The 202,690-nt window shown below is 40.8% G+C and overlaps 4 protein-coding genes across 8 annotated transcripts; all 4 read right to left on the bottom strand.

Annotated features, from left to right (window-relative positions):
* Positions 1-4,179: 4,179 nt before the first annotated feature.
* On the bottom strand, positions 4,180-8,318 carry borcs5 (BLOC-1 related complex subunit 5). Of its 4 annotated transcripts, none has more exons than XM_078948381.1 (5): positions 8,179-8,318; positions 7,991-8,080; positions 7,743-7,889; positions 6,099-6,256; positions 4,180-5,849 (listed from the first exon to the last, which is right to left on the bottom strand). In XM_078948381.1, the coding sequence occupies exons 2-5, from the start codon at positions 8,046-8,048 to the stop codon at positions 5,616-5,618; spliced, it is 597 nt and encodes a 198-aa protein (XP_078804507.1). In that variant the 5' UTR covers positions 8,049-8,080; positions 8,179-8,318; the 3' UTR covers positions 4,180-5,615. The 4 variants fall into 4 exon arrangements, with proteins under 4 accessions (XP_078804507.1, XP_078804508.1, XP_004069432.1 ...); XM_078948382.1 differs by having other exon boundaries at positions 7,743-7,886; XM_004069384.5 differs by having other exon boundaries at positions 7,991-8,199.
* A 125-nt stretch (positions 8,319-8,443) lies between these two features.
* smc1b (structural maintenance of chromosomes 1B) lies at positions 8,444-29,506 on the bottom strand. 2 transcript variants are annotated; one of them, NM_001104854.1, is given in 51 exon segments: positions 8,444-8,893; positions 8,982-9,092; positions 11,597-11,666; positions 12,391-12,467; positions 12,469-12,485; positions 12,488-12,542; positions 15,457-15,582; positions 15,584-15,611; positions 17,050-17,061; positions 17,063-17,077; positions 17,079-17,082; positions 17,084-17,102; positions 17,104-17,135; positions 17,137-17,169; positions 17,171-17,193; positions 17,195-17,206; positions 17,280-17,302; positions 17,305-17,354; positions 17,357-17,373; positions 17,376-17,378; positions 17,498-17,524; positions 17,526-17,651; positions 18,210-18,224; positions 18,227-18,236; positions 20,054-20,075; positions 20,176-20,313; positions 20,439-20,585; positions 20,686-20,877; positions 20,965-21,150; positions 23,428-23,447; positions 23,450-23,454; positions 23,456-23,635; positions 23,705-23,787; positions 23,865-24,005; positions 24,083-24,300; positions 24,303-24,323; positions 24,325-24,341; positions 24,443-24,525; positions 24,527-24,575; positions 24,577-24,633; positions 24,635-24,681; positions 25,905-26,000; positions 26,003-26,030; position 26,033; positions 26,036-26,040; positions 26,043-26,050; positions 26,053-26,097; positions 26,100-26,108; positions 26,883-26,995; positions 28,794-28,982; positions 29,280-29,388. In NM_001104854.1, coding segments are annotated over 51 exon segments (3,237 nt in total). In that variant the 3' UTR covers positions 8,444-8,770.
* A 3,813-nt stretch (positions 29,507-33,319) lies between these two features.
* cpa4 (carboxypeptidase A4) lies at positions 33,320-38,470 on the bottom strand. The gene is made up of 11 exons (XM_004069383.3): positions 38,319-38,470; positions 37,670-37,751; positions 36,212-36,346; positions 36,024-36,122; positions 35,568-35,669; positions 35,270-35,371; positions 34,564-34,674; positions 34,279-34,369; positions 33,900-34,099; positions 33,665-33,749; positions 33,320-33,576 (listed from the first exon to the last, which is right to left on the bottom strand). Exons 1-11 carry the CDS (start codon positions 38,381-38,383, stop codon positions 33,389-33,391), a joined length of 1,260 nt encoding a protein of 419 aa, XP_004069431.1. The 5' UTR covers positions 38,384-38,470; the 3' UTR covers positions 33,320-33,388.
* Positions 38,471-57,421: 18,951 nt separating this feature from the next.
* Positions 57,422-180,965, bottom strand: LOC101173626 (copine-8). Its single transcript, XM_023955579.2, has 20 exons — positions 180,655-180,965; positions 152,351-152,391; positions 145,304-145,350; positions 140,098-140,201; positions 120,855-120,894; positions 109,450-109,526; positions 99,344-99,407; positions 96,982-97,085; positions 96,283-96,387; positions 92,474-92,515; positions 90,860-90,935; positions 84,436-84,492; positions 82,159-82,220; positions 81,831-81,877; positions 76,897-77,078; positions 73,177-73,304; positions 66,588-66,690; positions 64,053-64,110; positions 62,987-63,060; positions 57,422-60,471 (listed from the first exon to the last, which is right to left on the bottom strand). Exons 1-20 carry the CDS (start codon positions 180,735-180,737, stop codon positions 60,259-60,261), a joined length of 1,707 nt encoding a protein of 568 aa, XP_023811347.1. The 5' UTR covers positions 180,738-180,965; the 3' UTR covers positions 57,422-60,258.
* Between the last annotated feature and the right edge of the window lie 21,725 nt (positions 180,966-202,690).

Genomic DNA, 202,690 nt, shown 5'->3' with positions numbered 1-202,690 from the left:
GAGCACAGACTTTCGACACAACTAGAGAACAATTCCACCTTAAATGTTGCACTATTTAAACAGTAAATCAATCAGGTAACACTTTGTATTAAGATTCATTAACAAACATTGTTAACTCATTAACAAGCACTTCTAATAAGTTTATAGGGTGTTAATTAGACATTTATTATTATTAAATAATTATTATTAATTTCACAGAGAGAAACACTGGAGGAGGCATAAACTTTGATCATGGAAATAAATCAAATTTAGTGACTAAACTGAACCCCAACCAATAGAAAATACAGTTGAAGACAACAAAGATCAAAATCCATGCAGGAAAGCAAGAATGGAGGATCTGAAACACCACAGACAGATAACTGGGTCAGACAGATAGAGTGTTGATGGGTGGAAAGTGGAATGTGGAGGGATTTCCACACAGAAGAAACCATAAAAGAGGGAGCATCAATGAAAGGAGATGAAAAACAAACTGAACTATAGATGCAGGTTTTACAGCATTAATCATTTTTCTCCAACATGGAGTGCCCTGTTCTTTTCCTGTGAAATGTAATGTATGATCTCATGATAAAACTCCATTTTATTTCCTCGTGATCGTCTTTTCTATCCACAGAGCAAAGTTTTCCAGTTGCCTTTTCCTCTTCTCTCACACCAACCATCTCCGTTTTCTTCTGAGAGCTCATCTCTGTTTCTCCGCCATCTTTGACTCTCGCTGCCTCTCCTGACTCCCACGTTACTCCTGACACTTTTCTTCACCTGCTCCACCCTGCTTGAGCTCATCTCTCCACTTCTATCGCTTCAGAAGACATCCACTCAGACATTTTCGTACTTCATCCCAGCCTCGCCGTTGAGTTTCATTCCACCCCTCTCCGTGGGGTCTCACGCTCAAAACGTTTGATTGACAGATTCTCCTGAGCGCACCTTTCAAGTGGTACTTCCAACAAGCTCCCTCCTGCTTGGTGAGAGTGGTTGCCATGGAAACGATGGGGGGGCATTGGCAGAATCTTCACGATTATACGATGGTCCGGGTGAATACTCGATTCTGATTGGCTGCTAGGTGTGCATTAAAAAGTGATAAACCACAGTGATAACCGCACAGTGAAAAAAGAAGTCCCGGTCAGCTAGCTTAAATGTTTTGTATCACTGCGCTGGCTTCTTTAAAACGACCTTTAGCTTCATCATCTGGACAAAAACAAGCGGTAAAAGGAGAACTTTCCCTCTGAACTGATGCTTTATTCAACCCATTAGAAAGATCAGCATATATATCGCCGAATCTTGACTGCAGCGGTGGTGCTTCACGACGCGGACTATTTGTTACGTGGTGCGGCGCAACGTAACAAATAGTCCGCTTTTTGTGAGAAAAGCGATCCAAATCGGGAAAAATAGACAAGAATTAAGGACTAAAAACTGGTTTATATGTATTGCTTTTATAAGTGACCATGGTATAAGCGGGTTAATGGCCTTCAAAGTGTGCATTATTACTTTTTTACTACGGCATTCGTTAAAAAGTAATAATGCACACTTCGTCGGCCATTAACCCTTACTTAGCTGGCGCCACCAGATTTTTTAAAAATCGTTGGCGTGTTCATGAGTGTAGACAGCGGGAGTCAGGCGGCGCCGTCAGTCAGGGGAGGGTGACATCATTATGAAATCGGGGAGCAGCTGGCCGGCCACAGAGCGGTCGCTGCCGGATCGCCGACAGGTGACAGCGATTGAAAAACAACAGTTTTTTTTAACATTTTGGCTAAAAATGACATCATGATTAAAAGGCTACTGTGAAGAATTTGAAAATCGATCAAAAGATGATCAGAGTGGGACTTTATTACTGACCAGATCCTTTGACTGCTTTCTTTGTTGTCTTCATCAGAATCCAGTAAGGTCAGGTCAAAACTATAACACATATCAGACGTTTGTCACACGTCTAATATGTGTTAAAGAGCCTTACTGGATTCTGAAGAAGGAAATATAAAAAGCAGTCAAAGGATCTGATCATTTCTAAAGAAGGGAAATCATTTTAATCACACAAAAGTCTACAAACATAACTCTAATTGCAATTCTTCTCCTAAAACAAACGCTTTTTTCTTTTTTAAATGAGAAGAAAATGCTTTGCTGCAACCTGCAGGACTATTTCATGAAGGTGCAAATGACCAAAGTAAGTGAACACTGCTGGCTCTGCACACCGATGCAGCTGAAGCGAGAGGAGTTTCACCTCCGGGGAAATAAAAGATGCCTCCGATTTGCATGTGAAATGGAGAAAGCAGAAAATAAATATTTACCTCAAACAAGTCAAAGTGTCATTTGAGTCCGCCTACCAGGTTCATTTCTCAATTCTTTTATGGAAATGTGCCTCACTGTTACTGTGTGAATCCTTCAGGTTCATGATGAAAACAGGACAGATCACTGATGTGTGCGCTGGACATTTTATAAGAGACTTTTTTTTTTTTTTAAAGTAAGAAAATTCATACTGTCACTAATTAAGCTACAAAAAAAGACACAAAAAGTTTAAAATCTAGTCTTTTTAATCAGAATTTCTTGTTTTGAGAACATTTATTGTCTAAAAGTCCAGATTTCTGCTCTTCAATCGCTGAAATGACACTTCAGCCTCCGAGATGGCGTGGATAAGGAGCTCCGGCTTGTTTTTGTGGTTCTAATTTTGAGGCTGCAAAACAGGAGGGACTATAGGAGCAAAGCAGCATTTGATTTATTCAAATGAGAGGTATACAGAGGAAATTGGATTTCTCTTTCATTTCAGAGAATGAATTTCCTGGCTGCAGATAGTATTGTGTCATCTTGTGGTGTTAATATCCAGCTCTGAGCGTCAGGAGCTGCTCTTCATTACAGCAGGAACTTCTCCAGAGCTGCACCATAGAGCGCAGCAACAATTTCCATCTCAGCTGCAGTGTTCAAACAATATCCCCGAGGCCATTTAAGACATTTTCATTTACACATGAAAGGCGATAACAAATCAAAAGGGCTCGGCTTGAATTTTGTGAGAAAACTTGTCTCCGCTTTCTGAACCACATGCCAATAACTCGGGTTAATTCTGCGGCCTAAAGCGAGCGAGGATCCCATTTATAGGTGTAATTGGGATCTGAATGTTTGAGTCTATGAAATATTCAACAACATGCAGAACTCAGGCTCAAGCAGAAAAAGCAGCGACTCTAATCTTCCTCCTAAAATACTTTTTTGTTGTATTTTTATTTGTCCCCAAATCTGTGGTCAACAGTGTTATGCAATTGTTCTGGGGGAAACGATTTAATGTGTGGGTGAAGCTAATGAAGCTGCAGGCGCGTGGTGTTTCAGCTTTGACTCATCACTGTGTGTCGGTTCCAGCACCAGAAGAAAAAGTCGCACTTTGGCGCCATCTGCTGGACATTTTGCAGAGTTACACATGTTACTCCATGTTTCTGCTGGATTTACAGATAATTTAAAAAACAAGGACGAGTCTCAGAAGTGATCTGTATGAAAATGATTCTATATTGTCACTCAGAAAAACACTTTTCTAAAATCAATTAAAATTCTCAATGGAAAAATCGTGATTTATTTAAGTTTAATCGAAGGGGGAAAAAAAAGTATTTTAATTGGATTTGAACAAATAATTGACAGCCATTCTGTCCAGAGAAGAAACCCGTGAAATCCTTTGTACGTTCTTGAAAGCATTAAATCATTAAAGTTCCACTCCGATCATCTTTTGATCTACTCTAAAAATGTTCCTGGTGGTCTTTTAAATTCGGATTATGCCGTTTTTTTATTTTGCCATAATCCAAAAACCTGTGTTGTGTTCTATGACATAGTTTCTGCAGAGCAGCAGGAGTTCATTAGAAACTTACCTTTGAGTTGTGGGCTGTTGGCATAGCAACCCCATGCCCCCCGTCCCCTCCCTTGTGGCCCGCCCAGTGTAAATTCTACATCACAAATCAGATCTTGTAACCCCTGTGCTGTTCTAGGCACTTTACCATTGGGAGTTGGGTCATCTAGACCCACTAGACAGTGGGCTGAACCTTTTTTCTTCAATGATTTGTGATCTTCACTGGTGTCCATGGATTACATGAAATCTTTCCACCTTTGTCATGGTAGGGAGAACACGTCAATGTAAGGGTGGGGCCATCTAAGATAGCACAAGGGTTAAAGGCAATTTGTTCAGAAGTTCCTCATTTACCAAAATTAGAATAAACAATAAACTCAGAAATGCAGTTTTTACCTCAATTTTCTACACACATTCCTTCATCATCCCAAAAATGCCAAAAGAACAAGTTAAAAACACAATTTTCATTAAGGTGGGTGTTGAATAAAGGAGGCACTATATTCCTCGGACTGGGACTTCTACATCCTCTGATCAGAGAGCACAGGACAAGATGAACGCTTTCAACTTTTATCTTCAGTTTTCTTCCCAGCCTTGCCACATGTGGCCTGCCTGCTCCCCTCCCTCCCTGTTTTTTCCTTAGGACCCCGCTCGTCCACACACATGCCTGTACTAAACAGAGAGTAATTCACAGCAGTGCCTGAACAAATTTACAACAGTGGGTGTTTGAGCATCTTAGTGAAGCTGCAGAGTGGTGTAGAAGGTTCTGGTTCAAACCCTGGCTGTGTTGAGTGTTGTCCTGGTTTGATGTGAGCATGGATTCCAAAAACAGGCTTCTGGTCGGCGACTCTGGGTCAGGGCTGCTCGTTCCTGCTCCTGGAGATCTCTCCCTGCACTGCTTGCTGCTGAACAGCTGGACCAAGCGTGTTCATCCAATCAGAATGTGGGACGTCTGATTGAGCTCATCAGCAGCTAGCAGGGGGCGGAGCTCTGGAAAACGGGCAAGGTGGAAGATCTCCAGGACCAGAAAGGAGCAGCCCTGATCTGAATTGTCCCTTGAAGGTTAAAAAACACACTGTGCTGATGTGGATATGTGATAAATTCTCTTAGTTTAACTCTGCTACATAAAAACCTGAGGAATCAGCACTGACCGTATGTGAGAACTGGACTGAGTGACCCCTCCCTTCTGGGGTTCCAAACAGGAAGTAGCCACTGGCTCCAAGAAGTCCCATAGACTTCTATAGAAAAATAAACCGCTGATACTCAGTCATTCTATTGGTCAGAAGAAACATTCTTGATCTGATACCCTTTTTTAACGTCTTCTTGATAATCCTCATTTTTTCTAGTGCAAGTTATTCAAGTTATAAACTGACCAATCAGGTGCCTCAATAATGGTGGCAGGGGTGTGGCCTTCCAAAAAGCTCACTCCTGTTTGGTGAGCCATAGAAATTCTGGCTCTGAGCGATTTGGAGCAGTCCCTGCTTACTGACGTCATCTGGCTCCAACACGGCGGCGTCCACATTGTGATAAAAGGCGACTTCCTGCGGTCGGAGTTCTCTGTTCCAGTCAGAGCAGTTCATGTTGTGGTGATTTTGCATGCAGAACATTACTGAAAACAACAGAAATGTTGAAACGCTGTCGTCTTTTGCTTAAACTCTGTGTGTACGAACAGTTTATTAGTAGAGACGTCACGTCCCAGGGGATGCATGATCCAAACAGGACGTCCATTCAGCTTCAGTGCCATTTTTAACAGCCTGGCGAGTTTTTTCCGTCCCCCATCGTCCAGCGCAGAGGACTCCATGGCGCCCCCGTCAGGCTACTTGGTGGCGGCCTCGCCGTCGGCTCTCATGCTGAAGGGCTCCAGGCGCTCGCTCTCGGGCAGCATGTTGTTGAGGCGCTCCATCAGCGGGACGGTCTGGTCGATGCCCATCTGGATGCGCCGCAGGATCATGGACATCTCGTTCACCTTCTGGATCTGCTCCGCGTACTTGGCGTAGCGTTTCTGCCGCTCCTGCATGATGCTGAACAGAGTTTCCACTGACAGGTCCATCTTAAAAGAAACATGAAAAGGAGGGGGCTTTTAGTGACACAAACAGAAAAATGTGTTTTTAAGGACCCACACCAAGGAAAATCCAGTTTGGGGGGATTTTAACTTGTTCTTGTAGCATTTTGCTAATGATGGAGGCCATATATTAACAACATTAAGCTCCAAATGGCCTTTCTGAGTTCTTCTTTACATCGCAGACGTACGTAGACAGTGGTCGTTGCAGCTGAGATTAGAAAGTTGGAAAAGCCTGACCTCCTTGATCCTTTTGACCAGGGCGTTCTGGTCAAAAGCCACGGCCTCGGCACACTGGTGAAGGTGGTCTTGGTAGCGGATGCAGAGCTGGAGGACCTGAGCGGCGTCCAGCCTCTCCAGACTCAGGCTGCTAGGAGACGTCTGGCCGCTCAGCACTCCTGCAGAGGTGAAAATGAATGAAAGGCTGAGGGACGCTGAAGATCTGGGAGTAATCACACTCCTTTCAGTTGGAAGTGCTGAGCAGTGAGATGAGCAACACATTACACAGAAATAAACCAAACTACTCACAATAAGTCAGGGATATAGTTTTTTACATGGATGCTTTTCCTACTTGGTTTGAATTTGAACAAAATGAATCAAAGTTCCATTTGATATTACTAATAATGAATGAGAAGAAACAGAATTTAAGTATGTATGACCCCAAAAAATAAGACAATAATAAAAAATAGCTCCAAATGACAAACCAAATGACCATGTCAATGGCGGGTGTTTCCACCATTTTCTGCAATGACAGCTTGACAGTGACGTCTCCTGCTCCTCACTAGCTTCATGATGTGGTTCTGAGGCGTTCCACCCTCTACAAGTGCTACAAGCAGTTCTGCCAGGTCACTTGGGGGTCTGATCATCCAGTCTCTACTTCAGCTGGTTGCAGCTGAAGTAGAGGTTCTATGAGGTTCAGGTCAGAGGTCATTGTTGGCCAAACCATATTTGGCAGTCCCACTTCCTGAAGTCCAGCTGTGACAATTCTGGCCCCATGCGGTGGAGCATTGTCATCCGTGAATAGAAAGTTGGGGGTGTGCTGGTGGAATGATGATGGGATCAACGATTTCTCTGAGATCAGAACGTTCAGTAACTGGGCCATCAACGAGAACCCAATCAGTTTTGCTCTGACTCCAGGGTTCACCAAAGGTTGACCTCTGCGTTTCGCTCACCTCGCCTTCTCCATCAACACTGACAATCATCGTTTCTGCACAAGGACACTCATCAGTGAACAGGACGGTAGACCACTGCTGCTTTGTCCAGGTCACATGGTCTTGTGTCCACTGCAAACATTCATGGCCGTGTCTACGTGTCAGTAAAATCACCTACAACGCTCGTCTTTCATTCAAAAGTTGGTTACATTACCGACCCGAGGGCGCTACGTCCAGGTGGTGCTGCTCGTCAGATGAACAAAGTCATGTGTTCATGGCTGTTTGAATGATGAACTTTGAATGACTTACTGACAAAATCAGCTTTTTATCCCCACACAATGTTAAAATGGATGCCACACCGAAAGGTTTTTCTTTTGGATTTTTTTGGTTTTGGCTCCAATAAGTCAGACACACTGAACACAGTGAGACCATTATGTGGACAAAATGAGGCTGCTGCCCCCCCATGCCACTGCCTCCCCATCCCTAAAATCTGTGAGGTGAAACAAACACTGTGTGACTTTTCCCCTATAATCCTAATTTAGTGAGTAATGCAGATGAAAAGGAAAGGAAAATACATCAACTGAATTCTTACATCTAAAAAGTGTCAGGTTTATACAAAAACTATAAAAAGCATTGAAGTTAAACTGGAAAGTTACAGAAACAGCAGAGCATAAATAATCTACAGGCCAGGAACCACTGGAAGTCTAAATGACTGAGTCTCTTGTAAAATTACCTTTCAATAGAGGCTGAAACGTGGGGATCTCCTGCAGCTTGATGACGTCAGGGTCGTTGTGGATGTTTCTCATGGATTGAGTCCCCTGAGCAACGACTACAATGTCATCCATCTTTGCCTTCTGCTTAGCAGGGGACGGGGCTGCTGCTGCAGCAGTAACACATAAATATCACTTTAGTCAGTCAGCCTATCGATGAACACAATCAAACAAACTCTGGGTTAGTTTTAGGGGAGTCTCTCTCTCTTACCCGATGAGCTGTAATCGAGATGTTTGTGCTCCGAATCTGCGCTCTGCTCGGCTCCCATGATGCTGACGCCAATACTCAAAGAACAACCAGCTTTAAAGTCCAAACAGCAGCTGATCACCACAGATCAATGCATGCTCAGAGTATTATTAATATTTTAAAGCATCTCCAGTTTGTAGCATAGTAGTTACCCAACGAGTCAGCTAAACCGAACACGCCTGAGTTTAAACTGTTCAGCTGTGGAGCCGCTCGTACCAGGGAGAACGCTTCATGTGTAGCATTTCATCTAATCTCATTGTAAAAATCAAGTAGTAGACTAGTCCAGATGTAGATAAAAGCGGAAGAACCTATTTCGATTCGGTAAATGCACTTCCGCATTAGGTTTCTTTGTACTAACGTGCCTACACTGCCTCCTAGTGCTGCGGGTGTCTTACTGCATCAACACTGAAACGCCCATTTAGAATAGAAAACTTCCTTTTTATTTTTTATCTGTTCTATGACATGCATTATAAACTATACAGAATGTATAATACATAGCCTCTTGAACGAGCAGTAACTTTTAAGCTGAATTTCCAAAATAAAACTTTATGGATCTGAGAGTAATTTAAAACACTACAAATTGAAACAAGTGCATATTGCAGGAAAACGTCCATCAGGAACCAAATCAACACCTAAAAACAGCCTTCAGTTTGAGTATTTAACAGCACTGTTCAGCCCGAATAACCTCAAAACATATAAAAACAGTGTGAACGATGTGTCGAACAGCTACGAGCAACAGTGGCCTCATGCAGTCTCTTTCAGGCTGTCTTGGCCTCTATCATCTGTTTGTTTGCCATCCTCTTCTTCAACAAGGGGGTAAGGACGAAGGTCCAACGTCAGAATGCGGCTGAACATGCATTCATCAACCTGTGAAGAAGAAATTGATTTTTTACATCTGATCAAGCTTTCTTTTTTTAACTTAACGGGTAACCGACCGGTTCTAAAAGTTTCTCACATCTGAATAAACTCCCAGCAGGCCATCGGACCGGGAGAAAAACTCCTGCTTGTGGGAGATGGCGATGACCTGCATGCTCTGTCTGGACTGCTCTCTGATGAAGCTGGTCACCTGTGGAATCACACCTTCACAATAAAAGTCTGGACATGTTCAGTCGTGCAGGATTTACATGACAGTGGAAAATGGGAACTCTTTGTTGGAATGCATTTGCTAATCAAGTTATTTCACAATGGTTAAAAAAACGTCATGTCTGAAATCACTTGAGGGGAAAAAGTAATAATGTTTTAATGAAAATGTGCAAAAAATATTTGAAAATTGCTTTTATTGTTTAAAGACAAAAGGCCAGGAAACAACGTCTTTCTGTTCTTTCTGACACTGGACAGCACATTCCACCCTAATGTCAGCAGAGGTATCCAAAGCGGTTCGAAAAATACCACTTTGGAGTTTTCCATAGTGAGGAATGAACATTGTAATTTACCCTAAAGCTCCAAAACGTTGTTTTTGCATGGTATAGGCCATTAAACACTGGTATAACTGGTTAAGGCATTAAGTCCTGAGCACCCTCATTGTGGACTGACTGTCACGGATGCTGTGGGTTTGCTGGGTTGTCTGAGTCCGTGGAGGCTTATTGAGTGTCTTGTAGTTCCCTTGACGCTTGTTCAGCCACCTTAACCCTTGTGCTATCCTAGGCACGTTAACATTGGGAGTTGGGTCATCTAGACCCACTAGACAGTGCTCTGAACCTTTTTTCTTCAATGATTTGTGATCTTCACTGGTGTCCATGGATTCCATGAAATCTTTCCACCTTTATCCACCTTTGTCATGGTAGGGTGAACACGTCAATGTAAGGGGGGGTCATCTAAGATAGCACAAGGGTCCTGGGATGTCAATAAAATGGAACGTACCATTGCCGTGCGAGTGGTAAGTGGACTGTGAAGCATTGGTGTGGATAATGTAAGTTACACTCACTTATGACTTGAACAGCACTAACGGACCCCTGACACCAGGGGTGGGCAATTATTTTACCTGGCGGGCCACACTGGGTTCTAAAATACAATAGAAGGGCCGGACCAGGAGCAGATGCGTGGAGTGAGAATGATATAACATGGAATGTAGATGAAAACATTTGGATTGAAAATTATATCCTAAAACAGAATATTCTAGAGTTTTCAGTTTAAAACTTTTATTCCCATTTTGGATCTCTTTTTTATTGTGAAGCCCTTTGGAACCTTCAATGAGTTGTAAAGTGCTGTATGAATAAAGTTTCATTCATTCATGATCTTTTAATAAAATAAATATCACTATTTATGAAACAACAATGACCAAATAACACTCTCTCTGATACATAAAAAAACAATAAATAATGGATCCTCTGCCGTCATAATTCCACAGAGACTTTGAGCTCGTCACGCGTCTCACAGTTTGAGCAGCTGAGCATATATCTGTGTTACCCTTTCACCAGAACAGAGTTCCTCGTTTATTGCAGGAGTTATGTTCTAAAAATAACCGTGATCGGTGAAATCCACGGAGAATGATTACAGACGTTTATAATAATAAATTTTATTTATATGGCGCATTTCTAGACACCCAAGGTCGCCTTACAGATAGAAAACAAAAGAATACAATTAAAAGAAAGACACTTTAGTTAAAAACAAACAAAAAATGGAATAATTAAATTAATTAGGGTGGGTATGCTTGTCTGAAGAGATGGGTTTTCAGATTTTTAGCAAACTGCGGGAGTGAGTTCATGTTCTGCAGACCTGAGGGACGTGAGTTCCAGAGCTGGGGGGCAGAGCGGCTGAATGCTCTGCCCCCCCATGGTGACGAGCCGAGCGGTGGGTGTAACAAGCTGGAGTGAGGAGGCAGACCTAAGGGAGCGGGTGGGAATGGCAACAGAGATAAGGTCAGACAGATATGGGGGAGCGAGGTTATGGGGGGCTTTGAAGGTAAGAATAAGGATTTTATAGTTAAATCGGCGAGGCACTGGTAGCCAGAGAAGCTTCTGTAGGACGGGTGTGATGTGCATAGTTGAGGGGGTTTGTGTTATGATCCGGGCAGCAGAGTTTTGAAGCAGTTGTAGTTTGTAAATAGTTTTGTAAGGAAGTCTAGATAGAAGGGAGTTGCAGTAGTCCAGACGAGAGGTGATGAGACTGTGGACTAGAATGGCTGAGGAGTGAGGACTGAGAGAGGGGCGGAGACGGCGGATGTTTCGGAGGAGGAAATAGGCCGTCCGGGTGATGCTATTTATGTGGGCAGTAAAGGAGAGAGTGCTGTCGAGGATGACACCTGGATCCAGCCCGCAGGCCGTATTTTGCCCACCCCTGCCTTACACAGTACACAGGGTTTGAAAAATTAAAAAAAAACCTGTACGACATGCCGCCTCACCCACCTCTCCCTTACTTGTATTTGCGTCTTAAATGGTCACTACGACCTGACGCACGCAGCATATGCCCGTAGAAAAATGTGCACGGATGTTTCCACCTTCCAGGCTCACCAAGTGGTCTACGACGTCTAAATGTTGTGCAGACCACCTCTGTGCCCCGTACAGGTTTGCCATTTTCCGTCCGCAGACGGCCCGTATCCACCTGTAGAGGCAGCTGTGACTGAGGCCTTACCTTTCCGATGTTGGAGTTGTCAAGAGCCGCATCCACCTCGTCTAGAACAAGGAAAGGTGCCGGGCAGAAGCTGAAAGAAACACAAACACCAACTGTTACAGGGACAGCAGTCTTTCACTATGTAGTGTTGAACTCCTATGATGAACTCTCTTATTAACACCCAATGTCATGTTTTATACCATGGTCCGGGAGAATACTCGATTCTGATTGGCTGCTGGGTGTGCATTAAAACCTGATAACCGCACGGTGAAAAAAGAAGTTCGGTCAGCTAGCTTAAATGTTTTGTATCACTGCGCCGGCTTCTTTAAAACAACCTTTAGCCTCATCATCTGGACAAAAACAAGCGGTAAGAGGAGAACTTTCTCTCTGAACTGATGCTTTATTCAACCCATCAGGACGATCAGCACATATATATATATCGCCGAATCTTGACTGCAGCGGTGGATGCGCCACATCACATAACATATAGTCCGCTTTTTGCGAGAAAAGCGATCCAAATCGGAAAAAAAAACAAGAATTAAGGACTAAAACCTGGTTAATATGTATTGCTTTTGTAAGTGACCATGGTATAAGCGGGTTAATGGCCTTCCAGGTGTGCGGTTATTACTTTTTAACACACTTTGTGTCGGACGGTTCAGGCTTCCACAGCGTGCGTTAAAAAGTAATAACCGCACACTTCGTCGGCCATTAACCCTTACTTAAACAACTTACTTCACACACGTTTATCTTTATTCTTCATCATGCTTTTCTGTAATCTCACTTCCTGCAGGATTTTATTGGGAATGCAATGTTACCTTTGTACCGCAAACAGAAAGGCGAGAGCTGCGATGGCCTTTTCCCCACCGGACAGATTGTCCATGGACATGAAGCGTTTACCCGGTGCCACACAGTTGTAGTTGATGCCGCCTAAATATGGCTCATCTGCACACTCTGCAGTCAGAATGGCCTGAATGAAGACAGAGTAGCGTTTACAGTGTGTCCATTATTCATTCACTCCTCGTTCATACTTGGTGATGGTAACCACTGATGTAGCCACAGCTGTCCTGGGGCAGACGGACAGGGGCGTGGCTGCCAGTTCACGCCTCTGACCGTCACCGGGAAATTCACACACATTCACACACCAGTGGAGCTGCACTGGAAATGACTGGGGGGAGCGGGGATCGACCCCCTCTTCTTACAGTACAACAGTACCGGACAACACAAATGTGTTTATTTCAAGGAAAGTGTCCACCCTCAAATGCAGCTTAGCCAGAATAAACAGAGTTAACCCTGGAGGTCAGATACCCCCTCCACACACACACACACACATACACACACTCTCTCACTATCTAATTCTCTGCCTCTCTCTGACACACACAACTACTCAGTGACGTGCAGTGAGGTTTACGGCTGGTGAGGCACTGACTCCTCTGAAGTCAGATCTATGATTATAAAACGGAACATTTCACCATTTATCCTTCAGCTTTTAACTGGTAATTCTTCATATATCATCAATATTCCTCTTTTAATGACACTTACACCAACAAATATACAAACATTGGGACAGAGCATCCTTCTGTTGTCTAAGTCAGTGTTTTTCAACCTTTTTTGAGCCAAGGCACACTTTAACCTTGACAAAAATCCCGCGGCACACCAGCATCCAAAAAAAAAAAAAGCAGAAATTCATGGTCTGGATTGATCGACAGCCCCCCCCCCACACGCCCGCAATCTCACGTGCATTTTTGTGATAATTGTGGCAGAAAAAGCAGGAAGTTGTGGCTGTTTTTTCTAAAAGATGAAATGAAAGTTAAATTAATAAATTTAGAAACTGTTTGTTTGTTGTGGTTTCAAGACGTTTCACAAGGACAACTCATTGTGCGCTGAGACTGTCCCTTTAAGCCAATGCATCATGGGAGATGTAGTGTGAAACTACCGAAAAAGGGCAGAAAGACTCGCGTCTCTGAGCTTCATTGTTTTGTTCACTTGTTCCACAGTCTGACACCGGACTCTGTGGAAAGCTACACCGCTAAAGACGAGCTTTAGCTGGTATTTCTGTTAGAACTGAGAGACTTTATCAGCAGAATCAGAACAAGGAAGTGAAGACTTTAAGCACTTCTGATTGGTCAGACTGATGACATGTGATTAAGCCTTCAAGAATGATTGGCGGAGACAGTTAAAGGGGCGGGACTTTTCCTTACACAGTTATAGCTGCAGCTAAATCGTGGTACCGTCATTCTTATCAAAATGTCTTTAATAGAATCAAATAAACACAAAGAAAAAGTAATTTTAAGATCTTTTATATTCTTAACTACTCAGTGTTTTATCAGGGCCTGTTTGGATGAAGAGCTGATTTCCTGGAGATGGAAAATGTTTTTAGATCAGTTAATGAGGGCAATTTCCCACGGCACACTTGGCCATCTCCCACTTAAACACTGGTCTAAGTAATTCATATTCACAATAAACACATTAAATACATTACATTTCAGATGATGTTCTAATTTTATTCTTGTTATTTTTCCCTCCTTGGGTTAATGCGGGACAGGAAGCCTGGTTAATTTGTTAAAGAAAAAAGTTTTGTTATTTATTTGTCAGAACTTATTTCATTTATTTACATCAAGACAATAAAAAAACGATTACATTTTATAAATTAAGAGGAACAGATAAATGAAAACCTTTCATCTGCCCCTGTTGTTTAAGTCTTTAAAACATTTGAGTGCTAAAAAGTAATCTTAACAAGAAAAATAGCATGCCAAAATTTGATTCAAATATTAAACAAAAGAATGGTTTGAAATGGAATCAATGCAAAAATTAGGGAATTCTAAAGCTTCTCATGAATACACTACACATTCAAGCATTTTTTACACACAAACTATTGTTTTTTGGAAAGGTATGGTAAAATAAAGGCCCCCAAAAATTCCTTTGTAACAAGTCGAGACTGAAGAGTCGAAAGAGCCGATTCTTTCTCGGGAATCGAATGGAGAGAAGCGGCTCCCGAGAAAGAATCAAAGGGCTCATCCATCACTACATTTGACCTGATCCACTTTGCTGTGTGTGTCTGGGTGTGTTGGTCTGACTTTCTTTAGAGATTAGACTTTTTTTGCACTGCCTATGCATGAAAAGGGTCGAATAAATAAAGTTTGATTTGAACTTGTGCAGTTTCACTGAAAGCCTTTCTCAAGTGGAGCCTCTTTCAGAGCAGCTTTGCCCAGAAATTGTCAGAGCCAAAAGGAATCAAACCCTTGTCCTGAAAACGCTGCATGAATTCTGAAACTTCATAAATTTATTATTCAACATTAAAGTCCCACTCCAATCATCTTCTAAACTATTCTAAAAGTGTTCCCAGTGGTCTTTTAATTATGATTATACAATTTTTTCTGGGGGGGGGGGGGGGGGGGGGGGGGGGACGTGCCATTTTCTAGGACATAGTTTCTGCAGAGCGGCAGGAGTTCATTAGAAATTTACCTCTCGGTTGTGGGTGGGACAGTTGCTGTGGAGAAACCCGCCCCCCATAACTGAGAGCTTTCTTTATGGCTCTACCACTAGCTTACAGCCCCTCACAGCCCCACACTAACATTAGCGGTGCAACAAAAATGCAGAGCAACACAGGAGCTATCCAGCTGTTTAGATCCAGATTCCAGCTCAGACGAGGAAAACAAAGACGTTCATGGATCTATTTGTCTACATGGATGCATCAGAATGGAGCGGCGCAGAGAGCTCATGGCCCGGCAAGCAGTGTTTCCTCTGCTCCTGATTTACAAAATGTGAATAAATAAAAACTCAGAAATGCATTTTTTAACTCAGAAGAAATATTCCAGATGGGTAAATTAAAGAAAAGAAAAAGTACTGGGACATACAAAATTGTTTACAAGTTGTTGTCTCACCTGCGCACTGCTGTTCTTGCAGATTCTTTTATAGATTTGGTCGATGACGACAGAAACGTGCTCCAAACAGCGACTGAAGCGGTGGAAGCGCTGTGCTTTAACCTGCTCAAACTCCAGACTGCACTTCCTGGCTGCTTTGGTGCTGAGATCAAAGGCTGTGAGTGAGAGGAGAGCCTCCATAACAAAACACAAGGACAAACACAGCAAACAAACAACACTGGTGTGTCCCATTTCTGTTTGAACCAAGGCTTGTGAACAAAACCACGTGAATAAAGATCTCTTCAAACATTGGTCAGGAATTATGAGGGCGGGCAAAGCAGTGAGAGAAAGACTAACGGAAGTCCTACAGTTTGCAATTTTTGTCGGGATAGTTCACTTATTTAAACGCTATAATTCCCTGACCAATATGTACAGTTAGAGCTGTGACGGTGTCGGATTCTTCATCACCGCGGTGATGAACCACCAGGGGGCGCGGTGTCGCGGTTAACCGCAGCCCCCCCCCCCCCCCCAAAAAAAAATCCCCCGGCGGCCGCATCAGAAATAAATACAATTACAACGTAGTATTCTTTATTAGAGTAACAACTAACTACTACCTAACTAATGAACTAACTATATATAAAGCCCATATAGGTGTTGTGGATTGACTGTGACTGTGTGGGTTAGCTCTGCATGTAGGAGGAAGGTGCGCACATGTGTGTTGGGGGTGTGTGTTGATCCCTCTGCAGCGGACCGTTCTCTAGCTGCACGCGAGCCTTCACCTGTGCTCTTTGGTACACACATCTTCTCAGAATATTAAGGCGGTTACTGAGGAGACGATAGCTAAGAAGTACTTTGTTAGCTATCGTCTCCGCTCGGCACTGCGCTGATAAGTGTGTATAACATATAGATTGTCGGGAAAACAGTGTGGGAAGCAATGTGTGTCACATTAAAATGAGTCTGCATTCATATAGCCACATTTCAATGAGTTCCTCTACGTTTGCGGCTTATGGTGCTTCCTTCCTACTCTGTTTACATCCCATAATACCCGACTGCAGTGGCGTTAAGTCCAGTTGTTCTGCTCTGAGCACAAAGCCTATTCAGACTGTGAAAAATTCAGAGCGAACATTGGAAACGGGTGGGTCAGAGAGAGCCCCACCCTGGACAAGCAGGGAGGGGCTTCTTCTTGTTTTGCCACTGTTTGCTGGCGCATGTCCGCCATCTACAGTTGGCAGAGGTGAGAAATGTCAAAGTGATGCTAATCTTGTGAATCTTGCTCCAGGCTTTTTCTTTCATAGCTTTATTTAGAATTGATGTCAGATAACTCCAGCTGGTGACAAACCGGGATTTTCTCCTCTATCAATTTTCAAGCAGTTGGCAGTTCTGTGTATCTAAAAGAGATCCCACCAACACATCAGAACTAAATCCGAGTCCCTGATTGGTCAAAGTTCAGTCTGGTTTACCTTACGGTTCTATCTTGAGTTTGAGTCTGTAGATCTGTGTGCACTCACAGAAAAAATTGTAGGTCGACAAATTGCCATGGCAAAAGCCCAAATTAAGATGCACTTCCGAACATTTTTGTGTTACAGCTGCAGAAGAACATAACTCCAAAATTACCATCTGTCACTTCCTGCCACTTGTCCTTCACCTCCCTCATTTTCTCCAGGGCCTTCAGGTTGGGTGCTGTGGTGTTGTGTAGGACTCCTTCTGTGTTTGAGACGGATTCTCTCAGCTTCTCCAGTGCAGCCTCCATCTCTTCTTCCGCCTGGATACTCTGTCAATACACATTTTTATTGTTGGTGCATTGGTAGGACAGAGATGAGATGAAGACGAGTTTGCTGGCTCACTCTAAGCTGTGACTGCAGGTCAGAGTAGTCGATGAGGAGCTGCGCCTCTCTCTCATAGATGTTCAAAGTGGCTGCAGTGCTTTCTGAATCTGTTTCCAGCTGCAAAAAAGACAATCATTGAGTGGATTTTCAAGGAAAATGTGAAGTTACATTGATCCTCAACATGCTTCAATAATTAAGCAGATGGCTAAATATTGGGATGCACAGCCATGCCTCACCTGGACCTCGCTGATTTCATCAAGGTTCCCTGACAGCAAAATGATGGGCAGACCTTTTATTTTGCAGCCCAGCAGCAAGTTGTGTCTAGCCAGGCGCTTCTGCTCCAGAGCGGACTCTGCAGACATCACTTCACGCTGAAGCTTCAACGAGCATCTACAAGAAAGCAACGTTGGCTAAAAGTATCTGTTTTTCTTTTCAAAGTCAACAACACGTGACATCATCTGTTTTCTTTCTCTGCGTTTATCTGCTTTTGTCTTTTTGGGAGACTTGAAATGCATTTAAATCTGGGTCAAGAAGTACAAATAACAACCGCTCAACAGGACATGCATATTAGTCCATAACAATTTGTACTTTATATTTAAATGGTAATCAATATTACTGTATTAATCCTATTCCTACTTTTAAACATTTATCAGTCACTATTGATGGTTACAGCTGAGGAAAGGCAGGATCTCCTGTAGCAGTGGAGTGGATGAAGCCTCTCAATGAAAGCATTCTGTGGGTTATTGTGTTACAAAAAGGATCCTCAAGATTTTTCATTCACATTTTTTTTTTTTTTTGCTGATGACGTTTTTTTAAACAACCAGAACAGAACCCAGAGGAGATTTCTTTCTCCGTTTTCTAGTGCTGCATAGAACACATGACTGCAGACCGAACAGTCAATACAACACAGGAACACGTCTGATGAAGTCAAACAACAAGGAGTTTTACTTGTGGATCTCCTGAAGGGTCTTGGTTTTCTGGTCCAGCTCTGCTTTGACGGCATCCACCTGGGCTTTTTTAGACACCAGCTTGTTTTTCAGCTCTGACAGTTTTTCCAGTCGCTGCTCCACCAACTCCAACAGTTTGATTTCATCCTAGACGCAAACACAAACTGATGCATTCTGGGAGGGTTTAACTGGAGCCAAAATGAGTTAATCTCACAAAACAGTGACTATGTATAGAGCTTACAGAAGGTACCTGTCCCGGTTTTAGTCTTCTTGCTTTTGTGTTCTGGTCCTCTTTGGTTTCTGTCATGTTTTGAGTACAGTTTCCTGTTTTACTTTGAAAGGTTTCCTGTGTTGTTGTTTCGAGCTTTGCTTTTGGCCTCCATCTGTCCTGAGTGTTTCAAACTGTGTCTCGTTTGTCTGCATGTATTTGAGTCCCGTCTTTCCATTCCTCCTGTGCTGCTCCATAGTCTTAGGTCTACCCAGTTTCTGTGTATTTCAAGTGTTTCGAGTTCGTCTTGCATGCTTAAGCAATGGTTTTTGGTTTTTAGTTTTTGTTTAAGTAATTAAAGCTCCTGTTAAACCTCCTGCCTCCTCCTTTCTGCCTCTGGGTACTCCCTCAACCCCCACCATAACGGTACCGTATTTTTTAAAACAACAAGTCGCTCTGGAGGGTAATTCAGACTTTTAGGACAAATGTATTTAGCAAAATATGCTAAGGTGTACATCTCTCACATAAAATGTTGTTTTTTTCAACTATCCTACAAAGTCCAGAGGCAAGTTGGCAGCAGACAACAGCTTCATGCTAATATGTAAACCAGACACTTACTTGTTTCCGCTCAGAAACTATTTTCTCATCCTCACTGATGTTCTCCTCTAGCTTGTGAAGCTTCTGTCTCTCCTGTTCCAGATGCTCTTCTTCATATTCCAGTCTTGTTTTAAGGCGACCACACTGACTTTCAAACTCCATCCTAAAGCAAGTGAAAAAAAGCCTCATGGTGATGCAGTGCTCTCAATAGAATTCCCACAGGTGTGGCACAGGTAAAAAACAAAAACCTTGTTGTGACAGCTGTACCGTTTCTTGTCCAGCTCTGCTTGCTGCTTCAGATGCTCCTGTTCATACTCCCTGATGGAGTCCACTCCGATCTCAGCACAGAAGTCAGAAAACACCAAGTCCTCCACCTGAAGGTGGAAAACATGCAGCCACTTAAATAACAGCAGAAAAAACAGTCGGTGCTGGTACATTTACAAGATTACCAGTTGTACAGTAATGGAATCTGATCCTCCTCTTTAGAACTACAATGGTTTTTTGAGCACAGTTTTTATGCATCATCACAGGATGTTTTCACCTTCATGCTGCAAATATAAAAGGCCTATATCATGCTTTTCTTAAGCCTTTCAATGTAAACTATTTCCAAATATATGATCGCATATTGCCTTTGGCACAATTAAGAACAACTTTTTTATGAAATATGAATTATTTTCGTGAACTCTTTTCCAACTCAGAAGTAGGATAACTCGATATCTGAGATAAGTTGATTTTGCAGGGTATAGGCGCTTTAACAGATTTTCAAAACATAATGTTTTTCTTAAATACAAGTGTTGTGAAAGAAAAAGGAAAGTAAGTCAGTAAACTATTCTGATGTGTCAGAATAGTTGTCATGTACCGGACGTATAGTTGACATGAAGAAACCAAACCAAAGGAAAGGACACAGACTTTATACGAACAGGGACACTGGCCAAAAAAGGTTACCTGGTCAATCTGCTTTCTAATCTTCATCATCTCTTCATTCTTTGCCTCGAGACTCTCCTTCTGCATCTCAAACTCATAGATCAGGTTTGCCAGTTCACTCTCTAATCGAGAGATTTCCTGAAATCAATAAGAAAGAGAAGCATAAATATGAGACACAGCGATGTCTGACGCCTCACTTCATGTTTTCATGGAGCACGTGATCATCATCCACACATACCGCCTGACATTTAGGAATGGCTTTCTTCTCCAGATGTTCAAGATCGGCTTTGGAGTATTTGAGGCGAGTCCGAGCGCCCTGAGCCTGCGCACTGATCTGCTTCAGCTCCGACTCCTTCCTTTTCTTTCTCATCAGATCCTGCCCAAGAAAGCAAGATACGTTTTTGCTGTATTTTTGAGAGTTTCAGAAAAAAATAAAGTCCCTTTAAAAAAAAAAAATCTCAAAGAGTTTCTGAAAGTTTACAAAGCAGAGGTGTGGCTCACGCGTAATTCACTGGTGAGATGCTCTTTGCGTTCCTTCAGTAGCTTGACGTCCTTTTCTTCCCAGCAGCGAGCTTTGGTTCGTAGGTAACTGGAACCTCCTGAGATCACGCCTGACGTTTTAAACAGAGTTCCATCCAGACTCACTGTCTGCAGAGACACAAGCACTTACTACCACTACAGCCTGGTCACATGACGACCATGATTTCATGACACCTTCTTTTCATTTCCTTTCTGTTCCTGAATTTACCTTGACGCGCTGCTCCTGGTCAAAGGCCAGACTCCTGGCATCCTTGATGCTTTCACACACCAAAGCATTTCCACAAACATACTGCACCACTTTCTTCAGCTGTGCAGCGTTGGTGGACATGTTAAACTGCACAACATCCACCACCATCTTGGCACCAGGAATCTCTCTAAGTCGCTCATTCAGAGGGCTCACCTACACACAGAGGCCATGATGGGCTGTGCACTCAGCCCGCATGTGTGGAAAATCCTTATAGGAAGTAGCACGACACTTTCAACTAACCACCAAGTAGTCGATGGGCAGGAAGGTCTCAGGCTCAGCTCGTTCTGCCTTCATGAAAGAAATGCAGTCGCGAGCCGTTTTCTCAGACGACACCACGATGGCGTTCATGTTGCTCCCAAACACCTTGGTGACAGCCAGCTGGTACTTCTTGTGGATTGGGCTGCACAAGTCTGATAACCGGCCATACTGAAATAAGACAGAGCTTTTCATGAAAGGTTTTGATGCACTGTACTGAAAAACACCAAAACTGGGTCAGCAATCCTTGAAGTTCACTTTGATTCTCCATAAACAAACCAAAGGAGGCTGGTAGAGGTGCACAGAACTAGTACACAAAGACAAACTAGCTCCTAAATCAGCAGCCATTAAAAAGCAGTCCAACTCCTGAGCCGCCTTTCTTCAACCCTGAGCTGCATGCGTTACATATTTCCCTTTCATACTGCCGTTGCAAAAAACAATACAGTTGGGATCTTTCTTTTCTCTGGCTGATTCATAATAACCCCAGGGTGATGTAAAAACTCAGTGCTTGCGTGCACATCAATAGTGCGCAGTGCTGTTGCAAAATGAGAGCGTTCTCCTCCTTATGCTCAAGCGCTGACAGCAGCACACAGTAGCTTTGCCTGAGCTTACATTAGGGGTACATAACCACTCAATGAAGATGTGAACATCACTTTCTGTGAAGATAAAGCTCTGATACCAGAGCACATGTATGGCTTTTATTTCCATGCTAACACTGTACTGATTTGCTCTTTTGTTCACTATAGTTCACTGCAGAACCTTTATTACTACTTTTACCAACAGAAAACCTGAATTGTATTAAAATGGTTTGCACAAGACATTTATGGGACTGGAAATGGGACATAAGTTACATTTAAGGATTTTTTGGGACCCTTTTAAGAACACTTGAAATCTAATTTAACCCATTTTTCTTTAAAAATGATATTAGGTGGGTTAACCCACAGACCAAGCGGTCCACAGAACACATTTCTGCGGTTATTGTGTTACACTGATGTCACCAGGGGTTCTTATGGGTTAAGATCGTGTTTACACAGATATTTGAACAGCCAGAATCTGCCATTTCTTGCTCTACACACGCAATTTGATCACTTAGAAAGGTGGGTTTAAAATGGACACCTTAGAAGCTGCGATGGAGAGGAGAACTTTGAATAAGCTCATATCCATCATAGATAATCCTGAGCATCCTCTCCATCCTTTACTTGACGGACAGAGGAGCATCTTTTCCAAGAGGCTAAGGCAGCTTCGATGTCGCACCAACCGCACCTCCATCAGACTTTAAAGTCAAACATCAAAGTTATTTGATGTTTGTCTTTCTGAAAGCTGTTATCTGACTGATTGCGTCCCTGATTTTGTCTCTCATAGTTTGTTTGTTATGGAGCCTGTACACGGTAGCCGTAACAACCACATTTCCCAAGCTGGGATCAATAAAGTATCTTTATCTGATCTTTGATCTCCATTGTGCCAAGCTTAGATGTCTTTCATAAAGATTTCAAATAAACAGTTTAACTCACCTGTCATTCATTTGACCTTTCTCAATTTCCAATGAGCACAAGCTAATTAGCTAACTGAGCTAGCAAGAAGGAGTTAGCTGAGGTTAAACGATTTACAACCAGTTAACGTTCTTCTGACTCAACACATCCTGGAAATGCGTTTTTTATCGACAAGAGGACACATCATGTCGATGCGAATTTATGACACTATAAAGCTTTTTTTTAGTTAAATTAAATATTAGATCTGTTAAGACTTTTTAAGGATTTTCAGACATCCTGTAATAAAGTTAAGGAGATTTGTTTTTCCTCCTTTATTATGTTCCTTTTAGCCTGAAATTTAAAAGAAAAGGTTTTTTTTGTATTTCCTTGTATTATTTTTGAGTTCTTTAAAAGGGTTTTGTTACATTAACTTTGTAAAATGTTTATTTGAATGTATGTTCAAATAAAACTTACACTAAATGTATTTCAGTCAGACAACTCTTGCAGTAAGAAATATTTATTTGACATTTTTCCACATTCTTTGAGTTGGCATTCACATATTTTCGTTTGGCATAAGGCTCCGTTCAATTCCATAAAACTTCCATAAAATTCCATAAAACTTTCGGGTAACAAAACCCCCCTTTACGGAGCCCACAGGTGGAAGCCGGGGAGGAGGGTGGGGCGAAGAATGAGCGCTGAAGGTAAGAAAGAATGAACAACCGCGCACCTGGCTTAAATAGGACGCTGAGCAGGTGAGTTAATTAACTGAACCGCCCTAGGGTATTTACCTGAAAAACACTGCAGCGAGTATCTGCCCGAAATACGATAAATCGTCATTTTAATATTTTTTCCTGTTGGTTGCATTTTATTGGTACCAGCAATCCTGCATAGTAATGGATGTAAGCAGGTTTAGAAGATGGATTGATGCTGTGTTGTCATAAACCTTTAGAACGGTGTGTGCAGTTTTTGTCAATCTTACCACATTTTCTGGAAAAAGTCGACAAAGTTTTTCAAGCAGCTCTCTGCGCTGGAGCTGACGTCTGCTCTCGTGGCTGTCCAGACGAGCGTTGCCCAGCTCCTCCATCACCTGAGTCAGCTCGTGGTTCACCTCCACGCTCCGCTGAGCCGCCCACTGAAGTTCTGCACTGAGCTTCTCTTCCTTCTGGCAGCAATCTTCAAGGGATGATCTGATGCATCAAACACTAATGAGTTCCATGTGTTCACATAGATGTGAACCACTTTGCAACAAAACGTACGTGCAGCTCTTGATGTACTCTTTGAGTTTCTCTGATCTGCTTGTCATGTCTTCCAGGTGAGTCAGGCTGTTTCTGATTGCAATCTGCAGAACGTTGTTCAACATATTTTAGCTTTATGTCTGTATTTTGTGGTATAAAGCACAACTATGCAGAACTGTACCTCCATTTCCTTCTTCCTGCGCTGATCAAAAGCTATTTTTTCACTGTTTGCTTTCAGCTCCCACTGCAGCTTCTCTGCCTGCTGGCTGAAGACAGCCCCCTGCTTACGGACCAACTTCTTCAGCTCGTCGTATCGCTCCACCTGTAAAATGGGAAGTGCTGAATTGTAATTGAACAAGAGCTCGTTTCTAACCTCCATTAACTGGAATGTTGCATCACCTGATCTTCATTCAGCTCAATGTCTCTCCTCTTTGAAGCTCCTTCTTGCTGAACCTGCTTCTCATAGCTCTTCCAGGCCTTTTCAAGCTCAGTGATTTCAAGTTGATCTTCTTTCAGCTGCTGCTGTTTGTGAGTCAAGCACTTTCTCTTTTTCTTCACGGCACAGCGGCCCTCCTCAATCTTCTTCATGTGATGAGATGTGTTCACTTTGGCTTTGACGTACTGAGACCGAGACTGGGACAGTGCATGTTCCTGATCCCTGAGCAACAGATGGATAGATCGGGTCATCCTGGATCATCACAACCTGTCTGCTATGTGTTGTTTACGGCTGTGAATTTAAATACGCTGAACAAACCCTACCTGATCTCTTTCTCAGTGTGCTGCTGCTCTCTAGTGAGGTGACCGTGCTCTTTCTTGTGAAGTTTTACCATCTGCTCCAAGTTGGCCAGTTCACTCTTCTTAACTGCTACAGCGTTCTGCCGTTCGCTCAGTGTATCACTGATGGTATTGATAGCCTTCTCATTATAGTAAAGCTCAGCGAGGCTCAGCTGTAAGCGGTTTTCATGAAGCTCGTCCAACAACTCCTGGTATTTCTGAGCCTGTAAAGTTGAGGGGGAAAAGGTCAGCAGAGTCTGTCTAACTCAAGGGGGTGTTAAACAGGTGTGTGTTGTTGTCTGTTGGGTGGATTGTGGTTTTCTATCCTTTTTTTGATTCTTGTTTTTCCTATTATCTGCTTTGTATGCTTTCTGTTTCCACCTTTTGTTTCATAATATTTTTCATTTAGTAAATAAAAGATTAATACTTTGTGACAAAGCCCAATCTTTTGAATTTTGGTTCCTAAACCAAACTTGACAGTCGAATAGAACCACTGAACTTATATTTTCCTCACAGTTAATGTCCAAGGTCCCAACCTAAAGGTTTGCTTTGTAAAGTGAGGGAATTGTTCCTTTTTAAGACCCACTGTAATAAAAATTGTGTTGCTGGTGTTCTTCACATGTTCTTATTGGATTTTTCTCATGCTGGACGACAAATATAAAGAAAATAAGGATTAAAGCAGCATTTCTTTTTTCAAAATTGTTGTGAATCAGGAGAAGATGAAAAAACACTGCAATAAGAGGGGGGGAAGTCTCTGTGCCCCGCTCCATTCTGATGTATCCACTTACAATACATAAAAATAGATCCATGTACGTCTTTGTTTTCCTTGTCTGATCTGAAATCTGGATCTACTGTGTACAACTGGATAGCTTCTCTATTGCTCGCCATTTGCTGCACCAGTAATGTCAAGTTGGGGGTGTAAAAGGCTGTAAGCTAGCGGGAGAGCGCGTAAACAAAGGGTTGATGGGAAATAAGCACAGCCTTCCTCCCCGCCACAACTCAGAGGTGAATTTTTAATGAACTCCTGCCGCTCTGCAGAGTCTAAGTCCTAGAGAACGACACAGGTTTTATGATTTGGATGGCATAATCGTAATTAAAAGAACACTGAGAACACTTTGACAATAGATCAAAACATTTTTAGAGTAGGTCTTTCATTCACAGCATAAATTGTCCAATAAACAGTATTTGGAACAAATTGCAGCCGCTCTGCCTGCCCATGAGTGTGGGAGTATCTAAACCATAGACACTTCCAGTAAACATTAGCACCAACGCCTGGCAGATCTGCAAATTAAAAAAGGATTTTTCTGAATTTTTAGTCAAAACCCTGACTCAAAAATCAGAGTTTGAACCGAATTGTGGTGAAAGAGAAGCACTGCATACCTAGTGTCTCTGGTGAATTACCAGGATAAGGAGGAACTAAATTGTTGGTGATCATATGGTACCTCACCTCTAGTTTTTCTTGTGAAACCTGTTTCTTCTCCACGGTGGCAGATTTCTTCTTGTTGAAGTGAAACTGTGTGTCCTCTTTGGCCTTCAGAAGAGCTGCCTTCTTTGCATTGTACTCTGCAGCATATTCTCTAGACTGACTGATGCTTTCCAACATTTTGGTCCTCTCCTTTGGATCCTTCAAAGCAATCAACTCCACCGTGCCCTGGTGAGGAGCACAGGGAATAAATGACTTCTTTAGGGGTAGTTCACTCTGGTCCTTTTCTGAAGCTACCCAACCTTGAAATCAATTGTAATGCCTGATTTTAGTTTAGGGATCCTCCCACAAAGAAACCAAAGTGCATTTTTGATCATTTTTCAAGTGCAATCCTCTCAAACAGGTTGGAGTAATTTACTTGCATTACTAAGTCCTTTTGTGGCCTCACTGATTTCTAAACATTAAAATCTGTCACTTCTCATTCACTTACAGTAACCTGCATTAGGCTTAAGCCCTGGGTTCTGTCCTGAGCCAATGCACTTTATCGTCTACCTTTTACCACTTGGTTACATCCCAGCAGGCGAAGGCCAAGTGGGCCCCATATGGTTTAAAAGTGGGCAGAAAATGTGGCCCCCAGATGGGTTTGTCTGCAGTTTCCATGGTGGCCCCACCTGTGTTTGCCCACATTGGCTTTAGTGCACTCAGTGCTGTCCACCGGGCAGCTGGCTAGTGCGTCCTGGACGCTCCGCTGCCCCGTGGACAGCTCAGTTGTCCACGGGGCAGCTGGCTAGCATAGCGAGCTAGCCCATTGAGTGTCTGAAAGGAAGCTTTTAAATAGAATATGGTATCATTATTGTGGTATAAAAATAACATAAGATCACTAAGATATTTCAAAACCTTCTGACAAAGACTTCTTGCTATCATTTCCAAACAATGATAAGGATGCCAGGAGAGTCAGGTAAAAGTCAGTGCAGAGGATGTATTGATAAAAGCGCATTTTACCTGAAACACCATGCAGTTCTGAACTTTGGTCATGATGCTAAGCTTTTCAAGCTCCTCGATGTATTTGGCTAAAGTAACACGGACACCATTGATCTGACACTCTGTGGAGACGCCTAGAAAAAAAACATAAACAATCACAACTTAGGTCACGTGACTGCAAAGGAATATATTCATATATTCTCCATATATCCACATAGTAGCACCTGCCTTGGAGTCATGTATGTATTCCTGGCTTCCTTAATAACTTCATCAAACCTGTTTGGTTTTTTTGTTATTTTTGCTCTATATTTGCTCTATTGGAAAAATTCCAACAGTTTGTGAAAGCTGAGAATTTGCACATAATTGTCAATATCGTGTCATTACAGTAATCTCCCGAAGAAACCTGTGAACAGCTCCTTTGTTTACCGGGAAGACAAACAGAGCGGTGGAGAGATGTAGAGAGCGAAGCTGCAACAAAGAGAGTTTACAACAGCGGAAGAAGAAGAAAAATGTCAGCAAGACTACGCTCGTGAGCAATAAAACTTCCAGGCAGGTTTAGAGAAGATTTTGAGACTGAAGCAGCAATGGAAGGAGTCACTTGTGGTGAGAAAAGGTAACGTTTAAGGAGCTGCATTTCTGGGTTGATTTTCTGGATGAATCACGCCCTTGCTAGCTTGTTTTTAATCTAAAATACTTACTGAATGAGGGAATTTCAAATGTAAAGTACCTTATATTTGACTTATAAGTTATCTTATAATATTAGCATATATTTATGTTTGTTCAGGATAAGCTGAATACTATTTTTCTTTTAAGTTTCCTGTGTCCTGTGAGAGCCTGTGGGCTGGAGCGGATGAGATGCTGGAGGGCCAAAGAGGGAGTAAACATGGGGATCACATGGAGTAAATTGTGAAATACTGATAGATATTTTTCTGGAAAAAGGAGCAAAAGCATTCATTTACAGGACATTCTCTTACCCTTTTTAAAGTCTAAATTCGCAAAAAAAAAAAGTCCAGGCGGACATTTTGAGGTGTTACAAGGTTAACCGTCATTTTAAGCAGTGGTCCCCAGCCTCGGGGTTGAGGACCAGTATCAGTCCCTGGGTCATTTGGTATTGGCCCGCAAGGGCAAAAATAATACATAATTTATGAAATAATCTCTGTTTTATTTATTTTGTGATTCTTAAGGAAGTTTTATTTTGTAAAACAACTGGATTTTCTCTTCTACATCAATCTATGACTCCCTCTTGCAACTTGTGATGACATTCACCTCAGTCGTGTGTCTTCAGTACAATTGCCATAAACATAATTTGGTACCTTCTTGCAATCTAGCTAAATTAACAATAACAAAGTCTTTGAAAGGTTTCTTTTGACAAGAAAGGAGTGAATGAGGAGACAGCAGAAGAGTCTTTGACTTCAGAGAAAAGGAAACCTAACAGACAAAAGAAGACGAAGTTAGTGTCCGGTTAAGCCGGGAATATTTTTAACACATCTAATGAGTCCTACACTAAATTTAGACTATAATTATTATCATTATCAAGTTACATAAATTATGGTTTTAAAATTGTCTCTCAAAGGTTTAGGAAACCGGAAGTTAAAAGTATCAGACGGATGCTAACTTCAAAATCAAACTGGCAGATCTCTGAAAATATTGTCTTATGTGACCTAATAAAGCTTTGGGACTACTAATTTAAGGACATATTTAGGGGAAATTTGCATTTCCAGGACAAACTACATACACAGAAAAATAGAAATAGTCAAATTTTCTCCATTTTGAGTCTGGTGGTAAATTCTTCTCAATAACAAGATATTGTTGTTATGTAAGGTTATGGACAGTTTATCACTTAACAGCAACCGAATAATCCTGAAAACCGAAAAAAGATAAATCCACAGTGATTTATTTTATTTTTTTTAAAGGCTGAAGAATAAAACTGACCAGTGATGATGCGACAAAAGACGGTCTCTCGCTCCTGGTCGTCGCAGTACCGCACTGCCACCCGCGCGGTGTCAGAGATCGGGCGGCCGACGTTGGCTCCGTGGATCAGGTCCCTGAGGTGTTTCACCCGCAGAGAAGCCGCCCGCTCTCCAATAGCGAAGCTCAAAGCATCCATCACATTGGACTTACCTAGTGGAGGGTTGGGTGTTTTGAATTATAAAGGGTAACGTAAAATATAATAACTGCGTCATAACTGTTTAGGAGACTAAGCTATACAAGTTAGGCTAATTCTAATAACCACTCTGATTCCTGTGATGTTTAAAATAAAAGGACATTATATCCAACCTTTGCACGTTAATATTCATATTTACGCTTTTGTGGTAGCAGAAAATTGTTTTTACCATGCGAAAAATATCGATTCAAACAAGCTAGCAGCTAACAGGAATAAACTCACAAAGCGAATTAGCTTTTCTAAAGTTCACCCACCAGAGCCATTTGTTCCAATAATGCAACTAAACTTCATAAAAGGACCGATAACATGCTTCCCACGCCAAGACTTAAAGTTTTCGATGTCGAGTTGCTTCAGATAACCCATTTTTGGCGTGGAGAAGAAGGAACATCCAAGTACAACACTGCCTGCTGTTCAAGTCGGATGAGGAGCGATCTTCAGAGGAGTTCAGAGGCGGGAAACGACGACAGACGTTGAAAAAAAAAATCTAAATTCTTGGCTTGTAGTTTTTCCTGTCTCCTTTAGTTTTCTCATTTTAATTAGTTAGTTAGTTAGTTAGTTAGTTAGTTAGTTAGTTAGTTAGTTAGTTAGTTAGTTAGTTAGTTAGTTAGTTAATTAGTTAGTTAAACTCAAATTACATTAAAATATTTGATCAGATTAAATCATTTCTTTAAAAAGTAACTTGTGATTTCACATATTTTCAACACAGCTATATATGGCCAGATAGATAGATAGATAGATAGATAGATAGATAGATAGATAGATAGATAGATGGATAGATGGATAGATGGATAGATAGATCAGTGGGTGGGTGGGTGGATGGATGGATGGATGGATGGAAGGACGGACATACTTTTGTTGCACTTCTAACATCAGGTTGAGTGAGGGGTCTGCAAGCTATTGTGAGAATGTGGAAACAGATGGGTCACAGGAAGAAGAGGGAGGGTTGCTTCACAGTGATGCTCCCTTCCACCACTCAGAGGGGCCCAAAAAAACTTTATCCGATTATTACAAACGTTTACATACGCCACACTTTCGGCCGGGACAAATCATTTTGACATGTGCAGAACTCTAGAAAATACCGGAAACGAACGTAGAAGAAATATTGAGTTCCGTTGTAAACAAACCAGCTGCATCATAGAGCGAGATGATCTTCTAAACGTGCTTTTTATTATTGTTATAATTATTATTAAGGGCCTGTTTGCTCATAATTTTTCTTTTATCGTCTTTGCATGACGCAAAGCCAGTGCGGTACTGACCCACGATCAGAATAAATTGTTTACATGCACCCCGATCGGATCAACAATCGGCATAACCCACATATCTCGATTAGAAAGAAATTCTGATCAGAAAGAGTCTGATCGGGGCAGAGTTTCCCGAACGGCGTGTTTACATGAGCCATTTTATTCTGATCAGGCATTTATTCCGATTACTTTTGTCCATGTAACCGCCGCATTGACTGAAAATAAAATTAAAATCAATCCTCCAAAATGCTACTTAGACACCGCTCATTCCGTGAGACAATTAAAGCGATAATGCAAAGATGGGATTGCATTTTCGTTTCCACATCCACAGTGCAAAAAGGGTTGCACAATACATTTCCAGTCAGCAGTTCCAGGAGGAGGTAGGGCAATGACATCAATGCTCACGCTTCTTCTGTCACTACTGCGCGTATTTGTCGTTGGGATCCTTTTACACAGACTGGGTTGGAATTTCTGGCTCTGTCTTTAGTTGGTTCAAGTCCTATCTAGAAGACAGGAAATATTTTGTAGAAATTGAAAGTTGTGTCTGAGACTTCATGACCTTGAACTGTGGTGTGCCCCAGGGATCAATCCTGGGACCCCTTTTGTTCAACCTCCACATGCTGCCACTAGGTCAGTTAATTCGAAGTAATAACATATCTCATCATAACTATGCAGACGATAATCAGATCTATGTGTCACTGACAGCAGGTGAATATGAGCCAGTGGATTCCCCCAGTTATTGCATCCAAAAGATCAGTCCTTGGATGCAAAAGAAACTTTCTCCAGCTAAACTCAGACAAGACTGAAGTCATTGTGTTTGATCCACAGAAACAAAGAGAACGTGTCAGGAGTTGCCTTCACTCTCTGTCTCTAAAACCTTCAAATCAAGACAGAAACTTATGGGTAATCATGGACTCTGACCTGAACTTTAACAACCATATCAAGTCAGTAACATCAGCAGCATTTTACCAACTAAAAAACATTGCCAAAATCTGCAGGAGGCCTCGAGAGTAGACCTCCTGCTGGTTTTCCAGAAATTCTGCCTTATCTGTTGCTGGTACAAACCTGGATCAGGTATGTTTGGCCAATAAGGAGCTTAAATTCAATTAAATTCAATTTTTTTGTCTGCAGCCCAATATTACGATAGTGCTCTCAATGGGAATCATGTGGGTAATTGTATAGGAACATGACACCAGTAATAAAATACAAAAGGTAATTGCTAAACTAAGCTAAGCTAAACTGGGCATCCCTGCCATTAGACCCTCCTTCTCAGTAAGGAAAGACAGAAAAAAAAACGGATTCTGAAAAAAAAAGGAGAAACCTCACGGATGGAAGGAACGATCCTCTCCCAGGATGGACCGGTGATGTACCAGAACTCTTTGAGAAGAATTAGCTTATCTAACTCTACAAGTACATGTTTACATAGTCTAGCAGATGGGCTTCATCCAGATGGTGTTGGGGGATGGCTGGGAGCGCAAAATGAGCCAGAGGCTAGGTCTACAGTCAAGGACAGGAGCAGGAGCACAGATGAGCCAGAGGCGAGGTACACGGTCAGGTACAGGAGCACAGATGAGCCAGAGGCGAGGTACACGGTCAGGTACAGGAGCACAGACGAGCCAACTGGAATCTGGACTCACTCCTGCTCCCCTGGAGGGGAGTGGGAAAGAGGTACAACACATGAATTGCACTGTACCAAACAGAGGCATGGAGAACTAAGTAAGGGTTAATGGGCGACGAAGTGTGCGTTATTAGTTTTTAACGCACGCCGAAGCCTGTACTATCCGATGCGAAGCGGAGGACGGTTGCTTCCACGAACAGTAACAAGCAAACATATGTTTTCTATGCAACTGTAAATGTTACTTTAAAAAGTTAGAATAACTAAATAAATGAGTTATTCAACATTAAGGAGTAGGCACGTTTATTTTTCATTACATTTAGTTACATGTATAAGTTATATCTGGCCCTTTGAGGACAACCACTATGCTGATGTGGCCCTCGGTGAAAATGAGTTTGACACCCCTGACCTATACAGTCTGGTGGATTTTTTCACACTGCTTTTAACTTGAAAGCTGCATCATATGCATTTCTTCTTGCATTTTCCATGATGAGGGTCTGTTCGTGCTATTCATTCACAAAGCAGAAATTTACATTAAACTTGCATCTTCCTCGACACATATACCGCATTCCCCCTGTCTGACTCTTTCCTTTTCTGCTCGAGCGCCCCTAGCTGGCGTTAGAAAAAATGCATTAAAAAAAGAAACAATACATAAATTATCCGGATCATTGAATAAGCCGCAGGGTTCAAAGCATGTGACAAAAGTAGCGTCTTATAATCCGGAAGCGTCTGTATTTCCCCTAACCATTTTGATTGAGGGACTTGGTTTTGAAGCATGAACTACTCATTTTGAGCGGTTGGCTTGCCTTTGTGTAATTGACTTTCCATTTTGAGAAAGTGGCTCACTTTTGCAGGTTATCTACCATGTTTTACAGTTTACAATTACTGCTTTGAGAAACACCTCAGCAGTGGTACGAACTTAAATACTGTTGTAAGAAGTGAGTGACCTTGGTCGCCTTTCAGTCAGATTACTCAGCAGTGTTTTACTTGGTTACTCCCCTAGGGCGGTTCAGTTAATCAACTCACCTGTTCAGCGTCCTATTTAAGTCCAGGTGTGCAGTTGTTCACTCTCTTCCTTTACCGCAAGCGCTGCATTTGTTGCCCCACCCTCCTCCCCGGCTTCCACCTGTGAGCTCCGTTGGGGGTAGTTTATTACCCAAAAGTTTTATGGAAATCTTTTCTTATGGAATTGCACAGAGCCTATGCCAAACTAAAATAATGTGAATGCCAAAACTAAAAACATGTGAAAATAATTAATTTTATTGCATGATTTGTCTGACTGAAATATACCAAAGTGACTGACAAAAACTGCAACTTGAGTAGTGTTTTGCTTTTGTGAATGAAGTACAATGTTGGAAAACTTGTTTGGTCTCTTTTAAAATAAACTCAACATATGTACATACAGACTATGATTACAAAAACAAAACGCAGACAAACATGGTTTTCAAGATTTTAATTGCTCACAGGATGAAAGCTGGATCTAAAATCCATGGATGAATAGGCATCATCAATAAGGGTGATCGCGGACATACTCCAAGATGTGCTTCAGAGCAAGCCACGTCTCTGAAGCTGTGGGAATGATCTGATTGGCTGGTAAAAGAAACCCATAGTAACCGGTGTCTCTTAGCTCAAATGCAAATGAGTATTTGATGCCTGAATCATAGGACCAGTCAATGCTGCCTCCGCTTGCTGGATCTAAAAGAATTGAGAAAAATTTTAAAAACATGTGTATTTGAACAACTTTTTTTCATATCCTGAAAAATTTGAGGGAATAGGTACTTACAAATAATGTTGCAAATGTTTCCAACTTTGTAATAGGTGCCATAGAGGGAGGTAAGTTTCTGTGCAGCTTCTCTACCAATAGAATCCTGTAAAAATGTCCAAAAAAGTTAATCATGATGCCAGAGCCTTGTCTTTCCAAAGAAGAAGACAATCCAAAACTTTCCCTGATCACCACAGCTTTCCAAAATGTAAATTTTCAAGATAGTTCTGTTGTTCCCTCTTATCTCCCTTCTTACCAGCTCAGCCTTATCTGCCACATCTGCGCAGGTATAGCCGTAGGGATACATGAGCAGCTGGGAGTAGGCATGAACAGAGATGAACGACTTAAAGTTGCCATGGCTCTTGATCAAATCCACGACATTCTTCACCTCAATCTCAGAGTGAGCAAAGGGACCGTGATAGGAATCAGAGCAGGGGCTTGTACTGGCACCAGGACCTGCACAGAAGAACTTTCAGTCACAGAAAAGGACGGTATGCATTGCAGGAAAATTAGGAAATGCATGGACAGGTACACATAAAGTCTTCTGAATTCATGGTGCCTTAAGTAGCAAGTGTACTAAATCATTTTATAATATCATAAGACATATATGCTTGAGGATAAACATATTTACTAACCACCGAAGCCTGCATCCCAGTTTCTGTTGGGATCTACTCCACGACATGATGAGCCAGAGTTTATAGAACGGGTCTTGCGCCACATACGGTCCTGTGTGTCACACATCCAAACGCATGTTACTGTTCAAGTCTTTTTTTTTCCACACAAAAAAACTGAAAGCTTACCCAAAATAATTTACGATAACTGTCAAAAATAACTCTCTTTAGGGATAAGGATATTAAATAAATGTAAAATGTCAAAACACAACAAGGACGTTAAACTTGGCAGGAGTTGAGTTCACTTACATTAGTGTGGGTGTAAACATAACCATCAGGGTTGGCCAGAATCAGCATGTAAATATCCATGGTGTTTAAAAGGGAGGTGAGGGAGGTGTCACTGCCGAAATCAGAGGCAATCTAGGCAAGACAAAAAAGAAATACTTTTTGAAGATCCTGAAAACAGCATCAATTATTATTTAGTTATGTGATAATTTTTAATATGACAACCATTCGCACCTGACCATGGCTCATGCAAAGGCCAAATCAAACTAAAAGTAAGTGGCTTGTGCTTATGTAGCGCTACACCACCTTCATAGAAGGTCCAAAGCGATATACAGTCACATATACAGTTTCGCCCAAGGACACTTCAACAAATGGGTGGGCAAGGGGGGAACCGAAGCTACGATTATCCGATCAGAGAACGACCGCTTTCACTTCTGCATTACAGCCAACCTGTACAGCATTTACCACTTGGGTTGAACGTTATCCAATTTAGTACTAGTAGTAATGTTTTGTGTGTTTTCAACAGAATACAATGTAGTCTTAGCAGCACCTGCAGCAATTCTTCTACTTTATTAGAAAAACATAAAGAGTTTAAACCACTTCAGTTATCTAGAAGAGTTTCTACATTTTCTTGACAAAGAAATCATTAATGACCAACGTACCAATGTACTTCAGTTTTTTTATTTTTACCTGGTAATGACTTGAAACAGTTCTCCTTCACATTTTGTACCTTGTTTGCTGTCCACAGTCCTGTAGCGGGAGACACCCATTCTCTGGAGTGGATCCCTGTGTCAATCCAGATGGCAGGGCGGTTGGCGCCACCAGTGCTGAACTGAACACAACGTCGACAAAACACCAAATGATTTCCCATGACTCTTTAAGTTAATACTTTTAAACTTTTAAGTATTTGAAACGTGTCTTTTATGATACTGAAGTCTCATCATTGATTGTGTTGCATCAGTGATTCTGTATTGATGTTATGAGCACTTCTGTAGAGAAGCTGAAGTCTCTGTGATGAGGAAACCTACCTTGAGGACATACATGGGCCTGTTCTCATAGGATTTGCCAATTTCTTCTTTGGTGACCAAGTTTGGATATTGAGCCACCAGAGTGTCCATCCAGCTGTAGATCTGCAGACAGTAGAGATGGATGAGATGCTGCAGTCCAGATACTTCTAGCATTTCTGACTAACTATAGATACAAGAGCACACCTTGCACAGAGCTGAGAGTTCATTCAGCTCATAAACACTGTGCCCGTTCCTCTAACAGACTCTCCAAACAATAATTATTTAATGATTTCTGAAATAGCTTTGTTTATATGTCACTTTTAGTATTTTTATATACATTAAATAATATTAGTACATTTGAGTTAAGATAATATCTTGTAAATTAAATAATTATCTTCGACCACAGCTCCACCGAGAAAAAATTTGAATCATTTGATTTAATTTAAAGCCAGTAAATGCATGTTTGTGCAAACGTACTGTCTCCAGAGTATGATATGCTCCAAAGTTGATGTTCTTAGTGCTACGCTCCTTCTTTTGGTTCTCCTCCATTTCAATTTTCTCCATTTCAATAAGCCCCTAAAAGTGACAAAGACATCTGTTAAAGTGCCAGAACGCTGGAACAATAGACTGCATAAATATGTGATTGTTTCAAAAGAATTACAAACTTGAAGGTTTTGGATGATGATGGTGAAGGGGATGTTGTGAGTGAGGAAGAAGTCCTTTACAGAGCTCAGACTGGAACTGGGAACTCGGATGTCAACTGGAAGGTCGGTGGAAACTGGGTGAAGCCAGAAGTCCAGCTGGAATCAAAGACAGTGAGATTTCTCATCATAAAATTCTGAGCAGGACGGCATGTTGCATCATTTGCTGCAAGTGTCATCATTAGAAAAGCAAAAACATTATTATTCATGCTAAACCGGGACCATGTATATGCTGTCTAAACTTTCCCGGTCTTTGCATTTTTCAAAATATTTTCTCATTTTCTTCAAAAAATGCAGCCGAACCTCGTGGTGAAAGATGATAGACAGACCTGCATTTGATTTAAAGACTCAGTCCAATGAAAATGGTGTTCTTGGTCTTTTTAACATGTCCCTGTGACATTTTTTTGATGATGGAGGATATAGTTAAAGAAAATTATGTCATGGTTACGGCTGGGCTCCAGCCTCTCCCCCTCCTCCTCCTCTGCACTCACCTGGTCTCACAGCTGTTTTCAGTTTCTCATTAGTGTGGTTGGGTATTTAGGTTTCTGTCTGTGGGCTTTTTTGTCGCAGTCTCCTGTTTTGCCCCGACGTTTTTCTCATGTTTTGTCCCTCATGCAATTTGGATTTTGATTCATTAAATCCTTTGGCTTCGCAATCTCTTGGATCTGAGTTCTTCCTGCTCCTGGGTTCTTTCTGATTGCGAGCCGTAACTAAATTAACCTTAAAAATCGAAAGTTTCTTAGTTTTTTTGTATTCAAATCATAGTGAGTTAGGAACAGATGACCAAAAAGCCATTCGGAAAAAAAAAATCGTGTTTGTGACGTAGAAAATACGTCTCAATCTCCGTGCTCTGCATCTGCTTGTGGAGGACTAGATCCATGAATGTCTTTGTTTTCTTTGTCAGAGCTGGAATCTGGTTAAAATCTGTACGACTGGATAGCTCCTATATTGCTAGCCAATTTTGTACCATTTGTTGGGGGTGTACATGGTCAGTGGGTGACAGACGGTGACGGGAAGCGGGGCTTACTTACAACTCAGGAGCAAATTTCTAATGACCTATGCTGCTCTACAGAAACTATGTCCTGGGAAATGACACAGGCTTTTTGAGTTTGGTTAAAAATAGCATAATTATGATTAAAAGACCACTCCAAATAAACAAATGAGACCTAGCATAAGAGTTTGTGCAGAGAACTGGAGTTACAAAGAGCTGTGAATGTCCTGACATAAGAAGATCACTGCTAAAATAAAATTACATTTCACAAAACATCTACTAGACCATAGAAAAATTAAAACTATTCCCTATAATAGACATTTATATTGCCCTAAAGTGCATTAAAACCTGTTTGGCAGAGAAATGATCACTGCAGTTGAGCTTGTGTGTGTTCGTATGGCAAGTGTGTGTGTGTTGTGTAGTGTGTATACCTGCCATTCCTCTTCATGTTCCAGAGACTGGAGTAGACGAAGCTGTTCCTGAGATTGCAAATTGATCCTTAAAACCTGATCACTAAAAATAAAAAGAAATTATTTTAAAGTGTTTTATAGGATATGAACTATTTTGATTGTTTCTTAACTGTTTTATGTTAAATTACAAAAGACTTTAAAAAATGCTTCCAAATCAACAATTGTAAATAACAGTTTAGTGTTTGCATTTCATGAAAAGATACAATATTTTTTTTAAAAGTGACATGCTGTTTTTACTTTTTGAAGGCATTTGTGTATTTATAGCTAAGTGGGGTCAAACAACTCAAACAGAAAAGTCATTTTGCCAAATTTTTAAAACCTTACCTTCATAATCTTAAAGAAGTACTAAATACAGAAGTTAATATTAAGTCTAATGGTTAATTTTCTATTTTTTTAACACCACAAACTTTAACTGAAGTCATAATAACGTGAACAAGATTCGATTTCAAATGGTGAACATTCGTGTTTAACAATAAAAGGATGAAGCAGCATGAAGAAAACTTAGTTATGAAAACGGCATGGCTCACCTCAAACCTGACAGATTAAAAAACACAATTAGTGAAGTACAGACATTTTTTTTGTAAAATAAGTTGGTTAATTAAAATTATACCCAATAAAAGTCTTCTCTGCTTTGGCTGCAGCCACAAGCACCAACAGCAACCAAACAGCCTTCATCTTGGTTCAACGTCCAGACGGTTCTGATGATCCGCAGCAACTTTTTTAGCCTTGTAGCTGCATCAGGTAACAGGTGGGCTGATCTCATGATGGAGAGTTTATGTTCCAGGAAAAGATATTCTGAGTCACAAACATGTTGATTAGGCTGGATTTTATCTGCACTGCTGCAGGTTTCTCACAGGTATTTTAGAGGCCTGGTGAAATTTTGACTTTATACAGTTACAATAGTCAAGCAAAAAGAAATGCCTTTGTCATCCTGCACAAACACCTGTAAACCATGATATGAGGACAACGCAAAAATAAAAGGCCCAAAGTGTGCCAAGAAGATATCTCCCACACCATTTCACCACCAGCCTGAACTGCTGATACAAGGCAGGATGGATCCAGGTTTCATGTTGTTGATGTCAAATTCTGACCCTACCATCTTAATGTGGCAGCAGAAACAGACTCATCAGACCAGACAACGTTTTTCCAATCTTTTATTGCCAGTTTTGGTGAGCCTGTTTGAATTATAGCCTCAGTTTCCTGTTCTTAGCTGACAAGAGTGGCGCCTAATGTGGTCTTTTGCTGTTGCAGCCCATCTTCCTCAAGGTTGGACATGTTATGTGTTCAGAAATGTTCTTCTACAAATCTCAGTTGCAACCAGTGGTTATTTTTGTTCCTCTGGCCTTTTTATCAGCTGAAACCAGTCTGGCCATTGTCCTCTGACCTCTGGCATCAACAAGGAATTTCCACCTATTTCTCTTTTTTGGACCTTTCTCTGTAAACTCTCAAAATAGTTGTCGGTGAAAATCCCAGTAGATCAGCAGTTACAGAAATCCTCAGACCAGCCCGTCTGGCACCAACAAGCATCCCTGAAATCACCTTTCTTCCCCATTCTGATGCACAGTTTGAACTGCAGCAGTTCGTCCACATGTCAAAATGCACTGAGTTGCTGTCATGTGATTGGCTGATTAGAAATTTGCATTAGGGATCAGTTGGACAGGTGTTCCTGATGAAGTTAGTGAATAGCTAGTGAATGGATAATGTCAGTTAGCATGAGGGAAAGTACGGAAATTGCCAGATGAACATGTTATGTCTTGTTTTATTTATTTCAGTTTTGTCCAGACGATACACAACATTCAGAAGCTCAAAAATGATTGTCCCTCTGACTCCAGATAATTAATTTCTGGTAATTCTTAGCAGTTTAGTTAAAGAGGTCAACTTCACCCACAGCTCACTGCAAAAAATGAATCTCAAGGAAGAAAAAAGACCCTTGTTTCAAGGAAAAAAGTTTTATTTTCCGTCTTGCAAGAAAAATAATCTTATTAAATAATATTTTCAATGGTAAAATAATCTTAGTGAGTAGATATTCTTTTTCTTAAAATAAAAATTCTTGATGAGACTATACTTCTCACCCCACTGGCAAATTTTTTTGCTTAGTCAAAGATTTTTATATTTTTATTTTATGAAATTTTGACTTTATGTTAGGGGGCCTGCTTTTGTAGTGTTTATAGTTTTTAAGTGAGAAAGTAAAACTTTTCAGTCTGCCCACTCACAGCAGCAGAACCTTTTTTTTACAGACTGTGTATCAGTTTTCATTTTCAGGAGCAAGTACAAAAAGGAAAAAAAAAGAGAAAAAATCCCCACACGGAACATCAACCTTATACAAAGCAACAGCGACAAAAATAATGTATGACTGCAAAAAATGTAAAAAGAGGGATCGCGGTGGATTTTATCTGACCTTTATAAGTTTTTAAATATTCAGAATTTCTTTATTACAGTGTGTGGGGAGTCTTATTTAGAAGACTTCCATCTAAGTAAAATTAGGCACCTTGCTAACAAGGTATCAAACGTTGAAGCTGAGGAGGAGGATGAGAATCGTGTTTGTTTGCTTCAATTGTGACTGTGATAAAGATCTAAAAAGATTTTTCCAAATAGAATGGAAAGCTGAAAAAGACAAGAACAGAAACACACAGTGGTTTATTCTCATGTACATGTTTCTATTGTTAAACATGCATTTAGATACTGTCACCACTAGATGGCAACACATAAACACTGTGAATTCTGTCTTCATCTGTCAAGTTCCTTGTGCTATCCTAGGCACTTTACCATTGGGAGTTGGGTCATCTAGACCCACTAGACAGTGCTCTGAACCTTTTTTCTTCAATGATTTGTGATCTTCACTGGTGTCCATGGATTCCATGAAATCGTTCCACCTTTATCCACCTTTGTCATGGTAGGGAGAACACGTCAATGTAAGGGTGGGGTCATCTAAGATAGTACAAGGGTTATGGTGTCTTTCCATTCAGACTTTTGGTAATCTGCATAGCCTATAATTCAGCAAAAGTAGTTGATCAGCCTGACGTGAAATGTCACTGGAATATCAAAGAGCACTTGGCTGAGGCAACTTTGAAGAGCCGTTCCAAAGAAAATTGTTTTTTTAACTTGTGTTTTTTTCTTATGATGAAGGACATATATAGAGAAAATTAAGCTTAAAATTGAGTGCATCTTTATTCAAAAAATAAAGAAATAAATGCTGTTTAAAAAATACCATATTTGTGATGTAAAAAAACACTGGATGGGCCGCAAGCTGCCTGCTTCGCTCTATTCTGATGCATCCACTTGCAGACAAACAGATCCATGAACGTCTTTATTTTACTCGTCAGGCTCAAAACTGTACGGCTGGATAGCTCCAATATTGCTCACCATTTTGTTGCACCAGTCAGGCGCATGCCACATGTCAGGTTGTGGGGGTGAAGGGCTGTAAGCTAGTGTGAGAGAGTGTAGACAGATGGGCGGTGGGCTTGCTTCATGCCAACAGTGTCACCCACAACTGAGAGGTGAATTTCTGATAAACTCCTGGTGCTTTTTTTTAATTTTGGCTAAAAACAACATCATTAAAAGACTGCTAAAACAGAGTATTTAAATATAATTTCAAATTAAAAAATACAGTTAATCTGACCATAGGTTATTCAGAAAATGCTTTTCTCATTCATCCCTCATACATTTGTGTATGCACAGTTAGTCTATTGAATGTATCTACTGACATATTACCAACAAGCCTGAGCAATGTTTTTGAAAGAACACAAAATCATAGTTTGAATCAGTGCTTCTCAATTATTTTTTGCCAGCCCCCCCCTAGGAGAAAGAAAATGTTTACATTTATTTAGCCACACAGAAACCCTGTTCTGGTCTAAAACAGAAAAGAAGCCTAAAGTGCCTGACATAAAAAAATCTGTTAGTCCTTATTTAAACTAGAAAACATTTTGACCAACTGAACGATTTGATGCTGAGAAAAATATTTCAATCAATAAATAATATTAAATGTTAATTGATCTGAAACATCAACACAGCAGCACCAATATATTTAACGTTTAAACATTGTGCTGATTTTTTTTCTAAATAAAGTGCAGCTGTTTTCTTGCATTACCTGCTGTCTTTATGTCAAATACTGACACCAACTAAACGACAGGCAGACAAAGGATACATTTGTGCAGGTGTTGTGTTGTTACACTACGGATTTATATTGTTTTTGTTTAGTTACAAAAAAACCAGGCTTCATAGGTCTTGGACTCCTACATTTTGTGACAAAGTGCTTTCTGAAATAGATTGCTAAAGTCCCACTCCGATCATTTTTTCATCTATTTTCAAAGTGTTCCCAATGGTCTTTTAATTATGATTATATTGCCAAAAAATTCCAAAAAACTGTTTTTTGCAGAGCAACAGTAGTTCATTAGAAAACTACCTTGCAATTTTGGACTGAATCTTTGGCACAGAGAAACTCCATCCTCCTTCCCCTCTGATTGCTGAGAGCTGTCTGTTTACACTAGCTTACAGCCCCTCACAACCCCAACCAAACATTACTGATGCAACAAAAATGGCAAGCAACATTGGGGCTATCCAGCCATACAGATGTCAGGTAAGCTGAGGCAGACAAAGACGTACATAAATATGGTCGTCTACAAGTGAATGCATCAGAATGGAGTTGAGCAGGAAGCTTGTGGTATGCTCAGCATATTTTTCTACGTCACAAATAAGTTATTTTGCATAAAGCATTTTTTTGTCTGCTCCTGATTCACAACGATTTAAATTAAGAACTACTCAGAAATACAAATTTAAGATCAATTTTCTTTGTATGTGTCGTCCATCATAAGACCAATCTAAAAAGAACATAAACAGAAAAACACCATGAAAACTATTTTCACCAGAGCAAAAGTTCTGGGGTTCACCATTTACCTGTTTAGATCTTTTTGGTAATGAATAGTAACCAAACAAGGAGAAGAAGATACAATAACGGATTGATTTATTATTTATCATAATATTCAAATTCTGCGCATATTTAAAATCATCATCATGTGCTTTTCTGAGTTGGCAAACTGGTTTCTCTTTACATGCTTTGGACTCATTGCCTAGTGGTTGTCCATGGTATTAATTCTTATCTTTATTTAATGGATTCAATCTTTATTTCAAACCTGGCGTCCATTTCTATTTGTTTTCCTTCCTCATCCTGTTGTATCGTGCTGTCCTCTGTCGAATCCCTTCAGAACAAAAACTCTCTTTGCGCCGGACTGTATAGCCTCAGCGGTGTTCAAAAACGAAGTTGCGACAACCACCTTTCCTGCAACAAACGGATCAGAGGGAAAACTGAGCCCAAACTAAACAGAATGCATGCATTTATAATGTGCTGTAAAGAATTGTTCCACTCACATGCCAGCGTTGCTCTGCGTCATGTGTAAATAAAGAACAATTTGATCAAATACAATCTGAAATGCTGATGGTGGAAGTGGATTCAATCTGTCCCTATGAGAAGAAAATGTGTAAAATATTTCTGAATTATTTTTCTTTAATAATTTGCACACAAAAAAGCATAATTTTACCAAATAGTTTATTTCCAGGACTCTGGATTATTCTGAGTTAATGTTCGTGTCAGCCAGTTTCATCACCCCGTCAAAGAGTTCAAGCCCAGGTCTGATGTATTGCACAGGACGCCCATAAGAGATGCTCCTCCTCCGTTTCTGTCACTCTGCTCTCATTGTGTCACAATATTGTTTTCAGCCATTCTGTTGCAGACAAGGAGAATGGAAACAGAGTACGGCCGGAAATCCAGTTAAATGAAAGCAGACTTCCTTTCACTGCAGAGACGCTCACAGTTGACTGAATGCTGCTTGACTGTCATGTGACCACTTGTCGGAGGGGTGAATCACATGACAGTCACGCTCAGTTGACCAGCGGAGCAAAGAGGCAGCTCACAGGCCCCCCCAACCTGAAAGACACAAGACAAACACATCCATAAAAATGATTAGGTTTTAGCACCGTGATGTCACTCATACACAAAATGAGATGAGCAAGTGGGTGATAAATAATTAATGGTCAATTTTCTGGTAGGTCTCTAAAATATTGAGAGGCAGCTCGGGCATGAAATGCAACATAAATGGATCTATTTTTAGAGCAGCAGAGGAAGTCGTGTGTAATGTGCTTTTTTTTTTCTCTTTTTTTTTACAGGAGGTCCTCGCTTATAGCTTTTAGAGACAGATGACAGGGGACAAAAGATGGGGGAAAAAACACAGTCCACCCACATTTGCCACTTTTCACGGGGACATTAAAGTTTTAGACTCAGAAAGGACAGCAATAAATAATTTCCACACAGGAAAAAATTGAAGCTCATTTCTGTCGTCCCCCTGTAGCCTCCCACGCCTGTAAAACCCTCTCTCTTCTCACTTTGTCCCATGGGGCTGTTGAGGGAGGGAAAGGGACATGTTAAAACCTGTTAATATTAATTCTAAGAAGAAGGGAGGCTTAAGGGGAGCGGGGGGCTGCGTGATGCGAAAGCTGAACCCAATAACCACACACTTTACCGCCTCTGTTCAATGTAATAAAACAAGATTGTGTTTGCACCGCTGGGGGAACGCTGGGAGAAATGTTCAGTAACCAAATCGCACCGTCTAATAACCAAAAGCTCCACACGCTGCTGCTTGATATTTGACAAAAACTCTCAACAGACCATTAAATGAAATCATCTCCTCAGTCTTCTTCTTAGACTAATCGCATATTCTTAAATCATTAAGCATACATGCCTGAGCAAAGTCGATAAAAGACTGCTAATAATTTTAATTTTACATGTTTGTTGAGTTTTCCTATCAATAAAATGCTGGGAAACAGTAAAAATTTCAACAAAATTGTAAACTTTGAAAAATACAGTTTAAAAAAAAAAGAGAAGAACTTTTTAATTTGATTATTCAAGATTTATACTATATGTTTGCATTATTTAAACCAGTGCTTCTCAAATAGTGGGGGGCGCCTCCAAGTAGTGGCGGTTTTAGGCACAGGTATTAAGGGCAATTGACCGGGGCGCAAATTTAACGGGGGGCGGTGGTGACAGCGGCTCAGTGCTTGGAAAAAAATCTGCGCCACTATTGGTTTCCTAATATCTGTTCTATCAGAGTTTGTAACAGCCTGAAACCTGTGAACTGTCATCCCTGCAGCTGCTCATGTCTCCTGTCACACAAGTGTGAGATGGAAAGGGGAGGGGTAGTGGGCTCAGGCTGCTAGGTGGAACGTGCACACGGAGCGCTGCCTGGATTGCACAACACCTCGATCATTGGTGCCTTTAGATTCCTCAGCTCATGCTAATAATGTCATTCTTAACTATTGTAGACATTTTGATGACGTGTCATTATTTTCCATAACTGTAGGTGTTGTGTCATGCCATGGTTCTCCACCGGAGAAAGGTAGTTTCCCATCTTTCGGTGGGTGGAGTGTGCTCACCCCAGGTGGAGGAGTTTAAATATCTGGGGGTCTTGTTCACGAATGAGGGAAGATCGGAGCGTGAGGTTGACAGGCGGATCGGGGCAGCGTCTGTAGTTATGCAATCACTGTACCGGTCCGTTGTAGTAAAGAGAAAGCTGAGCCAAAAAACAAAGCTCTCAATTTACCGGTCGATCTTCGTTCCAATAGTCTAGATGACCCAACTCCCAATGTTAAAGTGCATAGGATAGCACAAGGGCTAAGCTGAGGAAGGTGGATGGAACAATATGGAAAATTTTATATTATCGAAACACTTGAAACTCTGAGCATTGGCTTTGTTGTGTAATAACCCCTAGTTGTTACTTGTTAGGCTGCGCTTGACTTTTGAAAAGCTTTGTTTTCAAATGAGCTTTAATCCGGAAACTGCTTGGCTTTTGACTCATCATTCCATTGGATTCTGCACCACCGCCTGTCTGCCAAAAATCTCAAAGCACCCAAATCAAATGAGAATGGAAAAAAAAGCACCAACACCATACATTACTGCCAACAATTTTAGAGGGGAGACTAAATGTAAAAATCCATATTTTGTTGCAGGTTTTCCTGGAAATCATGAAGATATGTGACCAGGCATTTACACTGATCCGCATTAAGATTATATACGCTTTTAAACCAAGCCTCATTTCCAGAAACCCCTCCGCGGCACTGTTACATTTGGAGTCTTCATCATTGTCAACTGGCTCTTGATGAAGATGTGCTTGTGTGGGACATCACAGATGCCCAGACTTGGCATGCAGACTTTGCTGGCTTGTTTTTCCCAACATGAGAGTAAGCAGTGAATGCTAACTATCCCATGAGGTCTGCGTTAATGCTGGAAATCTGCTTTTTTCCCCTCCTCTTTAATGCTGCTGCTTCTGCAACGTGTTTCCCTGCAGATTAACTCATTATTTTCTTCTTCCTTTTAACCAGCAGAGCTCACAGCAGGTTGACAAACTGTCCTCTGGGCTGGTAAACTAAGATCCCAGCCCTGTTTCTGCAGCCGTGCCTCATCAGCACATTCTGCTTCGCAATCCAGTGAATCCTCGTCACATTCTCCATTCCTTTGACATATTTCAAGGCATTGATTTGCACTGAAGCACTTGCATCCGACTCTCCAAGATTGGATCATATTGTTACATAATAATCAAAGAAAAGACCACAACAGTTGGAAAAGGCCCGAGCTAGTTTAAAAATAGATTGAAAGGCACAAAACAATCCTGTTATATATAGCTGCTCAGCCTCGTCAGCTGCTAAGAATAGGTTCGGGGTGTGTTTCATCTCCAGCTAACATGCCTGTGCCCTGTGCTTTACGAGGATGCTTTCATGCTTCTGTGTTTTTGAGTGAAGTGGACAGACCCTGCCTTCTGTGGGGATGGTACGTGTTTGTGTGCTGGCTGCAGGGGTTTTGAGGTGTGTGTCATCAAAATTTTACACACAGTTCCATATTCCATTACTCATCAGAACCTATTTCAGCACGCAGGCATCTCACAGTTGATGAGCTTATTAGGGGGGACAGGGGAAATAAAAGCGGCACAAACGGCAGCTCGGAGACCCAAGTAGAAGCTCGTATGAGCTCGACTGATATCAGCGTCATGCTGAGCTTGTTCAAGTCAGCTTATTACTTTAGAGTCACAGAAATCTCAGCAGATGGTCCCGTTAGCCAAGAGATATGGGACATGAGATTCCCCAAGAGGTGTTTTTAATAAATAATTTTAGCTCTAGTTATGAAGTGCTAAGGAAAGGATTTAAAAAAAAAAAACATTCGGAAAAGATGTTTCCAGCGTTGTTTTTATTTCCATGCCTTAGAAAGACAATTAAATTAATAAAATGTGCATACAGCCTTATTATTTAATCTGCTGGCATGAAAGTTAATTGATCTCTCAAATTAAAGCCATTATTTAAAAATCCTTTGCAAAGCAGACAGCTGACATTCTATTAATAATAGGCTTATTCCTCCTACCGCTAAAAGCTGAATCACAGATCCATTGTTTATGGCGTAATACTGACGGAGGCTAAGATCATACTATTATTGAAGATTTGTTTTTTCATCTTTCATTCTAAGCCACTGTCTTCCACTTTTCAAATTTGAAGCAATCATGGAAGGCAAATGGCTGCAGTTCCACAAAAGACCACTAGGGGCTGGTCTCCAAAAGAAAGCTATTCCTCTCATGTTAAACAGTCCCACTTTTTTATTATTATATTCACATAATTTAAGCGTATCAGTCATTCTTGATGCTTTTATGTTTTAACTCCAGTGCATCCTCACGGGGATCCTCTGTTCTGTGGTGGTACCGGCTCCGCCTGCAGGGGGGCTGTTGCTGCGGTGCTTGTTCTCATTGGGCTAGCTGGGCCCCAGTCTCTGGTCTGATAGCCGTAGCGTGGGCCTTGCGCTGCTCTGTCGTGGCGGGCTTTGCTGCAATGACCCCGTGGTCAGGCTGGGCCTTGAAATAAATGGATCCCCGTTAGATCATTTCTGCACAGCAGTACCGAGCCAGAAAGTTTCTAAGGAGCTGCAGTTCTTAACATCTTTCAGTTCTGTTATAATTGTTATATTGGCTGAACTGTGTGGGTGAAGGGAGGGTGCTAAATTTGTGTTAATGTCTTGTTTTCTTTGTCTGTATTTGTTTTTTAAACTCTCCGCCTTTTTTAATGCATATTTTATTTCCTTTTCTGTAAACTGCTTTGTGTTTTAGCTGAATAAAACGCGCTTTACAAATAATTAAAGTTTGAAGTTTGAGGTTAAAGACACCTGTTCACAGAATCAATCGGTCAGACTCCAAACTCTCCAAAATGGGAAAGACTGAAGAGTTTTCAGTGGATTTAAGGAAGAAGATTATAGACCGGGATGAACTACAAAACCATCAGCAAGAAGCTGGAGGTTACCATGACAACTGTTGGTGCAACATGACTATCAATCCAAGTCTAGTTCTAAGGCTCCAAACCAGATCTGACCTGGTGGGGTTTCTATGATCATGATAAGAGTAAGAAATGGGCCTAAAACATCCTGGCAGGAGTGAGTTGATGATCTCAAAGCAGCTGGAACCACAGACACCAAGAAAATCATTGGTAATACTTTAGACCGCAATGGTTTAACATCTTGCAGTGCTGGCAAGGTCCCCCTGCTTAAAAAGACACATATGCAGACCTGCCTGAAGTTTGAACACCTTCAGGATTTAGAGAGGGTGCTGTGGTCAGATGAGACCAACATGGAGCTCTTTGGCATTAACTCAACCCATCATTTTTGAAAGGAAGACAAATGCTGCCTAGAACACCATCCTCATTGTCAAGCACAGAGGTGGAAACATTATGGTTCGTTGTGTTTTTCTACTATACCATGTGGATGGGAGGAGGGGTGAAGCCATGTACCGTCAACTCCTGAGTGAGAGCCTCCTTCCCTCCACCAGGAGGCTTAAAATGAGTGGTGAAAGGGTCTTCCAACAGGATCATGACTCAAAACATACATTCAAGTAAACCAAGGAACAGCTGGAGAAGAAGCATATCAAGGTCATAGTGGTCCAGCCAGTCTCTGGATCTCAATCTTATAGAAAACCTATCGAGAGTTGAAGTTCAGTGTTGCTAAGCGACAGCCACCAAATCTGAAAGATTTAGAAGTCATTTACAAAGAAGGGTGGAACAAGATTCCTCCTGATGTGTGCAGAAACCCAATCATCAACTACAAGAAACGTCTGACATCTGTGATGCTACCAAGAGGTTTTCCACACTAAGTCTCCTACTAGGTCTGTCCAGCAAGAGGGTTCAAATACTTATTTCCCCTTAATGAATTTCAAATATATGTTAATGTATTCTTTAAAATCCGATTTCTTGATTTTCTTTGTGATTTTCTCTTAGACTGTACCTATTTAAATAAAACACACCTTAAATTACTTTTGTGTATTTAAGATGTTATACAACTAGGGCTACATTGAATAAGATTTGAACCATATATGAGGCTCTTAAATCCCAGTCAAGGCAACCTCAGCTGTACAATAACAAACCATGAATTTAAAAGTATTATGATGATAAACACAGCAAGCAAATAGCAATGAGGGCTCATTAAAATATTGGACAGGCCTGCAACGAGGAAAAGCGAAAAGTCTACTGGCTGTAATTAGCACACTGTCACTTGTTACACAGCAGCCCACGCTCTTAGCATGTCAGATCACTTCCTAGCAGCGTCTACTGATTGTGTTGCTGCTATTCTGAGGAGAAGCAGGCAAATAATTCCTGACCATCGAGGCCGGCGGTGGCTAACCTTCAGACATTTTCATTGGCACTGTCATGGGATGTTTGAGTGAGAGCGTGGAGCAACTGCGCCTGGATAGACACAAAAAGACACAAAAGCTACTGACTGTGGAGCAGCACTGGACCGTGCTAACACAGAGAGGAGACAAACTGTTACACTCTGAGCACAGCCTGTTTTTGCTGAATTGGTCAACTCAGCAGATCACTGAACAAATAAAAATACTTTTCGTCAAATGTAATTTTTCACATGCAACACAGTTTTTGCTTTTTTTTACAGCAAATGAAATTGATGTGATTTCCTGCACTGTCAAGCAGACGGCATTGTGAAGTTTAGCTGCTGTGGTTCCAGAAAAAGAAGAGATGTGTCTCTGTGTGTTAGGTACTGCAGTCAAGTTATAAAGTGTGATATTTCAAATACATGTAAAAAGGTGTGGGGATTCTCTAAAGACACACTAGTAAAAATGATGTTTTTTTATTTTTTTAACATGTTCTTGTGGCATTTTTTTAATGCTGGGAGGAAAAATTAGGCTTTAAATGACGTTTCTGCGTATTTCATGATTGTTGTGAATCAGGAGCAGACGAAAAAAGTCAGTTTGAAAAAGAGCGTATTTGTGATGTATAAAATGCGCTGGGCAGGCCAAAAGCTCCCTGCTCTGCTCCATTCTGGTTCATCCACTTGCAGATAATGAACGTCTTTGTTTTTCTCGTCCGAGCTGGAATCTGGTTCAAAACTGTACCGCTGGATAACTCCTATATTTGTTGCCATTTTTGTTGCACTGGTACTGTTAGGTTGGAGGTGTGATGGTCTTTAACCCTTGTGCTATCCTAGGCACTTTAACGTTGGGAGTTGGGTCATCTAGACCCACTAGACAGTGCTCTGAACCTTTTTTCTTCAATGATTTGTGATCTTCACTGGTGTCCATGGATTACTTTAACCCTTGTGCTATCTTAGATGACCCCACCCTTACATTGACGTCTTCTTCTTACCATGACAAAGGTGGATAAAGGTGGAAAGATTTCATGTTATCCATGGACACCAGTGAAGATCACAAATCATTGAAGAAAAAAGGTTCAGAGCACTGTCTAGTGGGTCTAGATGACCCAACTCCCAGTGTTAGAGTGCCTAGGATAGCACAAGGGTTAAATCTTTCCACCTTTATCCACCTTTGTCATGGTAGGGAGAACACGTCAATGGAAGGGTGGGGTCATCTAAGACAGCACAAGCGTTATGCTAGTGGGAGAATGTAAACAGATGGGTGATGGGAAGTGGGGGCTGGGTTGCTCCACACCAACAGCGCTATGTCTTAGAAAATAAGAGGTTTTGGGTAAAAACGGCATAATCAACCACTGGGAACACTTTTAAAATAGATTTAAACGATGAGCAGAGTAGGACTTTAAATATGAATTCTGTGGCTCAGTGTGAAGCACAGCAAATATTAAAACTTAAGTAGCCCCTCAAACTGTATTAGTCCGTAAAACAATCCCTAAAAAAACTGTTTTTAGTGGTTTCAGACAAGACACCTGTATTCCTAAAGCCAATAATTAAAGGATGAAACTCTTGCACTCCAAAAACTGAATCTTAATATATTAAAAAGGCCCGTGTTTTAAGAAAAGTTCTCTTACTTTCTACAAGAAAAATCATTTTATCATGAAAGTTTACAATTGTAAAATGATCTTAGTTTGAGTAAACATGTCTCAGTGAGTATAGAATTTCTTTCTTAAAATAAGAATTCGTGGTGAGACTATTAGTCAGATTGTTTTGCTTATTTTTGAACATCTGCCAATAGGGTAAGAATGTTTTCCTTAAGGGTCTGTAAAAACCCCATATAATGTTCTGTTGTCATAAACCTGCTTAGCAATTATTGAAAAGAAAGAAAAAAAACCATGTGACATGGGAGATCTACCAAAAATTAATATTAAGATCTCTTAGAAAGACATTTTTTTCTGTTTCCATAGTGAATTGAGAACAGTTACCGGTACTTGTGAAGCAGAATAAATCAATCCCTGATTGGAAGCTTCTGCTAAAACTGTAACTAAAGAACGATGTTTAATGTTTAACTCCTTAATACCTGTTGTTGCAAATAAGCAGCAAACCACTTTAAAATTACCTACTTAAAAGCAAAAAGATGAGTCAATTCCTTTTTTTTCTTTTTTTGGGTCATAGCTGGAAAGAAATTCAAGTTTTGAGGGGTTAAATATATTTATGTTACTAAAAACCAGCTTTCTTTATGTTTTTTTCAGCTTTGTTTTACTCCTGGGGAACTTTTAAGAGAAGGTTTCTGGTCTTCAGATGTTTTTTTCACCTGTGATCAGGCATATTTGTGTGCAGCCCCATCTCAATCAATCATTTAATCAATCACTTTATTTATATGGCACTTTTCATCAACATATTGTCAAACACTAGATGCTCGACATATAAGACACATATAAAACTCAGTCAAAACAATAAAAGAAAACACAAGTTGTTTAACCCTTGTGCTATCCTATGACCGCACCCTTACATTGACGTGTTCTCCCTACCATGACAAAGGTGGATAAAGGTGGAAAGATTTCATGTAATCCATGGACACCAGTGAAGATCATAAATCATTGAAGGAAACAGGTTCAGAGCACTGTCTAGTGGGTCTAGATGACCCAACTCCCAATGTTAAAGTGCCTATGATAGCTCAAGGGTTACAAGCAACAACAATAATAGACATACATAAAAAGAGAGAAAACGCTTGATCCAGAGGAAGAATTTGAAGTGATGGCCCTTTTTAACACGATGAATTTTCAAAACTATCGTTAAAAGTCATGTGTGACTTTATGAAGGAATAAAGCCTTCAGGATCCGTATTTGGTGTGTCAAACTGTAATAAGACCAGCTATTCCACCTGAAAATGGTATAGAGCAGCACATCAGCTGATTCTGTATAATGGTATATTTAGACCTCCTGATCACCTGCCAGCTGGAAAAAAACTGGTACACAACAGCCGCCAGTCTTTCATAAGAAGAGTTAAATTTCAGGCCAAGAGAAGCTGGAGTTTCAGCTCCAATCTGTGGAGAGCTTGGAAGCCGGACAGCGTGTCACCCTGTTAGAACGCATTAGGTTTTCAGATGAACGCTTGAAAGGCGTGATGGTGTGAAGCTCCTGGAGTGTCCAGGCTCGCTTTGAAACCATTTTATTGGCAGCATCCAGTGAGCAGGTGTCTGTCAACTCAGAATCGAACCACCCACCACACGGCCAAGCACGCACGGACACAAGTGGATGCGTTAGTGAAAGTGTTTCACTTGCCAAGTCTGCATCAATTATCGTTATTCATTTTTAAGAAAAAATATAAACAAGTGAGGAGACGACACTACTGGGTTTTTTTTAACCCTTGGGTTACATGGATCCCTTGTGCTATCCAAGGCACTTTAACATTGGGAGTTGGGTCATCTAGACCCACTAGACAGTGCACTGAACATTTTTTCATCAATGATTTGTGATCTTCACTGGTGTCCAAATCTTTCCACCTTTATCCACCTTTGTCATGGTAGGGAGAACAAGTCAATGTAAGGGTGGGGTCATCTAGGATAGCACAAGGATTATTGAAAAGGATTTCTGGATATTTTAAATGAAAAAAACAGGATCATTTTTTGTTCACACATGAACGAATGCAAAGACTTGATAACAATATTTATTTAAAGACTTCAGTTGTTACAGAAATAGTCATTTTGAATACAGTCAGTCATTTGTGGCTTTTCTTTGTTTTCATATTGGAGCATAAAAGCTGTGCTGTCATCAACCTGGAGAACTGAATAAACATGAATTTTAAAAAAAAATATCAAAATTTCCAATTACTCTTTTCTGTACTTACAAGCATCATGAAAAAAAAACATGTGAAATAATTGGGAAAAAAAGAGTTTTAATGAACTGAGTTTGGGTTTATTGTAGGCTGTGACCGTCAGCAAACGAGCTGCATGATGCTAGAAAACATTATTCTCAGCCAAACGATTCCGTCCTCCCAGGGCGAGACAGCCCAGTTTTCTTGCATTTGGATCATTCTCCCGCGTCTTTGCATCACTCCAGCCACCGAGTGTAAGTGAGCTGCGGCAAATATGAGTCTGACAGAAAAGAGGCTATGCATCAACTCAGAAAGTAAGAAAAAGAAAAGAAATCATTCTGCAAAGAAAACGTCTGAAGGCATTGCACAACTCCACAACCAAACAGTGAGATTGTTAAGGCAAACAAGATGTCTCAGTACAATTTGTTGTATGTTCCTTGTAGTCTGAACCCACCAGTGCATCTCTGTTAGAAAATAATCTACACATGCAAACGTACTGCATGCTAGAAAGAACACATCAGGAGAAAAAAGAATATTGATCACAAGCATTCAATTAAATCACTTTGTCGTCATTTACAGAAAGCAGCTTTCAGAATACACCACTGGAGTTTTCATTGGCATTAATATGGCCTGGCATGCTGACACACTACAGCTTCAGGGGAATGACGTGGATGGAGAGGTGGACAGCGGGACGCACACCTGCTTCTTCCGTTTTTTCTTTTTTTTTTTCCCTCCTATCCTCTCATAGTGATCTCCTGCACTGCTTTGATTGAAACTCCTACGCTGGCTCAGCGTCACGTTTCAGCTCCGTGTGATAAATCCGCCGCTTGAAGACTTCCCACATTTCTGGAATCCTTTGCGAGTGGCTTTCATTTCCCTCCTCCTGCGGGCAAAATCTCACAGAACAGATCCGCATAATTTCCCATGAACCCAGTGCTTTGATGTGACGATACAGTGCTTTTACAGATTTTGACTGCTGACCATCTTCTCTGACCCTGCTCTCAGTAATCTGAAGAATGAGGGGCATTAGGGGAGGTGATCCATCCCTTCAGCGCTCTTTCAGAGTTGTGGCATCAATGCTGAAGCCCAGTGAAGCAGCTCTGCTGTCAGTATCTGTATGCTGTCTGGATTCTGAAGTCGTCTGCAGAGTGAAAGGAGTAAAAGCTCAGCAGGGACTTTGATTTGACCTGGTCTAAGTGGTGAGCGGCCCACGAGTTTTCATGATTGTCTACGGTTTTCTACGGTGGCCCTGAAGAGCGAATCACACCAACAAATTACTCAATGTAGAAACCTGTTATAAACCTGTTATAAACCATTATAAACCTGTCAAGTAAAAAAGCAAACAAATAATAATAAAAAACAAAACAAAATTACATTTTAGAAAAATCAAATCAAAATTAAAAAATAAAACCAAACAAACCCAGAACTCAGAAGAACAAAAAAATGAAAGGAATGAAAAATGAATGTTTCGGAAAACAAAAGCAATTTCCAGAAATCAAAACAAAGTGTTAAAAAGCGAAACACAATAAGAAACCAGAAAAGGTTGGTACTATAGGACATCACTGATTGGATGATGATGTTTGTCCATCATTTCAGTCAAAAGTTGTTTGGCTTGAAGTGATACTGTACTTGCTTCATACTAATCATAACACTTTTATTATTATTTGAACATTGAAGACATTTGAAAAAACTCAGATGTAAATCAGTGATGTCACATAGTACCCACCGTTTCTGGTTTTTACTGACTTTCATTTTTGACATTTCTGGAAATTACTTTTGTTTTCCAAAACATTTTTATGTCATTTCCTTTTTTTCAAAATTGTGTTTTGGTCATTTGAAATTTAGTAGTCTGAGTTTAAATCTCAATAGAACCTTGAAACTCTCCTTACTCATTATTACATAGATCTAAACAATACAGCAACTCAAACCAATGAACTAAAACATTTTCTAAAAAATTCCATGCAATTTACTGTTAGTGAACAAAATATGCCACATTATATTTTACATATAATAGTTATTTTATTCATAAATATTTTGTGTTGGTCACTATATTTTCCAATTCATCAGTTTTTCTTGTCAAAACCTGTAAAAATGTGGTAATGTATGGTTAGTATGGTTAGCACTCTGGACTCTGAGTTCAAATCTCAGAAGAACCTTGAAACCTAACCTAATCTCCTTACACATCATTGTTATATGGATCTAAACGATGCATCAAACTAATCAATTAAAAACAACAGAAACCCTCAGACATGCCTACGGTTTCTGGCCTCTAGCATTGAACTTTTTTTCCGAAAAAAAAATTCTATGCACTTTACTGTTAGTGTACAAAATATGACACATTATTTTTAACATATGATCTTTATTCTATTTGTTTAATTGTCATTGTGGTCTTGTATATGTTTTCCATTGAGTGATTTGTTGGTGTGATTTGCACTTCAGGGCCACCGTAGTTTTGAGTGTTTGCTGATAAAAAATCTAGATCCAAATGAGGGGAAAATTGATCAGAAGTTGGAAGCGTTTTAGCCTTCACACAACCTTTGCCCTTTTCCAAGTGTCATGCATGTTTCATGAACAGATCATTGAATTGGGTGCACAGCATATACAAGTGTGTGAAATGAAAAGCCACTCGTCACGATCAAGATTCAAAGGATCTGTCTTTGCAGAGTGGCAGAAGTCTAATGCAGGTCAGGCCTCCACAAAACACTATACAGAAATATATTTATATTTAAATGTACATGGATCCGGTTGGGTCTGGTGCTGCTCCAGACGTCACACCAGGGCTACATTGTGCAATCCCACAGCCCCCGTTGGGTCCTTTTCATGTTGGAACAACCACCACCCTCCCCACCCTCCATCCGACCACTTCTCCCCACACGAAGGGACCCGATTCAGTCAAACTGGATCACCAGTTCTTCTGGGATGAGACGCTACACTTAAAACAGTATGTCAGATTTGGCAGGAAAAAAAAAATGTTGCTACGAAACATTTTTGATCTCAAGGTCTGTTTTTGAATCTCTTGCACGCAGGAAACACACATCATTATCCAAGCATTTGCTCATAAAAAATACAGGCCTGTCGTTCATGATTTAAATATGAATAACTTATGTAGAAACATTAATAAGGCCTGTTAGTCATGATTTAAATATGATTACAGGCCTCCGTATAAAATGCAATACTTATATGAGCAGTAAAGAAGCAGCATCACATAAACAGCAAAATGACAGTTCCCCCAAAGATCAAACATATGTACAGTGTTTAAACACCCTAAAGACTGTTTTACAAGCATCATGAGCAGATGGTTTCATTAAACAAGGAGCAAATTATGATTTAAAAGAGTGAAATTAGAAAGAAAAATATGTTGTAAACATTCCTTTAGAGGGAAACCTTGACTAAACAGGGTTCTAAATAAAAACAAAATTGTGGTTACTGTACAGTATCCAGTACACACATTTATAGGCAAACTGACCTCTGGATTGAGTGACTGATGGTCGATCACCAGAAAGGGTTTGTGCTTTGCTGAGGTCCACTCTAACGTTTTCACGTGCCCAGGTGAGGGCGTAACGCCAGGCCGAAACTTGTCTAAAAGTGACAGTGCCATAACCTGAAAGACTTGGATTTTTGATGGGCAAAAACTGACTACTTGGAGGCCCAGGAACATGGATGAAGACCTCTTTGAAGAAAGCAGCAGTTTTGGAGAAGCTTGTTACTCAGAGAAGTTAGCATGGCTTATGAAACTTTTCCATAAAAGGATCAAAAACTTTAACGGAAACTTTGGGAAGCCTACAGTCACAGAGGAATGTGTGCATGTCTTACAGGAAGACTAATAGGATTTGATTAGAAAGCCATTAATGTCACTTCTCTCTTGCACGGGACTGAACTTGTTCAAGTAAACATGAAAAAATAAAACATTTCCAAGGAAAGAATCGGAATCAGAACAGTCTCTGACTGTCTAAAATGTAAATCTGTTTTTCTATTGAAGACGTTTGATTTCACAAATTACGTACTAAAAACAGGATTTCCAACAGGTAATACTGCATTTTAACTGCAAAGCTAAAATATGATCTCAATTTGTTGTCACTTTACACATTTATGCATATCAGCAAACATCTTTATTAAAAAGGATATTTTTGTTTGTTTTTATGTGTAGTTTAGCAGAATTTAATGTATAAAAAAAAAACGATCAAACTGCTGCTCTCTCAAAGACTTTAAATCTCAATCATTATATGTCATTTTTATTTGTAATTTGTATTAAAACCACCAGGTGATACTTTTGTTGCACGTTGTTGATTTTCAGTTGCAATCTCCAGAAATTCACCCGAGAAAGGATCAGAAAACAGGATCAAAAACCAGGGGAAGAATGTAAAAAAAAAATTAAAAAGAGGAAAAATGAATCCTTTTCTTGAATTTAAATTAGAAGAAGTCATGAGGCGTCTACATGCAAATGTAAGGTAGATTATTAAAAAAATTAATGATCATTAAGATCATTAATTAAGGGGGCTGAGATGACGTTCCTACATACTGCAAAAAACTGGAGTCAAGTCCTAGAAAGGACATTCAAACTGCTCTGCAAAGATCTAGAATGTATCAAGCTAAAAGTTATTGCTTCATCTTATTGCTGCTAAAAGTCCACCTACAGGAGTAATGAAATGTAAAACTTTACGTTGTTACTGTTTCACTTAATTAGTTTAAATAGTAATTGATTTAAATTTTCATCTCAGCGATTGTTACTGAAGAGTTTTCTGTAAAGTCTGACTTTGACTTGAGACCAGCAAGGAAATCAACTTCCAGCAGCCAAATTGTTTTGATCCTCTTGAACAGATCAACTTTAAATTTAGCGTTGAAGCTGTCACTAAAGTCCAACCTAACTAAAGGAAGAGCTGGTTTTGTGAAAGACTTACTGGGTCCATGGTGCATTTACACAACCTAATATTCCTGGTGCAAAAGAAAAGGTGAGCAACACTGGAGCTATCCAGCAGTGCAGTTTTGACCCAGATACCAGTTCAGACAAGGAAAATAAAGACGTACATGGATCTATTGGTCTACAAGTGGATGCGTCCAACAAAATGGAGCGGATCAGGGAGCTTGTGCAATTTTAAGCATACCTTTCTTTATATGTTTCCTCCATCATCAGAAAAATGCCACAAGAACATACTAAAAAGACCAAAAACCCATTTTTCATCAGAGTGGGTCTATCAGGTTCTTTTGACATTATGCCTAATGGTAAAATGATACTAAAGCGTGGTTGTTTTTTTATGAGACTCCCTTCTTTACTGTGTTGCAGACCTCCTGCTGCACCGGCAATATAAATGTGTGGGGGGGTGAGTTTGCCGGATCACTATAGAAACCAATAGTTGCCATGAGCAAACCTTTCCTTTCTCTTTATTTACAGTTAAATCTCTAAACTGTATGGGCACTGATAGGCAGTTTACACAATCAAAGCATAAAAATAGCTGTTGCAATTGCACAAAAGTCTATGCAGAGTTTTATCGTTTGATCCCCTTTTCCAACCCACTTATAGAGATTTGTGTGAAGCCTCGTCTCAATCTGGAGATGGAACTGAAGATCAGCATTGTGACTATAAAAAACCAAAATTCTCTTAGATTCAAAGACAGATTTTTAAATGAAATTGTAATTTTCAATTTGGCAAAAATGTTATAACTAAATGCAGTTCCTGCCTTCAAGAAGTGAGAGTTTGATGCTGGCACAAAGGTTTTCTGTGGAGTTGTGCTGTGAAGAGCTTCTTTTTAGCTACATGTTTCTGAAAATTTAAGCGGTTCCTGCCCTGAACTTTAGGCTCCAAAACTTCTCAACATCACAAAGATGTCCTCATAGTCACTACTGCCTCCGCTGTAGAAGGTTGTTCAGAGAAAACCGGTTTGTCTGTTTTTTTGTGTGTGTGTTTGTGCACATATTCACAGTGTGTTGCGACCACTGAGGTGTGAGTCACCTGAAATGACAGCAACCAAAGTGCCATGATTCCACACCTGCAGTTTGGCAAACCTATTTTATAATCAGTGAGAAACTGTGAACTCTACAGGCTTACTAAATATCATTGACAACCCTTGTCTAAGAAAAAAAGAACAAAAAAACTTTTTTGCAATACACAACAAAGTGAGAGGTAGAGAGACGTATAAACAGATCTGTCCTTTACAAAATTATAGAGACTATAAAAAGCAACACACAGTCAGGCTCGGTAATGAGATGTGTGTTTTTGACTTCTGGGCTTGGAGATCTGCGTTTCCAGAACCCACGGCAGACACGGTACCATAGAATGTTACCTGACAGTAAAACAGTAAGGCTGGTCCAAGTCCCTGCTGCATTTGATTCGGCTGGATGCCCGCGGGGTCAAGGCAGGCGGAGAAAGCAGGAAGTTTAAGCAAGGGAAGATCTCAGATGGGGGGGGCGGGTGGATTCCTGGCGGCGGCAGCGATGAGTTTGTGTGAGAGGGGCAAAGCCCTGAGTGTGGGACACCAGTGCATGCACATGCTCATTTCATTGAAAAATAAAAATAAAAACAAAAGAAGGAACTATGTACACTCTGTTGCAAAGAACATGGCACCAAGGCCTAAATGTTTTTGTACAAATCCACAACTTTCCGTTTTTCGTGGCTGAAAAATAGGAAGCTGACATGTTTTCACGCTAACTGGTACAAAGTTCCTCCTGAAAACCCCCGCTCTCCACATGTAAACATTATACATCCAGAGAAGTGATTTTGTGAGACAAAGAGGAAGTAGAAAGAGAAGAAGCAATCAGTAGGACAGTGATTCATAAGGAGGGCTTCTCTAGTTTGGACTGCTTCAGTCTGAAAGCTGTCCACTCTTCCTCTTTTGGGGGAGTTCGTGTGAAGCCAAACCGACATGAGTCTTACCCTCCCACTGCCACCAAGGTCAACTTTTGTAAAGCGTCCCCGCCGAGATGATCCGCAGTCAAACATTTCCGAAAAGTGCAACAAGAGAGCGCCAGCAAAGTTCACCCTGTGCTCGCAAGCTTCCGGTGAAAAGCAGCAAGAAAGGAGACGAGAGAAGAGGCCAGCAACCTCCGCTGGCTGGCTGGCTGGCACTGGCCTTCAGATTCGGCTTACCCGCCTGGTGAGGAGGGGGTGGTTAGCTGGTAGCACACAGGGGGTGTACGGTGGCGGCAAAGGCCCAGGTTTAATCCCCCGGGTCCTCATGTAGGACAGGAACTGATCTGGGATTTCGGCAAGGACTTCTTTAGCCAGACGGGCCATGCTGAGGATGTGGTTTCCTCGCCGGTCGATGTAGTCTCTGAAAGGGACAAACTGAGCAAAGAGAAGAGGAAGAGGAGCCGGTGAATGAAATATGTGCACAAATTAAAGCTAAAGACACAGCAGGATGGTGGATGAGAAGGATGACTGTGTGAGACTTGGAACAGGAGTGGAATGAAGGGTTAAGGAGACTACGTTCCTCTGACGACACTGCTGAGTAATGCCTTAGTCACAGCAGCCCTTGTGCTACATTCACATCGGGCATGTGACGCAAGTTCAAGAACACTCTAAACGTGTCTTCTTAAACACGAATTTAGCAAATTGTGATTCATAAGGAGGGCTTCTCCAGTTTGGACTGCTGGAATGTCGCTAGTAGCACATCTTGTGAATCTTGCTCCAGGCTTTTTTTTTCACAGCTCTATTCCGATTTAAGAAAGACTTGGTGTCGTAGAATTCCAGCTGGGCACAAACTGCGACTTTCAAAAAACCGAGACTTCCAGAGGTCGAGGTTCAATTTTTAAAGTTTTTTTTTTTTTCCAATGTATGCGTCAACTTACATTGAAACATATTGGAATTCTTGTGCAAAGTTCTCAGTGTCTCAGTTTAGATTAGGGACATAAAGAGGAATCGCTGTACACGTTAACATAGCAAGGATCGAGAAGTATATACCCCCAAAAATAATAAATTACAAAAAGGTTTTAAAAAAAAGAGATGTGCAAGTACCCAGGAGAGCTGGAAAGAATAGAAAAACAATAAGAGAGACAGAGTATTGGACGTTTACCGATTACAAGAGACAGATTGCACATTTATTTGCAATGACGTAGTTTTGGTTACATCTTCAGTTATTGTTTTTTCCATCAGTCTGACTGTGGCAGGAAATTGACAGGGACGGCATCCTTACGTTACTACCAAACCAGAGTCCCTGATTGGTCAAAGTTCAACTAGTTTAACTTTCATCGCACGTTCAATGGCTGCGTGTTTTGTACATAGAGTCCAAAAACAGTCATAAGAACTTGCACAGCAATGCAGAAACGTGAAAGTTCAGAGTTGTACTTGTTTCCCCGTGGTCACATAACCTAGGAGATTGTTTAAAGCACAGCACATCGATTTTTCACTATAAGTGGTCACTTGAATGTGTGTTGGAGAGGACGGTGTGAAAGTAGCTTAACGTGTGGATACGAAATTGGAGAAACTCAAGACATGTTGAGGTTGCAGTACAAGAATAAAATGTATTACTTTTACAAACAGGTTTTGTAGCTGAAGATTTTGTATCAGACACGTTTACAGCCAGGCTACTAAGCTCTAACAACTAAGCAATACTACTTTGCTGGTAATTTACACTCCTGCATAAAACCTATACAACAGTAGACTTCTTGGTTCTTTTGTTATCAGACATGGGTTATGTTTAAACATACCTGATATGTTTTGACGGAAACGTTCTGTCCATGTTCAGAACGTGACCGGTATGTTTAGACATAACCCGTGTCTGACCACAAAAGAACCAAGAAGTCAGTTAGTAACTATAGACACTATGGACTTTATTGCATCATTACAACAGCAGTTAGAGGACTAGTTAATGGCAAATTGTTTGTTTATTTGTCACGTTTGGTTAAAACTAATGAGAGCAAAATTTTACAAATGTTTGATATATTGTCTATGTTAAAACAAATATAAATGCATTTTATTTTATAACAATATCATGCGCTCTCTACAGATTCATCACTGCCCAAACTTACTATAAAACTCCCTAAGATGTAATATTTTTGTAAACTTATTAACTGGGTTGTCCTTGACAGGTGAGCATTGGACCAAAAGTAAAAAAGGAAAAGAAAATTCCATACTTATTTTTTTTTTTAGCATTATATGAATTTGTGCCATAGTTTGTCTTAAAAATGGCAGTGTTTATTTTATTTTTATAAGTTGGATTGTAAGGAAATCTTCCAAAGAAGTATCTTGTGAGAAATGTAGAGGAATTCTTCTGGAAAGGGCTCCCTCTTAAAGACTTGCAGAGGGCTTCACTCCAGTAAACCTCAAAGATCTTAGCAGACTCCCGCGACCATCAGACTCAGTGATTGCTATCCTGTTGTCAGCAGAACGTCACCTACGACGTGAATCATATTGCACATTTACATACATCACTGCAGTGAAAGCACAAACAGCAACAACAGTACACCAAGCTAATCTTTTTCAAAGGCCTAAAACATTTATTTAAACCTAATAGAGATATATTTGACATTTACAAAATTACTGGTAACACTGGAAGGTGCAGGTCTTGCACTATTTACCAATTAATCTTTAGAGATAGTAAATGTTTCAACATACCCTGATCAATCATTTTCTAAGCTTTAATTCAAGCTCTGTTTTGTAAAAATTGGTTGAGGGAGCTAGCCTGATTTTTGTGGTTGATGTCTGCCTTTCATAAATTGGAACAGCTGAGTTCTGTTGTTGTGACTCAATGCATAATAGTGTTTGCGCGCGAACGCCACTGTGTATACCAGCAAATAGGCAAAGGCCAATCCAGTAATATATTGATGTCAGTCATCTCGGTCTTTAGGATTAGTCGCTGTACCTGAACAATGTCCCTCTCTGCATATCTTCCTTGGGATGAGATCCGCTCCTCGTCCCCATCCAACTCGATCATCTCTGTGGAGCGAAGCACATCAGTCACGCCGAGTAAGGAGGTAAAGCTTTGAGAGCGAACATGGCACACAGTATGCCGCTTTCAATCTGCCACCGCCACTTGCATGAACTGAATTACATGCAACTGTGAGCTTAGAGGAATCAGGATGGAGAAAGCAGCACCAAAAAGACGCTGTGCAGCCTCACACAGCTTGACATTCCGTGGATCCCACTGAATTAAAGACCCACTTTGATGAATATCGTGTTTTTTGTGTTTTCTGCATGCTCTTGTAACATTTTTCTGATGGTGGACAAGATAAAAAAAGACATCTAAGCTCATACTTGCATTTCTGAGTATTTCTTTATTCAATTAGCTGTGAATCAGGAGCAGACGAAAACATGCAGTTTGAAAAAGGTTTTTTTTTTTGGCGCAGAAGACACTTGTGGGAGGGCCACAAGCTCCCTGTTCTGAGCTCTCAGCAATGGGTAGGGGAATGGGGGGGGTTCTTCATGCCAATGGTCTTGACCACAGCGGTCTAAATTTCTAATAAACGCCTGCCGCTCTGCAGAAACTATGTCCTAGAAAATGAAGAAGGGTTTTTGATTTTGGCTTAAAAAGCATAATCAAAATTAAAAGACCACTGGGAACGCTTTGTGAATAGATCAAAAAATGATCAGAGTGGGACTTTAAAAAGGTTTGTTGTTAATCGTGAAAGGAGGTTCTTTCATGTTTTCTTTGCATCAGCAGCAAAAGAGTACAGTACACACATCCAACAAGAAAAAAAAACAACTCTTGAGTAACAGGAGCACATTTTCTCCCTCTGCTCCTGTGGGGGAAGGAGGAATTAATGAGAAGGAATGTGGCGGACACAACACAGACTGCATGAAGGGGGACTGAACCATGTGAGAGGTGAGATAAGAAGCAGAACCAATGCCGAAGCATGAGATTTCGTCGTGGTAATTAACACATTCAGACCCACTGATGGAGAAGAGCTCGCAATCATCGTAGCGCTTACCGTCAAACTCTGCCGGTCCAACCCCGACGATTATAATTGACATGGGCAGAGATGCCGCCTGTAGAGCATAGAGAGGAACAAACATCAGGAGAAGAAAACCTCTCTCGACTCAGCATTTGCTATCTTAAACCCTGCAGACTGTCATGCATGCAAATGACTCACGGTCCAAGAAACAGAGACTCAATGGAAAAATAGAACTTGCTTGTTCATAAAGTCGGATTCATCTGATTCCAGCTGCTCATGGCAGCCTGTTTCATGAAGCTTCTGTCCTAATTTCATGCATCTACAACTTTGTCTGAATCTCTGAAAAGCTTGACAGCTTAAAAATGACTCCCATTTAGATCTTCCTCTGCTCTAAGTCTCAGCTGAACCTCCACTCGCATCGCAATATTGTTTATTAAATCAAAGCGGAGTGGGACAGTTAAACAGCTGCTGAAGTAGTGAATGATGAATGAAGGGGTTTTCTGTTTCATAACTTTGAGTGGTTATTAGACAGAGGCCCAATTTTCATCTAGGATGATGGGTATGGGCCTCTGTGGGCAAGTGTTTGATTGCTTGCAAATCATCCTTTACAATAACGAGACAGTATGTAAGAATGTGGGAGAGGAAGAGGAGGGAAAGGATGGGCAATGAAGGACAGGTGGCTTGGGATTCAAACACATGAGCTCTCCCAGAAATGATCTCTGGTGACACTCAGTAGAGAGTACAGTTATTAGAGAGGATCGCAGTGGGGCAATAGGGGGCAAATGGAAATGCAGAGGAAGGTGCCGCTCCTTCCTCATTAGTGGAGCTATGAGTGTTGGAAGCACTAAAAAGCTTTTCACACTCTTCCTACATGAAGTATTTTTGCTGCTGTTGAAAGACATGTTTTGGTATCTTAAGTGTAGATAAGGTTGAAGGAATCCTGCCAAGAGAAACCAAAAAGGAAAGCAGAAACAAAGAACAGAATTCCCTTTTTTCTTCTTTTATTTGACTTTACTGATCATTTAAAATCCCTCTCCTGTAGCTAGCAGACCTGACAGTAACAGAAATGTTTGCTTTAGTCAGCATTTGGGTTTTTTTCTGAAAGATGGGAATGATCCTGCAAAAGTGGGAACTCTGGCTTCCTCCCACAGTCCAAAAACATGCTTTATAGGTTAATTGATTACTATAAATTCCCCTTAAGTATTCAATTCAATTCAATTCAATTTTATTTGTATAGCCCAAATTCACAACTACAGTCGTCTCAATGGGCTTCGTAAGGTGTATGAAGGTGAGTAGCTGCGTTTCCATTGACTATGAAATTCTGCAAATTGGATTTGCAATTATAAATTTACCTGATGGAAGCACGACAAGTTCAAAAAACTTGCATTTATTGGAAAAAAGTTGTGGAGGAGGTGATTTTTGAGGCGTTTAATAAATTGATATATTTCACAAACCTGCAATGGAAACACTTTATGAATGAAATGAGTCATGTGACCAACAACCATATGGAAATGGGCTTCTTGGTTGGAACCTGCGGCCTTGGGTGCTGCATAGCGGGCGCCACAGGAGGTCCCACAGCATCACACAGCTCATCAAAAGTTGAGCGTGTCATGTGGAAGTGTTGGATCCACAGCTCCTCTGTAAAATCACCAACCACCATTTTTCTCAAAATGGATTCATCTGTAGCCGCTCCCATCTGTGAGAAGCTTGCCGTTCCACGGCCTGAATAACGACGTCTCCTTTGATAGATGATGATGAGCGCTAGTGCTGTGGCAGAAGTTTGAATGTATCTGCTGTAAATCAAAGTACTGATCCCATCCATCACCATGTTTTTAAATGACTTATCGCATGATTTGGTTTCTGTTAATTCACATAATTATGATTTATTTTGTAGCAGTCTAATTGAAAAATTGTGTGTTTTTTCAACATTTCTAGACTTTCAGTAAAGTTTAATGCATATTTGTAATGGACACAGCTTGTGCAGCCCTGCAACAGATTGGCGACCTGTTCAGGGCATACCCCGCCTTTGCCTAACAATAGTTGGATAGGCTCCAGCAACCCCGTGACCCCAAAACGGATACAGGTGGTTCAGAAGTTGAAGGCTGAAGTGGAGCGGCCATAATGGCAAGGGCTTCATCCACTCATACCTATTTGTTGGGTCAAAGTGCCAATTAGAAAATGTGACTTTATCTATAAATTTAAATCCTAATAAAATCAAAACAGCTGATTACTATTGTACACTCACAAATGCACAGTTGTCAAAGCACTGGCCCCTTGCTAATAAATCTTGGTTTCCCTTTCGTGGTTTTAATTTTGCTGATTTTTATTTCCAGTGCAGTTTCAGATGTTTTGTTTATGCAGTCTGTCCTGCATCCTGATTGGCTATAGACATCATCAATCAATCTCCTCTGTGGTGTGTCTCCTGTACATTAAGAGAGAAAAGTGTGAAAATGTTCACGTCTATCTGAGAAAAGTGTAGATAGTGAGTAGTGAGTGAGGAGTTTTATAGCCTTTAAACATCTGTAATCCTACTTAGGAGATTTATGTTAGAAAGAAAAGTGAGTTGCTTACATTTACAATGGATTCCTTGGTCTGAGCCATGTCTGTGATCACGCCATCAGAGATGATGAGCAGGATGAAGTACTGTGAGCCGTCTGTCACCGCTGACGCATACCTGGCAAAATGAGAGGTCACGGGTGAAACGAGCGAAAGAGAAAACAGTTGGTTGCAAATGAAAGATGCTTTTCATGATGAACAAATAATCTATTTATTTCCTGGAAAAAAAATCTCCCTTCTTTTCTCTCCAGTGTTTTATGGTAACTGCAGTGACGGTTTTATTTGTCCTGGGAGTAATGCTCATAGAGGCATCCGTTTTATTGCCATGCTGATATTAACCTGCCAGAGTAGCCCTTTATTAATGCTGAGTCTCAAGCCCCACACATTGCCTCAGCAATTATCTCATGGTTGAAAAAGAACTCATTTTAACAAATTACTGTTCAGAGATTAATAAAAGTCTAATAATTTATTATTGTACATAATTACTGTTGTTTCTACTATTAAACTGAAGTGTTTAACTCAAAATGTAAAATTAAACCGATTTACTTGTGAGGCTAGAAAATCAAGAATATTACAGCAGAGTTATTTATTATTCAATTATGGTTTTACCAAAAGGTTACCAACAAGTTTATAAGAATTTCAATTAACTCTGAAAAGCCCACTACATCAGAGAATTGTCAGAAGATTCTATTTCCTTAGAATGCTGGAATGCTTAATTTCAAGCATCAAAATTATTACAAAACCTTTTTTAAATATAATTTATTTATGAGATAAAGATAGTATTAATTATGACACGCTGGGGGATTTGTTTAAGTTTCTTACTCAGAACATAATAAGCTAAAAATTGACGCAAATGTTCAGGAAATTATCCCCTTATTTACCCACTTTTGCATTCTTCCAATTCAGCTAGTAAACATTTAATAGATGAATAACAACAGATGAGTGGTTCTCATTATAAACTTTTGAAAATTAGCTGAACTCTTCCCACCAAAAGTTTTTTTCTTCTTCTTCCCACCAAAAGTGTTTTTGAGATTTCATGGAAGCAGTCTTTGAAATGAGCAGACTAAGCCTTTTTACTACCCAGTAGAATGATGATGAGCTACAGCAGTGGTCCCCAACCCCGGCACTTTTGTCATTTTGAAGGAAGATTAATTTTGGAAAACTACAGCCACAGTCAACCGTGGCTGGACAGCTCAGTTGGTGAAGTGGCGCACAAAACCAGGGTTCGATTCCCAGGGTGCACAACAATGAGCTTCATCCTTGGGTAAGACCCTTCACGGTACTGTCTCACTATGTTGACCCAGGGGACCCAAGTCTGGGTCCCCCCTGTGCCGGTCCCCAGCCCGCATAACATAAAGGGTTTTGTCAGGAAGGGCATCTGGCATAAAAGTCTCTGCCAAAACCTCCTGTGCAAATCAGTGAAAGCTGATTCGCTGTGGTGATCACTGAGAGGAAAGGTGAAGAAAAACTGGATTCTCTCCATCACATCCAACTCATTCTTGACACATGTAAAGTCACTCAATCTCTTGTCAAAAATCTATCTGTGACTTTCCTAAAGTGGTTGCTCCAACCGCTAAGTTAAAATTCCAAGCTAGCAAACGTGTTTGGAAAGTTTCTTTAGGTGGAAAAGATCCAGTGAGTAAACAGAAGAATAATATATGACTTCAAAAGAAAGGAAATTGGCATTTAACACAGAAAAACCAAGAGTCTTTACTTCAAATATGGAGTTATTGCTGCAGTTGTTTCCACAACCCATAATAAGAATGCAGAATATTAAGCAACCGGTTAGCTAATGTTACAAGGATGCTGGTAATAAAGTTGTTCAAACGATGAATTCATGTTTATGATTATATTCATAAGAACAATTCAGGTTTAGTGACTTCTTTTTGTATATTTGTTTCACATTAAAAATCTGATTATAGTAGGCTGAATTTGGCGTCCGACGATTTAGCTTTCCCTTCGACAGTTATGGGTTAAAGGAAAATCTATATCACATTTAAATGGTTTCTAAGCAAAATTTAAACCAGCTGTAGATATTTTACAGAGGACAAAGATAAACTTTATCCTAAAAAAACAGAAATGGACGCAGACCTTAGCCCGAAATATTGCCTGACATTAAACAGGTCCGTTGGCGGCCACTGCCATGCAGGGCAGAAAACATGGACCAGATGATACACAATGGGTTTCTAGGCGAAGTTTAGAACATGCTAATGAGATAGGGGCCTTAAAGGTTTTATAGGGTTAGGAAAGACAAGTGACTGAACAATTTTCTTTATTACAAGATGACCTGTTGTTGTGACAGTGATTGCATAAAAATAAATGCGGCAGAGTGGCTCCGATGGTAAGGTGAGAGACTACCACACAGGAAACCAGGGTTTGATTCCCCAAGGGGAATGAACAATGTTACTGGGGCAATTACCATATCAATGACCCTATTGAGTGTGGTTCGGCTGCAGCTCAGCGCTCCCCCAGGGGATGGGTCAAATGCGTAGAACAAATTTCCAATTGTGGGATAAATACAGTAAAATAAATAATAAGCATATTACATTTTTGATACCAAACTGAAATAAAAATAAAAATTATTTATATCTGCTGGGTTTACAAACCTGGTTTAAACTGTTAAAGTAATGGAGTAGAAGAGTGTTTGGAGTTCAGCATGATGCTTCTCAGGCCAAAGATCTGACATGACACGGTGTCACTTTTTTAGCCAGCATCTTCCTGGCTTTTAGTCAGATGCTCCATCGAAATGAGTGCTGAACAATGCAGCTATTCTCAGGATGAGTGGGTGGACTGTGATGGCAGAGGGAGATAGGATTTGAAAGCAGATGATGAAAGGTGGGAAAAGTGCTTGTTACAGTCAATCTCAAGGGTCTGGTAAGATCAGGGATGTCAGGTGGGAGTCGGAGGAAACCCTAGAACAGGGGTCGGGAACCTTTTTGGCCAAGAGAGCCATAAACGCCACATATTTTGAAATGTAATTTCGAAAGAGCCATACAATAATGTAGTGTCCCTTTCCCACACTGAGGCACGGAGACTTAACCTCTTTTAAGGTTCTTTATTCGGGTTACTGCAGACCACAACAAACGCCGTAAAATTAATTCAGCAACTCCTGAATCTCTCCCGCCGACACGAGACGAGAGCGCGTCTCCCAACTTTATATTCCCCTGCTCCCGCTGCAGCCCTCCCCTTTCCCTTATTCGGCCCATAGCTGAACCCCATTGGTCCAAACTACCTAACAACAGGCTGAGCGACAGAACTGAGGGCCAATCAGATCTCTGCTTGACGCGTTCAATGAACTCCAGAACTTTTAACGCGGCCCGACAGCCATCCAACTCAGTCCGCGACAATATGTTTAAAACTAAAACACAAGTGAATGTGTGCATTTGATGTAATTTCAACATTTTTAAAGTACAATAAGTCTGTGGATTCTTTTTAATAACATTGTTATGCTGTTTCTAATAAATGATGAGTATTTCTCGTGGTAGTTTTGTTGATGGTCTAGTCTGGTTTACGTGGTGAGTTTCTGCTTCATGCAGGCGTTGAGACTTTAAACGTGATCTTAGGTTGGTGGTATGAATGTTCTGTAGATGTGAGACAGACTGCTCACATGCAGACGGGGAGCCAAACATATACTCACACGCTGCAGTGAGTGACAGGCAGTGGGTTTTACCTATTTACAATCCCTGCGCGATTCACCTGCTGCCGGTCCCCACAACACCTCAGCCCCACCCTCTGCTTTCTCCCTCACACATCCCGTCCCCGCATCTGCGCGCTCTTTCTCAGAGACGGGAGCGCGCAGTTTTGGGCAGGGCAATTCACAGGTTTCCGGGTGGTACAAACTCTGTGAATTAATAGACAATTTTAAACTTATACTAGTGCTGGCGCAGATTTGTCTCTCTAAGCACCGCTACTACTGCGCGCCTCTGCCATCGCATCGCGCACGAGAAGGACTGGTCTAATGAAGAAAAAAAATTTGAATTAAAGATTTGTCTGCGAGCCACATGTGACCATCAAAAGAGCCATATATGGCTCGCGAGCCATAGGTTCCCGACCCCTGCCCTAGAACAATCCAGAACAGAATCTTTTATTACTTGTTCTGTCTGAAAATTTGGAAAGTGCCACTGACAGCCTTTTTTAGCGTGCACAAAGGTGCACATTATTTGTTCTAAATATTTAATAGCAATTATTGCTGCAACAGAAATGTCAGTGCCCAGAGGGCTCATAAGGTGTGACGTGTGCTGTTCATGTTTAAATCTTCTGTTCTCTGTGAAAATGTGTGACATTTACAGGTCAGAGAGCTGCTTCTTCAAAAGCACATTTTCCATCTTTTCTCTCCTCTGACGCTCCTTCAGCCTGACATTCATTTCTCACACACTTTCTTTCAGACCACCATCATGATTACCCTGCATGTCCACAGAGCAAGTTGAAGTTTAGCTTCTGTTTCCTTCCATCTCTACCATTTATCTTGAAGATCAAAGTAGACAAGAGTCGGCACATGCGAATCTCTCATAGACGAGCAATTTTGCTGTCGATTTTTGTAGCAGAAAACCTCAGTTGTTCGGTTTTCCTTTTGTCTTTTTTTACCAGAGATTACTGATAAATGTTTGGGATGTATATTTTTTACTTTGACAAGTTAAAGAGCCCATATCATGCCATTCTTAAGCCTTTCAGAGTAAACTATATCCACATATATAATCATATATTACCTTTGGCACACTAAAGAACGAATTTTTTAATGAAATACTAGTTATTTCTACAGCTCATTTTCCTACCCGGAAGTAGGACTACTCAATCTCTGAGGGTCAGACTTTCGCTCCTTTTCCCTTATGCTATCCTAGGCACTTTACCATTGGGAGTTGGGTCATCTAGACCCACTAGACAGTGAACCTTTTTTCTTCAATGATTTGTGATCTTCACTGGTGTCCATGGATTACATGAAATCTTTCCACCTTTATCCACCTTTGTCATGGTAGGGAGAACATGACAATGTCAGGGTGGGGTCATCTAAGATAGCAGAAGGGTTATTGGTCATTTCATTTCATGACGTCAACCTAGAGTTGGCCTCAGCAGTGTGCCTGCGTTTTGCCCACAGAAACAAACAACATCCAAACTTTTGCAAAGATAGATATGCATATTGTGCATGGAAAAGGAAAGTGTTTAGACGTTTGTGTTTCGTTACATGTAGTTTTTTTTTTCTCCATGGAAAAAGTGGTGCTGGACGAGCAGACTGTTCACGGAAGGGACTGTTGCCTGTAGGCGTGGGCGTATTGATCTGAGTATCGATAGTATCGAAACCAAGGTGAAGTATCGAAGTTAGCATGATGACATCAATAATTTAGTCACAGTTTTTCTTCAATACATTCAGTAAAGATCTTGAATTTACTTGCTTAGTTCATGCAAGCGCAGCGTCTATCTGTCTGGAGTGTTGCCAGATTGGGCAAAAAAACCAGTGTAATTTGAGTAAATACCCTCCAAATTGATGCAGGAAACTGCCCAATCTGGCAACATTGCCCATCTATGTAAACAAACCACCTCGTCCTCTTTCGCTGCTGCTACCGCCTTGCCCCCCGCCTTGCCCCTCCCGCTCTGCCTTTTCGTACAGTGGAGAGAGTCATTAAAGAGCCACATATTTGCACCAAAGTCAGGATTTTTTGTTGTAAATGATAAATGGCATTTACTTGTAAGTGCTTTATTACCTTCTTGGTATGCCCAAAACACTTAAGTATGGTATAATGCCCTTATTAATATATATACATCTTCTATGTTTGATGTATGTTCAGTTCAGATTGTTGTAATTTGTTAATTAACTTTTTATCTGACAAAAGTCATGTGTTTGTTTATACATTCACTTAACAAAAAAATGGTGTATTTCCAAAATTATTCTATAATCAGAAATTTCAGTATTGATATTGGTATTGGCAATACTAGGCCTGTAATTACTTGGTATTGGATCAATCCCCAAATTCCCAGTATTGCCCACCCCTACTGTTTCCCAGTTATCTACGTCACAGTGTGAGGACCCCCTTGTTTTTGAGGGCTGGTGTTCAGAGAGCAGGTTTTTAGAGAAATACTCAGAAATGCTTGAATGGATCAAATACAGCTTTTGGGTTGTTTATAGTGAGGAATGAACTTGTAATAAACGTAAAAGCTCAAAAAAGATGATATCGCATGGCAAAGGCTCTTCCACCTGTCATCTGCAGTCTTCCTTAGAGAGGTACATGGTTGCCATGCAACCTTCCTCCCCAGCTGTTTTCCCAGGTGTGGTCAGCTGAACAAACCTGTCAGGACTATTTACTGAACACACCTCTCACTGTCTGGTAGTCTCTGGAGGAGTTCGTTGCAGGTGTGCGACGGCATGATTGCCCCCTTTATTGTGTCCCCGTGTCCTACTCCTACTGATGCAGCATCAGGCTTCTCTGATGCTACAGTTTATTTTGGAGTGATCCTATTTGGTTGATTTAAGTTTGCAGGCTCTCCTTTACCCTCTTTTGATCTTGCAAGTCATCCTGATATTTTCTTTTCAGCTTCCCTTTCTCATTGTAAACTCTTCTGTCTACCTTATGTCTTATCTTCATCTACACGGTTTTAATGGTGTTTTACTTACCTGGCAACGTGGTTTATAACAGGGGAGAAGTGGGTGGGGCCGTAGAGGCGCACAGACTTCAGGCTCTGGTAATAAGCCTCCAACACCCCGTCAATGCCGTTGCAATATGGGTTTTGAGGATTGCCATTCTGAAATGAAAAACAAGTCATCAAAGTTTTGGTTTTTACTTTATTTGACTACACAGGAGTGTGTCTTTAGCTTTAGTGATAACTGCTTTTATGGGTGGATACGGGCTGTGTGAAAAATGGGCAAAACTGTATGGGGCATGCAGGTGACCCATAGGTCATAAATCGTTCAGTGATTCTGTAAAGGGAAAATATTTATCTACGTTTTTTCCATGGGAATGCTGTAGCGACAGGTCTTCGCAATCACTTAAAACAACATAGAAGTAAGTAAGTAAGTAAGAGTGAAGTAGGTGAGAGGCAGGAACGTCATACAGATTTGTCATTGTTTGAACTTGCCCAAATATGGCACACTGTGCAAGGAGCCTGTGTGCGCTGTTGTCTTTACGTGCAGCCTGACTGCTAGGAAATTGGACAATAAGAGCAAAGTTTGTGTCACATATGCGTGTGAGTGAGTGAGTGAGTGAGTAAGGAGTTCAGCATAAGGGGCCTCGTCTGAGAGCATCCTCCATACGTCATAAGACAATCTTAGGTTCTTTTTTCATGATGTCCCTTATGGCGGCCAAATGAGCCTCAAGGAAAACTGCAAGACAACCTTCTATGCGCCTGGACAACCTAAAAACCTGCAGAACCCGTACAGTTGCATGTGACTAAAGCTTTAGTCTTCCGGGCTCTGCTGTTTAAATACACATTCTGAAATCAATAGCATACTTTTGAAGAAGTGTTGGAACAGTGTTAGGTTGCCAAGAGAACAGAAGCTACTGTACAGAGACCAAAAGGAAAATTATAGAAATGCCTGGAGGAACTGCCTTTTTTCATCAAAGCCGTTGCATTTTTAATTTTCATATTGCAGAATGACAGCCTTTCAAGTGAGAATGCAAACAAAACAGCTAAACCTGAATGACACACACACATAACATGCTAACTTCAACCATGTAAACAAAACAAAGGAAATTGTGTGAAATAAAGCTGAGAAAAAAACCTATTACACACATTTTAGGTAGTGTATGGTCGTGCACACACTGCATTTTAGTAAACAATCTTTTGATGCACTATTTTATTATTACTTTGCTTTTATAAGGATTATCCCATCTATAAACTCAAATCCAGAGAACCACATTGAAGGCGGAATTTCAGAGGATTTTTTTGTAATTTTCTTCGCACCAACCCATCTTAGCTGACACTGCTTGGGTAACCATAAGGGAAGCTCATAGACCTCTATGCTTTGTAAATGGAGCTTGCATAATTACTTCAAATTCAGCAGTAAGCTTCTCCCAGTGCTGCTCCACAGCTGTAAGTTGAAGTCTTAATGGTTTGATTAATTCCTGTGCGCCTCTGGGGAGGATGCGACTCAATGCTGAGCAGCTGTAATGGCTGCAAATGCCTCCGGAAAAACATCTGGATGGGAGAGAAAACTTAGGATGTTTGATTAAGGTGGGGTCACGGTGTCTGGAGGAACCTGAATGTGTGACACTGGACAGAAGACTGATGCATGGATAAAAAAAGAAGGTCAAAGGTGAGAGATTATTAGCTAAAAGTAATCATGGTTAATATTGCTTTTGCTAGATCTGCACTTGATAAAAGCTTTTATTCAACTTAACTGGCAAACTTCAGACTGGAAAGCAACCAGCTCCTCTGACTCTCATCAGCACCGAGTGTGCATGCTGGCTGGATGAGATCCTTCAAGTTGGCCAGCGTCATTCAACACCTACAAATTCAGTCCTGCCAGCAATTAGTCATGTGTGTGAGGGCTCAGTGTAATCTGGTCTTTTTAGAATACATCATGATTATGTGTTATGTTTTACTTTAGTCTTGCTTGATAAAACAGTTTTTTTTCCCTAACAACCCACGCCTTTAGAGTTGGAGAGCCTTTGAAGGTGATTTAAGACCATCACAATAATAAGTGGTCATATGAGGAAGGAGGGTAGGTCGAGGACAGCTGATAAACTAACCCCCAATTGGTAACCCCCCCCCCAGTACCGGTCCAAGGTCCTACCGATCGTCCTGTAGACTTACATAAATATTTTTCTAGGTTTCCAGTTTAGTTTTTCCATTTTTATTTGCAATACCAAGAATGAAAATAGTTACAGTTACCTCCCTCTGTATCAATGGCACTCCTGTCACCAAGCAAACAAAGTGACGTTGACGCCATCCATGATTGAAACACTAAGAGATCAGCAACATACCTGTTGCCAGAGTGCATGCATGCAACTGTTGTGTAAATGACTACCACAGTGCTCACAAATGTCTGAGTTTCTGAGACCTATCTTGAACATCCTCTGTCCAGTGTAGTGGATTCTGTGAAGAGTTTATTAGGATTAGTTGCAAGTTAGGACTTTTTGTCACTTAAAGGGGTTCAGACAGATTTCTGACCAGAAACTTTGATCTGGTGCTCAAGTCTGCATCCCATTTTATCAGAGTTAAAATCTTTTTATCTAGGTTGCATGAGTGTTTATATATTTTGAAGAGAGTTTCATTCATTGTAAAATTTATCAAAGAGGTAACTAGTTCTGGTAGTTTAAGATTATTGTCATTTTATTTCTTATTTTTTTAAACAGGATGCTTAATACCAGCATCTATTGATCCAAACAGGGGAGATTCCAAGAACGGATCATTCTGATTTTTTGGACACATTGATATGACCACAGTCAGTCTTGTATTGTTCATGTTCACGTCCATGTTCATTTCTGTGTTGTTTGCTGTACTGTTTTTACTACTGACTGTAAAATATTAGCAGAGTTAAATATATTGGCGATGTTTGGGAAAGATTTTAACATAAATTAAGAAATAAAAGAAAACAACTCAGTTGTCTTTAGGGGAGATTTTTAACTCAATTTTGAATATTTTTTGTCAGTTTTCCCGTTTAAAAGATTTAGCTGATAATTCATTGTAAGCTTTATTTACAAAGCCTTTGTCCAAACTTTCAGACTCCTGGATCTGGAAGTTTTTTTGTGGGAGGGGTCAGGTTGGGCTGTTGTTCATTATAATCTGTGCAGTTCTCGAGTGTGCAGCACAGAGTGCCTAAAAAGGCTCTGGAGGCTCCAGAAATACACTAAAAACGATCTGCGATCACATAAAACATTTCTTAACAAATCCTCTGTAAAATAACAATACTAGTGACGAGACTGAAAAATGAACAAGTCAAGCAAATGAAGACTGTAAGTTGATGACAAATGTCTGGTTTTTCAGAATTTTGATATTTAACTTAGATGAGTTACTGGAAATTTGCAAATGCTCTAATTTTAACTTTTAAAAAAAAATGAGATAAACGGGCTGAATAGGAAAGAGTGGGACAGTTGTTAGCGCTCTTGCCTCACAGCAAGAAGGCCCTGGTTCAAGTCCTGGTTGGGAAATCACCTACTGTTTGCATTTTCTCCCCGTGCTTGCGTGGGTTTTCTCCTACAGTCCAAAAAACATGCTTCATAGGTCAGTTGGTTACTCTAAATTGGGTGTGTGATTATGGCCCTGCATCAGACTGGCGACCTGTCCAGGCTCTACCGTGTCTTTGCCCACGAGTGACCATGGCAGGCTCCAGCAGCCCCTTGACCCAGAAAGGGAAGATGGATGGATGGAAGTAATTGGAACTATGTCTGCTCACCAGAGGAAACTCATGGGAGACTCGGCCATCAGGTGGAAGCTTGGCACCAAAGCCCAGTGCAGGGAACAACTTGTCACTGTCATAGTCCTGGATGATCTCCCCGACAGCCCGCAGTGCCATGGCGTAGTCATTCAGCTGGTATGGGCTCATGTAATGGAGGGAAGTGGGTTGCGACGGGTTGCCTAAGTCCCAAATGATTCAACAGAACAGAAGTGTCAGGAGAATATGAAATCTGCTCCCGCCAGGCTTTGATTCATGTTCATATTAAAAAGAGTAGAATATATGGACATGGAAAAAATACCAACTGGACCTCAACTCACAAACACTTCTCTGCTACAGGTTTTGGTGCGTAGTAAAGTAGTAGTTCCAAAAGTCTTGCTGAATACCCAAGCTGACCATTTCACTTTAAACTATAAAAAGGTGGCTAACTTAACATGTCTTCTGTTCAATTATTAAGAAATTCACGTTGCATTTTCTAACTGTTGTAAATAAGGATAATTGGCAAATTACAAACATCTTTTTTTATTTATTCATTTTTTTTTATTTTTATTAAAACAGTTTTGCTGTTTGCAAAAGACTCCTGAAAGGCAAAACATGAAACAGGTTTTTTACTGCAAGAAAAAAAGGGCCACTTTTCTTCTACTTCTTTTCCTTTCAGGGGTCGCCGCAGCGAATCACCTTCCTACGTCTGACCCTGTTTTTTGCATCCTCTACTATAACAATAAAGGCCTATTTCAAGTTCTAAAAGGATGTCCACTTTCCATTGCAAATTGTCTGGTACTTAATAAAGCACGTTTGTTTTTACCGCTTCCTGCGAATACAATCCAGGAACCTACGTTCTATTGGAAAAATTGTTTCTGGATTACTTATGGGTTGAAGTTTTTTAATAATGCTTTCAAAGAGTTAGATCCAGTAAATAAGGCACAAAGCATCACAATACACTTTACTATAGACTCCTAATCAAAATCTTAAAATCAGTTAAGAAATTGCATGGATTTGCATGGCTAGATTTTAACAAGTTGAGCTTTAAAACTAAAAAGAAATTAGTTACATCAATTCAGTTCATAAATTGCTTTTTAAAATAAACAAATTTGATCTCTAAACATCCTCAGTGTCTTCCGTGCAATGTAATGAGACACACACAGACAGAAATAAGAAGGTATATGCTGCAAATGCAAATATTGCTCACATCCGTGTTTGTGAATGACTTATGACGTGAATAATTGTAACAGTGGTGCATTCAGATACATCAGGTTAATAATGGGCAATGTGGCATGTAGCCTACGGATGTAAAGCGACTGCTAAAGAGTATGTTAAGACAAGTCCTGAATATTATTATTCCTATTCGACCCTAAACTACAATATCCCATTCCGCAGCTGACCGAATGCTGGCATGCCAAGCAAAAGAGCTCTGCGGCGGAGCTAGTAGGAGCTATGACCGGAGAATCGCTCCAGTTTGGCAAGGCAGCACGCTTGGGCATCCAAAATCTTATGATATTATTCTTATTTTTATTGACACAATAATAAATTATTCATTCTTGCTTTTCTTTTTCCTTTCTTGAACAGATGAGGGTCACAGAGACACGGAGGTTAGCGCTGAAATGGCTTTTTTTTTTTGCGGCCGTATGGAGAGCATATCCGGGTGCACGGTGGCGCAGTGGTTAGCGCTCTTGCCTCACAGCAAGAAGGCCCCCGGTTCAAGTCCTGGCTGGGGGACATGAAAAATAGAACATCAATGGGGGACCTTTCTGTGTGGAGTTTGCATGTTCTCCCCGTGCATGCGTGGGTTCTCTCCGGGGTCTCCGGCTTCCTCCCACCATGCAAAAACATGCTTCATAGGTTAATTGGCAACTCAAAAATTGACCATAGGTGTGAGTGCAGGAGTGAATGGGTGTGTGAGTGAGGACATTCTACCCTGCAACAAACTGGCGACTTGTTCAGGGTGTCCCCTGCCTTCGCCCACAAGTGGCCGGGATAGGCTCCGGCAGCCCCGTGACCCCGAAAGGGATAAAGCGGCATAGAAAATGAATGAATGAATGGAGAGCATATCCGTGTTATGAATGAATAATTATTTTGTTCACACAAATTAATTATTGTATGGGAAAGAGATATTAATATGTGCGAACAAGATATTTTTTATTTGATCCATATAAGGACACGGGCTCCGTAGTATCATCCTTTTTTTTTTTTTTTTTTTTTACAATGTTTTGACTTATGCTGTAATTAAATATGCAATACTTCTTCTAAACCTCCAAACTCTTTCAAACCATTGATGTGACACAAGGCTTTTATTAAGAAATAATCTTAAGGCACTAATGAAATTGTTGAGCTACGTGTGAATGAAATCCTCTTATTATTGGCTTTCCTAGATCCCTAATTTCCCTCTCAATTGTTTTTGTTGTCCTGCTGCAAACAGGTGAGACTCAAAAATAAAGTGAGATATGAAAAATTTATAGCACCATAAAATTGCTAAACATCTTCTGAAAAAAGTTTTTATAACCGATCAATTGCAAAACTTAGGTACAAAATACTAATTTCTATACTTTCTATACTGAGAGACCAAACATTGAAAAAAGCATTGTGTCAGCTGTTAAAATTTGTTTTAACAAAGAATATGAACAAATAACAATAATCAGAAGCCTGCAAAAACTGTTTTCACATTTCTGACAAAAAAGACATGCTATGCCAAAATACTGATCAAAAGAAAAGAGAAGCAGCATCTGTTCCTTTCTCTGTAGCCTTCAGCCTTCTGCTTAGTTTTAGGTTGGTAAAGCTGAAACATTTATGAAAGTTCAACTCCAAAAGTGCCTTCATTTCCTAAAATAGTTGGACACAGATGTTGTTGAAAATATTGTTTAAATATGTTCAAGTATTGAGTTGTTTCCCACAATTTTAAGCTTCAATGAAAACATCTGGAGCATTCTGCTTCACAGACAATAACCCTACAGGCGTTAGGCATTTGTATCATATTTGATACACGCTACGCAGGCATTTCTGAGACCCCTCATTAGCATGAGCTCTCTTGTCTCTTTATGCAGTTTAGACAGATACCTCTAATTCTTTTTGCTACTCTACGACAGGAAACTAGCATCAAATTACTATGTTCTTCTGTGGCATAATTTCCAAATTGTGTTATGCATTATTAACTTGTAGGAAGAAAAAAAACATTGCTCATAAGTGACAAAGTCTTCAGTGAGAAGAAGCTAATTTTGTTTGGTGCCAGTTAATGCGCTGGAAGTGCTGTTTACCTACGGGGCTTTGAAAAACTGCACTACAGGAGGAAAATGTGATTTAAAAAAAGTGGGTTTAATAACCTCCTGTCTGCATAATAACAAACTTCCAACAGGAAGGTTGAAGCTACAGATAAAGAGAAAAAACACCCTTGGGGGGGGGCTTGTTGGCCCTGTCGTGTGGGGGGGGGGCTGCCTGAGGGAGGGGGAGGGCCCACTATCGCTACGGGACCTTGAAGGTTTGATGGGTCGGGGTCTCCGCTGAGGCAATCGGCGGTCGCCCCGGCTGGTTGGGTGCCTCGGTCCCATCGAGGCCTGACCAGAGCTCTCCCAGGGGCAGCGCCTGTGGGCGGGGGCCTGGGCTTGCTCCGGGGGGGGGGCGACGCTTTCTGGCTCCTCTCTCTCTCTGTGTGGGGTGGGTGGTGGCGGGGCCTGGGGGGTGGGCACCTAGGGGGATGGGACCCCTGGGCTGAGGGGACCTGGGCCCTATGCTGGGGGGGGCTGGGGGACAGTCTACCAGCTGTACCCAACTTACCCCCTTCCTCAAATAATCTCTTATTAGGGTGATGGGAGGGGGGCTACTTGGCAGTGGTCCCCCTCCCAGGGTTGCCGTATGGAATAGCCCCCCCCCTCTCGCTTTTATTTGCACCTAAGACATGTAGGGCCCTTGGTCCCCTACCCCATCCATGGTAGGGGGTACTGGGCCCTGACAACGGCGGCCGTAATCCCTGGGTGCTGGCTTCCTGGGACCGGCGGCCCCCTCTCCACGCAGGGAGAGGGATCCCAGAGCCTTCCGGCAAGACCAAGAGCCGGGGATCACATCCCACCTGAGCTGGGGGTGTGCGAGTCCCTGCGTGCGGGTCTCCCTTGGGGGGTCCTGCCTCGTACCTGGGGTTGGGGGGGGGGGGGGGGGGATGCCCAGAAATCATGGGTGGTGATGAGGTGCTCGTCTGGGGCTGTGGGCACTCTTTTGGGGCGGGCCCCTGCGTTGGGCCCTCCATGCGCGGCGGGGGGGCTGCTCTACATGGTTGAGCTGGAGCTACACTCTCTTTCCCCCCGTGCCTCCCTGCTCTCTGGCTCTGGGGGCCCCGTGGCGTTCTTGCTGGCCCTGGTCTGGGTGGCGGATGTGATCACCGGGGGGGGGGGGGGGGGGGGGGGGGGGGGGGCTCTATCTGCTGCCGTGCGGGCGTTGGGGGGTTCTGGCTGCCGCACCTGCTGCGGCGGGGCTCTTGGTGTGGGAATGACTGGGCACTCTCCCTCCTTCTTTTTCCATTCCATCATCCATTTTAGAGGAACATAAACACTCACTTAAGCACAAAATATTTTCAAATATGATTAAAATGAATAAAGTTTGGCCTCGATTACAATAGGGGTTTATTCAGACATACCTCTGGTTTGTCAGAAGATTCATAACCCCTGATTTGTTAAAGTAAAAAATGTCCAACACAAGAGGCCTTCAGCTCTCATCTGTTTGCCCAGCTGTTGGACAGGACAAGTTAGACAAAAAAAAAATACACCCTTCAAACTTTATCATCCTTTTCTTTGAAGTGAAATTAAACAGTTGAAGTGTCATTCAGCTGAGTTGACTGATAAGAAACGCCTGAAGAGTTCAAATCCTGTGCTGCATCATTAACTGCCAAACCTTTATCTGTCTGATGCACTTAAATGGTTTCATTAACAAGAGTGGAGCTTTAAAACACTCACCATTTGATGCTGTGAAATCAATTGCCACTGTGAAATTAATCTGTGTCCTATAAAAAAAGAAGTGACATAAGGAAAAACATGAAACCATCAATCATGTCAGATTAGACCGCAGCGTGTTTCAAAGCATGCAGCAGAGCGCAATTAAGCAGCAGGTTATCGGCAGCTGTCTGTCTTAATATTAGAGCAGAGAGATAACACCAGTCAGTGATCCTTTCAGTCTCTGCAGAGTCAACACTGCTAACTGCAAGTGACACAAGATTTAATGAAGAGGATAACGCAGCTGCCTCACTTGCTTTTGTATCACTTGCTGTTGGAAATGTGAACCTACCCGCCTCTGATGTAGTCCAGGAAGGACAGCTCGGTGTCCACCAGGCAGGAAAGGAGGGTCACCTGCCGGTCAGACAGGCGTGTGAATGAGGCAACAGTCATTTTTACAGCGCAGACAGTTCATCTCTATAACTCAACTTGTTTTGAGGTTAACCTCTTCTTCACATGGGCTGTTTTGCTAGCCCCCAATCGAAAAAGGACTAAACATATGTCCACAAAAGGTCAACGCTTTGGTCAAAAACTACAACATAACGTGTCAGATTACTGAAGAAGGGCCCTCCCGTCATACTTTATACACCTGGATCCAACAAATGATATATTTCTTTTGGTTCTAGTAGAATACACAGATATATAAGTGAAAAATAACCCTTTATATAATGGATTACGCATGCATACTCAGGTTTGTTTACAGGCTGAAATGATTGCTTGTGTTTTCCATACTGTAGTGTGTGGGAGAAATGCTTTTAACACCCCTTTAACAGAGTTTTTTTTTCCCCAATCATTTGGGAATTAAAAGATAGGAGTTTGCTCTCATACATGTGAGCATCTTAACTTAAAAAAAGGCTTTTCGCTCATTAATGCTAAAAAAAACCCACATTTCTTACATTTCTGAGTGTTACGCCAGCCATAGAAAAAATAGAAAAGTCAATGCCGTCACCACTCTTTCATAGTATGAATATTGCCATGTTGGAACCAGATGAAATCAGTAAGAAGTGGTCTGAGTAGGTCAGAGTACTTTGACCAATCAGGAGTGAGCTTGCTGGAAGGCCATACCTTTACCACTTGAAAGCAGGCTACACAAAATCTGTCAATCAAACGTGCGAACATTCAATGTGAGACCACGTATTTTTATTGAGGCATCTGATTGGCCAGTTTGTAACTTGAATAACTTACAAAGAAAACATATTATGAACAAAATAGGATTATCAAGAACATGTTAAAAATAGCAGATTATTTCTCAATAGACGTCCATGGTTTTGTCCGAATTCCTTCACTACTCACTAGTTAGTGCACTATAGTCTAAAGGGTAATTGCCACCTTGTCCAGTGCTCTTAAAATTCCCAGAAGTTTCTGCAAAAAACTAGTGTTTATTGATGCTGACTAGATTTGCAAATATAGACCACAATACATTGCATTTGATGGATTTGTCATTTGAAAAAAAAAAATTTGAATCTGGATTTTTTAAATAAATCATCCAAGTTTTGATCATCAGCACACGGTGGATTTATAAAAAGTCTTTGTGAAATTTTCATCTCTATTAGGTTTTTAATTTGAGAAATGTTGGTTTTTTGGTAAATAAATGGAGCAGTGGTTAGCGCTCTTGCCTCACAGCAAGAGGGGCCCCAGTTAAAGACCCATCTGGGGACACTGATACAGAACATCAATGGGGGACCTTTCTGTGTGGACTTTGCATGTTCTCGCCGTGCATGCGTGGGTTTTCTCTGGGGAATCCGGCTTTCCCCCATCGTCCAAGAACATGCTTCATAGGTTAAGTGGTTACTCTAAATCGTTGCCAGTTGTGAATATGAAAGTGCATGGGTGTGTGATTGTGGCCCTGAGACAGACTGAGGACCTGTCGGCCAAGAAGTGGACGGGATAGGCTCCAGCAGCCCTATGACCCGGAAGGGGAACAAACGGTTAAGAAGATCAATGAATTTGGCAAATGGCTGACGGCATATTTGGTGTTTGAAAACAAATACAATAAAGGTAGTGAGCCTGGTGTCCAGATTGCATAAAAATCTTGGGAGTAGTCAGGGAATTCAGACAATCTATGGAATTTTGGCTTCTTGAGTCAAGTTCTCACATATAGTCAATGACTTTGCTGCAGCATCATTTGCTGCATTTTATTCACTAATAGGTTTAAATCTCAATATTACTCAAAAAATTAAAAAAAAAAATCTGGAGAGACTATTTGAAGCAGAGCAAGCTAGAAGACAACTGCTTTAACTTCCAGATGTTGCCTATTTGTCCTCTGTTATTAGGAGCAGCAGGAACTTTCACTGCTCAAAATCTGCTGAGTGAAATTTCACCCACATGTTGGCAGTGATTCCATGAAACGATCCAATTTACATCACAGGGAGAGGAGTCATTGTGCACCAAAAATTCCCAGCATGATGGCCAATAATGTGGAACTACTGAAACATAATCCAAAAATTATAATAATTTTAAAATGGTTAAATTTCTCCTAAGTGCAGCTGAAGCAGAATGATAGCAGCGTGTCAATCAGTTTTATGTTTCAATAAAACCTTCTTCCGTAGGCAAATGTATAAAGACTCACCGTCCCTGAGTTCAGGTACTTTTTCTTCTTCTTTCCTTTCTTTTTTGGATTCAGAACCTGTGGAGAGACAATAAGCCTGAAGCTGGTTTCCCTGTTGTGCTTCAGAGACATCACAGCAGTCAAAGTTTGCCTTTTGTGTGGCTCCTCCTGGTTCAATCAGCCTCAACTATTCAGAAAAACTGAATGAAATGCCCTCGCAGCCGTATGTGATAGACAGACGCCTCAATGGCACATTCCAGGCAGAAATATCAGGGAATTCGCTTTTCTCTGCTTCTTGCTCCTTCTCGTGCCTCAACCTGCTGCTCCCAGAGGAATCAGAACAATTCATCCAAATCTGTTGGGCTCAAAGTGATTATTTACAAACTGATGAAATGAGAGCTCGGGTCGATGGAGTAGAGGCCAAGGCGACATTGATCTCAGGTAGAAACACACAATCAGAGGTGATCTCCTTCTTATGCTAATCTCAGAGTCTTGGGATTTAGTGATTTACCGTAATGAAGCTCCGTGTCTATATAATCTGCATGCTTTAAAATAAATAATCGGTCAGTTTCAGCATTGACCAAAGGGAAACGTCAACAGTGAGAGATGGTGCTGACTGATGTCTGCTTTATAACAACATCTACATTTATGTCTGCACTGGTCATACCTCTACAGCTACAGACACACCTGGGATTTAATGTGCGTTCAAGAACAACGTGCAATTAGCCCACGATGTTTGTAACCCTTGTGCTATTATAGGCACTTTAACATTGGGAGTTGGGTCATCTAGACCCACTGGACAGTGCGCTGAACCTTTTTTCTTCAATGATTTGTGATCTTCACTGGTGTCCATGGATTACATGAAATCTTTCCACCTTTATCCACCTTTGTCATGGTAGGAAGAACACGTCAATGGAAGGGTGGGGTCATCTAAGATAGTACAAGGGATACTGGACAAGCAGGGAAGGGGCATCTTCTTTTTCCACTGTTTACTGTCTTCTGCCACCTAGAGTTGGAAGAGGCTTGGTGTGAAATGTTGAAGCAGTGCAAATTTCACCAATCTTGCTCCAGACTTTTTCTTTCACAGCTCTGTTCCTATATACGAAAGACTTGGTGTCATAGAATTCCATCCAGGCACAAACCACAATCATAAATTTATCCTGTATTAAAAGTGTTACCATTCATGCATCAGTATCAAATCTGAGGCCCTGATTGGTCAAAGTTCAAATTGGTTTAACCTTAAAAGCGTGTTGAATAGCCGCACGTCTGAAAACGGTCGTAGAAATTTGCTCAGATTGGCATAAACCTGAGAATTTTGAACACAGAAGCCCAAAACGTGCATTTACATAGACTTTTCATTGGAAATGGTTGCTTTAATGCTAATTGCAGAGGCCGGTGTGAATGTTGCTTGACTGAGTGGGGTATTTCTGCATCCATAAGTGCTGACGAGTGTCAAAAACCAGCTCGGTGGTAGAGTGTCTCCCCTGAGAATGGAAGGTTGTGAGTCCAAATCCATAGTCAAGTCATGTCAAAGACTCTAAAAGTGTCTCCCTGCTTGACACTCACCATTTGATTGGGAGGCTAAACCACCAAATCGTTCCCAAACGCAGCTGTGTCTTCAACTCACTGCTCCCCCAGGGAATGGGGCCAATGTGGAGAACAATTTTCACAAATCTAGGTGTGTGACAACTAATGACACTTTAACTTAATTGAAAATAATTGTAAACTTTTACAATACATATCAAGTACTCCCTGCATTATTCATCTGAATACCAGAGGTACCATCTTTTTTGGAATATAAGTGCATCAGCCAAAATCAGAAAAAAAAAGCATAATAACGAGGAAAAATATGTCATATTAGTCGCACAAGAGTAGGGAGAAATGTATCTAACAATATACTGGAAAAAGAACAGACATTTTATCTTGAAAGACAAATCATAATAACAGATTTAATATCTGTACATTTGACAACCCAGCATATTGATGCTTGTCAAGCTTCATGAAACATAGGAGGAAACTAGTATATTAGTGCAACATATGAGAAATTATTCCAATAACCATAGCATAAAAAACATGCTAACAAGTCATCTAATCTCATTATTTCACTTTAAATCAATAAATACGTCAAAAATTTTCGTCCTCTGATTCTCTTTGAAACAACTCCGCCAAACCCGACATAAGACTGAGCGGCGCTTCTTCTGCATTGCTGTCAGTTTCTGTCAAATAGTGATACACAACAGTGCCCTCCAGAATCTGTTGCCATTTATTTATTTTTTTAAATCACATAAGTTGCACCTAAGTATAAGTCGCATCCCCATCCAAACTGCAAAAACCTTATACTCCAAAAAATAGGTAGCAGTTTTCCCAATCCTAATCTTTTCTTTAAAGAAAAGAGTGCTGAGATCACATTACTTTGTAGATAAAAAGTTGTTTCTTTTTTTTCGGCTATATTTGGGATAATCTTTGCCTGCAACTCTTCTCACAGTGTGTGTAAACATTACTCATCAACAGTTTGTTGGTGTGAGGACAGCAAAGGATGCAGTGATCAGTTTACATCACCACCTATCCCATCACAGAGGCTCTCAGGATTGTGTGCTAAACATTCAGGCCCCATCGAATGAGCAGAACGTCCAGCAGAGCATTCGCCAGCGTCCAGACCTATGACAGCATTCAGAAAGAAATGACTGTCTGAATTAAGCATGCTTCCAGCGTTAAGAGGAGTAAACTTGTGGACATGTTTGTGCCCAAAATTAATAATAAATAACATCAATTTCCTCCCAGCAGAAATAATGTCATGAGCCTTCTTTCAGTGAGGAAACACCTTCAGTTTCATTTGTCTGTGCGAGTATATCAAGTATATTAATGTTTATCAGAATTATTGAGAGATCCAGGCGTGCCTCAAACAAGCAGCAAAGGAATGGAACAGAAAAGAGACCAGTGATTCAGAGTGTGGTATAGCTGGTAAAGGTCAAAAGGGATCTATTGTGTATTTTTTGTATCCATTTCACTTGGAAACTACCTTCCTTTGGGATCTTCTCTATAGGATAATTTAATCAAAACATTGGGTGTGGCCTAGGTTGGGGGAGCCAGTTTAGCTCGTGCTGGTTTGCGGCGCCTTCCGTCCGTGAAACCCGGGTTCAACTCCGGGCTGCTCCCTGTTCCCTTCTCTACGCCGGTTCCAAGCCCGGTTTGAGAAGGTTGCGTCAGGAAGGGCATCCGGCGTAAAACGTTGCCAAATTTACCATGCGACTTGTTCGCTGTGGCGACCCCTGATGGGAGAAGCCGAAAGTGGAAGATTGGGTGTGGCCTAGGTTACCTACTGTTTAGATGGTTAGATAAAGTGGTTTTTATTGTTTTGTGTTATTCATGCTCTTTTAATGCATTTTAACATAAACAAAAATTTACTTCTTAGTTTTCTCACCACTGATTCTGACTCTGCTTTGTCAGTTGACTGCATCTGCTCCGCCTCTTCCATTTAAACAGGACATTTTGTTTTGATTAGTTTGTGTAGAATTTGTCTTCATACTTAGAAACAACTGCCGTCTTTTGTCTTTTTGTTTGGCATTTTTCCCTGCACTAAGATGAAGCAAAGTTTATTTCTGTTTTTTTTGTCACTTCTTTCCAGTGATGAAGTTGTAAAATGTCTCTGCACCGAGTTTCTAACATAGCCTCGTCTGGCAACTCTGGCAACGTTACTCAGCTAATGTTGCAATTCAACTTGAAAGTGGTGTTCATGAGTCCATGAGTATCCATGCCTGATGCCATTTTTCTTGATAACTACTTAAATGTTGATGAGATTCCAAATAAGTAAGGGATAATAGCAGACAAAGTGTGCATTACCAGAAATTAACGCCTGAACTGTCCGACGCAAAGTGCGTTAATTTCTGATAATGCATTTTTCATCAGCCATTAACTTGCTTATACCATGGTGACTTACAAAATAAATAAATGTATCCGTTTTAGAACATTATTCTTGTTATTTTCTTTTTCGGTTTAGGTTTCACATAAGGCGGACTGTTTGTTACGTAGTGTGCCGCAGTGTCACAGTAAAATGACAATGAGTGGCACTCATGTTTTGCCGCGAAAAAGAAGGTGGAAGTTTGCGATATAATTTATTCTGGGGCTTTTGGGAGTTTATTGTAATTTTTGAATTTTTTCCCCCCACACATTTTTTGTAAAATAACGACAGGAACAAGCATTTTGCCAGGCCGCTGCTCCAGCCTGCCAGAATCTGTGCCCCCCATTAATTTGCACGACAATGAACTCCCACATGCCACAGAATAAAGTATATTGTTAACATCCACCTTCATTTGAAGCTTTTCAGGGCAAAGTATAAGTGCTATGAAACTAATGAACCTTGCTAGAGACGGGGGAAACAAACTCTGGCAGGGGAAACATATCCTGGCACAACACCGGCACCGATCTCGACTGCAGCGGCAAAGGAAAGCGATATATATATGCTGAACGTCACCATGTGTTAAAAAAGCATCAGTTCCGAGAAAAAGTTCACCTCTTACTGCTTGTTTTTGTCCAGATGATGAAGCTAAAGGTTGTTTTAAAGAAGCCAGTGTAGTGACATAGAACATTTAAGCTATGTGACCGAACTTCTTTTTTAGGCGTGCTGGTATCACCTTTTAATGAAATTAAATTGCAGATTCGATTGCAGATTCAATTCCCGCCTTGCACGCCCATGAGTCGAAGTGTCCTTGGGCAAGACACTGAACCCCACCTTGCCTCTGGTGGTAGGCGGGCGCCTGTGTTTGGCAGCGGAGCCGCCACCAGTGTGTGAATGTGTGAGTGAATGTGTGTGTGACTGGGTGAATGGGTCTGTGACTGTAAAGTACTTTGTCCTTGTAGGAAGAAAGGCACTATATAAGTATACGCCATTTACCATACGCCATTTTAGAACCAATTAGTTCCCCTGTCGGGCTGAACATCAAAATTTTTTTTCTCTAAAAAAAGTGATGCGATGGTGCTTGATGTGTAGACACTCATCGAAAAGTTATGAATCCACTTAGTGTGCAGAGTTGCTTCTTTCTGAAAGCAGCTAAACTGTACCTTTTTGTTTATTTTAAATGACAGTTTTTATCAATCTCCATTAAAGTGGATAGTGTTGTGTGATCAGCTGTTAAACTGGACTTAACCCTTGTGCTATCTTAGATGACCCCACCCTTACATTGACGTGTTCTCACTACCATGACAAAGGTGGATAAAGGTGGAAAGATTTCATGGAATCCATGGACACCAGTGAAGATCACAAATCATTGAAGAAAAAAGGTTCAGAGCACTGTCTAGTGGGTCTAGATGACCCAACTCCCAATGTTAAAGTGCCTAAGATAGCACAAGGATTACTCACCCATTTGTATCAGGGAGTAGTGAAAATGATGTAATTTCTCAAATAAAAAGTTATGCAAACGGTATTTTAAAGACACTCCCATGAAAATGGTATTTTTGGTGTTTTTAACAGGTCATATATGAAAAAAATGTATCTTAAAACTTCATTTCTGAGTATTTCTTTATTCAAATCGTTGTGGATCTGGGGCAGACAAACAATGCAGCTTGAAAAGGGACATATTTGTGACGTCTTGTTTTCCTCATCCAGGCTGGCATCTGGCTCAAAACTGGATAGCTTCAATACTTCTCGCCATATTTGTTGCATCACTATTGTTAGGTTGGGGTTGTGAGGGGCTGTTAGCTAGCGGGAGATGACGGGAAGTAGGGGCAGGTTTACTCTGCACCAACAGTCCAGTCCACAACTCAGTGGTGAATTTCTAATGAACTCCTGCTGCTCTGTACAAACTAGGTGCCAAAGAAATGACAGTTTTTTTTTTGTCTTGGCTATAAAAAGAATAATAATTAAAAGACCACTGGGAAGACTTTTACAATGGATCAAAAGATGAATGTAGCGGGACTATAAGTAACATAGTCATATTAAGATTTTCCTATATCTATAGGGTACACTAAGATTCGTGGGGAGGATGTTTTCTCCTTGTTAGTGGCTTCAATCCTCTGCTGTTGAATCAAAGTACCTGTGGTAATTGTTTGTGTCATTCCTTGTCATCATTGCTTCATACCTGGATTTCCTGCTTCCTAAACTACAGACCAGTTACATAGCATTTCTGGGCTTTAAGCTTACATATGAATGAATGTGCCAGCAGTCCTAAACACAGCTTAGAGTGTATTTTTCAACAAGAACGTCTTCTTTTCTGAAGTGGATGTCAATATGAAAACCTCACATTTCCCTAAAAAAGATCAAACATAAAAGATTGAGGAACTGAAACAGCTGCTGTCAACTGTTGCTGGTGGGAGATGAGTGTGTGCTGCTCTGATACTTTAACCCTGAATGCTTTTGATGCATCTATGGAATAAAAAGCTCTCTAGCTCTGTTTAGCCTCAGTGTGTATTAGGTTTATTGGTTCGCTTTTGCTAGAAAGGAATTTCTCACCTCATAGATGTGGAACTGCGACTGGCTTCTGGACATTTCTCTGTAGCTGGTGCTGAACTCGCCAATGAAGTCATGCCTGTAGAAGAAAAAAAACATTTTGTCTAGACCCCAAAGTAATGTTTTTTGACAAACGAAACCGTGATGTCAGATAACAAAAAGAGCCTTTAGAATGATTAAAATGTTTGCTTAAGTAGAAAAACATGTTCTTATGTTCTGTGTGGTAATACAAGACCTGAAGTTTCACTAAGAGGCTCTAAGGTTCACACAGTAATAATTTAATGGAGATAATCGGTTAGGTTTCGACATAATTAAAAGCTCAAATCAACCTGACCTTAACAGGTCAAACACTTCCTGTGCCAAAAAAACAATTAGTGACCAAATGTTCCACGAAAAATTAACTTCAGATTCAGTTTTCACTGACACCTTAAATGTGTGCCGGACTGTCGTTGAGTGACAACAGCACCCTAATGCATGGGTCCTCAGCCTTTTCCAGGCCACAGACATGCCAGACAATATTTACAAAGATCCCTCCGGCTGAAGTGGGTGTTCGAATATTTTTTAGCTTCCACTTTCTTTTGGCTTTTGAAAATAAAATGTATCTTTATCCTCTGTAAAATCTCTACACCTGCTGTGAACTGCATTTGTTCACTAGATTTCAGGTTGGAACCATTAAAAAGTGATACAGATTTTCTCTTGACTTATAACCGTCAAAGTGGAAGCTACAAAATCAGACGCCAACTTCAGCCTCGTCAGGTTTTTAAGGTGCAATAGAGAGAAAAAAGGTCACTAAAATCAATATTTTCTAAGTATAATCACAATCATGAATCCACCATTTGAAAAACTTTATTAGCAGCATCTTTGTAATATTAGACAGCGGGTTGCTGAATGTTCTGCATTATTATTATGGTCTGTTGGGAACAACTGTCACAATAAATCCATGTATGGAGTAAAGACTTCTGGCTTTTGACTTTTAAATTTATTTTATTTTATAGTCAAAGGCTCTTCTCTTGTTTCCTCACAGTTTTTTTATGTCAAAAGAAACTTTTCAAATATGCTTGTTTTTGTTAACTTTGCTAGCTTGAGTTTCAATTTAGCGGTCAGAGCATCACTTTTGAGAAAGTAATAGATGGATTTTTGACATATGACCGAGCGACTTGACATGTGTCAAGAATTAGTTAGATGTGGTGGAGAGAATCCAAAAGTTTTCAAAAATCAGACTTTCTTCAGAATCAGATTTGAAATAAAACAGAAAAACTGTAAGTCGTGTTTGGGTAATGGTCTGTGGCCTGGGGATTGGCAACCACTGCCCTAATGCATTTATGGAGGTATGCAGACATCAACTCCAGATTTTGCTGTTTGTGTTTGTGTCATATAAACAAAAAATATAATTTGGGGATTTGCAATGATTTACTAAAACCAAATAAAATATAAAAGCGTTTATATAAGGGTAGAATAGTAAATTACACAATTTTTTCTCCAAGGTTTACCTTTCAGGGGTAAAATAATTGATACTTGTAATATGATTAGATAGGAGATTTTTGTGTTATTGATTGATTTACTGGCATCATGATTCTGATCAGACATCATTATAGTAGAATTTTGTGCCTTCCTCACCCCCCATCTCTGTCCCAGTCGTACACCTCCACTTTAATGCTCCTGCAGAGAGAAAAGACAACAGAGGAGGAACAGGAATGTCTTTATCTTATATTACGGTTTATGCGGACAACCTAAAATAATAAAGAGGCAGTGATTTTTATTAAAATATTATTTTAAGAACACAAAATAGATACATAAATAGGACTTAGACAAAACCGGAACCACACATGCCCACAATTCCTTCAGAGTTCTCTTAATATACAGTATTAACCTCTAGATTAGGAGCAGCGAAACGCAGAACTGACATGACACAAAGCAATCGAGCACAAACGATCTGTGGTTCCACTGAAACTTCAACTACAGCAACCTCTTATTTATTTATTAAAATTTGTTTCAAACATGTTAATAATAAAATACAGTCAACATGGCACAATATGTTACATAATAATGATTATAATAGTAATGGCAATAATAATAATAAAGAAACATGTTTGAAAGGAAGCAGGCATTAAAAAATAGAACTGAGATAAAGCTACAGAAGTTGTAACATTTTGTTACATTAAATATGTCATTAATAAACAGTTTTGGTCCTAACACAGAGCCTTGTGGCTCACCACATGTAATTTCAAGAATATTTGAAGTTTATTGATCAATGTTAACATGTTGTATCCTTCCTGTTATGTAAGGTTTGATCCAGTTCCATGCTACACCTCTTTTTCCAGATCCTTATAATTTACTAAGTAAAATGTTTTTGGTCTATATTACATATATTTCTATACATTGTCTATCATTCAGAAAAGTAGTCATAATTACATTTTTACCATACTAATTAATTGATTTGAGATTAGATTTTTCGTGAGCTGATCCGGTTCAGAACAGAAGAGAATGGCTCATGCTGTAACATAAAGTGTAGCTTCAGTGGTTCTCCAAATCACAGCAGGTTGGACTGCAATGGACTTCTAACATTTTAGTATAGCAAGCAATATTTTTTCAAAGCAGAGTTTCTTCATGCCATCCTCATTGCCATCCTCATTTCACCATTTAGTGAAAGCAGTACGGTAAGTGACTTTTGACAAGAGCAATATTTCAATAAATACAATTTATTGGAAAAAAAAAAAAAATCACACTTTGCTGACCAACCACGTGTTATACAATTTTCAGGTGGGGAGGGCTGGGGAGCATGAAGGAACCAAATTGCAGAGACGGAGCCACACGGTTCCAGGGCAAAAGAGTATAATATTTTCTATTTATTTATTTTTATTATCATTAGTATTATTTTTAATTAATTAATTAATTATTTTTTTAATTTTAATTTTTTTTTAATTTTATTTTTCTTATATTTTTTATTTTTATTTTATTTATTTATTTTTATATTTAAAAAAAAAAATTTAAGGGAGTTTAATCTTAACAAAAAGCGCTGCAGAGCAGGAAATCAAAACTAAACTCACTGTGGGCAAAACATGGAAACATGGCAGAAGACGGTTAGGGATGAGACGATAGCGACATTAGAGACATTAATGACGTCACATGAGAGACATGAATGGACCAGCACAAGAGGAAGGCAGAGACAAGACTATACAGACAGGACTGACAAGACACAGCTGAACATGATCAGGAGAGATGGAGACCAAGGAAGTAAAACTCAAGAACATGACAAAACAGGAAACCTTTCAAAATAAAACAGGAAACAGAACTCAAACATAACAGAACAAGATAGAAAGCAAAAACCAATACAAAGAAACCCAAACCATGACAACAATAGTAACTGAAAGTGCTTTAAAGTAGGCAGTCTTTCAACTTAAAAACCAAAATCTACAGAATGCTCTCAGCCCCCACACCCCCTTCAAATATAAATGACCATGTCGATAAGAATAGAAACTTATACATAAGAGAAAAAATAAATTTAGAAATAGAAATAAAACAAAAAACTGAAGCATTTGCTTCTTTAAACTTAACGACCCACTGATGAAAATTGTATTTTTGGTGTTTTTAACATGTTCTTGTAGCACTTGTCTTGATGATGGAGGACATATGTACAGAAAATTAAGATTAAAAGTGTACTATACTTTAAGGACTATCCTAAAGAGTAATTGCCATAAATGAATCATGAACCCAGCTTTTGACATACGACAGAAAACTTATATCCAAAGGGTAGTTTCATCCTATTTCAGTCAAATGATCAGTAGTTAAGTCTAATATTATTAGGAAGTGGAGATTCTTCACTCACACCTCTCAGTGGACAATCACTGTTTCATTCTACACCAGCAGAACTCTCAGGAGAACAGAAGTCCTCTCAGTGTGTGAACAGCTAAATGTGACCATACTGGGTCCCTTAAAGCGGCAGTTTATTTTGCTTCTTTATCTGCAGCACAAAACTGAACCTGCTTTAGTGTGAGATGCATATTTTTTTAAGCAAAAATTAAACGTATTCTTCAACTTATTCTGTTTGTGAAATTTCTATGGTGCTTACATTACAATTTGCAATAACATCCTAAAATGTAAACAATCTGACGTTGTTTAACCGTTTTGTTAAAGACCCACTCCAATCATCTTTTATTTTGAAAGGATTCCCAGTGGTCTTTTGATTATGATTACGTTGTTTTTAGCCAAAAATATAACGTGTGTGGTTTTCTAGGACATATTTTCTGTATCATTTAGTTCTCCATGCCTCTGTTTGTTGTAGTGCGATTCATTCATTGTCCCTCTTTCTCACTCGCCTCCAGAGGAGCGGGAGTTATCCAAATTCCAGTTGCCTTGTCTGTGCTCCTGTCCTGGACAGTCGACCTCGCCTCTGGCTCGTCTCGCGTCCCCAGCCGTCCCCCCAGTTCCATCTGGATGAAGCCCATCTGCCCATCTGCTACACTATTCAAACATGTAGTTGTAGAGTTAACCCTTGTGCTTTCTTAGATGACCCCACCCTTACATTGACGTGTTCTCCCTACCATGACAAAGGTGGATAAAGGTGGAAAGATTTCATGTAATCCATGGACACCAGTGAAGATCACAAATCATTGAAGGAAAAAGGTTCAGAGCACTGTCTAGTGGGTCTAGATGACCCAACTCCCAATGGTAAAGTGCCTAGGATAGCACAAGGGTTACATATGCGAATTCTTCTTTAACAGTTCTGTCCGTTCTGGAAGAGGATCCCTCCTTCATGTACTAAACTGAATTCCTTGCAGAGTGGCAGGACCTCATTAGAAATTCACCTCTGAGTTGTGAGCTGGACTGTTGGCACCAGCAACCCCACCCCCTTGCCCCTCCATGTTGCTGACAGCTTCTTGTTTACATGCTCTCCTGCTTCCTATACAGCTACTATGACCTCCAGCCAAACATTAGCAGTGAAACAAAAATGTTGAGCAATATTGGAGTTATTCAGTTGTACAGTTTTGATCCAGATTTCAGCTCAGACAAGGAAAACAAAGACGAACATCGATCTATTTGTCTACAAGTGGATGCATCAGAATGGAGCATAGCAGGGAGCTTGTGGCTCGCCCAGTGTATTTTCTATGTCACAAATACATTTTTTCCAATAGGCATTTTTCATCTGCTCCTTTATTCACAACAATTTTAATAAAGGAATAATTACGATATTTGAGAACATGTTAAAAACACCAAAAACATAAATTTCATCAGAGTGGGTCTTTGAAGTTGGTAATTGTAAATAGAAATGACTGTTAACGGTCTTTGTCTTCATATCCAACCTAACCCAATCACATGGTCAGACTCATTCATGCTGACACTAAAGAGATTCCTGAGCTCCATGCTGTATAAATAAAGAGTATCCAGGCAACTATAACAATTTCTATAATGTTAGTGATGCACTGCACCTGTCATAGTCTCCATTGCACAGCGCTCTGACAGGAATTTTAAAAGCCTGCCACACTGGGTCCAGAGTATTCTTCACCACCTCTGTTTTGTGGCAGATGGTATACCTGGGAGAAATATCAAGGTGTTACAAGATGACAACCATATCCTATTTACAAAAACAAAGCAGTACATGCTCTGCTGCAACGCAGCGGGGATTTTAACGTAACAACATTTGGATTTATTGCAGCAGTATGTGCTTCCTGTGCTTTTGTGGCCGTCTCTGGCCTGGCTCTTTGTGACTGTGGCGAGTTGCTGTTATAGCCTGCAGCGCAACGTTTAAGCTGCATCAGTAAATAGCCCACTGTACTGAAGGAAAATGTGTTAAGTGTGAGATGCTGAAGTCAACTTGAATAAAAGCATCTGGAGGGGCAAAAAAAAAGGGGTTTCTGCACAAAGTTTATACTTAGCTCCATCTATTCCACGCTCTGTCTTTATTTTCCTGTCAGCTTTGTCCTATTTTATTTACAGCTTCCTCCAAACACACATCATGGAGCATTATTTAACTTCACATAGGCACTTTAGATCCTGCATAGGAGTTTTGGGAGCTTCAATCATGCTCAGAAACAATATAAGCTACAATAACCTCTCAGTTCTACCAGTATCAGATCAAACGCTGCAGTTCTGTTTTCAATGAACTGACTTAATCGATGGAAACTTACGATCCGTCTTCGTTACTGCGGTAAAAAACCAGGAAAGGATCAGATTTTCCAAAAAAGTCTTTCTTATCCAACTTGTTGCCACAAAACTGAAGCATCACCGATTCCTAAAAGGAAAAAAAAGAATCTATTATTAGACAAAAAAATAGATAAAAGCAACACTTAGTTTATATATTTTATCCTAAAAAGTTTACAACTTGTAACTTTTTATTTGACAACTATAAAAATATGAAACTTCTTTTCCAATTGTAGACAAACAGACAGAATCCCATTTTGAGAACACTGTGTAGAGAAAAATTAAACTCTGATATTACTTACTAATTTTTTAACTTCTATTACTTTGACTTTAGAGACAGATGAACATTTATTTTTCACCTAAAATACATAAATACTCAATTTAATATATGTGCAACTCAAATGAACTGAACACAGATTTTCTGCAGATTTCTGATGTTTTCAGAGCCTCTTGGACTGGACCAAGCCAGCCGAAAGCAATAACTCATGTAAAGGCATACAGATTTAAAAACAGACTAAAATAAAAAAATCTGGACTTTAACAGATATTGTTTTTTTTTTTAAATATGAACATAAAGTGTATGCAGGAAGCCTGGGGTCACTTCCCAGGGCATTGGAAGAGCTAAAAAAAACCCTCCATGGTGGGTCCTCAGGCAAGAGTCTTTGCACTGCTGCCTATCTGGATCTCCTGTGCCTTAGAAATAAAAAAGTCCACTTTATATTTGTATATTTTAAATTCACAAAATAGACTGCAGGAAAAAAAGTTTACATAAGAGGTATAGGTGGAGCCTAATGGAAATCCTTTTAAGTAAACAAACTTTTTCTGTTTTTATTTTCATCTGAAGTCTTAAAAAGAGTCAAGTGATCACCAGGGTATCACTGTTTTTCCCAGACATGATCAGTCTTGCTTTAAGATTATTGATCCCACTGTCTGACTGTCTTTGGAGAGGACAAGTCCAGCTGAATGATGGCGAGAATTTCCAAAAATCCACAAATGACATCCATATATTCCTAATTTTCAAGACATCAGTTTTTTAATATTTGAATGTGTAGGTTGGTTGATTAATTTGATGATTCAAAACCCGAATCTGTCCTTTGTTGTAGTCTAATATAGGTATGACCTTTTTACATTAATATTTGCTATCTAGTTCTATTTTTGATTTTGTGGGAAACTAACAGTTATGGGATTTAAGTATCTTTGTTGGATGGTATGAATATTATATCCTTGGTATTCCCAGCATTTACATTATTTTACATTTTCTTTTACTTAATACAAGAACATTATAAAAACATATCAAATTATTGTTTAAAGGCGCAGATATTTAATAAACCTGATGACAGCAGCAGCATGGATTCAAACAAAAACATTTGAACTGTTTCAAGCCCTTTCCTGAGCAGAAAGTCAGTCCGCTGTCAGGTTAGAAAACATGAATAAAACATGTTTGCCTGCAGGGTTGACACACAGGGGAAAAAATCCCTAAACCTCACATTACCAAAAGCTGCAGAAAAGCTGTTAAAAAACAATAATTAAAAACCCAGAAAGCTAAGAAATTTGAGCTGGAGATTTCCTTCCAAAGGGTCATTTGGAAATGGCGGTTTCACTTTTACAAAGAGAAAAACCCTCCCTGTGTGAGGACAAAACACTTTCTTTTACAGTATGGTACTAACATTACCATGGTGTATTTAAGTGGTATTCACATGGTACTGTTGTTGCTCTAGGTTGTGTGGTAGTATTTGGTTCATAACTATGTGGTACCTACAGAGTATTTATGTTCTACCCACTGGTTTTTACATGGTAACTACTGAGTGCTTTTGTGTAAAGTACCACATATTATTATGTAAATACCTACGCTTTTACATATAGTTTATAGTTTATACATAGTAAGTTTAGTAGAATATGTTAGTAGAAAATAAATTCTGGTTACTTGTTCACGGTATTTTTAAGGTATTTTCTGTTTGCCTACTATCTTGGTATAAATACTATGAAAGACAAATAAGTTAACACGTAAACTTAAGGTACTGTATTTGTATATACCCTGTCCTTACATGTGGTTACACAAAGATACTCAGAAAGTACCACTTAAAAAATATAGAGTACAACATTAATACCTAGTATGTAACACATAAATATGAAGCAAATAATGCCACATAAATACCCAGTAGGTTCAATAAAAGTAATTATCCCTTATATACACTTTAAGTACCATAAAAGAAAGCATTACCAGTGAAACTGTGTTGGATGTTATGCTGTTGATAAAATGTATGGCGAATATCTGACAGAGAGGAGGATTTAGTGAACAGAAAAGTCTGAAATGAGACCCCCTTTTGTAAAGAAGGAGCGCGACTCTTACCCTACAGTTGCTGAGTTCCTCCGCTCTCACTATGATGGTGCCGCATTTCTTTCCAGGGATTCCACTACAAAGGCGACAATGAAGGAGAGAAAAACACAACAATGACCTATATTTTAGTTTTGGAAAACAACAGCTCTTCTAAGTTGAAAATACTCAGTTTATTTGAAAAAGATGTTGGCTCCGCATGCTTTACTTGTTTGAGATAACTTAGTTTCAATTAAAGGGCTAATATCATGGAAAATCAATTTTTTGTATGTATGTGAATGAAAATGTTAACTCATCACCTAAAGTAGTATTTTGATCCACTCACGCATTTCTAAGTATTCCCCTAAAAACCTGCTCTCTGAGCACCAGCCCCTTACAACCCACCCAAAACGAGCAGGTTCTCACATTGTGACTTCAAGAGTCAGGAACAGCCCCTTCCAAAAGTTTGTGCTGTCAGCACCGCTCCCAGCATAAAAGACACGCCCACTTTCTCCAAGTTAGCCGTGATCGGCAAAAACGCTTTTGCCTTTACACAATATGCACATCCATCTTTCCAAAAGTTTGGATGTTGTTCGCTTTTGTGGGCGATACGCAGACACACTGCAGAGGCCGACTCTAGGATGATGTCATGAAATAGGTGGCACGCAGTAGGAGCAAAAGGCGGAGGCTCAGAGATTGAGTCAATTTACTTCCGGATTGGAATAATAAGGTGTGAAAATAACAAATATTTCATAAAAAAAATACATTCTTCAGTGTGCCAAAGGTAATAAAGGATCATACATATGGATATAGTTTACTGTGAAAAGATTAAGAATAGCATGATATAGGCCGCTCTAAAGATGACAGCTGCGGGACCATCGCAGCATTGATCAGTTCAAAATTTTGAGTTATTTTATCCCTTTGTTTCCTTCAACCTAAAGTTAAAGTCAAAAGGATTTCCAAACTAACACTGTTTAAGTTTTAACTTAAATAGTAGTTTACATCTAGTTTTTACATCTAGCAAATAAAAATGGTTTAAAAATCATAAAGTCGAACAGCATCTATAGCTACATGTTTGCTCTTCAACACAGAAAAAACAAGAAAAATCAGATTTCAGCTGATTATTGTAAAAAAGAAAAGTCCCACACAAAACGTCCCTTGAGGATATTTGAAAAAACAAGGACTTAAATAAAAACAGCCAGCATGTAAGTCTATGTTTTACAGCTGTCTGAAGCTCATTGGTGAAGAACTCGTTACCATCTGTCTTCTACACAAGGACGCAGGGAATTATTTGTTGCATTATATTTTCCAAACATTGAACCTGTATTAATTGTCTTCTCACTATTTTTTTTCTTTTATATACACTGTAGTCCACCTTATGTTCATGTGATTCTGGCAGGTACTGAGCCCTCCAGGTGCCAGTGGTTAAAAAGAAAAAAACTGATAAACCGTGCGTACGGATTAATCAATTGCGCTTGTACTGTTGCGCAATCGAGCACGCATGCACATTGCCTGTGCATGTCTCTGAGCAGAGCAGCTGGACTCCTAGCTTCTGTTTGCAGGCAGGGGAGGATGCTTTGTTACAGTGTGCAAGCAACGGAGGATGCTCTGCTTAGAGACATGCACCCGCACCATTGCGCAACAGTAAGAGCACAATTGATTTATCCGTGGGCACGGTTTACTAATCCATGCGCACGCTTTATCAGATTTTTTTTTAACCACTGGCCCCTGGAGGGCTCTGTAGACAGGGGTTCCCACTGGGAACTTTGCAGCTTTTATCTATCAGAAATTACTTCATTCATTCATTCTGTCATCTTCTTCAGTTTTGTCCCTTTCAGGGTCACGGGGCTGCTGGAGCCTATCCCTTGTGGGCAAAGGCAGGGGACACCCTGGACAGGTCGCCAGTCTGTCACAGAGAAATTAATTTGCTCTGATGTTTTTCAACCTGTTTAAACTTTGAACAGTGTTTTGATGTTATCACAGGTTAACAACTTGATGGGTTTTATATAAAGTAAATTCACATTTAAAAGACCAACTCCAATAAAATTGATGTTTTTAACATGTTTTTGTGGCATTTTTTTTTATAATGGAGGACATGTATCAAAGAGAATAAGGCTCAAATTTGCATTTCTGCATATTTCTTTATTCAGATCGTTGTGAATCAGGAGCAGATGAAAAATGTCATTTTGGAACGTTTATATTTGTGACGTAGGAAATACAATGAGCGGGCCACAAGCTCCTTACTCTGCTGCATTCAGGTGGGTTGCTCTGCACCAACGGTCCCGCCCACATCTTAGAAGTAAATTTCTACTCCTGCCACTCTGCAGAAACTATGTCCTAAAAAATGTGGCTAAAAATGGCATAATCATAATTAAAAAAAACATTGGGAACAATTTTACAATAGATCAAAAGATGATTTCATTGGATTATTATTCCTTACATTAAAGATGAAATTTGGTTATTTAAGCACCTATTATATAAAATAAACTGGGATTTGTTAAAACCATTCCCAAAAGCTACTTATTTGATAGCCTAACACATCTGTAAAGTAATTCTCTTCACTTCTCTTTTAGTTACTTATTGACGTTCTTTTAAACCTATAATTCAAAGTAATTTTCAATTAACAATTCCATTTGCAATTTAATAATGCAATTTCAGCTTTTTTCTGTACTATCCTTTTAAGAATTTAAGAATAAAACATTAAAACTCCTAGCAAACAACGTCAGTAGTGTGACAACATCCATTGACATTTAATGTTGTTTGTATCCTGAGCATGTGCTGCGTAATATTAATCCAAAAAAAACGAAGCACGGCAGACTGGCTGCTAAAAATAGAGCAAACGAAGCCACAGACCATGCAGGACTCAGAACACAGAAGGCTAGAGCTAATTTCCTTTGGCTAAACACTCTTCTCTGACACAAAAAGCAGACACATCTAAATGCTACAAAACAGTGCTGTTAAAGAAAACCCTGCTTTGTAGTTTTCCTCCCAAGCCCAGCCAATCTGATCCACAAAGATGTATTCGTTTGAAGGAAAAAAGTGCAGTCACTGAAAATAATTTGCTTTAAAAAAAAGAAAGCTTAGAAAGGAGGCAGATGGATGGAGGCGCTGAAAAAAGGCATGGAGGAAAAAAGACACCAGGGAGCTTAAAAGTAGTAAGAATGAAAATGTAATGCCACAAATGTGCATTTTTCATCAGGACTTGTGTCCATAATCCTTTTTTGAAGGAACAGACACTGGAACCAAAAAATAATGTAAGTAAGTTATACTAAGAGTCACTCTGGAGCAATTTAGTAGTCACTAACTTTTATTAGAAAATGAAAAGAAATTAAAGGTCAATCTCCCTCCACCTGGAGCTCCATGCAAGACCTCACCTGGTGCACAAATGATCTTGAGAACGGTAAGGAATAGCCCAAACAATGAGGGAACTGGTCAATAAGATGAATGACCACAGGTTACTAAAGTAACACATTATGACATGCAGCGCACAGAAGGTCCCTCTAGTTAAACCAGAACATGTCCAGACCCAGTTACAGTTCTCCAGAAATCATCTGGATGACCTAGTCAAGGATTGGGAGAATGCCACATGGTCAGATGAAACAAAAATGGGGGAAGAAGATTGTTGAGTTGCATCTCATAAACACCATACCCACTGTGAAGCATGGAGGTGGAAACATCATGGTTTGGGACTGCTTTTCTGCAAAGGGGACGGGATTATCCGTATTAAGGAAAGGATGAATGGGGCCATGTATGGAGAGATCTTTTTCATCAGTAAGAACACTGAGGCTGGATCTTCCACCATGGCAATTACCCAAAACAATTTGCTCAGGCAACAAAGGATTGGCTATGTTAAAAACATTTCAAGGTTCTGGAGTGGTCGATCCAGTCTCTGGAGTTCAATCCAATTGAGAATCTGCGGGGGGAGTACAAAAGCGTGTGTTTCCAGCCAAAATCCCAAAACAACCCTGTTGTTGAGAAGATCTGCATGGAGGAATGGACCAAAATAGCAGCTACAGTGCTTGAACCTGGGGAGCTTGAGGGAATGTTTTTGTAATGTTAACCAGGGTTACATTACAAAATATTGAGGTGAACTTCCACTAGTGATGAAATACTTACTTTTTTACATGTTGTCTCTCACAGTAGAATTGTTCCTAAAAACAAAAATTACAGACGGCTCTCATCTTCTTAAGTTAGACAACTTGGAGAACTGGTGACTGACAAATACTTGTTTGTCCCTCTGTACATCCAAAATTTACTATAATTGGATTTTCACAAATCTTCACAAAAGGTGGCAGCTACTTCTGTAGTGATGAGTTATTCCATCATTTGGTGGATTTAAAATAAATTGGTAATAACTCCTGGTTATGGCAACGAGTAGGAGTTTTCTTTTATAAGAGAAAATGTAATTTATCAAATAGTGGTGTGTCGTGGTAAAAACATTCAGACAGCAGAACATATCAGGATAACAATAAATAAATAAAATGCTTGAAGAGGAGATCTATCTGTCTCATAATGATGACAACAGTTGTTTAGTAAACAGAAAACACTTGGCTCAGATGTTTCCTTGTGACCTGTAAATGGGATTTGTTCCTAAATGTTAAGGAAAAATTGTTGTTTCTGGTGACGTTCATCAAAAAGACTATTATCTAATCCCTTATTACAACAATTTCAGAGGTTTGACATTTTTATGTATTCCCATTTCCCCATTAGAAAATTATTTTTCTAATTTCGCTGATTAAAAAGTGACAGTTTTATTCTTTATAATGCTCATTTTATGCAACATTTTACTATGATTACTTTCATTTGTTGTAATATTACAAACTGTAAAATTGATGCACTATCCAATGAGCAAATTAAATAGTTATCATGGTCCATAATTATGGCTCCTCTTGATTAGGTTTGAAGCCTGGTGAATATAAAAAGTATGAAACTTGAAGACAAACTGGGGTAATCACTGATTAATGTGAATTTGTGAATGCATTTTTGCTATAAAATGATATACATTGCATATGAGACTTTTACTTTTATGAAGGAATGAATTTTCCTGTTCTGTCTGGCCTGTGCTCTTCCTGCATTGGACATTTAGAAATAATCAATGCTGCACAAAGTATGAGACAGAAAGTTAAACTTGGTGTGCTTTCCTATGTATGAGTGTGTTCCAAAAAGAAAAAAAAAATAAACACACAAAACACAAAAAAAGTGAATAAATAAATAATTCTCTCGTGCACAATCTCAAGCACTATGTTACAGAAATAGACACAGATCTGTAATAACAGTGAATGGCTGCAGGCAGGGGTGATTACATAACTATGAGACGGAGACACATTCTTACATCATATTTCTTGTGCACGGTTCTTCAGCAGAACCAAAAAGGGGCATGCACTCATTGATATTGACTTTCATTTAAACACACACACCCTCACCCCCACCCCCACAAACACACATACACACAGCATAACAAAGCTAAACATTGGCATTTGTGCTCAGGTCCAGATCAGTAAAAGCAAGGTGAGTGCTGGGCAGGCAGCAGTTAGACAGGTCTGCTCAGTCAGTTGGAAGGGGTGTGGACTTCCAACAAGCTCACTCCTGATTGGTGAAAGTGGTTGCCATGGAATCGATTTTGACCGACTCGGACCAATCAATGCTTGCTGCCGTTGTCTAGCTCCAAGACTGTGGAATCCTTATCGCATAAAATGGCGACTGAATTGACTTCATTGGGTAAGTCCTGTTCTATGGCTGATGTCACACTCCCTCAGTCCAGTTCTCATTTACATATAGAGTTTTTAAAAAAGAGAAGGACGTTCAATTTGCTGCTGAAAGGAATGACAGTGTTAAGGTTTACACAATTGAAAAAAGATCAACTTAAAACAACAGATTGAGACCTACTTAAAAGTGTAACAGCAAAACAAATCAGGCTGTGACAAGATTTACAGTACAGACCAAAAGTTTGGACACACCTTCTCATTCAAATGAATGGGAAGGTGTGTCCAAACCTTTGGTCTGTACTGTACATATATTTATAAAAATCTATATGGTCAAACTGAAAAAGAAATTATTTAGATTGAGGTGCATGAAATATAATTTTTCACCATATTTTCTGCACTGTAAAGGTGCACTTAAAACCATATTTTTTTTTTCAAAAAAAACAACAATGTCCGTCATAATCCAGAGCGCCTTATATATGGATTCATTCTGGTTTTGTTTACTGATGTCAAAGATATTTGGATATTTTGACAGCGCTCGGTCAAAATGTCCAGTTGGCTGTTAGTTTGAATATGCAAACGTAGCTAACATGGCTAACGTGTAGCAGTGTTGGATGTTTTTTAGTAAAGAGTTGCAAGGTTGGGATTAACAGGTGTTGTAAATATGTTAACGCAGCTAATGTGGCTGACACTGCTAATGCATAGCGTGTTACAAACAAGTTCTAGGTTGTGTCCGAATTCCTTCACTACTTACTAAAAGTGCACTACATAGTGCATTCGTCATTTTGTAGTGCTGTCCGAATCTACAAATCCAAAATCAAGTGCCCTGGAAATTTCCCAGTAGTCTCTGCGACAAACCAGTGCACATCAATGCTAATTAGAGCGGCGGATATAGACCACAATGCATAGCGTCGGAACATTTTTTACCAAAAAAATGTATTTAAATGTTGTTGTTTTTTTAAACCAACGTTTTTATCTTCAGAAGCCAGTGGACTCATAAATAATCTTCTCAAAATGCTAATATCAATTTGATTTTAACCTAGTGAAATTGATGACATCATATTCGCCGTTTGAAAAAAAAAAAGTAGTGAGCATGGTGTCTGAATTGTTCTTACGATTCAGGGCACTACAAAGTGCTGCACTAAATAGTTTTTTAGTAGTTAGGAGTTAGTTACTGTGAATACAGTCATAGATTGACTGACACATGTGCTATAAGGCGAATTAAGCGAGACAAAAGAAATCTGTCAAACTCAAGGCCCGGAGGCCAAATGTGGCCCATCATGTCATTTTATGTGGCCCGCAAGAACATTAAAGTTTTTGGTAACACTTTATATTAAGATTCCTTAACAAGCTCTGTTAACACATTAACAAGCATTATAAATGAATTTATAGGGTGTTAGTAAGACATTTATTAGTACAATAAGTCTAATAAGGTTTATTAAATTACTTAGTTAACACATTTACAAGCATTATTATTAGGATGTTTTTAAGATGCTAATGATGTATTTACTGATATTATAGGTGCCTAACAAATGTGTCAGTGTTAATAAGCTTAATAAGATTTATGAACAACCTTTGTTAACAAATTAAGAAGTATTATTATTGTTTGGGGTTCTAGTAAGATATTTATTAGTATTATAGACGCCTGACACGAGCCTAAGTGTTCATAAGCTTAATAAGTTTTATTAACTAACTTAACAAATGAATAGGTTTTATTAATGTGTCAGATGCTAGTAAGATATTTATTAGCATTATAGATGTCTTGCAAATACCTGAAAGTGTTAATAAGATTTATTAACATCTAAAGTCAGACCATTGTCTTCTAAATCCATATTACTAAACTGCTTATAAGCTTTACAAATGTATTAATTAACTTTGTTAATAGTTTATTAATTGTTTTGCAGCACCTCATCTAAAGTGTGGACGTTTTTTAGCACAAACCACCACAAAGCATAAAGATAGTAAAAAGCATGGCTCCTGTAGGTTTATTGTCTTCGGTCTTCAAAAATGACTGGCTTGTGCAACTTTCTTGTGGACTTTGAAGCAAGGCAACAGTGGTTGAATGCAGTTGACATAGAATGCAGAGAACTGTCTCCTGGTGATGGGATTTGCAATGAATGTTTCACTCAGGATAGATCATGCTAATACTTTATCCTTATTAGCTATGATGCTAGTCATCCAAAACCAGTATATATGGTTTTTTTTTTACATTATTTGTTTGAATTAAATTATTATATATCTTTTACAGAACGATTTGTGTATGTTTAGTCTGTTTTAATGTCATAAAGTTCTTTTTACAATCTTTATGCTTTGTGGTGGTTTGTGCTAAAAAACGTCCACACTTTAGATGAGGTGCTGCAAAACAATTAATAAACTATTAACAAAGTTAATTAATACATTTGTAAAGCTTATAAGCAGTTTAGTAATATGGATTTAGAAGACAATGGTCTGACTTTAGATGTTAATAAATCTTATTAACACTTTCAGGTATTTGCAAGACATCTATAATGCTAATAAATATCGTACTAGCATCTGACACATTAATAAAGCCTATTAATTTGTTAAGTTAATAAAACTTATTAAGCTTATGAACACTTAGGCTCGTGTCAGGCGTCTATAATGCTAATAAATATCTTACTAGAACCCCAAACAATAATAATACTTCTTAATTTGTTAACAAAGGTTGTTAATAAATCTTATTAAGCTTATTAACACTGACACATTTGTTAAGCACCTATAATATCAGTAAATACATCATTAGCATCTTAAAAACATCCTAATAATAATGCTTGTAAATGTGTTAACTAAGTAATTTAATAAACCTTATTAGACTTATTGTACTAATAAATGTCTTACTAACACCCTATAAATTCATTTATAATGCTTGTTAATGTGTTAACAGAGCTTGTTAAGGAATCTTAATATAAAGTGTTACCAAGTTTTTAATTTCTTAAAATATTTTTTTTTTAGTCTATTACATATTATTTATGTGTAGCTGTTGTAATTATTCAATGTTTGCAGGTCTTATGTGTGTTTGTGCAGACAAATTGTTTTCATCAATTAAACCATCAGTTGGATGCACGGCTGTGCGCAGCCTTTTTTGTAAAATGTTACACTATAATACATGTTCTTTCTAGCTCAGTTTGATGTTATTTTTCTTTATTCACTTGTACAGTTTGATCCGTCATTACTGGAGTTATGTGGGTTTTAATAAGCTGACACAATTTAACAGGATTTATGCTAGAGTAACAAGCAAACATATAAATAAAGTAAAAAATAAGTTATTTAATATTAAGGAGTAGTCACATTTATTACATTTAGTTCCATGTATAAGTTATATCTGGCGCTTTGAGGACAACCACTATGCTGATGTGGCCCTCGGTGATAATGAGTTTGACACCCCTGCCTTATAGTTTAGTGCGCCTTAAATATAACATAAGATTGAAAATGGACCAGTTATTTCTATATGTTCCAGTGCGCCCTATAGTCTTGAAAATACAATATAAATTTTGCTTCAGCCCTTTAGTTGTTGCAAACTAGTATATATAGGCTGTGAAAAAATAGTAATGCTTGCTAATACATATATTTACAAAGAATAAAGATCAAAGTTAAATCGAATGCAATTTCCCACCGCCACAAAAAACGTTCAGAAGCATTTCCTGCTTGAGGATTGCAAAAAAGTAAACTGCAAACCAGTTTCATGTTTACAGAAAAGACTTTGTAATATCTTTTAGTCAATTTCATCCAAAAGAGGGTTCTGGATGTTTTCTCAGATGGACTTTATATGACAAGTCAGTGCACCGCAGGATTTTCCAGAGCTAAATCAAACGTCTCGCTGAGCTCCCAGTGGGACATTTGCCATGAACCATCTACAGTTTTAATCACGATTTTGTAGCACTAATCAGCAACCGAGACAAAAATCAGACATTTAATTATTTCAAAATGTCTCTGATTATTTCTTTAGGCACCGGCTCAGTTTATGCTTCTCCAGGAAACACGCTGGGAGCTCACCACCGACCTCGCCCTGGGAACTGTCCCTCATGACTACACGCTGTTTACCATCACACCATGTTTACAGCGTTTCATTAGGCCCGTCGCTGTTTATCTATTCATCTCATTTTGCTGATGGAGACTGGGAACGCTTTCATCAAGATCTTGGCCCATTTTTTACGCCCCTGTTTTGCTTGACATCAAAGACAAACAGTTGCAAGTGATGTAAAAAAAAAAATGACGTTGATTTTCATTTCACAATGTCTGTAAAACAGGATGTAAGCGCTCGAGATGAGTCCAAAGAGCTTTTTGAGCCCCTAATGAAAACAGCTCTTTGAGTATTGCAATACAAGCCTTTTCAATTAGGAGATTGTGCTTGAAATAGCAGAGGACATTTTTTTGGGAGTGTATTTGCTTGTTGGTTGGTACATGCTGTGTTGTGCTACTTACATCAAAGGTTTTTCCAAGCGACTTCCCAGGGACCCAACTATTTCACCCAATGTACAGAAAGCCTGGCCCAAGAAATCCTACATGGGGGAAACATGAAAAGCATGGCCATGAGTTGCAGAGAAAAACATTAATTATAATGCTCTACATATTTATTCACTTGTCACATGAGGTTAACCGTCCCATCTTCACCAATGTGAAGCAGAAACAGCCTACAGCAACATTCCCAGAGATGTCCTTCTTTCATTTTTGTCCTGTTGCCAAAAGTTACTCAGAGACTGAAACAAGCAGTTGAAAGCTGCCGTTTGACTTAAGGCTTCAATTATTGTTTAGACAATATTAAAAGGAACATTTTTTCTTTATTCAAACTGTCAGTTTTGGTGATTTGATACTGTCTGTCACATAATGATAACCTGAGCAGTCACTGTGGACTAAAGGAAATTGAAGAGGGGCCTTTTTCTTATTTTTCTTCGTCTTTCCAAGATGTCTTATCCCCCCTTTCTTTTTTTCACTACAATTTTGGTTGTCATTCAGGCCAAACAAGGCGGTGGTTGGTTTAGTGTGTCAGACAGCCAGGATACAGATTAACCCTTGTGCTATCCTAGGCACTTTAATATTGGGAGTTGGGTCATCTAGACCCACTAGACAGTCCTCTAAACCTTTTTTCTTCAATGATTTGTGATCTTCACTGGTGTCCATGGATTACATGAAATCTTTCCACCTTTATCCACCTTTGTCATGGTAGGGAGAACGCGTCAAAGTAAAGGCCCGTACACACCGGGACTAATATTCGCCAGGCGTTATTCGCCAGCGTTTTTCGCCACGTTTTTTGTGTTCACACCCAGGCGATTTTCGCTGATGATGAGCCGAGTGAACATGCAATTTCATTCCCTGACATTAGATGGCGCTTAATGTAAAACAGAAATACTCCTGTACACAAGGTGGCGCTGCGCAACTTTACGCTTCTTAAAGTCGCTTTTCACTCAGAGGAAGAGAGCAAGTATTTACGCGCTTGTCAGAATCATACAAAGAAAACATGAATATTTCAAGCACCAGTAGCTCCAACTGGTGCTTGGTTCGGGGATATTTTAGAATGTCCGTCATTATTTCTTCACGGCAGTGTAGATGCTAGATGGCGTCTATCTTCTTCGCTGGTATGTGTGCTCAGCAAGGCAGTTTTGTGTTTGAGCGCCCCCAAGTTGTGTTTTACTGTAACTTCAGAAGCTCCAGACACGTGTGCAAAAGCGCCATTCTCATTGGTCGTATAGTTTTCGACGCGGCGCGTCAAACCAAAAAAACGAACCCGAGGCGTTTTTTAAAAAGTGACGCTTTGACGCGTGGCGTTTTTTCGCGTCGGTGTGCACACTCACATTGGTGCCCTTTGTTTAGTCACGAGGCGTTAAACATCGGCGAATATCGCGGGCGAAATTCGTCCCGGTGTGTACGGGCCTTAAGGGTGGGGTCATCTAAGATAGCACAAGGGTCAACAAAGCAGCAGGGGCAGAAAGTGTACATACATTACAGATAAACAGAAACATATAAATGCACTTGGAGTTCATTTTAAGCTAAACTGGAAAAAGAAGTAAAATCATATGCCACATCATAAATGACTTTAGGTTGTTCCGTTCCCTGTGAGCTAACAACAACAGAGGTGTCAGTTTCAAAAGGGAAGAGGGCTAATGCCACTTTCACATGGTACACAATTCATGCATCAAATTTGGGTTCTCTGTCTCTGTTTAGAATTTGCTGCTGGACACTTTTCAAAAAATGTGGTCATAACCTGTCTCTCCTGCTGCATGTGGAAGTAGTCAAAAGTTTTGGGGGTCATCGTAACATGGAAGAACTGATCTCATTGAAAATGCATGGAATAATATTAAGATATCAAGTTTATTTATTTTGAAGAACTTTACAAAAGCATCTGTGATCATGTCTCCATGTTTGGGTTCATGAGATCATTCCGAGACTCTACCGGTACGGTAAGATTAACCATTAACTGTTGGAGCCACATCTGAATGACGGGCGCTTTCAGCGGTACTTCTGTCTCTCTGTGACCCAGTTTGACAACATGCTGCCCCGCTTTAGTCCAAGGAGGTAAAAAATTACAATAATAAAAAGAATACTAATGTCTCAATGAAAAAAAAATATATACATATAGAAATGTATAAAGCTCTGGCTGAAAACAATCACGATCTCCTCAACATTGATTTTGGCTCCACAAGCTAATTACATCAACAGAATGTCACGGGCCAAAGCTGAGTTACTGATTGGTTGACACGATCCCAAATTTTCTGCAAAGTACAGATATTGAACTAGTGTGATTTGGTACACATCAGAATTTTCACTAAGACCGTGTTGCCTTGTCGCCTGGAAAAACCCTGCACCACACACTCAATTTGCACTGCAGAAAATCTGTACATTGACTGAAAGATCCACTCTGAGCGGGACATTAACATTTAAACGCGATGCGCCTGCCACGCGAATCACATTTGGTTGAGGAAGTATACTGTACTTTGTGCGCTCATTCCTAAGCTCCCCTGACCAGATTGTGTATTCAATATTGTGCATCGAAGTCTGAACCTTCATACACGTCTGTGAATAGGTTTAAAAATCGAGATGAACTCTACACAGACAGCTGTCCCAAACAGCTTTTGTGTGTGCAGACAGAATTCTCTCACAGTTAAGGTCCCATGGCAAAAAGAAACGACAAAAACTCTTCGTCTTGCCTTTGGCTGTCAACATATTCGTAATGCTTTCACACCTTCAGAAAGCCAAAGCAGATGGTCGACATGACTTGGCTCAGAAGATCAGAATGATTTTGCGAATGAGGCAATGACAAATCAGCGCCTGAAAACCTCCAACTTTCATCTTTGTGGCTGTTGCATCCAGGCCTTCAAAGCAGCTTTACAAAAATCAGGGAGGTGACTATTTAAATGAACCTCCATAAGCTATTCACTTGAGATCAGTCCAGTGCTCCGCTTCTTGTGTCATTTATAACCAAAATTTGACTTGAGAGATGTTCACTTTAGGGTTTGGAGCTTAGCTATTACGTCTCCTTGAATCCCTTTTGGACTCAGCTACTGTTGCGCAATGGCAGGGTTCAAAGTCTCCCAGTTCTGCTCTATTCTGATACATCCACTTGTTGACAAGTAGATCAATGTACGTCTTTATTTTCCTCGTCTGAGCTGGAATCTGGATCAAAACCGTACCACTAGATAGCTCCATAACTGATCCCATTTTTGTTGCACCGCTAATGTTGGGTTGGGGATGTGAGGGGCTCTGAGCTAGTGGGAGAGTTTGTAACCAAGGGATGATGGGATATCAGCGGGGGCTTAATTCTGCAGCAACAGTCCCCCACTCCCCCCCCCACACACACACACACAACTCGGTGTCGAGTTTCTGATGAACCCCTGCCGCTCTGCAGAAACTATGTCCTAGAAAACAACACAAGTTGTTTTATTTTTGCTAAAAACTGTCAAATTAAATTAAAAGATCACTGGGAACACTTATACAATAGATCATGGTGGGACTTTAACACTAAACGTATATTGTTGGTTTAAAAATCTGACTTTTTACTATGGGAGTCAATTACATATTCTGGCGTATAGCAACCTGCCTCCAGTGGTCTTTGGTGGAACTGCAACATTTGGTACCCCCAGATTACATCAAGTACAGAAATGGAGAACAGAAGTTTGATTTGTACAAATATCAAATTCAAGCAGTTCCAAAAAAAACTTTAAACAGTGGTCAGATGATCAGTTATAAAAAATAAAACAGAATTGCAAACACATATTTTAAGATAAATGGTAAAACAACGAATGTATTACATTATTACATTAATACATTATTAATAATGTATTCCATACATTATTTTTATTGATTTTTTGATTTTTCAGGTCCTTCTAGAATTTCTGAGTTAGCCTGAAACTGTTTTTTTAGTTAATAAATTCCAATAACTTTATCGAAGATACTACAAGTATCTGCCATCTAAATTGATTGCTAGAAGTCAATCAGCTATTAATGAAGCCATCAAAAGGTTTAAAACAAAAGTGACAATTTCAGCATTAAACATTTTACATATCACTTTTCTGAAGATTGGATTAAATTAGTTAATTTTTTTTAAATATGTCGTTGAATTAACGATAGAACAGCTCTGAAAACTGCAAAAAAGAAAATCAACATTAAATGAATCTTTGATATTTTTCTGCCATATGCCTCATCTTTCTTGTTCACTTCCAGCTATATAGCAGAACAAAGGTATGTGAACCATATGCTGCAGGGAAAACATCTGTTGCGATGGAAAAAGGCAGGGATCCTCAAAGGTTGCCTCTGGGGTTGCAAACAATAACAGAGTTCTGACATGCTTCTCCAACCCTTTGCTCTTTTCCTGTTATTTATAATCACGCAACTGAGGTAGACGCAGCCTGGACAATGGAGCTGTCAGCGTATGCCTCATCTTCAGCACAACACATTCACAGAGATGACAGCGTGCATCCAAGTGCCATCAGCCCTCGTGCTTACAGTGCGTTTCTGCGCTCACACTGCCCAGCACTCACAGTGGAAGGCTGCAGGCATGCTGGGAATTGAGGCTGAGAAAAAGAAATCCGCCAGCAGTTGGCAGGGAGAATGAGCATGGGTGTTGAGGTGGAACTGGGAGGAGACAGAACTGGAGCAGAGGGCTACTGAGCCTTCTGTTACAAGTGAATGTTAAGGATGGCACCAAAACACAGTAAAATGCAGGCTGGTATGTTAGCATTGAGTAACTTCAGCAAGTACGATAAGTGTAATTACACAATTTGAATAGTCTAAAAAATGCTATTGAGAATATACAACTGAAACCATTTTATTTTTAAAGTCATAACCTAATGTGATGATTTTCAAACATTTAAAATTCAGCAAACATTATTGTGCAGTTGGCTAAACCAAAAAGGATTTGCTTGCGGGTAAATGTCAAAAATGAAAAAGAACATATGACATATAATATTTCAACTCTGACAAACATCTAACCCTCTGCTCCCACCAGAAGGAAGAAGAAGAAGAAGAGGGGAAACGTTCGGTCTAAAAATGAAAGTGGAGAAGAACTGATGTGAACTGTGATATTTCCTGTCATAGTTCTTCCACACCCGTGGTGAAGAGGTGGCAGTCAGCCTCTCATCAGAAAAACGCAGGTTTGGTTCCAGCCTTGCCTTCCCTTCCCGTGTGTTGAAGCTCTGCAGTATGGAAGCATTTGCGTAGCATAATTAAAAATAAAAGTCAATACCAGAAAAACTTTTTCCTTTTCAAAATCAAGCTGTTAATCCATTTTAATTTTCAAATTAGATATTTGTAATTGAATTTTGCTGCACATTTACCAGAGAACTTTTTGAAAATGAAATGTCAAATACCATTTTCTTTATCATTTTAATTAAGTGACAAAAGAATAAAAAGAAAAAGCGGTTTGGCGGATTGCTTTTTCTTTTTAATTTTAAATCAACAAATGCTGCATCCTTTTGAAAATGAAAAAGCATTTCTAGTATTGACTTTTATTTTTACTAATGCTACTCAAATGCTTCCATACTGCAGACACCTAGCAGGATAAAATGTAAACAGTTAAACGCCCTTTGCTTTGAAAAACATCAGGTCTTTCTAGCCTCAGCTTAGCTGTCACAACATGCCAACACAACCTTCTTCTTCCTCTTTTCCCATCAGGGGTCGCCACAGCGAACAAGTCACATGGTAAACTTGGCAATGTTTTACGCCGGATGCCCTTCCTGACGCAACCTTCTCAAAGCAACCAGGCTTGGGACCGGCACAGAAGTAGAGAAGGGAACAGGGAGCAGCCCAGATTCGAACCCTGGTTTCAAGGATGGAAGGTGCTGCAAACCAGCACGAGCTAAACCGGCTCCAACATGCCAACACAACCTGACAGAGGTAAAAGATTTAGGACATAAAAAAGATGTTTTCAATAAAACAACCCTCCAAAACTAATTTTTTTTCATGCTGCTATACAGTTTGTCCCGGTCACCTTAAAGTTGGGGTATAAATCAGTGGCCTTTGGCTCCATTTATCCTGTCTAAGGAGTGAGGATGCTTTCACACTGGGTTGCTTCATCCTTTAGACTTTTTTTTTTTTAAGGAAATAGGAATCTCTGATCTCAGGAATGAACCAAAAGAGCAATATTCCCTCTGTGTTTAATGCCTGACACGAGCCTTCAAACTTGGTCAGAGAGAGCAATTTAGTCAGCCAGAAAGTGGGTTTTTGATTTGATTCATTTGCAGACGAGCCTTGGTGCTGGTTAACTTCTTGAGACCCGAGCTCTTGTTTGATATGCTTTTTTTATTTCATAGTCACAGGGCCCCATGTAACCAGAGTTAACTACAGTGGTAATAGAACCCACAATGTGATGTCCTGTGATGTGGACGCCACATGTCAAGGGGGCAATACAGTTGTCAGAAGACTTTGACAGTTTTCTTTTTTTTTAATCATTTTTTGTCCGTGCTCATTTTGTGAAATAAGGATATCCTTCCAGGTCTGCATCAGACGTTCTCTCGATGCCAAGTTTCTGAAACAGGATTTGCATTTAAAAGAGAATCGTCTTCCATTCCAGTGCAGCTGTGGAAGTTTTCATAATAATTATGTTTATACCATGGTCCAGGAAAATACTCAATTCTGAGTATGACAATTTTGCTTTTTTAAATAAAAATGTTCCCAGTGGAGTTTTAATTGTGCCGTTTTTAACCAAAATCCCATAAACTAAATGTTTTAAAAAGCCATATTACATGTTTATCTGAAGCCTCTGTTGCCTAAATCTCCTCTACATGGGCGTACCCCCGCCATCGATCTCCCCTTTTTGCAAGATGCATCTTGTATGAGTTCATCTGGATCATGGGGGGCACAAACGACACCGACTGACAGTCTCAAAAACGGTGACAATTGTTGAATTCGCTTGCAAAGCAAATAAAATGAAATGTCAGAAAGAAAGTGACTATTTGTACATCATTTTCTGAACACGTGGTCCAGGTGTTGAACTTTTATTGGCTTCACGGACAGAGGAAGTGTTAAGTTTAGGATTGGGGTTACAGTTAAGCTGCATTCACACTGAACGCCATTCACGCGGCAGAGGCGGCCACTTCAATGTTAAGTCAATGGTACAGATGCCATCTGAGGTACTGCGGCACGATTTGAGCAACTGGTGTGATTTGTTACCTTTCTGAACTAAATCGGCGGGACAGTCTGTCTCAGGGCAGATGAAGCTGGATCGATCCCGATCCCTGTGCTGACAGACAGAGACCTGCTGCGGAATGGGGGACCAGCCTGCTCGACCTCCAGAACTTACTATTTTTCTTATTTTCATTGAGGCAATACTAAGAAAGGTCCCTCTAGTTTATTCATGTTTATTTTTTTTACCCTCTAATGCAGGACACGAGCCTTCAAACTTGGTCAGCAGGAACACAAATCTGTTGAACACATTTGAGGCTTTGAGGTCCAATCACCATCCCATGACAACTTATCAAATAGTCCAGTTTTTGTGAAAAAGCGATAAAAATAACAAGGATGAAGTGCTAAAAATTGATGGAAAAATGTATTTCTTTTGTAAGTGAGCCTGGTATAATGGGCATAATGGCCTTTGAAGTGGACATTATCAGAAATTGATGCAAAGCAACCGTCCTCTGCATTGTGTCAGACAAATAATCAATATCTGATCCCGGTATGTTATAGTTTACTCCTTTATACTTGTCAAAGTTTTTAGGCTCTTTGATCATAAAATCTTGTTCATCTTCAGATAATCTGTTCATGACATTACAGTTTGTGGTTGTTTAATGTTCTTTTTTTTCAGAATCTGCGCGTGTCAGTGCTCTTCTCTTCAGGTAACTCTTCTCCCTTTAAGTTTCTTTGCTTGCTTAGCTATGTCATTTTGGTTTTTGAGGTTAACAGCATTCACAGTTCCAGCCGGCTTTTGCTCTGTCATCTTTACAAAGAAAAAAGAGTGGGATGAGCCGCAACATCATAACTCTCAACTCTGATGTAGGATTTTCAAGGAAAGTTACCTTTCTGTCCAGAGTTCCAAGAGTTCCCATCAAATCCTCCTCATCTGTCAGCATTATTTCTACCTTGCAAATCGTTTGATTTTTATCCATTCGGCTTTTATTTACAGTGTTCTACAAAGTATGACTACAGATGTTGGAAGGCAGTAAAACTCCTCACTACACACTCTCTACACTTTCCTCGGACAGAACATTTTCACGGTTTTCTCTCTTGTTTAAACTCTCAAAGTTCAAACCTTCATAGAAAAATATGTACAGGATTATAAAACGAAAGCAAAGATCTGATCACGATTGCAGGGTAATGGAAATATGGAAAACTGATGAATGATTAAAAAAAAGCAAAACAAATTGCACAAAATAAAATCTGTGGAACAGCAAGACTGCAAAAGACGAATGGCGATATAGCAGGAGAATACTGTACACCTTTTCTGTCTGCATGTTGTTCCAAAATATCCAGTTTGTTCCATCTCATCAACTTGTTTATCTTTTTTTTTGACAGCATAAGAATTTCTCCTTTGAGTTGTGGGCGGGACTTCATCGATTTATCCTACCAGGTCGATTTGTCTAAGGCAGGGGTTCTCAAAGTGCGGCCCGCAGAATTTTTTTTTGTGGACCTCAATAAAAGAGAGCCAGAGCAGATTCCTTAGAGGAAAAATGTTGTGTTGGTGAGGAGAAAAGGCGTTTTCAAGCTAAGTGGACAAATGCTTACTTTGTCGTACCTCATGGGCTGCATAAAGTCATGTGCCTTGTTTGCAAGCAGGTAAATACAGTGCTCAATATGAATCGTCACTGTGTTACAAATCATAAAAACTATGACAAATTTACCGGCAAGGAGCGCAACAATAAACTCCAACAATGAAGCTATGCTGCACAGCAGATGTTAACAGAAATAGGTAGATCCAGTGAAGCTGTGGCAGAAGCTAGCTACGTTGTGGCTTTGGAAATGGCCCGGCAAAGCAAGTCCTTAAGTGACGGGGAAAAGCCAATGTATGCTGAAAGTAGCTGACATTGTTTAGAGCAAAAGAAAAAGTTTGAAGAAATACGTCTGTCAAATGATACAATTACTAGACGAGTAGAGGATCTGGACAGCAACCTCCAACAGCAACTGGGAAAACATCTGGAGGGCCAGGTTAACTGTACAAATGACACTTGGTCATTAAAGTTATTAAAAACAACTTTTTCTGTTTTCTGTTTTTTTTCCACCAAAATTGGCCCCCAGTCTAATGTTGAGGTCTTAATTTGGCCCTACAAAAGCATTGAGGACTCCTGGCCTAAGGCAAGATGTTAATGGAAGCGAACAATACCATTATAAAATCGTTTCAAAAAGAAATAAATTGAATTGAATCGATCTTGGAAAAATTATATATATATATATATATATATATATATATATATATATATATATATATATATATATATATATATATATATATATATATATATATAAATAAAACTTTTTTTTTTTTCTTTTTTTTTTTTAACTTGTCCTGTCCAACAGCTGGGCAAACAGATGAGAACTGAAGGCCTCTTTTGTTGGACATATTTTACTTTAACAACAGGGGTTATGAATCCTCTGACAAACCAGAGGTATGTCTGAATAAACCCCTTTTGTAATCCAGGCCTAACTTTATTCATTTTAATCATATTTGAAACTCTTTTGTGTCGGACCGGACGGAAATGGAAAGGGGGGAAGAAGAGAGAGGGATGTTAGAGAGTGGGGGATAGGAGCGTGATTGGGGGGGTAAAACCATGAAGTCGCGTAAAGCAGCAAGTTTTTGGATCGTTATACTGATTACAGGGAGGTTCAGATGTAATACAAGTTTTAAGGGCGGGGCCTGTCCACACACACACTCAAATGTTATAAACACACCTGTTGGCTCCAAAAATGTCAACATGTACTCAATGCAAATAGTGTTCACACATGCACACTTATGCCTTCAAACCAACTAGTGTGAAATATTTCATTCAATCACGCAAACTATTTATGTAGAGGCGAGCTAACAAAAATACTTTTAATTGAGGTACAGAAGGTTTATTTTACTAAAACGTAAAAATGAACTAGTTCCATAACAGCTGACAACACACGTGAAAACAACAAAATCTAATCAGTCCATCATTCCAGTCCAATGTGTGGGGGAAAAAAATTGAATTTTCCGACCATCCAGTGTGCTAGAATGTTCTAAGAATGTTCCCTTTGGATTATTTGGATGTGGAAAAACAACAGTGGACTGAACTTTAGGAAACTAACATGTGAATGGATGTTTGATATTCATTCTTGTTCACGTGTTTGTTGGTACACATATTTCATTTACAATTGATTATCTTGAAGGAATACAAGGAATCTGGAAAAGGTCTGCAGCACTTTTCAGTACCAGATATTTCTCTCAGAGTCACACTGGTTGAAGTATTCGCTAAATATATCCTGGATCCATTTTAGATCAGTGAATCGGATCATTCAAAATGAACCAACACTGACTAGGAATCGAATCGTTAACCACAAATTATTTAAATCAAATTGTTAAAATTACTTGTTACTCCCACATTAAATGACATCCGTCTGCTCCTGATTCATCACAGTTTTACTAGAGAAATACTCAGCAATGCAAATTTAAGCTTTTTTTTTGTAAATACAGTACTCAATCATCGTAAAGGGGTTCAAGAAAATGTTAAAAACGAACAAAAACCTTGTGGGTCTTTAAGAGATTTTCTGACCTAATCTTTGAAAGCATTTATAGCCCTCTTAGGTGCCAGGTTTTTGCCCCAACTACCTATTAACAACAATAGAAAAGAAACAAATTTATTTTACGATACACCCACAGCTATTCTTTTATTCTACACGCCAGGGGAAACCAAATCTCTCCCTCCTCCATGCAAAAACACACCTGGTAAACAATGAAATCCCAATAGTTTTAAGCCTTCAACACAGGAGACTACCTTAACTGTTAATGCAATTAATATAATTCCAACATGTTTTTCAGGGCAAAGCTGCATCCGAATCAGCTGATTCAGGTTGATCACCGGTCAAAGAGTTCCTGTATGCTAAAAATTATTTATGTGTTCATGGATTTAAAACATTTGAAAAATATTTAAAATATATAAAAAGTAACAGTCAATGTTAATGTTAGTTTTTACTGTTTGTATTGTAAATTCTTATAAGTTACTTCTTTTGTTAAGTTTGGCCTAAATGCACATAACATATATCTTACATCTACTGTCACAATCTAACTAAAACTGTCAAACAGGTAAGGGTCTTTTGAAACAGTCCAGGCAGGTTTATATGACAACCAGTTCCCTTTCATCATTGAACAGCAAGTTTCAACCTTAATCAAGCCATCATTGTACAGACGTAACAATATGGATCAGCCAAAGGTGCAGGAAAAAACTCACATGTTTGGAGAGATTGTCACTCTTGCAATCCAAATCATACCTGCAAAGACGAAAGGAGAACATGACGTGAGAACAGTGGCCACCAGGAAAAGAACTAAGCATTAGGTCTGGACTAAAAGGCTAACAAAACAAAAATAACGAAGGCATTACACAAGGTTTTCTCCCTCATCGTCTGGCATTTAAGCATGCCTCATCTCCTATCATCACTGTGGAGAATTTGTCAGGGCTAAAAAAAGGTATAATTGCAGCAGCAATAGCTTCACTCACACAATTTCATGGACAAATGTGCAAAAATAGTAGGAAAAACATTTTCTTTGATCACTGTTGGGCAAAAACATCAATATTCTTTCCCACAGTTTTTGGTCAGAGTGTAACAGGCCAACTCTGATAGGGTTTTGATCTATTATCAAAGTGTTCCCAGTGGTCTTTTAATAATTATTATGCAGTTTTTAACCCAAATAAAAAAACCTGTGTTGTTTTCTAGAACATGGCTTCTGCAAAGCGACATGAGTTCATTAAAAATACCTCTCTGAGTTGTGGGCAGGACTGTTGGTGTGTGTGAGTGAGTTCGCCCAAACTTCCTGTTTACACACTCTCCTGCTAGCTTACACCCCCAACCTAACAACCATACTAGTGTAACAAAAATGGCAAGAAACATTGGTGATATCCAGCCATGCAGTTTTGATCAAGATTCCAGCTCAGACAAGGAAAACAAACATGGACATGGATTTATTTGTCTGCAAGTAGATGCATCAGAATGGAGCCGTACAGGAAGCAGGTGGCCAATTATAGTTTCTAGGTCATAGCTCCAAGCTTTTTCAAACATTTTTTTTCGTCTGCTCCTGATCCACCATAATTTGAATCAAGAAATTCTCAAAACTACTATTTTAATCTTAATTATCTTTATATACAGTACAGACAAAAAGTTTGAACACACCTTCTCATTCAAAGAGTTTTCTTTATTTTCATGACTATGAAAATTGTAGATTCACACTGAAGGCATCAAAACTGTGAATTAACAAAAAAGTGTGAAACAACTGAAAATATGTCATACTGTAGGTTCTTCATAGCAGCCACCTTTTGCTTTGATTACTGCTTTGCACACTCTTGGCATTCTCTTGATGAGCTTCCAGAGGTAGTCACCTGAAATGTTTTTCCAACAGTTTTGAAGGAGTTCCCAGAGATGCTTAGCACTTGTTGGCCCTTTTGCCTTCACTCTGCGGTCCAGCTCACCCCAAACCATCTGGATTGGCTTCAGGTCCGGTGACTGTGGAGGCCAGGTCATCTGGCCATCATTCCTTCTTGGTCAGTTAGCCCTTATAAAGCCTGAAGGTATGTTTGGGGTTATTGTCCAGTTGAAAAATAAATGATGGTCCAACTAAACGCAAACTGGATGGAACAGCATGCTGTTGCAAGATGCCGTGGTAGCCATGCTGGTTCAGTATGCCTTCAATTTGGAATAAATCCCCTACAGTGTCACCAGCAAAGCACCCCCACACCATCACACCTCCTCCTCCATGCTTCACGGTGGGAACCAGGCATGTAGAGTCCATCCGTTCACCTTTTCTGCGTCGCTCAAAGACACAGTGGTTGGAACCAAAAATCTCCAATTTGGACTCATCAGACCAAAGCACAGATTTCCACTGGTCTAATGTCCATTCCTTGTGTTCTTTAGTCCAAACAAGTCTCTTCTGCTTGTTGCCTTTCTTTAGCAGTGGTTTCCTAGCAGATATTCTTTTTTTTTTATATTTTTTTTTTTTCTCTTAACTTGTCCTGTCCAACAGCTGGGCAGACAGACGAGAGCTGAGGGCCTCTTGTGTTGGACATATTTTGCTTTAACAAGAGGGGTTATTAATCTTCTGACAAACCAAAGGTATGTCTGAATAAACCCCTTTTGTAATTGAGGCCAAACTTTATTAATTTCAATCATGTCTGAAAATCTTTGGTGTTGGACCGGACGGAAAAGGAAAGAGGGGAAGAAGAGAGAGGGACGCTAGAGAGAGGGGGGGGTAGGGGGTGATAATAGGAGGGGAAGGGGAATAAGACCATGAAGCAGCATACAGCAACAAGTTTACTGGTTGTTAATCATTATGGTAAGGTTCAAATGCAGTACAAAAAGGGCGGGGCCTGTCCACACACACACTCAAATGTTATAAACACACCTGCTAGCTGCAAAAATGTCCACCTGTCGACATGTACACAAAACAGATAGTGTTCACACGCATACTTATGCCTGATAACCAACTAGTGTGAAATATTTCAGTCATTCAGTCATGCAAGCTATTAGTGCAAAGGTGAGCTAACACCAGTGCTCAGGTGAGGTTTTATGTTCTTCTAAAATGGATGGTGGAACGTGAAAAGAAGGAGGGAGAGTGCCCAGCCATCCCCACCCCAAGACCCCCACCGCAGCAGCAGCGGCAGCCGGAATCCCCCCAACGCCACACGGGAACCGGCAGGGAACAACCGCCGCCCGGGCGACCAAGCCCGCCACCCAGGCCAGGGCCAGCAGGGCCGCCGCAAGGCCCCCAGAGCCAGAGGCCAGGGAAGCACGGAGGGAAAGAGAGCGCCGCCCCAGCCCAACCAGGAGAGCAGCCCCCCCGCCGCGCCGGGAGAACCCAACGCAGAGCCCCACCGGAGAAGGACGCCCACAGCCCCAAACGAGCACCCCACCACCACCCAGGAGTTCCGGGCATCCCCCCGCCCCAACCCCAGGTACGAGCCAGGACCCCCCAAGGGAGACCCGCTCCGCACTCCAGGCAACCATCCGCCCGGCCCACGGTTGGTCCAGGGAGGAGCGAGGCAGGGGGCCCGCCGCCCTCGCCCAGGAGGGGGGAACCCCGGGGAAAAAAAGAGGGCCCACAAGGGGTGTTATAAATATGGCCCGACCAGGCTCGGCCACAGTTGGAAATTTGGCGGGGCCCAGCACTCAGGAGCAAGGACCAGAACCCACCCCCCAGGGACCAGACACCCCCGGCTCAGATGTAATGTGAACTCCCCCACCGCGCGGAGAGAGCACCGCCGGGCCCAGGAAGCCGGCACCCCGGGGACACGACCGCCGTTGCAAAGGGGGGCCCGCACCCCCCACCAGGGAAGAGGCAGGGGACAGATGGACCCAGGTCCCACCTTCTTTGCAAATTGTGTGTGCGTGTATGTGTGTTTGAGATGGTGTGTGTGTGCATGTGTGTGTGTTTATGTTGGGATGTATATATTGAGGGGGGAGGGGTGTGTGTACTAAGGGGGGTGCAGTTAAAATTGGCGGGTAGGGCACTAAGGGGACATCTCCTGATTACTCACAGTGACGTCCCCTCACCCTCCCCACCAAGGGGCCCTAAATGTCTAAGGTGCGGTTAAAATTGGCGGGTAGGGTGCTAGGAGGACATCCGCTGCTTGCTGGCAGTGATGTCCAAGCACCCCCCCTACCAAGGGCCCTACATGTCTAAGGTGCAAATAAAACCGAAAGAGGGGGGGCCCACTCCATACGGCAACCATAGGAGGGGGGCCACTGCCTAGTAAACCCCCCCCCAAGGCTCATCGCAGGCTAAGCCCCCCACCCCCTCACCCTATTATGAGGTTATATGAGGAAGGGGGTAAGTTGGGGACAGCTGATAGACTGTCCCCCGGTGGTCAAACAGCTGTCCCCCGCCCCCCCCCCAGCAAGGGGGCCAGGCCCACCCAGCCCAGGGGCCCCACCCCCGGAGGCGCCGACACCCCAGGCCCAGCACCACCCCCCCCACACAGAGAGAGAGGAGCCAGAAAGCGCCGTCCCCCCCCGGAGCAAGCCCAGGCCCCCACCCCCTACGCCGGCCCTAGAAGAGCTCTGGTCAGGCCTCGACGGGACCGAGGCAGCCAACCGGCCGGGGAAACCGCCGATGGCCTCAGCGGAGACCCCGACCCGTCAACCCCCCCTGCCCCGTACCAATAGTGGACCCCCCCCCTCCCCCAGAATGCCCCCCCACAGGTCAGGGCCGACAAGACCCCCCACCCCACCCCCCCCCCAGACCCCGCAGCCGAAGCGGAGGACACCCAGAGCGACCGGGGGCCCCAAGAGGGTTGTCCCGTCCCGCCCCAGAGCCAGGGAAGGGCCGATCCCAGCCCCAGGCGTAGATGGGAAGCCCATCCAGTGCCGCTGGGCCCCCCCCCCCCCCGAGCAGCGCCCCCCGCCGACCCCCCCCAGCACAGGCAAAGGGACCAGAGAGACCGAATTCTTTCGAAGTTACTTGAACTTTGGGCTGACATTTTTTCCAAGCTGATATGATCAAGCAGCAGATTTCTGTGTTGACTTATATTTATATTTTTTTTGCTTTTCCAATTTATTAAAATAGTTTTTTTAGCAATGCAAAGAGTTATGAAAATGATAGATGCTAATCCTCCTTCTACATCGATGGCACTCATGTCACCAAGCACACAAAGTTACGGTGAAGCTGTGATTGAAACCTTAAGCCAGACTGATAGATCGGCACATACCTGCCGCCAGAGAGCCTGGACAGGCGTGCAGAACCATAGTGCATGCATGTAATTGTCGGGTAGATTACTGTCACAGTGCTGACAAATGTCTGAGTTACTGAGACCCATCTTGAACATCCTCTGTCCAGTGTAGTAAATTCTGTGAAGAGTTTTGAAATGGATTAGCTGCAGATTTGGACTTTTTGTCATTTTAAAGGTGTTTAGACAAAGTTCTGACCAAAAACTTTCATCTGTGCTGATGCTTAAATCCGCATCCCATTTTGTTGTCGGAAGTGAAATATTGTTATCTAAATTGCATAAAAGTTTGTATATTTTGGAGAGAGTTTTATTCATTGAGAAATTGATCAGAGTGGTAACTACATCTGGTAGCTTTAAATCGTTGTCTCTGTATTTAAACTTTTTAGTAATAATTGATTTAAGTTGCTGATATTCCAAGAAGTTATATATTCCATGTTTGTCTTGAAGTTCCTGGGGAGTTATGAATCTTCTATCAATAATTATGTGCTCTAGTTGTTTTATGCCCCCTGCTTGCCAAGCTGGGAAGTGGATAATTTTTTTGTTTATGAGGATGTCTGGGTTGTTCCAGATGGGTGTCATTTTGCACGGTTGAATTGATGATTTTGATATTTTGAGAAATTCCCACCAGGCTGTTAAAGTGGCATTTATATTAATACTTTTGAAACAATCCTGTTTTTTAACTATTTGGCTAATAAATGGAAGATCTGACAGGTTGATCTTTCCACATAACGCCTGTTCCAAGTCTAACCATGAGTTAGTTTCTGGATTATTTTTTAACCATTTTAAGATATATTGTAATCTATTTGCAAGAAAGTAATTGTGGAAGTTAGGTAATTCTAATCCTCCACAGCTTTTTGCAGATTTTAAAGTTTTTAGACTAATTCTTGCAGGTTTGTTGTTCCATAGAAAGCTTGATATGGATGAGTCTAATGTTTTGAACCATTTTAATGGCGGTTGTGTGGGAATCATTGAGAAGAGATAATTAACTTTGGGTAAGATTTTCATTTTTACCGTGGCTACCTTGCCCATAAGGGACAAAGGCAGGTTGGTCCAGCGTGTTAGATCGTCCTGTATGTTTTTCAGTAATGGGGTGTAGTTTAGCTGCACCAGTTCTGATATTTTGGGGGAAAAATAAATACCTAGATATTTGATATTTCCTGTTTTAACTGGTATTGTGAGTCCTTGCTCCGCATTACTGTTCAGTGGTAATAAAACAGATTTATTCCAATTAATGGAATAGTCTGATATAGAAGAGAATTCATTAATGATTGTTGCCGTTTCATTTACAGAATGTATATTACTTAAAAACAGTAATATGTCATCTGCATAGAGACTAATTTTATGATGGCTGTGTTTGGTTTTAATTCCTTTAATACTCTCATTCTGTCTTATTGCTGCAGCTAGAGGCTCGATAAATATTGCAAAAAGAGAGGGGGAGAGTGGGCAACCCTGTCTAGTTCCTCTTCCAAGAAAAAACCTGTTGGAAGTCTGTTTATTAGTTCTAACTGATGCATTGGGGTTGTGATATAATATTTTGATCCAATTGATGAATGATTCTCCAAACCCAAACTTATGGAGGGCAGCAATGAGGAACTTCCAGTTTACTCTATCAAAGGCTTTTTCAGCATCCAGTGATAGTATAGTCATTTCCTGGTTTTTGATGGTGGCAAAGTCTATTATGTTAACGAGTCTGCGGACATTATCATCCGAGTGTTTAGTCCAAACAAGTCTCTTCTGCTTGTTGCCTTTCTTTAGCAGTGGTTTCCTAGCAGATATTCTACCATGAAGGCCCGATTCACACAGTCCCCTTGTAACAGTTGTTGTAGGATGTGTCTGCTGCTAGAACTCTGTGCCATTGACCTGCTCTCTAATGTGAGCTGCTGTTAACCTGCCATTTCTGAGGCTGCTGACTCGGATGAACTTATCCTCCACAGCACAGCTCTGTACTCTTGGTCTTCCTTTCCTGGGGCGGTCCTCATGTGAGCCAGTTTCTTTGTAGCACTTGATGGTTTTTGTGGTTCAACATTTCAGGTGACTACCTCTTGAAGCTCATCAAGAGAATGCCAAGAGTGTGCAAAGCAGTAATCAAATCAAAAGGTGGCTACTATGAAGAAACTACAATATGACATATTTTCAGTTGGTTCACAATTTTTTGTTATGTATATAATTCCACATGTGTTAATTCACAGTTTTGATGCTTTCAGTGTGAATCCACAATTTTCATAGTCATGAAAATAAAGAAAACTCTTTGAATGAGAATGTGTGTTCAAACCTGTGGTCTGTACTGTATGTCCTTCATCATCAAAGAAATGCCACAAGAACATGTTAAAAACACCATATCGCCATTTTCATTGGAGTGGGTCTTTGAATTAGTTGGCTAGACAAGCTTCACTCATAACGTTTTTTTACTCTGAGAAATTATAACATTGCCACACCTCACACAGAATAAAGATAGAGGAACAGATTATTAGCAGACATCCAACATTTTTTAAATTTGTTTATGTGCTATGAGCAAATTAGCCACATGAGGCAACCCAGTTAAGAACTTTCATTGGCAGGAAATGCAAAACATTGTAGGTAGGTCTTTGGAAATTTCTCTGGTCATAGTCAGAGAAGGTTTTCATCACCGTTTAACTGTTTTACAAATTATTTGGTCCAGTTGTTGTCAACAATCAGGGATCTAAGCCCAGTATGAAGGGGCATTATTGCATTGAATCAGAACCAAAGACCTTGGCTGGGGAGTGTTTAAAAGCCCACATCTGGAATGTTGTCTCAAGTATCTACGGGTTTTTGACTACGATCAAAGCAGAAGACTGACAGGAAAGCTGCTGTAGGTTCTGCACTGACAGAAACATTGGTCCGGCTGGTTGTTGCAAGTAACAAGCTGACCTAAAAAATGAAGCTGTCATTTTTACCAGTTGATTAACGCAGTGACCGTAAAATTAAGATTGCAAATATGAGCCATGGAAATGAACTTCTTCCAAAGGGTGACTGGGCTCACCCTCGAGGGCAGGGTGAGGAGTTCAGCCATCCGAGAGGACGCAGCGTAGAGCTGCCGCTCCTCTGCATTAGACACCCAGTGAGGTTGTTTGGGCACCAAGTCAGGATAGCTTCCGGATAATTCCTAGGGCGGACCCTGAAGACCAAAGTGCCGACACAGGGCTTCCTGAAGAGGTTATGTATCTATTGGTCTTCAGTTCACCCTGCGACAGGCAGAAGATTGAAGCACTTTTCCATTTTGATGTATCGTGAGCAGTGTTTAAATTACTTCCATAACATTCCAGATTACATAATTCTGTGCAAAAGTAATGCATTGACGTTGATATTATCATTACATGTGTTACTTTTAAGTTATTTCTTTTGTAACAAACATAGAGAAAAGAGAAAATAACATCTAAACTGTCAAATGCACCACAGGTATTTCTCACAAAAATGAGGTAATATTGGCTACTAATGCTATTGTTTATTTTTGGTTAAAAAAAAGATCTGAAAGCATATTTGATGGAGCAACCTTCAGCTTTAGCAAGTTTACTCCATGAAAAACAACACCAACATTGTAGGTGTTGAACATGCTTCTAAAGAAATACAAATATGAAATAACGTTTTTGGCACTATGAAAGCCAAATTTAGTCTTAAAGAAATAAGCTTTAAATTATTAACAAGCAAAAAATAGATTTTGTTTGGGACATCTTCTGATCCCAAGATGCCTGATGCTTCTTTGAACAAATAAGTGGTAAGTTTGCTATCATGCACTTTCTTGTTTTGAGTTAAATAAAACTAAAAATTGTAGTAATGCTTTTTACCATTTTTTCCCCAGCAAAATACATTACTTTAATGTCTACAATTACCCTATTTTTCACTTTTTCACAACTTGAGATAACATCTTCAAAAAAGTGTATATTAAGGCGGTAAAGACAATCATATTTTTAAAACATCCTGCTAATGCACTGAAAAAGCTTAAAAATATGATTTGCACATATTTGAAAGGATTTGGCATCTAGGGTTATTGGTTTAACATGGTGACAAAAACAGCAAGACAAAGTCTAATTATTAGCGTTGTTGTAGGTGTTGAAGGTTGCAGACCCCTCATCTAGGGGATAATTTAGAGACACCAATCAAACCTATGCAGCATGTTTTTGGACAGTGGGAGAAACCTAGTGTGTCTGGAAAAAAAACCACGGATGTACGAGGAGGACAGGCAAACTCCACAAAAAAAGTGCCAGCCAGCAATCAAACCAGCGCCTTCCTGCTGTGAGCAAAGAAGGCTGTTTACTGAGATGTTTTACAGTTTACAAAAGCAACTTGCCAGAGTTCTGACTCTTCGTGAAACTGCTGAGCAAATTTTGAAAAAACAAAATCCTATCTTTAGAATAGAACACACATTAAAATTAGATCAAGAATGAATTCTTCTGCTGTACATGATGCAGATACAGTTTCTAAATAAGGCCAACGCTAAAGTTGCTTTCACACACCACCCTGCAAAAGTTAAAGCACTGGAAGACAATATCTGAATAATTTATTCAGCTTCTCATCTATGAACGATTTGTACAAATCATTCGTGACTACTACACCACAGAAGCACTCTCCCAATTTGGCATTACATTCCTGTAACATTTGCCAGAACATCATAAAAGAAAAAGAATCACTTCTGAGCCTGCAGTATTTTCATACTCCATGAGCCTTTAATATTTAAAGTGGTGTAAAAACGATTGAATTAAAGTGTTCGTATCTGAATGAATGTATGTGTCATCCTGGTGGCTGTTGCAGCCTTTGGCAGTCTACTGCAGAGTCAAGGTGTGAGCTGCAGGACTCAGGCGTCTTCTGACTTCATTCTTTTTTTAAAGCAAATAATGCTTGAAACGGAACAGACAGTGACTCATTCTCGGTGTGTGATGCTCCTCATTTTTGACATGGCTCCTTCTGGTGCTCATAAAACATGGGACATAACTGCTTAGAGCATAAAATTCACATTTTTACAGTAATTGACGGTGCAAATCATTTTAGTGTATGTAATGCATGCTGCCAGCCTGACACAACACTGCAAGCACTTTGGAGTACAAAGATTCAGCAATCCTGTTTTTGCAGCTGCAATATTTCCCCACAACTGGCAGGTAGAACCATTCATCCAAAACCATAAGTAGCAGCTGTGCTGTGCTGATCATATAAATCTACTTTTCTCTCCAGAGAGCAATTTATCCAGCTTTATTTACTTCCTACAACACAGTACCTTTGGTGTGCACCGAAGTGTGTGTGTGTGAGGCAGTGTGCAGCAGAGTGTGTAAATGGGATAGCCTGATAGCCTGAGCGTTGTGTGTTTTTTTTACAGACAGCATGCCATGTACGATAAGCTCCTGCTGAAAAAAGTGGGCGATGCTGTATGTCAAGGCAGGATGGGCGGGAGACCTCTACTACAGTGCTGCTACTAATGCAATTCCATAAGAGCAAGAAGACACTGCTGTTATGCAAGGAGCTGTCAGCTAAATGCACAGGTGTGCCTCATGTTCTATGCGCCCACTGCCTCTGTCACTCCCAATTGTTCATGAATGATTCATTTAATTTTATTTAATTATGAGGGAAAGAGGAGCAGAGAGAGCAAGTCCAAAAAAAAAAAAGAGAGAAAAAAGCATCTTCCTCGTGTACGTGTGATGATTTGGCTGCACATGTTTAGCCAAATGCACGCACAAACACACACGTAGATGGAGTAGATGTCCCTGGGCACGCTGTGAGTGCACATTAGCTGCATGTGGAGGGGTGTGTGTTTATGTAGATGACATCACTCTGCCTCGGCACTGAGCCAGGCAGGATTTCTCCTGGTCCTGTGCTGCCTGCCTGTCTTGCTGGGGGAGCGACAGCTCCTTCTCAACAGAGCGATGATGACTAATGATTGGTACACAAACAAACGGGGCCAGAGAGGCAGGCAAACAACAGACAACAGTGCTCTGACACTTAAGCTTGGTATCCTAACAGCTTTGTAAAGACTCCCATAAACCCTTTTACCAACTGGTACAAGTCACTACACAGATATGGTATCAGCATGTCGTATAATTATGTAATCAGAGCTACAGAATGTCCTATTGTACTACTACCCAGACAAAAACAAGACCACAAATAAAGGAATACCCACTAAAATGCTAGTCGTGTTGTTTCAGTTTTTTTAATATCAGTGAATATTGGCTAATAAAAATCTATACATTAAGCAAAACATAGCTGATATCACTTTTAGAGAAGAGATGACAAGAGAAGAGAAGAAAAAAGAAGACAAGAGGAGACAAGAGAAGAGAAGAGAAAGATAATACTAACAACTTTCTTTGTGGGATGTGTTCTCTTACTATCAAAGTAAAGTCTAACAAGCGATCCCGGTTTCCCAGGTAAAGCGGCAGTACTGTTAAGGAAAGCTAAGCCACAACAATACCCCTGGGGTAGGCTTTGAAGAAAGTGTAAAACACATTAATCATTCTGGTTTATGTTGACAAAGACTGGGAGTATTACTAACAAGTTTTTTTTTTTTTTTTACTTGTCCTGTCCAACAGCTGGGCAGGCAGATTAGAGCTGAAGGCTAACAAGTTTTACCTGGTAACACCCAATTAAACAGACTCAGAACTGGGGGCATCAACTAGACTCTTAGGGGCAGCATGGGCGAAATAATATCATTTGAAATAAAAAAATAACAAATCTGTACTTGGATCTGGAGTCACAGACATTATGCATGTGTTGTGTTACTTTTTATGTCAGAAAACATTTTAGAGTTTTAAATACGTTTAAAATTTAAAACGGAAAATATAATATAGTTACAATTGAATCCTAAATACTTTAGAAAACGTCCTCAGCTCTATTAAAAGGAGACATAAAATTTTATATTAACGAAAAAAACTGATTATGAAGACTTTAAAAAAATTCATCACCCTGCAACCATACTGCAAAAACGGAATCTTAAGGAAGTAAAGAGACCCTTGTTTCAAGAAAAAATGTCACATTTTCTGTTTTGCAAGAAAAATAATCTTATCAAGAAAGTTTGTCAATAGCAACATAATCTTAGAATGAGAAAACATGACTAGAATGTTTTTTAAACCGATATTTCTGGCAGATATGTATATTTTAAGAAAATTTGCCAATGGGGTAAGAATTTATGACTTATTTCTAAGGGGCTGGTTTTTACAGTGAAAAGGCAATGCATATGGGAAATGTGTGAAAAGTGTGGAAAGCCATCAGGCTCTCCACCTAGATCGTCACAGCATCTCAGAGCTGTTTCTGGGTCTGAATTGCTTCTTATAGTCTTCAAGGGCTCTATCTGGCAACTTTTGAAGCAGACTTTTTTTTTGGGGGGGGGGGGGGGGGGGGGGGTGTTGGAGATAAATAACTTTTAGGGAGCACTGCTGAACGTCCATGTGTTATAAGACGTTGCACAGGGTGAAATGATATTGTGGTCCTGCTACAGTTGGAACACATGATACAGAGCCAAGGTGAAAAGCAATTGATGCACATAAAACCTAGAAAAAACAAACAATAAAATCCTTTTTAACAACCTCCTCCTGACGTTGGTTTCTTATTACTTTAAACTTACAGTGTACCTGACAAATGCTATGTGATGATACTGCTCTGCCTCCTTCTGTTGTAATTTGGAAAAAAAATCTCATAAAACTCAGATGAAAGCAACATGGGGCGGAGGAGCGTGGAACCCCCGTCAGTCACAATCTGCATTTGCTGTGAAGGGGCTTAAGACCAAAAAAAGCAGAGAGGGAGGGGTAAGAACGTCCTGACTGCATTATTGCAGCACTGTAAAATACATTCATGAAAAAGCAAATCCGGTTTCCATAAGCATCAAGATGTAATAATAATCTATCCATAAATGAATGAACCACATAAGGTTTAAAGATCTTAAAGAGACGTCTTTCCTTAAGGTTAAGACATATGCAGACAAATGGATCCATGTATGTCTTTGCTTTCCTCGTCTCAGCTGGTATCTGGCTCAAAACTCCAGTATTGATCAACATTTCTATTGCACAGCTAATGTTAGCTTGGGGTTGTGAGGGGCTGTAAGGTAGCAGGAGAGGGTGCTCACAAAGAGATCATAGGAAATGAGCACAGGCTTACTCCCAATGGTCCAGCCCACAACTTAGAGTTGAACTTCTATAGAACTTCTACCGCTCTGCAGAAACTATGTCCTAAAAAACGACACAGGTTTTTTAATTTAGCCAATAACACCTTAATTATCATTAATATACCACTTGTAACGCTTTGAAAAAAGATCAAAGATGATTGGAGTGGGACTTTAAGAGATCATTAAGGATTCAACAATAGTGCTGAACATACCATAATGTTGATGTTAGATGAGCTGTGACTTTTACTATTTAAATTCAAAGAAAGGCAGCTCGGTGGTATAGTGCAGTGTTTTTCAACCAGTGTGCCGCGGCACACACACTTGTGTGCCGTGGGAGATTGTCAGGTGTGCCGTGAGGGAAATTGCCCTCATTAACTGATCTAAAAACATTTACCATCTCCAGGATATCACCTCTGTGTTCATCCAAACAGGCCCTGATAAATCACTGAGAAGTTAGGAATATAAAAACCATAAAATACTTTTTTCTTTGTGTTTATTTGATTCTATTAAAGAGATTTTGATAAGAATGATGGTACCGCGATTTAGCTACAGCTAAAACTGTTTTCTGAAAGTCCAGCCCCTTTAACTGTCTCCACCAATCATTCTTGGAGGCTTAATCATACGTTATCAGTCTGACCAATCAGAAGATGTTATAGTCCTTACTTCCTTGTTCAGATTCTGCTCATAAAGTCTCTCAGTTCTAACAAAAATACAAGCTACAGTTCGTCTTTAGCGGTGTAGCTTTCCACAGAATCCGGTATCGGACCGTGGAACAAGTGAACAAAACAATGAAGCTCAGAGACGCGAGTCTGTCTGCGGTCGGCGGCTGTTTGCACTACATCTCCCATGTTGCATTGGGTTAAAGTGACAGCGTCTCAGTGCACAATAAGTCTTACTTGTTAAACATCTTGAAACCACAACAAACACACATGAAACAGTTTTTAAATCTTCTGACGTAACTTTTATTACATCTTTTAGAAAAATCAGCTGCAGCTTCCAGCTTTTTCTGCCAAATTATCACAAAAATGCATGTGAGATTGCGGAGGAGCTGGAAATCAATACAGACTATGAGTTTCTCCTTTTTAAATTTTTGGATGCTCGTGTGCTGCGGGATTTTTGTCAAGGTTAAAGTGTGGCTTAAAACATTTTAAAAAACACCGGTTTAGGTGACCCAACTCCCAATGTTAAAGTGCCTAGGATAGCACAAGGGTTACATGGTGAGGTGGGACTCTGCAGCTCTCGCTAGGTTTTGATCAGAAAGAAACTGATCAAATTGCTCTTTTAGTGTTAAAGGCTGACCTAGACCAATTCAAGGAAGACACCTGGATGTGACAGGATCAGCTGCAGACCACTGAGAAACTGTACTGACGCTGCACTGTGCGGTTGCTCACACTTTCAACCTGAGCTTTAGCCTGAGTATCATTCCTGTCCTGTGGAAAACCTCCCATGTGGAGCCAGATCCTAAACTCACTAATGCTATGGAACCAAATAAGTCCAAACCTATAGCTTTTGCCTCCCAGTTAATGAAACAGTTGAGAGGCTCATCCTGAAGCACCTCCACTCAGCGGCTGGATTTGGCCTTGGACCAACAGTTCTAGGTGGATGATGCTGTCATCTACCTGTTTCACTGAGCATTCGGTCAACTAGAGACTGCAGGAACTATAGTGACAGTCTTTTTTTTTTCACTTTTCAATTGCATTCAATACAATTTGTTTCGACCTCTTGCTGGGAAAATGGAACGTGCAGGGATAGATGGACAACTTGCTGCTTGGACAACAGGCTACCCTCAGACACAGGCCACATTATGGGAGACGTGACAGTTGTGTGTCTGAGGCGGTTTGTTGGACAGGTGCTCCTTGGGGCATCATGCTCTCACTATTCCTCTTCACCCTGTACTCTTCAGACTTCACCTGCAACACTTGCAACTGTCATCTCCAGAAATTCTCAGCCCTGGTGGGTGTGTTATAGACAAGTACAGATGACATGGAGCACCAGTCAGTCATTGTGTGTAAAAAAAAAAAAAACCTGTGGTATGAAACCAGGAAAACAGACAAGATGGTGATTGACTTTTGGAAGGAAGTCACAGCTTATCACACTGGTAAACATCCAAGGCACAGCCATTGAGGTGACGGACTGCTTTAAATACTTTGGGTTCACATCAACCAAAAGCTACGTTGGATTCACAATACGGATTCCCTAAAGATCCCTGGTACCTGATGTCACAGCGGCTGCATGAACTCCCTCACCATTAATTTGGGAGACAAATTGTAGGAGTCAAACATAAAGCGTTGCTGAAGTGAATTTGGGTTGTGTCAATCTGCTGTTGTGTCTACTCGACTGTCTGCCGTTTATCAGTTTCCTCCGGGTTGTCGCCAAGATAAGACTAAAAAATTCAGAACCAACATTTGGTGTCTCTTCTTACAGAGCCCCTGTAAGAAATGTGTAACCATAGGCCTACCTGACACAAACTGTTCACTACAGAGTCTACTGGCACCTGTAGGCTTACACTCTTCTCAACTAATAGTGGCAATCGATCAATCCGTGTCTTCATCCCATGGAAATCGGTAAAATTAGACTCTTGAATTTGAGTTTTTCTGTCATGACAACCAACAGCAACACATACTGTACATGTACTATGATGAATTTTGGTGGCTAAGTCAGCAATTTTATCTGTCAGATGCATTAAAACATTGTTTGCTTGACTCCCACAATGGCAAACAATGGGGCTCACGTAACCTCACTGCAAATGGTCTATACATAATGACAAAGTTACCAACACCTACTGAGGAGACTGTGGTCCTTAGAAGTTAGTGGGCAGGTGCCTCAGCTCCACACTATACTGCATTGTGCTGGGCTTAGACAAAATGTTTGTGCTTTTGTGGCAGTTTATTTTAAAACCCCTTTCTAAGAAGTTTCGTTTATCAATGTCTTTATTATTTAAAGGCTCGTCGCCGACTTTCCAAAGCACTTTGAACTGTCTCTGTAGTGGAAATGTTTTCTGTAAATTCCCATTCCTTTCCATTTAGTAACTTTAATGAGTTCGACCTCAAATTTCAAACTGTTTATTATGACATGTTTGAGAAAAAAAAACTATAATAAGCAAAGGGAAAAACAAAAAATTACTGTGGGCCAGTCAAATTGCAAATAGAAAGTAGAAACTGACTTGTGCATGACCAGGAGTGAGATAAGAGCTAACTGGATTTCCAGCCACGGATAAGAGCAGAGGATACAAAGTGTGCCTGTGCCTGATGTGAATAGAGTGTAGGGTAGTTGAGCATTTGAACAGAGGGTTTGTGGGGAGCTTGCTGCTGTCTGGCTGCATGGATGTCCTGCAGCGACGTCAAGCCTTCTATGGCGATAAGAGAGGTGGGGGTAATGAGGAGGTGCAGAAGTTAAAATGACTTGCAGACCTCAGGAAAGAGTCTGAGGACAACAGAGGAGTAACCAGTGGTCCAGAGATAAGAAGTCTGAGAAGCGCATGTGTCTGCAGGGACGCGCACACGCATGACAGGACGCAGCGTGAGTGCAAAAGAATGTCTGAGACGGAGAGTGTAAATGTGGGTCTGTGTATAAGCAAGTGTGTGTAAATTGGACATTTTCTTGTTTTGAGGGCAAGAAATGTGTGTGTGTGTCTCATACTGTAGCTGCGAGTGATCATAGGGCCATCAGCTTGTAAGACAGTAACAGGGCCTGATGCTTTTCCACTCACTGGAAGCCCTGCAGGAAGTCATCCAGGACACACACACACAACAGAGTGCCATCATCCTCCATCATCCATTCTTCCTTGGCTTCTGAGCATCTTGAATCATATTTTGACCAACAACAGTGCCACTTGCAAAATCTTATACCAGCTTTTTATGCCCTCAAACTCACTAAATAATTGTCCGCATCCCCACATAAACACCACATCAGCATTGCAAATATTAATGTGGAAACATATTCCAGAACTCTTCTTCTGTCACGCAGTAGACCCATACAAAGCTCTGCCTGCATGCACTGACAGAGAATTAGACAGCTGGCTTCTCTCCTTGACCTTCATTGTGACCTCCTGCAGCTTTTGGAGCAGCATGTAGCCCTATGACAAGCCCACAATTAAACCAACAAAGGAGCAAATCCATATTTCATGAGCAACAAAGTAGTGACTCTGTGAGCCAGCTTGTGTTTTCAAGAAGAAGAGGAGAGTTTTAAAGCTCCCTATGTACAGATATGCAAGATTTAATAGGTACACCGGCTAAGCCTGTTACATTCAAAACCAACCAGTGCAAAAATTCCAATTTAATGAGGTTGCAACTTTCAGTTGGATTCTCTATTTAAATCAATCACATTGCACAACTAAATGCATTTAGACATGGTCAAGACGAACTGCTCCAGTTCAAACCAAGCAGGGTGGCAGTTTAGCTCAGGCGGTAGAGCAGGTTGTCCAACAACCAAAGGGTTGGCAGATCAATCCCCGCTCTCCCCAGCCAGCTGTTGCCCCCCGAGCGCGGCTAGTCTACAGCTCACTGCTCCCCCCAGGGTATGGGGCAAAATGGAGTGAAGAATTTCCCCTTTGTGGGATAAATAAAGTATCAATTATTATTATCAGAATGGGGAAGAAAGATGATTGAAGTGACTTTGAAAGTTGGTCTGAGTATTTCAAAAACTGCTGATCTACTGGGATTTTTATCCACAACCATCTCTAGGGTTTACAAAGAATGGTACGAAAAAGAGAAAATATCCAGAGAGCAACAATTCTGTGGGCTGAAATGCCTTGTTGATGCCAGAGGTCAGAGGAGAATGACCAGGCTGGTTCCAAATTATAGAAAGACAGCAGTAACCACTGGTTCAAACCGAGGTCTGCAGAAGAGCATCACTAAACGCACAACATGTCCAACCTTGAGGCAGATGGACTACAGCAGCAGAAGACCACACAGGGTGCCAATCCTGTCAGCTAAGAACAGGAAACTGAGGCTACAATTCACAAAGACTCACCAAAACTGGACAATAGAAAATTAGAAATATGCTGTCTGGTCTGATGAGGTTTTATTTCTGCTGCTACATTCGGTAGGGTCAGGATTTGGTTTTAACAAAATGAAAGCTTGGATCAGTACTGCCTTGCTTGGTAAATAGTAAATAGCGCTTTTTCACCTTCCTCGATGGCTCAAAGCACTTTACAATCACAAACTTATTCACCAGACACACACATCCACACACTGGTGGCAGCTCCGCTGCCAAACACTGGCGCCAACCTTCCACCAGAGGCAAGGTGGGGTTCAGAGTCTTGCCCATGACACGAGGGCAGGCAAGGTGGGAATCGTACCCACAATATTACGATTGTGGCTCAACCGCCCTACCACTGCACCACGGCCGCCCCATATCAACAGTTCAGGCTGGTGGTGCTGTTATGGTGTGGGGGATATTTTCTTCAAGCACTTAGTACCAATTGAGCATGGTTCCAATCATCTGAATCATCTCAGACTGGTTTCTTGACCATGACAATGAGTTCAAATGGCCTCCACGGTCACCAGGTCTCAACCAAATAGATCACCTTTGGTATGTAGTGGAACGGGAGATTGGCATCATATTGTACAGCCGACAAATCTGCAGCAACTGCGTGATGCTGTCATGTCAATATGGCCCAAACTCTCTGAGGGATGTTTCCAGAACCTTGTTGAATCTATGCCGCCAAAGATAAAGGCAGTTTCGAAGGCAAAAAGGGCTCCAACTTGGTACTAGGATAAAGTGACCAGTGGGGCTATCAATAATTAGTCTTCAACGAAATCAATCAACCAACCAACCAATCAACCAACCAACTGTGTGACTGCAGGCGTAAAAGACAGGAAATTCTAACCTTGTAATATCAAGTATCATGGTTAAACAGCGGTATTGGATTTATTTATTATACACAGTAGCGTCTGTTACAGCCAGCCGGTGAGACATGAAAAACAGGAACTAAACCTGTAAAGTAGAGATGAAAATTGTAACAATTTTAAGGTGGAAAATAGTCCACAAAGGAGCAGGTTTGGAGCTGATCTGTCTTATGGAGGCTGAGGAAATTACCTGTTTCGACACAGCAGGTTCCAGTTGAGTGATGAGCTCTGGGGAAGTCTATGCTGACCCGCAGATACTCACTCAGTGCTGGAGGCAGTCAATTAAAATTGTATGATCAACTGTGTCAAATGCTGCACTTTGGTCTAAAAGGATTTAGACAGAGACTTTTTCAGAATCTGCTGCGAAAACAAATAAATGTGTTACTTTCTTGGAGTTTCACTGCACTTAGTAGCAAAATGAAATGCCAGTCAAAATGTTAGGAAGAAAACAAAGTGTCTTTATTATGTTGACTTCACAATTATGATATCATAAAGCACATCTTTTATTCTGATAAAACAGTGAAACAAGCAAGATTGAAATCACTCATGAATAAGATTTTCTGATCTAATGTATAAACATGCTGGTTTGAAAAAATGTCAAGAAAATGTATGTCCTTCTTTTCACTCAAAAGAGAGAGAAAAAAAAGTTTATATCCCTCTGCGCAAAACATGAATATTTTAGTCATAACTCAACATTGCACAACACAAAGCGGCACTTTCACCTCCGGCTGGAAAAGCCCACAATTCCCACAAAAATACACACTTGCACGTCTGCATCAAACAGCAGGTATAGGCACAAAAGTGTGGAACTCACAGGTCAAAGCGTAGATTCTGCCTCTCCTCGAAGAAATAGTCCAGGATGAATTTGCGGACAAAGTCAGGGTTGAGAGTGTTGTCTATGACTTCTGTCCTTCCAAACTAGTAAACAAATAAAAAATGACATGTCATCACTGATTGCCTGGCAATTTCTGTCAAAGTCCTACAAAGCAATACAGTCCTGTAATGAGGAGCTTTATTTTTGTTTACTTCTGGTCTTGTGGATATGTATAGTGAGTCTTCAAAGACCCACTCTGAATAAAACTATTTTTTTGTGTGTTTTTGACATTTTTTGTGGCACTCTCTCTCTCTCTCATGATGAAGGACATCTATAAAGACAATTATGATTAAATCTACATTTCTGAATATTTCTTTATTCAAATTGTTGTGAAACAGGCGCAGACAAAAAAAAGGCTGTTTGAAAAAGGTTATAGTTGTGACAAAGATAGTTCTGTACCATGGTAAGCCACAAGCTCCTTGCACCGCTTCAATCTGATGTATCCAGTTGTAGTCAACTAGATCCATGTTTTCCTCGTTTTCCTTATCTGACATGGCATCTATGCTGTATGGAAGGATTGCTTCAATATTGCTTGCTAAATTTTTTGCACCGCTAATGTTACATTGAGTGTGTGAGGGGCTGTAGGCTAGCAGGAGAGCATGTAAACAGAGAACTCTCTGCAATGTGGAGGGGAAGTGGATGGTGGGTTTTCTCCACCTTCATCGTCCCGTCCACAATTTAGAGAAACATTTCTTTTGAACTCCTGCCGCTCTTTGAGTTAAAGCTTTGAGTTATTATTTTGGAATTGGTGTGCTAACTCCATGATAAAGTACGCATTCATGAAACTGAATGTTGGCAGTCTACAGATATATGTACAGATATACATTTCTTACATTCTTTTGCATTAATATTTTTTTAAAACTTGGTGTCAGTGCACAATGGAACAATTTTATGATGTTGATAATGCAATGCAACACAACAGAGAAAAAAAAGTTGGGTCATCATCAAGCACAAGTTGCAGATTGGTTTGATTCTTAAACAGAAATCCTCAGTTGGATTTAAATGATTTGGCCACTTAAAATTTCCTTCGGGATAGTTAAAGTCTATCTATCTATCTATCTATCTATCTATCTATCTATCTATCTATCTATCTATCTATCTATCTATCTATCTATCTATCTATCTATCTATCTATCTATCTATCTATCTATCTATCTATCTATCTATCTATCTATCTATCTATCTATCTATCTATCTATCTGAAATGTGACATTCCTTATTAAAAATTCTAAGCCACTGAAATTCAAAGCTTCAGTAAAAAAATGGTGTTGTTTTCTAGAACATAGTTTCTGCAGAGGAGCAGGACTTCATTAGAAATTCACCTCTGATTTGGCAAGCCGCCCCCACTCTCCCTCCACATTGCTAAGAGCTTTCTCTTTACACTCTGTCCCACTAGCTTACAGCCTCTCACACCCCCAACCTAACATAAGCGGTGAAACAAAAATGGGGAGCAATATTGGAGCAATCTAGTCGTATGGTTTAATTCCAGATTCCAGCTCAGACGAGGAAAACAAAGACGTTCATGGATCTATTTGTCTGCAAGTGGATGCATCAGAATGGAGCTTGAGGCCTACTGAATGCAGGTTCAATGTCACAGCTACAAGCTTTTTAAAAAAAGCATTTTTTGTCTACTCCTGATTCACAACGATTCACAACGATTGATTCCACTTTAATCTTAATTTTCTTTATCTATGTCCTTCATCCTCAAAAAAAAACGCCACTAGAACATGTTAAAAACACAATTTTCATCTGTGTGGGTCTTAATTTTTTTCTTTTAGGAATAAAAGCTGTTAAGCAGTTTCAGAAAAATCATATATTTATTGTTTGTTCAAAATTGTGATCCCCTTTACAGCTGATCCTCATTTGCCGCCTGGGTAAAAGTTAAAAAAATACGGCCGAGCTCCTTTGTTTTTGCTGGTAGAAAGAAGCACAGATGCCATCTTCCCTGCTGCAGATAGTAACATGTGGAAAGGCAGCAGCAGGTGCTACAAGAGGTGGCAGCTATTTGTGTGTGTGTGTGTGTGTGTGAGTGTTTGCCCCATACACACATCCGCACACAGTCTGACTTCTGTAGGGAAAAATTCACTGTGTGAGTCAGATTGTCAGGGACAAGCTACACAAAACAGAGCTTCTGGAATGAAAAATTGTTATCCAAGCAGCCCTAAGACAAACACCCAACTCTGCACAGAAAAGCGGTTTTCTCTGTATAGATGGGAGCAGCTGAGGACTGTGGCAAGTGCACAACAGCAAAAATCACAAAGGCTTGATTAGACCTGCATACTAATGACGGGTTCAGTTCATTTCACTAATTCATGATGGAATTGCAGCAGGATCTAAAGGTATAACATGGTTAGCACTAGGATCAAGGTCTGCTAGATCAGTGTTTTTCAACCAGTGTAGTGTGCCGTGGGAGATGGTCAGGTGTGCCATGGGAAACTGACCTCATTAACTGATCTAAAAACATTTACCGGTACATTTGATTCTATTAAAGACATTTTGATAAGAATGACGGTACCACGATTTAGCCGCAGCTTCAGCTCTGTTTTAGGAAAAGTCCCGCCCCTTCAACTGTCTCCACCAATAATTCTTGGAGTGTTAATTATACGTCATCAGTCTGACCAATCAGAAGTGGTTAAAGTCTTCACTTTCTTGTTCCGATTTAGTTCATAAAAAGTCTCTCAGTTCTAACAAAAATACCAGCTAAAGCTCGTCTTTAGTGGTGTAGTTTTCCACAGAATCTGGTGTCAGACTGTGGAACAAGTGAACAAAACAATGAAGCTCAAAGACGCGAGTCTCTCTGCCCTTTTGTGGCAGTTTTCACACTACATCTCCCATAATGCATTGGGTTAAAGTGACAGCATGAGTCTTTCTTGTTAAACGTCTTGAAACCACAACGACCACGCATCAAATTGTTTTTAAATCTTCAAAATTAACGTTTATAACATCTTTTAGAAAAATACAGCTGCAACTTTCAGCTTTTTCTGCCACAATTATCACAAAAATGTAGGCGAGATTGCGGAGGGGCTGTAGATCAATACAGACTATGAGTTTCTCCTTTTTTTTTTTTTTTTGGATGCTGGTGTGCCGCGGGATTTTTGTCAATGTTAAAGTGTGCCCTGGCTCAAAAAAGGTTAAAAAACACTGTGCTACATCAACAATGAAGAAGAAATTATGGTAACTCCATAGTTTCAGTCTTATGAAAACATTTCAAAAGGTGACTGATGTTTCTGCACCAGTATTCCCTTATAAAGCAGGATTATGCTGTTCATACCCAGAATTAGATTAGCATAAGTTACATTTCTAAAGTACTGCATACTAAGGGTGTACTTAGTGACTTATACAACTGTAGAGAGGGAATGTGATGTCACTGACAGAAAATGGTTTACTTCCTGTTCCCTTTGAAATTAAGTCAATCCAGCTTTACGGATGCCGTCATGTTGGAGCCAGACGACGTCAGTAACCAGCTATTGTTGGTCTGAGTCAATGTTTCTATGGCAACCACTCTGGCCAATTGGAAGTGAGCATGTTGGAAGGCCGCACCCCTACCACTTTAAAGTAGGCTACATAAAATCTGCCAATCAAAAATTTCTAGCATTCATTGTGAGACCATCTACTTTTATTGAGGCATTTGATTTGCCAGTTTATAACTTGAAAAACGTAAAGAAAATATATCATGAAAAAAAAGAGGATTATCGAGACCATGTTAAAAAAAAAGGTATCAGATGAAGAATGGCTATTTTGAAAAATAGAATGAATGAGTAATAGCTGTTTATTTCTCTATAGAAGACTATGGGATTTGGCTTCTTGCAACCAGCGGGTACTTCCTGTTTGGAACACCCGTGGGGAGGAGTCTCTCAGTCCAGTTCTCATATACAGTCAATGGGTGTCTGTCTGTGCTGGGATGTTCATCTGTCTCCCCGCCAGCCAGCGCTCTAAACAATCTTAACATTATTGTACACAGACACCACTGTTCTACACAAACCCCCACAGCAGGTGGTGGTTTTGTGTTTTCTTTACCATCTACTGAAAAGCAGACGAAGCAGAACTTAAAAGGAATAGACAGTTTGTTTTAGATTTTTGTCCGTCTCATGACACACACTGCGTGCTGTAACTTGAAAAATGTGTCAGTCTTTTGAAACAAGACTTTATGTATAAATAGTTCACTCATAGCTTTGAAGCACCTATTTCAAATAATCTACAATTAGCAAAGATTGCCATGTGTGCGTCACAACTTTGAAGAGTAGAATAATATTCCCACAGGAAAACAGAGGGGTTGGTTTAACCGGCAGAGAGCCACATTTCAGTTCAACGATTAAAGCTGTTGACAGATTTAAATTAAGTAGATAGATAGTCGAGAAATCCAGTTTAAGTCAGGGTTTTGTCTTTTTTTCCTTTTTTATCAGAGAAATACAAGCTAAATTGCATCTTTATATTTTGCAGTATTACTACAGTCAGGCCTGACCACATGTTTAACGGCAGTCAAGACTGGCAGAAGGCTCAAGAAGCTTAGGGCTTGAAGGTTTATGAACAAATCCTTTTTACTCGAGGAATCTAGAAACTTGCTATTTTCCCAAATGTTTCACTTTTTGTGTGAAACAAAAGCTGTTGATCCGTGACAATAAAAAAATTACAAATTGCAAGATGAATGTTTGTGGCCTCTGACCAGATAACAATTTATTTTTATTATTTATCTGGAGCCTAAAAGACTTGTTTTATCATGCATTAAATGTACAAAGACTGTTTTCTGTTATCAGGTAAAAGCAGCTTTCACAGCTGCAGACGCTCTGATGTGCAGCTCTTCTTTTGCTGTTTGGATTCCAGGGATTTTTTTCTTCTCACCGACAAACTCACCAATGAATTGGGTTCAAAAGGCTTTCAAGTGTTCAGTGGCTTTTTACTTCCGTGAAAGCGAGCAGTTGTTCAGTCTGAGTGGTTTAAACTGGCTAAGCATGTCAGAAGGATATTGACTCTCAACAGAAAATAAGCTTTTGGTTATTCCTGAATGCAATCAATAGAAGGGTTAAGTAAAAGTGTGCGAACTGAAAATGTTCTAAAAAGCAAAGATTTTCTTTGGGGCAGAAATGATGTAAGAGAAATTGTATTTGTTGATGTTAAAAGAGCAGATAAAAGCATCATCTCCACTCACCTCTCTCCATTCTCTGTTGGCAATTCCTTGGGTGTAGAGGACACAAACTGTTGGAGGGGAGAGAAAATCAGTGGCAGATTAATTAAAGAGCATTTCACCTAGACCTTTACAAAACAAAAAAGGAAACTTCTTAACTAAATGTCAATAGAAGTTTGCCTTACAGCGTGATGGTATTTCATAGGAGGCGGGAATCATGGGCAAATAGCACAAATGAGTGTGAACTGCACCAATAAAGTGGAAATAAAATGACATTTTTGCATTTGGCAGCCATTACTTTTTAGTCACACGCTGGAAGCACATTGTCGGCCCTGAAATCCCTAAAAATATTTATAGAAACAGAAGGAATTGCATGTTAATTTAATATGATCAATTCCTAAACTCTTGTGCTATCTTAGATGACCCCACCCTTACATTGACGTGTTCTCCCTACCATGACAAAGGTGGATAAAGGTGGAAAGATTTCATGTAATCCATGGACACCAGTGGGGATCACTAATCATTGAAGAAAAAAGGTTCAGCGCACTGTCTAGTGGGTCTAGATGACCCAACTCCCAACATTAAAGTGCCTAGGATAGCACAAGGGTTAAACATAAATTTAGACAACTGTACCAATCAAAAACCACTGAGACTACATATGACGTGCTGAGGTTAGCCTTCAAGGCAATGACAGTTAATAGGTAAATGAACTAAAACTGACTCCACCTATTGGTTGCAGGGGATTAAACTAATATTGCTGCCAAAATTAAGACTTTTAGATATACCATTGGAAGAAATGTGTAATAATTAATTGTATGGGGTACAAAGAGTGTCAATAAAAAAAAGTATCCTTATTGACATAGTTGTGCATACTGTAAAAAAGGAAACAATGTGAAGACAATATTTGGTTTGACATTTTAATTTCTACTTTTCTTTAATATAAATGAGAAATTTCTCCGTTACATTACTGTCAAAAATATATTGACTCAACAAAGTGCGCATGCGTTCTGACAATCACTAGAAGTCGAACGCCAGGGATTAAAGACGCTTTCACAAATCTACAGTAAATTGGTTAATTTGCCCATTTGGGTTCAACAAAGTTAATTCTATTTCAATCTAATAAATGAGCCTCAGAATGGACTTTTTAAATATATTGGTGTTGCTGTGTTAATGTTTCAGACCAATTTACATTTAATATTGTTTATTGACTGAATAATTTTTCTCTACATCAAATGGTTCAGTTTTGAAAGTTATCTACCCCCATAGAATTAGAGCTTTATAGAAAGCCTAATTGTAATGCATCATCTATAATCAAGAACTGCTAGTTTGGAGATCGATGTAAGATTACTAAAGTGTACAGGTAAAACAGTGACAGTATTGGTTGGGATTTAGGTTCTGTTTTTTTCCTGACAGTCTGCTCCACACCCACTGTATCTGGGTAACTTGTGTGCCTGTTTTCTTGCTTGTCTCTTCTGGAGCATGTTAAAGTTCAACCCTGTCTGGATTTTGCCAGTTTTTCTTCCTCACCTGCCTTGTGAGCCAGAGTGCTCTGACCTGGATTTTTGTCTCTCCGACATCCGTTTTATTAGTTCAGTCTTGGACGTTTTTTCTTAAATAACAGTATTTTTGAAAACCCAGACCAGAGCAAGCATTACAATCAAGAAAAGTTGATTCTGGAGGATTTTTTAATAGAACAATTTTGAAAGTCTGTCTCAGTCTTCCCAGTGACCACAAATCCAATTAGGGTCTTCAGTTGCTGATCCAGTGTTGATCTGTCATTTCCTCACTAAACTGATTCTGCAGTGGATTCTAAGATGATGCTAATCATCACAATCTTAAACACTAATTATTATTGAGTGTACTCATGACTTAATGTATGAGCTGTCACTTACTGATGAGAGACTTAATCGTGACTGTATTAACTAGCTGGCTGATTGGAAATTAGCTTTGCTTTCAAAGTTAAACTTTTGTAAATGTTTTTTTAGCTTTTAAATTTTTGCTAATCCTGGATTCAAAAGTCAGGAACTCTACTAGATTAATATAATATCCCAACCAGCAATGCCAAGTGGACCCCCTGTGGTTTAAAAGTGGGCAGAAAATGTGGGCCCCGAATGGGTTTGTCTGCAGTTTTCGTGGTGAGGTCCGTGGTTCTCCACTCCCCAAAGTCCAGCAGAGCAAGCAGCTATGCTGTCCATCAGTCGACTGGCTAGCGAGCAAGCCAGCCCACTGAGTGCCACCTGTGTTTGCCCACATTGGTTTGCAATGTGGGCAAACACAGGTGGGGACACAATGGAAACTGCAGACAAACCCATTCGGGGCCCAAATTTTCTGCCCACTTTTGAAACCTTCTGTGCCATGCATGATTCCAAACCACGTCTTAGTTTATTACCAACAGTAACCTTGGAAACAGCCATCTCAGCTCAGGTCAGGTCATTGACCAGCTACTCCCGTGTAGTTCTGGGCTGAGTCCTCACCTTTCTTAGCATCATTGAGACCCCGCAAGTTGCATGAGGCCCCAGTCCAAGAGAGACTGACAGTCATGTTAGCTTCTACCATTTTCTAAGAATTGCTCCAAAAGTGGGCCTTTTTGCACCAAGGTGCTTGGCAATTGCCCCATAGCCCTTTCCAGCCTTGTGGAGGTGAACACTTTTGTCTCTGGTGTCTTTGGACAGCTCTTTGGTCTTGGTCATGTTAGTAGTTGGAGTCCTACTGATTGTATGGGGTGGACAGGTTTTTATGCAGCTAAAAACCTCAAACAGGTTCTTCTAATTTAGGATAATAAGTGGAGTCAGAATTCTAGCTGATAAACAGGTGTTCAAATACTTATTGGCAGTAGTAGCATATGAATCAATTATTTAAAAAAAATCATGCAATGCGATTTCCAGATTTTATTTAGGTTTTATCCCTCACAGTTGACATGCAGCTAAGATGAACATGTCAAGCCCCTACAACATTTCTAAGTGGGGGAACTTGCAAAAATACATGGTGTTCAAATACAGTGTTTTTTTTACCTCACTGTAAGTCATCCACCATCAGAAAAATGACATAAGAACATGTTAAAGAAACCAAAACCCAACATTTAAATTGGAGTGGGTCTTTAAGAGGCTTTAATGAAATGGATGGAAAGAATTCACAGTAAAGGGTTTAGAAAAGAAGCAGTGCCTCGAGAATATAACGTCATTTTTGAAGAAAAGAAACTCACTGCATCACTATCAACGGCAGGTAACCCGTGCAGGAGTGAAGATCATTTGGCTTTCCTTAACTATATTGGCTATGAGACTGAATAGAGCAACAGTAAAATTGCCTTTTTGTCTGTAGTCAAAGTATATGACAATTCTTTTTTACAGAAGCAGGTAAACAATATGAGATCAGATGTGTGCACCACAAAGAAAGTTCCACCTAAACTCAATCAAGAATTGTACTTTTTGCCGTTTGTCATACAGTGAAAAGCAAATGCAAAAAAGATCCCTCATAAGACATTTATAAGAAATAAAATCCATTTGTCCCTTATTGTTGACATACATGAAAACAAGCATGTTGAAGAAAGAAAGTAGATCTATACACACATTTACGCAAACAGAAGTAAATGCAGTTTCAGGCTTATTTTTAACATCTGTATGAAAGGCACCACTATAATGACTCATATGCTTTAAACTCTAAGCCCCCTGCCCCATTTTCTGACTATATAGGAGCTGCCAAAGCTCCACTAACAGGACGAGACTCTTTTGACATTTTTTTGACAGCTATGTTCATTATCATCACTCCTGCGAAGCATCTGTGTAGGGGGGGGGGGGGGGGGGGGCACACATTTAGACCTTATTTTATCTGTAGTCAAAGTTATATTACCAAAGGTTCAAAGGTTTTGTTAGCCCATGCCACGGAGGATCAGAGCCATTTTGGTCAAATGAGGCCAGACTAAACAGCATTGAGCATGTGATTGCATCAGGTGGTGTGCACTGAACTGCAGCTCAATTGGCTGAATGAAGTAAATCCTTTAATGTTGCTAGGAAGCATAGGATGGAATGTAAAATTTGCATTATTGTGCAGGGGATAAGGTAGCAGAGCATCTGCAAATTGGCTATGCACGGTCTCAGAGAGTGCTTTGCGGTGCGCTGATAAGTCACAACTGAAGTGATGAGGAAAAAAGATTGACAGTCAGTACAATTCCTACTTGGATGTATGCAGAAGCCAAGGTGGACACACACTGATCTCAGTGTTCATGGCAGCCCAATGCCCTCTTCCAATCCGATGAAGCACAGCTAACATACATGCACAAGTCAGCACGTGCACAGGAGTAGAACACAGGATTGCTGTCCAGCTTTATAAGCTAATATGATGGTGGTCTGTGAGTTTGCCGGAGGCCCTGAATGTGTGTGTGAGTGTGTGTATGTTTGCCGAGGCGGTCTAATGCTGTGTGACTAGGGCCAGTGCTGTCAGCAGAGCAGAGACATGGACGCAGCACAAGTGCCTCCTTGCATAAACGCAGGGGCGGGCAGGGATGCTCATCCTCCTTTCCCACCATCTGACATTTAAAGGTCCAATCCTTGATTCTGGGAGCTTATCAGTTATGGGTTCAAACATAGGCAGCCACACCTCCAAACACTACTGGTGCAATAAAATAGTGCAGTATCTCAACTAGATAAACCTTATATCAAGAAAAAAAATAGAAAGAAAGAAAAGTGATATACAACCTTTATTCATTATACGTTTTATAAGAGTTAAAACAAGAGGTGGTTTTACCTAAGGGCAAAGTGGGCGATCGCCCAGGGAACAATCTTGTAAGAAGTACACTTTTTTTTTAATCACTGGTTTTCTAGACTAAAACCGCCCATTTCCATTTGAAGTGAATGCAATATGCACTAGCAAGACCCTACTATCCTGCCAACTTGCTGCTTTAATGACAATATTATGCACTTTCTTTGTGTTTAAGAAAAAACAGGAAGAACAGGAGGTGTAGGGGAAACCAACCTTACAAGGGGGTGAACATGTAGACTCCCTCTGAGAAGAAAAGCAAGTAGAGGGGCAGCAGAGCAGACTTACGTAAGGTCCAACGTTTCACAAGAACTTGGACTTGCCATCATCAACTGATGATTTCTAATGATGATGTAATCATGGTGTATTGATGATTTTTGCCTCCAGGAAGGCCAGTAAAGTCAGGTTTTAGGTTTTGTACATTCACATTTTTATGTGTTTAAGAACCACATGAAAGAACATAAATCATAATAATATGAAGAATTCCAATCAATAAAATTAAATAGTGACTTTATTTTATTATAGTTTGTTAATAATTAAATTTAAAAATTTCATTTTATATAACATTACATAATTAATACGTAGCAGAATTGTTTTAAAAAGTATTAATATAATTTATTAATAATACATAGCATTAATAAAAAAACAAGTATAATAAATAATTGAACTGCTGCATTTGTGGTTATGAATCATCTGTGCAATTGGTGTGTACATATAATATTTTCATTATTTACCTTATTGTTTTGTATATTCTTGTTAACTTGGGTATTTACCTATATTAGTGTGATTTGATGCTCCATTAAGCAATCCTAACAAAGCATGTCAGTTCCTTTTTACTGGAACCTGAACTTTAAAAGACAAAAAAACATGACAGACGGGAAAAAAAGCCTTAAAAAAAACATTTTTTCCTTGAGTTTGGAGTTTTCTTAAAACAAAACTGTACTATATAAACCATATTTTATGCTAACTTTTAAATCGTAATCCTTTGATTAATAGATGGTCCTCAATTTGTCAGCTCTACACCACCTTACTGCCTTACTGGGCAACTGTCAACTGTATTTGACTATATTTAGGACCTGGCTCATGTTGTTTCTTTTGGATCACCTACCAACAGTCAGAACCAAGTAAAAAAAAAAAAATGTCCTAAACTAGTCTTATACATAAGTCTAGCAGCTGGATGACCTAGTTGGCTATGTGTAGGACTGGTGCATGGGAAACCAGTGTTCGATTCCCATGTGGGTGCGATGAGCCTAATGGGTATGTGGGTCCTTGGGCAAGACCCTTCGAACTATTTGATAACTATATAGCCACAAAGATCCCCAAGTCTGGGTCTCTCTGGGTCCTGAGCCGGTCCCTCTGCCAAACCACCTGTACAACACTGTGAAAGCTGATTCGCTGTGGTGACCCCAAAAGGGATATGCCAAAAAGTAAACAACAACAATTTTAAACAGAACATGTGCGGTTTGAGGGGAAATCCAAGACACAGGCTAATGTTTTCTTTTATGCTGGATAATCCTAGAATGTGGCAGATACCTTATTCTCAGAGATATGTGACATCTCAGCAGCACTGTTACATCTCACTGAGGTTATTTAGAAGACGATTCAATGAACATGCCTGACTGATCCACGCCAAGGCAATGAAAGCTTTTCTGTGTAAACACAGCTTAATAAGTAGCTGTGAATAAAACATGGGCTTTGCCGGTAATATAACAAAAACTAACAGAGCTGCATAGAAAGGTAGACAGAGGACGGAGTCCAGCACCATCAGCATCAGTGTCTTGTAACATGCAAAACCCTAGAGGCTCAGGAATACAACAATGTCACTTTACTTTTTAAACCATTTTACAGCTCTCCTCCGGACCGTCACTTAGGTTTCTTCTTTACAAGAAAGACCTAAAAACACAAACTTATAATCGTCTGTTTTGTTGGGCTTCACACTTTAAAAACCACTGGACCAGCTGGGATATTGAAACGTTGATGCCAAGCTAGAATGGTGTGTGTTGAAGCAATGTGGATGTGTGGAGATGATCTAGTTCTCCTGTCTCACATCAGAAGCAGGAAAGTGACAAACACAACCCTCTGACATATGCAAATGCCTCCAAATTCACACAAGCAAGGTTACACGTGTGTGTGTGTGTGTGGAAGGGGGTGTTCAGTGCAAATGTGCTGGAATGTTTTTCTGGCTAATTGGACGTCCACAAGTGCACATGCGTGTTTGTTAGATAGCCAGTGTGAGTGTGTGTGATGCATGCTGGGAGCTGCTGTGTATGTGTAAATGCATGTGTGTCAGATCTCAGTGGGAAAAAAGGACAGGCTTACTTGGATCAGACTTGGAAAATGTGTCTCTGTCCAGCAGGTTCCTGGAAACAAGAAAACAAAGAGATACATTGACATAAAAATTGCAGACCTCAACAAATAAACTGCAACTACAAAGTTATTGCATCATTAAAACGCCTCTAATTAGCTGATACTGGAAACTTGTTTACCCACAATGCTCTCCAGACTTCATTAATGAAAGCTATTTCTGCTCATCTCTAAGGTAAACTTAGTGCAATATCAGGCTTAAATCGAAGCTTATATATTATTTAACCACAAAAAATACACAAGAAAATGGGGCTGAAATGTTTTTTGTTTTTTTAACTCTGCCATGGTGCCAAAAGCGACAGGAGCATCAAATTTAAATGATCCAGGGAGGGATGAATCCATCCGTGAGTCCTGTCACAGGCCACTGCTGATGTTCTCCATCATTGAACAGCTCTGAAGGAATTACAGATGCGCTAAAGATGAGATGGCCCAGTTTCCTGAAATCTAAACAAAAGGAAAATGTGGAGCTCAACGGCAGCACAGGGAGACCCTGACCACCGCATAACCACATGCTGCAATCGACTTTAGAACTGTAAAAATACTATAATCTTTTAGATGTAAAAATATTCATCAGAATGTTACACGTTTTTATAAATATTTACTTTTGATTAAGATTCTAAGGGGAGAATTTTTTATACTACCTCTACTTGATAATTAAATAAAATTACTAGTAACTTGAGAACGAACATGGTGGTTTGTTTATAGATCAGTTCTTTCAGATGTGTACCATCAGGAAGACAGTGTACTTCAGGGAGCTCCTGTGCGACAAAAATCTGTGTGAAAGCAGATTTAAAAATAAGAAAAATATTTATATGCTTCCTAAGGTTCATTGTAGACACAATCGTCTGTGTAAATAATTAGAAAGTAGATAACATCTTATCAATTCAAAATGCATTTAATGAATAACTGTTTTTAATTCATGTGTATTTCAAACTTGCAGCAGGTGCAATCCAGGTAGACACATCCATATAGAGGTCAGCGAGCATGAAAACATTATGAGCACAGATTTCAAAGCGTCTGCGCAGCTCAATGGAAAAGGCTGATACTGAATGCTTTACAAAGCTATTCTAACACAGATGGATGGAAATTTTCAATCTGCTTTGTCTAACATTTAAGTTAAGGGTTTTCAAATAAATAATCTTGTTTATTTTGTTATAAATGTTTGTTATTAAATTAGCACAATTGTATATTCAGTCATGTATTAAATTACATCCCATACATCCTATAGCTGTAAATCAAAATGAGGTTGTGATATATTTAAATTAGGCAAACTAATGACTGGGGGAACACAACCTAAATGTTGATCATTTCTAAACAAAATCCGACCTTGTACATGAACAAACAGCATTAGCCTCCTGCTGCTACATGTGTCTCTTAGTTTTTGTTGACACTACGTGGACTTTTTGAGTGCGGTGGCGTGCCTGCTGCTCCTTTTTGGACTGTTTCCCACCACTTCTGGGTCTGAGGTGGGTGCATCGATGACACAATCAGCTGTTGTCGCCTGGCAACAATCACAGGAGACTCTGAGGAGCCTGAGGTCCTTCAGAGTTTGCAGGACTCTTTGACTCTTAGAGAGTTTTTAAGATGCTGTTGTTGCATCTGCCCTCTTCTACCAAGTGTGTGGCTGGGGGTGTGGATGCTCTGACAGAAACAGGAAGAGGATCAACAAACTGATGTGGAAATCTGGATCCACTCCATAGGTTGTGAATGTGGTGGGGAGGATGTTACACAAACTAGAATCCATCATGGAAAATCCTCATCATCATCATCATCCTCGGCATGGGACTGTGGGCGCACTGAGGAGCTGCTTCAGTCAGAGAGTTTAACACCTCCCTGCAGGAAGGAAGGCTTCCTGTCAGCTATTTGACTACAACGCCTCATAGATACCGGACAAATATTACTGCTGTCATGTGTGTGTGAATTTCTTGTGTAATATATTATCTATCTGCCATTTTCAATAGAGGTATGGTAATGAGGTAATTTCCCCTTTCTAGGATCAATACAATATTTTTCTGTTATCTTCTTCTACCAGCCATAACATTGCGGTTCCCAAACTTTCACACATTTTTCATGTGGAAGCACATCCTGACACCAACCTTAAGCCACAGATTCTGGTGCATAATCACACAAAACCGCACAAAACAATGACAAAATTTTAAAAAAAGAGACCAAAACCTAAAAACTAACCACAAACCATCAAAGAAACCACAATTTCATTTGTGATTTTCAAGATTTTCGCATGTGCTGAGATTTCTTTAATCTGATCAATCCACACTGGAATCCAGCATGCCCCACCACTGTACCTGTACCAGTACCACTGTATTTTCCTGTGTATTGTGCTTTTGTGTTAAAAAATTTTTTTTTTCTTCTTCTTGTGTCTATGCATTGTGCACAGAGATGCTACTTTTTCCTACCACACCAAGCAAGGAGCACCTTTTATCGGCTGATGCACAATCAACCCAGAACCAGAGCTGTGTGTGTTTTTCTGTTGCCCGTCTGATCTTGATGTCATGTTCAGGTTGTACTGAAACCTCATTTGGCGAGCCAATCAGAGCTGTGCAAATGAAAAGTAAATAGAGTCCCAATCCAAACATGTCACACTTTATTAACTGTGGGAAAAGCCACATGAGGCCTAAGTCACATGCACCTGTATGAGGGTGCTGCGGGTTTTTGGGTCGTAGAGAGGCAAGACAGCACAGGTGTGTATTGCAGTTCCTTGTGGCTCCTGTGGCCCCCTTTAGGGACATCATGAAAATGGCACATACCATTGTCGTGTGTGTGGTAAATGTATCGAGAAGTATATTTTGGGCTTCTGTAAATTAATCCCACTGGGATTGTGTACATGTCAAACTGTCATATGGCGCTCTTACGCTGCACTCTAGTCCTTAGTAAGGTTGGCCTAATGCACGGGGTGTGCATGTGAAAAATAAACCCCAGTCAGACACCTGCAGGATGCCCACACAAAATACACTCTGATTTTCTAACATCCTAATTTCTAACATTATGGCTGCAAGCATGGAGCACGCACTGATCACATGAACAACACTAACAAGCCCCTTGTGAAGTGCTCTGTATTAGGGGGAATTGAAAAAAAGGAAAAATCCATTCAACGTGCCTGCAGCTTATTTACTTAAACCCTCACATGTTGTATAAGTGTTCACTACGACCTGTCGCCCACAGCAAGCCCGTAGAAAAATGTCCATGGACATTTTCCCTCAACAGCAGTGGTCCCCAACCTTTTTCACACCACGGAGAGGTATGATGTCACACAAACTTTCACGTACCGGCCTTTTAAATATAGGCGGATGATTATTGTAGCAATACTAGGAGGAGGGAGGATCAATGACGTGACAAGACAAACTCTGTGCTTTTATTTTTACAGGCTTAACAGTTTACATCGCACAGGTGTCATCATCCTCTCCCCTTCCCACACTCATGGTGCAAAAAAGAAGTACGGTCTCGTAAATGTAGCTTTCTTTTTATGGAAGTCAGAGGCTCCTCTTCTGTCTCCTGGCTGGGCCTTTTCCTCTTGGCAAAGAAACTTTCCAAAGACGTTTGTTTTTTACTCTTTTTGCTAGCTCCTGGGTTTTATTTTAGCTGTATCCTATCACGTGACCGAGAAGAGCGCCTTGGCCTGCGTCAAAAATGACATTGACGGATGTAACAGAGAATCCGGCAATTTTTCAAAATAAAACGTCTTTCAGATTCCGAAATAAATAAAACAGTAGTAATGCAAGTTATTTATTCTTTCTGTGCGGCCCGGTACCAAATGACCCACGGACAGGTACTGGTCCGCGGCCCGGGGGTTGGGGACCGCTGCTCTACAGGCTCATCCAGTAGCCTGTGTGCCTGGTATAGGTTTGCCCCTTTTTCACCTGCAGACAGCCCGTTTCCACTCATAAGGGCAGTTGTGACTGAGGCCTAAGACAAAGCCTGAGCAACAAAATCTGAACTGACCTGCATATTCAGGAAGTGAAGAAATGAGTACATTGGAAAAATATATTTTGTTTGTGCTTTCCCTCTGTGCTGCACTGGGGCTGATCAGAACAACAGAATGTATGTTCTTTGGACCACATTGAAGCCAAGTTGAGTATTTGTTCTAAATGAGAATGACTTGAAGCCGCAATTATTACAACAACATGACTTTGTCCATATTGCACACAGCCAAAAGACAAAACAAAACCAAGGAGGAGGAGGAGGCTCCCGCTCTCATGCTGCTGCAGGCGTGCGCTCCGTCGCCTGTCCTGTCCTGTGTGACACACAGTGAGTCTTCTGAAGCCGTTGATGTCTAGTGATGTATCTAGATCAGGCACTCATGTTGTGCTGATCCCAGTGTGGCCCAGATGGTGAAATGCCACGCTCTGCTGCCTCCCTGTCAGGAAACGCCCACTGGCCCTTCTCCAGCTCTCAGGGTTTCAATAAATGACAGTAAGCAATGGAATCCAGGGGGCTCATTATTGAGGTTCAGTGTTAGGAAAAACAAGGATTATCCAGGAGGTCTCACCTGCCAAACGGGATGAGCGTACAACAAAGACAGGCTGTAGATCGAGTATAGTGTATTAAAATGCAGGCGCAAAAATGTCTGTGGAGAGTGTATGATGGGGCACGTAAATGTGCTCTGTTTTTTTTTGCAGGCAGCCTCCACACGCCTATGGACATGGTAACCTCCTCAGCCTTCATGTGCACCCGAGGGCTTCCACCTGGCACTAGCAGAGGCGAGTTAGTCTTTAAAAGGCTATTTCCTACATGGGCGGCTCAGGATGTGCCTGGGCGTCCCAAAGCTAGGGCCACGTTCTTCATCAAACATTTACAACAGCAACCCCACCCCGACACTGGAATTACATTTGAAATCCCACCAGTTACATCACAGGAGGCTAAAAACTGCAGCCGGAGCTTTAAATACCTGTGAGAGCCGGGAGGGGGAACCTCCATCTACGACAGCGAGATGTACAGTAGTTGGCTGTCTGAAAAAAGGCAAGCATGATCTGTCTGATTTGCTTCACTCTCATGTATTAACAAAAAAATATATATTTAAGGTCTTAGAGAACTGCTGAAAATGTTTTTTTCATTTTATAAATTCAATATAAAAATACCTTTTTTAAACTGTCCTTTTAGGGCAACAAATTCCATGTATGAATGAACCAAAGAAAAGTAAAGAGCACAGTTATATAATGCATCAGTGCTCAACATTCTTCTCTAAACAGCTGAATTATATATTATAATTCCTGTTTTTTTTTCAACTGTTTGCCCCCTTTGGTATTTTCTCTATGCAAGGAACCCCTTTAAGTCCCACTCTGATAATCTTTTAATCTATTTTTAATTAATTTCCAGTGGTCTTTTAATTAAGATGATGCTGTTTGATTTCCAGGACATAGTTTCTGCAGAACAGCAGGAGTTCATCAGAAATTCACCTATGACTCGTAGGCGGGGCTGTTGGCCCTTCTCACAGGGAGTTTGTAGCCCATCCAGCGTATTTCCTACGTCACAAATATGATATTTTTTTTTTAAACTTGTCCTGTCCAACAGCTGGGAAGATAGATGAGAGCTGAGGGCCTCTTGTGTTGGACATATTTTATTTTAACAAGAGGGGTTATTAATCTTCAGACAAACCAAAGGCATGACTGAATAAACCCCTTTTGAAATTGAGGCCAAACTTTATTAATTTCAATTATGTTTGAAAATCTTTGGTGTTGGACCGGACGGAAAAGGAAAGGAGGGAAGAAGAGAGAGGGACGTTAGAGGGGGGGGGGGGGGTGATAGTGGGAGGGGGGGGGATAAGACCATGAAGCAGCATAGAGCAGACAAGTTTACTGGTTGTTTATCATTACGGCAAGGCTCAAATGTAGTACAAAAAGGGCGGGGCTTGTCCACACACACACTGAAATGTCATCAACACACCTGCTAGCTGCAAAAATGTCCACATGTCAACATGTACACAAAACAGATAGTGTTCACACACGCATACCTATGCCTTTAAACCAACTAGTGTGAGATCTTTCGTTCATTCAATCATGCAAACTATTAGTGCAAAGGTGAGCTAACACCTGTGCTCAGGTGAGTGTTTATGTTCTTCTAAAATGGATGGTGAAATGTGAAAAGAAGGAGGAGGAGCGCCCAGCCACCCCCACACCCAGACCCCCGCCGCAGCAGCAGTGGCAGCCGGAACCCCCCAACGCCACACGGGAGCAGGCAGGGGACAATCGCCCCCTGGGCGACCAAATCCGCCACCCAGGCCAGGGCCAGCAGGACCGCCGCGAGGCCCCCAGAGCCAAAGAGCAGGGAAGCACGGGGGAAAGAGAGCGGTGCCCCAGCCCAACCAGGAGAACAGCCCCCCCGCTGCACCGGAAGAGCCAAGGCAGGGGCCAGCCACCCCCACCCCGGAGGGGAGCACCCCGGGGAAAAAGGGGGGCCCACAAGGGGTGTTGTAAACATGGCCCGACCAGGCCCCACCACTGTTGGAAGTTTGGCGGGGCCCAGCGCTCAGGGGCAAGGACCAGGACCAACCCCCAAGGGACACGAACAAACCCGGCTCAGGTGTAATGTAAACCCCCCCACCGCGCGGAGAGAGAACCGCCGGGCGCAGGAAGCCGGCACCCAGGGGACACGGCAGCCGCCGCCAAGGGACCCGTACCCCCCACCATCTCCTGATTACTCACAGTGATGTCCCCTCACCCTCCCCACCAAGGGGCCCTGAATGTCTAAAGGCCTGTTCACACCGGGACGAATTTCGCCGGCGATTTTCGCCGACGTTTAACGCCTCGTGACTAAACAAAGGGCACCAACGAGAGTGTGCACACCGACGCGAAAAAACGCCACGCGTTAAAGCGTCAAAAAAAAAAAACGCCTCGGGTTCGTTTTTTTTTTTCGACGCGTCGCGTCGAAATCTACTCGACCAATGAGAATGGCGCTTTTGCTCACGTGTCTGGAGCTTCTGAAGTTACAGTAAAACACAACTTGGGGGCGCTCAAACACAAAACTGCCTTGCTGAGCACACATACCAGCGAAGAAGATAGACGCCAAGTAGCGTCTACACTGCCGCGAAGCAATAATGACGGACATTCTAAAACATCCCCGAACCAAGCACCAGTTGGAGCTACTGGTGCTTGAAATATTCATGTTTTCTTTGTTTGATTCTGACAAGCGTGTAAATACTTGTAAGAAATACAGAAATACTTCTGAGTGAAAAGCGACTTTAAGAAGCGTAAAGTTGCGCAGCGCCACCTTGTGTACAGGAGTATTTCTGTTTACATTAAGCGCCATCTAATGTCAGGGAATGAAATTGCATGTTCACTCCACTCATCGTCAGCGAAAATCGCCTGGGTGTGAACACAAAAAACGTGGCGAAAAACGCTGGCGAATAACGCCTGGTGAATATTCGTCCCGGTGTGTACGGGCCTTAAGGTGCGGTTAAAATTGGCGGGTAGGGTGCTAGGAGGACATCTGCTGCTTGCTGGCAGTGATGTCCAAGCACCCCTCCTACCAAGGACCCTACATGTCTAAGGTGCAAATAAAACCGAAAGAGGGAGGGCCCACTCCATACGGAAACCATAGGGGGGGGGGCACTGCCAAGTAGCCCCCCCCAAGGCGCATCGCAGGCTAAACCCCCCACCCCCACACCCTAATATGAGGTTATATGAGGAAGGGGGTGAGTTGGGGACAGCTGGTAGACTGTCCCCCAGTGGTCAAACAGCTGTCCCCCCCCCCCCCCCCCAACAAAGGGGCTAGGCCCACCCAGCCCAGGGGCCCCACCCCCAGAGGCGCCGACACCCCAGGCCCGGCACCTCCCACCCCACACAGAGGGAGAGGAGCCAGAAAGCGTCCCCCCCCCCCCCCCCCCCCCCCCCCGGAGCAAGCCCAGGCCCCCACCCCCAAACGCCGGCCCTAGAAGAGCTCTGGTCAGGCCTCGACGGGACCAAGGCAGCCAACCGGCCGGGGCAACCGCCGATTGCCTCAGCGGAGACCCCGACCCGTCAACCCCCCCCGCCCCGTACCAATAGTGGGCCCCCCCTCCCCCCCAGAACCCCCCCCACAGGACAGGGCCGACAAGCCCCCCACCCCACCCCACCCCAGACCCCGCAGCCGAAGCGGATGACACCCAGAGCGACCGGGGGCCCCGAGGGGGTTGTCCCGCCCCGTCCCAGAGCCAGGGAAGGGCCGATCCCAGCCCCAGGTGCAGATGGGCAGCCCATCCAGCGCCGCTGCCCCCCACCCCCACCGAGCAGCGCCCCCCCGCCAACCCCCCCCAAGCCAAGCCAGACCACCCCCCCACCCCCCCACAAATATGATATTTTTCAAAGGCTATTTTTTAGTCTGCTCCTGATTCACAACGTTTTGAATAAATAAATGCTCAGAAATGCAATTTAAAGCTTAACTTTCCTTACTTATCTTCCATCATCAGAAAAATGCCACAAGAACATGTTAAATACCCCTAAAAAGGACTATTTTATTTGGAGTGGGTCTTTAACCTCAAATCAGCAAACACTAATTTCTTCAGCTTTACAGCAAACTGGTCAAGCATCACCAAAACATCAATAAGAACAAATGATAAGAGGAAGTAGTTTTAAAAAGGCATGGCAGCTTTGGTTTAAAAAAGAAAACTAAGCATATAAATACATGAGATTTTTATAAATTCACATTATTTTATACGAGTAAAAAAAGTGTGACCAGAATGCAACAAAGAAAAAAGTGCAATAAATAATAAAGCTACCCTGTCTTCCTCGGAGAAATAACAGTGGATCAATATCATAAACTAAGACTGAGGCTAAAGAGGCGCTGATCAATCCACGTTTAAAATCTCTCTTCCCACCCAACGATTTTCTCCCTTTCTCCTTCTGTAGTCTGTCTTCAAGGGAAAAGCTACTTATAACCGTTAATGAATCCACAGTAGCATTCATCTCCCAGGATTATTTGTGAGGTTTGGTAAAAAACTGTGTGAGAGGAAGAAAAAAAAAGCGCTGAGCGGAAATGTGTTTAACTCTGTGAGTGTTCTCCCAATAGAAAGGAATGTGTGTGGCTGAGGCAAAAGCCTCTTACTGTTCAAATAAAAGCATCTGGGAATTATTAAATCGCTTATTCTAATTTTAACAGGATACCTGCGGAAGCCTGGGAGCTGTTACTGCATTATTCAGCGAGCTGTTGTCTCAACAAAGTGATTTAACAGGAAAAACAGAATTCAGAATTTTACATGCGCAGTCTCTCATGCGCTCGCTGCTTCACAAGTAGTTTATCTTTGAAATAGCTTGATAACCTTTTACCAACAGCAGCTCTGAGCACTCATAATGGAATCACACACTCCTGTCATTGTCCCAAACCCAGTCCTCAGGGGCCTGTGATCACCTTTTGCCTCAAAGGAGCAGTAAAGGGCAGAGGTGTTAAGAAAAAACACTGGACATTCAACATCCAGGTCTGGATTTGGCCTCTTGTTTGAAAGTATGGACAATTAACACCTTGACACCTCAATTTGTTTCCAGTTACTAAAAAAAATTCTCTGAGGGCTGCACGGTGGTGCAGTGGTTAGCGCTCTTGCCTCACAGCAAGAAGGCCCCTGGTTCAAGTCCTGGCTGGGGGACCTGAACCAGAACATCAATGGGGGGCCTTTCTGTGTGGAGTTTGCATGTTCTCCCATGCATGCGTGGGTTCTCTCTGGGTCTCTGGCTTCCACCCACTGTCCCACTGCTACATAGGTCAATAAGCAACTTTAACCCTTGTGCTATCCTAGGCACTTTAACATTGGGAGTTGGGTCATCTAGACCCACTAGACAGTGCTCTGAACCTTTTTTCTTCAATGATTTGTGATCTTCACTGGTGTCCATGGATTACATGAAATCTTTCCACCTTTATCCACCTTTGTCATGGTAGGGAGAACACGTCAATGTAAGGATCGGGTCATCTGGACCCCTAAGGATAGCACAAGGGCTACATTGTCCCTAGGTGTGAGCGTGAGAGTGAATGGGTGTGTGATTGTGGCCCTGCGACAGACTGCGACCAGGGTACACCCTGGACTGTTCACCAGGTAGAAAATGAACGAATGAATGAATTCTCTTAGATATTGCTTTCAAGTAGATGCTAAATTATGGTAAATATGGAGTTTGATGTGTATTTGCACCAAAATACGCATCAAAGAATTCATTAATTAAAGTGGAAGTAATAATGCATGCATACACCTTTTGGAATTTCCTGCTAACCAAGTCGCTGGATTTCCATGTCGCTCAATCCCGGGCTTTTGGAAGACCTGGAGGCGTTTTTCCTCAGGCAGCTGCCTCTCCTACCCAACCCCAAACCAGCAGCAACTAGAGGGGGGCAACAATGTGTTGATGGGCAACAGTCCTTTGAGCACTGCCAAAAGGGGACGATTTACATTTTATTAAATAAAAAATAATATCAGGTCTTAAATCCTGTTTTTAATCTGTTTTGCTGTCTAATATGTTGGCTCAGATTATCATGAGTTAAATGACTTTCATCAGAAAAATACTCCAACTTTGACATTTCTATCAATCCAAACTAAAGCAACTTCTGGGTATAAGTGTTATTTTATTATTTATGTCTCATGATAAATATATATATTTTAGAGACATTCAAAAAAAGGAGTAAAATAAAATAAACACCTAACTGAATAAACTGAGGACTCTGGCTTATTTTCTCAGATGAAAAACGATTGTGCTGAGTTTTTCAAATCTGTAACACTCATCAATGGCATAGAAGTGCATAAATAAGGTGTTTCACATAAATCTCCTGTCCTTCAAAGTTTAAATGAACTCAATAAGGAAAAAGGCTGTCATGTGCTAGACAGTTTATTAGAAAAAGTCCAAACTGAACCATCAAAACATCTCCCTCAAACTAATAAAAAATAGGATTTTTTGCATATTTCTTAGGTGCAATTTTGTCCTTTTGTTGATATGAGGCTGTTTTGTGATGTTGAAGTAGTATCAATCAGCCAAGCACAACCATATTTAGTAAAAAAAAAAAAAGAAAAAGATTTCTCTCTTTAAATTATATATCCTTTAAGATCCAGCAACTTGCAATAACTGTCTAAAAGCACATCTTTATTGGCCAGAAACTAGGCATAAATTAGCATTAAAATTCATAGATGGTTCAGGGAAAAAGCCTCAAACATTTTGCACTAATCAAAGTGATGTCTCCGAATATGTCTGCTGCAATCACAAATGTGGGAAAGTGGTGGAGGAGAAGATGAAAACATGGGAGCAGAGGGGATGCAGAGAGAGTTGCTGAGGAATGTAATGGAGGGAGGTCAGCTCCCAAAGGTAACCGGGTTAAGTTACCAATGCTGGCTGGTTGCCGAATTACATTAAATGGCTGCTTCAGAAAACTCATTAATTCAGCTACTTAGCATGATGCTTTCTGGGTCCCCGGCGGTCCAGATGACACACCTGTGGATGACGGATCTGTTGCTTTTACTCTCCTCACCCTGCTCTACATGATATTGATGGAGATTTTGGACGAAAAGCCAAAAGTTTTAGCCGGACGACGAGATGGAGATCAAGGAAAGACTGCTCTTTATGTCGATAAGGAATTTCTAGCATGTTTCAGAGTAAAAGTTACATTTTTTGCTGCGTTTGGCCAGCGGTGCGACTTATACTCAACTCCGATTTATATGTGATTTTTTATAAAATAGGCTCATGTGTTTGTTATTTCCCCACCAACAACCACTAGATGGCCCTGTAGGTGTGAGTATCAGTATTTGCTACTAACAGCAAAGCAGGAAGAAGAAGCGCCGCTCGGTCTTTGCACTAATCAAAGTGATGTCTCTGAATCTGTCTGCTGCAATCACACAAATGTGGGATTCCTCCTGTTTCATGACGATAAATAAACGTCAATGTGTCACAGTAGTGAAGCGTTCGTACATATCCACTGTATTGTTATTGCGTTATTATTTGCCTTTCAAAATGACATGTCCATTCTAGTTCTTGTATTTTGTTACAAAAAATTCTTCCAAAAGTGCGACTTTAATTTTGTTTTTCTTCTTTGATGATGCATTTTTTGCATTATACTCTGGAGAAACTTATAGTCTGAACGATCGAAATTATAATGTTAAATTCAAGGATTGCAACATAAAAAGAAATCACGTGTGACTAAGTTTAGAGAGGAAAATGTATAACCCTCATTTTAAAACGACATAAATGACAGGCAGCTCTCATATTCACCTATTTTCAGGACAACTTAAAGTCCAACTCCGATCATCGTTTGATCTACTGTATAAAGCGTTCCCAGTGGTCTTGTAATTATGATTATCTTATCTTATACAAAAGAATTTAACATATGTTTTATCTTTTATGTAGTAAAATTATGGAGTGCTCTATAAATAAATTTGTCAACAAGATGCCTTAAACACTTTTGCTATCGTTTCTATGCTGTAACTCTGTAACAGTAGACAAGTTTATCTGCTTTAACTTAAAAAACTGCACTGCATCTGTGTGTGAAGGAGTTTTTCTTTCTTTCTTCGTCTTCCTTCTTCATTGTGGAAAGTGCAACATTGGTGGTGACGCATCGACCGACCTCTCAGCAGGTTAGTGTCCAGCTTCAATGCTGTCACATCAGAACACGTCAATTCTCAGAAGGGAATACACTTCCTACCTTTAGTGTCCAAAGGTCATGGCTATCTTTCCACTGCGGACCGCTCAGATCAGTGGACAGTCAGCGGCTGCGCCGCTCCGCACAAAGGTTGTTAGTGGTGTGCAGGTCTCAATCTGCTCTCTGAGCTGAGAGTTTGTGTGTCATCAAGGTGTTGTGATGAGAACGAGGAGGCCCTCATCAACTCATCTACAGACACTCCAGCACCATATTGGACTTGAGTTAATCAATCTGTCATTTCTGATGCTTGACCTGACTCGTGTCCCGAGCCAGTTTGGGGTTATCGAGTGAAAGAGGCCTTTCACCTCCGGATGGTCTAGACTGAATGCTTCAGTTGTTTACAGAAAAACCAAAGTGGGAAAATCACACCACCCACAAGCTGAGGGCTGAGAAAAATGTTCTGGTATAGCTGTTACAGGCAGCAGCTTAGCAGCTAAAAATGTCTCTTTTCCTTCACACCACTCATGCAAATATTTTTTCCAACAAATGTACACAATGTAAAAGAACATATCCAACCTATCAGATAAAAGAATTTGCTTTTGTGCATACTGTGAAGCATGAATAAGCAGTGCATTTTCATGTGTAGTCATCAAATGTGGAGGAACTCCAAGACAACAACAACAGAGTCGTTGGACGTTCAGAGTGTGGCTGCAGGTGTTTTTATGGGTGGGATGAGTATTCTGGTCATGAATTTCACCACATCAGACCCAACAGTGTTGTGTGTTTTTAAAAGCGGCACCACGCTGTCGCCGCATTTAATATAGACTTTATGCAAATTCTGCTGTGCAGCTGCAGCTAAAATGGATCAATTTCCATAAACTGGCTGAAGTAGATGGAAGGCCGAGAGATCAAAGAGAATCAACCCCGATAGTCACACATAAAACACTCTTTGCAGGACTCCATCTGCGGGTAAACCCCTGATCCCACCAGTACTGGTTGAAGTAATGGGACTTCAGACGTGCTAAGCTTCTGGAATTCTGCAGACTAAACCAAAAGTTCATCACCCATCTGACTCTACAAGCCACAATCTGCTAGATTCAAGTCTTAAAGTTGTTCCCCCAGCATACTTTTTTTAAAGGGCCTATATGATGCAAATCCATTTTTTATCTTTTAAGTGTATCATAATGGTTATTTCTCACGAAAAGAAACCCCAAAGCGGTATTTTGACCCATTCACGCATTGCTGAGTATTCCTCTAAAAACTTGCAGTCTGAGCTCCAGCCCCTCCCAGCCCAAAAAAACGAGCGGGTTCTCACAAGCTGATGTAAGTGAGAACAGCCCCTTCCAGGAAGAGTCTGTGCTGTCAGCACTGCCCCCTAAACTTACACACACCCACTTTCTCCACAGAGCTGACGTGTTTTTTTTTTTTAACTTGTCCTGTCCAACAGCTGGGCAGGCAGATGAGAACTGAAGGCCTCTTGTGTTGGACATATTTGCTTCAGAGATCCAGTCGTCTTACTTCCAGGTTGGAAAAGAGCTCAGAAAAATAACAAATAATAAAATAATTAATAAAATAATTAATAATAATTAATAAAAAATCATTCTTCTGTGTGCCAAAGGTAAGGTCACATATATGGACATTGTTTATTATAAAAGGCTTAAGAATAGAATGGTGTAGGTCCTTTAATATTTATTTTTTACTCAAAATCAGAAATACAATTACTAGAATTATTTGAGGCAAAATCTGCATTCAGGATTTATTGATTAGCTCAGACAAAACAAATCTCCATGAAATTTAACATGGAAAATACGCCTGACGGATCACAAGCTCCCTGCTCCGCTCCATTCTGATTCACCCACTTTTAGACAAATAGATCCACGTACGTCTTTGTTTTCCTCATCTGAGCTGGACTCTGCATCAAAACAGCTGGATGGCTCAGGGGGGTATTCCAGAAGGCACAATTAAACTCCCCTGACTTTAAGCCTGAACTCTGGCTGAAATCCGCCTGAACTTGCTTACTCTGGGTATGTCGGTTCCAAAAGACCGGATTTGAGTTAGCGTAATTACGCTCGACTTGGTGACCCTGGGTTAATGCATGTGCACTGAAAGTACATAAAGTCATTCTCAATGGATCGCAGTCACCATGGAAACGCGTGGAGAAAAAAAGAGAGCGCTATACTTCAGTGAGACGGAGTTTATTTTTCCAACATCCATACGTTGTCTTGTCACCCTCTCATGGTGGAAAAAGTATTATCTGAGCTTCTTCATCCACTAAATCATCTTCAAATGGACACGCCATGCTGCTTCACCTCTCTGAAAACAATAAACCTTCAACTAAACCTGCTCCAGACCAGGTAATGTTCAGAGCATGAGTTGCTATGGCAACTTGACCTACCCTGAAACATACCTCTGTTTTTGGAACCGAAAGCTGAGGTTATTAACTTCCTTAGCCTCAAACTTACCGTGGTAACTATAACCTGCTTTTTGGAATATCCCCCAAATGTTGCTCATCATTTTTGTTGCACCGGTACTGTTTGGTTAGGAAAGTGAGGGTCTGTAAACTAGCGAGAGAGAGTGTATGGGAAATGAGTGAAAGTTTAAACCCCACCAACAATCCCACCCACAAGTCTGGGGTAAATCTCTAATGAACTACTGCCGCTCTGCAGAAAACAACACAGGTTTTTTAATTTTAGCTAAAAATAGCATAATCATAATTAAAAGACCACTGGGAACGCTTTTATAATAGATCAAAAGATGATCAGAGTGGGATTTTAATAATTTCTTTATATGATATCAATGCTGTCAATACTTGTACATGTGTGCACTGACTCTGTTATTTAGGGTAGTAGTTTTAAAGTTTTAAAGGTCAACATGAAGACGTTTAGAAGGTATCTAGAACAGGTTTGACAGCAACATTTCTCAAGAACCACTTTTATTGTGTAGTTGCCCCAAAGAACAGCATCCTGCAATATCATGACCTGGGTGACTGAGAGTGTTTTCAGACAATGCACAACACCAGCCAAACAATCTCCCTGGTTATCTTAAGCCTTAGACACATGCACATTTGGGGGGTTGACCCGTACAGGTGCTGTGGGTCTTTGAGTGGTCTGGGCCCGTAGAGGGTCGTAGAGAGGAGCAGCCGCATTTTAGAGGGAGAGCAGGTGTGTCTCGTAGTTCCCTTGGGGCTCGTCATCCACCTAAAGGGATGTTATGAAAATGGAATGCACCATTGTTGCTGTGGTAAGTGTGTCGTGAAGTATTTGTAAGGATATAGTCGTCAGTGAGGTGCGAGTACTGGCTCCTTACTGATCACGTGCATGTGCGGCATGCATGGGGTGTACATGTGATCTGCAAGTGCCTGTAGGATGTCCACACAAACTACACTTTAAAGTTTTTAAATTGTAACAGTCAGGCTGCACACAAAGAATATGCACAGCACTAATGGGTTATGCGCAGTCCACATGATTTGTGGGGGTCAAAAAAATGAATAATCCATACGACATTCCTTCGTCACACATACTTCAACCTTACATAGTGGGCATGTGACCTGCATTCAAGAACGCACTAAACACGGGTTCTTGAACACACATTTAGTCTTTGGTGTTTACTGGACAACCAAGGAGGGGCTTCTTCTTCTTTATTCTGTTCCTACAGTTTACTAACGCATGTCCGCTACCTACAGTTGGAAGGGTCTTGGTGCAAATGTCAAAGCGGTGCAAATCTGGTAAATCTTGCTCCAGGCTTTTTCTTTCACAGCTCTATTCCAATGCATTAAAGACTTGATGTCAAATAATTCCAGCCGGGCTCTAACAACAATCATTTTTTTTCTCCATGATCAGTTATAAAAAAGTAGACACTTTAACGGGACGCTATTAAAGAGTCGCTACCAAATCTAAGTCCCTGATTGGTCAAAGTTCTACCTTGTTTAACTTTTGATGTATGTTTCATTAGGGCTAGGCAATTCATTGATTTAATCAATTAATTCAAATTTGTTCTTTTATATGATTTATTTTTGGGAAAACCCAGATTTTATTTTCCCAGCTCTCTGCTCTCTTGCGATTCTGTTGTTCAGAGTAAAGTCAGTCAAACAGCTGCAAGCAAAGAGGAGCTACTTCTGCAAGGCTGAAAAGAAAAAAATGGGCTCCATGAGCGGTCTACGACCTTGGTATTTCCTGCAGGCCACCTGTGTGCCCTTTACTGTTGATTCCCAGAGTCAGAACTAAACAAAGGGAATCGGCGTTTCAATATTCTGCAGCTAAAATCTGGAACAGCCTCCCTGAAGTCATAAGACAGGCCTCTTTTGTGTTCATGTTCAAATCTAGACTTAAAACATTTCTGTTTAGCCGTGTATATGACTGAAAGGTCCTATCTGCACTTTTCTTTCCTTTCCTTCCTTTATTTTTAAATCAATTTTCAAAATTTTTCTTTTCTTTTAAAGTAAATTTTACGTTGATTATTTCTATGATGTATTGTGATTTTAATGCATTTTTCTGTTTTGTGAAGCACCTTGAATTACTTTGTGTATGAATTGTGCTATACAAATAAACTTGCCTTGCCTTGACTTACATGTTTGCCCATCTTTCGTCAATAGACAGCCCGTACCCACCCGTGTGGACAGATTGACTAAGGCTTTAACCTCGAACAAAGGGTTTCACAACATGAAGACACTCTGGGGGCTTTAAACACGGTTTCTGTTATTCACTGCTTTAAAATCCAGAAAATAACATTGTCTAAGTATGGACAAAATATCCCATAGAGGCCTATGCTTCTCAAAGACACATTGCTACCATTGTCAGACTTTTTGGGTCCCCTTTTCCTAGAAAAACTGCTTATCTGTCATTTCTTTAATTAGCTTTGAGACTGTGAAAAATGACTTTCCACAGTTTAAAGGCACTATAATTGAAATACGTGGACTGGCAGGTGAATATTTAAGTCAGCCAGCAACTTCACAGAGATCTGTCTACAATCATTAGAGCTCTTGATGATAACAAGATTTCAAACTGTGAAGTCGATAGACATTCTTTCTCCAAATACTCTTTTCTGACTAGCTGAGATGTGGTTTCTGGATTCTTCCTTTAGTGTGTTCTGACTTAAGCCTTGTGCTATCTTAGATGACCCCACCCTTACTTTGACGTGTTCTCCCTACCATGACAAAGGTGGATAAAGGTGGAAAGATTTCATGTAATCCATGGACACCAGTGAAGATCACAAATCATTGAAGAAAAAGGATAGCACAAGGGTTACGGCAACTAAAAAACAATAAAGAAGCTAAAAATTGTTTGACTCAGGGTGGGGTGGGGGGCGGGGGTATGAAGTTCTTACATCAGATCTACAAACTCGTCCATTTAGACACATTTTTACCTTAATATGGGGGGGTGCTCTGCCCCTGAGGTTTCCGCCCAAAGTAAAACATGAAGGCCGTTAATGGAGTTTTACTCGTGCAATTCACTTAAAGTAGACGGGGTACTGAAAACGTACAAGCAGAAATAACATTCTGATAGCAAATTTTCAAGACACTTTCTGTTGATGACAATTTTTTTTAACTAAAATCCAGTTTAGTTTCTGTCCCTTTTAGTTGTTTCCTTTATAATAAAGAAACTAGTGTGTCGCTTACAACAACATAATTTCCAGAGAAACTGGAAGTTTAAATTAAACAATAACTAAAAGTTTCTCAAAAGGCATGCAACATTGTCTTAACAACAGTACATAGAGTACTAGTGCTGTACTAGTACTAGAGTATTTCAAAAGTAATTAAAAAATCAAACAACCAGCATTAAGGTGAAGTGGTCAACACATTTTACTACAATGAAACAATTTAAATCAGCCAAAAAGAAATAAAACATTTAGTCACATTTTTGACTTAGACGAAAGAAAACCGAATAAAATTTCAGTGTGTTCATGTTTTTGTGTAGTTACTGAACTTATAAACAATATAATGTTGGTCTATTTTGTCTAAAATCTAACATGTCGTGATTATATATTTGTTCAAAAACTGCTTTTGCACAAACATAAAATAATACTTGAAAAATAAAATTACCGTTTATAAAAAATCCTTTTATTTGGTTTTTGTGAGGTTTACATGAAACAGCATTTTAATAAACTGGATGGAAAAACAACTGTCTGGGCAAATTTTAATGAATTTATTTAAAAATTATTATTGAAAACTATCGCAACTTTTAGAAAAAACAGCTGCAACTTCTAATTTGTTGTGCCTCAATTATTTCAAAACATGCTTGTGACATCGTGGAGGGATTGTAGATCAATACAGACTGTAGAGTTTCACTTTTTGTATTTTTGGTTGCTGGTGTGCCGCAGGATTTTTGTCAAGGAAAAAGTGTAACTTGGCTCAAAAAAGGTGGAAAAACACTGTTTTAGGATGAGGTTATGGAACACAGCGCCAAAGAATTAAACCATTTTTTCAATGCACTCACTCACAGATAGGAGAGCCTCCATCCTTCCTTAACGGGAGACTCACAAAGACATTCTTTCCGCAGCTAATTATGTTAAAGACCTGATCTCTGAGGACTCGATTAGCAGCGAGAGGTTCTCTCAGCTTAATCGTTTCAAGGTTTTTTGATTCTGTCTTGTTGACCCCCATGCCAACTATCTTGAGACCTGAGACAGATAATAAATTTGAAATGAGCTCATTTAAGTTTAATATTTTTTATTTCCTTTATATTTTGTTGTAAATAAAGCCTTTATTTTATTTTATTTTTATATAAAATGGGAAATTGACCAGCCTTTTCCTGAATACAGGCTGGGCATTTTTTTGTTTTGGCAGAATTCTTGTTTTACAATACACGGTTTTTTGTGTAAGGTGACTTTTTTGTGTCAAAACAAGCTGAGAACAAATGAAGTTCATGTGTTTCCTCTTGACGGCTAACAGAAATATTCCTTAATGCCTCTGTGTCTCAAAATGTCTTTATACCCATTAAAGAAATGGCACTGCACTTTGCCCACTTTCCATTCCATCCATTTTCTGTAACTATGCGCCTCCATTAACTGTCAGGAATATGGGCAAGCTGGAGCTCATACATTCTGCTTGTATGAACAAAAGTAGCATTTGTTAAAACACTGAGATGAGTCACTAAACAGAGAAGCTTTTTTCTGTCCCAGTGGTCTAAAAATGAAGAAATAAAGGACAAGAAAATGTCCTGATAGTGCTGCATTCATCGTGAGAAGGAATATGATCGCAGGCTCTGATCAAAACATCACCTGGCTGAATTACCAGGAGAAAAGACACTAAACAGCCACAAAAAGTTCATTTTACCAGAGTAAAAATATCATTTAATAAAAACGACTTCTTCTGTTGCTCTCTAATGTGAACTTCCTTTGATAAAATCTACATTAAGTAACACTGGGTCACAATAATATGAAAAAGGGCCAAACCATCAGTCTATTTTTTTAAATCATTGGCCACAACACAAAGTAACCATGACTACAAGAATGTAGACGATGGGTGGGGTCGGCAGGCACGCTACCTCCTTGGAAACTGTGCATGGAAGCTGTTTGAACTGATGAAATGAATTGAGGAGAAACGTTGTCTAATTCATCTCCTGTCAGTTTTGCTTTGTGTCGAGTGATTCCCTGCATCTTTCATCTCTTACAGACACATTTTATCATTTTGCTTGTGCATTTATTGATTGGTTTTACTCCTAAAAAGGTTTATGGAAAATCTGGTGACAATCCTGTGCGGTTTTTGTAATAAATATTAGATTGTTGAGACAATCTTTGCCAACGTAGATCCAGGATTCTGCGTAAAGACAGCTGGTGAATTTGGTAATTTTTAGATGAAATCCACACTTTTATGTAAATATTGAGAACAGAATCTATTTATTGATATCTATATTATGGCAGCCCTGAAGTGCAAATCCCATCAACATATCACTAAACACAAAAACATGTAAAAATAAAAACAAAACTGGAAAAGGTAAGTACTATGGGACACCACTGATTGAATGACGATCTTTGAGTTATGCAGAGAAGGTAAAGCAGGGGGATGTTTTGCTTAATAATAATAATAGATTTGATTTACCTGCACTTTTTCTTGGTGCTCAAAGCGCTTACAATTTGTTTATTATTCACTAACTCATTCATACTTGGTGATGGTAAATACTAATGTAGCCTCAGACTGACAGAAACATGGCTGCCAGTTTGCGCCTACAGTCCCTCTGACCATCAACGGTACATTCATACACATTCACACACCAGTGGAACCACACTGGAGGCAGGGAGGGTGCAGTGTCTTGCACAAGAACACAACGACAGCTGGCTGGGGGGAGCGGGGATCAAACCACTGACCTTTTGGTCATTGAACAACCTGCTCTATTGCCTAAGCCCTTGTGCTATCCTATGACCCCACCCTTAAATTGACGTGTTCTTCCTACCATGACAAAGGTGGATAAAGGTGGAACGATTTCATGTAATCCATGGACACCAGTGAAGATCACAAATCATTGAAGAAAAAAGGTTCAGAGCACTGTCTAGTGGGTCTAGATGACCCAACTCCCAATGTTAAAGTGCCTAGGATAGCACAAGGGTTAAACTAAGGTAAAGAGTTGATTGATCTATCACCAAACTTTTGTAGTGACTGTGGCCCGAAGCTTAAAGCAATAATAAATAAGCAATAATAAATTTAAGAGTTTCTTATTTTTTGTTATTCTTTAACATTTCATTTTGATTTCTGGAAATGAAGTTTGTTTTCTGAAATCTTTCCTTTTTATTTTGCTTCATTTTTTTGTTTGTTTTTTTCTATGTTAAATGGGGCAGCTCTTGTTGTCGGTGCAACCAACACATTCTCACTCCCAACTTGTCATGTATGGACATATTTTCGGGGTCCCCTCAGTGTCACTTTTTTAAATTTGATTTGAAATGGTTTATTTCAAGCAATCAAATAAGAATAGTACACAAAAACAATATAATCATCAGTTATGCATTCATACAATGACAAATCAAACTGAGGATAATTAGACATATTAATAAATATTGCTTGAAAGGGAGTGGAAAGAAGCGAATTTATATAATCCCACCCCGTTACACTGTAACCATTTTATTACATGATTTATCAATATCCGGTTCCTAGCTTTTATCAGACAGAATTAAGAATCTTGAAATATCAATAAAGCACATGACAAAGATGAATTACTTAAATTATTGTGTAAAAAATAACTATTTTAGAAATCAACATGCAAAATGCAGATCAGTTATCTAGAATATATGCAGATTATGTTACTTATAAAGGTCATGTAAATGTTTAAGAAAATAATACTATATCAGAAAAATAGACAACACTGTTTCAAAAATCATCATAGAAAAAAGTGATCAAGTATCAAAAGTTAAAATATGCGCAAAATTATGTTACATTAGGAAAAATCATGAATCAATTTTTCAATTTTTGTAGCAAGTGAAGTAATCTTCATTAATTGATTTAGCTTTTTTTTTGCATAGTAAGGTAATGCTGTGAAATAGAATAAAATAAAAAAGGGTCCATATTTTGTCGAATGACCAAGTTTGGTATTCCTTCTTCTGCTGATTAACAGCCGTTCTTCTGGAAACAGTGTTTATATTTCTCTTCGCGGTTATGTCTGCAGACATTGGATTAAGGTCCTTTTCCTTCTTCAGCTGATATCAGCGGCACTGAAAGTTGAGGTCAAATTGTCTGCAGGTCAGAACTTTGGTGAAAATCAGGGTCATTTCAGACTTTTGGAGAAAGCGATGAATCCAGGTGTCATATTTCTTGAAATTATATTTGACTCTTTGATTTATTACTGCATGTTGGTTCAGACGACCGTGATCAAACACTTCTCAAAGTCCTTCATGGTGTTCACAACCGGAACCTTGGACCGGTCCGGTGGACAGAGTGGTTTGACGTAAATCCTGCAGCCTTTAACTGAAGTGTTCTCAATCTGCTTACGCTTCCTGAGAAGCCTGGTGTGTTTGGGGATTTCAGCATTCCTTCTGGTCAGATGGTCGCTCAGATAAGCAACAGATCCCTTCAGATTCTTCCTTTGATTCATCAGAGCTAGCTTGTGTTGTTGATTCACAAACCTGATGAGGATCGCTGGTTTATCCGTCTCCTTTCTCCTGGGGAGCAGGTGGCAGGTCTCGATGGTATTTAGATCCAAGGAAATCCCTTTAGACGTGAGAAATGATTCCACTTGGTGTTCCAGAGACTCTCCATTTCTCCCCATTTCAGAAGAACTGCTAGCAATGTTAGCACTATTAGCATTAGCAATGTTAACTCCAGCTGCATTTAGCTTTGCCTGAGGTTTGATCGGTACTCCAGTGAGAATGACATTATACATCCTTGCTTTTTGTTCCACATCGTCCAGTCTTTTCTCCAGAATGTCGACCCGGTTATCTCTTTCTCTCTCGTTTTGACCTCGGAATCTTCTGAAGTCTTCCATTAGCTCCATGAGAGGAGTTAGCTTAGCGGTCACTTGTTCCATGAAAGGATACAACACAGCTTGGATATCATCAAGAATCTTTTAAATCTCAAGAGTCTTCGTAGTCATGGTTTTTCTTAGGGGCCATGGTCAGCTCTCTTTTTTTGGAGAAAATCAACTTTTAAGTCACTTAAAGATAGTTGTTTAGTCGCCTTGAGCCACACACGACCATGCTATAACCCGGAACCAGAAGTCAAAAAAAGAGTTGTCCTAAGACTTTTTGACGTCTTAGGTGTCCCCATCTCGTCATTTTTCGACATGCTGCCTGTTCCCAATAAATCAGAGGTCTCCAACCCCTGGGCTGCAAACCAGTACCAAGGAAAGACATGAAAAAAATTCATACGCCAACTTTGTTTCTTTCCAATTTCTTATTTCTGATTTAGAAGGAAGTTTTATTTGGAAAACTACCTAAATCTGTTCACCACATCCGCCTGTCTTGCTGCGTTGTGTGACATAAAGCGGCTGCTCGCTCGGAGCGCTAGCTAAGCCCAAAGCTAAAAGTTAACAAAAGCCAAACAAAAAGACGTGTTTGGAAAGTGTCTTTGGGGAGAAAAGAGTCAGTTAGGAAACTGAAGAAGAGCCTTCGACTTGAAAAAGCATAAAGCTGCTGTTTACAGACAAAACCAGGAGTTTTCCTCGACATATGGATTTATGGAGACAGTTGTTTCCATGTACCAAATCAGTCTGCATAAAATGCAGCACCAGACTCTCTATGTTTCACATAGTTTCACAATAATAAAGAAGCAGATTCGATGGATTCACGTTTATGTTACATTTAGAAAATACCAGTTTTACAGCGGTTGTGTCATTTTTTTTTGCCTTATTTATCCGTCACACCTTAAAAGTTGGACGCGGCAGAAGTTAGCCTCCACTTTGAGATAAAAGACAAATTCTTCATCACAAAGTCTAAGTTTAGACGGGCCAAGAATATTTGACAAAGAATGAAGATTCAATCAAATAAAGTTGCCAACCTGCTGAAGATGTTTCTGAACTGAGGAAACTTGTGAAAGGGACGTTCAGGAATTTTTCCTACAGAAAGGCTGACATAACCCTTGTGCTATCCTATGACCCCACCCTTACATTGACATGTTATCCCTACCATGACAAACGTGGATAAAGGTGAAGAGGATTTCAAGTAATCCATGGACACCAGTGAAGATCGCAAATCATTAGCCGCGGTTACATGTCCAAAAATCTTGATCGGATCAATGGTCGGGTTAAAATCCAACCGTGCAAATGGGCATAGAAAACCTTTTTCCGATTAGAACAAACGTTCACATGGTCTCACTTTCGGTCGGAATAAATCATTTGGGCATGCGCAGTAGTGTTGAAAACGCCGGAAAAGTAAAATGAGTCCCACAGTAAACAAACCTTGCTGCCACATATATTTATGCAGCAGCTCGGTAATATACGAGACGATCTTCCAAACGTGCATTTATTAATGTTAAGAACATTATGAAGCGCTTGTTCGCTTGATTTTAATCTGTGTGGTCAGTGCTTCTTTGTGGAAGCACGGAGCTCCCAGGAGAGGCTAACACACGCTAACAACATTAGCTTTGGTTGATGAACACAAAATCCATGCGGGAAATGCCGCAATCTGCATCCTGGCTGCACGTAAATATGTGGGAATAACATCAGCCTTTATTTAGTCGGGACACGACTAGAAACACAAATTCTCGTGATTGTTGTAACGGTTTCTAAGGACTGAGCCACATTTCTGCTTTGAAAAGCTCAGACACCGCCCCAAAGCCGCTGTGTGAGCTGGAACTCCGAGCTCTGTCCGAACACACGGTTCTCCTGAGACCAGCAGCCGCTAACCCAGAGCGACGGGACGGATGATCGCAGTCCGAATTCTCCCACACATAACAAAACAACAAAACGCACACGTAACAAAGCATCCTCCCTTCCCCTCAAACACACATTGATAAATCCTGCTGCTCTGCTCAGAGACAGTTCGCTCGGTCCATCGGCACCCAAGCCTGGACCGCGCAGGGTCCAGACCCCACGGGGCACGAGGCGCTCCTCCCCGGCAACCCCCTCGTGAGGGGTGTAAGAGAAGGGAGCGGCGCTTCGCACCGGACCTCCACAGAGCAGCCGGTCGGTCCTGTTTGAGCTCCAAAGCTTTCTTTGGAGCGAAACACCGTCTATGCATGACGTTAAACCAGAGCAGTAGTGACACACGATCGTAATGAACTGTTTACATGAACAACAATCGGATCTACAATCGGCATAACCACCTATCTCGATCGGAAGGAATTTTTTTTCCGAACGAGTCTGATCGGGGCAGAATATTCCAAACAGCGTGTTTACTTGAAACATTTTTCTTCAGATCAGGCGTTCTTTCCTATTACTTTTGCCCAGGTAAACGCAGCTAGTGAAGAAAAAAGGTTCATTTCAAAGGTGCATTTCTGAGAATCCCTCTAGGTTGACATCATGAAACGGGCAGCAAAACACTGTGCCTCAGAGCTCTGGTTGTCTTACCAGAAAAGCATTCAGGAAAATAACTCATTTAATTTAAAAAAAATGTCCTTCTGTGTGCCAAAGGTAATATACTATATACATTTTCTTGACTATAAGAGGCTTAAGAATGGCAAGGTAAAGGCACTTTAAAAGTTGTGGCGTCCCAATCATATACCAAAAAATGTTTTCCACCCCAGTCCATTTGGTAGCTTGGAAACACAGAAGATGAAAAATTCAACGGATTAGTGATTTATAGTGATATAAAGAGTTTAGAAAGTGTAGTGAAAGTGCTACTTTCTGTCACACACCTAGGTGTGCGAAATTTGTTCTCGGCATTTGACCCATCCCCTGGGGGAGCGGTGAGCTGCAGACTAGCCGCACCCAGGAGGCAGTAGCGTTAAGGTGATGAAGGTGATGATGTGAATTGCTCGCCATTGATATGGTAATTGTCCCCAGTACCATTGTTAATTCCCCTGGATTTCTGCGTTGTAGCCCTTTACCTTACCAACTGAGTTACCCAGCCGCTTAGTTGACTTGTTGGCATGTTCTTGATGCTATGCTTATCTGAATGATTGTTCATATGTTGCACTTATATTCTAAGTTCCTCCTGTTTCATGAAGCTAAACACGGTTACAGTAATGAAGCATATATTCAGTCTATTATTGTTTTAGTGTTTCTTTATTATGATTTGCCTTTTAGGATGAAATGTTTGTTCTTGTTCCCATACTTTGTCAAATATATTCATCTCAAAAGTGTGACTAATATATGATTTTTTGTTCTTCTTTATAATACCTTTTTTTTTTTTTCCTGCTGCGACTTCTACTCCGGAGCGACTTCTACTCCAGAAAATAGGGTGAATTTGCTCTAATAAACAAAAAGGCAAAAGTGTGGACATCCTGCTGGTGTTGTCATGGAAACAGACAGTGAACCAAAACTTTTAGAATAGCTTTGAAGAGAAATTAAGATTCCCTCCGACTCTAGAGCCATTTGGTAAGACAACAAAAATGGCAAACACTAGATTTATATTTCACTGCTTCTGACAATCTGCAAAAGTGTGTGAGGTGTCTAATTACCCAGAACCATTTGCATAATACTCATATTTTTTTCTTCCCACAAGTTGCTGTGTGGAATTTGAAACATGCCCAAAAATATTTACAATTGGAGAAATTCCAGTCAGCATTTTTAATTACAAAGACTACAAACAAAAATACTGAAGCTTTTGAAAGTGGCCTAAAATTCCCAGAACTCCACATGGGCCCATGCTGAGGTTCTGAGGTGGCTAAGCCCAGTGAGACGCAGCCTTCAGGCTCCACCTCGCATCACAGCTTCACAGCAGACGCCTCCTATGATAGAGGAGGAAAAACTTCACACGAGAGCTGATTCTGACAACCCTCACGTGAGAATAAGTCACATTTTTGGGAATAAAAACAGTCATTTCTAGCTTTGTTCAGCCAAAGCCTATCACATCAGTTTGTGACAGCATCAGTGGTGGACTGTTTACTCCAGCACAACAGACATGTGTGCAAGTAAACAAAGTTTTTTCTGTCATTTCAGGTTGCGGCTTTCGTTTTTGCATGTCATTCAGAGTTTGTTCGTTTCGGTTTCCTGCTTTGTCTCAGCTCCCCTGGCGGCTTTCCTGTGAGGTAAAGCCGCCGCATCCCACATCTGCTCTATGAACATCTGTATTCACACCAGCCAAACAGAAACCCACGTCATTTATTCTGCAATTGTGGAGGCTCCTTTGGGAACCACAAACCCTTAAATCATTTCTACAAAGGAATCCTTTACATCCGTCACCAACAGTATAATCTGGTAATTGCTGTTGTGTGTCCCAAACCATTCCAACGTGAAGACAACACAACAAACCATTCTTATAGGGTCAAGTTTTATTTTCAAAAGCAATCAAAATAATTTTTTTAAATGAGTATTCTGTAGATGTTCTGTTTGCCACAGTTTTGAGGGAAAATTGACTTTCTTAATGAAGCATTTTACACTTAAAAAGAGAACTAACTTTTGCCTGGGTTATTTTTATACAGAAAAAAATGTTTCAAATAACCCAAACAATTTTTATTGCTCCAAAAAGTGACCCAAAAAATAATGAATAACCCTAAAATTGAATTAAAAAAATGACCCAAAGAGTAATAAAAGACTGAAAAACAGCCACACCCTAAATTACCAGTATCATTTTTTGGATTGATTTTTTTTTTAATCAATGATAAATCTGTTTTAATGAAATAAAATTGGTACTTAAGTACTTTTATTTTATTACACATTCTTCACCAAGAAAACTGTATTTTATGGGGAAAACCTGCAGCACTTTGATGACTTACAGGAGGTGTTTTCCTTTCATTTAAAGCCCACGGATTTGTCTTAAACTCTTTGGGCTTCAAAAAATCTCTAAAGCTGCACCAAAACCTTCTCAAAAACCCAAATTCTTCCCTCAGCCTGACCTGGAAACATAATGCAGAGGATTTTAGGAAAATGTGGCAAATTGAGAAACTGCGCTTCCATTCCTGCAGCTCCGCGAGTGGAAGCGGAGTAAAGACGAAACAACTCTGACCTCTGTGTGCCACCAACAGAAGCAGTAAACAGGCTGGTTCTATCTCCCTACCCTCACATCTACCCTCACCATCATCTGGGAGCTGAAAAACCAAAGTGTTTTCACAAGCAGACAGGAATTGATCCCAGAAAGCTAATATTTCTAGAAAGAAATGAGCGTAAAGTGGAGCTCTCGTCTCTCCACCAGCGCGACGGCTACGCTGAGGAGCGCGTCGTGCCAGAGCGCAGGAGACTCCACCGCCTGTGGTTCAGCGGCTTTCCACTCACCTGCAGGAAACCGTCAGTTCAACTTTGGTGGCAGGTATAGCAGCGGTGAAGGGGTCTGCGTCCCCGATGCACGCCATGTTCATCGAGCTCACTCAGTCGGTCACAAGCCGCCACTTATCCTGCGCCTCAGCGGTGGCATGAGAGGAAGAAGGAGAGAAAGAGGGGGGAAAAGGAGCCGAGGAGGCAGGAGGAGGATGCCTCGACGAGCCGCGAGGTTTCTGGAAGCGCAAAGATGGAGAAAACTGCAGGACGCGTGTGTGCTGCGCGCCGGAGCCGCGACTTAGCGCGTCCCTGGGCTCCGAAGGGAGAAGGATGGAGAGAGGGGGTGGAGGAGGGAGGTGGTTCACACATACCGAAACACGCACACTCACACAGACCGAAACACGACAGCAGACACACACTGTGGGTCTGTTGGCACCGCACTGGTGCCAAGCGCAGTTTTTGCGCTCAGTTTATGTTCAGATTTTAAGTGCCTTATTTGTTTTATTAACCTTATCAAGCTCATTTAGATTAAAAAATATCTGTTCAGTGTCCTGGCTAAGAATCAGCAGTGGATTTAAACTGCTTTTAAAGTCAATAGACCCACATTGAAACGCAGACCATTTACATGAAAAACGTAAAAGAAAACCACACAAGAAGCACCGATTTGAACACATCAGGTAAAATATCTAAAGCTGTAAAAATGACTGACTGAATCCTTTACATCAAATTCCATCTTTCCACTTTCTCAACCCTCTGAATCCCACTGGGGGTCACAGGGTTGCCAGAGCCTGTCCAGCTATTGTTGGGCAGTTGCAGGGCTAAACAATCACTCCAACACACACTCACACTTTTGGACAGTTCAGGATCATCAACGAAGCTTGTTTTTGGACTGTGGGAGGACGCCAGAGTGCCCGGAGCAAACCATACATTGGAGAACGTGCAAAGTCACAGAGGTCCCAGCCGGGATTCAAACCAGGACCTTTTCACAGTGAGACAAGAGTGCTTAGCGCTACAACACCATGCCACCCCCATTTACATCAAATTAAAACTTGGAAAAAAGCTCCAGTGTGCTTTAATTTATATTACTCTGTGCTTCCTGCAGGTTCATATGAAGTTTGAGGGTCTTCTGCTAAAAAACAAAGCACAAAAAACCGAGAAGGTCCAAGTGGTCTGTTCATGTAGAGCAGAACTTGATTAAAAAAAAACAATTTTCCTGTTTTTCTTTTTTCATTGAAGTCATGTAGGATAATTCTTGACCTATAAATCCATTTTAAACATGTTTGAAATAAAAGTTTGAGATAGAAAAGAGCCAAAAGTCTGCTGTAATTGTCAGTGGAAGGTAAAAATAAATTAAAAATAAAAATGTTGGTTAGTTCAATAGAAAACATGATAAGAATTTAGTTATCTGGGCAAACCGCTTTCCTAAAAAAATAAATAAATAACTTCTGCATCCAGCAGCAGAATTGAGCTTTGGTCAAATGGTAAGAACCACCTGAGCAAAACTAACTCAATTAAGCAGCCCAGCATGAAGTCCACAGCTAAAAAAAGGAATATGAGTGTCAGCTCCAATTAGTCTGAAGACAGAGACTGACAGTTTGTTCAGCAGGTCAAGCACCTGCTGGATTTCTCCAATAAAGAGCTGTGCATTTGGGTGATGTGGTCTCATCTCCTGCAGCTCCCATGAGTGCTGCAGTGAAAATGATGGAAAACTGTTTTTTTTTCTTTTTTTCTTTTGCTGTGGTGAATTTCACTGTAATGCCATTGGTGCCAAGTGCTGGATAAGAGGTTATCTAAAGAGCTCCGACATGACTTCTCCCTATTAATTCAGGGTGGCATAAATAAAATTGAAGTGTCAATCATTTTCTAATACTGAGCATGCTCAATTGATTCTGTTGTATTGAAGTTGTCAAAAAGGGAAACCACTAGCAGCCTAAGCAGACTTGTAGAAAGTGAGATCCAGAGATGGATGCTCACTAAAGGTTATTGGTCCATCAAACCTGTTTAGCTTCCATGAACAGGAACACAAAAAGATGGCAGGAACAAATATGTTTCATTGGGGTCTGATTGCTTCGGCTAGATTATTATATATGGCTGCTATAAAAGGTTCAGACAGTTTAGAATCACAACTCCACAAATGATCTGCACTTGTACTGGTAAAACGTAAATAACACTAATTGGAATTTAGAACAGGATTATGATAACTATGCAAAAACAACAAATATCTGAAGCCCCACTAATTGAAATGGTCTTTTTAGTGCTTTTAGCATGTCCTTGTGATAGTTTTCTGATTTCTGAGGACATATATAAAGAAAATTTAGCTAAAAATGGCATTTCTGAGTCTTTATTTATTCAAATTCCTGTGAATCAGGAGCAGACAAAAAACCATGCTGTTGGAAAAAGATCCTATTTGTGACTAAAAGAATACACAGGGCGAGCCACAAGCTCCCTGCTCCGCTCCATTCTGATGCATCCACTCGCAGACAAATAGATCCATGAATGTCTTTGTTTTCCTCGTATGAGCTGGAACCTGGATCTAAACTAAACTGTAGGGCTGCATGGCTCCAATATTGCTGGTTATTTGTTTTGTGGTCTTGTGTGCCGTGTATCCTTTTTTTGCTGTGAGTTTCATCCCCGCCTTTGCAGCTGACTCTACCTCCTGCAGTATGGAAGCGTTTCTGTAACATAATTAAAAATAAAAGTCAAAAACAGAAATGCTTTTTAATTTTCAAAATGAAGCTGCGTTTGTTGACTCAAAATTAAAATGAAAAAGCAATCCGCCAAATTCTTTTTCATTTTCAACTTCAACACTGCTTATTCCGTCACTTAATAATGAAAATTGTATTTGACATTTCATTTTCAAAAAGTTCTCTGGTAAATGTGTAGCAAAATTCATTTAGAAATGTCTAATTTGACAATTAAAATGGATTAACAGAAATGCTTTTTCCTTTTCTAAATATAACTGCAACAAATGACTCAAAATTAAAATGAAAAAGCAATCTGCCAAAACTGCTTTTCCCTTTTTACTTCAACACCGCTTATTCTGTGTCATAATTAAAATGAAAATGCAAAGAGGGGATTGTATTTTCATTTTAACATCCACCCTGCGAACATTGTCGCATTATTCAATTAGAATAAGCATTTCCAGAGGGGAGGCGGGGCGATGACGTCAGTGCTATCTCCGTGTTTCCAGCTGCTAACAGACACAGACATGCTAGGAGCAGCTTTGTGTTAGCGGCAAAGGAGATGGCTTTGTGACGTTTGATCACTCCTGATGATTGTACACAGCTTCTCTGGACTACGTAGCAGTATTTCCGCCTTATGCGGTCCAGAGTTTGGGACCACAGTCTCCTTCGGAAGCCCCGCTGTCCCCACGGTTCGAAGCTTCTCCTTCGGACAAGCTCTTTGGACCAGTCAGAGAGGTCTGTCAGAGAGGGGAAGCTCATTTTCGGCCTACATCTTAAAATTTTCTATTTATCTAAAAGTAAAAAATCTAGCAATTTTGCCAAGCAAATATCAAAGAAATAGGTTGCAGCAGTTTTATTTCGACTGAACTTGAGAGATCCGCGATGGGACTGAGCGCGAATAGCTTCAGTGATTCCTTATGGTACAGAATCGCTGTCAGTCAAAAGGAGACGCAGTCTTTCGACAGACCCTCCAATCATCAAGCAGAAGCTCAGCCCATTCCCCATTGACCCCCAGAGACGCTGAGCGTCCGTGGGCGGGACATAATCACAGCGTTTATCCAATGACCGTCTAGTTTCGAAGTGCTGAAAAAAAAAGTTCAAAGCCGCCCCATTGAAGTCAATGGACGCTGGGCTTCAATAGGGAAATGCACTGTGACGCTGCTGGAATGTATGAGAAGGAAATCGAGTCAGCCGACCTGCTAAATGTAACTGATTCTGAACGAACTCATCTTTGAGATGATGTTTTCTAACGCATTTTTAGTCAATAAAATGTTAATACAATAGTACATATTTGACCATTAATTTTGTGACATTATAAGGAAAGCCGAGCTTCCCTTGCAGTCTTAAAGAAATCGCCACTGCTTTGGACAGAGCTAAACCCGGCCCGCTAGCCCGGAGAGAAAGCTTGTCCGGGGAAGCTTCAAAGCGCAGGAGGAGGAAATGCTGCTCAAAGACCTGAGAAACTCTCAACCATCATATGAATTTGTGTTTCCAGTGTTGTCCAGAACAAAAAATAAAGGCTGATGTTACACCCACATATTTACATCCAAGTTGCTCATTGCTGGATTGGCCGCCTGGAGTTCTGTTCCTCCATGGCTAATGTTTTTAGCACGCATTAGCCTAATGCTAACGCTTCTTTCGGGTCCTTGCAGCCAAGAAAAAAGCACTGACCGCACGGATTTAAAAATATATGAGCGAGCAGACCCTTAATAATAATCATAACAGTAATAAAGCACATTTAGAAGATAGTCTCCTGCAGCGTTGCGCTGATTTTGCTGAAATCTCAAGGACAGCTGGAGCCCACAAGATTTTCACTGCATTGACATTTCGCCTCTTCCAGCTGTAGGCAGCGGACATGAAACAGCAGAAAATCAAAAGAAGAAGAAGAGGCTGCTCCCTGCTTGTGTGGGGTGAACACCACGGGCTGAACGCTCGTTCATGAAACCACGTATAGCACGTTTTCAAATGCACAACACATCCCAGGTGTGAATGCAGCATCAGGAGGGAAGTAACAACCAGTCATGTTAGGTTGGGATTGAGGGGCCGTAAGCTAACAGATGGATGGGCAGGCTTGCGTCACGCAAACTGTCCAGCCCACAACTCAAAGGGGGAATTTCTGAAGAACCACTGCCACTCTGCAGAATCTATGTCCCAGAAAGCGACACAGGTTTTTTTTACTTTTGCCCAAAAAAGGCATAATCATAATGAAAAGACCACTGGGAATGCTAAAACACCTCAAAAGACGACTTTGAGTAGAGCTTATAGGGGTGGGAATTTTTAAATTAGCTTCTTCCCACTCAGTCTTAAGCTATGAATTAAATGAAATTAGTATTAAGTGGTTAAATGAAGGGAAATCCAAAACTGTGAGGTTGCTGGTTGTAACCCTCGTCCTCACAAAAAAAACTATTTGGGCTTCAAGGAGGAGAACCTTTCTCTTGCAAGTCTGTACATCTCTGAATAGACCATGAAATAGCTCAACACTGTTATGTGCATTTAATTTCCCTTTTCCCAGACAAAATGATCATGGAAAAATAATGTGTATTCTTCAAATGGCTTTGACTCAAATAAAAGTGTTGTTCCCCAGTGATCCCTCACAGAGCGCTTTCTCCTCTCCTTCATGTGCCATCCTTCCCACTGATTGTCCATTTACATTACTACATTTCCATTTGTTCCTCAGATGTGCCGCCTGCATGCAAATCGCTCCCTGCACATCTTTCACCAAGATGCTTTTTGATCCCATCAATGCCGTTTTACCTTCTGTCTCCTCTGCCTGTCTGTAATAGTGTTTTTTTTTTTTTTTAGAAGGAGTCTCGGTCCTCAAAGAAGAAAACCATTTCACAAAGCCGGGCTCAATCTGCAAGATTAGCTCCGGAAAGAGTTAAGACGCCCTTCGTCTTTGCTTGGCTCCCTCATCAAATTTCTCATGCGGCATATTCTGAAAGACCTTTCAGCTCTATCAGATCTAAATCCCACCTGGCCTCAGTTCTCGAGGAGCTCTTTAATCTTCTTAATTTGGGATAAGTCCACTTGTGGCACTGAAATGGAAATTGAATGTTGATGCTTCACAAGAAAACACAACCTGAAAAAGACAGAAACAATTAGCAGCTGACCTTTTGTTCAAAGGATCCTTCCCTCCATTATTTCTTCTTTTAAAACTCAAGCAAAACTCTATTTTTGGTCACACCTTAAACCTGGAACTGCTTTAGGTGAGTTAAGTGGGTCTGGACACCTCGTTGAAGTAATCAGCACCTATTGGGGAGGGAGCATAAACTTCTGTTGAAGTCCTGACAAATAAAAACAACCTCACATGCCTGAATGTCACTGTTCCTTTTGTATCATGTACCTCTGGTTTGATCTGGCTTTTCCATGTTTTGTATTCTGCCTCCAGTTAACCCTATTAACATTTGTATCATATTTGATACATGCATTTCTGAGACCCCTATTCCAATAGTGTGATCCAAACTTTCCTTAAAAACCCATTGGACACGAGTCGGTCCGTGTTTTCTGCCCAGTAGGGCGGTAGAAAGTCTTTTCCTGATCATTTCAAAATGGCTGCCTCCTTGAAATCTTAAACACTTTTGGTGGGAAAAGTTTAGCTAATTTATAAATAGCAAATTTATCGTTATTTCTTTAATGACTAATTTCTTTATTTAAAGAATGCAACATTTGTTGGTAATTGGTTCCTTATAATACAGCTAGACCATTTTAACGCCATTTTAAAAATGTGTGGATCAAAAGTGAGACAGTGTTCATTACAATTAATGTTAAATAATGAAAAAAAATAGAAACTTTGATTCTCTTGGAAGCAGGATTTCACTTTTACATCTGACGAAGAGCTGCATCATCTCAGTTTCTTCCTGGAAATCTCTTCATTCAGCTGAACATGTTTTAAATCCAGATCCTTGGGCGATCACAGAAGAGTTCCTGTCTCTGATTAAGCTTCTCACTTTGTGTTGACAGAAAGCTGATGGCTATAGTTTGCAGTCTCAACGTTTATCTCATCCTTTTCTGATTTACTTGTAAAAGAGCTCTCAAAATCGTTATTGTTGGAAACCTCTTTGGGTTTCTAACAATAACAAAATTGTCTTTTCACAGAGAATACATTCAAAAGACCCACTTGGCCAATCATCCATCCATACATCCATTCATTTTCTTAACCTGCTTTATTCCCTTTTGGGGTCGTAGAGTTGCAAGGGCCTATCCTGGCTACTGTTGGATGATGCCGGTGTACGCCATGGACAGGTCGGCAGTCTATCACAGGACACAATCACTATGTACGGTGGCCGAGAGGTGCAAGACACGCTTACATTTAAGATACAGCAACAGCAAATTCCAGTACAAATGAACAAATCACAAACCTTAACAGCAAATACTGAAACACAACAGCAAATCATGAAACACAACAGCAAATCATGAAACACAACAGCAAATCACGAAACACAAAAGCAAATCATGAAACACAACAGCAAATCATGAAACACAACAGCAAATCACGAAACACAAAAGCAAATCATGAAACACAACAGCAAGAACTGAAACACAACAGCAAATCACAAAACACAACAGCAAAAACGGAAACACAACAGCAAATCATGAAACACAACAGCAAATCACGAAACACAAAAGCAAATCATGAAACACAACAGCAAATCATGAAACACAACAGCAAATCACGAAACACAAAAGCAAATCATGAAACACAACAGCAAGAACTGAAACACAACAGCAAATCACAAAACACAACAGCAAAAACGGAAACACAACAGCAAATCATGAAACACAACAGCAAATCACGAAACACAACAGCAAATGAGAGCTTCCGGTTCCGGGTTACGGGCAGGGCGCGTGGCGTGCCTCTCTGCGAATACAACTATCTTCAAATTACTTAAAAGGTTGATTTTCCCCAAAAAAGAGAGCTGACCATGCCCCCGAAGAAACCCCAGGAATACGAAGACCTCAAAAAGACTCTTGACATTATTCAAGAAACGCTGAAAAGTTTTATGGAACAAGTGTCGGCTAAGCGGGTGGAGATCCAGGCTTGGAATGCTCTTTGAAGGTCTGTGTTCCGCCACCACACACTAAATGTCTAAACTGGTCTCTGTAGACAACGAGCCTGTCTGTTGTGGTACTTTGAAAGTACATGCCCTGTTGTGCCGCCAGGCAAAGGTCTCTGAATGCATCTTCTCTTTCGAAGACTGTGATGACACCCGATGACTGTACTGCCTCCCACTTTTCTTTGTCTTTGGTCTTGACATGTAGAAACTTCTTTGCTGCTCTCCAGATAAATGCAATGGTCTTGACCAGCTTCCTCAGATCACTGAAACGCCTTTCGTCTACCACCTCTTTGACTGTTGTTCCTGCAGGTGGTCTTCTGGAATCTCTGACTGGATCATGGTCTTTCAGGTGAGTCTTGGTAAGTAATAATGTAAAAGTCTTTTTCTGGATCTTAGCGACATTGTCTCTGGCGGATTTCTTCTGCCATTCATCTTCAGGGAGTTGAAAAAGAATTTGAACCCAGCTGCCACTCAGAGTCCTCGGTCAAAAGTTCAGGACTGGCCCCTATGGTGATGATGTCCGCGATATTTGTTTGGGTAACGACCGACCGGTACAGAATCAAAGATGGGCGGGGCTTTTTTCCTCACCTGTGTGAAAGCAAAGTCTAAGACGCCATTCAATTGGCTGAAAGTGAGCACGCCTGTTTTTCTGATGAGTTTCCTTGACAGATTCATTAGCCAATGGTGACATTAGTTAACCTGTCCATCTTTGATTCCTTTCAGAATCAAAGATGGACAGGTTAGCGTGTTAGCTTTAGCATAGCTCCTATAGGTTTATTGCCTTCGGTTTTCAAAAATTACTGGCTTGTGCAACTTTCCAGTGGATTTGAAATCAAGGCAACAATGGTTGAATGCAGTTGGCATTTAAATCCAGAGAACTGTCTCCTGGTGATGGGATTTGCAATAAATGTTTCACTCAGGATAGATGCTAATAAACTTATTAGCTATGATGCTAGGGTCATCCAACACCAGTCTATATGTTGTTTTTTGTTTCTTTATATTTGTTTTATATTTATATTTTTAAATTATTATGTATTATTATGTATTTTTCATAGAAAGATTTGTGTATGTTTAGTCTGTTTTAATGTTATAACGTTCTTTTTACAATCTTTATGCTTTGTGGTTGTTTGTGGTAAAAACCATCCTTACTTTAGCCGAGGTGCTACAAAACAATTAATAAACTGTTAACAAAGTATATTAATACATTTGTAAAGCTTATAAGCAGTTTAGTAACATGGATATAGAAGACAATGGTCTGACTTTAGATGTTAATAAATCTTATCAACACTTTCAGGTATTTGCAAGGCATCTCTAATGCCAATAAATGTCTTACTAGAACCCCAAACAATAATAATACTTCTTAATTTGTTAACAAAGGTTGTTCATAAATCTTATTAAGCTTATTAACACTGACACATTTGTTAGGCACCTATAATATCAATAAATGCATCATTAGTATCTTTAAAACATCCTAATAATAATGCTAGTAAATGTGTTAACTAAGTAATTTAATAAACCTCATTAGACTTATTGTACTAATAAATGTTTTACTAACACCCTATAAATTCATTTATAATGCTTGTTAATGTATTAACAAAGCTTGTTAAGGAATCTTAATATAAAGTGTTACCTTTGTTTGTCCTGGAATGCACCACCAGTCGTCGATGTTCGTGCTGCTCTGGATCTCACCTACTCGATTCGTGAAGGTCTGGTAACCATAACTCTCACGCTGAATGGCCCCCAGGACTGTCTGACTGTCGACATGATGAAACAACTCCTTGACATCGATTCTGCAGTGTCTCTGGAAATAGTTCTTAAGTCGAGCTGCAAAGACTGCTCCACACATCTCTGCTCTGACAGGATCACCTTTGTGGTCAAGAGGGGTCAGCTTGGCTTTGGACTCGACCAGTCTCACGACGACACTATCGCTGCAGCTCCAACGAAAGTACATCACAGCACCGTATGCTTGTTCGCTGCCATCTGAAAAGGGGATGCCAGTTGGTTGTGCACATGGGTCTAGTGGAGTCAGGGAGCGAGTGAATCGAAGTTGGCTCAGGACAGCATATTCTTTGAGCAGTTTTATGGTATCTTCTCTGAGTTCTTTGGATAAGGCAGCATCCCAGGTGTCTTCTTCTAAACAGTACTTTGTTTTTGCTGAAAGACTCTCTTGACAAGAATGGCCCCTTTTTGCATGAGTCACAAGTCCAAGCGGGTCATATAGTCCAGAGACTTGGCTTAGCAGTTGTCTTCTTGTCAGTGGATCTGGAGTCTGGGTTCTTGCTTCGCCCTTAAGCAGGTCTTGGCAGGGGCGCATCTTTTTCTTCTTTTTAGAGAAGTTTACTGCAGCCATAACGTGGAGTTTGTCGTCATCTATTGTGTAGCCTAGGCCAAGGGCTTTGTTGTCATCTTCGGTGAGCTGGTTCGGCAGGATCATATCTCTGGGTGCTTTGTCTTCTCATCTCTGGGCTTCCCACTTTGATCTGGATATACCCAAGGCTTCATGTAGAATCCGCCTGCTCTCAGGATGCATTCGATGTTAGACGTGAGGTGGTTTCGATGGTCAAGGTCATTGTGAGAAGTTAAAATTTTCATCCACATATGCATTTTCTTCAGGCACATGTCTTTCTTCTTTTATGTGACTGAATGGATGTAGGTTGGCGGACTCCCGCATGGCAACTTGGTCGATGCAACCGGCAGGTTTATCTCCGATGTTTACCCTTGTGATAGCAAAGTCTTCTATTTCAGAATCTTCCGTGTCACGGCAGAGAAATCGATGCAGATGGACCTCTCTCCCCTCCAACCAGACAGAGTTGTACATCTTACGGATGTCACCAACCGCAGCAAACACCCCAGCACGATACCTCAGCAGGACGGCTCTTGTAGGATTCAGGACGTCCGGACCTTTGATCAGCATGTTGTTCAGGCTGAGACCTCTGTATTTCTGACTACTGTTCCACACCAATCTCACTGGGGTGGAGACAGGGTGTGGGTTTGGTGCAATTAAGTGGCTGATATACCACACTGGCCCAGTCCAGCTCTGTAGAAGGTCTTTGGACAGCTTCACTGCAGCTTTACGATCAATCATTTCGTGAACTTGTGAAGTGTAGACTGTCTTCCACTCAGGTTCATTAGACAGTTGTTTTTCTGTCCTGAGAAAGTTGCTTCTACTGCTTTTCCGTTGTTTGGCGGGGATCCCGGCTCCTCGGTCCACGGATACTTTGCGTGCCAGTGTGGTTCAGGGCTGTGGCCATCTCTGGTACCATACGTCAGGCCGTTTCTTATGATCTCCATTTCTTTCTCTTCAGCGAGTGTCATTTCTTTCCCTCCAGGCTGGCAGTTCCCGCAGCAGCAACCTCCAGATTTTGGCTCACAGGCAGTTCCAATACTCTCCAATTTCCACCACTTTAGGAACTCTTTGCTGCTGGTAGCTGAATTGGACTGGGCCTCGGGTTGGTTAGTGTACTGATGGGAGACTGACTCTTAAAAAGTAAGTTCTTTGTACTTAACAGCCGCAGTTCTCATGGATCTTGCGAAGATAGTCTTTGACGCATGGGCTGTTACAGTCACTTTCTCAAAGAGGTTTGGGTGCTTGCCTCCGACCGTCTTGCCTAGTGGGCCGTCCCAGAGCATGGAAGCAACGGCCTCTAATCGTTGCTTCCATGGTGGGTATTGTTTTCTCCCATGGTTGCTCTTATAGCCAAGCATCTTAAGGATCACTGCTGCTGAAGTGTAAACTAGTTCATTGGTTTCTGTGATTGTTTTGGTAGGAATTACCCTCAATGCTTCATTCACAGTTTCCAGGAGACTTTCAGCCGGTACATCACTTAACCGCTGTGGCTGGTGTCGGGGTTGCCTAGTGTTCATTCTAGACAGGACCTTAACAAATTTGAGAGGTTTTGTTTAAAAAATTGCATAAGAACAACAGCGACTCTTTAAAATATTCTGTAGGGGGGGGCGGCTGTGGTGGAGGTAGAGCTGTCAAACTCAACGATGCCCAGTTCAGTTTAGTAATCAGCGATTGTATTTCATTACGATTTTATTTCTTGTACTATCAGTGAAGCCCGTTGAGACAAATGTGTTTTAATATTGGGCTATATCAATAAACTGAATTCAATTTGGTTCCTGCCCTTGAAGTGTCCTTGGGCAAGACCCTGAACCACACATTGCTCCTGGTGTTTATAATTTGGTGCTGGTGATAGGCAGCGGAGCCGTCATTGGTGTGTGAATGAGTGGATGGGACTGTGACTGTAAAGAGCTGTGTGGGCCTTCAAGGAAAGTAGAAAAGCTTTTATTCCAGGAGAACAGAGCATGCTGCAAACCTGCTAATCAGCTGCTTCATGCACCTTTGGCGCAGCTGCAGCTTCACATCTGCTGGCCTCAGCAGAAAAATCTGTTGACCTGCCCTACATCTTCTGCTTAACAACATCATTAAATGGATCTGCCTCCTTCCGGCTGTATTATTCACTGTCCACCAGTGCAAGCATAAGGGGAACAGGCTCCCCTCAACATCTACAGTGATTCATAATACGCATCAAACCCTGCGCTTGCAAAGGTTATGATCAGCTGTTGTTGATAAGCCACAAGTTATTTAACTTTGCTAGATGCAGAACAGCTTAAAGATTATCTTTTGATCTATTTGCAAAGCATTTCCAGTGGTCTTCGACAAGTTTATCCCATTTTTAACTACATTTTTTTTTTACTGTTGTTTTCTAGTACATTGTTTCTACAGAGCAGCAGCAGTTTAATGGAAACTCACTTCTTGAGTTGTGGGCGGGAAATGTTGGGGAGGAGCAACCCCGCCCCCTTTCCCTTCCCATTGCTCAGAGCTTGTGGCCCACCCCGAGTATTTTCTACAACACAAATACAATCTTTTTCAAACAGCATTTTTTTTCCCATCTGCTCCTGAATCACAGCAATTGGAAAAAGTAAAAAATTGTCTTCATATTTGTCCTCCATCCACAGAAAAATGCCACAATAACAAGTTAAAAACACCAAAAACAGAATTTTCTTTGGAGTGGTTCTTGAATATATGCATTTACAGTTTTCACATGAAGAGGAAAACGGTGCACCAAGTTTTCAATATATCAACCAAACAGCCTCCCAGCTGTCTTATTTTAAAAGCTATGGGCAGAAGATCATAAACAACAGGCTCATAGAAGCATAATCAGCTTCATACAGATGCAAAAGGGAGCCATTCAAGTGAACTGCTGAGTTCAAGCCTTTGCTGGTGATTTAGACACTTGTGGGTCAAACTTTACGCTGTAGTTTCCTGACAAAGCAGTATTTTAGTGGTGAGGTCTTCAATCACTTCTTTTTCCTTTTTACATAATGTAGCAGTACAAACCTCTTCTGGAAGCAAAACATGCTCCCAGGTTTGGGTTTAATCACCCACATGCACGGCTTGAAGTGACTTTGAACTCCTTCAGCAGTTATATATCGCCTGTGTGTTCATTAAAAAAAGGCTGAATGTGTTCTAGCACCTGTGCTCCAAATAGATTTTTAAATGATTAGAGTGTCAGCTTGTTCGCATAATTCCTTCCATCTCCTTCAGTTTTGCTGTGACAGATGTTGTTAGATTTACGTAAGTATCATTTGCCTACACGCCATTGGTACCATAATATGATCGTCTGAGTTGTATCTTTCAGTGAGAAAACAATGACGTGAAAAGTGCTGACTATACAAGAATATGATGTTCCTGTACTGCTTGATTGAATGACCCACTTTCATGTTATCAACCCCGGCCACCAATAAAACCAGACTGGATCCACTGGGAAGGCAGAGCTCCTCTGTGACACCTTTGCACTGTGACAGACGGGCTTCTCCTTCTGCAGAAGTCTAACAAAAATTCTAATCTCCTGTGTGGTTCTTCTCTTTGTTAGGGAAAAGTCAGAACCCTGACAGATGTATCCGAAATTCCATCAGCATCAGCCTCTAAACTTGTTTGGTCTTCGCTCCTAAATCCCATCCAAGATTCCTCAGCGGACAAAGACGCCAAGAATATTTAGTATCAGAATATTTTTGCCCAAAAAAAAATCTTTTAGAATCGGGACATTTTAGGGTTTTTGGGGTTTTTTTTTGCACAAAATACAAGACATGCTTACTGCTGTGATAAAACGATGTTTAGGTGATCCAAAGTTGGGTTTGAAGCTGAGAAGAGAATAATCTGGATTGGACCAAAGCGTTTATCCCATCAGGTGGCCGGTGATTGGTGCAGCCTGTCAGACAACCCTGCAGGTTGGCCTCCTGAGATGTTCATTAGTCAGCGGAGCAGTCTCTCTTCTGATTGTTCTGACAACAACACAGACACTAAAAGTTAACTCAAGATGCCAACAAGATTATTAACTTCTTTCTTTAGGCAACAATAAAAATACAACTCTCAAATACTGGTGCTTTGTTCTAGTGTGGAGGTATGACACAAACATTCACACTGTTAAGGAACGTTTGGAGGTTTTCTTAAACTAAAGACATAAAAAAAAAAAGAGTATTTCGGTTTAAAAGTTTATCTCCACTATTTTTGGACTATTAAAGTTTTAAGTATTAATCAAATAATTTATCAATATTTTGGTTTACCGTGAGTTCAAAGTTTAGGCTGGCTGTTTTTCTTTTTTTTTTATTACAAATTAATTAATTTTAACTTCTGGGTGTTTTAAATGTGAACATTTTACTCTACACAAAAGTGATTATGGACACATGAAAAAGAAGTTACGGAGCCTGTGTGCTGACATGGAAAAAATAAAATATGTCTCGTTCCCACAAATTAATATTTCGTTCCCACGAAATAATGAATTCGTGCAAACGAAATTAACTTTCCAGAATCTGATCTTGTTGATTTTCGCTCCACATTTGACACACTGTCACTGGGTTCTATGTCATCATTTTCCTCTGTTTTTAAAAATGAAATTATGAAATTATAACTAATCCAGTCAGTCAAGGCAGGTCCGGGTCCTCGCAGTTTCACGATGCACACAATGCCCAACTGGTTTCTGTGTTGAATACTTACATGACATAGCAGGAAATAAAAATAATATGAAAAATAAGAAATGTTATTAATATTATTAATATAAATAATCTTACTGCTGTGAACAACTTCATTTGTAGAAATGTCTCAATTTTTTTTATTATTAATGATTAAAAGTTTATTAGTATATGTATGATAGTTTTTCACACCTGAAGCTTGGAGGACGTTAGGCCCAAGGCTTTGTGCTCCTTCTCAATGTCTTTTCTCCATATTCCTCCATCCTCGCCTTTGCCATCTGAATAATGTTATAATGTGATAAGAAAACTATTCATGTGTTTTATAGTTTACTGAATATGCATTGAAACAGCCAAACATTGTATTCAGCAGGCATCAATCATTTCTGTATGTTTGAAGTTTAACAAAAAGAGTTATGTGTCCCAATATTGCAAATGTATGACCATGAGGACAATGACTCCACAGCTGGTTCCATCTCTTTGAACTGGCTGTTCCACAACCCCTCCCTTCCACTTCACATCTACCCAGTCTGTCTGACTGTGGGTGGTTCTCCTCATTTGGAAATAATGCCTTTTGAGACAAATAAAACAATCAAAATATTAATAATGATTTTTATAATAGAAACCAATCACAAAAAAATACTAAATTAAACTGCCTGTTTTTTGTTAGACAAAATTTCCTTTAAGGGGCTGTGCATGCTTTTATGGAATTTTCTCTTAAAATCTGAGCCAAATATTCCAATCCTTATTCCTGAATTGACATGACTATCACCAGGATGTATAAATATTATCTCCTTGGGTCACAACTCATTCAGTAACAACTTGTTTCACAGCAGTAATTATAACATTGTTCATCTAAAAATATGAAAACCTTGCTCATAAAGTAGTCCTACATCTTGGGGTATAACATTGGTGTCGGTGACTGTAAACATGTCTTTTGCAAAGTATTCACATAATTAAGTATCTAATGAAAGTATTGATTTTATAATGAGCCATTACCAAATTTAAATAGTAACTTAGGGGTGTTTAATGAAAATATGGCATATACAATCAAGGGAACAGGAGCCATTTAATGTGAATGACCTATTTCCTCTGTAGAAATGTTTTACAGGGAGTTAGGTAGAGCAGCTATGACGTTAATGCCATCTCCTCTGTGGTCCACACAACCCTCACCCACATAGAGAGCAAGAACTCGTACGTTCGCCTGCTCTTTGTGGACTTCACATCAGCCTTCAACACCATCATCCCACAGACCCTCATCCAAAAACTGCACACACTCGGACTGAGCCCCACTCTGTGTAACTTGGTCTTGGTCTTCTTGACGGACAGACCACAGTCTGTGAAGATCCGCGACATCTCCTCCCCGATCACCCTCAGCACAGGCTCCCCCAGGGCTGTGTGCTAAGCCCCCTCCTGTTCACCCTGCTCACGCATGACTGCACAGCGAGTCACCCCAGCTGTCTGACGGTGAAGTTTGCGGATGGCACAGCAGTGGTTGGACGCATCACCAACAACGATGAGTCCGACTACAGGCAGGAGGTGGAACATCTGGAGGGCTGGTGCAGAGACAACAACCTCTGCATCAACGTGAAGAAGACCAAGGAGATGACCGTGGACTTCATGAAGGACAGACACCCCCGACCTCCCCTTCACGTCGGAGGGTCCGTGGTGGAAGGGGTTTCCAGCTTCAGGTATCTAGTTGTGCACATCTCCAACAACCTCACCTGGCGCACCAACACTTCCAGCCTGGTCAAAAAGGCTCTATATCCTGAGGAGGCTCAGGCTGGCTGGGATGAGGATCGCGGTCCTGACCTCCTTCAACAGGTGTGTAGTGGAGAGCGTCCTGTTCTCCTGCATCACTATGTGGCACAGCAGCTGCTCTGTGGCCGACAGAAAAACTCTGCAACGAGTGACTTAAGCTGCACAGAGGATGGTGGGCTGCAGCCTGGAGACCACCACTGAGATCTATGAGACCAGATGCAGGAAAATGTGTAGCATAAAGAGTAGGACCACCGGGGGTCGGGTCCAGTGCCTGGGTGGGGCGGGCTGGGGTGCTGCGTGGTCCTCTGGGCTTGGGTGTGGGGGTGCGTGGTGGGGGGGTGGAGTGGTGGTCTGGCTTGGCTTGGGGGGGTGGTCCCTTTGCCTTTGCCTGTGCTGGGGGGGGGTTGGCGGGGGGCCCTGCTCGGGGGGGGTGGGCAGCGGCGCTGGATGGGCTGACCATCTATACCTGGGGCTGGGATCGGCCCTTCCCTGGCTCTGGGACGGGACGGGACGACCCTCTTGGGGCCCCCGGTCGCTCTGGGTGTCATCTGCTTCAGCTGCGGGGTCTGGGGTGGGGTGGGGGGCTTGTCGGCCCTGTCCTGTGAAGGGGGCGCTCTGGGGGGAGGGGAAGCGCACTATTGGTACGGGACATGGGGGGTTGACGGGTCGGGGTCTCCGCTGAGGCAATCGGCGGCTGCTCCGGCCGGTTGGCCTGACCAGAGCTCTTCTAGGGCCGGCGTTTGGGGGTGGGGGTCTGGACTTGCTCGGGGGGGGGGGGGGGGGGGGGGCACGCTTTCTGGCTCCTCTCTCTCTGTGTGGGGTGGGTGGTGCTGGGCCTGGGGTGTCGGCGCCTCCGGGATGGGGACAGCTGTTTGACCACCGGGGGACAGTCTACCAGCTGTCCCCAACTTACCCCCTTCCTCATATAACCTCATATTGGGGTGAGGGGTGGCCCCCTTCCTATGTTTGCCGTATGGAGTGGGCCCCCCCTCTTTCGGTTTTATTTGCACCTTAGACATGTAGGGCCCTTGGTAGGGAGGGTGAGGGGACATCACTGTGAGTAATCAGGAGATGTCCCCTTAGTGCCCTACCCGCCAATTTTAACTGCACCCCCCTTAGTACAGCCCCCCCTCAATATATACATTGCAACATAAACACACACACATGCACACACACACCCTCTCAAACACACATACACGCACACACATTTTGCAAGGAAGGTGGGACCTAGGACCATCTGTCCCCTACCCCTTCCCTGGTGGGGGGTACGGGGCCTTTGGCAACGACGGCCATGTCTCCTGGGTGCCGGCTTCCTGGGCCCGGCGGTGCTCTCTCCGCGCAGGGAGGGGGGTTCGTGTTCCTAGGGGTTGGGTTCTGGTCCTTGCCCCTGAGCGCTGGGCCCCGTCAAATTTCCAACTGTGGCCGAGCCTGGTCGGGCCATGTTTACAACACCCCTTGTGGGCCCCCTTTTTCCCCGGGGTGGCTCCCTCCTGGGCGGGGGCGGCGGGCCCCTGCCTTGCTTCTCCCTGGACCAACCGTGGAGCCTGGAGTGCGGAGCGGGTCTCCCTTGGGGGGTCCTGGCTCGTACCTGGGGTTGGGGCGGGGGGATGCCCGGAACTCCTGGGTGGTGATGGGGTGCTCGTCTGGAGCTGTGGGCGTCATTCTCCAGTGGGGCCCTGCGTTGGGCTCTCCCGGCGCGGCGGGGGGGCTGCTCTCCTGGTTGGGCTGGGGCGGCGCTCTCTTCCCCCCGGTGCCTCCCTGCTCCCTGGCTCTGGGGTCTCGCGGCGTTCCTGCTGGCCCTGGCCTGGGTGGCGGATTTGGTTGCCCAGGGGGCGGTTGTTCCCTGCCTGCTCCCGTGTGGCGCTGGGGGGGTTCCGGCTGCCGCTGCTGCTGCGGCAGGGGTCTTGGGGTGGGGATTGCTGGGCACTCTCCCTTCTTCTTTTTACATTCCACCCTCCAATTTGAAGAACATGAACACTCACCTGGGCACAGGTGTTAGCTCACCTTTGCACTAATAGTTTGCGTGATTGAATGAATGAAATGTTTCACACAAGTTGGTTTTAAGGCATAAGTATGCGTGTGTGAACACTATCTGTTTTTTTGTACATGTTGACATGTGGACATTTTTGCAGCTAGCAGGTGTGTTGATAACATTTGAGTGTGTGTGTGTGTGTGTGTGTGGACAGGCCCCGCCCTTTTTGTACTACATTTGAACCTTACCGTAATTATAAATAACCAGAAATTTTGTTGCTTTATGCTGCTTCATGGTCTTATCCCCCCTCCCCTCCTATTATCACCCTCCTACCCCCCCCCCCCCTCTCTTCTTCCCTTCTTTCCTTTTCCGTCTGGTCCAACACCAAAGATTTTCAAACATGGTTGAAATTAATAAAGTTTGGCCTTGATTACAAAAGGGGTTTATTCAGACATACCTCTGGTTTGTCTGAAGATTAATAACCCCTCTTGTTAAAGTAAAATATGTCCAACACAAGAGGCCCTCAGCTCTCATCTGTCTGCCCAGCTGTTGGACAGGACAAGTTAAAAAAAAAAAAAAAGAGTAGGACCACCAGACTGAGGAACAGTTTCTTCCCAGAAGCAGTTAAGACTGCTGAACTCAAGAAGATCATTGTAACCCTCTCTCTCACAAGGACAACTGTAAAATGTTGTGATATATATGTGTATATATATGATATATATGAGATATATATGTGTGTGTGAGATATACGATGCTGGTGTGGATTATGGCACAATCGTAAACTACAGTGTCTCTACAGCATCTCTGTCAGAAAAAGACAATTGGACTTTGTAAAAATGTAAAATATCTGGGATTTCAAACACGAATAACAGTAAAAGTGCCTGAAAATGTCAGTCTGAGTAGTCAAAAAGTCCTGAGAATGAAAGGAGCTGATGGCCTAGATTATGGCAAAATCTTAAGTGTCTCTAACATTGCATCTCTGTCAGAAAAAGGCGTTCAGCTGTTTTGAAAATGTAAAATATTTGGGTTTCCTTGCCTGGATTGCTCCACTTTTGCACAGTAAAAATACCTGGAAATGACAGTCTGAGTAGCCAACATAGTCCTGAAGAGAATTGAAGAAGCTGCTGGCGAATTATGGCTAAATGTGACAGGTGCGCCTAAATGACGTCACATCGTATCACGTGACAAAAGGAGAATTATAAAACACCTTTAACTGAAATGGACCCAAAATGATAAATTGAAAACTTCGGACAAAAAAAGATTTGCTGCAAATATTGATCCATATTGAAAACAGACCCCCCCCCCCTTTATGTTTGAAAACAGCCCCTCCCCCTTTCATGTTTTAGGTGCCGCTCTACAGATGCTGTAAGCATTCAAAACAGCACAAACAGAGGAAGGGTCTTTTGACAGATGACATTTATTCTCACCAAGCATCTGACATTGTAGTCACTACAGTTTTCCATACGTGGCCATTAAAACTCCAGAGGAACACCAGGAACAACGAAAATGTAAGAAACAGAAGAAGGAAAGAACCTAAACAGTGTTCCACCTCCACCAGGAGGAGAAGTCCAAACTACAGCTGCTGCACGTCAGTCCTCCTGCCGGACGGTGCTGGACCATTCAGCTCCGCTGTAAGATCCGTGGTCCCATGAGACAAACATTCAGTCACACTTTCCTTATATATGGCATTTACGTACATCGATTATGCATGAGAACAATGCCTATAGCTGCTGCTGCTTCACCAAACACTGAAAAATGACAACGCACAGTAAGGCAAACCAGAGCAGCAGAGGACTTCTGGGTCAGAAGCTGATGCAGTTTTGTGAACAATACTGACAGCCTGAAAGCTGCTTTTGACCGAAACTCATTCAATGCATCATGATGTTGATGTGATTTTGACAAACGCTGCAGCTATAGAACCAGGTGAGGAAATGTGCACACACACACACGTGCAGAAAGTTCAAGAACAAGAGATTCATTAAGACTACTGTTTCTGTTTAAGTGTTTTAAGGCAGTGGTCCCTGACCTTTTTCACGCCACGAACCGCTATGACGTCACACAAACTTTCACCAACCGGTCTTTTAAATATAGGTGGATGATTATTGTAGCAGTACAGGGATGAGGGAGGATCAAAGACGTGACAAGACGAACTCTGCGATGTTTTTAGATCCGTGCAAATGAATGATTTCCCGCGGTACACCTGACCATCTCTAGTGGTTGAAAAACACAGTTCTGTGACAGTTTCTGCAGAGCAGCAAAAATTCACCTGAGTTGGGGGCGTGACTGCAGACCTGGAGCAACCCCACCCCCTTCCCTTCACCCATTGCTGAGAGCTCTCTGTTTATATGCTCTCCCGCTAGATTACAGCCCCCTCACAACCCCAGCCTGACACTACCGGGACAACAAAAAAAGGCAGGCTAAACATCTGGCTGTACAGTTTTGAGCCAGATTCCAACTCAGATGAGGAAAACGAAGATGGATCTACATGGTGTCAAATCAGCGCCAAATGTAATGCGCATCAAAACCGTAAGACCGCGAATCAAAATGTATAAATTGAGAAGGAAAACCCGTAATTTGCAACCAAAAGCTATACAGTATTTTATGAAACTATACTAAACGACCAAACGTGTACTCATTTAAGGTCATGTTTGACAGACAGGTGTGTTTGTGGATGTTAACCCTTTAATGGCATCAACATGGAAAAACAAGGCTGAATTTGTCAGTAGCTAAGAATTAATAAAAAATAGAAAATACTTTTAGTCTGAATTTAAGCAGCTTCCCAAAAGCAAACTGCTGACAATTAAATTGTCATTTGAACACTTCACTTTTTCCACGGATAAACCTAAATGAACACGTTTATTTTTGCCAGTTTACGTTGTTGAAGCTCGCAGATGGATGATGATATGGAGCAAAGTTCAGCAATAAAATGTGGGTTTGAACTGAATTGTTTTTAAAATGATACAGAACGGTTGGAACAGAAAGACTCAGCCGAAACCAAGGAGAGCCGAGGCAAAAGAGGAGCTGGAAAGACCGTTCAAGTTTGAACCCCTTAAAGTACAGTAGGGAAAACACAAATGTGACACATCAGCATTTTTTAATCACTAAGGGGGGTTTCATGTGGCCTCCTGACACAAACCTGCCACCAGATGTTGCCATTAAGCCAAATGTTGAATTCATACAAACCCATTATAACATTTAAAGACCAAAAAATGATGAAAATGGTGTTTTTAACATATTTTTGAGGCATTTTTCTGATGGAGGAGAATAAGCTTAAAACTGCATTTCTGAGTCTCATTCTAATTGTTGTGAATCAGGAGAAAATAAAACATGTAAAAAAAATTAAAAAGTTTATTTGTAATGTAGAAAATATGCTGGGAGGACCACAATCTCCCTGGTCCAAACTCTTAAGCTTTTGGGGAGGGGAAGGGGGGCGTGGTTGCTCAGCGTCAACACCCACAATTCAAAGGTGAATTTCCTTTGAAATTCAGCAGCTCCTGCTGTTCTGCAGAACCCAGAAACTAGAAAACAACAGATTCTTTTTTAATTTTACCTGAATAATCATAACAAAGTTGGGGGTGGAAGCATCATGGTTTGGGGCTACTTTTCAGAAA

The sequence above is a fragment of the Oryzias latipes genome, chromosome 6 (assembly GCF_053564925.1).
Source record: "Oryzias latipes strain Hd-rR chromosome 6, Olatipes_Hd-rR_3.1".
NCBI classification, from domain to species: Eukaryota; Metazoa; Chordata; class Actinopteri; order Beloniformes; family Adrianichthyidae; genus Oryzias; species Oryzias latipes.
The sequence above is the reverse complement of the archived record's forward strand: the minus strand, read 5'-3'. Positions and strand labels throughout refer to the sequence as shown.

Excerpts from the sequence above, each read along its gene's own strand:
- borcs5 (XM_078948381.1), bottom strand. The coding sequence starts at position 8,048 with ATGGGAGCCGAGCAGAGCGCAGATTCGGAGCACAAACATCTCGATTAC. Across the intron at positions 7,890-7,990 it reads TCTCGATTACAGCTCATCGG|CAGCAGCCCCGTCCCCTGCT; the intron begins GTAAGAGAGAGA and ends TTACTGCTGCAG. Across the intron at positions 6,257-7,742 it reads GTTTCAGCCTCTATTGAAAG|GAGTGCTGAGCGGCCAGACG; the intron begins GTAATTTTACAA and ends TCACCTCTGCAG.
- smc1b (XM_020703649.3), bottom strand. The coding sequence starts at position 29,388 with ATGGGTTATCTGAAGCAACTCGACATCGAAAACTTTAAGTCTTGGCGT. Across the intron at positions 23,788-23,864 it reads GCAGGAAGAAGGAAATGGAG|ATTGCAATCAGAAACAGCCT; the intron begins GTACAGTTCTGC and ends AACGTTCTGCAG. Across the intron at positions 20,314-20,438 it reads ATCTCACCAGTGAATTACGC|GATCTGATGAGAAAGAAAAG; the intron begins GTGAGCCACACC and ends TTTCTTGGGCAG.
- cpa4 (XM_004069383.3), bottom strand. The coding sequence starts at position 38,383 with ATGAAGGCTGTTTGGTTGCTGTTGGTGCTTGTGGCTGCAGCCAAAGCA. Across the intron at positions 35,670-36,023 it reads CATATCATACTCTGGAGACA|ATCTACAGCTGGATGGACAC; the intron begins GTACGTTTGCAC and ends TACTGTCTGCAG. Across the intron at positions 34,370-34,563 it reads ATGTTTACACCCACACTAAT|GACCGTATGTGGCGCAAGAC; the intron begins GTAAGTGAACTC and ends TGTGACACACAG.
- LOC101173626 (XM_023955579.2), bottom strand. The coding sequence starts at position 180,737 with ATGAACATGGCGTGCATCGGGGACGCAGACCCCTTCACCGCTGCTATA. Across the intron at positions 81,878-82,158 it reads CTGGACTACATCAGAGGCGG|GACACAGATTAATTTCACAG; the intron begins GTAGGTTCACAT and ends CTTTTTTTATAG. Across the intron at positions 60,472-62,986 it reads CAGAGAGGGACATTGTTCAG|TTTGTCCCTTTCAGAGACTA; the intron begins GTACAGCGACTA and ends CTCTTTGCTCAG.